General features: G+C 41.6%; 8 protein-coding genes and 1 long non-coding RNA gene across 30 annotated transcripts; 5 read left to right on the forward strand and 4 right to left on the reverse strand.

Annotated features, from left to right (window-relative positions):
• Nucleotides 1-484: 484 nt before the first annotated feature.
• On the reverse strand, nt 485-42,048 carry TRIM67 (tripartite motif containing 67). 8 transcript variants are annotated; one of them, XM_042025195.1, is made up of 10 exons: nt 41,051-42,048; nt 34,965-35,060; nt 30,974-31,096; nt 29,621-29,731; nt 27,312-27,465; nt 19,734-19,879; nt 15,752-15,890; nt 14,509-14,812; nt 7,438-7,600; nt 485-6,452 (listed from the first exon to the last, which is right to left on the reverse strand). In XM_042025195.1, the coding sequence occupies exons 1-10, from the start codon at nt 41,945-41,947 to the stop codon at nt 6,387-6,389; spliced, it is 2,199 nt and encodes a 732-aa protein (XP_041881129.1). In that variant the 5' UTR covers nt 41,948-42,048; the 3' UTR covers nt 485-6,386. The 8 variants fall into 8 exon arrangements, with proteins under 8 accessions (XP_041881129.1, XP_041881125.1, XP_041881127.1 ...); XM_042025191.1 differs by having other exon boundaries at nt 19,698-19,879; XM_042025193.1 differs by having other exon boundaries at nt 19,734-19,891.
• LOC121663190 lies at nt 41,436-45,823 on the forward strand. Its single transcript, XR_006015559.1, has 2 exons — nt 41,436-41,531; nt 45,517-45,823. It is a non-coding gene; the product is annotated as an uncharacterized LOC121663190 (long non-coding RNA).
• Nucleotides 45,824-69,478: 23,655 nt separating this feature from the next.
• FAM89A (family with sequence similarity 89 member A) lies at nt 69,479-75,684 on the forward strand. The gene is made up of 2 exons (XM_042025212.1): nt 69,479-69,781; nt 73,689-75,684. The coding sequence occupies exons 1-2, from the start codon at nt 69,527-69,529 to the stop codon at nt 73,845-73,847; spliced, it is 414 nt and encodes a 137-aa protein (XP_041881146.1). The 5' UTR covers nt 69,479-69,526; the 3' UTR covers nt 73,848-75,684.
• Nucleotides 75,685-82,909: 7,225 nt separating this feature from the next.
• On the forward strand, nt 82,910-142,974 carry TTC13 (tetratricopeptide repeat domain 13). 4 transcript variants are annotated; one of them, XM_042025208.1, is made up of 24 exons: nt 82,910-83,415; nt 89,770-89,911; nt 106,047-106,141; nt 108,898-108,973; nt 111,737-111,807; nt 114,063-114,128; nt 115,639-115,731; nt 116,786-116,902; nt 117,730-117,840; nt 120,208-120,290; nt 121,444-121,585; nt 122,819-122,993; nt 123,432-123,588; nt 124,670-124,800; nt 125,132-125,264; nt 125,733-125,825; nt 130,493-130,576; nt 132,008-132,092; nt 134,383-134,492; nt 135,798-135,933; nt 136,551-136,630; nt 137,709-137,787; nt 139,331-139,410; nt 142,780-142,974. In XM_042025208.1, exons 3-24 carry the CDS (start codon nt 106,112-106,114, stop codon nt 142,901-142,903), a joined length of 2,256 nt encoding a protein of 751 aa, XP_041881142.1. In that variant the 5' UTR covers nt 82,910-83,415; nt 89,770-89,911; nt 106,047-106,111; the 3' UTR covers nt 142,904-142,974. The 4 variants fall into 4 exon arrangements, with proteins under 4 accessions (XP_041881142.1, XP_041881139.1, XP_041881141.1 ...); XM_042025205.1 differs by lacking the exons at nt 82,910-83,415; nt 89,770-89,911 and adding an exon at nt 102,134-102,332; XM_042025207.1 differs by lacking the exons at nt 82,910-83,415; nt 89,770-89,911 and adding an exon at nt 102,134-102,332 and having other exon boundaries at nt 134,386-134,492.
• Nucleotides 86,680-102,150, reverse strand: ARV1 (ARV1 homolog, fatty acid homeostasis modulator). Its single transcript, XM_042025211.1, is given in 6 exon segments — nt 86,680-88,710; nt 89,169-89,393; nt 90,603-90,756; nt 92,418-92,537; nt 101,796-101,918; nt 101,920-102,150. Coding segments are annotated over 6 exon segments (945 nt in total). The 5' UTR covers nt 102,136-102,150; the 3' UTR covers nt 86,680-88,603.
• A 4,564-nt stretch (nt 142,975-147,538) lies between the features above and the next one.
• CUNH1orf198 (chromosome unknown C1orf198 homolog) lies at nt 147,539-169,751 on the forward strand. Its single transcript, XM_042025210.1, has 4 exons — nt 147,539-147,972; nt 155,395-155,445; nt 164,823-165,374; nt 167,289-169,751. Exons 1-4 carry the CDS (start codon nt 147,625-147,627, stop codon nt 167,343-167,345), a joined length of 1,008 nt encoding a protein of 335 aa, XP_041881144.1. The 5' UTR covers nt 147,539-147,624; the 3' UTR covers nt 167,346-169,751.
• An 8,967-nt stretch (nt 169,752-178,718) lies between these two features.
• On the reverse strand, nt 178,719-212,184 carry CAPN9 (calpain 9). 5 transcript variants are annotated; one of them, XM_042025214.1, is made up of 22 exons: nt 211,627-212,170; nt 211,307-211,532; nt 206,727-206,796; nt 206,182-206,300; nt 205,442-205,575; nt 204,922-205,090; nt 204,306-204,389; nt 203,975-204,060; nt 202,097-202,174; nt 198,689-198,849; nt 197,712-197,869; nt 196,861-197,069; nt 196,172-196,208; nt 194,965-195,045; nt 194,406-194,463; nt 193,750-193,814; nt 191,335-191,403; nt 189,872-189,950; nt 189,106-189,222; nt 187,594-187,652; nt 184,442-184,539; nt 183,449-183,532 (listed from the first exon to the last, which is right to left on the reverse strand). In XM_042025214.1, coding segments are annotated over exons 2-22 (2,145 nt in total). In that variant the 5' UTR covers nt 211,520-211,532; nt 211,627-212,170; the 3' UTR covers nt 183,449-183,531. The 5 variants fall into 5 exon arrangements, 4 of the variants coding, with proteins under 4 accessions (XP_041881150.1, XP_041881147.1, XP_041881148.1 ...); XM_042025216.1 differs by lacking the exon at nt 184,442-184,539 and having other exon boundaries at nt 178,719-183,532; nt 211,627-212,184; XM_042025213.1 differs by having other exon boundaries at nt 183,440-184,539; nt 211,627-212,169.
• A 10,504-nt stretch (nt 212,185-222,688) lies between these two features.
• Nucleotides 222,689-235,705, forward strand: AGT (angiotensinogen). Of its 8 annotated transcripts, none has more exons than XM_042025224.1 (6): nt 222,769-222,793; nt 225,816-225,984; nt 228,290-229,103; nt 232,721-232,985; nt 233,438-233,582; nt 234,029-235,705. In XM_042025224.1, the coding sequence occupies exons 3-6, from the start codon at nt 228,314-228,316 to the stop codon at nt 234,218-234,220; spliced, it is 1,392 nt and encodes a 463-aa protein (XP_041881158.1). In that variant the 5' UTR covers nt 222,769-222,793; nt 225,816-225,984; nt 228,290-228,313; the 3' UTR covers nt 234,221-235,705. The 8 variants fall into 8 exon arrangements, with proteins under 8 accessions (XP_041881154.1, XP_041881157.1, XP_041881158.1 ...); XM_042025225.1 differs by having other exon boundaries at nt 225,816-225,980; XM_042025221.1 differs by having other exon boundaries at nt 222,770-222,793; nt 228,287-229,103.
• Nucleotides 235,706-243,874: 8,169 nt separating this feature from the next.
• COG2 (component of oligomeric golgi complex 2) lies at nt 243,875-271,217 on the reverse strand. The gene is made up of 18 exons (XM_042025226.1): nt 271,095-271,217; nt 270,380-270,541; nt 269,632-269,697; nt 268,619-268,699; nt 267,903-268,006; nt 266,550-266,658; nt 264,671-264,850; nt 263,563-263,687; nt 262,159-262,285; nt 258,214-258,353; nt 254,878-254,939; nt 253,478-253,629; nt 252,000-252,200; nt 251,128-251,200; nt 249,841-249,983; nt 249,193-249,332; nt 245,886-246,066; nt 243,875-244,309 (listed from the first exon to the last, which is right to left on the reverse strand). The coding sequence occupies exons 1-18, from the start codon at nt 271,161-271,163 to the stop codon at nt 244,208-244,210; spliced, it is 2,217 nt and encodes a 738-aa protein (XP_041881160.1). The 5' UTR covers nt 271,164-271,217; the 3' UTR covers nt 243,875-244,207.
• Nucleotides 271,218-288,358: the final 17,141 nt, after the last annotated feature.

A 288,358-nucleotide genomic window follows, 5' to 3' on the forward strand; every position in this document is an offset into this window, starting at 1 on the left:
CAAGGCAATCTCACAAAGGCTGCATCCTCCCTGCCCTGACAAGCTTTCTGCCCAGTCTGACTTCTACCCAAAGGGCTTTCCAATACGATCCTACTGATGCCATAGTTCTTTCCAGGCTCTGCTTATTCCAGTGTTAGAAACTGCTGGAGGCTGGGTGATTTCCCAGAGTGTCTAAGGTGGGTCACAGCTAAGTGACTGCAACAAGGCACTCTGTAACCAACATGAGCCAGAGGTAACGGAGTGGTGCTGAGAAACAGGTGTTTCATGGCACTGAATCAGGGTATGTCTGAAGTTGAGGCACAGATGGTTGCCCTGAGGAAGGACTCTTGCCGTTCTCCATTTACTGGTTTATTCTTGGCTGTGGTAACAAAGCAGTATCAACAGCAGGAGATAGGCATGCAAACTGTATGAATGCCTCATCTACATAATGGCATAATATTTTTTAATCATAATTTGTAATAATAAATAGGGTACTGATGCTGAATTTGTTGGCAATGTTATAAGAATTTATTTAGAAACTGTAAAACAGCATAAACTTACATGTCAGGTTTTTCAAAAGGGTAATAATAGTAATAATACACAAAGTTTTAGTTGGACCAAAAGACAAAAAGCAGTTTGTTTCTAATTCAAAAAATACAAACGTTTGCTACAGGTACAAAATTATAAAAAGTTTGTATTTTCCTCTTGATCTGGTGACAGACACATATAGCAGAGATGTATATTTCACCAGCTCCAAATTCATATAAGCTATGGGAAATGACAGTAAAGAAAAAAAATGTAGTTAAGAAGACAGAAACAACTTCTTGTCTTTCATTTAACCAGAATTGAACACCATTATCTTATTCCTTTGCAGTTTTTTAGTTGCCAACATTTAAATTAGTGTTACTCATGCTTCATATAACAATCAGAAATAACAGCAGGTTTACCTCATGCATTTATTTTTAGTATTCATCACATAATGTCTTCTCACCATGCTACCTAGAAAGGTTAGTGTTTTTATTGACAACATTTAAGGGAGGTGGAGGATAAAGGAATGCAATCAGGCTTCAGGAATATTTCTATCTACTGCTTCACAAGCAAATGTTAGAAATTCTCCAATTAGCATTAAAAATAATTTTTAAATTAATTCTGCTTGGAACTGTTTGCAATAACAAATATAACAAAAACGTCGTTTAACAGAAGGAGAAAATGCTGCTGAGTGCCTCTGTCAGTGAAACACACATCTGTCTCCTGTATTGTGCAAAGATGCAGGAGCCCCACACATCTACTCTCTGAGGTTTGCATATGGGCTTCTGCACCTGAGAAGACCAAGTGTGTCTTATTGATGATGGATTTGTGCTTCAGGCTGCTGCTCTACCTGCTTGGGTGTATGCAGCGTTCAGTAGAGCTGGGCAGAGGAATCACCAGAAATGCTGTCAGTAAAAACTAGAAGCAGCTCGCCTTTTTTTCCCAGAAAAAAAAAAAAAAAGACTCTCCATCTTTGTCTGGTAATTTTCAGTGACAAGTGCCCTTCGCATTTGCAATGTGGTTGATTTGTAACTAATCTCCCTTCCAAAGCTGATCTAGCCAAGATGCTTGGTGTTTTCATATTATCTTGCCTGGTTCAAAATTGAATTTTTTGGTTTTGCTATTTAAGCAGAATGCTGCAAAGCTGGTAAGGCCTGAGATAAGGTCTAACATCTCTCCTTCCTCATCTTTCTGTTTGTGACCAAAGGACATACTAGATGGCACCAGAAAGCTGCTGTTGTTACCAGGTTGTGGAATTTTGCACCCCTTCTCACAGGGACGGGTGATCTGAACTGTGGTCCAGAAATGCACTGCCTCTTGTTGGCAGTTGCCAACACAGTGTTTTTCATACAGTGGTGGTGGCAGCTTAGCCTTAATCTCATCTCTCTTACCTTGTTTAAGAAATATTATCATGTAAGAAAGAAAGAAAAAAAAAGCTGCGTCTCACGTTTCTTCTTGCTCTAGGACAACTCAGAAACCAGAGTATGGGGTGCTCTCTGCCATCTTTACTAACTATGCTTTGAGGAAAAAAGAAATAAATTAAAAAACAACTTACACAGCACGACCACAGAACTCTATCACCAGCCAAGAACAAACTACAGCAATACACTATCATGGCGTTATTTACAGCATGATGGAATGTTATGCATATAATAAATTACATTTAATACTTTTCCTCTTAAACTCTGATATATGTAAGCTCATGCTTATTTTATTTATTTTGTTCAGTCCAATATATTTTCCTCTATGTATCTTAAGTGCATAGGCAAGTATAGGAGGTGACAGTGCTGTTTGCCTATCTTTTCTGTTTTCAGAAGCCAAATTGCTTTCCAAATTTGTAATACATCACAGTATGCTACTGTCCTCACTGACATTTATTTTATAGTACATACCTTTCCACAGCAGAAGGAGCAAGGGATTGTCAGCTATGTGTGTGCTTATATTGACATTAAGTCTTACTAAGAGATCTTCTTGTGAGCTCTTTTCAAGTTGATGAGGGAAAAGGAGGAAGTGAAAATTGTATAGCATTGCATGCCTTGGGAAGTCTGAAGTGCTCCTGAAATTAACGGAAATTTGCAGAGGAAAGAGCCAGGAAGAAGGGTCACAAAAGGCTAAGGTTGGGGCTCCCAGGGATATGTGAAAACTGGGAGTCCTTTGCTGCTCTGCAGGACAGAAAGTTCTACTGCTGTATTTATTTTGCAGCTGTTTAGGATTCCAAACTGGCGTATGCAGAAGTCAAGCTTTGTTTTGTTAGTAAGGGGAGGGCCTGTTTCTGTTTTGGTGGGGTTTTTTTAAACATTAGTCAATTTACAGCTACCTTGTGTGGGCTCTGTACCATAGTGGATGGGATTCATCCCAGTGCAAAAGGCTTTGCTCTCCTGCTTGTAAGAAGCAACCTGGCCTCTAGGAGCTGAAGAGTCCCATAACAGGCAGCTTTGTGTGGGCCCAGGTGCCAGAGGAGCTTGGAGTCAGAGAGAGCTGCAGAAATCCTCTGAGGAAACAAAAGGCAGAAGAGCATACAAAGTGGTCCCCCTGGGTATCTATGCCACTCTTCTGCTCTCTGTGTTCTCCCTGGACAGTCAGCAACACAGTTTCTGCAAGGACTAAAGGCTGACTCCCTCCTAAAGAAAGGATTTGGAGGAAACAAAAACTGACATAAGAGATACTGTAGATGAAGGACGTGCAAACTGGTGGGTTTATAATGATATCAACCTTGGGGAAGATGCCTGCAGAGAAGGAAACTACCTCCAGCCTGAGCAGAGCAGTGGGAGTGCCCCACCTCTTCCCCACCTAATGCTGTTCTGCAAAGGGAAAATTCTGCTCTTCTTTATGTTCAGATGGCCCCTGCATGCTCTGCATAAATATTCACGTGTGGAATTGTTAGTTTCCTAGAGTAATTTTAACTACTTAAGTGTTATTTCTGTTAATCAAACTATGAAAATGTATCCAGCTGAAGTCACAAGAGTGCACTCTATGAGGATAACTGGTTTATTGCTACAGGCCATGCCAAATGTAAGTCCTTGATTGTGTACACAACCAACCCATGCAAACACTTTGTTTAGTTTCTGACCTAGGGTAAGGTAGTCTTACTAATGCAGGTAGCCTACTTCTAAGTGTATTCATCCTAATTGATTTGCATTTCTGCTAGGTTAAAAAGAGACTATAATGGTAGCTACCCTACTTTTGTGAATGTTAGAATGAGTAGAGGGTAAAAACCGAGCTTCTCTACTCACTGTTTCTACCTACTGTCCATATATTCATTAGAAATTAACAACATGTCACTCAATGTGTTCTCCTCAAGATATAATACACCAGGAACTGACACCAAAGCAACTATGAAAACAAAAATTGAGTACTGCAAACACTTCTAAAACACATTCAGAATTAATTTTAAACATGGATGAGGATTGGAAAGATGTAAATTCATTTCTGTTTCCTTTACAGAGGTTGGGAGTAAAGACAAAGGTTCTGTCCCAAAACAAACAATGCCCGTCTTTTTTAATTCAAGTGAAAGTGGAGTGTCTTCCATATTAAAATTATCACAGGATGTTTCCCAATATAAAAAACTATGTGCAATTTATGTACAATATTCCCATACACTACTCTGACTGGCAATACTCAAAGCCAGTGCTATGATTACAACTGTTAGATTCATAGAAGAGCACACTCAAGAGGAAATTTGGGGTCTGGTAGCGTTCCAGCTGAGGTAGGTTAAAACAGACCTGCTAATTAGAAAATCTTGCATGAGTTCGTATGGTATTGAATGAAACCGAAGATTATAACACAGTTGGTCTCTTGATATTCTTTATGAAACCAAGATAAGCATAGCACAGTCATTCCATTGTCTACAAGTTTACTAATACAATCCATTCCAGACTTTAAAGGAGTACTGTTGCTTTCTCACTTAAAAGCGTATGTGATTTTTACTCCATTGTTGGTTTTATTTCCTATTTCAGTCTTGACGTTGCTGAAGGTGCGCTGCTGTTCTGCAGAAGTGGGCTACAGGATGCTTGGCTGGTTAGAGGCAGCAGGATGGCAGAGTGCTTTGTGTCTGTGCAATAGCCAAGTTCTGTTCTGGGCTGCCTTCCCCTTCCCACGATGGCTGTGAGATGGGATGACCCAAGGGAGGATTCTGGCTGCTCTGCCACAGAGAAGCCCTGCCATCACTCAGCACTAGCTGAGTGATGTGCTCCAGACAGAGACCAGCAGTGGGCCTGCAGAAGGATATCTGGGGGCTGGCAGGCTGCCTGAAGGCGGGCCTGGGCTGTTTGTCCTGTGGCTGTGCTTTAATGCAAAGCAGTAAGCTGTATTTTGGTTAGAATATTTGTTTTCAGGTTTAATAATTACATGCCTGATAACAATACGCGTGTGCGTATACGTATGCTTGAAGAGGAAAACTTGTATAAGCAGCAGGATTTAAAAAAAGGAAATAGTACATTGATAGGATTTGAGAGTTTATGCTTTTCTTGTTTGATAGCACCACATTTCTATAGGGTTAGAGTGACAAGAGTCCAGGATGTCATGGGCTCACCCAGTCTGCTGCATCTTGTCCTCACGCATTGCCGCTATACACACACACACTTGTGTACATTAACTGGGTTCAGAGAAAACAGAGCACACAGGCAAACCAATGTGTTTGCTGACAACTGCATGCACGTGACAGTGCCATGGCTGTGAGCAAAGATCACTGTCAGTCAGACTCCAGTTGTGACACCTGGAATGGCTGCTCATTTTCATGGGACATGCCAGGCACTGGTCAAGTCTTGCAAAAGATTTATGTCCCAATCCAGAAAAATTCTTAAGGACAGGTTTTGCATTACTGCTATTAATCTCTCTCAAGTGTTTCATTAGGATCAAGACATTAATTAGCTCACAGTAATCTAATAGAAAATTAAGGCTTCAGATCTCAAAGCTACATTGGAACTACAGCTGCACAGGGTTTATCAGGATCAAGGCTGGAAAGCAGCATTTTTCAATGTGGGAGACTTTGCATGTGCCATATTTAAATAAATCTCTTATCATTTCAGTTCAAAGGAATCTCCCTTGCACTGTTTTTCGAGAGTTGTGCTGATAACCACAATCAGCTCTTCTGTACGTGTCTCCACAGTCATGCCTAAATAACAAACACTAAAATGTATCACGGATGTTTTTCTTTCTACTTTCTGTATCTGAATTCTGCTTGTATCATGATGTTAGCTAAAATGAGCCCAACTATTTCATGGCAGTGTTTGGGAACCAATCTTGGTCTTGTTGCAGATAATAAGGTAAGTTCTGCCACTGAATTCTAAGGAGACATTATCCTATAGCTTACTGCAGTCTAGAGCCAGAAGGAATAATTCATGGTCATTTGAGCCCCTGAATGTAATTGACAACCAGGAATTCTTGGGCATGTAACCTCCACTTCAGCTGTCAAAACATATGCTTTCTTTATTTAAGGACTTCAGGTGGCAAGGGAATCCAGTTCATCTACTGGTAAACTGCTCCAACATCCGTTGTCCTTCAGTCTCACCCTTTTTTTCCAGCATCCTGGATATTTAAGCACAAGTCCAGCCATGGGAAAGCAAATACACTCATTTAACCTTTTGCTTTACAGATGTGTTCGTGTGTGTGTGCACATGAGAGTACATATGTATGCAACGCAGAGCAGGTATGTTCAGTACCCATCTGCAGTCGGGTGCCAGCTCAGTGGATGTGCTTGCTATGGCTGTTAAATTGAAAATGGAGTGGCCTGGCTCTAACCAGCCCATTATTCAGTGAGCAACATGCTGCACAGTGTTTTAAGTCAGGGACGAGGATGTTTTTTTACTGACTTACTGAAAAGTGCCAAAACACATGGAGAAACCTTACAGAATCCAGCACAGTGTCAGACAGGGACTTCATTAGTTGTTGGGCAACTTGGACTGTTTTACAGATTGTGGCACCTCCAGTCCTGTGTGCAGGGTCACCTGAAAAGAAGAAATAACATTAGATTCAAAACTGAGACATCCTCAGCAAAGAGCATTTGTGAAGGCAAAGTGCAGGTAAATGACGTGGAACGGGCTGCAGGACTGCAGGTCCAAGTTTAAATCAAGACTATTAATGGCGATGATATCTAGTCCTTGAAATAAACAAGTCTCCTTCCTCCTTCCCTCCTGAACACTTTGGGACCTAGATGCCAGGTGTCTGTACCTTTTCCCAAATCTAGCCACCAGTTGTACGTATCCAGAAGTGCTGCTTGCTAGATACAAGGTGGATGGGGCCTCTGCGTGAGGGATCCCAAGTGCTTCAGGACAGAGGTCACACAGTGGAGCCCATCTACATGATGAGTGTTCCATCATGGCTGTCATGGTCCTGCCTGACCTAAGCTGACCTCCTTCAGTCCTCAGGCTCCTGGGTATTTCCACAGGTTCTCTCTTACACTGCATCCAGCTTCTAGCCATGAGCAGTGGTCTTGAAAATGCATTATATTTAAAGGCAGTTCCTCCAAGAGGAAAAACCTCTTTTACACAGAGCACAAGAATGACGTGCTGACTGGGTCTTCTCTGTTGCACTACTTCCCTGACCTATGCTGCCTTTGCTCTCCTTACCACTGTGCTGTTCACACTGCAGTCATTTGCCAATGTTAACTATCTCCACACGTAAGATCTAGGAGGAATTAGAATGGTTTTTAATCAAACTGGCAGGGGAAAACTTTGGAGACACTGCTTTCCAAGTGGAGCATCACAGGAAAATCAGAACAGGAATTAGTGTGTGCAGGTACTTTTACTTGTTTTACAGCACTACCCTTTACATTGGTCAGGCAAGGCAGAAGGTCAAATGCAGTCCAAAAAGTGTGAGTAGCCTAGATGTAAGTCTGAGAAGGAAAGAACCTCTATCTGTACTACCTACAGATGATGCTATCAACTCCTTTAGATGGAAAGGGTAAGTGGGGCTGGACTGCAGAAGATTTACCTGGACGTTTCGGTTGAGGCTCAATGCAGGCATGAAGACTCCCTCGATGTTTTCAAATGCTGGAGGCCCCTGCTGCTGCCCATTTATGTAAAAGGTCAGGTTGTGCTTGTTCAGATCCAGGAGAACACCAACGGTGGCACCTTTAGAAACTCCTCCTTCAGTCCTAAGGTACAAAGGGCACATTGCTGGTGAAGGCAGAGGGCTACACTGTGCTGCTCTCTCTAGGACAAGCCAGCCTTCCTAAGCAAAGGGAGCGTGGAGCAGCGCAGTGAAATGATTATCCCTGAGGCATTTGGCAATGACTGACTCACACCTTTATCTGAAGCAAATGTACTACAACCATGGGAGCTCGATGAGGGGATCCTAAAGAGAAATTAGATCCACCTCTCCTGCAACTGCAATTTAAGAGGTGAAAATGGGGTCCAGAGCTAACAGGTCCCCTCGGCTAATGACAAATCGGGAGGCAAGCCAATGGAGTCCTGGAGACACGGCACCTCTAAGTATCCCTGTTATAGTGAAGTGATGCATGGCAGGAAATGAAAAAGAAGGAAGTTGTTTTGCTACGTGTTCATTTCCAATCAATATCCTTCTAACAGCTTGAGAAATAGACTTCCAGTTCAACTACTCACCTTGGCATGCTCTAAGGGCACCCAGATTTCCAGAGCTCAGGGAGCCAGCACAGGTACAACAGACAGTGGTTTTGGGGAGGAAGGGAAGTTGGGGCTCGTTAGGCATAAGTGTAGCTTCTGACTGACAAGGTGCTCAGCTATAGGACTGGGAGCTGTCTCGAGTGCGCAGGCACAGTTATTAACACCAGTGATAATTGGTTGTGTCAGGAGCAGCTGCTGAGAGCTACTCCAGTATCAGAGCTTGCCAGGACAGACTCAGTCAGCCATTACACGCTTGAGTGATTTGACATTAATGCACTTTGACTTGGGGGTTAGTCTTTAAAGAACACTGAGTGAAAATATCCACTAGATATGCAGATTGGCCACAGGCACTGCTATTCTGCTAATATCATGGGGCTCTGCAATGGATTTACAGCCTGACACAATTTGTCCAGGGTAAATCAGATTTCAAATAATTTGCAGCAGGAAAGGAAGCAGCTGTCTTTTGTCCCATGCACTCGCCTCAGGCATACAACATTCACAAGATTAAAGCTATTCTATCATAAAATTTATCACAATAGGTAGGCAAAATATTAAAAAAAAAGGAAGGGGGGGGGATTGGAATATGATTACGAAGAATATAGTGCAGGGTAAGAAATTTTCCTTTTGTCCACTAGGTGTCATAAACTGTTTTCCCTCAGACTTAAATGTGGCATGTGGCATTTCATCTGAAGGTAGATTACAGAAAACTGTTCTGACTTCTCCATTTAAAGCTCTTCAAACAATAATAGTGTAATAGCTAAGAATCGCGGATTGTCTCTGAGACACGTCAGACGTGAAAATTCACTGTTCTCAGGTTCCTTTGATTTGATTTCCAGTCCTATAAGCATTAATAGGTTTCTCTTTGAGCTCTTCTCCAAAACTGCAAAGTAAATTATTTTCCATCAAAACTTAAGACGCTTACCTACCCTCAGTATCTCACTATATAGACTGTTTTTATTAAAAGCCCTCAATCATAAAACTCATTATGAGATTGTGGGAAGCAACAGTACTGTGATTTGGAGCTATTTACAAATAGATTACTTTTTTCTCTCTGTTTGGGAACAGCTTTGATTGTAGGACACCAAATTTTAGATCCTGCTTAAAACGGATTTTATTACATCCTTTTAAATGACATAAATTATTCTCTTAGGGAAACAGAAACAGCAACTTTGCCTTTTTGAGATTATGATGTTCTTTCCTATACGACAAGCTAATTTGTTTCTTGTGGGCTAATTAGCTGTGAGCTGCACAGTGACATTGAGTGACTCCTCTGCAGCCCCTGGGGACAGCCCCACTGAAGAGGAGATAGATTCTGCCTGCAGATTCCAGCCCAGGCAAGGGCAGGACCCAGCTGAGGCCCCTACAGGAGCCACAGGGGTGTGGGGGCAAAGCAGAAGGATGGGGACCTTCTCCCTTCCTTCCTGCCCCAAGTCCTGCAGGAATTCCGCAGGTAGATTGCCCGCTTCCTACTCCGCCATCTCCCCACAGTGAGCAACTGGCTCTGGCAAGATTAAGGGAGGGCAGAAACAGGCAGGAGCTCTTCACCACACTGCTACCAGGGAGGCTGGACTTCTTCTGAGGCTGAACAGCCTTACTGAGCATCCCGTGCTTTCCTTGGGAACAGTACTTTGAGGACTGCAGCACTTTTTGAACTATTTGCCTGGTTTCTTTCTCTAGGAGGAGAGATGGGAGAGTGTTTTATGAGAAAACTTATGCAAGGCATTTCCTTACTCTTATGTACACCATTTAGACAGCATTACAGGATAATCTTTCGGTTGTTGTGGTAAAAGAAGCCAAATAGCTCAAGAGACTCTAACTGATGTTGCTCCCTCTTGGTACACTCCTGTGTCACCATGCAAAAAAAACCTGCTCCTTTACTGTAATGCATTTTTAAGCTACTTAATGACACCTACACCACACAACCCCAATAACCTTTCATTTAAAAGGAAAATAAAACCTTTTTGTTGCAATACTCCCTCAATAAATACTTAGTATTCATTAAATTACAATCCAGTTCTGGAGATAGGCAATCTTATTTCATTTTTTGAGGTAAATCCCACTTGTCCTGCACATTTTGATTTCTGTATGCAACAATAAGTCCTGAGTGCAGAAGTGCGTGCAGAAGCCTGGAAGGTCAGAGTACAGAAAGGGGAATTTGGCTACCATGAGAAATGCCACTGCCTGTGGCAGTAGAGGCTGTTATTTCAAGATGCTTTCAGTAACAGCTTGGACAATGCACAGAATATGATTGCACAAACTGGCTTGAGGAATTAAGAAGAGTAGTTTCACTATTATTTTTAAAAGATGTTAACAATTTATGAACAACTTAATAAACTGAATAATTAGTCCAACTCTCCATTAACAGTATTTTAAGTGCTATCTTTACAGCACCTTAACAACTTTACTATATATATTGCCAGTGACAGCATTTTTCATTCATTTGTAGCATATTTGTGTGATGAAAAAACCTGCTCCTGAGGTCTCTGAAGTCAGTCAAGACACTCTCCTGATTGCAAGGGGCTTTTAAGACAAAAATGCAAATACTCTAGATTTTGACTTCCTGTTGTTTTTCAGTATAAAATATTTCAGTGTGATTTACATCTCTTTCTTTACATAAACATGTAGTGGCTGGAGTATTGCCTGTAGCACCTGGTAGTCCTGCTCTTGGGAACTTTGCCAAAGAACAGTTCTATTGCATCGAATGTCAATGCCTCCGGTTAATGGGCACACAGCACCTCTCAGAATAGTTTGGATTGGAAGGAGCCTTTAAAGGTCATCTAATCCAACCCCCCTGTGAAGAGCAGGGACATCTTCAACTAGGTCAATCTGCTCAAAGGCCCATCCAATCTGACCTTGAATTTTTCTAGGGATGGGGCATCCACCACCTCTCTGAGCAACCAGTTTCAGTGTTTCACTACCCTCATTGTAAAAAAATGTTCTTTACAGCTAGACTGAATTTATCCTCTTTCAGTTTAAAATTATCACCCCTTGTCCTATCACAACAGGCCCTGCTAAAAAGACTGTCCCATCTTTCTTTTAAACCCCCTGTAAGTGCTGAAAGAGCACAATCAGGTCTCCCTGGAGCTTTCTCTTCTCCGGGCTGAGCAACCCCATCTCTCTCAGCCTTCCTTCAAAGGCGAGATGTTCCATCCCTCTGACAATTTTTGCCCAGGATACAGTTGTCCTTCTGGGCTGCAAGTGCACACTGACAGATCATGGCCAGCCTCCCATGCACCAGTGTTCCCAAGTCCTTCTTGTCAGGGGTGCTCTCAATCCTTTCATCCTCCATACTGCCCTGACCCAGATGCAGGACTGTACGCTTGGTTTTGTTGAAGCCCAGGAGTCTTCCATGGCCCCAGTTCTTGAACTTGTCCAGGTCTCTCTGGATGGCAGCTCATCCCTCAGGTGTGTCAACCACACCACTCAGCTCGGTGTCATCTGTGAACTTACTGAGGGTGCACTTGATCCGACTCTCTATGACATTGATGAAGACATTAAATAGAACTGGCCCCAGTATGGACCCCTGAGGGACACCATTTGTCACCACCCTCCAACTGAATATGCAGCTGTTGACCACTACTCTCTGGATGTGACTATCCAAACAGTTCCTTATCCATCAGACCCTCCATTCATCAAATCCGTATGTGTCCAATTTAGAGAGAAGAATGTTGTGGGGGACCATGTCAAAGGCCTTACAGAAGTCCAGATGGATGTTGCCCATAGCTCTGCCCTTGTCCACTGCTATAGTCATTCCATCATGGAAGTCCATGAGGTTGGTAAGGCAGGACTTGCCCTTGATAAAGCCGTGCTCGCTGTCTTGAATTACCTCCCTGTCCTCCATGTGCCTTAGGATAGCTTCTGGAAGGATCTGTTCCATGATTTACCCAGGCACAGATTTCCAGGAACAAGAAGACTAAAAAGTGCCTCCCAAAGCTGTATCTCTGCCCTAAAGTAATTTCTTAGCCAGTTTCCTCAGCCTATTCTCAAAAGGATCCCTCTGTTTCTGGATGCATTACAGTCTTCTGTTCATGCCCCTTCCAGCATTACAGAAGTCATGCTAGATCCAATTTTGCATGCTATGAAGGAAAGGAACAGAGAACTCCTCTAAATGTGACAGGTCACACAAATTAGTCTTTCAAGCTCTACCTCAGGTTATCCTTGAAACTACTCATTTATTAACTACCCTAATTTATTCTTACGAAGATTAGGAAGCATGAAACTATTACTAAGGTGTAACTTTCATCACAATAACATCCCAGAGGCTAAAAGTTGACTATGAATTCCCTCTAGATTGTGATACTGTGCTGTCATGCACTCGTGTCCAGTGGGGAAAAACAAATAGGCAGCAATAACTATTTCCACAAGACTATTACAGCTAATGAGTTTAAAAAATTGACCTAGTTGACTGCCACAGTTAAAATATAATGCCTAGACCTAATTTCATTGAAGCGCATGTGATTTCATAAGACTACATGCCCTCTGCGAGTATACTTCCCTTGAACAGATATTCCATGGGTCTAACCATGCCTTGCACACGCCTTTGTGTTTTATCAGGTAAAAACTGGGAAACTACCATCAACAGAAAGCACTTCGCTCTCCTGATTAAGCATGATGATTGGAAGTCCTAAGTGTTTCCATTGTTGTGCTTCCCAGAAGCATAACATGTATAAATCTGCAGCTTTTGCTTAGCTTGTGTGTTGCTTGCCGGGAGGAGCATGTCAAGGACCAAATTCATAAAATAGGTTTCTGGGACAGTGGTGTACAGAATGGTTGCCAGCTTTTTTTCCAGAAAACATAAGCTGTTCCACAGAGCATTAAAATTAATACAGCTTAACATTACTTCTGCCCTGAATCAAATCAAGATGTTAAAGGGACAGACAACTTTTTGGTATATTTATTATACTGATGTTATTTTACTCTGTATTGTCTTAGGACATGATCTATGGTCTTTGGAGCCATGGAAAACAATCCAAGTGACTTCAGAACCTTTTGATCCAGCTGCAGGGTTCTTCCACCTGTCTGTAATGAACTGCAAAATCAAACCATGTTTCAAACAAAACTTCCCAGCAATTGCAGTGTACTTGTTTAAAGCACAGGTGCGCTGTATAAAGGACTATTCAACGGGAGACATTGCAACCAACCCTAGGATACAGCGCATGTTGACATAACCTTATCTCTTTAAGGAGACACCTGCATTTTAGTGTTTTAAAAATCACTGCAAAACTTTGTTTTAATCATTCGGCATAACAGAAAAACACCTGAGACAGTGAGTGTGGAAGACCTGCTGGGACAGTCAGTAGAAAACTAAACAGAAGTTGATTCCAGCTCTGCCATAGACCTGCTACATATCCTTAGTCAGTCACTTTACTCATACATCAACCTCCCATTGTGATAGATTAGGTATATAAATACACCATTTTCCAAAATAAGCAAGGGACTTAGGATGCTCTCTTCAGAGGAGATCTCCTCAAGGGTCTGAGTACCCAGCTGACCTTCAGCTAAGGCTGACCCTCTCATGCATGGGACACAGAGAGAGAGCAGAGCAGTTCTGCTGTGATACCTTGGGGAGCTTCAAGCAAAGTTAACCATGTCTCCCCTACACAGTCTGGCATCACTACAATGAAACAAAAGCCAGCACTAGGCAGAGGTAACTATCCTGAGCAGTGAAAGTCATTCAACCATGTCAGCACAACACAGGATCTGTGCTGACAGTTGTTCTCTCTGTGTGATCCATCCCTGGAGGTACCTGCAGCTAGAACGTGTCTCTCCACTGCTCAGTTGCACTGAGAACACAGAGCCTCTGAATGGTGGGAGAGCAAGGCTTGGTAACAGTGTCTTGGGGATATTCTGAAATCCTACCCTGTCTAAGTTGGTTGTGCTAGTTGAAGTGCTTTTCAAAGCTCTTTGGTACAATGGCTCAGTAGAACCAAAGCTGTTACTTAGCCCTCACTGCCAAACAAGCCCTTGTGTCCAGATCTGCCTCACTGTGACCTACAGCAAAACCCTTAATAGTTTTCAGAACTGGAAATAAACACCTGCAGTCTAATTATTGTATAAATCTGCAGCCAAGATTCCTCCTAATGAAGGGAGTCAACCCCCTTTCTCCCTCCAGCAATGTGGAAGTCCTGCATCCCACTGTGCTGCGCTCCTGTCTGCTGATGTGGGTGGGACACGCAATAACGGGTTTAAATCACAGCAGGGGGGATTTAGGCAAGATCTCAGGGAAAAACTGGTAACAGTGAGGACAACAAACACCAACACAGACTGTTAAGGTGCAATCACTGTCACTAGTGATTTTTAAGAAGGAATAAAATAAGAACATTTAGCCGGGAGCTGGACTAGATGGCTTGCTGAGACACCTGTCTCTGATGCGCAGCAGAAAAATCGCCTGTAAGGAGAAAAGCCCCCAGGCAGCACTCACCGATTGGTGTGGGAATTGCAGTGCATGAACCAGCTGCGGTTGTTGTCCACATACATGGCCCACGCCTTGTCGTCCTTGCCCAGCATCATGTCCTTGACAACGTTAATCCTGGCAATGCCAAAGGCTGGATCCGGGTGGTTGTCATACCTGTCCACATGCAGTTCCCAGTAATGCACGCCCTTGGAGAAGGCTGCGGTGCCTAGGACCACCCGGTCATCGTAGCTGTTGCAGGTGGCAGTCTGGTTGTCATTTGACAGCACTATGTCTCTGTGAGCTGAGGAGGGGTCGAAGGTGAACCATGCCACTGTGGAAGGGGAAAAGGAAAGGCAGGATTGTATCAGGAGGGGCTGTGTCCAAGTGTTGTCTGCTTTACTTCACTAAGAAGGACAAAATTATGCCTTTGTAAGGACCCCACTGCACTTTGAGGTGATAAAGACAATCTTTCCTTGTTACTGTAGGCAGCTACACAAGATTAATCTGAGCTGGAGTGCTTTATATTATTTGCCCTTGTTCCTCTGAAATTTAGCTGCTAAGAGTAGTGACATTCTGTCCACAGAGTAACAAGAAAGTCACTGAGGAGACAAAGACTTCTCCACGACAGGGAAACTACTCACATAGGTGAATTGGTTCAGGATCACCTTTAATGGAAATGGAGATTAGCTGTGTCCATGCTGGTTAGGATTGACTTCACTATTTTATCGAAGTGAAGTTTTTCTTAAAAAAAGGAAAAAAATGCCCCAAAAGCTCTTGAAGTATAAATATTTTATACTGGCCTATTTTGGCAACACAGCATAAAAGTGGAAGCGATAATAGCATGCACTTCTCGATTCATTACAATATCATTAATGAAGATGAACTTCCTGTAATGTCTGTATGGATGTCAAGTATAATTACAGAAGAACAAGCATGAATTCCCATCTTTGTATTATCAAACCTTGCTGGGAAATTAAAGCAGTAGTGAATAAAAAGGCAAATCCCTAAGATGTATAGAGAAAGGGAGACAGAGTGGAACAAAAAATATCCTGTGAGTTGCGTAACTGCTTCTGTATGCTAAAGCAAGTATCTTAGCTAGATCTCAGACTTTTACAGCCAATTAAAATCACATGACTTGAAGCCTGAAGTGTTACTGATAATGGAAAATGCCAGTAGGTGTCAAATACATTTATGGGTGTAAAGGGATGAAAGTGTCCTGCCACTGAGACCTGCAGCTTTTCATTTAGAAAGTGGCAAAACCCCAGCTCACCATCTGATGTCTGCAAAATGACTGTCTTGCTGTAAGGACCAACGCCCGAGGAGTTGAAAGCTTTGACTCTGGCATTATAAGTGCTGTTGAAATGAAGGCCGTCGATAGTGCAGAGTGTCTCCTTGCCAACATATACTTCCTAAACATTCCGAGAAAAAGGAGAGAGAGAGAGAGAGAGAATGAGGGGCATAGTTTAACACAGTTAAGACTTCTAAATATAAGCCAAAAGTGAACAGCTTCTCTTTGCTTCCCAGGATGTATGAGTTATGCTGTTATAACGCAGACAGCCACAGCATGCGAGACATTGAGGATGGTTAGCACTGGAGAAACTAAGGTGAAGATGAAGCTGGAAGGGTAAAGCAATAAAGGGCTACACAAAAAGATCTTCGTGCTCCTCTTATCCTAAACATCTACTCCAAGACACTATTTTGGAGAGTAGTCCCAGTATCTGACACACTGTGGCTGCTATTTTATGCAAAAAGGGGCATGTAAGAATAAAAAAAAAAAACAAGCGACGTTTTATTCTGTTGGAAAGGTTATCTCATGTCTAGGTTAAAATGTAATTTTGACAACTGAAAACACAGATTCAGAATAAAACTATCTCCTAAAAATTAGGATTACATGCACCACATGATGAAACAGTAACTAGACAACAAAGACATCAAAAAGTTGTAGCAGGTTCAGTTTGTAAACCAGGCGGAAACACCAATTAAGTGTAGTGGTTTTGGTTCAAAATCCATTATTTACTTATTTTCCTTCTGTGAGATAAGAATTAGGAGAAAGCAAAGCAGGCACAAAACTTTAAAGAATATAAAGAAGTTTATTAATAGAACCAAAAGGAAGAAAAAAAAAATCAGACCAAACCTTCAGAACACTTCTCCACCCCACAGGTTTCTCCCTTCACCCACTCACAATGTAAAAAGACAACCCTTGAGATTTTCAGTCAGTTTACCACCTCCATAATAATCTTCTTCAGTTCACTTAGGGAGAGGAGTCTCTCTTGCTCACGCTATGGAGACATCTCCACAAGAAACAGTTCTCTCATGGCTTCAATCGAGACAGCTGCCTGGGTTGGTTCTCTGCTCGCATGTGAAAGTCCCTTCCCTTACAGCTTTCCCCACAACTGCTTTCAAGGGTCCAATCTTGAGCTACTGGGGTACCATTTTAAAGGTGAGCTGCTCAGAAGCAAAAGTTCTCTTCATCTATCTCTGGGAGCACCTTCATCTCTAGGAACAGAGGTCTTCTTCTTCCCTGGGAGCAAGGGTCCTCATCACTTTCATCTCTCTCTGTTCAAGCTTATCAACAAATCACAGCTACTTCAACATTTGCTGGTTTCAGCACAGGTACTTTTGCTCACAATTGCAGTTTGAACGCTCCACCCCCCCATGCTTTCATGAAATTACAATGGGCACTCTGATGGATCATAGTCCATCACCATAGCTTTACAACAGAATTTCAGCTTCTAAGCTCGAAGCATCTCCTCTTTCTCCTCTCTTGGGGTTTCAGCTCTTCCTTCTTCACTGACTTTGGTGTCTTTATGGTGTTTTTTTCACGTGCCTTCACCTTTCCCTTTCCTTTGACTTGGGAGAGGATTAATGTCTGCAGGCTTCATCTGTTCTGGAGGAATCCTACAGCACTAAAAGCGTCAATCTCACCTGGGCCCCACAGCTGGAATTCCCTTATCACTTTTGGTCACATGATCTGTGCTGGGCAGCGGCCTCAGATGAATTTCGCCGCACTGGGCGAGGGCCGGCCTGGCCAAGCCGCACCGCTGAGCCGCCTGCACGGAGCAGGGCCGCGGGTGGAACAGGGCTGCAGGGCTCCAGGGTGGCTGTCTCCCGGCCGGCCCGGCCCGCACTGAGGGGCTGTACCGGGTGTCCAGCGAGCAGAAGTGGCTGAGATCTCAGCCCACCAGGCCATGCTGTGGGCCCCCAGTTACCTGTCCAAAAGCCGGAAACAAGACAGTTTTCCCGGGCTTTGTTCGTTCTTAAATGTGGATCACAGAGGCTTCTTAAGTGGCTTTAAAAAGTTGCCAATATTCAAACTAGCCAGTTGATTGGTTCTGTTGCATCCAGAGGAAGCTGTAAGCACCTCTCTGCAAAGAATCACTTCCGTGGCTGATGGAGCCGTCTTAACTAAAAACCCAAACTATGCTAAACCATGACAAAAGTCTTCAAAGATTTATCATACAGCAAGTACTTCTGTAATGTGAAATATTTCAGGAGGAGGAACATCTAGGCAGACCAATGAAGATCAGATTATACAAGCTAGGATGAACTGAAAGAAGCCTAGACAATCCTGTCTTGGCAGCAGGTTGAAAGATAATTCCTTTCCACCTCTGATTTCTCTCATTCTGTGACCTCTGTAGGTTTATGGTAGCAAAGGCACTGAAGTGCTTAAACCTGTCACTAAGCAAACCACTCAGGTCCAGTTCACTTAAGACTTAAGTAATGCCTAGGAATAGTTCTGATGATTAAGGCTCTTTCATATAAACCCAAAAGGATGTGATGAAAAAGGATTAAGATTTAAGGATTGAGATGGTTTTGTATTTTTTCCAATCCAAAATCTTATATGGCACTGCTGCCAATCCTAAAACCTTGGGCAGTAACAAAACTCACCCACACAAATGAACTTGGATACACACCAGCCTGAAATCTTGTTATTCACAAGACATGAATACTACTTTAAAAGCTTTATCCTGGATAAACTGGATAAAAGATACTGGAATTCTAACACCTTATTCTAACTCTTCATTCATCACACACTGATAACCCTCTTACCCACTAATATTGACTATATTGGCAGCTCTCAGCAGCCATTCACAAAAGCACATTTTCACACCTTTAGTTGTGGAAACTCTTCAAATCCCTGTGAAATGCTACTTGGACCAAGGAACTGAGGAGACCTTCCAAAACCACAGTGCCCTCTTCAAAACACCCTGCCAATATCGCTGCCTCTTCTAATGAGGGGTGTCTCAATCAGGAACCTTTGCTGCCTATGGGCGTAGTGGTATGGCAGATCCTTAGGTGGATCCATGCTAGGACATTTTCAGCATGAGAAATCTTTACATTTCCAGTGAGGAGCCAGTTAGCAGCTCCTGAAGAAATGCCATCACATGTTTTTGGCAAAATTCCCCATTTGTGAAGAGAGCAGCTGTACTCCACAATGATCTCCAGATGCTTTCAAGGCACTAGCCCCTAGGGAAAGCACTGGGCCAGCCTGGGTCTGAGCAATAGGAGCATGAAGCCTTTCTGAGGAGGAAGGGCCACAGCTTCCAGGAGGGCATGGCTGGAAGAAAGCTGATTGAATTGCTTCTCTAGTTTGTTTATCAGGATGTGTCGAGAAAGTATAGGAGCCAATAAGCACCCTGCACTTGCAACCAGGAGCATCATGTTGTGGCATCACCCTGAGGATCTGGAAGGACAGCACTTGGGAAGCCTTTCCATATTTATCAATTCCATCAGAGCATGACAGTGGAAAAAGTTTCCACCAGCCTGGTCTCATCCACTCCCAGGGGCAAGATTTATAAATCCTGTATTTCTATGCAGGACCATATTTTTACTCAGAAAATCAGGAACGACTGAGTTGCATTTCTGGACCAAGAATGTCAGCTGCTGAAACAGAGTGCTATGGACAGACGAGAGTAGGGGCTTCAAAGAAATTTCTGGTTTGTGCAACGAACCACTTCCAGCTCCTGCAGGCTTGTATGGGATTTTCTACTCTGGAACGCACTAGGGATACCTCAAAGCCCTCTTTGCAAGAGCCCTGAGAATAACCTCAAACAAATTTCCTACCTAAGCCAGTGGTCCTTCTATTAAGCAGCATCTGCACTGCTTTCTCCATCAACACAATGGACTTAGGGAAGTTTTGACAACCCACATCTTCCCTACCCCTCTCCCCACCCTCGGACAGAAAACAAATCCATATCTAGAGGAAACTCACATACAAAGAAACACAAATAAATGCTGAATGAAATTCTCACTCGGAATTGGCCACCATCTCCATCATCAAGTTCCAAGATATAACCCTCCACTGGGTTGTGGCTCAAAGGTGGCATCCTCCAGGCCAACGTCACACTGTTGTTCCTGGTGCAACACTTCTCCAGCTGCAGTAATGGGACGGGTGGCACTGAAACAGGAACTGGGTACAGATTAGTGTAACTCTGCCCTACCCCATTAGTCTGTGCCATGAGCAGCATGGCAACTGCTCACCTCCTTCCCCTCACAGGGGAGTGTTTGCTAGGAAGACAGTCCATTCTCTTCCTTGAAATAAAAGGCAGTAAAATCATGTAACAAAATGTTGTTACCCAGTTAGACAAATAATTTCACTGAAATATGTAAACAGAAACATATCTGGACTTGGTTGTCATTTCTCATAAGAACTAGAGTTTGGGGAATCCATGTGTGGTTTCCTTTCCAGGGGTAACTGTCTGGAAGAATTCTTTTTCACACCAGAGCACCCATTGCCCCCAAACAAAGAATTGGGTTGTTAACAAGCAGAGCAGCCACTCCTCCCCGCACAGCTGAGAGAGAGAGCCTGAATTCCACCAACAGCAGGGAAACAATTCCTCACTATAGTTGCGGGGTGTTTTAAAATTATAGTTTACCACCCCTCTCTCTCCCCCTAGTTTTTCATCAAAACCACCCTGGCTATGTTATCTTTATGGCAACTATACTTAAAATAAACTGTTGAAGAAAATTGTCCCATCTGCAAACTTTATCTAAATCCCATGGTTCAGGTAGCAAAAGGAACTCCTGCATCACAAGAGACTCCTCATGGAAATTACAAATGCAACGTTTTCTATCAACATGCCTTTTCAGTGACCTGCTCAGAAGAAACACCAAGAGACTGTTTACCAGACCAGCATCTTAAAAATAAAAAGAAACAGAGTAAAACATTCAGCTGTGTATCTGTGGGAAAGAGACCTCTAGCCCATCTCTCCGAAACACAGCTAAACACAGTGAACTTTCACTGTTCACTCTTTGCTAGCAATTATAAACTGAAAATTTAATCTTCTGGATAGACCTGGCATGCATTCCATGCACTGTTGAAACCCTACAGGTTAAGTAGGATGCAAGTGATGCACGGACCCTGCCTGGTCTTCTGCCCAAGGCTAAATTTCACCATTCAATATCTCAGTATCATTTCTGCTGAGCTCAATCATGCCTTAGAAGAAACTGAGTGCTCTGAGAATTCATTGGCTTAACAGTATCAGTTTGCTCTTCTTTTATCTGCTCTGCTTTGGCCTTCTAGTTTATTTTCCTCCTTCTGTCTGCATGAGAGCTAAGCCCTTGAGCTGTTCCTTTCGTCCTATTTTACATCTCTGGATAAAAGAGGACTGTTCATGTTCTGCGTACCAAGCAGACTGTGGGAAAATGGATGCTACTGTGTGACAGGGCTGAGGCTTCACCCCCACTTTGGAAGTGACACGAAAAGTCAACTTCACACTTGTGATAAACAGTGCAGAAGCTACCATGGCTTTCCGCTGGCATTATCCATCACCACAGTGAACGCAGATGGTTGGTAGCCCAGAAGAATGAAACAAAAGAGCTTTATAAATTAGCTCTTGAAGGTTTTTCTGTGAAAAGGAAGCCTTGTTCCTATTCCTTGATATTTAAGGATGATTCAGAGGGTGTCATAAATAAAAACCTGCTTGTTTTCTCAGATGGAAAGTTCAGACTTTTCTCTAGGAGACACTGTGTCTGGAGAAGTCACAGAAATGTGACAAGAGTCAAAAACCTGAAAATGAGGAATTCAGAAGTAATGGGATTTTTCAAGTGAACCATTTTAAGTTTAGAGTTTTGTCTGTGTTTGTGAGCCTATGTATTCCTGGTGACTGACAAGCCTGGGAGAAGATAGGGCTGTATCAGCCATCCACACGCCTGCCACTTTTGCTAGCTGGTTAGCCCTCTCAGGACGTATTTGTCTGGTCCTCCCCACTTCTGAGACTACTTCTGGCAAGACTGGATGAAAACCTAATTCCTGTAGTTTATAAGATGAAAAACAGACAATGCCCCTTCACCTCTGAATAAACCACTAATCCTTCCAACCTCTGAAAAAGACTCCTAACTCCTAGGAACACTGATGGGAGGCTTTCAGGAATTGTTCATGTAATGCACAATGCTGAAAAAAAAAGAGCAGAACTTTTGGAGGAGGGTATGTGTTCCCTTTTAATTATGTAAACAGGAATGCTGTCTAGGAATAAAATATGTTTTCATCCAGTAGAGTGCTGTTGTTCCCACTTCCCAGTGGAAGTGTGAATTTTGACCCAATGTGTGAGAGCCACACACATCATAGGAAAGTGCCTTGGCTCCTTTAATGTGTTGCTGGATATTGAAGGCTTTGTGAGTAATTCACATCAGCCTCCTGCTCCCTTTAAGCCAGCCTGTGGCCTGAACTGCACAACTCTCCTGCAGGAGAGGCAAGAAGCTCCCGCCAAGCAGCTGTGCAGCTCTGCAGGATGATGCTCTCTGTGCCTCCCCTCCTGCTTCCTGCACTGGATGTGGATGGGCAGAGATTTGCCTTGATCCCAAATTCCCTTTGGGAGGAGAAAACATGAACACTTGTAAAAATCATAGGAAAGTGCAAAGGGAGTTGAATAATTGGAACACTGGTATATACTTCACAGCAACAAGCAACGGAATAGGACTAAGAAAAAAAAATATAGGCAAAGTGCCAGGGAAGAAAAAGACTCAGATGTTAAATTACAGTGCTGTCCCACTTCTTGACCAACTTAACCTTCTCAAGAGACTTTTTGAAGGAAAATATTAAAAATATAAAGGGACAAATGACACTGCATTGGCACTCATTACTAATGAGCCTGAATGATGTCCTGCTATTTTAAAAGTGCTTCATGCAGGTCACTCTTCAATTAGAACTGTGACACTGACTGGTGTCTCTTGTCAACTCAGCAGTTCCCAAAACACATTGTTCAATGCATCTCACAGCTGATCAGGGTAGTCCCCTCACAGGGTACAGTAGGGCTGCTCTACAATGTTGACTGTTGACCTCTTGTCAAGCAAGTGGTGCAATGATGCCATCCACCATCCCAGATTAGTTTTTAAAGGACTAAATGCACTGAAAGAATGGGAGCCCCAGAAGCATGAAAACTTTGACTTCCTCCAAAACTGCAGTACAGCCCTGGAATAGCCTGGGTCACTGCTGTAGCAAGTGCCCTAAAAGCAGTGTTACTGAGAGAGAAGGAGAGACCATGATGAGCTGAGTCCATGACACAGAGCAGATAGAACAAGAGGTGAAGCCTATGATGAAACAGTTGTCCATTAGTTATCAGGGCTGTACAGCTCATGCCTGGAGAAGCAGAGAAGGTTTGTGGCAGATGTGTCTGGGGAATCTTCATGGTTTGCAGAAGAGGGAAGGAGTTACTTGGGACAAGAAGAAGGGGTATATGAATGAATGTTCAGAGGTGGTACAGAAAAGTAGAGTAGCTATGTATTTTCCTATTTTGTATCTAGTCCTGTTTTGCAACCGATCAAGACTGCATGCCAGCTCTAGCTGTGTGAATAAAACAAACCCAGAACACGTATTTGCCTGTGCCAATAGCTTTAACTGAGGAAATGGGAAGTACACATTAAGCCAGGCATCAGAGGACAGGAATTTTGTGCCAAGGCACTCAGTAAAAGCAACAGAGGGAAGAAAACATGGATAGAGAAAATTATCTGGGAAAGCTAAAATGCCAGCAATTACTAGAGCTGTGTGAGTGTTTCTCAGGTCAGCTGGCCCAGGGAGTGTGGGACTCAGTGGGACCCTTTTGTCAACATGACTGCCTAAGCATTACTTCTGCACCTATCACATCTCTGCACACTTAATTTGTTCTCAAATTGCTTCTTTTCTGTAAAAAAGAAAAAGAACCCTATGGTCTTTATTTTTTGGGATGAGCTTTAGATATGTGCTTACAGAGAGTGCATCAGTAATGTAGATGAACATGTCATCAAAGCAAATGTAATGTGATTTGTTCTCATTTTCATTCTTCTTTGTCTAACACAGTGAATCAATGTTTACTTACAAGCATGCTTTCACTCTAAATGACCCATGCAAGCTCAGTGAGGTTAAATGAGGCCAGAGTTTGAAAAAAAAATAGAAATTCAGTGATGCAGTAAGCACTGGTAACAATAATACAGATTTTACACTGCAAAGCTTTTGGGAAAAAACAACTGGCAGTTGGAAAAGCCATGCTTGCCCTGTTCTCCTAAATCTCTCACAAACTTCCTTTACAGATCATCGACATTTTTAATGCACCTGCTCTTGTCAGATCAACCAGTAAAATGACTTAGTAACACTCACTTCAACACCAACATTTGGCAAAGATTGATGACTTGTTGGTGTGCTGGCATAGGTAGGATTGAAGAAAGAGGAGCAGACGTGAAGAGACACATATATTTTTTCTTTGTGAAATTGGATTCTCAGAAATATGCAAGTCACAGAATCACAGAACAGGTCAGTTTGGAAGGGACCACCGTGGGTCATCTGATCCAACCTCCTTGCTCAAGCAGGGACATCCCAGAGCACATGGCACAGGATTGTGTCCCTACAGTTCTTGAATATCTGCAGTGAGGGAGATGCCAAAACCTCTCAGGGCAATCTGCTCATGGTGATAAATAGCAAAACACCATGAGCAACTGCAGCTTCTCCTTACAGTCAGCAAAGTGATGTTTCCAATTAGTCTGGGTGCTTGCTCCTGAAATGCTGAGTTGCTTACTCTGTGATACCTGTATTTCCAAATGCAAGACCACTCTGCATAAGGAAATGCAAATAATGCATCTGAAGAAGGGCCAATCGTGCCTGGCAAATTTGGCAGCCTTCTATGACAGAGTAACAGCAGTGGTGAACGAGAAAAGAGGATCTTGTGTCACCTACCTGGACTTGTGCAAAGCATCTGACACTGTCCCACATGACATCCCTGTCTCTAAAATGAAGAGACAAGAATTTTAATGGATGGACCTCTCCGTGGATAAGGAATTGGCTGGATTGCTGCACTGAAAGAGTTGTGGTCAATGGCTCAGTGTATTGTGTCCATCCCCAGGGCCCTCAACATAGGAAGGACACGGAACTGTTGAAGTAGGTCCAGAAGAGGGCCACAAAGATGATCAGAGGGCTGGAACACATCTCCTATGAAGACACGCAGAGAGCTGGGGTTTCTCAGCCTGGAGAAGAAAAGGCTCTGGGGAGGTCATATTGTGGCCTTCTAGTACCTAAAAAGGGGGCCTACTAGAGAGCTGGAGAGGGAGTTTTTACAAGGGCATGTAGTAATAAGGCGAAGGAGAACGGCTTCAAATTGAAAGAGAGCAGGTTTAAATAAGGTATTTACCACTGTGAGGGTGGTGAGGCGCTGGAACAGGGTGCCCAGGGAAGCCATGGATGCCCTGTTCCCAGAACTGCTCAAGGTCATGTTGGATGGGGCTCCGAGCAACTTGGCCTATTGAAAGGTGTCCCTGCCTGTGACAGGAGGTTGGGACTAGACAATCCTTAAGGTCCCCTTCCAACCCAGATAACTTTATGATTCCAAGATAACGCAGAGCTGGTTGAGGTCACAGAAGTAAAATTTCAGGAAAAAAAAAGGCTGAAGTGTCAGACTGAGCAGTTCAAATGGAAACAGACTTGCTGTCATAAATGGAGAAAGATAAATACACGTCTCTATACTAAACAATCCTCAATACCTATGAATGATAGCTTGGAACTGGTTGGTGGCTTGTTCTGCTTGGGCACACAGAGGTGTGAAGGGGAACAATGCCATCCCTGATGCACCTTAAGGAATGGTGGCCAGGTTAACACCCTTTCCACTATTCTTTGCGCGGTGTGTGCGTGGTCACACCGCTTGTGCTGACCAACCTGATGTGATAATCCCTGGTCAAGACCAAGACAGCTCAATCAAAAGCTCTTCCTGAGGGCTAACCCTGCCCCTGGGGAGCAAAGCCCAAGGGTGTTTGGAAGTTCTGCACAGGTTTGGCCAACAAAAGTCCTGTCCTCTTCTCTGCTCCTCAGACTGTGTCCAACTTGGTACCAGAGCTTCCCTGCCATCTTATGATAAATGATAGCATAGCTGACAACACTATCTTTCACAAAGCACGAGTGAATCTGGATCAAAGTCTTGTAAGTCTTCAATCTTAAGGCCAGGTGAGTATCCACAAGCCAAATACCTAAGCTGCTCTCACCTCAGGTAACCTGCAGTTAATTAGCAATCTATGTGACTAGTTTAACTAAATTTTTCATATGTTTGTAAAGAAGAGTGATGGGAGATTAGTATTAAATACATTTCACAATAAATATGGCTAGCATTAAATATAAACTAATTTTTTAAAAGACAAATGCAGAAAGCATTCACAGGAGTTTTATCAGTGTTATTCCTTCTCTCTTGACTCTACTTACCTGTCTGACAACATTTCAAAGGAGCAGTTCACAGACGTTTACTGAATAACTTTAACACAGCCTGCCTATACCAAGATGCAAACCATTCTTGGTGAGCAGACTCTGGCCTTTAACTGTTTGTACATTGTTTCTCCACATATCTGCCAAATTATCCACCCTAATTACTTCATCTTGGGTGTCTTAGATGCAGAATTAGGCCCAGAGCAAAGACATAAACTCAATAAAATTCCTTATGCTTGCTCAAAACAAAAAAAAGCACATCTGACATCACTACACGAATATCCTTAACTCATTCACTGACTTCTGGCAGCCTCTATCCTGTCACCCACATGTACAATTAAAGCTTGAATCACCACTGAGGGAAGTTAATGGCATCATTCCCAGGGACCACAATGGCTTTCAAATCCAACCGTTCTATGGATCTATCTAATTCTGATGCGGTTCTCATCCTGCTCCATATAAACTAACCCCATTACAAGCTCATGATGTTCATATTCCTTTTTTTTTTTTTTTTTTTTAATGTCAATGGCATCTCCTGTTCATCAGCTTTTTGTTTTAGATACATTTTTTAACCTCATTTTCCCTTTAGCTTGTCCATCAGAACTATCCAGATACCTGGAACCATGGAATGGTATAACTATGGAACTACTTTCCCCTTGTGAATCTCTTCCTCATGATTTTTTTATTAAGATGGGCACTGTTTGCAGCACAGTCCAGATACAAGTCAAAAGTCAAAGGCTGGGGTTTTTTTCCCCTATTCAAGCATGTGAGTGCATGTAAGTAATATTTATTTTCTACTTCAGCTGATTCTGACAAGATAGGGGTAATTGGTATCTTGAATTAACCATGTCAAATCTAGGAATGATACAAAATGGCAGGGAGTTTCATGCAGCTCATGTCTTACTAATCTTCAAAGCCCTACTCTGAAGAATTTATCTTTACAATCTTTAAGTGCATCTGGTATTTCTATTTGAGCTTGTTCAGCTCACTACATGTGAGGGGAGCACACCTTTCCAGGAAACATCCAGTAATCTGAATTTGCCTGAAAACCTTTTAAAACTATCCAGCAAATTCAAGTCATTCCTCTTTCCTCCTTCGGTGTCCTCACACCTCCCAGCACTGTTTCAACACATGCATGAAAAATAGAAAAAGGAAAATTATAAAAGCTCACCCCTACATTTCATCTGAATAAAATCCAGCTGGTGAATTGACTGCAGTAAAGGTTCACTATCCAGAGTCAAGTCAAACTCAGCAGACACTTTTGGCTCCAAGGCTCCTTTGACCCACTGTTCCTGAGACACCTGAACACGCTTGATTAAAGCATCCGAAATCTGAAAGAGAGCATCAAGTTTATAATGAAATGGCAGATGCACACATTAAAAATGACAGAATGCCTGTGTAACACAGCACAAAGGAAACAGGATTAAGACAGCAAAACAGATGAGGTGGGATCTGGTTGTTTTGGGGTGAGGTCCATTTATGTTGCATCCTTTCATCTTGTCTTTTCAAAATAAATCTCATCTTAGGCTAGGAAAGTAAAAACTGCATTTATAAAGCCTGTTAAGATTATGTTGTGTGTCATGCCTTTGAATGCCACATATAATTCTGTACTCTGTTCTCTGATCTGCACAGTCTACTTTTGCTCTCCTGTTTAAAAAGAAGTTGCTCAAAGAGAAGCTTAGAGTGTCTCCATTCAGCAGAGATGATTCAGTGGATGAAAGCTAAAGGATTAAAAAAATCAAATGGTAAGGAAGGTATATATTACTCACAGTGAGGGTGGTAAATTGTCAGATAGATTTTCAAAGTATATGATGGATTTTCTACCATTACATTAAAACTGAATTTAATTTTTAAAGCTTTGCTCTTACTCAGCCCGCAGACAATTAGGCCAAAAGTCAAACTAAAATGATCACAACAGACACTTCGGAAGTGAAATCCTGGCTCTGTGGAAATCAATGAACTCAACTGTCCTTGAGTTCAGTGAAGCTGCCATTTGGATATCTGGAGTCCCTCATGGTGAACTTCCTGTAAGTCACATGGAGTAGAATTTTTTTCTGGGTATATCAGAGAGTTTTCTTTTGTTGCAGGAATTCAGATACTTTTCCTCATTACTTTTACTGAGGACACTCCTGTCTGAGCCCCTGCATCAACAGCTCCTAATCATTCTGTGCTGTAAGTGGAGGAGCATCCCATAGCCTCGTGCAACCTTGGAGTCACTTACTGGGATGCTGGATCCCTTGGCCGTGTCTCAATATCCTGGCTGCAGGAGTAGCTGCTCAAAGTAATGCAGTGACTGAGCATCTGCTGGCTGTCTTGAAAGCATCATTAGATAAACCAGTAAAAATAAAATAAAAAATGGTTTGGGTTTTTTTATAAAGGGGAGCTGCAAAGAACAAAGCCCCAAAAGTTACAGGGAAAGTATGCTTAAAAGAAAATAAAGCATATATCTAGATAGCATGTAGGTAAGACCTAAAGGTTTCATTCGTCCTGTAGTGTCCAACCAACAGCCTGTTAAAATCTGAGTAATCATAAGACTAATCTACACCCCACATTCCCCTCTCTTGCTTGAGACTAGACATGACAGTAACAACCGGTCTGGAGTGCTAATAGGTTTAAATTGGCTAATTCTCATCCTGTTTTTTAGGGATGCTCTGACAGATCCACAACACTCATGCATTCATGTGTGTAGGCAATTTTGTTTGATGTGCCTTTCTTCTTAGGCAATTAATAAGGCAACAAAAATAATAGGGCAAAATAAAATAATAAACATATTAGAATAAATTAAGCAAAATAATTTATGGGAAAATAACACTGTAATTGTTTTGTCTCATCAATAGACACTTTCACTGTTTGCGCCTAAGAAACAATATCCTGCAAATTAAGGCAAGTATTGCCTAGGCCATATTTTGCAAAGAAAACGTACCTGGAGCTACAACAGGTCTTGAAGCTACATGAGATGCAACAATCTCAGTGAAGCAAAGCTACATGCAAGCCCCTTCAAAGTAGATTTCCTTACAGGGGAGATGTTGAAAGGACTCTTTCAATGGGAAAGCAAAGGGGAGGAGCACAAGGGGGAGAAGTACTACTCTGCTGAGTCACTGACCTCTCCACATTGATCAGAGAGCTCTGTGGGGCCCTGTGTTGGGTTTCTCAGACGAGAATAAAATAATATTCTGCAAAAAGCTATCATTAACTGCATAGCATCTTTCTTTCAGCCTAGAAGGAAAGGCTGGCAAGAGGAAAGACATCACGAGTTAGGCAAGCGGTGTGACCACTAAGTCCCCACCTCAGTCAGGGTGCAGCTGTTAAAGCCATCTCTTTGCTGGGACACTCAGGCTCTCTGAGTTTTTAGACAGTATTTATAGGAGTTAAGGTGAACCTGCCTTGGAGGTGGAAGGGGCTAATTAACAAAGCCACACATTTTTAGACTTAGCTTTAACATATTTTCCTTTTTTTCCCCCCCCAGAACATCAGGAAGAAAAATACCTGTAAAAACCCAGAGGGATCATTTTCTTTGATAACTTCTAGGCAGTATTCCATAAGCCCTGTTGACTGGCGTAGCTTCAGCGTACAGTGATTTATTTGGTCCCAAACAACCTGGAAAACAAACATCAGCACAGTTCTATGACTGCCTCAGCTTGCAGTGAATTGTATAAAATTATTTTAGAAGAGACAAGGAATGGAAGAGTGTGTTAAATCTATGCTTAATTTAGCCACCATATGGCCATTGCCGTATCTCCATCAGCTTCACTCTCTTGCTCTGTATTGTAAATACCGATAATTAGCTTGGCAAACTGTTGTGCATGGGGAATCTCAATTTTCAGAGCAGATTAATTGCTCAAAGATTAGGCTTGCTTGGGGCAGAAAGGGCACAGAACATGTTTCTGCATTTGCAGTGTTCACATTTTCAGTCACACTTTAACTAACATCTGAGCTTTTAAAAAGTCCTTCACTTTAGAGGCAAACTCCTGGAGTGGTTTCTTGCAGATCACACTCTAACATTGTCTTTATCATTGAACCCACTCTGCTAAAGAACACATTGCCAGGATTACGAAATAAAAGAGCTGCATCCCATTTTTCCAGATTTTAGCCTTGATTCTGCTGCCACATGGCTGTGGACTAGGTCTAACAGCACTGTGTTCTGCAGGACAACTTGTGAGAGCAGTCAACTGCAGGGTTTGCTGTGCTGTCAGCAGTTATGTCCTAAGTGTTGGTACTTGTTAAGCAAGCTAAATATTGATCTCAGGTAGATTCTGTTAACAGATTATGTTAGATAATCCACTTCAAATTTTCCTTCTGTCTTAGATACTTTTAATGCAAATGGCACTATAAGTACCTCAAAATCACATGAAGTTCAGCATTTTAAGAAATGTGTCTATTTAAGTATTTCTTGACTGCCACTTTGTTCAACCATTTTAGATTTCTTCTTGCCATCTCCTTTTACTGCATTTCTTTAATACATTTTGAGTAGCTCATGCATTTCTGGAGGTGGCTTACTTGAATTTAAAGATTTGAAGAGATATCAAAATCACAACTGTTTACTTGGGCAGAAGGTCCCAAAATCCAAACCATACACAGGTTTCACTGATAAGCATCTCAAAAGATAGCCCCAAACCATCAGATAAATAAAGATTGATGGCCTCATTCAATAAACTGCTGAAGTATATCCATCATTTAAAGTGTGTAGGCATAGTTCACTAAACTGCTGAACTGGAACCTGCTAAAGGACTTTAAAATTTGGTTACTAGGAAATTTCATGGTGTAAAGGGTTGGGGAACTTGACAAAACACACCAGGTATCTATCAGCAGCAGTGCTGAGCTGATGAGAGAAGCGCTCACCTTCAGCTTGTGCTCACGCTCCTTGGTGACCTTTGTGAGCAGTTTTGCCTTTTGCCGTGTTAATGCATCAACCAAGGCATCGCACTGAGCGACAAGACAGGCTTCGTAATCCAACCCGTTCTCCTAGAACAAGGTGAGAGTCATACTCATCAAAGAAAGCATAGTTTGCATCTTAAGCTATTGCTCATACCTGCTTTTCTATTCAGAAAAGCTTTCCTTCCAAGACCCTCAGCATTTTTGTTGCCTTTCTGGTTTCATTACAGCTATTACAGCTGTACCAGTAATAGCTGCATGATATAAAATGAAAAATGAAAAATGAAACAGTAAAATGACGTGCCACGAATGGTCTCATTCACAGCCTTGATTTACTGGCACTTTCTGGACAACAGATGTAGTACAACATAATGTAAATGCTAAATGTAACATACATAGTGCATACATACATAAGAGGATTCTGCTCCAATCTGTTTTAATTATCCCACTGTAGCAACTTTGAAATCACTGGCTCTATACCACATCAATTAGAACAGAATTATGGAGCAGAATCTGGTCTACTGCCTTATGACGAGGAAATTAATGAGGTACAAAGCCCTAAGGTTTGTGTGTTGCTTCGAGTACTTTTTTTTAAAATAGCTAGCACTTGGCAGTGGAGCTATGTACTTGATTAGCTTTTAAAAAAAAGGGCAAGTTTCTATTCACATTATGGTAAAATTCTTTGTTCGGCAGAAACCAGCATGAGGTATACAACACTGAGCCTTTACTAAGGTCTGGATATAATTTAGCATTACATAAATCCCTGGAACTGCTGCCGTAGGACCCATTCAGAGGAAGACTCTCCCTCACCTCCTCTGCTCATGAGACTAGAAGAAAGCTTTCAACCTCCTCTTCCAAGTACGTGTGCTATCAGTTTTCCTCCCACATACCCCAATTAAAAAAAAAAAAGCATAATTAAATGTGAGAAGATTTTAAACATGTATTGAAGGAGAAGCACCTCTTTGCTAAGCCATTGTACTCCCCTAACTAATTACTATCTCTTAGCTCTTTTGTTTTTCTCTTCTTTTCTACTCATTTGCTTTGTCTTCTTTATTTGGAGTTCAAAATTTTCAGCACTGTACTCCCTTCCCTCACTGTGACCCGCACATCCCATTCTCCAGCTGATGGATGCAGGGTCAGTGGTCCCAGAGAGGACCCCACTGCAGTCCTAGACCTGTCAGCAAGATGTGGGCGGGGGTTTATCTGGTGGTGGGGAGACACCAGACAGCTCAGTTCCTGCTCACAGGTTTGTCTTAGACTCTTCCTGTTTGCATCTCTCCCTCCTCGGCTTGTATCTCACCCAGCTCCCCCTTAAGCCCATTTCCATCCCGTTACTCTTGAAGTGCTGGTTTGTGCACAGAGCCTGAATCAGTCGATGGCTGTAGTGCATCATTTCTCTCCTCATTTTCTGTTCACACATCAAACGGGGTGTTTGGCGATATGCCTCCTTCAAGTGAGAAAGTATGAAATTGTTACAGCAGATGGGAAAATGTGAAAATCAGATCATGACAGCAACAAGGAGAAGCAAGGAAGCAACAGGAGCAATGAGGAACAGGCAGTATCTGAAAAGAAAAGACCAAGAGATATAAAAGTGACCCCAGAGAAGAAAAAGGAAGGAAAAAAGAGGGGGAAACAACAGATCTGCAAAGCAGGGAAAAGAAAAGCAGATTATGAATTTGCAAACTGCCCCGGGTAAGATAAAAGCACGGTTCCTGGTAGCTCTGCCAAACTCAGAGCGAAGATAAAGAGTGTGGTCTGCTGTGCACTGAGACAGGATAATAAAATGTACATATTGCTTGCCCCTTTGTGTAAAAGTATTATTAAAAAGCATTTTTGCTGAGGGGTAAATGTCCATATGCGAGTGTGGCAACCGTCATAAGATTTCTACTGGAAATAACCTGCTCTGAGATATGTGGGTCTGGCTATAAACCTATGCACAAAGGCTACATCTGTTCCCCCCCAAAATAACAGTACAAGAACTGTTTTTTGGTCCAAATGTCAAAAGGCACAGATTGGCTCATGACACATCTAAACCCTTTCCCCTCAAAGAGTGTGGCTGTACCAAACCTGACTACCAGGAGCATTCCCTGGTATGTGCTGTCACCAAAGGCTGCTCGATCATCACATGGGAAGAGTGCAATTTGTCACGGGAGAAAAACATTCCAGGGAGCTCCTTAAGGGTTAAAGCATGTGGGTGATCATCTTGGAGCCATGCCCCAGCCTTGTTTTACTTAGGAATACATATGCAGCTGATTAGTCCTGCTGTTTGGGTTTGCTGAAATTCGATGTTTCACTCAGGCTCAGGGTGAAGACTAGCTCAACATGTGAGGGTCAGATTCAGCTTTGTGCCCAGACTTGGCTAAATGTTGGAGGGTACTGCTGGATATAATTTCTTCTTCTGAGCTCTCCTCTAGCATTTTAAGCAACGAGCAGCATCAAATAAATGGCTTGGTCTTTTGATCTAACTGTAGCAGCTCCCTTATGCAGAGCAATTTGGCAGTGATTTTATTGAAACACATTAAAGGATTTTACAGCATAGTCATAAATAGTCATAATAGGCCACTTCTAGGTTTCAGGAGGGAAAAATACATTTTTAATGGAGCTAGATGACTCAAGAAAGATTGGTGATAGACTGCTGCTTTGGATGGGTTATCCCATCCTAAAACAGCTGTTAATACCTACAGGAAGAAGTGCTCTCTAGATGTGCCTGTCTTTTCTCCTTGGACAGTGAAAGACGTCTAAGTGAGTAGACTAGCTGCGCTACATAACTGTTAAATGGGTGAGTCAGCTGAGAGAAACCTCACACTACAGCCAAAATACAGCACATTACAGGTGCCAGTCAGTGCCTTTGCATGAGTTTCATTCAGTTAAATGTCCTTTAATTTTACCGTTTCTCAGTTTTGGTTTGTTCCCTCCCCCACATGGCCTGGAAGACTGTGAGGGTGAGTAGTTAGGCCGCCCTGAGGCAACCCAAGAGCTTGGGCAGCTCTTGTGGTACGAATTCATTCTCTGGGGCTTTAAGTGGAATACTTTAATGATTAAATTATAAACTTTTTGAACTTCTGCTTTGATTTTCTATTACTAGCAAGCACAGGACTTGTTGATGAAAGATGAGCAAGCAGCAGAGTGGGCTATTGAAGAGCAGAGGATGTATGTCCCATCATTGTAGAGCATTGCTGCAGCAGAAAACAATTGTCCCCTCCTGGGCACTGCACAGCTCAAACTACAGTAGCACATTTCCAGGTACACTCTGCAGGGTGAGAAGGACCTTGAGGATCATGGGACCTCCAGCACTGATGAGTCTAAATTTGATTGTAAATAGGACTTGTTCCATTTTGGGTTTTGTGCCCTCAATTACTGCACTCACCATGAGCCCTTTTTCTGACTACTAAATCTGGACAATTACAGGCATGAAAATAACTTATGCTCCAATAAACAACACATTGATTTAGCAGCAGTAACATTTTTTTTTTTAGTAGAATACTCCTGTATTTTGAGTATGTGTAGGACATTCCTACAAGTACTCTAATAGGCAGGTTGACTGGATTTTGTGCAGACATTAGTACATTTTAAGGAAATGTAAGATGAAAAGCTAGCAGTAAATTTTGAATGTGTTAAAATGAGGACTTATCCTAAATGCCGAATTCAAGCAATTGCAGTCAGGGAGGAGCCCAGAAGCATGACTAATGGATTCAATCAAACACTAATCAACACAGCTCAGATGTCTAGTATTAAGTATCAGCTTTTTGCAATAAACAGCAAACAATCTAGAAACTAAGACGGGCTTGCAGGCATTATTTGATGAATAATTTTACCTAGCGAATCCGTTCAAGAAAGGTCAGATGATTCCAGGAAAGGCAAAGATGAGAATAGCACAGGAAACAAAGTCATCAAATAAATTATTCACTCAATTCTACTGATTATTGTAGTATCAAAACAGATAATATTCTACAGTTACCTGGATCTGCTGCAATAAATTTTTCAGCTGAACCAAAAATTCTTTAGCTTCTTTCGCTTTATCTGAAACACCATTTAAAGCCTGAGACAGCTGTGCCTGCAAGGGAGAAAAAAGGAGGAGAAAAAAGAAAAAGTTAGTGATAAAATGCAAATGTGTTTCTTACTAATCCTTGGATTTGATGATTAATAATGTGCTAAAAGGCTTACTTGTTGCTGCATGTATTCTTAATTCCACAAAGTGTTTGTACTAGAAAATGAATAGTTAAGATTTTTACTGTAGTAAGAATTAATGAGGGTGAAATATGCATGTGGGGGCAGTCAAGTATTGTGTCTGCCTGTTCCACTTTATTGCAGCAACTTGGTAAGTCAAAATACCTTTTTATAAGACAGCTACCCACATGTATAAGGAGGTAATAGTCTTACACTTACACAGTAGCATCTGTCATGCTGAAAAATCCCCAAGTGCTTTCCAAAATTACACTTTTTTTTCATCCAAGTCTGAAATTTTTATAAATTTGGTAGATCCTACCAAACCTGATACACTAGGATTTTAAAGACAAATCTGCCTTCTCAGACCTCATAGTAATGTCCCTTTGAGGCTCCAGTTTCCCATGCTCCAACTCAACAAATGGGTGAATGTTTCCGGAAAAGTTGGAAAAAACCCTTCCTCTACCTTTTGACTGGTAAGACACACAGAGTATGTCTTTCTCAAGTCCACACCGAAGGCCTAACCTTCTTTCCTCAGCTGACACCTGAGATCTCTAAGCTGAACCACCGGCTTGTTGATGAGCTTCAAGGACAGGAAGCAAACAATGCTTTTGCCCCTGGCAGACCCAGTGATGGGTTCTGGGGGTCCCAGTGCCCTGAGCTGGAGGACCATGACTGTGAGAATGATAAACTCCCAGTCAATCCCAAATTTGTGCAGGATTTGCTGCTCCAGATGGATCCCTGTAAGTCTACGAGTCCCAACAGGGTTCACCAAGTGTACTCAAAGAACTGGCTGATACCATTGCAAGACCTCTCTCAATTATTTTTGAATGGTCTTGGGAATCAGGAGATGTCAACTGGAAGCTGGCAAACATCACCCCAGTTTTCAGGAAAGGCATAAACCTACACACAAAGGCTATATCCATTCCGCTGCAAACCCTGGAAACTACAGGCTTGTCGGTCTCACTTCAGTGCCTGGTAAAATTATGGAGATTATTCTGGGACTTACTGATAAACACCTGAAGGACAAGGCAGCCATCAGTCACAGTCAGCATGGCTTCACAAGGGGAAAGTTCTACTTGTCAAACTTGATTTCCTTCTATGACAAGGTAACCCACGTAAGTGATCAAGGGAAGTCATCTCTTTGGATTTCAGTAATGCTTTCAATACGGACACTCACAGGATCCTTCTGGACTAAATGTCCAGCACACAGCTGGATAAACACGTCATGAGATGGGTGAGCAACTGGCTCACGAGCTGGGCACAAAGGGTAAATAAGGTGACATCAGATTGGTGACCTGTCACTAGTGGGGATCCACAGGGCTCCATTCTAGGGCCGGTGCTCTTCAACACCTTCAAAAATGACTTGGATGCAGGACACATAGTTACGCTAATTAAGTCTGCCAACAACACTAAACTGGGAGAAGCTGCTGACTCCCTCAAAGGAAGAGAGGCCCTGCATAGAGACCTTGAAAAATTAAGGGCTGGACAATCACCAAGCATATGAAGTTTAAGAGGGGTGGGTGCTGGGTTCGGCACCTGGGATGGAGCAACCCTGGATGTATGTAAGACTGGGGAACAAGAGGCCAGAAAGTGGCCCTTTGAAAGCACATTAGTGCTAAATTCTAAATGAAAATATGCTTTACAAAATTCATTTGTAACAAATGTAAAGGGAAGACACATTACTGTGCCTACTTCTCAATATTTGAATCTTTACTGTTTTCCTACACAAACTCTTGTAAATGCACAAAACCCTGAAATTATGATGTTTGATATTAACACTACATGAGGTCACAGAAGCAAACTCCAGGTCCATGAAAGAGTCCCAGTTTTCTGCCAGATCAGACAATCAGGACTTGAGGTCAGCTCTGTACAGGCTGATCATGTCTGCCAAAGTTTGAAGCCCACCTTTTTTGATCACTTTCTGCTCCACTCACAAGGCACACCTGAGCCTTTGGTTTGCCAAGCTGATACAGAACAAGGTGAAAGCAGCATATGATCAAGCAGCTGGGGTGTAAACAAGAAAGAAATGGGTGGCAAAAGCATTATATCCTCTGTCACTGAATGTCCTGACCAAATTGTCCCAGGGAGGCAAGGGGTCCCTTCTTTCAAATCAAAACCAATGGTTGGTCCTGACAAAAGTAAAACTTCCACTTTCCCAACATCTGCCCTAGCTCTCAAATCATCTCAAAGTGCATTTCACCAGATCAGAAGAGACAAAAGCTGTATGTGGGCACCACAGCAGCTGTAGAAAACCACCACAGACGACTTGTAAGCAGCATATGACTACCAATGGCAGTCAGCACAGTCAGTCCCAGCTCCTGGCACACTCCCATTGCAAAGAGCTGCAACAGAAACTCAGCCATGTCACTGTCTAAAGGGCTCATAAGCAAATTGATCTGTTCATTAAAACCTGTGGTTGCATTAACTCGACTGCAGCATGAAGCCGAGTAGGAGACCAGATTTCCATTTGTGAAACCCATTTAGAGATAATAGCTTTATTTTTCCAAGCATTTGTAAAAGATACCTTGCAAAGCAGTGGAATTTAGTCATGCACTTCTCATTAAAATCAAGTGGAGCTACATGACTAAGCCCTCAGTAAACCAACCAAGCCTTAAAGAACACCCTGTACACCCAGAGCAATCTTTCATACCACAGAAATATTTATTGTAAGCCAAACTGAGATGTAAAAACCTCCATTGACTGTGACAATTAATAAGTTCTGACAAATCGTATTCTACTTGGCATTATCTTTACTTTAATACCTGGTCTTGCAACCAATAATGTGGGGGCTGGAGATGGCTATCAAGTTTCTATTTCCATCAATTATAGGAACACAGAGATCACAAGGGTAATTAAACCCAGATGGGCAGGGAAGACCAACGCTTCCTTTGATTTCAGAAAATGAACCAGATAATGCCCATGTCCTTTTTCCACCAAACAGTTCATGCTCATTTAGCTTGCCTTCCCTCCATCTCTCTTTAGCAGCAAATTGATTATTGATTAGATAAGCTTGTCCTGGAGTTGAATTCTCATAAAGCCCACATGTTTTAGGGAACACAAGTCTTTAGATCAGGAAGTAAAAGCAGGCATGTGGACTCCTATGCTCGCCTGCAACTCCCTGCCTGCCTGCCCTTCACAGACCTATCCAGCTGTGGGTGTTTTCAGCATTTCAGTACATATATATAGTTAACCCTTTAGAATGGGAAGAGCTGAAATGTGTCCTCCATCATGCCTCATATTCATAGGTCTGAAGTCCTACCGAAATGTGATTACAGTATCACTGTACTTGCTAAGAAGACATGAAAGTACTAAACTTCAACAGAAGACTAAGAGTTTTACCTAATGACCTGGAACTGCTGGTCCAGATGCACATTTTAGACAAGTGAATATAATAAAGTCCAGCTAAACCAGGGGATTTTCACAGATTTGTGCCATTGGACCCTTGTTATTTAACACCGATTTTACTTTCTCTTTAGGAGAACTTACACACAGCAGGAAGTAATGGGGAACCTCCACCACTAACAGGGGCCAACCAGTCTAGTATATCTTTGGTGTCATCAGCACAGCTGAGAGTAAGTGCACATTTCTTTGCATGGTCTGCAGCACTGTCAGGACAAGGTTATGCACTCTCTAATTTGCCACTAGGTCACTGCACAAGGCCCAGATGAAGGAGGAGCCAAACAAAGGGCTAATACAAGGCAGGCTTCTTGGTCTAAGAACAAACCTTTCAGCTGCCTCTACCAGCTATGCCTGGAGCATCTGGAGAGAACACATAAACCTTAAATTACATTTGGTGTACCAGTCAATGTAAGTAATTTATGGTTTGGCCAAAGTAACTGCGGGTAATAAACTTGTAGAAATTGCTGTATCAGAGAACTATTTCTAAGCAGAAGTATCTAATTCCAAAACAATTTATCTGAATGACTTGAGCTGATGATTTAGGCTGCCTGGCTATACAGTTCCATTATATTTATTTTCTTCCAAGCACACTTTTCTGGAAAATATAATATTCACAAGAGCACAATTTTAGAGTTTCCAAACTGCTTAATTTTGAGGGTTTCTTTTTGCAAGAATTTTGACTTTGATTGAATATGCAAATCAAGAGAAAAATAATGTTCTGTGATACCTCTGTGATACAGTCACAGAAAAAAATGCAGTAACAATACAAGCAAAAAGGGTTTTTTCAGTATTTGACTGTAGGAAAAACAGAAAATGACTGATTCTGAACTTTGATTACACTGGACTGTAATGTTCCAAAAGGCATCAAACAGTTTTAACTCAAGGTAGAACACAATACATCACAAGCTGTCTCTCATGCTCTCCAAAACATCAGTGACATTTGAACTGTGAACTCAGACCCTACTCATCAAAACAATTCTGCTCAGAAGTGGATTCTGACATTGGGATATGAAAAGCAGCTGAAAATGTTTAATCTGATGCTTCTGGGCCAAGAGAACTTCTCTGCACAAACACTCTTCATGTTAGGGAGTAACGATGGCTGAGACATCGGCAGAGCATTCAAACTGAAACACCTACAGAAGAAGTTTGTCTTTATTCTTGGATGGATAAACAATGCAGATCACCCCAAGGGACATCTTTTTTGGATCTTAAAATAGAAAGACAATTTTTTGCCTTGCCAAATACCTTAGCCTAGCTTGGGCTCAACCACTCCATGGCTGAGGGGTGATGCCACCAGTCTTGATTTTGACCTTTCCTGCAGTGTCTGAAAGGATCTCTCTGTGCTTTCTTTACTGCTAACTGCAAGCAGAGAGTAAAAAGAGGGGCATCTAGCAGAGCTGGTCAAGTGCTCCTTGCACAGCTGTGGGAAGAGTCCTTTATCCCCAGAACAGCAGGAAGCTCCAAAGGACTGTCCTCAGCTCTCAGGTATTGAAGTCCCCTCTGTACGTTCACATGTATTAACTAATCATTTTTCCAAGTTCCATCATTCTCAGCAAGAAAGAACTAACTTCATACACATTTTCAACTTCTAAGGCCACGTCTTGCTCTTTATTCATATGGTTGCAAACCCTTATTTTTAGCAAAGAAAGCACGACCAAGTGACTCACCAGCTCTACCAGACCTCACTAAACCCCTGTGTAGCAAAGCAGATGGCTCTGACCTCTCCACAAAGGAATCCAGGGAGGTGTAGGGAGCATCACTTGCAGGGAAGCATGAATCAGACAGTAACAATATGTGAATCAGAAAAAGCTTTATTTGTCCCTTGTCCCCATCTACGATTCCTTATTTATCTTTGTGTCATGAAAGTCCCTCCAGCCATTGCTCCTGGCTTCTTTAGGAACGGAGTGGGGGGAGACCTTTTTAAGGCCCAGGAGACAACCCAATGTCCACAATCATCTGTACCATGCTTTCTTGTCTAAAACATTTGGACGGCTGTGGGCCACTCTCCCTCACTGACATACGGTTGTGGCAGCTGCATTGAGTTCTGGATGAAAGGAAGGTGGTGAAAAGAAGGAACAACCATCCTGTCTCCTCACAGGTAGCTGCTGCCACTGCAAGGGGATGGGAAGGCTGAGAACAGGATGGCCAAGGACCCTGTGGAAGGCAAACAAGTTAGTGAGACGGACTTGCTAATTCCAGCTATCTGCCTGAGACCTGGTTGAGCCTCACTGGTCAAGGTGAGGCCAACATGAGAGGGAGTCTGGGTTTTCCAACCCTGAGCAGAGGCTGCAGGCTCATTGGGAAGTCAAGAAGGGCCAAAGACCTCAGAGCACCGTTCCAAAGGGAGGGAAGTCTGAGAGGATGACAAACATGAAGAACCTCATGTCCCACGAACTGCACCCCACTGTTGGGGCATTGGGATGAACCAACCCCAGCTCTGGGCATCACCCCAGCTCCCAGCCGGCTGTCAGGACTCACCTTGTGCTGCTTCCACATGGCACCCAGGGCCTTCACGTCGTGCTTGCTGTGCTTGCCCTCCTCCAAGCACTGGTAGCAGACGGGGCTGCGGCAGCTCACGCAGTACATGCTGTAGTTCTCCAGGTCGTGCTCGGCGCACGTCGGCAGCTTGCGGCCGCCGCCCGCCCCCTTCCCGCCGCCGCCGTCCCCGCCGCCGCCGGGGGCGTCCGGGTGTGCGGGCGGCGGGGCCAGGCGGTGCTTGGCGAAGGGCCCGCGGGCCGGGTGGCAGCGGAGCTGGCATGCGGCGCAGTACAGCACCTCGCACTGCTCGCACAGCACGGCGGCCGGCTCGGGCGGGCTGCGGTCGCACAGCTGGCACTTGGCGGCGGCGGCGGCGCGGCCCTGCTGGTAGCGCTGCACGATGGCCTCCAGCAGCCGGTTGCGCTGGAAGCCGCGGAGCCCGCGCTGGTCCAGGGACGCGCTCCGGTGGCACTGCGGGCAGGTGAGGGAGGAGCTGGCGGGGCCGGCGCCCCGTGGAGCCGCCGCCGCCCCCGGGGGCGCGGGCACCAGTGGCAGCACCCGCACGCCGTTGGGGGACTTCAGGCTGGGGGTGTAGGAGCCGTAGCCGCTGTCGGTCTCGCTGTGCAGGCTCAGCTTGTCCGCGTGGTCGCCGCCGCCGCCCGCCGCGCACTCCGAGTCCAGGCAGGCGGCGGAGCCCGCGGTCGCTCCCGGCGCGGCGGCGGCGGCGGGCGGCGCGGGGCCCCGCGAGTGGAGCAGGGGCGGCAGGTGCTGCTCGCTCTCCGGGGTCTGCACGGCGATGGTGCGGGCGCAGGGCAGGCAGACATTGTGCGAGCAGGGCAGGATGATGGGCTCCCGGAACAGCGAGCCGCACACCGGGCACTTCAGCTCCTCTTCCATGGCCGCGGCGCGGCTTTGTGCGCGGGCTCCTCAGGCGGGCGGCGCGGGGTCGCCGCCGGCTCCCCCCATTCCCCGCGGCGCCCCCTCCGCCGCCTCCCTCCGCTCCGGGCGCCGGGGCGAGGCCGGGGGGGCTCCGGCCGCCGCTGCCGCGCCGCGCGGTTCAGCACCCGCCGCGGAGAGACAGCTCCGCACGGCCGGGACAGCGCCGGGGCCGGCGCCGGGGGAGCCGCCCGGCGGCCGGGGGCTGCTCGGGGCCAGGGAAAGGCTGCCCGCCGGCCGTGGCTCCGGCACGGAGCGCGGTGGGACTGTTCTAACGTTGGTGGCATAGAGTAATAATATATGGGGAAGGGAGGCGGAGGGCGGAGGGAGGGCAGGAGTAGGAAGGGGCGGGAAGAGCCCTTTCCAGCAAATAAAGTGGTCGCTCTCTCTACGGCTGGGAAAGGCTAAAACATTTTTAAAGGATCTCTACACAGCAATGTCTTCATATCTTTAAATAAAGCCATTGTTTGGGTAGCAGATTGAACGCAGGAGGGGTTTCGTTATCTCTAGTAGCCCTCTCTCCCCTCCCCGAATAAAAGGAGGATGCTTACCAACAAACTAAGCTCGTGCCTCTCCTTCATACGGCTCTCACCATGCCGGAGCACAACCAAGATGCACAAAATGTCAGGCACTGACAGAGGGAGGGATGAGATAGGGGTTAAAAGGGAAGCACGAACCCCAGCTACGAACACTGTGGCTGGCAGGGGCGGCAGAGCGCAGCAAGCGGGGGACGTGCCGCATCGCCCCAGCTCCCAGCCCTGTGACCCCAACAGGAATCTGCTGCGAAGATAAATCAGGGATGACAGCTGAGAGTTTGTGAACTGAAAATAACCATCCTTAGAAGAAAGAAACCAGCAGTGGGAAATCCCCCATCTGTTTTGTTTACATAGGCTTAGCGTGGATGTAACAGTGGTTTATTTCATAGTGAAGACATTATATGTAAGAGTGATTTCACTGATATTTATTATTGTTATTCTTCTATCTTTTCCAACAGCCACTACCACACAAACCTCAATTCCATAAGCAGATCCTAATTTTTTGTTTGTTTTAAAATGCAAATTTGTCTTATCAAAACAGCTATTTAAAAAATGAGGAACTAAGTGGTATTAAATGAAAAGGAAAAAAAAGAAAAGAGAAGAAGAGATAAGATATGAAAACCATTGAGTCTCATCATAATGTTTCTCAGTAAATGACAAGGGTTTTTGTGACACTGGTTAGGAAAGGGTTTCCTAGTTTCAGGGTTTGCTTTTGCCAGATTATTAAAACTGTTGATGCACAGAAAAGGAGGAATGGGGTCAGAGAATAGGAATATATTAGAGCTTCAATTTTTTCAGTCTTTCCTCTCTGCAGTTCCTTTTTGTATCTTGCCCAGACGCTGTCATGACAAGCTGAGGGGGGGAGAAAAGCCCCGAGGGGTTTGAAGCTTTGTAGTTCTTCATTTCAGGGTGAAAAGCAGCAGGTTTGGCCTCTGGCACATAGTAGAAACAGCCGTGACCCACATAAACCTGCCTGTCATCTGGCTAGGTATCTTTTTCTTTTATGTGACCTCTGTGCTGAGATTGAGAGTTTATAGACTGATTGAGTGTTTGGGCTACCTCCAGCCAGAAGCCTCAGTTGTGCAAGAAGTGTTCCGAAACACCACTGATTTCACAGCTACCTTATGCTACTACATAGTAAGAAAAACTCGTGGGTGAAATACTGTTATCTTCATAGTTGCTGTTCTCTGCTGTACCATCTGTCAGCAGCAGGAGTGGATGTACTCTAAAGATTTCTTGCAGACCTATAGGGGAATCCAAGTCACAAATTTCAAGTCTGTCTTGGAAGTCATAATCCTAAAGGTAATTTTGAAGGCATGGTAGCTTTTTCATGGACTTTTGCCTTCTTTCATTACGTGTCCTGTGTGTAAGGTGACAGTAATCATAATGTGCATAATGGTAACATCAAGTCTGAGACATCTGAGAAAAAATGGACAGGTATATGGTGGAAATGTAAAGGTATGAACACCAAACCTGAGCAATTACCCTTTATAGCTCCTTTTTAGCTGGGGTTTGCAACTTCCAGAGTTCTAATACACTGAATTTTACATATCCATTTCCAATCCTACTCTAGAGTATATGTAAAATCCTAGAATTGCTGGCACTTGACATGGGAAATGGCAAGAAAGAAACCATCTCGAAAGTACACTGTCTTTCAAACCCAACTTTTCTTCTCTCCACAAACCTGACTTGACCTGAGAGCATATCGCTATAGTAGGCGACATTTGAAATGGAGATTAAAAAGGGGATCTGTTCTTCTCTGTTCTGTGGTGTAACTTTATGTCATTCAGGGTCTCACTCTACTGAATGAGTCTGAAATGTTAATGCCCAGGAGAGCTATGGCTTTGAGAGCAGGGAAAGCTACACTTGTTTACCTGTCCTATTGGTCCCAGAACAGCTCTTGTTGCCAAGGAGTTGTAGAGTTTCAATGCAGAAACCTTCAACCCCATGGCACCAGAGACTGCTGCTGGAACTAGCACCTACTTGAACAATATTCAATGCTCTGATGAGTTTAGGTTGCAGAGCACAGATTCTTCTCCTTATGAAAAGTATTCCTCTATATAACTGTAAGTGCACTGCTGCTGATGGAAGTGAACAGTCAAAGCATCACTGTCACCCATATACTGCTCCAGAGGTCAGAATGGAAACTGGTCTAAGAGTTGAAAAATGTCACTGAGCTTGAGCAGACTGACCTTGGACACCCTTACTCTTGATGAGGAACAGATCCCACCAAGATGATTCCACTCATTTTAATGGAACTATTCATAAAGAACTATTTGGTCTGAGCCTGAAGGAACTGGGCCTTTACTATGTTTTGTAATGACAGCATTATTATAATAGCCACGATCCCTATGATTTTTCAGCTTTTTATGTTCAAATGAGTCTTTAATCTGTTAGAGCTGTAGCGGTGTATGGATAACCTAGAAACCCTATACTGGAAATCCTAGCTTTGATCTTCATTTTAATACTTCAGTATCACTAGTATCATCCCCTTAAACTGTTTACCCTTTGTAAGAACTTATTAGCGTCTTTTCTATCCCCCCAATGGGAAAAAAAAGCCAACGAGGTTTATTTATAGATTTACATTTAAAAAAACATAAGGCAAGTGGTTCAACCCTGCAATAAGGAAAGATTTGATTAATCTTTTTGCCTCTCTTGCTTTATTGCTTATGCCTTCTCATTCTGCTTGTTGTGACATTTTTGTTGACTTCCCATTCCTTTTCTTGTACTTTTTTATATTTTATATTGCCCTCACACATAAACCCGTTTCCAGATAGTTTTTCTTCTTTCTTTTCTCATTTTTTTTCCCTTCAGTGGCTGTCCACCAAGGTCACTTCACTTTATTCAGTTTTCTTCTTTTACCACTGCTGTTCCTCCATGGGGAATTTTTTGATTCCAGTATTCCAACATCGCTTCCGCTAATGGGCATCACTCCAAGCACACATCCTCTCATTTGAAGGGCAACAGAGGAGAAAAAGGATCTTATCTCCACAGGTTCTTATTCCATTGCAAGAAGGAGAACAGAGAAATAGAAGGAGAACAAGTGCAGAGAAGATAAAATGCGCTTGGGCTAAAGCCAGCAGCTTGTGTGGTGGTGTGAGCGGAAGAGTCTCACTGCCTCGTTAAAAATCCAGGGTGCTCAATTATCAGCAGAGGATGCCCTCAGCAACCACTGTGGACAACACAGCTGCACCTGCTGGTCATCTCTGAATTTTAGGCTGGATTCTAACCAGTGGCTGTACACACACCCCACACACCTCAGCATTGCTCCTATGCATAATAAAAACCCAACACAGTGTAATCTCTCCTGTGTGCTTATTCTTCATCGTGTTCTTTACCCATGCTCGTCTTCACAACATTACCGGCTCTGGTTGAAGCTGGCATTGCATGTTCTGTTTGAGGGGGAATGTGGCAAAGAGGCACAGGAAGGCACAGGCTTCCACTGTGGCTTAGAGGAAAAGCTGATCTGTATGGCCCATGGGTCAGCTTTGGAAATGGTTGCTGTGTGCTACCCCTTTCCCTTCTCTCCTTGGTTTTGTAGATTTGCATTACGTACATTATGTAGGTGTAACAGTTTTGAAATTGATCTTGCTCTGTGTTGTTTTGGGTGGGTGTTTTGTTGTTGTTTTTGAGGGGTTTTTTGGTTTTTTTTTTGGTTGTTGTTTTTTTGAACATGCATTCAAGTAGCTATTATATTATTTAGGGTTTTCAAATATTTGCACATTGATCTGTTCATGAAAGGAAGGACGGCAAAGCTTGGCAGCAGCCCAGAAGAGTGCCACAGAAGCATGGCTGCTGATAAAAAGCTTATCTGTTGGCTAGCAGAAGACTGTATCTGTAATAGAAATGCAGCTACATATTGAATTTTCTCTGTCAAAGGAGTAAATCTGCCATAAAAAATATAATTCACAACTGAGGACAATTCCATACAATGGAATTTTGTTCAGAATGTCTGCTGAGTATATGTTTGTTATGATGGTTAAACAGCAAAAAATGGTGCTTGATCCTAAACACTGCTTGATAAATACTCACACTCCTAAATCTATTTCAGCCATCTAAGAATGGAATTCAATACAGAGAAAAATAGTGCTTTAAACATATATGCCAACAAAAAGGGGTAGGTTGGCGCAGACCAAATTTCAGTAAGAGATCACTTTCAATACTTCTTAACAAATTCATATTGAAAAGAAAGCAGAAAGAAAATGCAAAAGGCACTAACCTATAATCAGGACTCTTGAAAAATAAGAGCTCATGTTTTGTGATGCTGTGAAAATGCATCGTCCTGCAAGCCTTTGGAATTACTCCAGGGACATCTTGGTTTCCTGCTGTGCCAGGATTCCGCTCTTTCTTGCTGTTTTTGTGCAGTGGAGTGAAATACTTTTCCTTCAGTGCTACAGTTCAACTTGCAAGCAGCATCTCAGGGATGTTTGCTCTTTTGAGAGGCGAGAGCATGGGAGGGCTGGACCCTGTGCAGCTGCATGTGAGGGACAACAGAGAATGGTGCCCTGCTTTGGACCCATTTCAGAGCACCAAAGGGCTAACATCCTCACACCATAATTGTTATAGAGCACTCGTGTCATGTTTGCTGCCTTTTTTAAAGTAACAGTGTAAACTTCTCATAGAGATGATTTGGTTTCAATGGTATTACAGCAGAGACTGGGTTATGCCTCCTCATTTGTTCCCTGGGCCATCTTGAGGAGAGAAGGTCGTAGGAAGCTGTTCTGAGCACGTGCTTGCAGTCTGCCTCAACCCTCTGCACCTGTCCTGACATGGTTCCCTGCTCCCTCAACTGTACCTATTGTCATTCCATTCATGCCTGTTAAGAAAAGTTTACATTGCTTTTTAAGAAAGTAGTCAAGGATTACATAAAATCCAAGCCCGTCCCAATATTCTCTTTTAGACGGAAGGCTGGAAGGAGGAAGGAAAAAGTAATGGCATCCTAAGCATTGTGGAGTGGGAAGGAATAGACAAGAGGGACAAACACCCCTACAAAACCAAACAAGGAGTAAGTAATCTCAACATTGATGCACCAGTGTTTCCTAAGAGCAAAGGAAGGGAAGGAAAACATACTTGGATAAGAATCTAGACTGGGTTAGGCACTTGTATATATAACTGTAAAATGGAGGTAAATTGCCACCATGTGGCAATCTCTTCACATATAAAGAAAATCCTTAAGGGGGTTGTGAAGTTTTGTCCCTGAAAGGGTGGGCAGTGTTCTGTGAACAGAGCTAGGGAACTGATCCAAGTGTGACTCACTGAAAAAGGCTTCTTACCAAGAAGGGAGGCCCAAGTAGCTTTTTTACTTTATTATACTATATATGTCTTGTCTTTTTTAAGAAAAGACAAAAAGTGTTATTCTTGCTTAGCAAGAGACAACTAGTGAGGAAATCTCCCTGAGCAGTGAAGGATCTATAAATAACTCAAGAGATGGGCTTCTATTCTGCAAGTAGCCTCAAGTGAGCCCTGAATGTGTATTTGAAAGACCAAGAGACCTGTGAAACCTGACTCTACTGTAGGTACTGGGACAAAATTTACATGGAGTTCTAGTGGGTTTGACCAAAGACTCCTCTATGTACTGCAGTGGCATGCAGGAGCATCTAAAATGGGGAGCCTTGGAAGCAGCATAGAGAAATGAGGGGTAGGAGCCAAGAAAAACATAGGCGATTATAACTGTGAGTGGGGCCAGATTGACAGGTTGCAGAAACAGAGGCTGTCTTGAGTTTCCTCTTTTCAGCTTTGTTTCTGATAAGTAAACAAGAACTCCCACATTGCTATGCACCAGAGAATCAAGACAGAAGAGGTCTCTTATGTGCATGGAGACTCAGGTCCTGTAATCTGGCATAAATCGGTGTCACTGCTGTAAAGGAAGGTTCTTTCTGACACCACCCCCAGCTGCCCATTGTCACCACCTCTCCTGCACTTACGGTAGCTTTCAGACAGCCACAAGCATTAATCCAGGCCAGGACAAATAGCTTTCAGCATCAGCATCTTGATTCAGAGGTGTCTGTGCCTACACAAGGACAGGAGAGAGGAGGAATGGCCCCTTGCAGTACCACTGAGAATTTGTACAAGATCCAAAAAGCGGTATCTGTGGTCTGAGACATCAGCATCAGTCAAGTGGGGAGGCAAGTCCACAAGATGCCAAGCTTTTTTCATCAACACACCTCACCTACATGAGATTTAAGCGTCCTTCTTTTCAGAAGCCCACTGAGCTGCCCAGTAGGAGGGAGCAAATCAATCGCACTCACACCAGCAATGTATTTTTTTGCTTCATTTAGCATTACATTTCCTGATTTGAAAAACACCTTCATTCTGCTTTTGTCCTCTCTTTCCCTTTGCTACATTTTCCTTTCATCTATGACAGCATCTTTTAATATTCTTACATAAGTACAGAAATTCTGTTTCTCTCTCCCTTTCGTTGCTTTCCCTTCACTCCTCCTTGATGCAGAGAAACTCCCTTGATCCTTTACCTTCCCCTCCTGACACCTTTGCAGTCTTTCTGCCCTTCTCCCACTGCTTGTCTCACAAACAGAGGCTCCAAAGATCTGCTTGTTCCCCTCCTCATACCAAATCCAGCCCTAGATGTACCTTTGTCGTCCCCATGGACGAGAGGGAAGGGATCTGGAGAACATGAATCCTACAAAGAGGTGGGGTTTATCCCATCAAGAGAAGGAAGATGTGCCTATCTGTCCATCGGGCACAAAGGATTGTCCTTTTCCTGCCCTCACTGCAGAAGGACCAGCCTGCTGATGGGGTATGATGCTGACCATGAGGTTTTCTTTGTCACGTCACTGTGATACAAGAGGCAGAGGATCCTCCCTGGGGGGAAACCCCTTACATAAGAGATTTTATTTGTCAGTGTGCATTGCTAAATGCCAGCCCAAAACAGAAGCACAGCAGAGAGGTTTGCATAAAGAAAGCAGCACCACTTGACTCCTGTGCAGCTCCAGCAATCTGGGTCATGGAGGGATGTAGGAAGCTGTCACCATTTAGCCTACTGAGAAATACTAATGTAGAAAAAATGCAAGGCCCTCTCTGGTCCAGAGTCAAAAGGTACAAAGAGAACTATGAATCCCACAGACACACCAGACAGTCTGGTCCATCATATTCTAATTCTTATTTACATCAAACTTTGCACTATTGCAACCACTGGTTTCAATTGCTTGAGCTGCTTTCTCATCATAGCCTGTACATAACATGAAGCATGCACAGAATCAAGTATCAACGCTGGCTAGTTCCTCTATATGCTTCTGCTATCATCCTGTAGGAATGGCTAATCCACCTCCAGGCCTTCTGTTCATTCCTCATAATTTCCCAGTACACATCACATGGGAAACCAGAATTCCATAAATCCCACTCTTCAAAAAAACCACAAACCATTACCAATCTGATTTCAATTTTCTTCTTGTACTTGCTTTGATACCCACTAAGATAAATGAAATGGCAATATTTGTGGAATACCCAATCTACTGCATGTGTATTTAAAATCAAATCTGTCAGCACATTACCCCAGCTGTAGAGAGATTAGTCAGAATCTTCCTCCTCAACTTTTCCCTCCTAAATCTCTTACTGGGCTCTTGCTTCCTATGAGTTGATTCCACTTTTAATTTTATGTTTCCATCAATAGCAGAGCAGTAAAACAGCTGAAGGGAACAGATAAGGGACTTAGTCCACTACAGCCATCATCCAACTCCAAATTGGATTGACTGGCTGAGTGCCCCCAAATCCTCCATGGATATGCAATTTAATAGAAAGAAAAAGACTCCACACACAAAGAAAAATATGCAGAAAATAATAAGACCACTTTATGAAACATATAGTTTCAGCAATGTGCATATGATTATATCCTTAATTCAAATGAAATGCAACAGACATCCTTTTATGTTACCCGTGGAAAAAAGAACCCCAGCTGATGATTTAATTTGTCCTTTTGCTAAATGATTTAATTTTAGCAAGCTGTTATCCAAGGAAGAACATTAAAAAGGGCCATATTACATCAGCCTAACAATGAACCTGGTCCACCTTATCTTTGACAGCAACCAATAAAGGGTACAGAGGGAAGTGCAAAATAGAAGTGCAAAAAAAGGAATGGAGGAAAAAATGCTAAGGAGAATTTGAGGAAGATGAGAAATAGGTTAAAGCAGGTGGAGGAACTAAAATAATTCCCTTAGTTAGAGCGAGGCTTTATTCCCATGGATGAGCACACATGGATTTCTAGAAAGGCAGCTCCAAGCAGGATCAGTGCTCACAGGGAGCAGCGCTCTGGGCTGTGCACGAGCGCTCCCTTACCTGATGGCAGCAAAGGCCATCAGCTGTCCTGCCTGCACAGGCAGAGCCGCAGGGATTTGGCCAACCACTCTTTTTTAATTTGTTTTTTCTTTTAACTTGAGATATTGCCCCTAAGATTCAACCAGTTTTAACTTCAAGCTGAAATTATGTATCTTCAAAGTATGCGTTGGTATCTTCCGTAATTGCTCAGTTAATTGGAAAATTAAGATTATAATAGTCCTACCAAACTCCTTTGTCCCAAACCAGGCAAATCTCTGCGCTAGTATGATGCTGTGCTGCTCCCATCTCTCCCTCTCACTAGCCTCCTTAAAATGATTCCATTTGGCTTCACGACTTGCCTTCCCTTGATCTCCTAATAGGATGGTGAACCCCTGACCTCTTTCCAGGAGCTCTGCTTGAAACCTAACCTTTCCAGACTGCCAAGCCTCCATTTGCTCCTTATTTCCCTCCTGCTGTGCCACCAGTCTCATCAGTCTCTTTCTAAAACTTGAGATTTCAATTTTCTTTCCTTATTCTTCTGCTAGGAAAACTCAGCTTAGCCTGTTCACTGCTCAACCACCACAGTAGTTGCTGAGTAACAAAGAATCAGTGGAACATTACAGCATTTGCAGCGGCTCATTTAACAGCAACACAAATGTTTTGTACAAAGAGAGCTCCATGATTTCTATTTGTTCATAATATTTGGAACATCTCCAGCTCAAACGCTGCTGCGTTGGGTTTCTTTCTTTCTGGTTTGGTAAAACCGAGTCACCATTCATGATCTGTGCACAACGCAGGTCCACAAGCAAGAAATGGATGGTGGGATTAATTCCACCTGGAGAGCGTGGCTTGTCCCTCCACAGGACAGGTGCCTTTGGCTGCAGGGGCCTGCTGCCCACTGCCCTGCCCAGCCCGAGCTGCTCCAGACAGCTGGCAAGGTTACACCTGACACCCACCCTTCAGGTGGGTCAAGCTGGGTGTGGGAAATGCTGTCTGCAGGGGCTTTGCCGCCTGAAGCGACAGCAGCACCCACAGTAAGGGGCTGGAGAGATATTGCAGACGTCATCACCGGAGGAGACAGGGAGGGGGGCATCACTTTTGGCAAAAGGCCAGGTTGCACAACAGACCGCCAAGGCCTCTCAGTGCCCTGCCTGCTTTGCCTTGCTGACAGCCCTCTGTTCATATGATGACTGTGGGTAGCGGTGTTAGCTCTGACATTCAGTCGTAATTGACCCTCATCCCTCAAGGACACAGAGCAGAGCAAAGGAAGGCTACGCTACAAATACACCGAAATAGACCACACACCCTTGTCTGGAGAGCCCACCTCCCCTGTCACCGTCTTGCCCAGGGGTTCGATGAGACTGTAGGTTCTCTGTGGTGTCTGTCCCAGGCACACAGCCAGGAGCAGCCTTCCTCCTGCACATGGAGATGGTGCAGCACTGGCCCCATTGCGGGCACTGGTCCGCTCTTGTTGCCTCTCGCATGCTGAGGAACATTCCCCATGTCTTCCTCATCTTCTCAGTAACTCACTAATACCAGATGGATCACTTTGTGGATTGTTGGGCAGGGCAGTGTGTTCAACCATTTCTTCAGTGGAAGCCATAATTACCAATATCCTAATCTGAGGTGCAAGTGCCAGTGACAAACATCCCCTACTCGGGCAAAAGACTGGACATTCTAAGCTTAAACTTGGGCGATACATGGGTTGGCCTATATTACTACCTGTGGGTAGTGACATCATCAGTGAAATAATTATCTGAGACAACAGAGGTCTCAAACTAGTAGCAGAATTTTTTTCATGCATGTAAATTTGTTATGTGGGTGTATATACATAAGACATACCTGTTGATCAGCTCTGAGTAATTACAGCCTGCTTTTCTGTATTTCCACCACAACCCAGAGAGGGTGTATGGGAATTAGGGGTGAAGGAGGTCTGCAAGAATTCTGGAAGAGGCTTCTGAGGTGACCGGAGTGAGATGAGAAAGGCACTCACCTTCTGCCTGCCTCTTTCCCTTTAATATTTAAAATTTCATATATTATTACTAAGCCATTTGTCAGTCCACAAATAATAATTACAATGATAATCACAAGATCACTCTAAGCATTAAACTGTGGATCTGTGATGTTCTAAGACACTCCATTAGTTGAATGGTATTATAAAATAAGAAATTAAAATTATTTTTTCTGTGCATTATATTATTTTTAATTTTACATCTCTGTGTAAAAAGTAATTATGCCTTGAATCTGTAATATAAAAAAAAGCAGCTGCCTTCATCTTCCAGCAATACAAATACACCACAATAAACTATACACATATATACACATATACACACCCCTCCCTCAGTCTGCACAGCTGTTAATAAATATGTATTTTATATTTAGCCAGTAACTGCTGTTCATGGTTTCTCTCTAGATGCTCAGGGACGAGCTAAACGTCACTTTGATTACAGAGTGATGCATTCCCCATATCAAAAGCTAGCAAAAGTAGTTCCTTTGATAGCAAAAGAAACAGCCAATGGTGATTAAACAAGCAAATGTCCTGGGGAAGTGTTTGAAGTGAACTGCAGGCCCTGATCAAAGCACAGGTAATGTAAGCACACAAGGCTAGCAGGAAGAAATACTGTTTTTTATTAGACCAACACACACTACTGGAGAAAATAGGCAACTTTTCATACAAAGGCCTTTCTTCAGCTCTGTCATTTGGTCTAATAAAAGGTGTTGTGTCTCCCTACCTATGTTGCTTCTCTTCTGTTCACAGACCACTGCTGAGCCAGTACTCCTGCTGCTACAGCAGAGGGAAGTCTTGCTGGCAGACATGATTGATGCCACACGGTCTAACGCTTTAGGGGAATAATCTCAGAGCTTCATTATTCCAGTACAGAAATGCAAAGAGAATTTATCTGAATTATTGAAAAAGAGCTCTGTCAGAGGAAGAAGAAGCAAGCAGTTGAAAGATGTATTTGTCAAAACCCAGCAGTTCCATTGCAACAAATGCAAAAACTATTTTTCAACATGATTCAAGTTACCATAGAGCAAAGCTATCTGAAGTCTCTGTCTTTTACAATCACTCTCTGGCTTTCTTCAACTTTATTCCAGTGTCTTCAGATACTTGTTTCTTAATCTGTAGCTCTGCACCCCTCTGCCCTACCTGTCTGTTTGTCTGCCAAACTGAGACAAAAAGAGCTCTTCTGCCACTTTCTCTCAAGAGCTGTGAGACCGACAAGAACACATCTGAGAGAGAGCAGAAAGCTGAGAAGAGCCCTCTCCAGCTCACATTTGCAAGGGGTTCACTGCTTCTCAGCTCTTCCTCATCTCTCAGCAGCAGCTTTCTCCATCCTGAGGACTTGTAATCTCTGCAGGGGGAGGCTGAACTGCTGATAAGAACCTGAGCCACATGTGGCATGGCAGAGAGACAACAGTGAGACAAGGAGGAAGAAGGGAAAGGTGATTACCTGGGGTGAGAATTTCTGCAAAGGTAGCATTTGACATCGAGGTAGGCAACAACCTGAAGAAGGGCAAGCCTCAAGTTCCTGTTTTGGCTACAGAAGGACATAAACCACATTTTGGGATTGGAATTAATTTATCTTGAACGGATACTTGGATGCCCTGGAGAACTGTGGGGTGGGACTGAACAGGGGGGAAGCAGGTACTAGTCCTGGGAGAGGTGTGGCTCTTTAGTAAGTAGCTTGTTGAGACTACCTCCCCTTCAGGTGTGTGTGTGTGAGGTTCATCCAGGGAAAAAAGCAAGACAAGGACAAGAAGGACAAAATGTAAAGCCAAGCCTTTATTTTTTGTACCACTAAACTGAATTCTTTAGTGAAACATTTTGATTGAGGGTAATGCTGATACATGCTCCAGTTGTAGATCTGCCAGTTTGCTTCCAAGCCGTCTGTGATCAGAGAAACATTTTCCCCAGCCTGCTCTGCTGCCAATGGCAAGCAGGAGTGAGACAGGGTGGCTGACAAATTTCCAAATGTCAGGGTTTGCCTTTAACTGTCTCCCTCCCCCCCGCAATTTTACAGAGGCAGAGCTACCCATTTGTGATGGCTGTGCCTTGGGCAAAAGAACTGTTACTGCTCTTGGGACACTGGCTACCAGTGCTGACCACTGTTCTTGAAGACTCATCACACAGGAATCTCTGAGGAATGCATCTTCATCTGTTTCTTCAGGGCATGTTTTTTTCACTATGTGTAATATTTTTTGAGCAGTTACTGCAAAGTCCTCAGTAAATGTCACTTGCACTTTCCTTGCCAATGAAGAGTGGAGTTCTTGCTACAGATTGTGGCTTTGTAGCATGTACCTGTTTATTCCTCTTACAGACAGAACAGTACCCTGTGTACAAGACTCTCCAGAGAGCATGTAAATAGTTTAACAAGAATGCATTGCCAAATGTATTCCCTCTCAGCCCAGGGGCAGAAGAGACAGACTTTCACCAAATAAACACAGTACCCATCTATCCAATCCTTCCATATTCCTGCAGACTAACACCTGGGGAAAGAGATGAAATTGTAACCTTTTCCTGACAGCCACTAAAAGTCCTTGCCTGTCTACAAGGTGGCACAGTGGAGGTCTTCACTGAAAATGTTGCATAGCCGTGGCACATTAGACTTAGGCCATGGTTTGTAAATCTCCAAAAGCTCTTAATGAAAGATTTGACTCTGCAGCAGTCAAAAATCAAATGCTGAGGTATATGCTGGAGAAAACAAAAAACCTCTCCAACAGTTGAGAATCAGCTACTGCCCATCATCAGCTCACATTGCAAACCATGACATGCATGAGATGCAGCTGTGTTCTGCTGAGGCTGTAACTTCTCTGGAAACTCTCAGGGTGATGTAAAATGGGATAACCCATTTACATCACAATATAAGAAAGATATTAAGCTATTAGAGAGCATACAAAGGTGCGCAGTGAAGATGGTGAAGGGCCTTGAGGTGAAGCCATGTGAGGAGCAGCTGAGGTCACTTGGTCTGTTCAGCCTGGAGAAGACTGAGGGGAGGCCTCATTGCAGTTACAGCTTCCTCGTGAGGGGAAGAGGAGGGGCAGGCACTGATCTCTTCTCTGGGGTGACCAGGGACAGGATCCGAGGGAATGGCCTGAAGTTGTGTCAGGGGAAGTTTAGGCTGGATATTAGGAAAAGGTTCTTCACCCAGAGGGTGGTTGGGCACTGGAACAGGCTCCCCAGGGAAGTGGTCACAGGACCAAGCCTGACAGGGTTCAAGAAGAGTTTGGACAACACTCTCAGGGTCATGGTGTGACTCTTGGTGGTGTCCTGTGCAGGGCTAGGAGTTGGACTCAATGATCCTTGTGGGTTCCTTCCAACTTGGCATATTCTGTGATTCTGGTGATATCCATAAACGTAGAAACTTTATGTGGAAAGGTGCAAAGAAACATGTGAATGGAAAAATAAAAGCTCTTCACTACATACATTAATGGAAGCTTAAGAAAAAACAGAGGAAGCAGATCCCCCTCTCCCCTGCATACATTTCAGCATAGATGTTCTTGTTTTTCTCTTTTCCCACTTCTTTTGGCTTCTCCTTTCCACCTTGCTGACAATTTTACTAAGTTTTTTAAGGGTGCTATTTTTCTCAGCACTGTTTCCAGGAAACATTTATTTCCTTTTGCCACATTTTTCTTTTATTTCTTTCTTTATTGTCTCACTGGTTACACACCTCACCATACCACTGGGGCAGTGTCCCCCAAATACACACTTCAAATTTGCCTATTCCTCCTCATTATTTTTGCTCCAGCAAAAGCCCCCATGACCTTTAAGCTGAGCTCCTCCTTCCCTGCTGAGGTCCTAACCTCAAAAGAGGCTTTTCTTCTCTCTTTACTTTTTTCTTATTTCACTGCTTCTTTTTCAATGTCATTATCTCTCTTTTCCACAACAAAAACAACCCCCTCAAAGCTGTCCTTATGTTTATCATCTTCCAACATCTCCCGCAACTCTCCTCATTGAATTTCCCATAAGGAACCCTGCAACGATCACAAGAGCCACAGAAACCCTTGCCAAAGTGATGAAAAATGCATTGGCTCTACCTGTGCTGATAGTGGGAGCACATTTGAGCCTCTCACGTCAATCGTGAACTCTGCTGCTCACGTGGTCTCCTGCAAAGACAGTAAACTAAGCACAGACTCCTGTAGAGAAAAAAAAAGCTGGAAGGGCTCCCCTGGTGCTTCACATTACATTGAAGCTTCAGAAAGGTAGGAAAAAATACACTCAACCTTCACAAGATGAGGAAGCACAGCAAAATGTCACAGAATGACTCATTTAAAAGAGTTTCAGAAATGTGAAAGAAATAGACAATGCTGGGTTAAGATGCAAGTGTGATACAGAGCAGAGTGGTATAAAGCTTAGGAAACTTCAAGGAAAAAGGGGACTGGGAGGAATTGGAGCCTGTGAATTCAAAGTTAACTCAACTGTTGCATATATGGAATATCAGGAACAAGTTGGCTTAGAAAGGTTTAAATCTGTCTCAGCACTCTGCTGCTCCAGGTTCCCTAAGAGTCAGTGTTTGTCCCTGGACTATAAAGAATCTGACAACCTAAACTCTCTGTAGCTTTTTCAGTTCTTTGGCCCATTTTGCTGTCATCCTAAACTAGGTCTAGCACAATTTAAGTTGCAGAGGACGTACATAAGGGAATATTCTTGCACAGAGGGCTGTAGTCTTTTTGAAAATTGTAAAAGCTTAAAGTAGTTAGCAATTTCCCAACCACTGACATCAATAAATTATATGAGGAAAGAAGGCTGGAAGTGAACTGCATCCTTGGATGAAGTACAAGGCAAAAAAGAGGACAGGCACTTCTGTTGTCTCATCAGAGCAAGGGCAGGAGAAAAGTCCAATCTTCTCATGGCTCTTTGAGCAGGTTCTGAGGTACAGACATGGCCTGCTCTGAGGCAAGGGTACTAAACAGACTTGAGCTCTTTCTGCTGCTTGTTCATGAGGCAGCATGAATAAGTAGCACCTCTGGTCAGATTGTGGATGTGTCCCTCCTTCACTGAATAGCTGACCTGGTACTTAAAAACCTGTGACACCACCACTGACATTTATGTATGTAATTAATTTCACATTAACAAATTTCCCAGGTGAAGCTTTTGCTCAAAACCAATGGATTCTGTTACAACTGCCTTACCATGGAACATAGAGCTTGTTTTCTCTAAAGGTCCATTAAAACAGTAAATTCTAACTTGATTTTTGCATTGTTTTTATATAACCATTTGCTTCTACACCAGAGAACAGATGATGCCAGCTAAACACAAATCCATGACTTCAGTGATTACAGTGAGGTTGAATTAAGGGATGCATTTCGGCTTGCTTGGTAGTGTTCCCTTCCTTCTGTTTTTGATAAATTAACCAGTGGTGATCACAGAGTTTTAATAAACTGACAAGGTTTACTTTCTCCATACAGCTGTGGGCTTCCTACCTGATAAGCATAAAAAAAGACTTACTAACGCCACTACTTTTAATCACCTTTTAACCTATGTTGCTCTTGTTTATATCTCACTTGAGTATTTAGGTTTTTGTTTATCTTCTCTCTTTTTTGCCTAAATACCAGTAGAAATGAAGCAATGTGTGATGACAGAAAAATTACCACACAAGCAATGTTTAAAAGTATGTAGTTGTACAGTGTTCCCAGTGTAAACTGGGAGGAGAGGAAGAGCCAGGGGGAATAATTTTTTGTTCAGGCCAGGCTGCCTCTGTCATTCAAGAGGACAAAATAAAGACAGTAGGGCATTGCCAGGCTGCACTTCCATTGCCATCTGAAAAGTGCCCAAAGGGAGTTGTGCTGTGCTAGTTCAAGTTATTTTCCTTCCCATCTGCTCAAGTTGATTTAGAGAAGTGCATTATGCAACCTAACTGCTATGCTGAGGTTCAAATGAGTGTGGCAGTGCACTTAACACTTCCAGGAGACATTTTGAGGAAAAGGAGGGATTATATAAAACCAGGCCTTTCAGACTGTGATGGTAAAGGTATTGCTATGTGGCTACTAAAAGAAACAAAAACCTAGAAGAACGCCCCACAAAACAAACCAGAAAGCCAAAACCAACCCAAAACAAACTCCCGAGAAGATGAAGATCAAAACTGAGAAAGGCTGAACCACACTCAAATGTATCAGCAAGATGGAGCAATAGTGTGAAAACCAACAAAGACAAGAGTAAAAACACCTTACCTGCATGACCTCGGTATTTGGCAGCGAAACACTGGTGTTATCGTACATCAGTAATCCAGGACATGGTCACCTGCAGTTCTTCAGATCATCTCATATCACTGCCATTATCAAAAGCAGCATTTGTAAATCACACATTAAGTTCTTGCCCTCAGCTAAAAAACCATCTACACTTTAAGTGTGTGTTTGTGAAATGTGATAAAACTTCACTATTAATACTGCTTAATGAAAGCCTTCTTCAAGTTCCCTACATTTTCTCTTATAAAACTGATTGTGTCCTTTACACAGGCTAGTATTACAAATAACACCATCTTTCTTGGTCCTTGTTTATGTGATTATTATGCACCTCCCAGGTCTATCTGGTAAATCAGTATTGCTCTGAAAACCGAGGTCCCCTAAGGAAAAGCTTGACAGCAAGATTGTTTGTCAGTTCTTCTCTGAAACATCCAACATTCAGATGCCACAGACATCTGTTTGCTTTTTAAGAGCAGAGAGAAGTGGTTGGTCCCAGTGACCTGTGTGATCAACCATTTCCAGCTTTTTTCTTCCAGAGGTGAAACAAGAAACCCTAAAAACTATCACTACACTGATTCAGCAACCTATCTCAGGCTGCTATTTCAAAGGTTTGCGTTAGTCCCCAAAAAACCCATTTCCCCCCCAAACAGCCCAAGCTGTAGTTCAGGACAGCGTGGATGTACAGGAATAAAAGCTAAAGAGGCCATACCTCCCTTGGCAATGCATCTGGTGCTGGCTTCAAAAATCCCCCAATGAACTGATTTGGCTCTATTGTGCTGTGTTCATGTAGGACCAACAGCTCTAAGAGTCATTGCTGCTCCTGGGATGCATTTGACAACCAGGTTGCTGCCTCCACTAAAAACTGACATTGGCTCATCTTTGAGGCTGAGCACCAACAAGCAGGGCAGGCACAAGCCTCCCATTGTCTCAGATGTAGGATCTAACCCAATTCTCTCTACAGTTGAAGCTGGTGGACAGACTGACACTAAATTTCAGGAGATTTCGATCAAGCCTCGTGGGGCTTATTCTGGGAATGCCAGAGGTCTCCAGAACATATTAGGAGGCATCTCCCTTAGAAAGTTTTGGAAAATATCTTAAATTGCGCATTTCTTGCAGATTTAGCTAGCTATGGCTTTGCTGATATTTCATTAAATGAATGAGAATTAAAAGTAATTCATTTTCAGAATCAAGTCTGGAGCAGAGACAGTGAGGTACTTCAGTTCTGAAATTATTAAAAAATCATGGTATTTATAAGTTACTGTTTATCTTCTGATCTATGACGGCTCACCAAAGTGATATAAAATTATCATTTTACCTCCTTCTCTCTCCACCTCAAAGCAATATCAGAGCACAGCATGACTTGACAAGAATAAAGTTGGTAAGTATATATGTCTTCATCAAAAGAGTGAGTGCCACAGGATGCAAGTAATCTATTTTCAAAGCACTGAAAAAATTACGTTCATTCTATTCTAACAGTTTTCATAATCATTGAAACATAAAAGAGATGGTTCTTGATTTTTTTTTTTTTCAGTTGAAAATTGACAATAATTTTGAGATATCTAAAAGTTATTCCAGGTCACTGGTATTATAAAAAGTTCTGAAAACTCATAATTAATTAAAGAGCAATTGCACTCTGAAAGTGATACAAAAACAGTAAGTTGAACTCAAAGCATGCATACCTTGCAGTTCAAATCTTATTTCTCATAGTATAGGGGTTTGTGGTCTTGTATAAATTACATTTTGTTTATCCTGTCACAGTTTTTTAAAAAAGAAGCTAAGAGAGAAAGGAGACTAAGAAGGAACAAGTTGCTTTTGCCTGTCCAACCTGTAAACTCAAGATCTTCAAAAGATCTCCACCGCTTCTATCTCCTTAGCATTCTTTAGGGATGCGAGTGGAAATAAAATGATTGATGTGCCTTAAAACTGACTTATTTTCACAGCAAGTGTTGGACTTAATAGTAATTGTGTTTCAGATGGTTCCCATTCAGGCAGTCTCTGTGGGCTTCCGTCTTCCCTGGACAACTCAACAGAGAAAAGCAAAGAAGCCTTTAGATTACATTTGCCAAATGGAATGACTCTTATTTTTCCAGACTTGCCAAAAATACTTTAAAAATCCTTGGTTTTCCCTCCAACTCATTTGTATACCCGTTTGTTCCTGTCAGTGAGTGATTAGGGATCAGCTTGATCTGATCTCATTTCCAGCACCGATGTTTGGACTTAGCAGCTTCCCCTCTTTGCGGATATTTGCTGTCGCATTTCCCCCTGCGGGGGGACTGAAGGGGTTTTAGTCTTTTGTTTTACTTTAAGTTTTCGTTTCCTTTTGCAACCTCAACATTTACTGTAGATTGCTTTTCAGGTTAGGCTCTCTCTGTGCCATGCTCCAGATGGCACCAAGTTGTAAAATGACAAAGAATTGACTGGATTATTATATGGTTTGATCCTGTCACATGTGAGTTGTCGTCAATGTTGCAGCAGGTGCCTAAGGTGTGTGCAGAAATTGCTGCACTCCAGCACAATTCCCACTTGGCAATGACAGGTGCTGGCAATACAGTTATTCCCCAATGTCTCTACCAATGAAGAACAACTCTGAAAAGCTCTAAGGACTTCAAGTAGAGAAGATGAACTGAGCCTTTGGGTCCCCCAGTGAGTTGGATGGGCTTCTCTCAGTCCACACGTCAGGCCGGGACCATCACGTCTGTTTGGAGTAAACTGAAAAGCATGATTGTGTTGAGAGGCACATGAGCTCAGCACGTGCTGGGAAGGATTGCTGTCCCTCCTGGCAGGCACATACAGTTCTTGGGCAAGGAGACAGAGAAACAACCACACAGTTTGCACTGCCTTAGAGGGCTTTTCTAATAGAGAAGAAGGGGAAAAAAGAGGGCTGGATTGTTTTCACACTATTTGAAATGTGAACTGCTTTGATACAATTTCTCTGCCAGGTTCATGTCAGGTAAAAATCTGGTATCATGTAGTCAGAACCAAGAAGTTATTTTCAAGGATTATGTTTGCTGCATAGAATGTATTTCACTTTTAAATACTGACAGTATTTCAAAGTTGTTCCTTTGTCTGTACCATTACAAAACTAGGTTGCCCACACGAAGTAAGGCCCAAACTTGTTGCTGTTTGGCTGCTACATACTAAAATGCTGCAAGAAGCAATGATCATAGTTCAGCTAGTAGAACATCTGCCTCTGAGTCAGTAATTGCTGAGTGTCCCCGTACTGAATTTAGGGGTCACCGGGGCTGCTGAACGGGCTGTTCTTGTATGAAATATGAAACAAAAATTCTAGTCACTTGTTGGCCATTAAACAACTGATGACAGCTTTCATCAGAGACTCACAATAGCTTTGCTCCTCTAACTGTGCCAGGTAATTACATTCTCTCTACCTAAATGAACTTTCAATTACAGAGAGTACCTTTGTCCTCTAAACTGTTTAGAAATAATGTTACGCACTGTTAAATTATTTCCCCTGTCCCACCTCAGAGGTGGCTCAGTTTCAGCACAAGTCAAGGAAATCCAGGTCCACACAAGGATGTTCCCCTCAAGCACTGGCCTGCCCTCAATTTGGCTGGCACTGCTGTAGCATCATCCGTCCTGTGCAGCCCCAGCTGCTGCAAGGAAGAGGCCCTACTGAAATTTGCCCATCACTCTCCCTTCTGAGGGCCTGCAGAGGAGTGCAGCCTTTTTGCACCAGGAGGCAGAGCCCTAGGCAGGCGGAGGACAGTATGGGACAATGGCATTTGGACCAGCCGAAGTGTATGAACTGGGGTTTTTTATGGCCTCAGTTTTGAATTTAATTATTCAGCAACTCAGTTCAGGCACAAATCTGTCTACTTGAATTGTGGGAGGGGAAAGGTCATTTTACAAGAACACAGGTACATCTAAATATAAAATTGTGCTCCCCCTCCCCAGACAGCATTATAACCATTTACAGCTGAAGAGAAATGCTTATCTCCTGAGCAGTGTCATCTACATCTGTCTTGTGAAAATATGTTATCTAACAGATTTCCATATTCAGCCTGGAAAAAAAAAATCTCATATACACATTTGCTAAGGGAGAACACAGAAGAAAGAAGCAAAAAATATGATCTCTTTGCTAACACCAGCTGACATAATAGTACATAGGAACTTCCATGTTTTTTTCCAAATGACCATTTTGCAGAGAAATAAAGAACTCTTTTTTAAAAATTACCAATGACAATTCCTCAATCAAAAAGGCTTCGAGGCAGATACAAATTGCTAGAGAATCTGCAATATACTGCCCTCTGCAAGCACAAGTCCTTCCTACTTCTGTGCACCCGCAGCCATTCCTGCTCAGCAGCTTGCTTTCTGCTGTGCCGTTCCGCCTGCAGATTTAGAACTCCCATCATTTTTACCTCAGATGACCTCAGCCCAGCTTAGATGGCATCCTCCAGATCTGACCCCAATGCAGGTCTCACCAAAGGAAAGGGTCTGCTCAGTGTCACTGGGATAATAAGACAAATACCCTTAAAGCCTGTAGCTCTGATCCCCTGGAGATCTACTTTCAGTAATCAGATTCTGGAAAGCTGTTAGTGTAAGTCAAGTCAGACTGTTGACAGTAAGAAATGAGTTGTTGTGAGGCTAACAAACTGAACTAACCACAGAGGCTGGTAATAAATGCCCCCTCAAACCATCTTTCGGAAGAGGCAAATGCTTATCAAAACTATACTGAACTCACAGGAAAGAGGGAGGGAAAAAAGCGTTTTGAAGTCCTTCTTTTCTTTTGTATTTTTGACACAGCAAAAGGACATGAAGAAGGGAAGATGCTCAGAGCAATTAAGAGCTGTGGGCATGAGGCTAGTTTAGTATGCAGTTATCTCACAAACTGTGCTGGATTCTTTCATGGCTATGAATTTTCATATAATACTGATATTATAAATTCCTACAGCCTACCATTGTTTCTTATTTCATTTTGGGGGATTTACTTTTACCAGCTGATAAGAAATACTAAAATGGCTTGCTTTCTTAATTACAACAGAAATCCTGAAAACAATGATACATTATAGGATCATGAATTTGGTGTGGTCTAAATTACAATTCTTTTTTTCTAGAGTTCACATAATGGGGAAGAATCTATGAGGCTGGAAAGGGAGGGGGAAAAAAAAGACTGATACCACTACACCTAATTTAATAAGGTGAGAGGACAGGATAAGGAGATTTTAAAACCAATGTTGCAGTGCACTGAGTGATGTACTGTGGAGAAGATTTATAGTTTGATCTAAGGTTAAACAGAGATATGAACAAACCATGTTTTGGAATCATCAGGAAAACAGGCGGTTACCTCACCTGGAGGTCCCATCAACTTTACTTTCAGATCCAATCCTTATTTCTCCTTAGCATGATCCTTCCTATAATCCTGAACCAGAATTTTTGATATGAAAGTACAGACTTTGAGTCTTTTTTCCCCCTTCATAACACAAAACAGCAGCGCTTGGAACTGACAGCAGTGTAAAAAAATACAGTGAGAGAGAGGAATTAGACCACTCATCATTGCAGAAATGTAACTGCCTATTTGCCACATGCACATGCTCTTCAGATTCCATACTGCTTCTCACTGCTTTAACTGATGGGCATAAATTAGTTCAAAAATCCATACCATCCTCATTGTGAAAAGGAGAGGGGAGCTCTGCTTTGAGCTGCTGCCGCTTAAAAAAACCAAACCAAACCAAACCAAACCAACAACAAAAAAACAAACCCTGCAAGAAAAACAAAACCCTGCATATGCATTATTTCTGGCTGGGAGTTGCCATCAGTGATGAAACAGTTAACCAACACACACTGTAAGATCTTTACAGATCAGTCACTCCGTGTAACCTCTGATTCCTGCTGAATATATTGCCCTTGCTTTGCCCAGTCCTAACCACCTTTCTGTCATACCTACCTCCCATGCCCTAGACACATTCTTTCTCCTGTTGTCAAATTTTAGATTTTTGGTTTTTTGGTCCTCCACAAAAAAGGAAGAATTAGCACTCTGACTTCATTGCAGCAGGCTAAAGAGTAGCATCAGATATGGAAGAGAAGCTGAAGAAGGCAGCAGCAAGAGTGCTGAGGAATAAAATAAGTTTACTTATAGAATATTAGAAATTAATGTGTAGGTATAAGTTTAACTGTAACTTGCTTAGCATGAGTGGGTCCTGCTCAAAAATTAGCATAGGTGAACTCTAAATGAACTCTGTTTGTTAACATGAATGGCTAAACAGAGGATAAACAAAGACTGGTTATCTTCAGATAAGGAGTGAGACCCTGGAGAGCCTCAAGGCTGGCCCAAGCTGTAAGATAAGAACTGCCCACGTGGGCATGGAGAAGGACTTCAATGAGGTGTTGGCAGACCCCATAAATTGCCAATGGACCCAGAGGTGCAGGCCACGTGAAGATCTGGTGCACAGACTGTGAGGTTATAAAGGGCCAGGGATTTCTTTGTCCAGGATTCCTCTCCAGAGACACGCAGATCGAGCATCCATGTGTGACAGCTGAAGCAAGAAAAGACAGGGATAGAACTATGGCATTGGAGACCACAGCTAGGGGACATTGCTTTGGAACAGGGGCTATGCCAGGACAGGGACAGGATCTGGTGAAAAACCAACAAGGGCAACAGCAGCAGGCTGAGAGAGCAAGTGGTGTGTACAAGGGTTTACAGCCACAAGAATACATTTCATCAAAAGCTTTATACTGGAGCCTGGATCCCCAAACCTCCGTATTTGTGTTTCTAGCACTTTGTTCTGAACTCTGCAAAGGCTGAAGAGTCTTTCTTGGGTATCTACGAGGTAGCAGACCTATAAAAAAGGTAAGAGCCTTCTGTTGCTCCTGTTTACTCAGGTAGCTTAAATAGGAGGATGTCTGCTCTAGATCTAAGGACACCACTTTTCTAGGGACCAAGCTAGAAGCCCCTGTAATATGTGTTAGAATACACTTGGGGTTTCACTTTTTAAGCAGGAATAAAAATATATACCTGGAAAAAAGTGTCAAAATTAGGACCATTTTTATTTAAAACTGATGAAAAATGATGCATAAGAATTGAATGATCTTTAGCTGAAAATCTAATTTCTGTTTGGATGTACCACTATATGGCACCATATATCAGGTTCCAATTATACCCAGAATATTCTAAATTCTCTTCCGCCAAGTGGCTGAGTTTCACATCATTCCCAAAGCACCACAGAACAGTCTGATCTCCATTCCTCCACATCAGTGATAAAAGCCACAGGCCTCATGAGAAACACACTGTGTTCAGGCACTTTAACTACAGGGGCAAATGGAAGAGTAAAGCATGTGTAACTAATTATTAATTTGTCTTGCTTATGCCCAGTTTGTGATATCTGGATCCTGACCAGTCCTTGACAAGTAATTCTGACTGCAAGCTCACCCAATGAGAGGCATCTTCCCAATACAAAAAGGAGACTGACTCTGGTGTGTATTGTTTAGCAAGTTTTAAGATATCCCTGATGCACAGCTGACAAAATATGACACATGCCTCTTTGCTGCAAACTCTGGAGTATTACTTTAAATTTCTTATAAAGGTAGCGTTAAGCAAAGGCGCTGCTCTGTGCAGGGTAGCTTGAAGCAGAAGCACATGTCCTTTTGTCAGTTCTGTTGGGTGGAAAATCATTCCTAGGAAGCACAAACCAGGCACTTAAAATTAGTTGATGTTTTTTACCACAACCTCCCTTCAGCTCACTGTGTCCTCGTTCCAGTGTGGATAACAATACTACCTTCTCACACAGGGCTGTCATTATGAGGAATTCCATTAACATCTGTAGATAACTTGGTTATTAGAGGAGAAAGCATCAGAGAAAAGGCTGTAGGGGACAGTCTTGATGTATCAGTTCAAGGTATGCTATAATGTATATAGATCACCGCATTTGAAAAGAGGATTGTTAGTAAATGATGCACAAATGATACACAGGCATTGTGTATCCTCCTAATGGATTAGGAAAAGTAAAACATCACATATGAACAGGTAAATTAAAACTATGCTGTAATGCATTTCTGTAAGGCGATGGTATGGGATACCACTCTTCTGGAATTTCCTAATTCTTTATGATCTAGCAACATGTATTTTTAATGTGGGGTTTTTTGAGGTAACATCCTTAGCAAAGATCAGTTTTGACAAGTAACATGTTTCTGTAGCTCAATTCTGGGAACCAACAAAGACCAAAAAGTCTGTAGAGCTATCAAAAGCTTGCTTCATTACCAAAAGACATAACTGCAAAAGACTCCAGCTTCCATTATCACCATGTTATAACTGGGTCAGAATAAATAAAGCAGTAGATTTAGATTTTCAAGGATAGTCATAAATTTAGTATGAATGAAGGCTAGATAAGGTTGCCAGTTGAGAGAAGAGGCACTGGAAACCCCCCAAATTTTTTTTTTTTATTATTTTTCAGATTACAAAGGTGAGCAGTAAAACGGCATAAAGATCTTTAGGGTGGTAAACATGGCAACAAGGTGACTAAAGGACCCAAGTGTGAAGAAAATGCACTCAGAATTTAATGAGATCAGGCAAACTGAAAAAAAAATAAGATAAGGGAGTCTAGATAAAATAACACAAGCTTTTCCAAATAGCTGTCATCTGGGAGAAAAAGGGGGGGATGGTGGGAGGAGAACAAATAAATGTATTTGCTAATAAGCAGGACAACAGTACAGTGTGTACTTCTTTAGCAAACCAAAACAATGCTTTTGCAGTCACCTTTGCTTTTCCACCCTTGGCCTGGAAGGATGAGGGGTTTGTTGACACTTTTACTCTACAATAAGGATGGTTTAAAATGCATTTAGTTTCATAAAAGCTATCAGCACAATTTTATTTTTCACAATCAACCTGGGCGGAAGCAGCATCATGCCTAACGGGGGGGGGGGGGGGGAAAATTCTCCAGTGCAAAAAGCATTAAAAAGCACATCAGGTTGTCTGACAAATCAAGCCCTAAAGTGGCATGTAAACATGAACAAAGATTGGCAAAAGCTTCCTCCACTGTAAGCAGTTTGCAAACAATTGCCACAGGATCTGATGACATTTAAACCATGAAAAAGCCATGCAAGTCTGGGAACAAAACTGAAAGTATGTAGGCTTAACTCAAAATCACCATATCTGGGTATTTCTTGAAGAGAAAACCCCACAAACAAAGCAGGGTCATGGGAATAGGAATGCATCTCTAAAACAATCTGGCTTTGCAATGGCAGTATATGCCCAGAGCTCCAATTTTATACCCTGCTTTGGTTTGGATTTTGAATAACCCAAAACTGCCCTAATATTTTTTTTCAAGAGACTCCAGAGATGCAAACACGTCAAGGAGAAAGGCGGGAAACATAAAAGGCACAAAATCAGCGTTGGCACATTGAGGTTGTATTGCAGTGGTACCAGAACTGTGGCTGCGCTTGCAGTTTTGGGGATTCCTGTGCCACATCCCCCGTCCTGAGAATGGCTCCCTCTCCACAGTCTTCTCAGGAAAGCACCTGGGCATTTCTATAAAGCAGAGCAATAACCCACTCTGTGAATAAAGCTGGGAGACAGACAGCGAGCTAACAAATTGAGAAATTTGACTCAAAGAGCAGATAGACCTAGGTTTGCGTAGTTGCAATGCTCGGAGATAAAACACTTTTGGTACAAAACTTGGCTGTGGGGATGTGAAAGTGTCATGGATTAAGCCCGGCTGGAAATTAAACACGACAGCTGCTCTCTCAGCCCTCCTCCCCCCGCCCTCCCGCTACCCCAGTGGAATGAGAAGGAGAATCAGAAGTAAAACTTGTAGGCTGAAGTAAGACCAGTTTAATAATTGAAAACGAAGTACGAATAAAAAAAGGTGAATATCCCTTGGCCAGTTGGGGTCACCTGTCACAGCTATGCTCCCTCCCAGTTTCTTTTGTGTACCTTTTCCCCGGTGGAGCATGAGACAGACACACAGGGACAAAAAAAGTCCTTAAGATAAACACGACTCAGCAAAAATCAAAGCATCAGTATGTAATCAACATTCTCATTCTGAATCAAAACCACAGCACTGTACTAGCTCCTGAGAAGACATCTATCCCCGCCCAAACCAGGGCAGAAAGAAACATCTTGATGGAAAGGAAGAGCAGTGTCGCGTGTTATCAGGCGACTGATGCAACACCATCGCCACAGAACTGGTCACCCTCCGCCTCTAGCAGTTAATCTGCTTTCATGCTTGCTTTCACTGCGCTTCATCCCTCCCCCAGCCCCCGGGCCGAGCCCGGAGGCTCAGCCCCGCTGCCGCAGGGCCCTTCTGCCTCCCCCTGCCCGGGGGCAGTGCGCTGCCGCGGGGGTGTTCCTGCGGGACACAGGCTGAGGCCGCGCCCGCAGGGACTCGCCTCGGCTCAGACAAAGCGGCCGCGGCGCGGCCCCGGCCCCGATTCGGGGCACCTGCGGGGCGGCCCCTCCGCCGCTCCGCTCCGCTCCCTCCCTTCCCTCCGCCGGCCCCGCGCGGCTCCCCCGCCCCCGCCCGGCCCGGAGGCGGGGCGGGCTCCGGGCGGCGCCTCCCGCGGCGGGGCCGAGGCGGCTCCTTCCGTCGGTGGCCGCGGCTGCAGCATGAGCGGGCCGGGGCTGCTGGGGCCCGGCGGCGGCGCGGGGTTGCCGCCGCTGCCCAAGAGCCTGAGCGGGTTGCTGAACTCCTCATCCTCGGGCGGCGGCAGCGGCCAGGGCGGGCGCTGGCGGGACCTGGAGCGGCTCTACGCGCAGAAGTCCCGCATCCAAGACGAGCTGAGCGGCGGCGGCCGGGGCTCGCCGCGCCCGCCCAAGCCTCCCAACCTGGACGCGGCGCTGGCCCTGCTCCGCAAGGAGATGGTGAGCGGGGCGGGCTGGGGCTCGGCGGGGGCGGCGGACGTGGCGAGTGGCGGCGGGGCACCGCCGCCTCCCCGGGGCCAGACCGGCGCCCCGGGCCGGTGCAGCCCCTGTAACCCGGCCTGGCTGCCGGTACCGGCGGCGGGAGCGGGGCTGGGGGTGGCGGGACTGCTCCGGGTGCGGATGGGGAGCCGCTTACCGCGCCCTGCGGCCCCCACCGGAACCCGGCACCCAGTTGAAAGGCTGGTGTTAAAAAACACCCCCAGTGTCGGTATGATTCGTGCAGCCCAAGTGGCTGTGATTAGGCGTAGTTTTCTACAGGACTCTGTTTTGATCCTGTAGCACAGCGTTATTACAGCGAAATTCTTCCGGGCGACCTGGCGCACCTTTTGATTAAATACTAATTGGGTGTTGGTGCTTTGCTGGTGCAAGCTGCAGCTGTAATGACTAATAATAGCCTAAGCCTTACGTGCTGAGGATTCTGAAGAATCAGTACAAGAAAGACAAGGAGCTGCTGGAGAGGGTCCAGCGGAGAGCCACAAAGATAATTAGGGGGCTGGAGCATCTTTCTTATGAAGAGAGGCTGCGGGAGATGGGCCTGTTTAGTCTAGAGAAGAGGGAATCTCATTAATGTATATAAACATCTCAGAGGTGAGTGTCAAGAGGATGGTGTCTGACTCTCTTCGGTGGTGCCCAGCAACGGGACGAGGAGCAATGGCCATAAACTAAAACACAAGCAGTTCCACCGCAACAAGAGGAAGAACTTCTTTATGTTGAGGGTGGCAGAGCACTGGAACAGGCTGCCCAGGGAGCTCGTGGAGTCTGCCTGTCTAGAGACATTCAAACCCACCTGGAAGTGTTCTGGTGTCACCTGCTCGAGGTGACCCCACCTTGCCTTGGCGGGAGGGTTGGACTGGATGACCTCCAGAGGTCTCTTCCAACTCTAAAAACTCTATGAAGCATATAAAATACGATATTGCTGAAAATCTGCCTGGTTCAAGACTGGTTTTTTTAAACTAAAAAGGTGCTTGAGGACAAGAAGCTTTTTTGAAAGGTCCTTCTGTGGATTTAGAAGGATGGGAGTGTGCTGAAACCTTAGTCTGCCACCAGTGTTTCAACAGTTAGAGATAATTCTTAAAACTGTGTATTAGAATTGCCAGTTTGCACTAAAGCTCAGGAAGGATGGGTCTATCGACTGCCGGGGCTTTCTTCTGCAATGCTGTGAAGGGAAACAAGGACATATGGTCTTAGTCTTAAGCTTTTCCAAAAAAGCAAAGGTAATTCATTAAACAAGTCTAATCTATTTCTTTCCTAATGGGAAATCAAATGAGATACTTCTCAAAGTTATTTGATAACTAGACTTCCCTTTTAAACTTTCCTTTAATACTCTGCTATCCTTGATGATAATTTGATAAAGTATTTCTAAAGAAAAAGATACTTCTAAACACATCAAAGACTTTCAAGCAACAGGCTCCTTGGTTCCAGATGTACTTTTTTGTGGCCTGTACAAATTAGAGAGACTCTTGTGTACTAAAAGGCTGCCTTTCATCAAGAAGATAAAAGCACTTTATTACTGATATTGAACACTCTTTTTGCAGCAAAGATACAATTTTCATTGAGTAATGGGTTGGCTTTAAATTTTCCATAGTGAGTGAGGAAGAAATGCACAGCACCATCTTTCCCTGCAGGGTCAAGCAAGGTACTGTGTATGTAAGCTTTTAAAGCTGAGAAAGGGATGGACTTGGATGCTTTGGAGAGGGAGGGAGGAAAGGAGAGGTCATTTCAGAGCTATGATTGTGAAGAACAGAGTTGATTGCATGGAACTGTGTGCCATAGGTTGCCCTATCAAGAGTCAAATGCAGCTTGGCTGGCATTAAAAACTGTGCTAATGCTATCAGGGTTGGACATTTCTTCAGGCTTTTCCTACCTCAGGGGTCATACATGAAAGTTTTGAAGAGGCTGCATTTTTCACAGTAGGCTTCTTGTTTGATAGTTTGATACTAGTGGCAGCAATAGAAAAATAAGATAGTAAACATAACCATTTGGTTTTAAGACTGTTATGTTAATTCTGCAAAGCAATTTTTCCCTTAAAGTTTGTGCTTGGCAGTCAGTAGAATTGAACTTCACAGAAAGTGCTGAAATTCTTAATGGAACTGAAACAGGAGAGCTGCTGGTGAAAATGGTCCCACCTTCCTTGGGAGACAAAGGTCACCTGTCTCCAGGTTGACTTTTTTTGGCTCACCTCACTCCTGATTGCTTTTTGAACAGTTCTGAACTGCAGTCTTGTCCCTCAAACATTTGGCTCTCATTCAGGTCTGCCAGGTGGGTCTCATGTTTGTATGTCATAGTGTTAGGTCCAGCTTCACAGCATCCTTTCTTACCTGAGGTGAGCAGTTTGTCTAGGTTATAAAGGAAGATGGGTATGAAAAGTAGCATAGATCTGAGGTGGTAGAAAGACTTACCAGTAATGTCCTGGCAGCTAGCACAGTGTCCCATCACTTGTCCTAAAATCTTCTTTAGCCTGTGCAGGACATCATGTTTTGGCTTCATGATTACACCAAGGAATTTGTGGTGTTCCTGGAAGATGTCATACCCTCTTTTTCTCAATGGCATTGTGGTGTATGATTTTTTTTTTTCTCTTCTTCTCACCTTCAGAAAGAGCTGCTGGTAGGATAGTTCAGCAATGTCGAAGTAAGATCATCATGCTAGCTTCTTGTGGTTTTCTTGTGTGCTGAGTGTATTGTCCTGAGAATTTAGAAGCATAAGGAGAGATTTTTGAGGTAAGAGTTCTCATTCTGAGTAAAATACAGCCTGGTGTTCAGGTTGCAGTACAGGCTGCTAACGTTATTTGTTTATTTATTTATTTCCTCTTGACATGAGGTTGTGGCAAAAACTTTTATTTGATGAAACTGAGGCTCACTAGGAACAGCCTGTCGGCTTAACACTTCCTTGAAAAATAAGGCCAAAATGGCTGTTTCTCTAAAATCTCTATTTGGGTAGTGGTTTTAATTTGATCTGACTTGGATAGGTGACAATGTCAAGTGAACTCTCTATTTCGTTGCCAGAGAGGGAGGCTGAATTGAGTTAAATGAATAGCTTTATTTCACTTTGCTGTGCAACATACTGGCTTTGTACCTGACATAAAGATGCAGACCACAAGGTAGCCTTTTTTTAATGGTTCTCCAGATCTGTAATTAGCTCTGGAACTAATATTTGAGAAGCTTAAGGACCAAAATATTAGGTGCTTAATTATAATCAAGCCTATGCTTGAGTGGCACATGAAAATAGTCTGAAGATTTGCAAGATATGTCATATGTGCTTGTGTCACTTCTGTTTAGTTTTGCTGCCTGAAAGTAGCATGCTGTATTGTGCTAGACTTACCTGGGTTTGTCAGATGCCTATGTATGTCAATATAGAAAAGAAAATCAGAGTAGAACTACTCAGCTGGGAAGTGGAAAAACCAGAGTCCCATTTAAAACTTCTACTCCAGGCCATTTTAAAGAAAAACAGAGCGCCTGTGATGCTGTGAGAGAAAGATGTGTGAAAGACACACAGTATTTCTGGAAAAATATCTCCCTTGCATAGTGAGGAATACAGACTTTATGAATTTATCTGCCATGGTTCCGATAGGAGTGAACTGCTTATTAAAGTCAAGCACAGCGTTGTAATACAACATTTTGAAGAACACTTTGCATTTGTTCTGCACTATTGCATCACATCGTTCCTTGTTCTTTTGTCCAGTTTATCCCGTGGGGCATCTGCCACCTTAGAAAATGAATTTTACTTTCATATTTCATAACTGTTCAAGGTGGAAAGAAGCTCGAACCTCTTGTTTAGCAACAAAAGATACACAGCATTATACAGCCATAAAAAGGCAATTGCAGTAATGATTGAATTGTTCCCCCTTCAGGTTGGCCTTCGGCAGCTGGATATGTCATTGCTGTGTCAGCTCTACTCCCTGTACGAATCCATTCAAGAATACAAAGGTGCCTGCCAAGCTGACTCTAACGCAGACTGCTCGTACGCCCTGGAGAACGGATTTTTTGATGAAGAGGAGGAATACTTCTAGAAGCAGGAAGATTCCCCTTGAGGCTGACTGAAGTTCTTTTGTCCTTCTCTCCCTGTAACACACCTCAACAAGAACAACTGGAATTTGTATGGATCCCTCTTCCTGAGGAGGAACACCCAGCTACCCCAAGTTGTGTTAAATTCTCTTATTTTAACAGGCTGTCAGTACAAGTTACTCATGCAAATACCACTTGAGCAAAGTGCTGTACTTTAATTTTTGAAGAGTCCTCAGACATGCTTGACAAGAGTTTTCAATTTAATTTGCAAGGTGGGTGTTTTCATCTTACAAACATTGGTAGCTTATAACTGGAATTTTAATCGTAGAAGACAGCAGCGACTTCCTGAGTTATAATAACTTCATAAGGGGGGAGGGAAGCCTCCGCTGTGGTGTAAATAGCTATAGGTGATTTTTGGGGGAGTCAGTGGCATTGATTAATGCATTTTGAACAGGCATCTGGATGCACGCACATCCTCAGCACTACTAAGCTAGTTCTGCTCTTACCGGCTGCATCCAGTTTTGTACTGGGTGAATTGTTTACACAGTTAATTTTTTTTTTTTCTCCCGAAGCTAATTTATTCCTAGCTTGCAAGCTGTACATGTGATAGTGAATGTTACCAGCAGGGTTTTTTTTTTTCTGTTGATCTAATTCACTTTCTTGGTACTGCCACTTGGCATTAACTTTTATACTCTTCTCTGGATTTCTTGCATCGATGTAGCTCTTTGACCTGCTAAACGCTACTCTGAAATGGTTTGCTTAGCTTTTACTGCACTGCATAGTAAAAGCACATTTTCAAACATAGTCTGTCTGCCACTATGTGGCTTGGAATAACATGAACTCTTGTGCAAGTGTTCTTGATCATATGAATAAGGAAACCTCTCATATGACACAATGGGACAAATTGCAATATTTTATACTGGGTGAACTTTGTTGCTGCAAGGTAGATGACAGCTCTTTTTAAAAATGCGAAATAAGTATTTTGAGCACATACTTTGCATATGTTAAAACTTTTTATACTAACTTGTTCTTTGAAATATAACTTATTTTTGTTTTCAGAACTTACTAAAGCACTTGGTTAACTTTTTATTAATTCGCAGTGTGTACATGTAATGCTTAATCAGCTGAGAGTTGCCAACTATCTGAGTCTTCACCCTTCTCTGTTTTAAGTAAAATGAACTCTCAATGTGATTTTTGTTTCTTAAATTTAATTCTGAAGATTGCTGTAAAGCACAGTGCCTGAATCTTGACACAAGGTAATAATTAAGGGCTTAAACCTCAAAGGGTTTTTGCATGGTTCATGTCTGGCATGCATGCAGTTTACAGGAAGAATTGGAGATCACATTCTGGGGTAGCTCCTCTCTTTTTAGCAAAGGCTAGGATGTTGCAGTGATAAAAGCCAAGAGACTTCCAGGATGCATTCCCTCTAAAACAGGCTTGTTTTAGTGGAATTCAAAGGCCACAAGAGTAAAGACTGTGCTGTAATTGTGTATGTGTATAGTTCTTAATCTAGTCTGTGGCAATGGTTGGGTATTTTTTTAATGTTAGTTCTGGTCTAATTGCTTCACTCACCCAAAACTAAACTGAATGATAAGGAAAACACAGATAATCCAGATAGCTACATCTGTATTTAAAAGTTGTGTGCCTATGTGTGTATACATGTATAAATATATATACACACACATATTTACATGCAACTTTATGCTTTGACTTAAGAATGTATCAGCTTTTAGTATAATTTGCTGTGCTTTTGGTATTTACATGAGGCTTTTTCTAGTCTGTTGAAGTACTGCTATTTTCTTGCTCTTTCCCCAAAAATAAAAAGCATGATGTTTAGCATAACTTTTTAATGTTGTGTGTATTTTACTTTTTCAGTGAATACAAACCCCACCCCCCTTCCCAACCCTCCCATAAGAAAACTAGGACTAGTTATCACCTGAAGCAAGCAATTTTTAAATTACAGTGGAAAAGGTTCTACCTACCTCTGTTTGGAATGGAATTTACTGCTTTTCTGTCTTAATTGGATTTTACTTGTTTTTAAATTCAGGAGAAAATCCTGTTTCTACTACTAAAATTAATGATTCTGTTTTACAGATCTTTAGAGTGTCATTCCTTAATAGTTGCAGTGGTGAGAATGGACTTGAGCAAAATTCACAGTATTTTCTCTTAAAAAAATTAAAAAGTGATATGATTTATGTTTCTCATCATGCTCGTGATTTGGGCAACATGGAATATTTGGTATTCCCTGTACCAAGGGAAGCATAAAAGTCTTAAAACATCACTCCACAACATCTGGACTGAAAAATAGGATGGATTATAAGGACTTGCTAAGTTTTCAGCACCTTGTCCTTTTTAATAACACCATCTTGCATGGGAGAGAAGTTATAGTCTATATTCCTAAGGAAAACTCAAATGCCATGAGGGCTGGCTAGCCAGATGAAGGTTGTAAAAAGAAGAAACTTGTTTTTAAGTCAGTAAGCAGTTGCTCCAGAGGCTGATGTCTATGTCTGGTGTTGCAGTTGTGAGTTGTACCTCTTCACCACATTATAGCAGCACAAAGCAGGGAAATTGCTCTGGAAGAGAGGTGCTTGGTGGGAAAGTGTAGCTTAAATATTGAGTAATTGCTACAGGCAGCTTCAAGTCCGAGTTCGGTGTGCGCATGACGGAATGGAGTCACGTTACTACAAAAGCTTCCTACCCGTGGTCCAAACCACATCCCAACACAGCTTTCCATTTTGATTCCATAACCCCAGCTCATCTTGACATGTGAGTTTTTAAGGGTACCTTTTAAGGATATAATGAAAGAAACTCTTGGACACTTCTCTACCCAGTGAACACTGCAGAACTTTCCCAGTCCCACATAGCACACCCAATAATGAGCAGGCCCAGGAAAAGACAGGTTTACAAGGAAAAAGAACAGTCAGGCTCCTGCTGCCCAGAGATGGAGAGCTCTGAGTACAGCAGTTCAGAAGGCAATCTGCCCTGGGTAACTCTTCACTGGCCTTTCTCCAAAGGGCCTATAAATGTGGTAAAGCAGTTAGAAATAATTGTTAGGTCTCCACTAGCTGTACTCGAAGTTTTATTTTTACTTCAACAGCATATCAGCCTCATTCCATTGCTATGACAACTGCAGAGTCATACTGTCATAATTACATTACACTTTAGTCCCCTGGCAATTGCCTTAGTCTACAAAACGAGAAGAGTCTGGAAGGAGTGCTCCACTCTGGAGAAAGTGGGTGTCAAAAAGTAATGGGTGGCTGATACCATGGCAAATGTAACAGATGAGCATTTAGGTTCAGCTTCAGCTCCTGGTGAAGTTACTGTCAGTGCTATTGACTTTAGTGGGGATGGACTTCAAAGCAGGCATCTTTTCCTAAAACCAGAATTGCTGCTTGGTGTCTTTTATTTCCAAGACTGTGGAACAGCTAAATACTAAGATACAGGAGATATTCAAATAACACTCTACAAATGTACTACTCAAAGGTACTGCTTTAATGCACTGAAATGCAATAGGCAATCATAAGAATAACTTGTAAAAAGCATGAATGTTGCTTCAAAGAGAGCTTTCCAGTAAAGGTGGGGCAAAATTGCACTCAGTTTATGCATCGTTTAGGTGCTTGCTAAAAGTTGAGACTTCAGTACAATATTTGGTGTAGTCATGAAATTGGAAGACTAGGAGAAGAATTATGCAAAAATTGTGATAGTATTTGTAATTAATTTAGTTCCTAATCATAGGTAGCCAAATAATTTTGTGACATTTAAAATAAGTTGACTTTTTAAAAATTATGTTTACAATTTCTAGTAAATAAGACAGTTTGCAAAATTTTAAATGCAATGAAGAGAGTAGCAAAGCCCCCCAGTCTTTATAATTGATCCACTTAGTACTTATTTACAAGCCTAAGGTTTTGTGTCACATTTAGCCTTCATCCTAAGGAAACAAAGCTTATGCAGTAAATCTGTCCTGGCATTTTCTCTGTCTGTTTGCTGTAAACTAGGTCTGATAGGACAGAAGTTGTAGAGTTGCTCTGTTTTTAGAAGCCTTGTAAAAATTTGGAGCTGGAGGAAGAGAGAGACTTACTGCTCCTTTCTTGGACAGGATCACAGGTAAGATTCCCCTTTTGGCTGGTGTTTGATCACCTGGCTGCCAGAAGGCAAAAGCCGGATGGTCACACGCCTGCTGGCAGCTCTGCAGTAGCCAGGGCACCACAGTGCTGGGTGCCACTGGGGTGTCTGGGAAGGAGAAGAGTCTTAGCACATCTTCTAGAGAACGAGGATGAAAACTGCAGATACAACAGGGGGCCCCGGGAACACCCCAGGTGCTGCCTTCAGGACTCAATGGGATGCTGGAAGGGAAGAGCGGTGGGGAGGAATGTTACAGTTCCTGGATGTGGGAGCTTTGCACAGTTTGGAAGGAGATGCTGAGGTCCTGGAACATGAGTTCTTTAAAATCCCATGATTGATTAGTTCTGCTGCTGACACCTTGGGGGATTTTTCATGTCCTTTTTTGACCCATTTTAGATGCTGGGGTTATGCTACTTGTCATGTATTTTTAACGTGACAGTCATTTGTTGCAGGTATGCGCTTTTGCTCAACTGGAAAGAACGTGTTTTATTTGACTTTATTTAGCTGCCTAGCTAAAGCCGTCCATTTGCCCTGAGGAATTAGATTGCTCTTAGGGTAGAAAACTAATTCCCCCACTGTGCTGTTCAGCTGACCGCTGGGGAGGAATGTGAAATGGAAGGATTAATCAGGTACATGCCAAAGGGAGCCCTAACAACAGGTCTTTTCTCCAATGTACTGCTCTGCGACCTTCAGTCACTTTGAAAGAATTTACTGTGTTTTTGTGATGCCTACCTGTGGAGGATATATTACCACTGCAGTTTGAGGTTCATACTTTTTTCATATACTACATTTTCTCAGAAAACAACTCCTCAGAAGTACATTTTTCCATCCATTATCTTTGGTTTATCTGAAGTTAATGCATTTAACTCTAGACAACACTGCATTACCTAAGGAAATAACTTGTTTGTTTCCTTAGCAAAGTAGTTAAAAGATTTATCTTACTTGCAAAGTCATCTTCTATTGATTTTAACATTTTCTGTGAGTTTCCAAGCTCCCAATGTGGTAAAGCCTCTTAACTGCCTATTCTATGATCCTGGCAACTGCAACTCTACAGGTAGCTTTACAAACAGCCAGGGTCTGCTGTGAGGGCTAGGTTCTGCCATGGCTCAAAGAGCCTGGGGGATCTGTGCCAAGGGACAAACCCTCCTGAGCTGAGGTGGTCTGGAAGAGCAGAGATGGCCCCACAAAACCCAGATGAGCTCTAAGGAATAAAGCCTAGGTGAGGCTGGATGTGTGCTGGACTGGCACCTGCAGCTTGTGGGGCAATTGCACCTTGTAAGAAATGAAGAGGATTAACAAGGGGTTCTCACTCAGATGACTCACTCAGAAGTGAGTTTGGCTATTTGATTTTAAATGACAGAGGAACTTTGGAGGGGATAAATATTCACTGCAAAAGTCTCTTTCCCTTAGTTTTTTGGCCCACTCTGTTTTATCTTTTCTATTCCCAAAACTTAATTAAATGAATGTAGAAGCAACCAGCCCTAAGTAATGAAGCCCACATCTGATTTCAGAGGAATGTGCTTTTAACAGTAGAATTTACATTTTTCAGATAAGGTTGGTATGCAATTTAAAAAGACAAAGCCATCTGCTACTGAAATACACAGACTTGTGACTATTTTGGCTCTTCTCTGGACTTTTGCTACAGATTTTAAATGCACTTGTGCTAAGACTTTATTAAGAAAATGTCTTCAAGAGAATGTAATCTTTCAGAATTCCTCAGTTTAATATGAGAGAAGAAATCCTATGCAAATAATGGATTGTTAAAATTTAGTGGCCGAAGCAGACTGTTTGGAATTGTTAGTGCACTGAGAGTTCAGTTCTATGTCAAACCACTGCCTTAAATTCATGTTAGCAGTTCAATCCTCCTCGCAGTGCTAACTACTCACTTTCAGAAATCACAAGCATTTCTTCCACAGGTCAGAAACGTCCTTGTGATTACCTGGCTAGACACATGAGTAAGGGCTTGTGAGCTCCTTTTGGCTCAAGATACCAGACGCTGTCACAAACAATAAAGTTGCCTGTCTGAGCCCTACCAGCTCTTGCTTAAACTCTTCTGACTCGTCAAACAGCAGAACATTTTAAATCATTTACAAGGAGGCAGTGTAATAAGGTCGTTACTTCAGTTACAAAAGCACCTGGATGACAGGGACAGTACATTTTGTTGGGTTTTTTTCTCTTAACCCTTTACATTATTTGGTTACCTGAATCTTGATTTTAACAAAGCACTAATTATTTGTACTGAAAGCCCTCATGGACATAGGAAAATTCAAACATTGCATGCAGAGGTGCGCTAACAAGCGAAGTTTTGAAGAGGTAAAGTACAATCTTAAATGGAACCACATTTTAACCTGTTTCATTATTCCTAAGCAACATCAAAGGCTGTTTGATTGTGGAATAAAATTACTTTTTATATGCTACATTGCACAAAAGGTAAACGACTGAAATATTAAAATAGTTTGGTGTAGGGGAAGGACATTTTATCAGAATCAGCTGAAAAAAAATAGTATATCAAAAGAGAGAAAATTAATTTCTCATAGCATTAGAGTATCAAAGCTCTGTTACCATTTGGTTTTTGTCCTGTACGAACACAGCATGTCTATATTCTTTCCAAGGGTCTTGCTATTCCTGTTTCTTCTGTTAGTATTGTACAAATCATACATGATCTTGACTTGCATCTGCAAAATACCCTTGCTCTTTCTGACTGATACTTCATCATGATGCTCAAGTTGGAGAAGCCTTTCCTTAAATACCTTGCATCATACATATAAGCTGTAGAGAGAATGGAATATATAGCACTTATTCAATGTGTAATTTGAGTGCATTTTTAGAAGAGGAAAGACATTTATGAACAGAGTTCTAGTGTATTTTGGAGACTGTCATTGCACAGTTGCTTGCATACAGTATTAACCCTTATGGATAAATGAGAGAAGTAGAAATTTGCAGTAATCTCTGTGGGGAAGAAGGAATTCTGTTTTATGCATTTCTTTTATCCTGTCTCATGTCCTTTCTTACAGGATTTGCTTGAGTTCTGAGTTCTCATATGTAAATAGGTTTGTCTTGTCTCCAGTGCTTTGTGTGTTTACACAATAGGACTTTTTTTTCACTTATCACTAGCCAGTCATTCAAAAAGTCCTTTCTGTTTCAAATGTAGGACTGTTCTAGGCTTTCAATGTCCCTTCTTCTCATAGAGAATAATACTCTTTTCTGTGCTTTCAATGCAGGTGTGTATGGGCAGAATACATCATTCAGTGTTAGAGAAGCCAAGCATACCTCGTTATTACCACAGATGTTTATTTGTATAAGCATCTGCTAAAGTGTGCCTCCTAATGAAAATTTACATTACAATTTATTTTGCAAATTAGGAGGGAGTTTGTATGGATGCATTTATTCTCCAGAAACAGAGATCTCAATGCATCATGTCCATTCTCTCATTCTCTGAGTTAAATACTTTCATTTGTAGGCACTGATTGTATTTTTGTTTCAGCTTAATGGTGTGTTACCCAGTGCCTATGTCCTTACAAAAAGTCTGTAGTAGATCTGAGATGTGCAGGCTGCCTTGTTCATTTAAAATGAAATATTTAATGCTTTGTGGTCCTGCAGCCAAGGAATTCGTCTGATGGATTTCTGTGTCGCTGGCTTAGCAAGGCTAAGCAGGGGGTAGGAGGGAATAGGAAGCATACAACCAGGAGAATAAAAGTGGAGGACAGAAACTTTCTAAAAGACCAAGTCACCATCTTCACCATGGATTCCTCAAGTAAAATCGTGTATTTTCACAAAATCATATTGCTTGAATAAATGGTCGTAGTTGGAAAACAACCAGGCATCAAACTGTCACTACATGCAGTAGGAGCTGATAGGTCTCTTAATTCAGGAAAGGCAGCTTAGGTTTGGTTTCTGAGAGCCAGAATATCTGCCTGCCAGGGAGAACATATGTCAGGAATGCCTGTCCATCCAAGTGGCTGGCGGAAGGACCTGATGACCTCTGAGATCACTTCTAGCCCTGTCTGATTCTGTGAAAACAAAACTGTTCCCAAGGGGGTGGCAGAGGCAGCTGCTTGCTCAGGACAAAGAGCTGAGCCTTCAGGAGCAGCTGCTGCAAGGAGTTTAGAGAAGACAGCACTTTCCAATATAATGGCATGAAATGACAGATGGCACCTTCCACCCTGCCATTGTAGTGGGGAAGGATCTGTGCATGAGGGCTTCCTGTTTTGCCATCCTCTATTGGGACGTGTTGGGAGGATTAAAAACACCTCTCTGAACTTTCAGTCAAAGTGCTTGTGCAGCTGAATTAGATTAGAATCACCATGCTGGCATTTTGTTACATGAAAGTAGCTGAGTAACAATGAGGGAAGGGAGACGTGATCTCTACATGCTTCTGATGCTCTTTTATCAGGGACATGACTTTTTTTTTTTAAACTGATACAATCTGTTCTGTTGCAGAATAATCAAACTACTGTGGGAAGAAGGTGCCTTTCTCACTGGTGGCCTTTTCTTTCAGTGTGGGACCTTTAAACAGACAGAAGCTGCACAACGTTATACATAGATAAGGCAGAAATGCACAGGCTGTAAGAACAGGATTGACCTTCCCTTTCCTTCCATCTACACACACACACACACACACACACATCATTTACATAAATTGCACAATTCAGTTGAGCAGGAAACTATTTTTGGGAGAAATCCACTTAAAGAAGTGCAAAATACATTTGAAAAGATGAGAATTTTAGTATAAACTAAGTCTTGTCATGTGGTTGTGTAAGGAAATGAGTACCTGCTATTGTGTTCATCTACAGCAAAGTTAATTTCATCTCTAAAGAAAAGGGTTCAAATAAGGTCCACCATTCCTGAAAAAATTCTTCATTAATCATCAGTGTTTTATTTCCACTTTGCTCTCTCCCAGGACAAAATGAGTAAGAGATGGACTGTGCTTTCCTTGCTGTGCAATCCATCTGCCATTTTCACACTACTAAGTAGGAGAAATGTCCTTAGAGGGAAACAGATTCCTGCTTTGGACGAATTTATAAGGCGTATGCTCAATGTGATACATTCACTTTTAGTCCCTATCCTGCAAAATCCAAGCCATTTTTTCTGGTGCTGGTATGTGGCATGTTATTATCCAGTGGATGTTCTCAATGGGAAATGTTTTCTTCCTAGTTATTATTACACTTCTGTTGGCTTTTGATTTTCAGTGATCAAAAGAACGCTGTAGTCCTACTGAGAGAGACTATCTCTACTGTAGCCAAGACATGATACATATGTGGCTTTGAAGGTTAGAACCAAAGCTTTATTCTGGAAGTGGAGTGAGAGACCAAAGAAAGGATCAAAGTTAAGGAGTGATGCATGTATGACAGCATCAGATGGGCTGCAGCTTCCCTGGCAGGGAATCACTATAAAGGTAACACCCACAGATGCTTACAGAGTGAATAAGCAGCTCTGAGGAAGAAGTGCAAGGTGAGTAGAAGTGCTTCTATGTTGTTGAGGTTTTGTTTTCTTGTTTAAATCTATGAAATGTTATTGAATTTGTTTACTGAAAATTACCAATGGTTTGTAATATTTTTTTAAGAAATATTTTTCTGCAAAACGTACCAGTGCTTTCTACCTCAAAGTCTCAAAGTGTTAAATATTAAGTACCTTATTTTTTCTTTTAGACAGCTGAAAGTAAGATCAGCTAATGTGCCAGTTCCCTTTGCTCCAAGTTTTTCAACTAATTTCAGATTTATTTTGGCACACAACAGCTGCAATAACTTCAAAATCATAATAAGGGATTAGTGATTTGCTGTATATACCCCTAGAAGCCTTCAGATGTGTACATTACAGAACCGCATGCCAGCGAGGGTCAGAATTAAAGCTTCCCTTAGTACAACAAAGACTTTAAACATGTCACCTTTAATATTCACATTCTCTGGCTCCTGGCACGTCTGTTTCATATCTGACATTCAGTGTTGACTGACTCCTAACAACCTGCAGCTGAAAGGACTTAATGCTTTTCATCTTTCTAAGCAGACATGAACAAATTAATCCTCCCCCAAATCCTATGATGGTGGAGATACAATCATTTTATGAAGCCACACATATGACTTGCTCAAGGTCACAGTACTGGTTGGTCTTAGAGCCAGGATTAGGATTCAGGTCTTAATTCAGGTCCCCAGTCCTGTGCTCATAGAGTCATGCACTTCTGTGCAGCTTATGGACAACAGTTCTTTTGCCTAAAAATGTCCTCAGAATTACAATTAGAGATTGTAAGAAATCAAGGGGATCATCTGGATTTATTCCAGCAGCAGCCAGCACATGTAAAAACTCTTAGGTTCACACTCTTACGCTTCTATGTAAAGGAATTTAAAGCACATTTTTACCCAGGGGAAAAAACACAAACAATATATATTATTCTAATGAATAGCAATTAAAACATCATTAGCAGTATTTCCTAGTTGCTTTGCAGACCTGTCATTTGTCTATACAGAGCTCAAAAAAAGCTTTACAAATTTAGGACAGCAGATCATGTTTAGGAAAAAGATTTTATGAAGCTCCTTATGTTCATATCTTCTTTCTTGCTACCTCAGTAATACAGTAAGCATTACTGGAAAGAATAAGAAGGTCAGAACAGCTAAGAGGCAGGAGACAAAATGGGAATCTTGTTATATACAGCTTCCTGCAAATTTTAACTGCAGAAACCTGAGTTTCAGATTAGTTCAGCAACAAAAATCCTGTTGATTTTTAGCAGTGGAGGAATGCATTCATTCTCTCTTTTGCCACGTGAATTTTTGAAGAGCTCAACAAGACTCAGAATAATCCCAGCTTGTAGGACTGCTTAGGTTTTAAAGAGATGTCGTCCTGAAATAATTTGTATTTTATAGCATCCATGGTTTGTATCTTGAATTGACTTTGATACCGAGTCACCAAAACAAGTATTTTGTGACCTATTTTTCACCACTAATTTCATTCTCACATTTCTCCAAACTGAAGATGGATGTTCATTTTTTAAAAGCTTGAATTTGTGATTTTAAAAAACAAAAATTAATCAAAGAACATGTGTGTAAGAGTGTCTGTGTGTTCCTTCCAGTTTTGAAATCAATAGTGGTTTCCTTATCAGCTCCAGATGGCACTGCAGGGCTTAACACCACCCCGCTGGGGAGGGCTCAAGGAATGCAAAAGCAGGCAAGCCCCTGAGAAACAAGGGCCTGCTTGTTTTATGAGAAATCAGCTAATAGTTTTCCAGTGCAGATGTCCTACTTTACTTTCAGTTTGGTGAAGACTGGGGTAACAAATGGCAGCTTATATGCCTCTGAGATGGGACTTGTGTGGAAGAAAGGGCTCCCTTGTCTGTACGTGCAGGAGGTCACAAGCACAGTAGCCCTTGCCTGCACCAGTGAAGCCTAATGCAGCACACACTAATGCAGAATGAAGGGAGAAGCTCTGCTGTTGCACAGCTCTTCCTATTCAGTGACTAATTCTAAGGCTGCACAATTGGAAATTCTGCTTCGTAAAAGTGTATTTGCAAGGCTGTAGTGCAAACCATTGAAGTAATGAGGTTACTGGTACCTTTTCTAGGGAAACCCATAAACTTTACTGCTTGGACGACATCTTTTGATATGTCATGTTGTCAGAGTATTACAAAAATGTCTACACTAAATATGACTCTTCTTTCATGTTCATCATTTGTAAACTTGGGAATAGGATGTTTTTCTATTTGCTTAATGATACACTCATAAACATCTATACTGCATATTTTCTTACATATTTTTCTTGAGATGCTATCTTCTTGGTTTTTATTGTCAACTTTGTAGAAGTCTGCCAGACTCTTACCTTCTCTTTTAACCCTCCTTAGCTTTTACTGTAATTCTCCAATTCTGCATACACTAATTTCTAAATACTTGTTACATGACCTGTGGACCCAGCTTAAGTTCCCAGCTCCCACTGTGCAATCACTAAACCATTGCTCAGTCCAAGTCTCAATAACACCCCTGGTTCTTCTGTGCATTTTATGCAACAGCATTCTGAATTTGCTCCATAGGCCACGATACCCCTTCTGATTCCAAGCAAAACTCAAAGAGTTTCTATAGGTTCACTTGCAGGCTGGTGTATTTTAAACTCAAATAAGTCTTTTCCTGTAAGTTAATGAAGCAACGATGATATATAGAAAGGGCTAGCTATTTGCCATCCATCTTCCAGCACAGGTAACTGTTTCATTACAAAAAGTTTATGGAAAAAAGATGAGTTCAAAAGACAAAAAGGAGTAAAAGGAAGAGAGATGTAATGGTTTTAAACAGGCAGAACCTTAAAATAGTCTTGGTTCTCTCTGAAGCACCGTATGAACACCTTTTCAAAAGCATAAAAAATGCACACACCTGCCCCCACCCAGAGGGTGTCCTTAAGCTCCCCGTAGATTTATGAAATAGTAGTGTATTTGTCATGTTAGTTCTGGTACATGAGTAGCTTTAACACTGAACAATGCTGAATGCCCCACATTACTAATGATGCCTTGGAAGACTGAGAACCTGTACCACACCTGCTTTTGTTCCACAGCTCTGTAGCTCTTAATTGTCTTCTCTTGCTTCAAAGTTGTGTAAGGGCAGTGGTGGCTCCTGGCAGCATTACAGAACGCATAACTGACAGGTTATCAGTGTATGTGACACAACAGGTAAACACTGCTTCTTTCAGAATGTGTTCGTGTCCATTCTAGGTGTTCTGAAAAAAAACCTCAGAAAATACCTGAAATCGGTTTTTTAAAATTCAAAATAAAGTTTAATTTCAGAAAACTGTCCCCAAATAAAATTTATATACATAGTATTTACAAATTTGCTGCTGACGAGATCATGTTTACATATAATAACCTGCATTAGTTACACTTAAATGGGCTTCACTCAGCCTTAAGACTGAAACCGGTGCTAGAGCAAGTATCTAACACAAACCAAACAAAAACTGCCCGTTGTGGGGGGGTATATATAACCATGACACATATGATGAATATTAAAAAAAAAAAAATCTAACCTAAGAATAAACCAAAGTACAGTTGTTACATCTAAACTGGCATGAGAAATCATGCACATTTTTCTGAAGAAACATACTGAGTTGCGGTGGATTTACCCTGTCTGGATGTCAGATGCCCACCAAAACTGCTCTGTCACTCCCCAGCTGGGCACTGGAGAGAAAATATAAGGAAAGGCTCACAGGTCGAGGTAAGGATAGGGAGAGTTCACTCACCAGTTACTGTCATGGACAAAACAGACTCAACTTGGGGAAATTAATTTATTACCAATCAAATCAAGATTCTTGCATACTTAAAAATGTTGCAGTTTGGGGTTTTTTGCTTTCTCTGACATGCTCAGAAAGTTGCAAAGTGTAACACAAATGACAAAAGTGCTATCAGCCTTTGACTTAATAAAAAAGAATCAGCAACCATTTGCTTTTCTGATCAAGTAACTTGCATAGCACGGGCAGTTGCATCAGACATGTTTAATGTCTTCTGTGGTCATAATCTAGACTTACTCTAAACCTGTTGGGAATTAACTTGAGGATGTTGCAAAACGTTTTTGATTCATTCTGGAAAACACAGACATGAGACAGCATCTGAGGAAAATGAAGAATGGAAGTAATCCCTATGGATAGTACACCCTTCCAGAACTCAAGCAGTAGAGTTAAATATTGGATGGAACAAATAGAAACTGGTCTGCACAAAAGTGGGTTTGTGTCCTTACTACTGTCTTGTGGACACCAATTCTGTCAGTTCCTTTGTGGGCCATTTAGCTCTACTTTTGCCTGCTGAGGAAGAAGGTGCAGAACTTCTACAGATGTTTCTTCACCAATTTAGGCCTAAACATTTTGGTTTGTTTGTTTTTTTAATGCACCTCTCTATTGCTGAATGACCTCATATTTCACTTTTTGCTTCCACTAAATGTGCAGCCAGATGAGGACTGGGTGTGGGGGATGTGACTTAAATGCAGAAGAAGCGGTATCCCAAACAACCCTGCATGTTTGGGATCAGTCCTTTTTCTTCAGCTTTCAGAACTAAGCAGCATTTATGAGATCACACAAAATTTCAAGTATTTATGAGATCACACAAAATTTCAAGCCAGTTTAAACCTATCGTTCGGAGAGATTACTCTGGAACTAGATATTTTATTACTTTGGATTGTTACATAAACTTTCCAGAGAATGCAGCTTGGTTTTCCCACTGTAGTTTTACTCTGAAATACTTGCCTTTTCTCTAATGAACTATTTGCAAATGTTCACTTTTCTCTTTGAAAATCTGGTTTTGTGGAAATATAAATTTTGGCTTTTACATTTTTCCACTGACTCCCTTCCTCTTCAGGGAACGATTCATCCTCCTCTTTCTGCCAAAATGCAGTGATTGGTAGCAGGGCTGGGTGTTTTTATGTACCTTTCTTCTTACAGCCACAGCTATGCAGCTAGATTTATAAAACTGTTAGGATAGTGAGACATTCATATTTTTAATGGGAAAATAAACAACATAAAGCTGAAGTTTTATGGCTCAGCACAGTAAATAGCCAAACTTCTAATGTTTCTTTGTTATCTGTCACCTTTATCCCTATGAGAAGTGTTTTTGGACCCTGCTGGCAGAGATAATTCTTAGAAAATTATCATAATGTTGTTGGTATTTCTTCATATCTGGGCTGACATTTCAAACATCCCATCCCATTTTCTGGAACAAGCAGACCACACCATTTTCAAAAATTAATCCAAAGAGGATGGCAAACCAAGGGAGTATTCGGTTCAAGTTCAATGTAACTGCAAAAGAAAACAGAACAAATTTATCACGTACCATTTAAGAAGATCATAGAAATCATGTGAGAATTCATATTAATTTGTGTGTATAAGAAATCACACAGATCCGTTCAAAGTCTGTATTCCAAAGACATGAATAAAATTAATACGAAATTTTGATTTTTCAGAAACTCAAAAGAATTCTATTTTATGTTTCAATGATCTATGATGAGTTGTCTCAAATTGTAACAGATGGATATGGTGGATATAATACCATATGTACAAAGAGATGATGGTGAGATAAGAGGTGTTTTTTTTCTTCTTTTTAAATGTTTTTTTTTGTTTCAATCACTTTCTATTAAAGTTTAAGTAGAACAGTTTTAAGCTAGAGCTATTTCAGTCACGTACCTGATACAGATTAAAAAAGATAACAACAATAATGACTTCTGTAACATCACATATACACATATACAAAAATGTACCTCTAATTGCCTGAGAGTTTGATATCAAGACAAACACTTTTATAAACGCGAGGCACAAAGGCGTGTAGTCGTGTTCCCAAATAACAGCTGGAATTAGCAGAAGCTTTCCATAGGTGGACAACAGCAGTGCTTTGAGAAGTAAAATGAAGTCAGACTTCCTTTTCAGCGTCTCAGGTGTCATCCACCACAAGGTAATAAAAATGCCAATGAAAAATGAAGTTTGTTCTAAAAGGAAGTAAGAGGAGTTGGAAAGAGAGAATGAAGTGCCAAAAATCAAGTCCACTTCTGAATGAATTTCAGTAAAATGATGTCCTAAATGCAACAGAGTCACTTTTTAAAAGCCATAGGCAAATACAAACATCCTCCATCTGTGTTCATTTTAATAGCCAAATATTACTTAAACCAATTCAGTATCATGACATTCAGAACAGTTCTATCACAGAATTCTATCTGTAGGATTACCATACTTGTGATTGCTGACTCCATACAGCACAGGCAGTTAAGCATAAGAACCTCTTCACTTTTTAGTGACAGGAGAGGGATTTTTTGAACTGTCTGTTAGGCTGTAAAACAAAATCAATACTTGTCTTCTTTGCAAAAGGTCACCAGCAATGAACCCTTTTCATCCAGCATGAGAAAGAACACCAAGGTGAAAATACCATTGAGCTACCAGAATTCTTTTGACACCGCTCCTGTGATATGTTGGCATTAATACAGATGTCAAAGAAACTCCCACAATAACGGTAAGAGATGAGTCACTACTGAAAAATCAGTTCAATATTTTTAATGACATGCTATAAAAACCTACTTAAAACAACATTAGACAATAAAGGATTTAAATTAAGCTCTGAATGTGTAAGAAAAATACTAGTTTTAGTATGCAAGTTTGATTTAAACACTATCATCTGAAAAAGTATGAGAAAAAATGTTTTAAGCAGCATAGAACAAAATCCCTCCCCTGCCTTCAAGTGTAGTCTTAGAGCACAGTATTACTTACTCTTTATTGGTGATGACACTGGTCTGTATTTTTGTGTATTTGTTTAAAAATACAACACAAAACAGATACATCTTTTCCCAATTGTTTACTTTAGTAAGGTTGTATCACCTTAATGAATAATAAACCTTGAAGTCAACATAAAATGTAGAATAAGGCTGAGCTCTACATTGACCTTCAAACTATGTCAACAGATTTCAGGCGAAGATTTCTGAATATTGCCACTTTTCAGTCTCTTCATATCTAATGCTGATAATATCAGTCTGAACTGTAATGAGGATCAAAATAGGCATTTGCATTACATGCAGGCAAATCAGAGAGTATGTAATTGTCTAACCATACTGGGTTGGACATCACATCCATTCTGTATCAATTTTTGCAGTATGGGCTTGAAGTTCTTCAATGCTTAAGGAGTAGATAATACATATCACCAATCTTACCTAAAGAAGCTATGCCAAACATTCTATAAAAATCCCATTCTTTGGCATATCTGATTAAGTCATCAGGATCTGTATTTTGGCTTGAATCCTGTAGTTGCAACCACCTGAGATAAGCTTCACAGAGCAAACAAAATACACAGAGCTTCCCATGAATCTGGTAAATTAAAGAATAATAAAAGTATTAGTATTAAATCAGCATAAATTAAAGCATTAGTATGAAATCAGTATTTAAAATACATTTCAATGCCTCTACACAAGAAGTCTGTCGGTGTATTATTTTTCTTTAGAATATAAGCAAAATTACTTCTGTTGAGCCACTAGTTTAGGACATCATCCTTTTAAGAGCTGTTAACATGATAGTCAATTTACAACATGTACAAAACTGCATGAATAGTTCTGTACAGAAGAAGGTATAGAACTGTGGTTTCTAAGGCCTGATCCATGCTATTTTAAAATTGGGAAGGCTGTTCAGCTAGGAATGAAAAACCAAAATTGTGCCATGGCTAGTAGAATTATACTATCTAAAATTTCAGTTCAAGGTCAACTACTCCATTCAGCAAACTGGTTTAAGTACCCTTGTTTCTCTCTTTCCCTGGGACAATCTCCATTAGAATAAACTGATAGTGTAGTTATACCAAAATATTTCTTAGTTCATATAAGGGTGAGGCATCAAAAATAAAGGGAGCAATATAACCAAACAAAACTTTAAAATATCCTCTGAAGTGACTGCAAAAATTATGTTGTGAGGGCCAATAGTTAGCATGTTTCCACATTAAACAGTCTATAAGACAGTGCATATATGAGGTGATTTCTTATTTTATACAGATTTAAATAAGCTGTAACAATTTCTGTGTACAGATTCTACTTTTTCCATTAGAGGCAAATTATGCCAACTGCACATACATGCACAGGGCTTTGCCAGTTAAAAATTCAACTCAATTCATTTGAATAGATGAAGTTTTCACAGACAGAATCCTCACAGAAGAACATCATTACCAGTCTCCAGAAGCACCGAATTCATTAAAAATATTTAGTTAGATTCATGCTTGAAAGATGAGGCAAGTGTATTTATCTACACTGCTTAAACTGGACTGGCTAAGACATACCAACATGAACACAGCATACACTCATGCTTAGAGATTTTGCTCTAGATTAGCTTCCCTCTCCTAGGAAATCAGTCCTTACAGTAAAAATATGCAATACTAAAAAGTCCTACCTCCACACTCCAGCCTGGCCAGCCCAACTATGTAATTCTGCATCAACAACACTTCAAGTGAAAGCCACCACCTTTTGTTCTGGCTTTGAGGGCATGGTTAATTACACAGGAAGAAATTTGTGAGAAATTAGTACAGTAGGTTTAACTGGCATAGTATTGTTAATTTGTTATTTTATACTCCTATTGCTCATTTAAAAAAAAAAATTGTTTCCAACAGAAATTTAATTTGGAAATTAATTTGCAATTAGATCTTTCTCTTACAGTGTAATTTAGCACATCATCATTTTAACATCAATTAACATGATAGGCAGATTAGAGAGTGTAGAAAACTGCATGAACAGTTCTTTGCAGTTCCTTCTCTTTAACATGTAAGAGGACTGTGTACTTGCTGGTACTGTGGCATCACTTCTGTGAAGACAGAAGCTGTCTTAGTAACAGGGAGTTTGAGATTCCAGGTGTTCTATTCATGATACAACTGGTTCAGCTTGCTGAAATCTGTGGAAGGGCGGGAGATGAACGAGTCTCTAAAGTTTTACAACTATTACAATCAATATATTTTTAACAAAAAAAAGTCACAAGGTAGGGACATAGCAACTTACATTTATCTTTGTATTGAAAAGAATGTGCCTGTATGCTTGTGCTTTACATAAAACAGCATTAATCAAGATGATAACAGGATCATACTCAATGTATTTATCCACAGGTTTCTGGCAGGATTTCTGAAAGTCACAAAATAATAAGAATTAGGGGAAAAAAGTAGAAAGGAAGAGTTTATGAAATGTTCCTCTAATCTTAGTACAACTGGATAAATACAAACTAGCAATTCAATTATTATGAGTCTTTCTCTAATGTCATCTTCATTTTCAATACAGTTTATATCCATGCAGAAAAACTGCTTTTCTTCCCTTGGCACTACAGTTGACACACATGCTTCCCTTATAAAATAGAAAGATTTATTATTGATTTTTACAGGCTTTGGATTAAGATTAATAATGAACTGTGCAGGAATGGACTTCTTTATCATTCTATGCTCCACAGATGCAAAAAACCAAACTACTTTCCCAAGACTCAAGAAATGCACCAGTATCATGCTAAAGGTTAACTGATCATGGCTCATCTACTGGGTATTTTATTTGTGTTATTTTGGGTATTTTTTAGAAACAAAATCAGTTTCTTCTATCACTTCCCTCTTTTCAGAGATGCTTTATCCTCCTATCCTACCTTTTTCTTTCTTTCAAGGCGAAAGTAAATGTTTTGTGCTGTTGCATTGTTTTTCCATACTGTTAAATTTTCTGAATGTTTCAACCAGTTTTCCATCACTGAGCAAACTATATTCAGAATACTGATAATGTAGTTTCCACACAGATCTACAGCGAAAGAGTCAGTTGCCACTGAACAGTGGTAGGACACTAGACCATCACTTCTCCAACACAGCTGCTGGTTCCTGCTGTGTCTGCTAGAGAGGTTATTTCACCCACACCACTGGGAACTGCTTGTCATCAATCCCCTCCAGCTTTATTGACTTACCTGCATGGCTCATCACTCCTTGATTTGGGTTAGAGCTAATAAAAGGCTGTTATACTGTAAGCAGGAGGGTTAAATAACAATCTTACAAAAGACTCATCTAGCAGACCTGAGGGGGAAATAACTTCTAGCAGAGAACTGAGGAGTAGCAGAGGAGCAGCAGCCAATGCTTCAGCTCAAACAAGTGCACTTGCAGAAGGGTGCTCTTCTGCAGGTCAGCTTTCTCCTGCTGCTAATCCTCCCGTCTGGCTACTTGTTTCTTCCAAGCTGTCCATAGCTAATCTTGGTCCCCTGGGCATTCACATTAGCTGCCATGCTGAGAACACAACAGTCATAGAAATTATCTCTATTTCCATTTTAGTGAGTGCATGGTGGTGCACTACCAGAAGAGAAATGTTGGCACACCACTTTCTGAAATGCTGGAACAGTCAAAAATTCAGCATCAGACAACACACACCTACAGACAACTCCCAGAAAAGAACATAAAGGTTTTTCAGTTTTATAGAGATTCATTGTGTCTGTCATACAAAAACCAACTAAGTACCACACCACTGCTCACTCGCCCTGCAATGGGATGAGGAGACTCAGAAAAAGATAAAGCCCATGGGTTGTGAAAAGAACAGTTTAATAATTGAAATAAAGTAAAATATAATAATAATAGTAATGAAATGGAAGATAGTAAGAGAAAGAGAGATAAAGCCCAAGAGAAACAACTGCTCAGTTTCTCACCACCCACTACCCTATGTCCATCCCATCCCTGAGCAGTGATCATCCCCTCCTGGCCAACTCCCCCCAGTTTATTTACTGGGCATGACACTCTATGGGGTATGGAGTATCCCTTTGGCCAGTTTGGGTCAGCTGTCCTGGCTGTGCTTCCTCCCAGCTTCTTGTGCACCTGCTGGCTGGCAGAGCATGGGAAACTGAAAAGTCCTTGACTTGGGATAAGCCTTAATATCAACAACTAAAACATCAGTGTTATCAATATTATTCCCATATTGAATCCAAAACACAGCACTGTACCAGCTACTAGGCATAAAATTAAACCAGCCAAAACTAGGACAGTGTCCAAAGTTAACATTTCCTTGCTATTTAACAGAATTATTTTTGTAGAATCTGACAATGCAAAATTTCACCAGCAAATTGACTCAAGAGTCCAACATCAATGTCAAGAAAAACATTCAAACAAATGCATAAACTGAAGAGAGTGTCTAGGGAATGCTGCAACCTCTAATCAGTGTTTCTTGGTCCAGCTCAAGGAAAAACTCAACTCATGTGGATAAGAAAACACTGTGTATGACAGTACACAAGTTAGAGGTAATGAATTAAAAAACTCACTGAATTAAACAAGGGTTTGATAGGTCTAAAATTAAAGTGAGTGAGATGGAAGAAAGGACATTAACACAAGACTACACTTACAGGATTTAATAGAGTGAAAAAGAAATTGCTGCTTTAATTAGAAGCAGTGTTTTGCTTCATTTCTTTCTACTGGGAAATCATGAACAGATATTCCTACAGGTGGTAATTTGCATATGTCAAATCTCTGGGTTGATGTAGCACTGGACAAGTGTAATTTTTTTTTTTAATAGGTTTATTTCCACAAGCACTGGCCAAGTCCATACAAAATAAGATTATTCAACACAATGGGTGTCATAAAGGTTAGATGAAGGATATCCTACATACCCCCAGTTTTATCATGCTCTCAAATTCTCCTACAACAAAACATTTTTTGACCAGGACCAAAAATCTTTCTGAGTAAAGAATGGTATTTTCAATTGGAAGATGCCAATCAAACACTGATCAAAAAAATTGCTGTTAAGAGGTACTGAAAAATTTTCACTGACAGCTGACATGAATTTTAGACAATGAAAATTTATCAGACCATCCAGCCAGACAAAACCAACAATACAGAAATTTACTGCAGATATATAAGGAGACTGCTACAAATGAATACACAAATAGTGGTGTCTTCTACACCAGAGCTTCTGGCAGCCTTATACCAAATCTTCTGCAGCTGTGAAAATGATGTTAAATTTAGTATTTCTGTCTTCTAGAGCTAGATGAGAGCCCTATTCTTCATATATCTTATATTTCTAATACACCTTTTTTTCTATCTGAGTCTCTGTTGCAAGAAGGAAAAGTCCTCTGTGCTTATCCAGCCAGTGACCTACCCAGCATGAGTTCATCCAGGGATTTGTGAGACCTACAAACCACTCTTCCTGCAAAAGGCTCACGTGTGCACTGCTATAGACTAACTGGATGATGGTTGCTATACTGTTAGTATACTACAGAATTAATATGCCCCCTAGGAAGAATTTTTTCCATATCTGGCTTTTTCATTATTTTTTCCAGCTATACAACTAAAACATCTGACACCAACCTTAAATGCCTAGGAAGGAAACCTGTGACTGAAGCCTGACTTCAGCAAAATCACTGCAAGCAAGGACTGATGCAGTTTAAGCACACATCTGTTTCAGTAGATAGTTTCAGCTAGTTAAAAGTATGTAAGTTCGTGGACACTGATAATCACTAAGACTTTCAGAGAAGATTGGTATGAGCAGCTCAGCTATGGAGAACTGCTTGCACACTTAATTTTTAGTCAGGTTGTTTAGCATGAACTACAGTACTGGTGCTCATGTTTCGTTCCCCACTGCTGTTCTGCACAGCTGTAGTCAGTGGCCTCGGTAGCATGAGTGAAGAAGGCACATCTTCAAGAAACCTGAGCTTTTTCATCTTCTTTGGACTTTCTTGAAGATGTGCCTCAGTTATCACAACCAGTTCTAAAGAGATAAAAAGAACTGGATTTCTCTCTGCTTTTAGCCATTTTTCAACTTCTGCCTTAAATATGTAATTGATATCAGAAACAAGTAACTGGTAGTTTTTCTTGAAAAAATAGACACTAGTTTGATTAAAAGATACTTTATGTTGCAGAAGAAAAAAGTCAAGCTTCACACCATAAATTCTATTTACACATCTTCTTCTGATCTGGTAAATTTAAGGAAAATTACGGATGTTTGATGCTGACATACGAAAGTCCAACAGATCTCTCCTAAAAAAGGATGTTAAAAGTATATCAATATTCTAGAAAATTTAAATAGATCTTACTTTAAGAACTGTTTGACTAATCAAATATTTAGGAAGATTTGACTATGCTTGTCATTTTAAAAAACAAATCTTCCATTTTCATAACTTAGAAGTTTGCTTAGTTATCTTAAAAAAAAAATTAGACCAAATAGCAAGGGCAGATTAAAGAAAAAAGAAATCTTCAAAAGCTAGTGCAACCATCTTCTTCATAGTGTAGTGTATCAGACTCTTTTTTATCAAAGCAATCCAAAATATTTAAGGAAAGTAACATACATTTTAACATCTCAGTTGTATTAAATATGACTAAAAAAAAAATACTGATATGTTAATTCAAACTGCATGTTCATCAGCCTTTTATAAAACACTACTCAAAAGACATAACTCTTACTTTGTTCATCAAAGATACTCAACTTGCAAACAGTGTTCACAAATGTGTGCCCAATACAATACAGTGTACAAACATTTGAGAAAACACCTTCTGTCTCTGAAGGATAAAGTTCCTAAAGTATATGAACATGACTTTCTTGGAGTCATCTCTCCGATATTAAAACATTAGTTATTTTTAAATAAAAATATTTTGGGATGGGGTTTGTGGAAAGTAAAAGAATTCTTGAAGAGGAAGGCATAGGACATGACAGAAAGTAAAAGTACACACTGAACAATAAAGCTTCATCCTGATCTAAAAATACCATGCAAACCACATCAGGAATACATTTGCAAATCCCTGGGAATTAGAAACATCAATGAAACAGTCTCATTATAGTATTCCTTTCCCCAGGGTTTGGAGTTTGGCAAAATTAAACTACAATATTTTGCTGGACTACAAATACAGCAAATTGTAACAACATTTACATAGATTTCACATGAGCACGGGTCAATTTACATAGGTTCATAAGGCAAATTAACACTCTTGTGAGAGTGCCCTTAATCCCAATTGCACCCTTAAATAATAAAACACATTAGCCGTGCTGCTTTCAGGAATGGATTCTTTATTAGAGATGCAGCCAAGTGTCATAATAGACTGAAAAACAAAACAGCCCAGTTTCAGATGCATTCCATTTCAGAAAATAAATTGAAAATACTGTTTTATAATTTTTTCCTGTATAATGTATTTTCCAGTTGTGAGCTGGTCTGCAAATAGAGTTCTGTAAAATTAGCATGTTATTTTCCAGGATGATCTTTGTACTCTTGACAGATTCTTACCATACCACATAAATGCTTTGCATTCAAAGCATTTGGTCTCTCTGCCTTGCTGCAATAAAAGAGCTTTTCAATTATTTTTTAATTGCAGAAAAGCTAAATGAAGTGTGCACTGCTCATGCAATTTGGCTTTCTTATTACAAAACACAAGGGGGATCCTGACTGAGCTCTAAATATTGCAATGAGTAATTTCTTTTCCTTTGTTATGGTCTGGAACATTCTTAACATTTTATTTTTAAACACAAAAACATATATGAAATTGCAAACCAGATTTTTAAAATGTTTGCATGCGTCTCCTTCTATTTTTGCATAAGTGAAGTTTGCTAACTTCTTTCTATACTCATTGCACTTCACAGAATTTATTCCAGGTTAGCCAAATGTGTTCCCACCCCCCACCCCAGAATTATTACTGTAGTAGCAGTGTTATTGGAACAGTATTTTTTCTTACTGTTCTTTAAGGTTGGTTTGGAACATATTCAGTGAAGATTTTCTGTGTTATTTACAGATCAATTAAATTGTAAGGATCTCAAAATAATTAACAAAAATTTTCTCTAGAAAGAGCAACCTAGGCTTACTTTCACCATCACTTCTCACTCAGAATAGGGAACACATCAGTACATTCACAGATTAGGACTAAACCCAGACCCATGAGAAGCAAAGTGACCACCAAACATCACCTCCACTGGAGGCAATCCTAACATGCCCACACATCCCCACACCCTCCCCTGTTGCTCCCCAGTTACCACACTGAACAAAAAGCATATTGAAGAGGTCCATCTGTCCCTTGTACTGGTACTTCCACAGCAAAGCATATGCAGGACAAGAAAATGGTTCATCCACTAAATGGAAATCTCGAGCAAGAAGGAATGTGCAATGCCAGAGGTCTGGGCTAGGCTTCAGCTGAAAATGGTCTTAATTAAACAATACAGATTGTAAAAGAAGTTACAGAACTTGAGGAATTTGTAGCAGTTAGCCACATTGCAGAGTTATTAAAGAAATATATCACCTTTCCAACCCAAGTGTCATTGTACTGTGTGGACTTTCATGTTTTATAGAGGAAAGTTTCTTCAGTTTCTTCAGCATGCATTGCAAATTTATTCCCAGGGTGGATAATAACACTTGTGAGGTCTTCAATGCTTGCCCACATGAAAATTACAATATGGAGTTCAAAGAAACTTTTAATTATATTAAGAGCAATAAAAAGTGCTGCGGGAACTAAACGAAAGCAGAACTAGGCTAAATTTCCAAAATTGTACTCTAATATTGTGGGCTGGAAGCACATGTTCCTTAATGGAAACTTTTAGTATTTGCCTCTGGAAAAAATTCATTCTTCCCTTCAACAAATTAATAACAGAATACAAAATTGTGGTATGTTGCTTAGGCATTCAAATTTAAATCTTTCACCTCAAAATCACACCCAGATCAGGTTAAACACATCCTACAATAAATGTAGGGCTAGACAGAAATTGCTGTTGGGAGAACTTAGCTTCTTCAACCTTGACATAATCTTCCAAAAAGTGTTCAATGACAGGGTTGTCCTGAGAATGGCAAAGACCTTTTAGATGCAGATTTATTAATGTATCAAGGATAACTTTAAAATAGTATTGGGGAAAGTCTCTAGGTCAGTAGGAAACAGTGATGATCTTGACAATGTTCTGCTTGTTCCCAGTTTTCTGGGACCCTCTATTTTACTTACCATATGGAACAAATGTTGGGTTGTTGTCTGTTTTTTTTTCCTTAAAGTGTCAGTATTTCCAGGTACTACTTGAAAATGGGAATGAAACAAACACTTTTCAACAAAAAAAAATTATCTAGATGATGCCCACTGGCCTCATTTTGAGTACCAATATACAATCTTTCTATGAATTTTTCACTTCTCTCTTAATGCTACAGCAGAGTAGCAGTACTCAGTGCTCTCACTCCACAAAGACAGATGAAAAATGTTCTCAGGCCGAGTGATCACACCTTCTAATGTCACTTCAGACCTTCAATTTTTCTTGAATACCTTCAGCTTTTCTTAAGTTTTTAGAGGTCTACACTAATTTTTATACATAACTGATATAAATGATGTTTCACACTGATAAGTGGGATCTTCATGTATTTTTAAGTGAAGACTTCTAAGCTATCATTATTTTCAGGTTTTATCATCAAGAAGATTCATAACATTGACACACTTATTATAGTCATGTCTCAGTACATATCACTACTCATGAAAGTCTGTGAAGGGTATCAAATGACATTTGGTACTTGACTATTTTTTGTTGTCAGCAGCATGATGATGAACAACTTTCCAGGTCTCTGGTCAGAGCACAGCCTTGCCTGCATGGAATAGAATGCCTGCAGAGAGTTGGTACAGTGACAAAACTATTCTTGCAGATTAAATGGAAAAAGTAAACCAAGCATTGCTCTATTAGAAACCACGAGGCAGCTGGAGACAACAGTAGGGCTCTCCTGCCATACGCAGATAAAACTGAAGTCACATCAGTTCAACTGAAAGAATCTTTTGATCTTGGCAATCTTTTAACATTCTCATCTCCACTTTATATACCCTGAGCTCTCCTGCTCTCAGCACCTCCTGGGTGGCCAGAAATTGAGGGAAAGCTTTGAGATGATATGACATGCACCACATAAGAGCAGCTAGAACTGAAACTGAACCATGACAACCCACAACATAGCAGAGGAAACAGACTGGTACAAGTAAGTGAAAAATGGTACAGATCTGGGACTGCATGGAGAAAGGTGGACAGAATTCCAAGTTGCTAGGAATGTGTGATTCTTTGCTCTTTCTTTCACTCAGTTGTCTACTCTTTTTACATGAGTTTGGCATTTGTAATGAAAACAGCAACTGGGACTTAAGTCTTTGATTCTACCAGGATCTTTGGTCCGGAAATGGTTAAACACTAAGGGGAACGAGTGCCATCTACTGGCTCCCAGGTTCCCTTAGATCTGCTTACCATCACCAGATTAATAAGCAATGAGGAAGTTGCAGATTTCAATGAGGTCTCCCCTCAGCCTCCTCTTCTCCAGGCTTGAACACAAGTGACCTCAGCTACTCATACGGTTTCCCTTCTACATCCTTCAACAACTTTGTAGTCCTCCTTTAGATGCTCTCCAATAGCTTTACATCTTTCTTATATTGTTTTGCCCAAAACTGCACACAGCACTGGAGGTGAGGCCGCCCCAGTGCAGAGCAGAGCAGGACAATCCCCTCCCTTGCCCAGCTGGTGATGCTGTGGCTGATGCCCCCCAGGACAGGGTTGGCCCCCCTGGCTGCCAGGGCACTGCTGGCTCATGTTCAACTTGCCATCGACCAGGACCCCCACGGCCCTTTGAATGATCATCACTCAGACCCTGACATTCTGGTCCAATGGCATGGGAGCTGTGTTCAACCATGGAGCCATGCTCAGATCTGCCCTTCAGCAAGAGCCAGGCCAAGCACACACAGCAGCAGACACACTGCAGTGTCCTGTACAGAAGGACACAGGCCAGTCGGGACAGCTCTACCACACAGGTGCACTCACGGAATGGGAGAAAATGACACTGGGAAGCAGAGCAGATGGAAAACCTACAGAATCACAGGATGGGTCAGGTTGAAGAGGACCATAAGGGGTCATCTGATCCAACCTCCCTGCTCAAGCAGGGTCATCCTAGAGCACCTGGCACAGGATTGTACAGAGATGGTTCTTGAACATCTCCAGCGAGGGAGACTCCACAACCTCTCCGGACAATCTGTTCCAATGCTCGGTCACCTGCACAGTGAAGCAGTTCTTCCTCGTATCCAGATGGAACTTCCCATGAATCAGTTTTTGCCCATTGCCTCTTGTCTTATTGCTTGGCAGCACCAAGAAGAGCCTGGCTCCATCCTCATGACACCCTCCCTTTATATATTTATACACATTGACGAGGTCCCCTCTCAGTCATCTCTTCTCGAGGCTGAACAGGACCCGGTCCCTCAGCCTTTGCTCCTAAGACACCTGGATTCAGGGAAAGCGGACACGACGCGCGGGCACGGCCCCAGTCCGGCAGCAGGGGGCGCTCCAACGGGCTCAGGCGCCCGCGTGCCACCGGGCCCACCACCACGTGCCGCGCGCCGCCACTGCCGCCTGCTGACGTCAAAGCTTCCCACGTGCATTCCTCGCCTCCCCCACCCACTGCCCGCCGCCCCAACTCACGCAGATGGAGATACGGAGCACCCCGCGCCGGTAGTCCCGGTACAACTCCGTCGCCTCCCCGTTGCACTCGATGCAGCGGTAGGCGCCCAGCGCCGCCATAGCGCGCGGGAGCACGCCCCGACCCTGTCAGCGCTTCCAAGCCGCCTCCTCGTTTCCGCGTTCGGGAGCGCAGCCGAGCCGGACCGCGCCGCGCTGCATCTCGGGAGTTGTGGTTTTCGTGTTGCCGCCGTCCGCCGGGCTGCGCCAGTGGGGAACTCCATGTCCCAGGGGGCAGTGCGGCGGCGGCCCCGTGGGAGGGGCGGCGGGGGCAACCCGTGTTCCCGGCCGAAGCGGCGCGCATGCGCGCTGGGAAGATGGCACCTGCCGGCGGGTTGGCGCGGGGGCCGTGGGTGCTGCTGGCCGTGCTGGCCGTGCTGGCCCGCGTCGCTCTCGCCCTCACCGAGCGCTACCCGGCGCTGTCCCTGCTCCAGCAAGAGCGGCACAGGCAGCGCCACGGCCCGGCGGGGGAGTGGGCGGAGCAGTACTCGGCCGAGTGCGGTGAGTCGGGGGCGTCGCCGCGGTGACCGCCGGAGCCCCGGGGAGGCGGTGACGAGGCAACTGGACCGGCGTCCGGGGGCGGCGGTGGTGGTGGGCGGCCCGCGGTGGTGCGGGGTGCCGGTGGCCCCTCGGCTGTGCACGCCGCTGCCGCTCAGCTGACTCACAGCGAGGCATCTCGCGTGTGAGCTGCACCGACGAGCCGCGCCATGCCGTTGTGTGGCGCGGAGCCACAGAGGCTGTGGCAGCGAGCCGAGGAAAACCGCTCACCCCTGGGACGGGCAAGCCTTAGGTATCACAGGGAGGATCCCTGCTGCCTCACTCACCTCCCGAGCCCAGTAGCTGGATTCTGCCTGCTTTTTAATTGCTGCATTCAGTAGTATGGGGATATGCCAGCACCCCGCGCTCGTATTACTGAGTTTCTCAGTACAAGATAAGGAGCTGCTGGACAGAGTCCAGGGGTGTGGAGCATCTCTCACGAAGAGAGACTGTGGGAGCTGGAGCTGTTTAGTCTAAAGAAAAGGAGACTGAGAGGGAATCTCGTTAAGGTGTATAAATATCTCAAAGGTGGGTGTCAAGAGGATGGTGCCAGACTTTTTGGTGATGCCCAGAGACAGGATGAGGAGCAGTGGCCATAAACTAAAACACAAGAAGTTCCACTTCAACTTGAGGAAGAACTTCTTTATGTTGAGGGTGCTAGAGCACTTGAACAGGCCGCCCAGGGAACTTGTGGATTTTTCCAGCTGGAGACATTTAAAACCCACCTGGACGTGTTCCTGTGTCACCTGCTCGAGGTGCCCCTGCAGGAGGGTTGGACTGGATGATCTCCATAGGTCTCTTCCAACCCTGTCAGTTCTGTGTTTCAATGAGTGGGATGTGGCTTGATTTAATTTCAGCTACAGTTACATGTATTTTGCTGGTGAGCTGGATGCTTCTCTTTATGAGTGCCAAGTTTGTGTAGCAGATCTTCTGCTATTTTTCAGGTTAATTGATGTCTTGTAATATACGCATAATTAAAACTATTTTTATATGCTTGAGTATCTTTTGTATCTGGATCATGTGATTTAATCGGTTACAATTGTTGATCTTGAGCATGGTGTGAATGGGCCATACAGAAATGACAGTCTGAATCCCAATGTACACATAATATAGATAAAGAAAAAGGTTTACCAATTGCTTGGAATGTTACACTAAATTATATATCAGAGAATAACCAATGATGTGTCATGACTTCTTAGCTGTCAGCCTGGTTTTGTGATTTTTTCCACCCTTTATTTCATAAAGCCTATGGTCATATCAGCAATTCCCATGGTCCCTAACAACTAATACAAAACTAGTATAATCCACTTGAAAAACAGACTTTGAGGAAATAACTTTTTATGAGTTTCCTGCACCTGTGTTTCTGCTTTCTGCTCTCCCCCATGTATGTGCTTTTGTCTTCACGTTATAAAGTTCTTTGATTTGTTTTTATCATCTTTTTTGTGTGTGTGTCTGGCTCAAATGGCTGAGAGCCATAGTGCGCAAACATGAAATCAGATTGTGAAAGTTATCTCAGGTAACCATTGCTACAAATTATTCAAGCTTAAGCATAAAACAAGAAGACTTTCACCCAGTGTTGAGATAAAAATCTGTATACCCTACAAGTTAATAAATGGCAAAGCACTTGATTACGTCTGTTACTAGACCTGACATGAATGATTGACTCAAGGTACTCCTTCAGAGGCAGATTTGGAAGATTAGATTTCAATTTAATGGTGGATGTTGTTTTAAAGAAACCAGTGTAACTAGGATTGATACAAGGAATTCTGGTTAAATCATCAGGTATCTCAGGTACCTTGCATGCACTGATAGTAAGGTAGCCCTTAGTTACAGAACAGCATACTTGAAATAGCTGTATGCTAATTCACTCCTTGCTGTTTAACTGTTAGGATTAAATGAATTGCCAGTTGAAAATTTCCTTTAACGTCTCGGCCTTTGTTTTAGTACAATTTGCACAGAAGCTGAGATTTTGTCTCAAATAGTTTTCCCTGTAGCCTACTACAAGGTCCAAAGTACTTTCTCTGGTTGGTGTTCCTAAGTTTTTATGAAGTTGTTAATGTGGTTCAGTTTTGATTGTGTCTGACTTGCAGACAAAGGTAGATCCATTCTTCCCTATGAGTAAAGCAGTTTGTTGCCCCAAGAACTGCAAGATTTGAGGGGGCCTTTCCCTGCTGTAGCTTGTGTCAAGCTTGTGGCTTGGCTGTCTCATTCCCTACCACCTTACGAAAAATTCCATCATTAAATCCTTGCTGTTGTGGAGAAAATTATTCCGGAGGTAGGCCATGCCTGCACCTCTTTGTTTTGGTTTCTGAAGTGAAAGTTTCTCAGTGAGTCTGCAGCCAAAACTCTTAAGTCACTGATTCACGAGCACCATCAGGAACAAGCAACGTGTTAATAACGCTGCCATAGCACAGGAGGGTTTGGCCAATGTGAAGAACAAAGGGCAGTGATGAAACCTCATGCTGGCAACACTCTTTTTGGGACCTCTGAGTGGTTTGTCACTGTTCTTACAGGACTGACTTTAAACTTTGACCTTCTGCTTTTTACCACTCTTGCTTTTGTTGTAAAACTTCTCCCACTGGTTATCATTTATGGCTCAATGTAGATCCAAGTTCCTATTTACAGGGAATGATTTTAGATGCTACTTTGACTTCTCTTTATAAGAAGACTGTTTCTTTTTCTGTTCTAGCTCTGTGCTTGTGAGAGATAGGGAACTAACTAACTGCAATCCTTAAGAAGTCAAAATATAAGAGCACACCCTGCCCCCCAGCCTTTCAAACTTAGCATCAATCTTAGATTTACAAACATTAAGGGAGATTATAAAATTTGGTATTTGTGGCATGGATTCAAGGAGATAATACTGTATATTTTCTTTTTCTTGTTTACTCTTGAAATAGTTAAAGAAGATAGAAGCTTTAGGATCCAAAGATTCAAAAGTTAACAATTCTGCTGGAATAGCAATTAAAAGCATCATGTAGGGGAAGTAGTAGCTTCTATAGTCTATCAATCTGAGGGGGTGTTGTTGATTCTTATTGTTACTTGTTTATTTGTTTGATATCTTCAGCTTTTTCTCTGCTATGCCAACGAGCTGTGTTTGACTTATTATAGAAATGAATCAGTGTTACACTTTTTGTAGTGACATTCTTAGTAGCATAACTTTGTATGTGTTCAGTCAATTACAGTTCACTATTCTGGCTGCTTTTCACAGTCTTTATACCTCTGCTTCCTGCAGCTTTTTCCCTACCTCTTTATGGTCAATTCCATTTATTTTCCTCTCTGGGATTGAAATGATAATTCTATCTGTTATTTTCTGGGTGAGAGAATGGAATCGTAATGCTGAAAGGGGAAATGCCTACCCCAAGCTTTTGTTATTTGCTTCCAGCTTCCTCCTTTTTTAACTCTGCTCCATTTTTTTAGCACGTCTTTTTATTTCTCTATTTTTAGCCAAAAGCATAAGTAGGGATAAAACTAATTGTATAAAAGCTGTCATGTCAGCTATTGCTTCCCTGTCTGTGCGAGTGCAGTGCTATGGGCAGAAAGCACTTCATGAAAGTTCTGCCCTGTGGGATGCCCAGTGGGGAAGCTGTTCTGCCAAACACGACGAAATGTGAGATGTGCTAATAGGACATATATGTAACTCTATGAGTTCCTAAAGGTTTTTTCTCTCTTTTCTCCCAGATTCATCATTTTTGCACTTCCATGAATCGGATTGTGACATAGGAGGGTCATCATCTTGTGAATCTATGCTTTCCCTGAATACAGAAAAAATTCTGGTATGTTACTAAGAATATAACGTAGAAAACAATTCTAATAGAGTGTTGAAGTTGCAGATCGCTTCAGCTGCGTAACCACTTAGAATGAAGTTCAGGGAAATATCTGCAAATAGAATCTATTAATCAATAGGCATAGCTGCCCAAAAGGCTTAAGTATGAATAAACTCAAGTTGCTCATAAAAGTATTACATCATAGTAATCTGTCATGAGTCTCTAGGGCTGTCAACTAATTGAAGCTGATGTTGTCACTGAGAGCTAACTTTCACCTCAGTTAATCAACCAATTAATTTTTTGGTTTTAGGGGTGCAGGGGCTATCAAAAGGGGAGGTGCTGTAGTTTCTACCCAGAGTAACTTCCCGAAGTTTACCACAAAAAGTGTAGGAGTAATGACTTCTAGTTACTACAGAAGTAACATTGTGCAAAGATGAGAGTTAGAGGCTTCAGACCATATTTCACTAAATGTAATACAGACCTGGCATGTGAAGAATATTCTAACAAAAGAAGAGTATATTTTGGTAGAGAGACTTCAAGAGTATTATTTTGGAATTTGGGTTTTCTTGCACCACTACTCGTAGTCTTTTGATCTTGAACAAATATAATACATCAGAACACAGGTTTGATGTTACATCTTCAGTCCGGTAGAGTACAGGTGTTGAAAATCTTCAAATAATTTCCATGTGAATATTCAAAGAAGCTTTGGCAAATTTTTAGAAATTATTGGCTATGAGGGAGTGTGGAAGCAATATTAAAACTGGAAGCAACTTCTCCAAAGGTGACACTTGGAATTAAAACTACTATCCTGCAAATCCACTAAGCCAATTATTTAACTTGAATATTCTCCTTAGACTTCATCATGTATTGGTCAGAAGATCTGTCTAGTCTAGTCCAACAGTACCAGTTCTTTCTAACACAGTGAAATGTGTATTTGTTGGTAAGAAATTTCCCTGTTTCAAACAAAAAAATAAAGGTGGTTTTAAAGAAGGCATCAAGCAACAATTAAACCTGTTTGGTTATGGTGCTATGATGAAAATTCTCCTGTGTCTTGAAGGCAGAATGATTGACAGTTTTTTTTGCATGTAGAGTTGCAGGATGTTTAACCTATACCTGAATTCAGAGTTTGTTGAGGAAGTGTGAAACCACTTTCTCTGCCACCCCAACTGTTCTGTTACTCTGTAATGACAAAACAGGTGAGGTAGTGGTACTTCTCTTGCTGCCACATGCAGCTCAGTAATCCATAGGAAGTTTTTGTGGCTTATTTTCTAATACTCAGTGTGAAATCTTGCTATATCTTATCTTTGTCTGCAGACAAAGTTATGTAGACCTATTTTTGTAAATCCACCAAGGAAGAGGTTGTCCTTTAGTAAAAATGTTGTGATGTTTTTCCTAATATTAAGACAGTTATAGAAGAAGAATGTTTTGCAGAGTTAAGTGTTAAAGATTATTTTCTGAAGTAGATTTTCTGGAAATTACACGGAGGCCATTGATGATATAAAAAGTCTGTATTTGTAGATGCATATGGATTGCAATGGAGATTTAGTTTTCTTATTGTTATACCTGTTGAACCCTGCTCATTTTTGTGCTGCTTTTTAATGACTTTTCTCTATAAGGGAAATAACTGCTGCACAGTTATATCTGCGCAGATATAGGTGGAGTAACAATTTTCAGAGTGTTGTGGTATAGTGTAGAGCTCATACATCATCTTTAATTGCAGTAAAGAAAACAAAAGGTTTGTAAAATCCATTTGGTAATCATTCATGCCCTCCAAAATACTCAAGTTCTCTGAGCAGACCAAACATTATCCTCATCATTAGACATACAGGGCAAAAACTGTGCAATGGGATTTGGCCATTCTACTTTTGCACCTTGCAGACAAATAAGATGTCCATGTTGTGGACACAAGTATTGTGGCTACTTTTGATTGGACAGGCAAAACAACCTGAAAGGAGGACAGTAGAGGAAATGAGCTGTTTAGTTGAATTGAAAGAAGAGAACTGAATGGAGAGAGGTGTTATTTTCCCCCCTTGTTTCCTAAAGCAGTTTGAAGGACCTATTAATTTAAATGAACATTTTGTATTTTTCTAACATAAACTACTCTGGTAGGCTTACAGCTATCTATGGAAACTACTTGTGAAAATAAACAGAGCTGAGTATCCCTGCATTTCTGAGGGGTTTGTCTTTGACACTATTGGTTTCTATGGGTGCGTTATTTAAGGAACAGACATCCTAGATAAGGCTACAATTTGAACAAAGTGTAGAACTGATAGAATGTCAGTGTTAAAAGGACAGGCTCTTTAGTATGGCATTGTGAAGTTAAACTTTCTATATTGATGGAGTGATACTCTAGTCAATGTTTATTTTCAGTGCTTTACTCCTCTGCAGTACCCTTCCCTTTGCAGGAGACAAAGGAATAATTATAGGGTAAAGAGTATAAACTTTCATACGAAGTTAGGTGTCTTAAAAAGACTTAAAAACTTCACCTTAAGTAAGTGCAGTACAGAAACATCAGTTCCTGGTAACATGCTGACAGTGTTCTTTCTGAAGCTTGGTTACCCTTATGTTAGAGCAGAAAACAGCAGCATCTGACTAAAGAGAAGCTTTTCTCCCTGTGGAAGACTCGGTTTCAGTTACCTTAGTGAAATCACGTTAGTTTTAACTTTGTTGTTTAAGGCATTCTCTTAAGGATTTAAGACATGGATTTTAAATGTTAAATTCTGTATTGTTGTTTGCTGAAGACTTAAAAACATGATGTTTTACAGAGTCAAGCGAAGTTGCTTGCAGAGCAAAAACGATTTCCATTTGCTACTGATAATGACAACACGAATGAAGAATTGGGTAAGATGCTTTATATAAGGTTTGTGCAGGTGAATGATGTGCTTATTATTAGCACTAAATGTTTTGAAAATTGATGATTGAAGTGATGCATTAACTTCAAATTGATCTTACATCTGGAAATACGGCAAGTTTCTCTGGTCATATAAAGCAGATATTTATTTCTGTTGCTAAAAACCTTTGCTGTTTTCTTCACTAGAATTCTTCACCATGTCTGCTTAAGCAGATGTTCAAAAAGCATTATGATTAAATCCTTTTTAACAGGCTCAGCTACTTCCTGTTTCTCTTTTCTGTCATTATTGATGACTAAAACTTTTCAAACATCCATAAAATTTTACCAATGCAATATGCTTTCTGTAAAACATAGATCTTGAACCTGTTTCCCCTCTCCACACTCCTCCCATCAACAGTTATAGGCAGCAGGAAGACTTTCTGAATTATGCCCTAGGCTGCTACTTGAAGTTTTTTCAAAGCACACTCAGCACAAAAAAATGGGGGCATTTCAAATAAATGAACAGGAAATACTTTTCTCAAAAGACTTGAGGCCGGAGTTGCACTGCTTCTTCAAATGCAGAGGTATCACGAGGCAGCAAAGAGATTGTTGAGGATGTGTGTCAAGGAAGGCAGCAGACCATCTTTTATACAAAAGCAAAGAGAGATTTTATTCCCCTCTAATGAACTTAATTAAGTAGATTTTTTTGGACACAATTTCCACCTTCATGGATTTATCCAGGAAAATTTGGGGGCATAATCTTTTTTCATATTCCTAGACTACCTAGCTATGTTCATAGAATCTTGCAAAGAATACCAAACCGTATTCAGATGAAAATATCTGATACTTTTAGTATCTGTTCTGTAGACTCGGAAGGCTATGCTAGAAGGTCTCTGTCCTCATGTTTGGCATGTAGGCTGGCACTATCTACCCACTTTAGTCCAAGAATGCCATGGTGTGAGGAGCCTGGGTTGGTCCTTCTTGTTTGTGCACGTTACTTTGAACTGTTCTGAGGAAAAGTGATGCAGAATGTATGGGGCCTTCTGAAGCCATGTTGGTACTGAAATACTTTGGCTAATGGATAATTGTTAACCATTAGATTTTTCATAGTGAAGTACATACTTGTATTTTTGTAATATTAAAGATTAAAAAATCAAAAAGATACCATTTAAAAAGAAGCTGATACTGTATCAGCTGGTAGCTGTCAACCACTTGTGATAGTTTTGCAGTCATAGTTCACAGTTCAGTTTGGCAGTTTGCCAAGTGTCTTGTATTAAACTATATACTGTTATTAGGAGCAAGACAATTGAGTGACAGTGTAAGTCTTCATTACCTTGCTTCCTGCAGTTTTTTTTTTTTTAATATTGGCATGGTTGAGTTGCTTTTACTTTACATGCCAGCTTTTCTGTGTTCTGAGATTGGAACCCTAAACATACTATATAGTATAGTCTTATAGAAGAATGGAATGAGGAAAGTTCAAGAGCTCTTCATCCTGTCCTTCAGCCTGCCCATTTTTTCCCTTTTTTTGGCAATACTATGTGTTTGTGCCAAGTGAAGCTCTTTATGTATTGAGGAGAAAGCTTATGTTACATACAAATATTTCCTTCTTCATAATAGAAGTGCTCTGAGTATGAGACAAGCTCTGGATTAAATACATTTCTCATTTCTCTTTCATTTAACTGTTTTCCTTCTTTAATGAAATGTGCTTAGCAACACTGCCAAAACAATGTGGCTCTGCCTGCCTGAAAGATAAGTGTCTGTGTCCTATCAAAAATGCCTTTGCTTTAACTGACTTATTTGTCTCTTCTCATGTTTGAATAAATAATTAAGCTAAGAGGTGCCTCTTCCGTTCTGTTTGGATGACTGCTAAATTCACTGTAAGTGGGGAAAGGTGAAATCCTGCTCGTAGTTCCACTGCCAGCTGTTTGAACAAACTGCCTGGGGAAGAGTTCCCTCTAACTTTCATAGCTGTGGTCTTCAAGATAATAGGTTTTGCTGGCAGTGTAGACAGAGCTTAGTTCAGAATTAAGAACTGTGAGAGATTAAAACATGCAAAATGAAACCATCTTGAGCTCTTCAGCTGTCAGAACTGAACTTCAGTCATGCAAGCACAACTACAGCTTTCCAGTCTTGTGATTTGACTGTATTTTTGTATCTTATGGAGATTACAGGAATGTATTTCTAATGGTCTGTTTCTTTTTCAAACACTTGGCTTCTACTTCAAAATGGGGGGTTGCGCAAGGACTTTAAAGCTTTTCATAATTATAACATGGGTAAAGACTTGGCTGTTTTTCAGTTTCAATTTCATAAATAATGAAATCAGTTTATTTAAGGTCTTTCTAGTTAATTCAAATTAAGGAAAACCCTAATGGAATTGTCAAAAAAAGTTAGTGATAGCCAGGTAGCACTTTAAATTGAGAGAGAATCCAGGGCTATTATATTGGGATCATAGTACCTTCCCTGATCCTAAGTATTTTAGAAGAAAACATGGGCACTTTCCTGAACAACTTGTAAAAAGGAGAGAAGAAACCCACAAACAAATCACAAAACCCCAAAGCAGCTCTGAAAAGCATAGTATGAATTGAGTAATTAATGAGTGCTAGGTAATGGCCGAGGGAAGTCATGTCGTTTTGGTGGCCGTTCAGGAATCCTCTGACTATTTTAATCTTCACTGCAATGTAGGAACTTAAACATTTTAGAATTTGGTAGTATTTAATATTAAAAAAAAGTCAGATTTTTTTTCTGTTTTATTAACATTTTTAATGTTTTGATAGCAATTGCTTACGTGTTGATTGGCAATGGCTTGTATGATGAAGCTATACGACATTTTTCAACAATGCTGCAGGTAAGTTTTCTGCTTGGACCCCAAAAAATAACTTTATGAAATTATCCATTGCCACATAACACTTTAATAGAAAAAAATATTAAATTAAGGGTTCTTAAATGAGAGTAATTATTCTGCTGTTTGTTCATTTTTTTTTTTCCATCCAAACATAAGCATACTCTTAGAACTGGGTGATCAGTATCTTGGTTATTTGGTGAGTATTTTTCTCATCTGTAGGCATAAAGTTTTTGTGGCACTTTTACCAAAAAAGCACGTGTCTTCAGAAACTTGACCTCTGCAGTGCTGAAGTTCCTTAGATTATCTGCTTATTGTGTAGGCTGAGATATTTTAAAGTAGATTTTTTTGGGTGACAGCACGTTGCCAGTAACATGAGAAAAAAAGCCCTGACAGAGATCGTTTATTGCTAGTGGAAAGTAACGCATTGCTTTCACGATGATAGATGATTTTGTATGCTGGCTTTATCCTTTTTCAGTGATAAGCTTTTGATTAGTTTAATATATATATAAAACATAACTAATACTTATATTGGGGGTGTTTTTCCTGACCAAAATAAAGAATTCAGAATCTTCTGCAGTTAAGTAGGAGGCAGTCACATTTAAAACAAAACCAGCCCCAACAATTTATAAGCTTCAACTAAAGCTGATTTCAAATACTGTATTTTTATGGCTAAAAACCTGGAACATGCAGAAGCATGGACATACTTTTTCATTTAAACTGTTTGAAGTACACAAATGCAAGCTGAAAGCAATACTGCAAATAATAGCATGTATTTTTAAAGTGTCATATGGCTTGTTCTTAAATTGAGTGGAAGTGTGACAATTTAATGGAATTATTCCAGGGAATTTATCTGAGGACAGGAATGCTGGGGTTTTTGTGTGCTTTTATTTTCATTGGTTTGATATAGGTGTTTAGTGATACCTGTCTTTGATTTGTTTTAATGTGAGGGATTTTTTTGACCCTAGTGAGAAATCCTGCTTCCAAAACCACTGGATTTATGTATTGTTTCCTGTCTTTATTCAGAAGGAGACTTAATATAAGTGAAGATAACCAAGATACCCAAGTAGAAAGATAGTGGAAGAAGTGTTTATGTAATAGAGTACCTCTGCAATGCCCACATGTCAGTTTAATGTATGCTTTAATGTCATGCCTATAGTATGCCTGAAAGGCTGTAAAGTGATCGTGATTGTTCACTCTGTTTTCCGTAAGGCAATTTTAAATACATATAAAGTGAGCATTAAAACATTTAACTGAATAAAACAGCCTTGCTTAGCCATGGTATTAAAAGTAGGACGTTACCTACTGTTGATGTTAATGTTGCCAAGTGTAAACTTGGAATCAGCTCAAGTCTGGCAAGCTGCCAGCACTGATGTGCCACGTATTCTGTTGTTTTATCCACGGAAGAGTTTGTTTCTTGGCAGATGTCCCAATTAAATAACACCAAGCCTGTGCTACAAACTTTCGTAGCACAGCTGTGTTCCTTGCAGGTGTGAAGATGGTGTGATTCCTGGCTGGTTTCCAGGGAAACTGACTGCACAGGCATTGTTGTGTTGACAAAACAGTTATGCTGTGTAGTTCTTGAAATTTGTATGGGAAACTGTGGTTGGAGTAAATGACATCAAACACGAAGTAGATTCACTGTGTAGGGTGCATCCCCGCTAAGTGCCCAAGTAGGAAAGTCATGAAATTAAATCTAACCCAAGGAAAGTTGGTTTGAATTTTGCAGAACTATTTTGGTAGAATACTTCCGGTTTTAGTTGCTGTCTGAATATAAATTTCATCAGGATTTCACAATATCTTGCTTCCAAATATTAAATCTCAAATTTAAGTTGCATACAAAATAAGCTCTGAGTGGCCAAATTGTATGTTTCTTATCAGTTTGATGACGTGAGATGGAAAAAGTTATATAATCACCAGTAAGGATGCAACTAATGAGGATGGATAACAGAGTATTCTAATGAGTACTGTGTATTCTAATCTATTCTAATGTATACTGTGTAATAGGTTCTGGTAGGTGGTCACTGGCACTACAACTGCATTCTGTTTGGCTTTTTTACCAGACAAATACTCCAGAACAATTCCATTAAATTGAATTTGAAGTTGTGAGCATATGAAAGAATGGACTGTAATACAATAAATTTCTTTGCCTGGCAACTGTGATTGTTCATTGCTTACTACTTTAGATCAGCTAGAACTAAGTACATATGGAAGAAACCAAAAAACCTACACCACAAGTTAATATTTTGTTTGTTTAACAGGAAGAACCTGAGCTGGTTAGTGCAATTTATGGACGAGGGATAGCGTACGGAAAAAAAGGACTACATGTGAGTAGATCATTATTTAAATCAATATCCACCTGAATTATTTGAGTCTGAACCATAAGGAAGCCTGTAGCAGGAGTAACTAGACTGATCAGAACGTGATGAGTACACTTCAAGGTCTTTGTGTTGTCCTACTTCTGTGATGAGTCTGTCCCTTGGTAGATGCACTGTATAACATTGAGGGGTCTAGTAGATCATACTGCTCAAGCCATGGATACGTTTGTTTTGTGAGACTGTGGAAGTAAAGCTATATGACATAAGTATGCCAAAGGAAAAGATAAGGCACTATTGTGAGTGGTGGATAGTAAGGCTGTGAGCCCCAGATTCTTGACAGAGTTGCCTATTACGATAACAGGCAGTATCTTCCCTCTGAGATAGGTTTATGAAGTCCCACTGAATTAATCTCCACATCTAATGTGTATTTGGAAATGAAAAGGTCTTTTATTGCAGCTTGGGAACATTGTCAGCTCTTCGGATACAGTAGGCTTCATACTGCTTTTTAATTGCTTATGCTTCTTGATAAGTATACCACCTTAAATTTATTAAAACAAAATAAAATTCGAAGTTAAATTACTTAGTTGCAATACTTACTGCTCAAATAATTTCTTGAGCAGAAAGAAATTTATGAATAGACTATGGTCCTTGTAGTTTGACTTTGTGGCCTGTTGAATCATGATTGAATGGTTGCTAGAGTTCTAGAAGAATGAGTAATTGAGTAACTCCTTGAAAATTTTCTTTGTACAGAACATTTAATTATTTAGGGGTGCTGACAAGAGCTTGAAGTCTCTCATATTTGCTTGTTTTTAACATCAGCATGAGTTTGTTTTCTCACTTTGTTTTCTCAGTTTGGCTAGGTGTTGGTACAGCTTCACTCCATAAAAGGTTTTGTGTGGCACCTTCAAGGCACAAAGATGATGTTAAGCACAAAATTTCTTTGCTTTGAGAAAGAAGAAAAAGATCAATGAAATCTAATACAGAACTTGCTATATAATTACTTAGGTTTTTTTCTAATTAAGTAACTACTTCCATCCTACACTTCATAAAGGACAGTTAAAAAATTTAGGTGGGCAAGATGCTGTTGGCATCAACCCATTTATCAGTACTGCTTGGCTTAAGTTGCAGACGATGATGACACCAGTGGTGGGTGTGAGTGTGCCTATGCATTGGAGTTCATGTGGGAGCTTGAGCCAGCTTTGCTGCCAAGAAGGGCACCTCTAGAGCTGTAAACCTGATGCTTATTCACAGAGTTATACTAATAACTTATAGTAATCATTAGAGGTACAACACAAAGATGATGTGTATAAACAAAGTTTAGTTTTGTTGTTTGTAGCAGACATGGTTTTTCCAGCTGTTTGCAGAATACTGCATCTTGATGTTATTAGCCAAGGTGTGAAGGGCTTTTAATATAAATGGATGCACTTTTGGACACTTAGCCAATCTAGTGCTTCATCTTGAGAGCATATTAGTCTAAGTGTGCACAGTTGTTCACCTTGTTTATTTTTCTCCTTTTCAGGATATGAAAAATGCTGAACTTGCTCTGTTTGAGCTCAGTAGGGTGATTAGTCTAGAACCAGATCATCCTGAAGTATTTGAACAGCGAGCAGAAGTGAGCATTTTTTCTTTTCAGACTTTGGAGAAGTTTCAATTAGACAGTGTTTCCAATTACATCCTAACTGATTTAATGACTAAAGCTTGGTGTTCTTCTGTGAACGTTCCTCCTTTCTTTTAAAATATATGCATTTCCTCTCAGTGTAATTTGTGGAATATTTAGTTTTAAAATAAAATATAGACCATACAGAGTTACTATAGCACATGCAATGCCATATATGTGTAACTGTTCAGTCTTTGACATACTAAATAGCAAGATCATTTGTGTTTAGAGTTTTTTTTATAAAATGAATCAAAATATCACTTGACCCTTACTGTTTGCACTTTCTGTCAACTTAGTAAATCTATTGTTAACACTAGTTGTTAGAATACCAAACTTTAAAAATTGAAATGTTTTGGGTTTATATTTGTGCATGTAATTTAAATATCATTCCAGCCCACATATATTTTTTATTTTGAAAATCAAGTTTTGTTTTGCCAACTAAATTACAGAAAATGGATGTCAAGAAGCAGCTTTGTAGGCAAACCAAAAGCATAAATATCAGTCAGCATAGTGTGTAATGATAGCTGCCATAACATTCACAGTTTTAATGTTTTTAGTGATCTCGTAGTATGTTTGTGAACCTTGACCTAAAAATGTGAAAGGCATTCAGATAATTGGGAAATGGACCATTTTCCATTGGGGGAATGTTTTTTCACATAAGGCTTAGGAGAATACTTTAATTACATTTTCATTTGAATATGTTGAAATAGCTTGAAATTGAGTATTTTGCTTTGACCAATTTGTTTTTAATTTGGAATACTGGGTTTCTGCAAATGTTATTGGTGATGTTTATGTACACTGATAGTTTTGAGAAAAATTATTCCAGATTTACTCTTTCATAGGGCTTTAAAGGCGATAAGTACTGAAATTTATAGTGGAACTTTCCAGCCTATTCTAGCAAATACAATTACTCTGTTACAGCTGGACATGGAAAAGAATAATCTTCAGTTTTCAGACAAATCTATTCAGTCTGTCTGCTCTAAACTGTGTTTTGGTTTTATACTCTTAGATATTGTCCCCACTAGGACGAATCAGTGAAGCATTATCTGATCTCACCAAAGCTATTCAGCTGCAACCATCAGCAAGGCTCTACAGGCACAGAGGTACCCTTTACTTCATATCTGAGGTTAGTGGATTTGGGGGATTCTCGTTGACTTTGGTTGTGGGGATGTTGTTGATTATTTTGTTGACTTTTGTTCTAGCTGTTCCTTTTGTTCTAGAGCTTCTTTCCTGTTCAGTTAAAAAGCCCCAAACCACTATATATATAACAAAAGCCCTGATTCCTCTAGCTGGCTTTCTGACAGTTCAGAGGTATTCTCTGAGTATTTCATTTGCAAATTTATTTAGTGCAGAGAATCAGAGGACAAGTACCTTGCATGCACACCTCAGATTCTTTTGTGTTTGAGGAGTAGGATGTGGATAAAGACTTTGACTTAATTTATAACCTGTGGCTGCATTTAATTAGCATTGATAAACACCAGTTTGAAAAGGAAAATACTTATGGCCAAGGTAGTAAGTCATCTAGATACTTAAGAAAAAACACTCCTCACAATGAACAAATAAAAAACCTGTAGCAAAATGCTAACATCCCATTTTGCTATGTGACCTGTGTGTTTTGTTCTTAAAGATTTAATGTAGAACAAGTAGCTTTATCTTCAAAGATTATGTGAATACTTGATGGCTGATTTCCTACTTGATTCTTCTGATTTCATGTTTGCTTCCAGCTATTTTTCCATTTACTATGTTTTATACAGCACTTCCTGTAAAAGTTGGAAGTGTATTGTGCATTCTTTGATGTTCTGATTGGTAGTTGATAATCATAGCTGCTTAGCCCCGAGACTGACTTCATATATTAAACAAAATTCTGTAGTTTACTTTTATGAGAATAAAAGTATGTATTCCTCTTTATTGTTATTGTGTTTCCACTGTCATCTAAAATCTTCTTTATCACAGGATTATGCGACAGCCCATGAAGATTTTCAGCACTCACTGGAACTGAACAAAAATCAGCCTATAGCTATGCTTTATAAAGGCTTAACCTTCTTTCACAGAGGACTTTTGAAGGTAAATCTATATTAAACAATAGTTCGTGTAGAACAATACCCTTTATTTGAAGTTACTTCCATAAAATAGTAGAAATATCATAGGTGTTGATACTATATTTTCTCTCACGTAAGGAAGATTTTTAAGGCAAAAGAGTGTAAGCAAAATAAAGATTCCATGATACGATATGTAAATCTGCAGTTGCTGAATCTCAGTAGATCAGTGATAACAGTCATGTTTAAGGAGTGCTTTGAAAGATGTTTGTATTTAGCACCTCTGCTAGTATTTGTATGGTTATGTTCAAAATTTCAAAATTAAATGGAGATTTTCTAGGTTTTGGGAAGGGAAGAGGGATGAAGAGGAAAATAATTTTGAACTCTTCCTTGAATGAGCTAGGAAGTAATCAAGGGAAGTGTAGAAGCTCTGCATGTATACAAGTTTATTTCAGTTATATGTTGTTTCTGGAAGGCTGATATCTAACTTGAGGGAACATAATTGCTCCTTCAGTTTCTAAAATCAGGGAAGTAAGTTCTTCCCCTGTCTTTTTTAAGTTTTCACCATTTTGTAACTCAAAACTTCTCTCTGTTTAGGTGTAGTAATATTGCCCCTGTTTCTTGTTTGTGAAGTATTTAGGGATACTGCAGCCATTTTTCATAGGGGAGAGTAATTGCACAAATTGTCTGATACCCTCAGTTTGAAAACTGAAGATACAGTGGTGTGATTCCTGAAACTCAACAGTGGAAGCTGTCTTTTTTTTTTTGACCTATCATAACAGCTTGGGGTTCATTAAGGATTGTATGCAGAACCTGGAGACAACTGAGGACTCACGAGTTTCAGCCCACTATCTTTCACAGGCAATCACTATTTTTTTATCTCTCTTTTTTTTTTGCTGGCTGCTTCCTCACTTTTTTAGCACCCAAGCAGGTATTTTTTTCCAGTCTCACTGTATGCTGTGAGAACATCAGATTGTCACTGAATTTTTATTATCTGTATCTTCTTGTAGTCAGAAGAGATACTTGGAAATAATAGTCTGAATTTCTGATTTTTGGTGTAGGCAAAAGAGACCCCAAAAAGTGATAGTGAAAATACTGACAAAAATAAATGCTGTCTCAGTTTGCAGAATAGAAGCGAGGTTTTCTTCTTTCTGATACACAGGTCAGCGCATTTCTGCACCACCATCTCTTTCCCCCCAGTTTCTTTTCTCAAAGAAAGCATCTTCCCTCTCTAATATTCACGTTCGGAGAGATTGTCACTGGGGTTTTTCATCCCCAGGTACACCTTAGCTTCCAGTCAGATTCAGGCTGCATGTTAAAGGAAAGCTGTAAATGTCATCTGTTAGGTTTTATAAGGCTTGCTGAAAATTGAAGATTGGGGTTGAGGGTGGCTGTGTTCATTTTTGAGTGAAAAGAGATTGATTTGAATCACTGCTTTTGGGAATAATCATTGTGCTTTTAAAACTTACCTATAGGATATGTGCCTATCAGTAGATGTAGGTGATTGTGCTACATTTTTGTTCAATAGATATTTTTGTGCGTGTTGTAGTGCTCAGAATATATTTGATAGTTTTTCTAAATAAGAATTTCTAAATTGATTGAAAATACCAGTGATTCTTTCCTTACAGCATCTAATTTATTGCATTGTAGACTTCAAGATACTTTTAAGGCATTCCTTAGTAATATTAAGTAATTGATTATTCCATCCTTAATTCTAGGTCTCAAGATTGAATATGCCAGTTTGAAAAGCTGAGTTCTTAATCGGACTCTTTGAAGAGGAATATTTCTTTAACCATATGCTTATTTTGTTAGCTTTTATTTTTACTACTTGTATGCCTCACAACAGTAATAGCAGTAATAGCAACAGTACATGCTGTTGTGTGAAGATGATCCCTTACTCTGTAATCCCTGAAGAGAATGTTTGCTAACCATGGAAGTAACAAAGAATCCAATAAGACAATTAAAGGCAGAGTGCAGATTTGAAGGAGTCTTTTGACCTCCCAAACTTAAGACGTGCAGTATGAATGAAGAAGGAAGACTGTAAGGAGAGACTGCTTTACCTTAGGGACCAGACTTTGGTCTTTGAGCTTTGAAAGCAAACTCTGAAGGGATTTCATCTCTGAACTCTATTAAAATGCTAAAAGAATTGCTCATTCCCACTGCATATTAGACAAAGGAATTCCAGCTAAATCTGTCAGTACTATAAAGAATGTTGCAACATTTCGTTTATTATGTAATAATTTTTACTACATAGATATTGTAATAAATTCATGCCTTGTTTGTTCCTTCCAAAGGTTTTGATATATAACTAAACCCATAGCTAGTAACTACTGAGGATGCTGAAATTTAATGAATATAGTAAGTTACAAATTTTTCTGTTGGTCCCTTTCTGCAGGAAGCCATTGAATCCTTCAAAGAAGCTCTGAAGCAGAAAGCAGACTTCATAGATGCATATAAAAGTCTGGGACAAGCCTACAGGTACTCATATTCAGAAATAGTTTTAAAGTTAATTTTTTCATTTGGTTGTGTTCTTGAAAATGCGCTTAAGTTTTACACACTTGTTACAAAATTGTGCAGAACCAAATGTGGTATTTGGTAGCTCCAGCAGCTGGTATGGCTACATCAGAATATGTTTAATATAAATAATTTCTATGTTTGCTTTGTATTTTTAATTTCCTCTCTGGTATCTCTTTGAGTCTCCCAGACTTGAAGGTTAAATGGCAGTTTTCAGTAAGATGTTTTTTAGGTATGCTAGATTATTTTTAAATGATGGAAATGTTTAATGCAACATGAGCTATAGCATTTTACCTATTAAATCCTGCTTCAAATGTAGTGGCTTTGGTGCTCATGCATTTATTTGAAACTAAAGAGCTTTGGTTAATCACTATTTTGCTAAAAACTCTTTTTTAGCAGATGTATTTAAAACTAGTAGATCTTCTTTGTTTTTCTAGTCTTGTTTTGGTTTGGATTAATTTTGTCAAATATAATTTGATGTGGAAAGAATTTAGTAATCTTAAAGAAATCGGTGTACTGGATTAAAAAAATTAAGATAAGCTGTATACTATTTATGTTTTAATTTTCTCACAACAGTTTCTCTGTGACTGTTTTTACATGTACAGCTGTCCTTGCACATGGAGTAATTCCAGTCAATACATTTTTAGTTAGTTACAGTTTTCAAACACCATATGCTTTGTTCTTACTCAGCATTTAAGTAGTTGGTAAATTCTTAAAAACATGTTTGTACATAGAAGTTAAAAAGACCTCTCAAAGATAGTGCTTTCCAAGAACGCTTTGTGTGGAAGTTTTGTTTACTTTAGTTTCTGAAGAAATACCATAGGTATGTGTTTTTGCAGTTTAACGTCTGCTAAGGATTGTGAAGATTTGTGGTCTGGGGTTGTATTTCAGAGTACATATTTCTTTCTGGGAGTAACAAACTCTGTGCAGCTGTTCTGTTATTACCACAGAAGAATAGTTGCAAAATTACTGCTTTTGTTACAGAAATTTTCCATTAATACTGTGTTTCTCTTCAATGATATCCCCTTTGGACGCCCTTAAGCAACCTTTAACAAGTAATTTTGTTGTCACTGTTGTCTTCTGTATTTTTCACTTTCCACGTTACTGAATCACCTAGAGAGCTTGGCAACTTTGATGCTGCTACAGAGAGCTTCCAGAAGGCTTTACTGCTGAATCAAAATCATGTTCAGACGTTACAGCTCAAAGGAATGATGCTTTATCATCATGGTAGCTTAGATGAAGCACTAAAGAATTTTAAGGTAAGCAGGCTGTAAGTAAACACAAAATTTAAATGTTTTAATGAGGACTTGTATTCAACAAGTACAACAAAATGGACAAATTTCAACGTTTTTCTGAATATGTGTGCATTTGGACTAGAAGTATTTTTTGTGAAGTCCATCTTAAAAGCTAAAACATAACAGTTTGTAATTAAAAACCTAATTTTGCTAAAACTAAGGTGGTTTCTTTAACTGTTTTATGTTTTTGTAAAACCAAGCTCTGGCTGAAATGTGTTACTTTTCTTTTTAAACTGGTAATTGTGTTCTTGCTAATACTTTGACTTGAAACCTAAAGTTCTTTTCATATCAGATGAAAGATAAAATGTACTAGTCTGTAATTTTAAGCTGAAAATAAGTTACAATGTTTATCTAATTTTTCTGGAGTTATTTTCTTCTGAAAAATTCAGCATATGTTGTGATTCATTGTGCTTGCAAAAATTTTCCTGTTGCCAAAATCTTGCCTATCTCTGTTGGCATTAAATAATTGCCTTATTTTGTAGAAAGAACAAAAAAGGCAGATGTTATTTGTATGCCCATATTCTTAAAACAAGGAATGAAGTAAGATCCCTTTCCAAACGAGTCTGTGCTTATCCCAAGGAGAACACTTTATGTGCGTTATTACATGTTCACCTTCTATAACCCAATTTGTAGATACTGGTGTAAATGAAAAGATACTTCAACTTCTGAGATGGAGATGCTCTTCTAAAGACATGTAATTGCTGGAAGAATTGGAGCATTCATTTCTGAATCATAAACAGGAATTTGCTGTGTGTTTAAGATACAGTAAATAGCTGACTAACATAGAGTGTACTAATTCATGGAGTAGTGAAGAAATGAATGGGGGAAATGACAGAAAAGATACGTATCTATATAACTAACCCGAAATGAGTTGTTATATTGTCAGGAGTATATTTTGTCTAATTTCACTCAGCTAACATTGAGCTAATATTGTTAGAGCCAAGTGTGCAAAGCGTGTTTGCACTGGCAGAATTTGGGTTTTCAGGTTTTATCCCCTTTATTAAAGCTGAAAATACTTTTTCTTACATTTTCTAGCATTTTAAGTGCTCAGCAGCATTTGAAAGAAAATTATGAGGGAAGTGGATCTTAATAATCAGTATGTCTTTTCACACGTCTTCTGACCAGCCAGGTTGGGTTATTTGAAGGTACTCTTTCTGTCTCTTGATTTGTGGGTGCTTTGTTCCTTTAATGTCCTAGAGATGTCTACAGCTAGAACCATACAATGAAGTGTGCCAGTACATGAAGGGTCTCAGCCATGTTGCCATGGGACAATTTTATGAAGGCATAAAAGCTCAGACCAAAGTTATGTTAAATGATCCACTACCAGGACAGAAGGCCAGTCCAGAATATCTGAAGGTGAAATACCTCCGAGGTAAGTTGGGATTGGTTGGGGTTTTTTTGGTTTTGTTTTTTTTTTTTTTTCTTAAATGTTTTAAGGACCCTAAAAGTGCAAGCTTTCTTGAAGTTATGGTCATTTTAGACAAACCAATGTACATTCTCATAAACACTGTTGAGTATGTATGTCAAAAAAAAAGTACACTGATTCTTCTTGTTCATACAGTTAAAACCTAGATCCAAAAATAGAACATACATTTCTATATAAAGGTAAAGACTGTTGTGATACTTAGTTGAAAAAGACTTATTTCATTCTTGGAAATTGGCTAATAGCAAAATTATATTATCTAAAAATAATGACTTGTGAAAATCATGTTGTTTAACTGACAAGCATATAACCTGGTTACTGTTTTTGTGTAATGGCATAAGTAAACTGATTATGCAAACAGTATTTAATTTTATTTCTTTCCTCCAGAGTATTCTAGATATTTGCATGCACATTTGGATACCCCTCTTACAGAGTATAATACTGATATGGATCTTCCTGGAAATTTCAAGGATCACTGGGCCAAAAATCTTCCTTTTCTTATAGAAAATTATGAAGAACAGCCAGGCTTACAGCCACATATAAAGTGAGAATTTTTATTTTTTAAAGCCTGTTCTAAATGGGGGGGGGGTGTGTTCAGTTTTAAATTGCCATTCTGAGGCATTTTTACAATGTTTAATATTATATGGACGTACAATTTCACTGAGTGTATAAATTCTTTTGTACATCATAAGAGTTGGTTTATCTCATAGGAGGAAGAATTAAACTTAGGACAATGTTCTTCACTTCTCTCTTCACATAATAATAGTCACATATTGTTTGATATTCTGTGGCCTTACTGATTAACTCTTGTATTTCTTTTTATTTTGTAATTAATGTTAAGAAGTTGGTAAGTTTGAGATGCTCAGTGTAGTGTTTCCTGATGCCCTTATTACAGTTTCTGGTTGTGTTTTAGGTTTTTATTTTGTTACAGGTGTAATTTCTAGATACTTAATATATCTTTAATGGCAGCTCAGTTTCACTGGGTGAACATCTTCTCTGGAGTAACTTTGGAGTAACTTTAGGAGGAGGGTGACTTCAGTCAAAAAGTAGGGGATTTACTAGAACGGACTTCAAAACTGTGTAGCTAAAAGAAAGATAGCAATTTCTCAGCAATTTCTCTGCTGTAAACCTGTTTCTAAGTATATTGTCATGTATTCACTTAGTGTAAAAAAATTTCCATTAAAAATTCATGGCTTTTGTGTATATGGGATAGAATCCACCTTTTTAGCACAAGAAGTTTTTACAGAATTGTGGGAGAAGGTAATGGAATAAGAATTCCTTTTCTTAGTTAATCAGGGTGAGTGTAATAGTGAAGAATAATGTATTATTTATGAGCTTTATTTAATATCACTTATGAGCAAGTCTGAAGTGAAATACAGGTTGTGACACTAATAAGATCTGCCACTGAATTCAGTTAAGAGTGAATTAATTTGAGATATTGGGTGTAACTGCAACATACTGTGTATGTGCAGTCAGCTGGGAGGAGGAATGAGTGTTCTTCATCCTGTGTTTAAGTGTTTCTCATACAAATGGTATTGATTTGTAAAACAGAGATTTGTTTGCCAAATGCTTTCAGGACTTTTATAGCCAAGCTGTGTCTGATGCATGTTTTTCTCCTCTGTAAGAGATGTGTTATTTCAGAATTTTGAAAGCTATAAGCCTGATGTGCAAGAACTCATATGTGTAGCTGATCATCTGGGTTCCATGATGCAGTATGAGACGCCAGGATTTCTTCCAAATAAAAGGATACATAGAGGTATACTGAAAATGCTCTGTAAACTTGGGTGGGGGAAAAAAGTCGATGTAGTGATAATTGAATGCTATATCTTTGCAATCTGCAAATTAGTTTAATGCTCTGTTTCTTTCAAATCAAATAGAAAGTTTAAAATATTCATTATGTCAGCAGTTTCTTGACCTAGCTGGGGACTGGAAATCAGGATCTCCCAGACTTTTTGATGTTGTCCATTCTTTTCCTGTAAATACATTGCTTTCCTGTCAGTTTTCCTGTCTGTGCAAAACTGAGTATTTGGCTCTAATTGGTTTTCTGTTTCTGCTGTTGGTACCTCTTTCCTTGTGCCTCACCTCAGCAATGGGATTGGCCACTCTAGAAGTAATGCAGGCTGTGCAGCGGACTTGGGCAAACTCCAAAGTTCGGATGAATGGGAAAACCAGACTGATGCAGTGGAGAGATATGTTTGATATTGCTGTGAAGTGGCGAAGGTAATGGTCACAGAGGACAGAGAGCAAACCTGTATTGGTTTTAATAATGATGACCAAAGGGCTGGAGTCATGGAGAAGAAAATGAACACTTGCTGCCATTCTGTAACTAGAAAGGTTCTGATAAAAGAAAAGGATGGTGTGCACTTCTGAAAATACTCCATTTTTCTTCTTCTATAATGGAGGGAAAAATTCAGAATAGCATTTTCCAGTTGAAGCAAAGCTGTGAGAGACCATAGGATCCATTGCAGCTAAGGGAAACAAAAACTAACAGTTTCAACTCCAGAAACAGCAAATATTTCAGTTGTATGGTTTTTATAAGAAAAAACCCTATGTTTCAGGAAAAGTTATTTTTCATAATCTCTGCATTCTAGTTTTTGCCTAAAATTGTTCTGTCTGTGAATAAAGCTCTGTTAAAAATATTACATGGATTGAAATGTGTGCCAGTGTTGATGTCCTTTGTCTTTGTAGGATAGCTGACCCTGACCAGCCTGTGCTTTGGTTGGACCAAATGCCTGCCCGGAGCCTTAGCAGAGGTTTCAATAATCACATTAACTTAATCAGGTAGGAGAGTTTTACCCAACAGCATTCCCACACACACTAAGGGATTGTACCAAAAATTACCAGCTGTTTGTGAAACAGCATTTTACCGTATTGAATGTGTATGTACTTATTGTTTAATATTTATTTTATGTTTTCTAGTGGAACATTTGGCATTTGTGCATAATTTTCCCTCTTGATATTTCCTCTTTTTCCTGAATTTCAATTGTACAACTGAGTTATAGCAGTATCTAACAAGGATCCAGAATATGCATTATTTTCATGTGCTGTTTTTGTTTCCCAAATAACCGTAAATGTAAAATTTTGATTAAGTTCATCATAGTTGTAATTTTTGCAAATGCTGCCTCTCAAAGGTAGTGGCATCAGTATTGAAACAATGCTGTTCTATTAGCTTTAATACCAATTTACAGTGGAGAGGAAAAACATAATTCTTATAGTTGTTTTCAAGGTAGGCCAGAGTAAAGCAAAAATGACAAAATAAATAACCTGTGGAAGATAACAGTTGCACTTTCAAATAAAGGTAAAATTTAAAAGATTCAACCACTGTTGTACGTTCCATCTTCTCCCATGCTGCAAAACTCTGTGTTGTAGTCATGACAGGGCTACTTCCCTTGAAGTGGTGCAAGTGTGACAGACTCGATGTGGCAACATCACTGTCAATCACAGGAGCAGAGTGTGTTTGTGTAAGTAAATATGTAGCCAGGTTTCATCCTATTCCACCCCCTCATGGGAAATACTGAATCTTTGATCTGTCATTCTGCTTTTATATATGTCTATCTCTTTATTCTTTGAGAAGCTGTACTGAAAAATGAGGATAAGGGAGACAAAGCCTTCTCAAGAATTATTTCAGGCAGAGAAAAACAGTGATATTCTAATGTTCATATGCAGAGGCTAATGAGGATAATCACTCTTCCTTCCGCTCTGTGAAATGGACCCTAGCACTGCTAGGGACTCTGCTTTACTTTATGGAGTAGTTAATGCATTGAACTCCAGTGCACATCAGTTACTTTGCAAGATGTGCTGCTTCTTGAACAGTCTTGTGCTCAGGCTTCTCTCTTCACTCAAGCCAAGTGTTACATTTGGGCTCCAAGCTGTTTCCATCTTTGCTGTTGCTGCATTTCTCTCTTGTCGTATGTACAGTGCAGCAGAAACCACAGCGGTCTGTACTGAGACAGAGATGCATTCCATACTTCACCTGTCTCTTCATGGTTTTATTTTTAAATGGGAGAGTAAAAGCCTAACTTCTAGGTGATCTGTGTTGGCAGAAAGGCATTAATGCAACAACACTTAATTAATGTCCTGAAACTAATACTGAACGTTTAACCTGGGGAAATATGTCCTTGTACAGAATCTGTCAGGAACTCTTGTTTTGCAGTGGACAAAGTACTTTACTTGTTTACCTTTCATTAGAGAACGCTGGCAAAACTGGCAGTGTAGTGTTAGAGCTCTTTCATTCATTTTATCGAAGTCTGAAATAAGCTTCATGAACATTCAGAATTGTAGGCCCACAGTGAACCTAATTCTAACCTTTTGGGTTTGGCTCAGCCTTGGCTTTTGGGGATCTCATCAGCATTTTGGTTGTGCTTATTTGATAGCTAAGCAGTGGTTCTCTGAAAAATACTCGTTTGGCACCTGTTTTGAAGAAACAATAGATTTGAAGCAGCCTAAATACCGGTGCCTTAGGAGTTGATCATGCTTTAGTACTGGATGGTGATTGCATTCTTTTTGACTCTGGAAACCTCTTCTGATTTGGTCATTCTCCAGCCTTAAGTAATAGCCACTTTCTTTGATCAGCTTTCTACTGTGATTTTTTTCTGCTTTTGGCTCCATCCTGATGATTTCACATGATGTGAGGGATAAAAATAAATGAACATATTAAGTGGTAGTGGTTGCTTTTTAAAATTTATTTTCATTTTGAAGCATGTTCTAGTTCACTATGATTTCTAAATGATAATTTCTTCTTAACGAATTATGCAGATTTGTCTAATTTCCTTTTTACATTACTCAGCTTGTCAAATGGCTGTCGGTTGAAGAGACTAATCAGGCACAGAGCTAATAGCCTTTTCTTGATAACCGAGATGGCTTTATGACTGTCTTTTGACTGTCCTTCAGGAAGATATACTTTGTTTTATAGTTAGGTTATGATTCAAAAGTTATCCCATACCCATATGACTAAGGCTGAATTCTTTCTATAATAGTATGGCTACCTGACAACCAGGTGTAACAATAGATTTAGACTGGCAGCTAGCAGTTTGCATGGTTATAATATATATTAAGATAAAAGCTGCTCAGTCAAACAAGAACAGCAACTGGTTGGGTGTTCTTCTAGTATTTGTAACAGATCTAGTCATGCTGAGCTCAAGCTGTCTGTAGGTTTTGTTTCATCTGAATTAGGTACCAGGAATTTCTGTGGGCAGAAATACTTGGATTACCTGTCTGTTAGCATAACCATTTTCTTTACTCAGATTCTCTGCATTGAAAGTCCAGTATTGTTCAATTGTTCCTGTCAAATGAGTCTTTTCATGGAGGCATTAGCATTCAGTGTCTGCTGGAGTTTTTTTTTTCTTTTCCAGAATGGCAAAATGTTTGGAGTGTGTCAGAAAACAAAAACCTTTTTTTGTTTGTTTTGTGTCAATTTGGGGACCTTTTTTAAAAGATATAGAAGAAACATCTTGCACTTCACAATTTTGGATAGGCTTTCAGATCTTAATGTTCTGAAGATGCAAGTGTGTCAGCTGTCACTTTCTTTGTTGATCTATAGACAAGGGTGAATTTCCCTTATCTCCTTTCTGGCTTAAATGATCAAAGCTAGTAAGTTTGATTTAAAGTAGAGAAAACGTTTTGGAAAGCTTTAGTTGTTTTCATAGACAAAGCAAGGATTTGTGATCAGCTAAACAGTGATGATATGCTTAATGTTCTTATTAAAAAAAAAGACACTCTGGAACACTGCAACTTTTGAATTCTTGGTGGTACTGTTTACTAAACAAGGAGAAAGAGTGGGAATAAAGAGAAATCACTTTTGGCCACCCACCGAAATTCTTTTTTGGTACGACAGCTTCTAGATGGCCTTATAGAATGATAGGTCTGCTTTGGATATATTTTCCAATGTGACACTAAAGGAGAATCCACTTTCTTATACTGACACACTACTGCCTGTTGTACAGAAATTTTTTTAAGACAGATGGAAAATGATGGGACGTACAACAAGGGCAAATTATGTATATTAGATTTGTCTTCATCCTTCCGCTTTCCCTGCCTCCCTTTCCTCTGTGCAGATACGTGTATGTGTTCTAATTCTGTTCAGTTTTTGATGACTGATTCTGCTGGTTTTCTGAGACTAGGCCTCCTAAGGTGAGAGACTGTCAAGTGAGGCATTAGGCAGGGACTTGAGCTGCCAAAAATCACTTAAAGTGGAGAGAAAAAGCTAGCTGTACACAGCTTCCTGTGATTGACAGTGGTTTTGCTTCCTCAGAGAGCGATAACGCTTGCTTTATAAAATCTTGTTTTGTAGACTGGGAGAAGAGGAAGGACTCCTACAAATGCAGTAATGGTATGTAATTTTTCCTCTCAGAGTGGTTATAATCCTAACAAGTTTCTACCACATTTTAATAGAGAGTTTCTTTTACTTAGTTGTCCAAGGGAAAAAGCAACACCTTTTCAATGTTTTTGTTTTTCTGTTACTACTTGTAACTGTTGGGATTCAAGGCAAAATTAATTCAATATACAGGGACATAGGTGAATAAAGAAAAATATATGTGGACAATCAGAGCAGATCAACATGTTTGGCATGTATGTATATTGCCAAATATGTAAACTGGAGAGTGTTGGTTCTCCAGATGTGCAAATTGAGAGTTCTTTTCTAGTTTTGTTGTATCTGTGAGTCTAGGGAAGATTATATCTTGTACTGATGTCTTTTCCTGGTCTTAAAATCAAGAGTCAAACACAGTTAGAAGGGAAAAAGGGATTTTACCTTGGTATTTATTTTAAGGATCCTTAGGTGCACACGTCCAGGTCATATGCACCAAAATGCACACTGCAATGCACACCCCAGAAGATTGGTTATAGCATTATAGGTTTTCCTAATTAGCATATCTATCAAAAATTCCCCAATGAGAGCTCCCCTCCCCAAGGAGCCTTCCCCTGGATGGTTCTATCTTCGTTTACAGAATGTGTTCTGGAGAGGACCTTGGGGTCTGGGGCACACTGATCTCTAACTACAAAGCTTCTAAAATGTTTAGTCTCTCAGCTTGACAAACAAGTCCAAGAATGTAGGCAAAAAGCACTAAGAACACAGAAGTAGTAAAAAAGGTATAACAGGGGTATAAAAGCAAAGGCAAAAAATCTTCATGGCATCAGTACAAATTGGTAATTATATATATAAGATTTACTGGAATTAGGCATACTGAAAATGGGGAAATATGCATGGAATGTAGTTTATCAGAGAACAAAAATTCTAATGATACATGAGTTTGAGCAAGTTCACTATGTAATCCATATTTAAAACGGGGGATTGGCAATTCACCATGTAGATAAACCCTACGTGGTTCATTCCTTTAATTTACAGAGCAACTGTGAATAAAATTGTGTCAAATGTTAACGAGTAATATTTGTGTCCTGGAATGTTGGGTTGAAGAACAAGACTTCAAAAAACCCTTTTTTTTTCTTTGTAGGGGACAGGTCATTAACATGCGGTACCTGGAATACTTTGAAAAAATTCTTCATTTTATCAAAGACAGAATCCTTGTTTATCATGGGTAAATTACAATTTTTTTTCCCCCTGCTTCATTCCCCTCGTAATAGTGATCTGAAATTTACATAATTTAATTTCAGAAAGCCTGAAAGATTTTTTTCTTAGTTTACTCAGTTCTGGTTTCCTGGTAGATATAATTGTTTTAATTCCTTTTGGAGATGGAAGATCCTATTCATTGCCACATAAAGAAACTTAAACTAATAGGAAAAAACCACTGTGAGTTACAGTGTACCTAGAAACTAATAACTGTTTCGAATTTGTAGCCATGGTTCTGTCATGATTGGATCTTCATTCTTTCTAAGCATATGATTTATTAAAGATGTTGGGTTTCCTCGTGGTAGAATCAAGTACAGTTACTCCGACTATTGAGATTAATTTATTAAGAAGTGAGGAAAAAAGAGAAAAGAAGATATGGAAGGTAATTTTCATTGAAACACGTTTCTGGCAAGTAGTTTTAAATGAGCAGAGAACCTTTACTGTCTGTTACATAGATGGGTTGGTAGATGCTGTCCTGGAACTGAAGAGAGTTGTAGACTTTTGAATGAAATAATGTGACTAAAGGTAATATGAAAATTGATGTTGGCATCTGTACTGAATACTGTGGCTCAGTATTCAATAACATAAATTAAAAAGCTCTTTTAGCTTTAAATCCTATAATTTTCCTTTGGCCTGGTAACTTTTATTAAATACTGAGTTCTGTTTTTCAATCTCATTATACTACTTAAATATCAAAAAATGAAAGTGTAGAAAATCCTTGCAACAGCTGAAAACATTTACGTTTTAGAAAATTTGTGATAGTTGCTGAAAATACATGAGTTCTGTGGTAACTGGCAGTCTGTCCTCTGTTGCTAGGAAGTTTGTTCAGAGTACACCCAGTAGCATTTGACCTTAAACCAGACCAACTGGTGCTGTGATTTCTAAAATAATGCTGTTCTTAAAAACTGGTATAGTGTAATTAATAATTATTAGAGCAGTAATTCAACAGGTTTCTTCATGATCCAGCTGTGCCTGCATCTGAAGTATTTACTTGCCTTTGAGGCTACACAGATGCGTGTATTTTGTGAAGAATATTTTTAATGTTAACTCTCTTCTACTTCCTTATCTATCTTCTATCTTTCCTTATCTAGACCCCCCTGCCCACACACACTCATGCAAACACTGTTTGATGCTTTAGAGCGGCCAATAGCAAGAGTAAGACAGAGTAGTTGATTAGAGTTGATTAGAGAATTGAGGTTTGAAGCTGAAAAAAATAACCTGAGCTGATACACTTTTTGAAATACAGGAGAGCATGTGGACAAGTATAAAGGAACTAATTTCCAGAAAATAAATAACTAAATAACTTACTTCACTATGGCTGATTAAGTTAAAGGTAGGTGAATTTCCAGAAATGCTACTTAAGTTCAACTGTTGTATTGCATATTTAATTTTTTTGCAGTGCTAATAATCCAAAAGGACTGCTAGAGGTTCGAGAAGCTTTGGAAAAGGTACATAAAGTAGAAGATCTTCTTCCCATAATGAAGGTAAATTATAGAAAAACTTTAATACATGGTAAAAATAATAAAATGTGTTCTGGGAGATATTCAGTTCCTCAAAATAAAACCATTGTGTATAAACTTAAAATGAGTAACTGGAAATAGTAGTTCAGGTTATTCCAAATCTGCGTATGTAGGGTTGGACCTTCCCTTTGATATGTGCAAATGGGTGATGTATATTTGAAATCCTTGGCCTAACTGTGAATTGGTAACAAAATGATCGGAAAACAAAATGTAGAATGTAATTCTTTGAAGCCAGCCTTCTCAACCAAGAGGGTTTGTGATCAGATCTGCCATAGTGGGCTCATTCTATGCCTGTACAATAGGGAGGAAAAAATTGATTGATGTGCCTGAAAGATTAGGAATATGGAAGCTGTTTTTACTTAGGTTCATTGGTGCAGGTCAGTATGTGGTGGAGCTGGCATGGGGAGGTGGGGGAATAGTTTCCCTTAGTGACTGATAGCTAAAATGAAATCCTGGATAACATTTTCGTGCTTAGGAAGACCTGGCAAAAAAGAGGTGGGAAACTTGTAGATTTTCTTCCTGCTGGTGGTGGTCTTTGTAGAAGGGCTTTGGATATATGACCTGCAAAATGATTTATACTCTTATCTCAAATAGTAAGGCTTGAGCTGGGTTTAAGTAAAAGGTGTTCACCTATTCCCCCCATTCCTCCAAATGAATCTAGGGTGAGCAGTGTCTAAGTATTTGGGTTTCGGGAAACTATGTTACAAAGTATGTCTTTTTGAAGGATTGTACAAGATTTTAACTAGAGCAGAGTAAAATTTGGGAAGAAACAGTCATGCTAAATAGAGAGAAATTCATTGCTTTCTTATCTTGTGTGTCCTCATTGGAATTTAGTATGTAAGCAAAGCAGCCGGGTTGCCATAGAGCAGAGTTCTCTGAAGCTGCGTTGCTGCTACTCCTGACAGACTGTCTGGCTTTGGATGTGTTCTTGGTAGTAGTGCTCACTCGTGCACTACAATTATCTTTGCAGGAGCTAGGTGGCTTAAGCACTAAATTTTTGTATGGGTTTTTATAATGTGTTGTGAAAGTATGTTCTTTGAAGACACCCTAATTTCAGAGGTCCTTTTTATATTACTGTCTTGTGCTTGGCTTTGAAAGATGAAGCCAGTGGATACAAACTGAACCTAAACAAAAGTTTTTGCTGAAGAGGTAGTCATGTTGGGTTGAGTGAACAACTAAGTGTTCCCTACTGACATACAAATGTGCAAGTAGGGCCCTGTAGAGTATCTAATATGATTACTTTTGAATTGTAGGCCAGAAAAAAAGCTACTAGTGGAGTTAAAAATACAGGTTACTCCAACAGAATGATGAAAATATATAAATATAGTGCACTGGACATTATTATTTCAAAGTAAATGTCTTAACTGGCAGCAAATATTCTTCCCAGTTTCCATATCTGTACATTTCAGTCCAGTTTGAGTCCCCTGCATCCCATTCCAAACTGTATAAAAGTGGAACGCTGTCTCATTAGAAGCTTTTTGTTTATTTAAAATAAATGCAGATTCTCTTAAAATATCCTGGATCACAGGTTTTGGGTTAATATAAATAACTGCTTGAGTAAACACTAGTGCATGCTAGTCATTATTAGTGCCTATATAAAATGAAAGTCTTTCTAATAGTGATGTAATCTGGTTATTTGGGTAGCTGGAGAATGCTGTATTGGAAAGCTGGGCTTTTGGCTTTACTTAAATGCAGTTCTGCCTGGTTTATACAAGTCTCTGGCTACAGTGTTACTCTTAGATAATGTAGCTTTGTAAAATTCTTAAACCTAGAGATATTTTCCTTCTGATGAGGATGAACATCAATTGAAACTAGATCACAGTTAAGAAACTTTTGCTTTGAGCTGTATTCTGGAATTCACACCTGGACTAATGCAGACACTTCTTAGTGTAAACATAAAATGGGGTCTCAAATTCCTGCTTTTGCATTTACACCGTTGCACCAAAAGGTTACCATTAATATGCAACTTGGGGAGAAATCTGTACAACTTGAACTGCTTTGTACAGTTGCTTTTCATAAACAGCGCTTTTTATTCCCCATTTAGTTACAAAGTTGAATGCCTCACTCAGTATTTCTGGTTTTCATTCAGAAGGAAATAAAGGATGAATGAAATAATGTTGCTGACAGAAACTTTGTTTTGTTCCCTAAGTTTGTCCATTTTCGTTTCTACTCCACGTGTTTTAGGTGCTTCAAAGCAATAGGTAGGCAGTCTGTCTCTGCTACCTCTAATATTACTTTTTTTTTCTTTTGAAAGCAGTTTAACAGTAAAACCAGAGATGGGTTCACTGTGAACACAAAAGTCCCCAGCTTGAAGGATCAAGGGAAAGAATATGATGGATTCACAATTACAATAACGGGAGATAAGTATGTTTGCTATTTTCAGGGCTTAGGGTACATGAAGTAATGATGAACTTAATTAGCAATTAATTGTCTGATATGCCATTTCTGTGTGCATAAGGTGGGTTTTGTTTTTCACTAGTGGCATTTTTGTAAGTAACTAAAGTTTATTCATTTGAGGACTTGATTCCTTTTGTGTTTTCAACAGAAGGGGAATATGGATAACACTGATGGCGTAAGCCTGGTTGACTTGATTCTCTAACATACAGCACAAAATTGAAAAGAGACCTTGTTTTTCAGCTTAGACTATAAAATGCCTAAAGGGGAAAACTATCAAATACCTCAGTCTTTATACATATCAAAATTCATTTTTTCTTGTGAGACCTTGTCTTTTGTGTTGACTGAGAAATCCTGAATGGAATGGAAATTTCTGTGGTCTAAGAGTAGAAGACACTCTCTTCTATTTGAGATTTTGGCCTTTTTTATGATTCAGATGTTTGCAGACCTTCTAGCTGCAAGTGAAAATTTAAATAGTACCTGCATGTATGAGAATACATTCTCTGGGTGAGATAGTAAATTTCTCACTTTATGGATTCTGATTCCTTGTCTTTTTGAAGAATGAGCAAGTCTGAAGCTAGAAGTGCTGTCCTACTATTAAATCAAAACTTTTTAAAATTAAATTTAAAATTCTATGCATTGGGATTTTTCCCAGAATTTGTCTGCTTTCAATGAGTGGCATGGAAGCCAAACTTCCCTGCTAGAATGTTAATGTATCTCTTGGATTTTCATTTTACATTCTAAATCACGGGCCTATATACAGTGAAATGGCATTAAGTGTATGGCCTCACTATTTTGCAGAAAATATTTTGGTGTCAGTAAATCGCCTGACTTTGTTCTGGACAACCTTTGTTCAGTATCACTCAGTCTGTTTTGATCCATAGTTTGTAACTATGCTTTAATACCAAAACAATCCCGTTTTGGTAGTTTAGGAATGAAGAAAAACTACACTCTACATTCTATACCAAAATCCTAAGTCTGTAAAGATATTTTAAAATTTGATATTTCTTATTTTTTACCCACAATTTAAGTGAAACACTAATGCTTGTCAGGTATCTTGGTGGCAGTCTTTAGATATTCTTTCAGACTTAGAATGTGATGTAGCATTTTTAATTCAGTGATTTTTGGGGAAGTAATGCACATATCTTCTGCTTAAGGAAGATGATAGGAAAAAGGTGATGTGTAACTGTAGTGGATTTGTAATTTACCCTGGATATGCATCAAGTTCTGTTCAAAAAATTTCTTTCCTCCTTTTCTTTTCCATCTGCTTAATAGAGTGGGGAACATACTATTTTCAGTAGAAACTCAGACGACAGAAGAGAGAACACAGCTGTATCATGCAGAAATAGATGCGCTATATAAGGATTTAACAGCTAAAGGAAAAATTCTAATTCTGTCTGCAGAGCTGGGGGTAAGGCTGTTCAAGGAATTATTAATTCCTTGAAAAAAATCCTTTTATGCTTTTATACTCTCTTTTCTGTAGTCCCTATTCTAATACTTTTTGACAGAGTTCTTAAGTAATAAAGTTACTTAAACCCAGTTATGACGAATACCATAAGAAGTTGCTGTAATTCTTTCTGTAACTGTAAAATTTGCTGTGCTTTGCCTGAATTACTAGAGGGTGTCCAGGCAAAGTCTCAATATCACAGTGTGTTCTGTTTTTTTTCTTATTTTTCTCATGGGTCTGTGTTCACCTTTGTCATCATCCCTGTAAGTACTGTTCAGGATTTGGCACATGGTGGTTACACATAAGATGAGTAACACGAATTCATGACAGGCACTAGAACTGTGTTTGTGCTGATTTGATGTGCAAGGAGAATCTGACTACATTTGGGATATAACAAAGTAGTTTGATTAAACATCTGTTAGTCAGACTTCAACTTCACAATTTGACATTTTCACATTTGAAATGGTTCTTAAAAAGACAGTAATTTCAGTAACGTAAGACTTTGCAATATGTGTACCTTTATAAGTTACTACCTGGCTATTAAATTACCTCTAATTCACACTTTTTTTTTTTTCTCTTAGGAAGTAGATGCTGTTTGCAACTTGATCCTGTCACTAGTTTATTACTTCTATAATTTAATGCCACTTTCAAGAGGATCTAGGTTAGTGTTTGTATTCATCATGTCTTGGATGCATGCTGTACAATGTCCGTGTGTTGCAGTATCTTAATATATTTTTTAATATTAATACTATTTTTAATAGACCTGTGTGCCCTTCACAGTCTCTCCTTTTGTGCTGCCATGACAATGGGAACTGACTTAGTATTGTTTTAAAAGCTAGTTTGTAATTGCTGATGGTAACTATTCATAGCTGCATGTATATTTAAAATGATGAGTAGTCTGTATTTATAGACATCAGCTCACACATTGAGAAGCGTCATTTTTAAATTGTAACGCCTGGTTCTAATCCATATTGTGTTACACCACTCATTTCACTTGAGGCTTTTCTGAAATGTGTATTTAAGATGAAATATACTTTGACATAACTTATTTTAATAAAATACACTAAAATACTATTTTAGTAAATTGTTGCAACTGTTCGGGTCACTAAATGAAACCACAGGATAAAGTTCCATATGTCCCAGAACTCTTCAACTGGAATTCTAGTTTAATGCAAACCTGGTTACATCTAAGACTTATGAGTTTCTGTTCCACAAAGCACTTAATATCTTTAATATTACTACTAGATACAGTTCAATATGAAAAAAACCCTGAGATTTTGGGATTTTATAATCAGATTTTCCCTTTTTCTTATAGAATGTAAAAATTAAGATAAATTCTGTCTGAGATCCACAGTTCAAAAAAAAAATTAAATAACTGAACAGCTTTACAGTGCCTCTAGCTCTATTGCAGTAGAGTTCATAAACTCTTCTGGGCTGCAGCTAATCTTCTTGGGAACAGGAGCTTGCTTTGTTTTCAGCCATGTGGAGTCTTAAGAACTCTGAATTCTAAAAATATGGTTCTAACTAATGTAGAAACGGTAGTAAAACCCCATAGGTTCATAACTTCAGTGATTTCACTTTTTACATGTTTTGTGCTTTTTTTTCTTCTAAAATAACTAGCACAGTAATCTTTACTAGCCTTCTATGAAACAATGCTACGTTCCATTTGTTTTGTAGTCTTAAATAGCATTATGGAAAGACTTATACTCCATTTGTTGTCCTTAATTTTATTCTTTTAGTGTGATAGCTTATTCAGTGATAATGGGAGCATTAATGGCAAGTGGAAAAGAAGTATCAGGAAAAATTCCTAAAGGAAAGGCAAGTATCAAAATACCGAAGTACACTAGTTCAGTCTTGATGGAGGAAGTAATACTTGTAAGTGTGGGGAAAGAGCTGTAAGAATAAAAAAAAAAAAAGAAGTTGCATGCTTATTTGCTGGAGATGGGTTAGCTGCAGTCTGTGATGTCTTGCAGCCTGAGAGTGTTGAAAATTCCATTGCTATTCTGACAGCAGGTGAATTTGGAGATGGTATGTGCAGTAATTTGGATTTGTCAAATTGTAGCAGTATGGTCTCATAGGAATTACAGATCTGTTAGTGAAGCATTTCTGGTGGGCTGAGATGCTCTTTTCAGCTTGCTTTGAGAAGGGTTCTGAGAATACTGGGGCAGGAAAAGTCACTCTTCTGGCACACAGCAGAGATTTTCTGTCTGTACTCTCAGTGTATTGTAGAGCTTTTAGGGCTTGGTAAGTAGAAATCGATTTGCAACTTCTTTTGATTTCTCCTTCCCCTCTGTATTCTGCTGAATTTAAATTAAGTCCTAGTTTTTAAGTGACTCAATTTGAATATTATACCACTGTGCTCAATAAAGTGACTACATTTGAGTATTATACCACCTTGCTCAGTGGTTTCCTTTTCTTCAACAATTGGGGGTTGTTAGCTGTATTACCTTTACAGCATGAAAGGAGTGAGAACACCCCTGTCTCTTTAAGGTATTGTCAAAAGAATCCAAATTGTTGAAGAAAATATCCTGCATGGATAACTGAAGAAAGGGTGACTTTCTATTTTGTTCTGGAAAGCCCTGAAAACAATGTACTCCTTTTGAGTACAGTGAACTCTAGTAGGTTTTAGGAGCAAACTGCATTTGCTTAGCAGCAAGAAAGCTTTTCAGTACACCATGAAGCTGGTATCTTCCCCATTCTGAGGGAGTTCAAGCTAAGGTAAAATACTTACGTGGGCTTTCTTAAGCAATTTCTTAGGACTTGAGAGAGTAGTATTTTGCTGACTGATTTTATGCCAGCAAGCAGAGTTTCAGGATTACTACTAAGCAGGATTTCTGATTTACAGGAACACTGGGGACATCTTTACATTTGATGGCTTTTCCTGAAACAGAGTTCCTGAATCTGAGTAAACCTGTTTTTAGGAAAGTTTTCACAATGTGGAAGAGGTTGTTTTTCCCAGTTGAATGAAACTGGAATTTGTTTTTTTGCCAGAGTTATTAGAAGGGCTAAGCTGGTCCCATGCTTATGACAGCCTGCATTTTCAGGCTGCTCTGAAGTCAAAGGTGCACAGTAGTCAAGAGTCCTGTTGTTGCCTGGCAGGTCATTCAGTAGCCATGGCCAGTGTAGCTTCGAGTATCGTGGTGGGATGTGCAAACCCCACAGAGAATTTTAGTGCCTGGCCTGAATGCTGACTTCAAACTGATGGTGAGGGACAAAGCAGTCAGGGCACAGACTGGTTCGTAAGCTTACTCCTGTCTTACCAGGAACATAGGTAGCAAAGCTCTCAAAGCCATTCTTCAAGTTAGAGAACTTAAAAATTCTGTAATTTCTTAATATCTTTTTTGTTTTCTTGCATTTTTAGCTGGTTGATTTTGAAGCCATGACAGCACCAGGGTCTGAAGCTTTTAGCAAAATAGCAAGGAGCTGGATGAATCTAAAAAGGTAAATCCTTTTGTTCGGGTGGGGAATGGGGAAATAAAATATGAAAGACTGTATGTAAAACTCAAACCTATACTAAGAAATGTTACTTAGAAATTATGAGTTTAGTAAAGGATTCAGTGTATTTTTTAACGCTCTTTGGAATTGATGAGACAAGATTTGCATTTACACACATAGTACTGTATTTCTAGTCTAACAGAGTAGTTAGTAGTCCAGACATTCAGTTATGTATTATCCTCTGAGGAAATTATTTGGGTTAATATTTTCTTCATTTTGTCCAGTGGGTCAAATTTATCTTTTTATATTATGGCTTATCATTAGTAATCTGTCAATGAGTGAACAAAGCAAGGGGAAATTTTGACCTTTTTTAAAAATTCTTATGGATCTCTTCAAACTACATATCCACAGTAATTTGCTTATCCTTTAGTGCTATTTTGATTCAGAGAATAAGTGTTTTCAAAGTAGATGGACATTTTGAGTACGGAGAATTACATTACTTAGTATAGGTGCATGACTTTTGTGCAATGCTTTAAAATTTTGATTTTCATGTGAATTTATAATTTAATACTGCATGCATTGACAAGGAATTAATATTATGAATCTGGTGCATTTGATTGGTCCCCTACTGGTTATTAACCATACAAAATCTAAAAATCAGGCCAGACACACCATCAGTTCTAGTATACTTCCAAGTCAGGGTCAAGACACTTAAAGGGTTCTGAGAGAGTTGTCCAAAGTCCTTACAGGGCCATCTATAATCTTGGAAACATGGTGCACATCAGGGGACATTCTTGGTTAGTGCAGGAAAGGAAGTCTTGAGTTCCTCTTCAGGAAGGCCAAAAGGAAACCCAGGGAAACTGTAGGCTGGTCAGCGTCATTTTGGTTCCTGGGAAAGTCATGAAGTGAGTCTTCTAGGACAGCATTTCAGTTTATATGAAGGAAAAGGTCACAGAAAGCAATCAATGTCATCTTACGAAATGTTTGACCCAGTGATGGTTCTCTGTGGTAAGAACTGACTTTTGGGGATGATGAGAACAATCAATGTTGTTTATTTTTACTTCAGCAAGGAGTCCTGCAGTACTCTCATATCAAGATAGCACATTATGGTCTGGACAAACTAGATGGATTAAGAAGGTGTTTGGATAATCAGATTTAGGGGCTATTCAGCACTTTAGACCACACCTAAAATACTGCATCCAGCTGCAGTAAAGACTGATAAACTAGATTATAAACCGGAACAAATTCAGTTGAGAGCCACCAATATGGGTGGAGAGAGTTGGGCTTGGTCAGCCTGGAGAAGATAAGGCTTTGATCTAACAGCAGCTCTGCAGGAACTGTGAGTGTTTGGTGGGAAGACAAAAATGTGCATGAGTTGAAATGACGTTTAGACTTGGCATAATCTTTTCATTAGCAGACTGCCCAAAGGGGCTGTGCAGTCTCCACCGCTGGAGATTTTCAAGACTTGGCAGGATAAAGCCCTGACATGCTGATTTGACTTTTTGGTTGACCTTGCTTTGAACATGATCTTAGATCACATCTCCTGAGGTCTGGTCCAGCTTCCTAGACACTGTGGAACTCAGCAGCTGCTCTTAGTGCCGAGCATCTCATACTGATTAGTGTTGTTTATTATCAGAGGTTCTGAGCCTGGTGAATTTCACTAGACTATAAAATCCCTTCCTAAATGAAGAAGGCTAATAAGATTCAAGGACATCTTTGTCAAACTCAGGCTAAAAATCTACTTGTAAATGAGTCAAATTCAGTAGTCATTAAGGATTGACATTTCTAAACTATATGTGTACCAAGTTGTGGTTTTTATTAAAAGTAGTCTGCACAAATATTGAGACGTGCTTGTCTTAGAAATATAAAATATTTATGGTTCCCACAATTTTTTCTGTAATTCTCTCAATTATGTACTCTTCTTTATTAATCCTCTAGTCATGCTGGTTTTTGTTTTGTGGGTTGTTTTTTTTTTTTTAAAGACATATCTTTACCAAAGAGAAACTTCTCTCTTGGGAATAAAGTCAGTTTAAGCCATTTCAGTGCTACTCATGTGTTTTTGACTCCCTCAGCTGTGTTGAAATTTACGGGAATCCATGTCAAACCAGATCAGGGAGCTCATTTGTGTTAAAAATAAACTTACCAAAACAATTTCTTTTTAATCAATACCATTTGTAGGATAGTACAACCTAGAGTATTGCTGGGTCAAATTAGAGATGTATAATAGGTGAGAAAATGAGCCAAAGTGGAGAAAATGCTAAAGTTGACTTTTTGAGAGAAAAAAAAAAAATCTGAAGAACTACAGCCCAAAGGACTTGATGTAATAATATGAAGATAATTAGCCTCAGTGTCTTAATTTGTCTGTAGTAGACAAATAATAGTGGATATGCTAAATAAGGCTGGAAGACTTAAAGCAATACATTTCTTCTTTAACTTCTGCTGCTTTTGAAAGCTCTTCTATGTAGTCACTGTTTTCATTTTGTATGGTGACAGAGGCATCATGAAAAGCGAGAGCTGGTTGTGAGCAACATTCTGAGAATCATTGAATCATTAAGGTTGGGAAAAAACTTTTAAGATCATAGAGTCCAACTTCCAATGCTGCTAATCCAGCAGCACTGTGTTCACCACTAAACCATGTCCACAAGTGCTGCATCCACACACTTTTTGATTGCTTCCAGGAATGGTGATTGCACCATTTCCCTGGGAAGCTTATTCCAATGTCTTCACCCTTCCCATGAAGAAATATTTCCTAATATCCAATCTAAACCTTCCCTGGCACAACTTGAGGCAGTTTCCTCTGGTCTTGCCCCTTGTTAACATAAGAGAAGAGACCAAACCCCACCTGGCTACACCCTCCTTTCAGGTGGTTGTAGAGAGCAGTAAGGTGGCCCCTGAGCCTCCTTTTCTCCAGGCTAAACAACCCCAGCTCCCTCAGCTGCTTCTCCTAAGACTTGTGTTCCAGGCACTTCACCAGCTCCATTGCCCTTCTCTGGACTCACTCCAGCACTTCAGTGTCCTTCTTGCAGTGAGGGGTCTAGAACTGGACATGGGACTTGAGGTGTGGCCTCACCAGTGCCGAGTACAGGGGGACAATCACTGCCCTGGTCCTGCTGGCCACACTATTGCTGACAGAGGCCAGGACGCCATTGGCCTTCTTGGCCACACTGCTGGCTCATGTTCAGCTGCTGTCAACCAGGACACACAGATTCTTCTCTGCCCCGCAGCTTTCCAGCCACTTTGCCCCAAGCCTGTTGCATGGGGTTGATTCTTGACACAGGTCCCAAATTTGTTGGAGAAAGAAGTCTAAGTTAATGTGTTAACTTGCAGGTAAATTATAAAACGCATCAAAAAATAACTTTTTTTTTTCTCTTTCAGTATTTCACCTTCTTACAAGAGTCTACCATCAGTAACAGAGACTTTTCCAACCCTGAGAACAATGATTGAAGTACTAAATACAGATTCATCTCACTGTCTAAAAAAAACTATAGTTGTTGTATAATTTATACAAATAAAAGGCCAAGAGGTACCGCTTCATAAATTATTTTGAACGGCAACTTATGGTCAAAATGGTTTGATTTTGTTTTGGTTTTTTTTTTTTAATAGAACAAACTTACTTGACTATTTATCACCAAAGTAAAAGAAATCTTTCTGTGACGAATAATATTAAAAAGGAAAAAATAAGTAGAACAACTGATTTTTCATATTAAGTCACACTCTAACAGAAATAGTTATTCAGGGGCCAAACTGAAGAGCAGTAAGAAGCTTGATCACAGTTATGAACTGAACATACTGCAGGTGAAAATTTAAGAAAAAAAAAGAAAAGTAATCTTCATTGGAAATGATGCTATACTACTTCTCACTGTTTTTTTCAAAACCTCCGAATTTTGCACAGAAAACTTAGAGCTGTACCATATGTGAGTAATTGGAGAATACACAGGCATTTCATGTAGTGCAGTCCGGTGAAGGAACAGATGTCAGCTTAAAAGAATGGGGTTCAGGGAAACATCATTTGGAAACAAAACCAAGCAAATCACATATAATTACATATAACTACAAACAAAATATATACTACATATTGGAGTTATGCTCTTGGTGAGTAAATGTCAGAACCACAACGATCTCCCTTTCCAAGTACCCGTTGGTGGTGGTGGTTGGCAAAAGTTCTCAACAGATTGACAGGATTGAAGTATACTAGGAGCACTAGCTGGGGTTCCTTGAGTTGTGTTTGTTGCACAGACTTGGCAGAATTCTGGAAAGACAGGTTTCCTGAGGGCAGGGCTATTTCAGTCCAAATAGCATGGACAGTACCATGAACCAATTTCTGATTGTAATAGTGATGATGGCATTTCTGGTGAGTCCTTACTGAATTATACTCATTTTAGCTTCAGCTCCGTGACCTTAGAGCTCTTTATCAGGTTAAGTGATTGCAGGAACAGCAAGCAATCATGGGTCAAATATCTGGTTTCCTTAGTGGCTTTGATAAACTTTTTTTTCCTACCTGAATATTCATTATTTCAGGAAATGTACAGAATTGTTCTGTTTCAGATACACCTTTCAACTGCTTAAACTTGATTCTGTTGCTGTCATTTTCTACATGAATATTCTTCCAGTTTCCCAGAGGTTTGGGCTTTGCTGGGCAATTGCAAGTACCTGGCCTAACCATGTAACATGGAATATGCAAAAGAATAAGTTACTTACCAAGGAAGAGGGGAAAAGATCCTGCGTATACCCCAAGTGTACCAATAGCAGTGGTGTGGTTGCTTTTCTCTGAGTACAGTACAGTGCAATCTCAGTCCCCTCTTTAATGAAGAAAGGAATGCAGCAAAGCATCAAGAATGTTGATACAGGTGACTTAATTTCAGTGGGATTGACAATGGGGTGAACTTATGGAATGGAGGGTCTCTCCTTGATTATTCCACAAAAGTATTTATTGGATTCAAAGTGGGCTCTGTGTGTGTGTTAAGTACAGGAGCTGGAAGTGCCACAAGGTTAGAAGCTGTGGTGAATACTGACATCCATTATATGAAAAGCTCTGTTGATTTAGATTTCACTATTTGTTACCTTATTTGCAGAATATGACAGATATGGGTAGCTAGAGACCTAAAAGTTTCTGTATGCAGGATTTTCATGGAGGTAAAAAATGAATCTCAGAAAATGGGTGCATATTGTATCTTCATTGGGAAGCAGTACATCCCAGACACATTACAGGCATTTTGGAGTTTTATTTTTGTCCGTTTGTCTAGTTGATGAACTGTTGCATTTAGGCTGAATCTTAGCAATGCATATTCCAGTCTGGACTTACCTATTGGATGAAACAACAGGTATCTCTCAGCACTGTGAACCAAAATGTGGTAAATGGAAAAAATGAGAAGACCCACTTCAAAAGTGTGCTTCCAATTTAAATTATCCCAGGGTGCATATGTACCTATGGGAAGTTTTTTTTCATGAATTTTCGTATCCTAGGATTGTACATTGAAAATACAAGGGTAAGGAAAGAACATGCTTTCCTTCCATATGCAACAAATGTTGCTGTTGCTTCCTCTCTTAAAACAGACTCTTAAAATACTAACTTCTTGCCTTAATTTATGGTACTGTTACCAGATTTATAAGCACAGGGAAGTAACACTGTATGAAGCAGATACTTTGTTCACTTTTTAATCCTATTTCTTGTATGTCTGAAAGTAGGCTTAGAATGTATTTCAAAGTTTGCATGCACTGTACTGGAGCTACACTGATAATAACATGGTTAGATTTGATCAAAAATTGTGACCCAACATCCAGCCAAGGGTAGAATGATGTAATGTGCAATATCTTGAACTGTAGAAATGACCATTTGCTTTGCAAATACCAGAAAGCAAATGGTATGCCCATGTCTAAACCCGTTTTTCCTAAAGCCTCTTTTTCTCTTCTCCTTGTTTGCTTGTTAAGTTCAGGTACATATATCTGATGAGGGGTGTGTAATAGGTGAGTGCCCTAAATACAAGGAAATCTAGAAAAGTGGGGAAATAGCTGTTTGGAATCCAAGATTTTAGCCTTTAGTAAGCACTGACACACTTTGTAATGCTTCTATGCTTTTGGAAGGATAAGTGTGATTCTGAGTTAAGTAAAACTCATCAGGAGAAAAAAAAAAGGCAGAATTTCCTATGCAGACCCAAGGGTCATTAACCAAACCATAACAAAGGCAAATTTGACCACCTATCTGTTTAGTACCAATGAACATGCATTCTAAACTTTGTTGATCAGAATTTCGGTAAAGGGCATAAGTAGGTATTTCTTTGCAAGTAAGGATGAAGGAGGCTTGTGAGTTTTCTTTGAAATAATTGGGTTACTGTTCATTTGTGACACACATATTTTCCCAACATGCTGTTCTTAAGTACCTTCTTCTATCCCACTAGAAATAAGCACGATTTGCTTCTTCTGTTTAGAAGTATAAGAAACCTCTACTACATTTCATTAAGGAGGAAAGGAGTTACTTTCCTGGAAGAACAGCAGCCTGGAAAATATGTCTAGCTTTATGCCTTGGTTTTGTTCTAATGTTGTGATGTCTTGTAAGCCTGTAAGTTTTGTTATGCCTTGTCTTTTTCATTGAGAAAGGGGAATCAGCATTGGCACTTGACCAGACAATCTTGGAACTACGAAAAGGAGGGGTTTTGGTTTAGGGATTAGACCAGAGGGAGTGGAGAAGGGGTGGTGGGGAAGAAGAAAACTGCCTGTCCAAACCAACCATGTACAATTGTCTGGGTTTCCTTGTCCTCATTTCTTACTCCTGCGACTGACTTCATACCCACCCCCTGGTGGCGGACAAAAGAGGTTAATGGGAGATCACGGGAGGGTTAGGTGTAACATGTATTACACCTCTGTGAGTGTGTGTGTGCCTGCAAACGTGTTTAAAAGGCTTGTTTCTCTGGGCGTGATGCAGATGACTAAGAAAGAAAGCAAGCTCAAGTAAGCTCTCTCAAACAAGTTTAACAAACAAAACAGGATTATATAACTGGGCTGGTATGTGATGACTTGGGGAACTGTAATTACCTCCTAAGAACTAAGTCTGTGGAGAAATCTAATTATCATTCTCCATCCTCTTCTGTGTCATCTTAGACAGCTGCTCTAGCGATACCATTTGAACTCTTAAATGGGAACATTAATGTATTGTAACCCCAATCATTTATCTATTAAGAATGATACTAAAGAAAGCAGAATGAGGGAAAAAAATAGGCTAAGCAATGAAAAACCATTAATCTGAACCTCAATATTTGTGCTACTTTGTAATATATTTTGAAGATAATAAAAATTCCCCTGCAACTACCTAGGCCAAAAGTCAAAGTAGTTTTAGTCTCACATAAATCTTCTGGCATATTTGCCTATCTTAGGGAAGCTTGCTTTTTTTTTTTTTTTTTTTTTTTTTAGTGGAAAGGAGCTATACTTCCCTCACCCCAGGAGACTCTTGGGAGTTTGCATGTGGGACCTCGGTGAATCCTTTGCCAAAATGAGGACTTTTTACAGGAAAAGAGCATTTGTACAGCAAAGGAAGAGACCAGAAAGCCTAGTAATTTCAGCCTGTAGGAAATCTCTTTTACCAATACAACTAATGCTTACAGCATGGACTTGTTACACTTAGGCTGCAGCTTTACTATCAAATTAATACAGAAGCCTCGGACTGGTTGAGTTGGACAAAACAACCTGTGCCAGGTTCCTGTCTCTTCTGAGAGCAGCTGCTGGACCTTCTGTCGTGTTAAGAAACACTACGACTTATTTAGGAGTTAGGAAACGCAGGTTCTTGGGCACGGTGCTCCTCTGCCAGCCAAGGCAAGTCCTTTCCTTTCCTGGTGCTCCTGGCCCCGGCAGCGCGGGACTACTCTAGCTTCCCTCCTCGGGAAAGAAGGGCAAGGGCTGTGGGACACGAGCGCTACGGGGAGGAGCACTTGAGGGCCGCGGGGCCCGGTCAGCGCCACGCTACCGACGGTACCGAGACCGAAGCAAGCCCGGGAGGCGGCGTCCCCGCCTCCCTCCGTCCCTCGCCGGCCCGAGGCCGTGGGAGAAAGGCGAGCAGGGGCTGCCGCGGGCTGGGCGTGCGGGGGGCGGGGAGCGCGGGGCGGCGGCCGCCCGGCTTTATAGAGAGCGAGGGGAGGCGGTGTCTGCAGGAGGGGAGCGGAGGAGGCGGTTCTTTTCCCGGTTCCATCCCCATTCCCGCCGTGCGAGTGCGGGGCTGGCGGCGGGGTGGCCATGGCCTCCATGGCGGCGGCGATCGCCGCCTCCCGCACGGCGGTGATGAACGGGAACCGGCCGCTGGACGAGCGGGAGCGCAAGCGGTTCAGCTACTTCTCCTCGCTGAGCCCCATGGCGCGCAAGATCATGGCGGAGAAGGAGCGGATCCGCGAGCGCTACGGGCCCGAGTGGGAGCGGCTGCCGCCCCGCCAGCAGGACGAGATCATCGACAAGTGCCTGGTGGAGCCGCACGTCCAGGCCCGCTACGCCGCGCACCGCGGCACCACCCGCCCGCCCGCGCCGCCCGCCTCCTACCCCAGCCTGCGCCTCAACACCGGGCAGAAGGTGGTGCGCTTCGGAGACGAGGTACCGGGCACGGCGGGGCGGGGGGAAGGGGCGCCGGTGGGGTCCGGGCGTGAGCGCCGCTCCCCATCCCCGGCAGCGCCGCAAGGGCGGGGCGGCCGCGACCTCCCCCGGGCTGCGGGGCTGCCGGTCCCGCCCGCCGGTGCCTCCGGCGCTGGGCTGCCCGGGGCCGCGGGCGTTCCGCGCCGTCGGCAGCGGGGCGAGTTGCCCCGGTGATGAGCTTTGTTCCTTTCCCCGCTCCCTGGCTGTGCGGGAGGGCGGGATGTTCACCGCGCGAGAGGCACTGGGTCACACCGGAAAAGCGGGGAAGGCGCCAGCAGCGATAGCGCTGAAGTGGATTTTGCGGAAAGGAGACTTGGAAAAGAGGACGGTCTCAGTTCCCCCGACGGCGGAGCATGACCGTGGCTGGCGCTGGACATAGTCCCTTGCTGAAAATGGGCTGTAGGGAATGTTTTCACTGAATTAAATCTCTTCCTTTTCGTTTCTAGTTTTAGACACAGTTAAAAATACAACACTGAAAACATTCCAGCTCTTGGCATGTTTGACACCTTAAAAAAATGCAGCCTGTTCCATGTCACATGCCAGGAAAAACAAGGGAGTGGAAAGATAGATGGCAGAAAGTATGGATTTTGAACCTTCTGAGAGCCATCTATCTAATGGTGAAGCGTGGCAGTCCTGGAAATCCATAGTATACGAGTACCCAGTTTGGAGCAGTGGGTCATGTTACCGACTATGAGCCCCTGAAGAGGAAAGTCTAACAATCCCTGAAGAGACATGACAGTACTCTTCAGATACTGTGTCTTTTATTCTGTGTATTGATTCCCTTTGTTTTCTGTTCTTTTACATTTCTATTCTATTCTTCTTCTCATATGATTACAGAGCTGGTTTCTTTCACTATGTCCCTATAATAACTTTAAGTGACCTATTGTTAATTAAGTTCTGTGGCTTCTACCAGAAAAGAAAAAATAATCTGCTTCTGCATTTGGAATCATCAATCCAATTTAAGGAGAGCAGTGCTACTTTTAGCCTCCTCTCCAGTATCCCTTGCAATGGGATTTCTAAGAAGCATAGCGGCCCGCTGATATTGGGCATCGTGGTTCCCAACCAGCTTTGTGCCAGGAGACAGACTGCTGCCTGTGTTTCCCCTGTCAGGGAGGTGTGATGCTGTGCTGCACACACATCGTATCTAAAGCTAGAGAGCATAGGATGTAGCTCAGTTTTGTCTAGTCCATGATACCCAAAATTATGGATAAATATTTGATAGTAATGGCAAAAAAGAGGTGTAGAAAGACACAAGACAACAAATTTGGTTGTGCAAACAACCTTTGAAAAGAAACTTAAATCTGAAATTAGATGTGAAAGAATTTAGGTTAATGAGTGTAGAAAACAGATCTGTTGAGTTTTCCCACTCTCTGAGAGTTCTGATGTGCTTTCTGCTTTGAATTATGTGGATCTGGAAGGAAAGCAAGCATGTTGTAGGCTGTTGTGCTGCACTGTATGGAAATAATAATTTCCCGCTTGACAAAGCAGCTAGAGTCCATCTGAAACTGGGCAAATTGTTTTCTTTTCCCTTTTCTCCCCAAATACAGTTACAATATGCATAATGTTAGCGTTTCTGTAGCCATTAACCAAAGAAGGCATGGTTCATCCATATACTTGATACAAAGTGTTTAATTTTGGAAGCATCTGCCTCAATTGACTCTCTATTTGACATCTAAGCAGAAGTTAATATAAATTGTTCCTCTGAAGAAAAGAGATTCCACTCATTTGGCATTCTCCATTTTCATTTTAGTTCTTCCAACTGTACTATTGAGCCTTGGAGCCTTTCCTGGCTCTTCATTTGATAGCTTCCTCTCCTCTGGCTCCCTTGCTGGCGTTCAACCTGATTGTTGGACACTTGCCCCGGCTGATAAATTGTTCCTCCTTGTCTTGCTGTTGCAGAGCCACTGCTGCCGGTTTCTTGCCAGTTTGGTTCAACTTTCTGGGCTTGCAAGCACTTGGCCTGCAGAACTCTGTTACCTCGTTGTCTCCTGGTCAGACGGCTCAGGGAGCTGTGCCCCTGCTGGCTTTGTGAGACTCAACTGCTGCACGCACCGTGGTCACCCAGCCCTCTCTCAGGCCAGTTAGATCGGTCCTGGCTGCTCTCCCTGTCTATTGATGGATGGTATCCTAAGGCAAGGAAACGGAGGGTAGCCGGCACATCTCAGAAGCACTTGTGGATGTTGCAGCGCTTTCAGTGAGAGTGTTTTGATCTGGTGATGTTCTTGCTGATACACCTGCTCCAAAGGTTTCATGTTTCCAGCCACAGCTCATCTTCCCTGTTAACTGATGTTGAAATCTGTAGTGATCCTACCTGTGCTTGCTTAAGCATGCAAATTTGATCTCTTTCACCTCATGTTCTCTGGAGGACTTGGTAGAAAGCAAACCAAGGATGAATACTGAAGATACTGATTTACTGGTCCAGGCCTCTCACTATTTCAGTCCCGTTTTCATGCATTTGACCATTATGTTAAGGTGGTCCAGAGGATATATATATATTGGTCTTGTATCTCTGGACAGTTGCTTCTTTCTTTCTTGCCCCCGCCATTTCTCGTATATCTCTTCTAAAACCAAATTTATCTCCTGAACTCATAGCCCAGTTTATAGTTCTCAAACTATAAACATCACTTACATTTTCCAAACACCTTTGAGTATGTTGGCTGTGTGGGAAGGGTGTTACAGAAAATAGACGTGCAGTAACAGGACCGTGGCGTCCTGTAGCCATGATCCAATCATTTTATAATGCTGGAGCACTGCAGCACCACGTGTGACTCTTAGCAAATGCCTAGAGTCAGCTGAGTGCCACTGCTCCTTCTCTTTCATCTTATCCTCATTGCAGTATCACCAGTCATGGAGTTAATAGCAGAAGCTCTGCAGGCACTGTGAACACAATTTTGAAAGAGAATTAGGGTAACAGGGTCATTTCACACACCCATGAAATAAGTTTTGTCCTGTGTACTGAAGATTGACTTGCTATCATTGCACATGAGCCCAGCACCATTAGACTATTTGTTGCTTCACCATAATTTTCTGTGTCTAGACAGCCCAGGCCTCCTGATCAAGGGCTTTTGGATGCTGCAACAGACCTTCCTCTTTCTAACAAGCCTCCAGTTGCTGGCATTTCTCCATTTATAATTTCTTTATTCTAAGGCCCATAGTGGTAGAAATGAAAGTTAACTGAGCAGAGAGAAATCTGGAAATACAAGCTGAGATTGAACATGAATGTAATATAGATGGATTATTTTTGAAATATGGCATAAACCTGAGTGGAATAGGTGGAAAACCAGCAGTATGTGACAGGCTAGCACCCTTTGCCCGCTGTAGTGGCCAGCCTTTGCTAATGCAGCTGATTTGGTGTCAGTTCATGCCACTGCATTCTCTTTGGTTCAGTTGAAAGCTAGTTCAGATATTCAGTTTACAGCAAGTTCTCACTGTTCTCTTAATACTGTCCCTCTTTATCCATAAACATGTGACATACACATGGAATCAAGGTCTGATTTTTCCTTATTTTTTAAATTCTTTTTTTTTTCTTTAAATGGATAATCAGTATTTGAGCAGTAAAAGAGTTGGACATGAAATAACTAAACTTTTCATTGGAGAAAATGCCATATGCTTGAGGAAGTGGTAAATTTTATGTGGAGGAAAGACAGGTAAGAGAGTTTGGTTAGCTTCATTCATTGTGTTTTAATAGGGAAGTTTGACATACCTGCCTTCAGGCAGAGATGGGATTTGTTTTGCTTAGCCTTAAGATCTTTGGCACCAAGCAGAGGATCAACCCTTTTACCTCCCTACTTAAAATTGCTTTAAAGCAACAAATAATCAATATAGCAAGAACTTTTAAGTTGGGCCTGTTAGAAACTTGTGCTTTTTAAACACCCAAAAATGAAAGGCAGCTTTTGAGTGCAGTAAAATCTCAGTAACCAGCAAGTCCTGTTCTAATAATACTTCTGAGTTGCATTTATTGGTGGGTTTGTGTCTTGCCCAGCTACTGTCAGCTGTGCTGAACAATGCTTATGTCAGATACACAGACACGTTTCTACCAGTGTCTTCCATTTTGAAATTCAGATGTTGTTTTGCAGCAAGCTGCCTACATACAGCAAATGCAATCTGTAATTCTTCTTTATATCTTTTGCAGCTGGTTGTTGAAGTCAAGTGTATGACCAGATTTTTGCCTCTCTTTCTCTTTCTCACTCATCTTTTTCCGCTTTGAAATATGTTGCACGAGGCCCCATTTCTTACAAATGGGTTCTTTTTTTAACCCTCGTGAACAAAAGTTTATTTATTTGCCTTTTGTCTGGAAGAAGGCATTGTTGTGTGCTGAAAACAAACGATGATCAGATATGGATTTTTTTTTAATCTGTGTTGATGATAAATAGCCTTGAGGCCTTTTTATCTAGAATTTCCATTCATAATTCACTTTTGTTATTATTGAAATACTTGATTTTTTGCTCCCGGTTTCTTCAGGCATGTAAGAAGTTGTTTATTCTACAAAAAATCAAAGTTACTTCTCATATTTTGTTGGTGATAAACATGAATCAAGAGTTTAGATAGAACAACACAGTTCAATAGTATCCTATCTTCTCACTTGGTCCTCTGTGTGAGGGCACAAGAGGTGGTGGCCACAAACTTCCTTCCCTTCCCTGACAATGGACGGAAGTTTTCAACTATCTCCTTCATCCTAGCCTCAAGTACTCTTCAAATAACCACAGACATCAACTGCTTGAAGGTTGTATCCTCCTACATGTCTTATCCTGTTTTATTCTTTGCTATATCCCATGGAAGATCTTTTGAATGTGAACAGAGCTTCTCAGAGTTACTGGCTCTGAGGAGTGCTGGGCTGTGCAGCCCAAGATACAATGAGCCATCCTTTTAAATTTAAAAAAAAAAAAATTCTTTTCTTTTAGGGAACTGCTGCCTAACAAGTGTCTACTACTTCCATCTTCTATAATGTATGAAACTTAGATTCTATTTCTGACCAGAACTTCTAACAACTGTTACCAAAATTAATTAATTTCGGGAACTTCTTGCTCACCTGTGCTGGAGGTTGAGGTTACAAGTTGCAGTGCCGTCAAGGGCAATGATGGTTGAGAAGACATCAGATTCTGTGAAGTGGGAGGCTGACTTGCTCTGTCCTGGAGGGAGTAATGTATCCTGCTGCATGACAGCTTCATACCTTCACTCTGCCTTCCCCATGCTGCTTTTTTATCCCTCTGTTGTCGGCCTTTTGTCATCAGGGCTCACTCACAGCAGCGGTATGATTGCTGAGCTGAGGGTGTGCAGGGAGCATTGGGTGAAGAAGTGTCCCTCCCGATGCTGTCTTCTCTTGCCTCACATACAGCAAAATAAGGAACTGTATATCTTGGATCTAGGATGAGGATGAATGTGGCTCATTGCCAAGTTTAAAACTGGTCCCTAGCTGGTTTGCTTGTCCTGTAAATGGCAAGAAGACAGAGCTTCCTTTAAACTCCTTAGATAAAACCGACTGACAGCTATGCCTACACATCTGGAGCTTTAAGGTGCTGTGACTGCATGTAGGAGTGTAACAGTGTTTTCTGGACTTCACTTCTGTCCTTTACTGCTGTGGTTGAAGTCAAGCCTGATTTATCCAGACCCCATGCAGACAGAAGTGTTATAGTCCTGCCTTGTGTGTGAGACTCACTCCAATGGTTAGGTTCTCCCATCTCTCTTCGCTTCTGGGCCATGATTCCCATCTCATGCATGCTTCAGAAATGAAGTGCCAACTCCCATTTCAGAGGCAAAGGATATTGTCCTAGAAGGAGTCTGAAATAATTAGACACACCTGCTGTGAGGCATCACACATTGAGTGATGTAGTGTCCCCATGCAGACAGCAGCACACCACAGTGCAAATGCTGATAGATCGTAAAAAGCAGACTTTTACTCCCTCTTTTCCTTTAAATGTTAATATATCTGAGTATCTGTTTCCTGGATTGAGAGAACCTGGTATTAAATTTGTGTTCTAGGCAAAAATTTCCTGTACCAAATTTCCTTTTGGCCACAAAATGTGGTCGAGCAGAGCCCGGGCCTTTCCTCTTAGATGAGCTCTATCAGCCCAGTTCTTTCCAAGAGCATGGGATCACCCTCATGTATACCACAAATACTTTGCTGCTAGAAACCTTGTATTTCACAGATGAGTAATAGCTGGAGTATGACATGTTTTTATGTTCAGGAGATGGTTTTAGACACTTCTAATCATGATCTCATAGCTCTCGGCCATGAAAATCTGCCTACGGTGAAATACGAGATGGCAGGTCAGGAGAATGTTATCAGATGTCTGAGAAAGATATTCCTAGAAAGGCAGAGATCGGAAATAAGAGGAAAAGAGCAGCCATAGTGAAATGTGGGGTTCCTGTGTTGTGTTAAAACATGGTCGAGTTCTGTCATTCCCTGAACAGCAGGAGTGGGAACGTCCTGCGTGGTTCCTCCTGGCCTTTCCCTTTCCATACAGTGTTCTACCTCCTGTTCCTTCCCTGGAGTGCTGCGGCGTCCACAAGCAGTGATGTGCTCAGTATGGAGGGTGCAGCTCACTACCTCTACCCGTGGGACCATCCAATGTACCACTGAGTCCCAGCCCCGACAAGGAATAGAAATGCAATAATTTTGTTGTAATTCTTCAATAAATATGAACAACAACCATTTTTCAAATTATATTTCACCCTTCCTTTTTCAGTGCAGGTCATAGGTATTTCTGGAGGACATGCCATGTATGAGGAGATTGTTTAAATTTCTCAGTTTGGGATTATTTTAAGAAATGAATCTTCTTAAAAGAATGGATTTCAGATGGGGATTTTGTGCTGTGGATGCCGTGTGGCTCCTTCAACACCACTGACCATGTATTTCAGAGCGACGATGTGTCCTGTTGGGGCTGGATCCAGCTGTGGCTTGGCCCGGTGGCCATGCAGCTGTTGCACTGAGCCATGACTGCCTGGTTGTGGACGTGCTCTTTGGTCTGCCAAAGGGAGGAAATGGGACTTTATTTCCCTGAGGCCTCTTCTCCTTTTGTTGTTTCTGTCCCTGTGTGCTGCTAGTGGCTACCAAAGAAATGCCTGGTAGAAAACTGGAAATATAATACATTTTAAAGCTATTTGTGGAGAAACCATTTCAGGAGATTTAGACCAGGTTAAACCTTCATATATTTTGTAGATTAAATTGGTATAGTATTGATAACCTTCCCCTCAGAGAAATTGCTTTCAGTCTGTCTTAAAATGTAATCAGTGCCATCTTTAAGTAGTGCTTTCACTTTTTAGTCAGTTCTGTAGCAGTGGTTGTTATAGTTCCAGCAGTGTAACATAATGTCATCTGTGTGATGTTTCTGAGAAGATGAAGCTGCTCTTCTGACTTTTAGTCATTCTTGAATTTTATTTCAGGACATAACTTGGCAAGATGAACACTCAGCTCCGTTCTCCTGGGAAACGAAGGTAAATAAACAGCAATTTTCTTAAAAATGTTGGTTTGTCATTTTATACTGATCCTTCTGCATTTATTGTGTTCGTTTTGATACTTGATAGATTAATGTCACCTTTATTCTATGAAAGCTGTACAAAGTGACCATTCTGGAAATTAAACAGGACTGGTATGCTTTGATTTACATCAGCAGAAACGCAAACTGTACTTCAAGAACTAATGTTCTGGCTTGGAGTGCAGGTATAAAACCAATTCATTACAAATTATTTGATTTTTTGTTGCAAACTTTTTAATCAGCTTTCCATGTTTAGTAAGACCAATGTCTCAGATACTCTGTAAAAATAGCTGCATTTCACTTTTGAAGTCAGGAGTAAAGTAGCTAGAAAATGGTATGAGAAATGTGCAGGTATCTAGTAGCTTCATTGGATTCTTTCTGAAAGCCTGTCTAGTACTTCATCTTTTTATTATGAACTAGAATGTTGTCTTAGGACAAATGTAGTGAAACTTGTTAACCTGGGGCTGTGCTAGAAGCATTATGTTATTTCCTCTCCAAAAGGCTTCTTAAAAAAATTACATGTTTTTCTGTGGTGGGTTGGTTTGGGGTTTTCTTTTACACCTCACTTTACCTCTGGTATTTTGTTAAAGCATTATTTATGATGGGATTCTCATATGGCTAACACAGAGCCAGAGTTCTTCATCTTTCTGAACCTGCCATGTGAGGAAACATAGTTGTGCCATATGTGTGGTGGGAAATCAAGTTTAGTTTTTCTTGTTGAAGAAATTCTGGGAGCAAAATCACAGCTCATTGTCTTTCTCAACTGGGTATGGCAGGCAGGTTAATTTAATCACACATTTCAGACTTTTTTCTGCTTTTATCTACCACAGAAAGCTGCTACTGCCCTGTTCCCTGTTTCTTTCTTCTTCTTTTTTTTTTTGCCCTTGAACTATGTAGATAATCATGTACGACCTTATGAATATAATCTTAGCCTAATGCAGAGTAATTATTTGGAAATGCCAGTGAATACTAAATTAATCCAGTTGACCCAAGTCTTAGCCCTCCCTGCTCAAGGTCACTGCCTGTAGCTGCACCCCATCTGTGCTTTGCAGAAGCTGATTAACCTATAACTTGATGTGACTCCTGGGTCCGCCTGCAGTGCTGTGGTTTAAGAGAAACCAATGCCAGTCTTCACTTGCCTTAAAAGTCCCTTAAAAGCTGTGATGGTTCAGGAACCAGTGGAGGATTTCCTGCAGTGGAAGCCTGATTGCTCAGGCAAGCCCTCCTGTCTTTCAGGACCCTTAGAAGAAGCAGCCACTGGGTTTTAGTATAATATTGAAGAGGTTTTTAACATGGAAATTCTTGGGTGAAGCTGCCAAGAAAGGAAAAATTGTGAGAAAAGTGTTGATCTCATTGACAGTAAGGTGAAATAAATAATATGTTGGAGACAGCAGTGTTGTCTCTCCCTCCCTTATCAGTCCAAACCCAAAACTCAGGGTTGGAAATGTGGCAGCTGTAGTCGTATTTTTAAGCTCTGTCTTGATAAGATTTTGTAAGTTCTGAATACTTGAACTTCCTAGAGATAATGCTTCATGTAATGGACTGACGAGTGATCCATGATGAGATACATCTGCACTTGAATGGATTTTCCCTTTAATTGGTAGTCCTCTTTTCTTTTTAAAGCTTGCATGTCTACTGAAGTGTTTTTAAACTCAGCTTGTGGTTTATCACTTGCTGATGAAGGGTATTTCTACTGTCCTCCTGGTGTCTCCAAATGAGGGACCAGAGTGGATAAATGCACTAGTTTCATCCTTTACTGCACTGAATCGAGGAGCACAGAATGATATGGGAACGTTCATGTGGTCACTGAAGAGAAGTGGGGGGAGGGGGGACGTTGCTTTAGAAGTAATTGTCATGGCTTATCAAGCTGTGTTTCCCTCTTTCCCTTCTCCCTCCTTGCTGACCAGAAATAAAAGCTGTGCCACAGCTGTAGGCCGAAAAGTTGCATGACCTTTTCCTTTAGCATAAGTCTAGAGAATCCATTTTGTCTGGCTTTACAGGATGTGGATTGGTTGGTTGGTTCCTGTGGGTTCTTCCTTTTGGTTTTTCCCCAGTGCCTTATATTGTATCAATCTTTCAACCAAATGCTTCCACTGCTGAGTCTCCCTTTTCTAAAGTGGAGATCTTGCTTTGTGCTTACTCTTTGATCTTCCCTAACCAGTACTTTTATGAGATAATATTGGAAGGCAATTTTTAATGAGGTACCAGCTGAGGAAAAAGTAGCCTTACTCAAGTGGTCCCATGTGAGGAAACCTGAGTGAGCTATTCGAGAAGGTTGATGTGTTGTAATGCATGTTCAACATCCTGTGAGCCAGATCTGTTCCCACTGTTACTTAAGGTTGTCAGGCTCTTTCCATTCCATGAGCTCTCCCCATGATGGGTTATTCTTTCCACAGTATTCTTCTCCCTGATCTCCATTTAATGCAGAGTTTTTTGTTTGGTTTGGGTTTTTAGTGTGTTATTGCCTGAATGTGCATGAGTGTGCTCTGGCTCACCCAAGGAAGAGAATGCGGCTTTTGCAGAGCAGAAGAAAGTACAGATGTAAATCAGTAAAACCAATAGGCTTTTTTTTTTTTTAAACACTGAGACTCAGAAGAATAAAGCAGCAAAATGAGTATTTTCTATAACGAACATGAGGGAAACTGGGAGGGTAGTGAGAAGTGTAGAGAAGAGGGAAGGGCATGTATTCTCCCAGGCTGAAGCCTGTCAGCTGTGACAGTGATGCCAGTGGGGATTCTAGTTGATAAGGTATGGACAAATTTTTCTCTCAGTAGCTAGTGCAGTGGATTCCCTGCTTCCATGGCGGTCAAACTTACCCAGAGAACAGTGTACTGAATTGCTGTCATTTTGTGCAGAACATTGTTGAAGGGCGTGAAAACTTCACTTGCGTCACAAGTAAACTTTCTGTATTCTTATTTTAAATACAAATGTGAGATACGGCTGCAGTCGTTCATATCATAACAAACACTTGCATGAATATCTCCACTATTTTTAGCTGTTAGATGAGTATTTCTTGTCTCACCTTTTTATTTTTAAATCCTCAAACATGGCAAACAAAGTAGAAATACTATGTAAATTGCCGAGTTAGCTGTTAGACAGCATTTAAAATAATATTTTTAGTAGATAACGATAACACTTCTCAGGAGGAAAACTTGGGAAGCCGCAAGTTCTCTTGGCACTGCAAATGGGCTGACATTTTAAAGCTAAAGTTTGAATTGGAGGGAGTGATTTGGTTCATGGGTGGAGCCATCATGGACATAACATGTCTTGAAATGTGGGTTACATTTTTAACTGGAGCTCTAGCCAGGTTTATGAATTCAGGGCATTCTGTTTATGGGTTCAGGTTTACGTGAGATGAAAGATGACATTTTGGCTGTGTTTAGCCTTTGAGGTTTCTTGGTTTGTTTGAAGTAAAAATTCAGTGAAACTCAGCACGGACCTCAAGATATAAATGGAAAACAAGAACCATGCCTGAGCTTGGAAGTAAAATTTCTCTGCAACTCTTCCTGAACTCAGAACTTTATGGGGTTTAGATTCGGGGTATTTTTAAATTAATTTAGTAGTGGGCAGAAAATATTTCAGTCTGCCACCTGAGTTAACACATGGAATGCACTGAGCAACATGGGAATAAATTGCAATCTGCTTCTAATTCATGGTATTAATGAAAATAGGCTTTATTCCAGATGCTTGAAATTGACACATGCATATCTAAAGATTTCTTTTTCTTGATACAGGTAGAATAGTTGCCGGCTCTCATATATTTTCAACAGGTCCTCAGGTATTTGTTGCAAAAAGAAGTCTCTGCGGTGTGTTTAAAATAAACAAACCAAAAAAAAAAAAAGGCAAAATAAGGACATGACAAGCTTCGATCCCTTCAATAATCTGGTTGCTGCCTCCCTGTCTGAATTCCCTAATTATATTGGTACAGAAGTGATCTAATCCCAGCAATGATTTAGGAAGAAAAAAATTATGTTCCACTTAAAATAAACATGGTTTACAAACCGTTTCCTTTATCTAAAATTGAGGCAGTCTTCATTATCCTTCTTTGTATGAGTCCTAGTTGGTGTTTTGTTTTAAATAGGAAAACAGTGGCAGAAGAGAACATTTTCCTTCCTTCCTTCCTTCCTTAGCAGCATGATATTATAATTGTTACAAACTATAATTTGGTGTGATTATTTTTACCAAGCTGACATAAATGGTAATGTTTCCTTGGAAGGAGAGGGATCCCTGAGCTTTTGAGATTAGCCTTCCCTTTTTGATTTAGACTACAAATGTTTAAAACACAGTGCTGTAAAACTTCTGTTGACTATTAGTTCTTGAGCAAAAGAAACCCCACCAAACGCAACTTGTGGTAATAAAAGCTGTCTTCAGGGTTTATTTTATTCTGTATGGCCAAATGTAAGGATTCAGTTACCTGCATCAATCTTTGCTGGTTTTGAGCATAAAACTAGGCACTGTCAGTATGAGCTTGCTCAGGCTAGCCAGGAACAGTGGCAGACGTGATTGAGTTCATATCACCAGAGTATATCATGGAATTTCCTCCAAAGCTCTGTGCTGTATAACTCTGGCATTGTCTTTCTGTATGGACTAAAATTACTTAGATTGGTTTTTGAGTGCTTTGCTCTATTTTTTGCCCTTGCAATTTGCTGACCTAAGGATTTCTTTCTGACTCTGAAAAGATCCTGAAAACACCCACGGTGTGCACAGGAAACACAGCAAAAACTGCAGCTGCTTTGGGCCCTATATTTATTTTGGTTTTGTCCATTCAGCAAAGCAAAATCATCTTCTAAATCTTTTAAAGTTGGCTTTCTTACCTCGGCATTTATCAGGCTGTGCTTAAAACAAGTTGCTTTTGACAGTGTTTCTGTAGTCTTTGTCTCAACAATTTGGATTTTTCAGCCTGCCAAGCAAAACAATTTGTTTTGGCTGTATTTGCGTGACTGTTCAGTAAAATACTACACATTCCTGATGAGTGAATAAGATGCTTAAAAAGTTCCTGGGTTCTTTGTGGTCATCTTGTTTTTAATATATACTTATGAACTGAGACCCAGTGTCCTACAGGAATATTAAGTCGTGGCATTCTCAGTGTCTGGTGCCTCTCTTTCAGCAAACATTGTTTCCCATGAGTATATACAGCCACTATTACGATTCAGCGGATTACTGCTGCCTTGAGACTGAAGTTTGGTCTAACTTTTTTAATACAGTAAACAACATTTCTGAATACCTTCATACGATCTTTTTAAGGAAAGATGGACATGCAACCTCCTAAAACCTGCAATTTATAATATTATTTATATTTATGATACAGAAAAATGATCAAGACAGGGCATCCTTTATTTGAACCCTTGCAGTGGTTTGGGACCAGAGGGATAAGACTGAAAAGAACACAGACTTCTAGGTTTGCTCTGCCTCAAAATACTATTTTGTGCATGCTTTCACATGCACTCTCTCCCGCCTCTCTCTTAATGTGTTGAGAAAAACTTGCTCATGCAATATCTTGAAAATACTACTGCTGTTAATAGTGTCTATTTGAATTCCAGTGATTTCTAGGAATTACAGTTGGGACTTGTCTAGTCTGTCTGTAAACTCTTAAGACTTTCTGGGCTGAACAATTCCCAGAATATCATTTGGACAGATGGTAGGAAAAAGAAAATATTTTTATTTTATTTCTCAGATGGGGAATTATACATACAGAAACTGCAGTTCATGTAAAGTAATGCAGAATCAATGAAAGCAGCGGGGGACTGAAACCCTCTCTCTAGAATCCCAAACTGTGCCTAAAAGACTATTTACTTTTGACCATGAAATCACACCCCACTGTTCAGTGTTTGCCTCCCCAAGGTGGCAGCTGGTAGAGTGCTACAAGTGCTGTTCTCTGCTGCTGAGCGCTGCATGTGCAGGTGTAGCTCACAGCAACTCTGCCCCAGTCTGGGGAAGGCAAACCTTTACAGGTGAGCTGCTACCCTAAGTTTGGCTGGGGCCAGAGAGATGTGCATCAAGATAGTCTCATGGCTGGCAAATGTAACGGAAAAGGACATTTTTTTGGGAGGAGGAGGAGGTTACTGTCTTTTAAATATCATTTCCTTCCTTCTCCTGCTGACGCAACCAATTGCCAATTTGCAATCTGATGTAAGAAATTGAGAGCAGAACTCTAATTAAAATCACATTTGTAGTGTCTAGTGACTCATTAGAGTGTACAGTACTACTCATTACTTAGATGTCAGCATAGGGTGTTTCACACATGGGCCTTTTCCGTCTCTGCGAAATTATCTTCCTACTTAGGCTGCTGCTCTGTTGTTTGGTTTGTTTTTTCCTTGCGGGGGAGGGTGTTTTAGTGCCAATTTTTTGACTGGAAAGATACTGCCTATTAATCATTTTCTTTCGTCAGCTACATTTCTTAGGGGTTTAAATGTGTTAAATAACCTCAAAAGTCAAATAGAAGCATTATATATTTCAGGGAAAACAGAATATCTTGTGACTGGTCCACAGAAGTTCTTGGCTTCTGGAGTTAAATGCTAGAAGCAGAATTATCCGTCTGACCTCTCAGAGCTGTATTTACATCACGCTGAGACACAAGGCTTTCAGAACCTGTCGGGGTAGTCTTGTCTTCTTTGCCTTCCTTGTGGGAGAATGAAAACTCCTGAAGAAGTATTTTCATTTGGATTATTCCGTGTCAGACTATGAACTGTTTGATCACCAAAGCATACAGTGACACAAATATGCAATCTCAAATGTCAGGTGGTCCTGTCTTCTGAAATGGGTACACCCCGTGGTCTCTGTACAAAAGGGCAAAGAGGACATCCTCTCCAGAGCATGCATTCACAAGCAGGCTGGAAAGGTACAACTGCCTGAAGTGCTGCTGCAGTGCCACGCTCTTCTCTACACTAGGAGTGATGTGCCACTTCCAAACCACATCTCTGAGTTGATATTTTGACCCATAAAAAAGAACATAAAATATCACCACGGTCAGTGACTTTAGCTCCCCAGCCTAAGAACTTCTCAGAAGGCCTGGCTTTGCTTGTCTGTCTGGCTGCTGTTGAAATGCAGAGCCATCTTGTTGGTTTACTTTTTCTAATTTTGGTTCTAACTGACAATTTTTGTTCTAACATGCTTCCCTTTCATTGATGTTTTTCCTGGATTTTATTTCCAGCACTATCCTGGTGGACCCGGGGGTTATGATGGCTGCTCTGCACTCTGGGCACTGATCTTTCTTCTCCTTTGGGCTGGGGGGTGAAGGAGTCATTCTACTGAAAGTGACTGCTGCTGTGGTGGCCTTTAGCTACTGTCATCCTTAGTGTTTGCCCTGGGACAGGCTATTCAGAAGACAGCAGACTGCTGAAGGACAAAAAGTAGCACTGTTTTAATTCCTACATGACAAGTTTTACATGACTAAAGTCTTCCAAGATGGATTTTTTTTTTTAGCCTGCCTTTAATTTTTTAAATCTGTCTTTTATTTTTTCTCCTGGCTACTGGGGAATTGCAGGTCTATTTTATATTGTGTTGTGGGTTTTTTAAGCTGGGATTTTATCAGTTCTAAAGTCTTAAAGCATCTTAACTTCAGGGTGGTAAATCACTATTCAGTAGTTCTGCCAAATGAGCTTAGGGAAATAAATCCCTATATTTTAATATAGGGAATGGCAGTCACTGTAAATAATCCTCAACACCATAGCATCTATGGTTTGTTTATACAAAATTTATCTACGGATAAATGTCGTGCTCTTAATTCTACGGCATGACTTGTTTAAAAAAAATAGAGCACTTAGGTTTTTTGTTGTAGTTTTTTGCAAGGCAGGGTGGGGTGTTATTTGGTAAAACTTGAGTATATCCTTGTACTCACCTTATTTTAGTTGACCTATAATTACTTGCAGTTTGTTTATGTTCTGGATCTTTTGATAGCACAGTATATCCTTCAGGAAAACACAGAACTTGGTGCTTTCTTGCCTACAATCTTGGAAAAATGATGCATCTAATTCTTTAGAAAGGTCAGATCTAAGTCCATGAATCAAATTATGTGTAGTCAGCTGCTGACTGTTTAACAAAAATTGTTTTATAAATAATCAGCTGCTGGGTTAACAGTTGTTCTTTGATGAGAGATTTCTGAATATTAACTAGTAGGCATGTGAGTCCTGCTAGATCTAGAGTCCCTTTGAACTTAACATGCACAGTAACGAAGGACTCAAGATCAAACACTTAAGTGAAAACGATATGCAACTAGGACTTGGTTTAGACTGAAGCCCATAGATGCTATTGCAGTTTTATTCAGGAAAGGCTGGGCAATGAAGTAGAATGAAAACATCACAAATTTGTAATGAACTTCCAAAGTATCTTTTAACCATTTGTAACAAAAGCTACAAGTCCTCTGAGATTTTTCAAACCAAATCAGGCCCATGATGACAACAGCATAGCTTTAACAGTAAATGCAATTTTTTTCCCTTGCATTATTTTTTCCTTTTTACGAACACAAGTCTAGGCATTAGGTTGTTCTTTCCTGGCACATACACTTAACATGTTTCTCAGAGTAAAATAAGGCTTAACTTTTATTAGCCTGAAGAGTCTCTAGCTAGTTGAGAATCATTTTACTGGTGGTAAGTAAAATGGAGTCTTGAAGTCCATGTTCATTTTTCTGTGACTTGGAAGATTCTTTTTGTGCATTAACTGTGGTCACTTGCTTCCTTGGCGCAGTGTTACCTCTCAGAAATGAGTACCACTATCTGCACTGCAAGTGAAAACAAACCAAGGCTCTGGAATAGGTGAAGAACTGGTCCTGTTGAAGTTGTTTCTCTTCCTTCAGAGGGGCATTAGAATTATAAAATTACTTACCCACACATACCCATTACATCTAATCCTTTATCTTGGAAATAGATGGAATTGTAGCGAACTATTTCAAAGACTGTAATGGAAGATTGCCTTTTGAACTACACTCTAAAGCCTTTTTTGCTTAAAATTTTCATGTAAAACATCTCTGACTTTCAAAATGCATCTGCAGCTGTTGTAATGTTTTAGTGCCGCTATTCTCATGTTTCAGTGCTGTGCATGCTGTGCACTGCTACCTTAGATGGCACTGAGTAACTCCAATACAATTGCTTTCTCTGACTCCTCTGCAGCAGGTCTGGGACTTTTATGTTTGCTTGCAGTTCAGACTTTCAAAAATCATTATTTTTATGAAACTACAAAGACAGACATTTATGGAGAAAATAAGTTAGCTTTGCTGTGGTATCTGTTGTCTGAGAGCAGTCTCACAGTGGGCAGAGGTGTTATCTATATGCACCAGGGTCAGAAAGTCAAAACTGTATCATGTGAAGGGCTTTGAAATACTGTTTTTCTGTCCCTGAACAGAGTCAGATGGAGTTCAGCGTTGCATCTCTCTCCATACAAGAGCAAGGTGGTGCCCAGCTGCAGAACGAACAGAGGCAGCCTGTTAAAGCAGCACCTGGCATCCAAGTCCCTAAATCTTCTCAGGCCAATAAGACCCCTGGCTCTGATGGGTTGATAGCATCCAGAAAGGAAGAGGAGTCATCTTTCTGGAAGATAAATGCAGAACGCTCGAAGTTTGAAGGAGACAAGTCTGAGTTCCAGTCCCTGACCCCCAGCCAGATCAAGTCCATGGAGAAAGGAGAGAAGCCCCTTCCCTCTTTTTACAGACAAGAGTCTGCTCCCAAGGAGATGACCAAAGCTGAGAAGCCCAGCATAACCAAACCAGAGAAGTCTGCCGCCCCCAGCCCACCTTCTGTATCCCTCGAATGGGAGAAACCTCGACCTACTCAACTCCCTACTAGTTCTCTAGATGACTTCTTTCTTCCTGATCCACCACAGGATCTGGCAACTTCTAGGACAAACAAAGAAGATACTGATGGTAGTATACTTACAGACCCACAAATGCCTGGACAGGTAAGTACTGCTATACCCCCTGTCCTTATATTTAAAAACTGTAGAACACATTAAAATCTGACAAGGCCACTCTGGAAGTTTAGAGACTCCATAAAGCACTAAGCCATAGCTAAGCTTGATGGCTTTTTGTCTTTCAAATGTGAAGAAGTCTATTTAACCTGTTATGTAACAGTCTGTTTAACATGTTAACTTCAATTAAGTGCTTTTTAACGTATAGGATAAAGGCATAATTTAAATACAACACCAGAAATGCTGACAAGGCACCAAGTAGCTAATTGACAGCAAGCTGCCTAGCAAATTGCTGTATCACATAAAAGAGGTTGTGGGGTTTTGGGTTTTTTTTTTTGAAAAAGCAAAACACTTAATGGAAATGATAAGCTTTTTAACTTGAAAAGTAGGTGAACTAGGGTCTAGGATACTTTATTGGTGCACAGAGCATAGTGGTGAATGGTGAACTACTTTCTCAGCTGTTCTAAGCAGTAGACAGCCACTTCCCAGTGCTTTGTCCCAGGCAGCTGGGCTGCTTTCAAATGTGTTTTCTCTTAAAGTCCAGAATAGAAATAGAATGAGCTTCCAGAATTAGCCTTCTTAGTGTTTTTTTTTTTTAATGAAAAAACCCAAACAACTCAACAACAAAAAATAACCTTAAGCAGCTCAATCGCCAATTGAAGCTATTTTAAAAAGCAGATGCTGATCTGTGAGAAAAGAAAGGGAACAGCAGGATATGATATAGTGAGGGGAAAAAAAGAAAGAGATCAAAAGCTTGAAAACTGAGAAGTAGAGGAGTGGTACTTCAAGCAGAGCTGTGCAGTTCTGCTTGAAATCTGTGGCATCACTTTGGCAATAGCCTGACACATTACTGTACACCTTCAGCACATCACACAGCTTTTTCTCTACTGTAGTTTCCCAACTGTGATTGTTTGAATTCCAAACAAGATGATGTAAAATCAGAAAGATACAGGGTGAGGTAACTAGTTGCAAGAGCAGTAAGTGGCAGCACTTAGGAGAGAACAATACTTAAGCCATTCGGGTATTTGAAGCCCTGTGTTTAGTTACCATTTTCTGAAGCTGAGGGATAATGCTTCCTGAGCTGTCTAGCTACAGATCGTGAACATGGTAATCTTTTAATTTTAAAGTTAAAATCATGTTTATCATGTTTTTTTACAAATTAGCAGTTTTAATTCCTCTGTGAACGTTTTCAAGATAACTGAAATAGTTTGAAAAGCCTGGTTTTTCTCTCTGTGGAGAAACAACCCTCCCATGTCAAAATGTGAACAGAGTAGCAGAGAATTTTATGTATGATAATAATTTTCTTCCTTTCTTCTTTTCTGGATTATCTTCCCTGTTCTGGGAAGCCATGCTCTTAGGAAGAGAATCCAGAGACTCAGCTGTGCCTCTTGAATACTCTTCCTGAACACTAAAATCACCTTAAATGTCACGGCTAACACTGGCAGGAGTGAGCATGTTCTTGATAGCATAGTAAATAACTTGTCATCAAAGTTTAATCTGTGTAGTTTTCTGGAAACAACTGGCTCTAATTGCAACAGACAATCCGTTGAATTAGTGATGCTTGCCTTCTGTGTTTGTTTCATTCTCTGCAATTCCTACTGTAGTCTAAAAAATTGATCTTTATGAATTTTTTCCATGAGGAAAGAAAAATAACATTTTGCCTGTAGACCACTAGAATAATTGTATTTTTATCTGGAATTGCCTTTTTGGGCACTGTGAGTATTTTTCCATGTCATGTCTAGCATTTTATGGTGTAGGTACTTAGGTATCCTAGGGCATGGAGAAGACCTTGAAATATTGGCAGGCAACATTTTAAGCTTTTTTTTGTAGATAGGCAAACACTGAGTTTGTAATACCATAATTAACAACTACATCTTACTTCTTTTTTTTTTTTTTACCTTGCAGACTAGTACAAGCAATGTTATCTTGAAGACTGGCTTTGATTTTCTAGACAACTGGTAAAAGAAACTTCAAAACAGATTGAACCAATTTTGGGGAAGGAGTGGAATACCTTTCTCCTTGTATGTTAATTTACTAGCATTTGTGTCTTTTTCTAGAAGTAACTTTCAAACTCTTAAATGTTGCCTTTGTATAAACTTTTGTAATACCGTATGCGTTTTTGTTTTTAAAACAGTGATAGAAGTGTGGTTTCATTTGGATATTTTTTTAATATCTGTTAAAATTTTTAGTAGCTACTGTATTGAGAGGATGAGAGAGGTTACTATATACATGTTAAAGAAATATAAATGAGAGTCTCTGTATCCTAGAAATGGAACCTACAGGACCCGATTGCTGTTTTGAGTTGAAAGCTTGCTAGCATGGCTTATAAGAAATAGTGTTGCACGTGCAGTGGTTCCAAGTAAGAAAACCATTCCATACTTCAGATAGCTAGCAAAAACAGTATGAAAAGCAAGCATCCAGAATTGCATTGATTTGTAGATTTTGTTTAGTTTGAAAGTATCTTTTGTATCACTTACTGAAAACACTTTTCTTCTGAAGAAGGCAAAGGCATTGCCAAAATGATGGATCCAAAAAAGCACTGTGTTTGTACCCTACAAATCTGCTAAAATAACTTCAGTGTTAGGAAAATGATCTGGGGAACTGGTGTTTCTGGTCTTTGGATTGAAGACTTGGAGGTGGGTAGAGGGGAATGGGACAACACCTAATGAATTGGAGAAGTTCTTCAGGGAACACAATTTCACTGCCTCGTTACTAGAGCATAACTCTTCATAACACTAGTGCTGGAACTACAGCACTGAGAATTTCTGGAGTGTAGATTACCTTTGTGTCAGTAAACCACTATGTTTATGGGAGGTCATAGCAGTGTGAGGCTTTTTTGTTTTTTAAGCAGCTTATTGTCTCAAGGACTCATCAACTTTGGTGCTTTTTCCTCCTTGTGGGTACATCCTCTTTAGTGTTCAACATCTGGGTTACATTTATTCCTAAGGTGCAGAGAGGCGTCTCAAGGTGGCCCTTGGCAGTCTTGCCTCCAGTTCTGCTTTTGAATGATCTTTGGTGTTTAAAATATAGAGAACAAGAGTAGCTGTCGTTTGGATCTGTTGTCTCTGAAATGCAGCATGATTTACACACTGATTCTCACTGTGTTTACCTCACCTTGAAGCCTTAATTCCCCTACGCACAGCCAGTGACTGGTCTGCTCCAATGCCAAAGGTTTGACTTTTCCCTTTACCTCAGCAATAGTCCCATAGCATTTGTTTGGGGTAGAAGGCAAAACACAGGGCTCTAATAGGTCCCAGCCAAGGCTGTAAGAAGGTCACCATCTCCTAAGCCATAGTTGTGCTAGGCTTCCCATGGATTAGCACTTGACATTTGGTTCAGTGCCAGGGGCAGTTAAATGTGCAGAATTGGATGCAGCAGGATTTTTTCTGCTTGTTACAGGAAGAGTTTGCAATGTCCTGGAAGAATCCGTACCTCTAATTGGTGTGCCGCTTGCTCTGAACAAGCGGAGTATGCTGATAGAGCATTAAAATTTACTTGTTGGACAAGGAAAATGCTGTAAGCATATCCCCCCCATTTCTTGCCCCCACCAAAAAAAAAAAAAAAAGGAAAGAAAAAAAAAAAGAACCACCAAGGCCAAAACCTCCATTTTTTCTAGTGTTTTCTTCAAAGGTTCCTTAGCTAAAGGCTAAGATTGCCACAGAGTAGAAGTCATTGCATAGCATACTCTTATTTATAGGCTTCTGAAAGCTTCTTTACATTCCTCCTGAGATGTTCAAACTCCTGTAATTCGTGGATATTATCTCTGCATTCAGCAGTTCAGAAAATATTTGTTGTTACCATCTGGGACTTCACCGCTGTTTTTTTCTTTTGTAGCATTTGCTACAAGCATCCAGAATTAATACAGCTTACAGCAACTTTAGCACAAATTCTTTAGGTGTATGATTAGTATTGACTTGCACCTTCCTTTTAAAACTAACAAATGTTAATCTTGGGGTTTACAGTTACCAGTGAATCTGATTTTCTGTACTTTCAGCTGCTGAAAAGTTGTAAATCCAAAATGAAGATGCACATTCTAATCTTACTCTGATTTGGGGAGATCTGAAAACAAAGTCTCCTACTGTTGAGGAGCATTACTTCAAATCTCTGGTAATACCTTAAAGCTTCTTAGGGAAGAACCTGGGCTGCCTGTCTCTTCCATCGGCTAACTCAACCCTAATACACATTGGGACCAGCTGGTAGAACATGCTGCAGAACTTTTTACTTATCCTGGTAGGTTTTTCCTGTGCTTTGACAAGAGTTGATGCTCCTTCTTTCTTGAATATGTTTTTATTAAACATTCTTACCAAAAAAAAATTGTATTTGGTCACATTTTATATTAACAATGTTTTAATAAAGTCACTTTAAATAGAACTGTCAAGGTTTTTGTGCTGTTTTGTGTGTTGTCCTTAATACTCTGCTTTCCTCAGTGTCACTGGAATTGTTTGGGGTATCTTGAATCTGCCTGACAGACAGCCAAGAATGATTTGACGCAGAATTTAGAAAACTAATTTTTTAGATCAGAAAAAAAAAAAATCAACACGCTTCAGCTGTTTTTTCAAGCCTTTAAGTGAATCTCTTTGGGGAAGTATCCTTGCTTTATCATTTCATCTGACAACTAGGGACAGGATGACATTTGGAAAAGACTAAAACCTATTTGTACTTCACTGTAATAGACTGAAACCTAACACACACACTCTCCCACTAGTATCTCCTGGTAATCTAAAGCAGTATCTGGATCATTACTGCAGGAGCAATTTGAAAACTGTATGTTGTGGTTTAGCCCCAGCTGTCAATTAAACACCACACAGCTGTTCCTTCACTTCCCCCAAGCAGGATGGGGGAGAGAATGTAAAAGCATCTCACAAAAATGAAGGTTCTAGCAGAGGCCACTGGGTAGTCTCACTTTTCCTGCCTTTTGTCCTGTGCAGCCAGTTCTCAAATTGTAAGAGAATCAAATGTGCAGCTACAAGGATAGCTTTTCCTCTGTATGCTCACATCTACTTCTTCCACAAATGTATTTGGAAAAACAATTTGGTTATACCCGAGCTGAATTTCCAACAGCTAAAAAGGCATTTGAAGAAGAATTTGGCTTGGGAAGACTCCACAGCCAAGTGAGGGTGGTATTCCAACTATATTTAGGATCTGGCCTACACATAATTTGCTTCAATCTTGTCTAAGCTCCCTCTCAGCTTTTAAAAATTCTCTCTACTAAAGGCAAATCCACAGCATCTGGGCACTGTCTCAGCACAAGGAGCCAGCAGGTCTGATGTATGAGTGAAGACTTGTAAGGGCAAAGTAGAAAAGATGCTGTGGCTGCCTACTGAAGAATAGTGATTGACTAATTGAGTGACTGATTGATTGATTGATTGATTGATTTAGTGGTGACTTTAGTGGTAGTTGCTGAGGTTGGGGCAGCATTTGAGGTCATGGTTGTGGGTGCTGGTGTAGCACCCAGCAGGCAGAGTCCTGCTGATCACTCAGCAACAGCATCCCCCAAAGAGCTTGCAAGTCATGTCCCTGAGATACAAACCCAACTTTGTAGGCATTATTTACAGACAGACCCCTGGGCTTTGCTGTCCAAGTTTGCCCATCAACCACTTGAATCAGTATGTTTATATTACTCTGAGATCAAAGCCATAATGTGGTGACCGGTGATAGGACCTGAGGGAATGGCCTGAAGTTGTGTCGGGAGGTTTAGATTGGATATTAGAAAAAAGTTCTTCACCCAGAGGGTGGCTGGGCACATGGCTGTGAAACTTGGACTTTATACAGGATCAAGATACAGGGCGTAATGCCCTTGGCAGGTCAGGATAGGATGCCAACAAATCAAAAAACATAGAGCTGCCCTGAAAATAGCTTACTGTAGTTTTCCTATAATGCTTGTCTCCAAAATGGATAATGGAATGAAGAAAAAAATTAAAAGCTTGGGGGAAAGAAAGAGTCTTCTGTGATTTTTGTGGGGTTCAACTTCAGTGACCAACCAGAGGTTTAAACAAGGGCCTGACCTGAGCCCTAGCTTCTCTTCTTACCAGAAGTGTCAGGTGCCAGTGACCCTGAAGTTCAATGGGCCATTTGTCTCCTGAGCTTGTTCTCTGAAGTCCAATAACCAGAGCTGAAGGCAGTCTTAGAAACTCTCCCACTTGCAGTAGGTGCTGATTATCTCAGGAGAAATTTTTTTGTTGCTGTGAAATGCCAGCTGCTATGAAAAGATGCAGTGGCATCACGATGATGATGGGAGAAGAAGAAAACTTTTTCTGATGGAAGAAAAAACAAAGTTCAGCTGGGAGGAGAAAATTCACCGCATGGGTCCTCTCCACCCTGGTATTTCCAAGCTATGTGATCTGAAGCACTGGCTCCACTTAGCTTGGTGGCAAAATTTATTTTGACTTGTAGGAAGCCCAGGCTTTATTACAGCTGTTTGTTAATAAAGTTTTGACTGAACATGCTGCTCTCCTTGCCACATTTTTCAGACCTTACATCTGCCAAGAAAGAAACTTGTGGTGTGTGCCTATAAGCTTATGTTTAAGAAACCCTGCTCTGGCCTGAGTGTTGTATTGATCCCTTTGGGTTCCACCCATTTGGCTGCAGCTCAGTTGCTCCAAGGCAAGAATACTGCAAATGTTTGTGGCCAGTAATTAACGCTTTTTTTTGTAACTTCTCCGTCCTGGAGAAACTGATCTGCTGCCAGTGAGTCAGAGCACGTAGGAGGACACCTTTGTGCTCCCACCGGGCTGGCAGCAGTGCAGGCAGTGACTGCTGGGGGGACTGAGGTGCTGGAAGCTGCTGCCTGGGGCTGTGCCACTGCCTCTAAGCCCTCCAGCACATCCTATGGCCTGCAGTCTGAGACACACTGAGCTGACTCCAGAAACTGAGTCTGGCCAAAGTCCCTGCAAAAGTACCGACAGGTGAGAGTTTTCTTGGCCCACCGTCCTGCCAACACAGGAGTACTGCTTTTTGCTTGTCCTCTGTTTCATCCTCTCTGGCTCCCATCTCCAAGAGAATGGTTTAGCAGTCACTAAGAGTCGTGCAGTGTCTTATTAGTGAGAAAATGTAAAGTTGCAAGACATTTTAATAACATAACGAGGCATCAGGGACCTGCTTTCACTGGGGCACACCTGGCATGTTAAATTTCATGCAGATTTTGTCTGCTTTTCCTCCAGAAACCACTGAAAGGAGTTGAGAAAGGGGAAAAAAATCCCAGATCAAATAATTCTGAATGCCCAATCTTTGGCCAAGTTGTACCATATCTCTGCCCCCAGACTTGACCCAAGCTTTGAGTCAGCCAGCTAACTTTGGCGTCAAATCATCTGACTGTGGAAATCCCACAACAGTCCCAGGGAAGCTTCTCATCACTAAGGTTTCACAAGTGACATTTCAGGAGCACTAGTGACTAGGAACAAGCTTAGCAAAAAGCAAAGTACCCTTCTATGTGTTCTTTTCACCACCTGATTCAAAACCAGCCCTGGCTGGGAGCAAGCAAATCTTGCTTATGACTTAGATGAAGCAACTTCTCCCCTCCAGCCACAGGCAGTTCCTTGTCACTGATGTGTCTGGCACCTTTCTGCCAGGAATGATATTCGCTCTCCCCCTTCCCAGCATGGCATGAAGTGCCAAAGCATGAAGCCAGGCTTGTCAGGCCTACAGCCAGGGACAGAGACCTCTCTCTGCCCCGTCACTGGTCTAGGTCATTCCTAGCAGACAGCTGTCCCTTTTGGGCTGTCGGGGCTCTCCAGGACTCAAGGCATAGGTCGTTGTTGATGGATGGAGCAAGAATCAGGAGTTGGCAAGGTGGGCACTAACTTGTCAGCCTCCAGTCCAGCCTGTTCCAGCACTGGGCTTGCCCTTTTAAAGGAAGCTTTCCCCCCCAGGCTCGCTCTCCAGCAGCAGGAATTGTGCCAGGATGGGATGCTTTCCCTACGAGGCATTTGGCCGCCAGTAGCCCATAAGCCAGGCACCAGAGCCCACCTGAAGCCCACCAGTGCCATCCTCATGACCCTCAGCACAGAAAAACTTTTCATCTTGAGCTGTTATTCACTCTCCAGTTTTTTGCCTTCCTTCCAAAGCCCCCAGCCCTGCAGCAAGCACCTCGGTGGAGAGGCCACAGGAAGGCTTCACCAGTTACAGCAAAGTCTCCTAAAACACTCGCTTTAAAAACCCCTGGGCGAGCTTCTCACGCATGCCTGGAAAATCAGGCACAGAAGTATTTGCAAAGCACGGCCATTAAGAGACCACTGGAATTTTGTGGGCATTCTTTAAAAATGTTATTTTTGTCTCTATCAACTTTTTTTTTTCTTAAGGGTGCAGCCAGCACCCTTGGTCCCTCTGCTGGCATCCCCCCAAACACCAGGTCCCAGCCTCCCCCCTGCCATTTCCTCACACTGGAACCCAACTCTTTTCTCACTCCCGCACCACTCCCTGAAGTCAAATGACTTTCACCAGTGTAGAGCCAGAAGAGCAGATGGAAAAACTGGGTTGTAATGGTAATGTCTGGGTAAGGGAAGTTACACAATAATAAAAAACAGAATCAGCGGTGGCTTCTGAATCTGGTCTCACAGGTTTTACCCAGCTGTCGGTGACCCCAGTTACAGAGGATTTCAACTGACATGAAAAAAATCCAACTCCTGACTCATTTTAACTGTACAAATTCAGTTAAAATCCATAGAAGCAACATCACAGAGTTCTTCATAGTTAATTTGCAATGAGTCCCCCAGGGTATTACTTTTGCTAGAAATGCCATTAGCATTTACAATTAAGTTCACTGTGAGGCACTTCTGGTTTTAATTATATAGTGTTTATAATGCTTCTTCTGGCGCTCTCTTAGCATGGAAAAAATGAACCTAGGATGTAGAAAGATAAAAAAGCTATTAATTCCAGGGCCAGAAATGCCAGATCGGTATAGTTACAAACAGATTGCTCTCTGTAACCCAGCCCAAACAGCTGGCTTTCAGTGTTCGGATAGGAATGCACCAAAAATGACAAAAATGTCTTTATCTGAGGAAGCTAATTTTAGACACTTTTATTTTGGCCAGGCAGTACAAATACTTAGAGAAGAAATCATTAAACTTCCAATTTAAAAGCTGGTTTTGTAGGATACATTGCATGCAGTGTTTCTGCAGCAGCCTCCCTGTATGTCCATCACAGGGAGACTCTGGAGAGGCTGCTCAGCCCAACCTGGCCAACACCCAGCTGAACACACACGGGCTCCAGGGAAGTTGCATTTGCCAGTGGCTCCCACAGGGCTGTGAGAGGTGTTTGCCAGCACCTGTGGAGTCTCAGCTTCCAGACCAGCACCCACCCTTACATCCTCACTCACCCTGGAGAGACAAAGGTTGGGCACTGCAACCGGTGGGGGAGCAAAACAGGTTCCTGCCCCATGAAAGGGGAAAATCCAACATTTCAGAGCTTCCCACTGCCTTAAGACAGGGCTGAGGTTCTTCACAGTTTAAATTAATAAAAAAGGACCCACCTGCTCCAACATCCTCCTGGCACACAGGTGATGTGGCTCAGTCTCTGCTCTGCTCTTGAAGCTGTTCAGGGCTGAGAGACTCCAAGCCCACCTTGGTGAGGGCAGTGACCCTCCTGAGAGGAGAGGACCAGGTGCCAGATGTCAGACTGGCTCAAAAAGAGCAGGCAAGCCATACAAGTGCATGCACCACACATAGCTTTGTAAAGAGAGTGATTATAACCCAGTTAAAGAGAGACAGAAAGCACATGGCACATAAACAACTTGTTACTGGAGAGGTGCACTGAAAGATTTTTAACTGATCCAGAGCTCTGCTCTTTAAAAATTCATAGGCTTCAAGTTACTCTTGCCACATTTAAAATCACTTTGGAGTTTAACAGCCTCAGCACTTGCAACCAGCTACCTACAAAATGTGGTCAGTTCAAGACCTCACGAACAACCAATTTGTTTTTGTGTAATACGTGTTCTCTTTCCATGCCCAGTCATTGCAGGAGACAGCACGACTCAAAACCAGTGGTGGTTTTAGGGAAGGGGCATTCACAGTCCTGAAGGACACCAAGTATCAACAGGATATGAACAAGGACATACATATATTTTTAAACTCAAGAAACTGGGGCTTAGAAATGCTCACTCTTTATAACAGCAACTGAAACACTGAAAATCTGCCAGCGGTTCTGCTCTCAGCAAAACTCCAAGAATCAGAGTCAGCTCCATCTGTCATGTTGTTTCCAGAGCAGATTGTGGCACAGCCCAGCTCTTTGCTGTCCCTTTTGGCAGCAGCACTGGGCCTCTACCCTGAAGCGCCTCCTTCTGCTCTGATGCTGAAGGAATGACCTGGGATGGAAGCCATGGGCAGCCAAGCTGCAGTGACTGAGACATTGCTGTGGGACACCTCTGCTGAAGTCTTTGCCTGCTAACTTGGCGTGACCTCAGATCCCTCACTTCACCTAGAGATGTCCTTACAGGCTGTCCTGCAGGGATGCTGGTCATGTGGGTGTGTAAACACATACGAGCCCAAGGACAGTAACACTGACATTTGTTGTCATCTTTTGAGGACCAGCGAGATAAAGATCATGGGGGCCTGTGAATTAGGTTTTTACATATAAAATAGAAAATTAAAATAGACATAGAATATGAAAACTTCCTGGCTGGAGCAGTTGCTAATAACCATGGTAAAGATGAGGTGCTATGGCCCCCCTGGCCTGTCTCAGCCTCAGTGAGACCAGTGATGGATGGCAGTGCCTTCCCAAATTACTTGCAGCCCACAGTTCTTCTCTGTGAACAGCCAAAGAGGACACCCCTGTCTCAGCTGACTGTATGAGGTATAGCCCAATGAATGAACGTGCCAATTTTGTTATTACAGGACATCATTTTTTTCCAGTGTTGAAGTTATTCCAAAGAACTTTTCTGCACTGAAATCCTTTGGATATTCTCTTGACGATGCAAAATACATCAAGACTCCTGTTCAGAGATTTCCAGTGAAAGCAGTGGGCTCTGATCCTGGCATCACCTCTGGCTGAATGCCAGCACACAGCTCAAAACATCATTTTAAACTCCTGAAAAGCTGCAAAAAACATCAGCTGAAGTCACTTGGAAGCAGCCTCATGGTAGGAAGGACAAGAAATAGACATTTTTAAGTCACTTGAGATGGTGGCAAAGATGCCTTTCTGGACACTAGCTGAAGGCACAGGCTGTGGTGGAGTAAATATCCCCACACTGTGATAGGCTCCATGCTGGGACCTGAACAGGAATGCTGCTGTGGGATGAAATTGTGGCTGGCCAGTCTACCCCCAGCAGCCGCAAATAATTTCCCACACTGAGGTGTCGTGCAGAGGTGGCACCCACTGGTATGCAATAAAGGCAAGTCTTTGCTGAAGCAGTAGAGTTTATGGAGAAACTTAAATTCAAAATACGCTTGCAAACAGAAAAGGCTGCCAAACATGCCTGAGAAAGAGCTCTCTATAGCCCACAGATGTTTCAGGACACTCACATATCCCAGCTGTGTGTAGGTGGTGGCCCTTTCTCAGGGGGTGCTTCCCAGTTCTCAGCAAGGGCACTCGCCCTCATATCTCTGTGTGTTGTGTTTCTGGCAGGCAGTTGCTGCCCTGAAATGGAAATGTTTTCCTGCTTGGAAAACAGGGGCTTATTGTGCCTCCAAGTGAAAGCAGACCTGGCATTTCAGCGGTGCTCGTGCTGACAGAAAGAAAGGCAGCACATCCACAACGCCTGCCACAGTGCACATTTGGAGCCAGCTTTGGAGCTTTTCCTGGATGCAGTTTCTGCTCAGAGATCTATAGCTTTTTGTTTATTTTGAACCTCCTTTGCAAACACAGCTAAACATCCTGCCCCTTGCCCAGAGGCAGTAACGAGGTTTCTGCACTAATGGTGTCCCACCAAAGGCCAGTTTTGCAGCTTTCACAGTGACCTGCAGAGCAGATCCCCTTGGGCCAGGGGGGCACTGCTGGGCTCTGGTAGTCACCCCACTGTGGAGCATCTCATCCCGGTGTGACAGCCAGCAGGGCCAGCTGGAGCAGAGGAGGGCATCGTGTGCTGCCAACGCCAGGATGTAACTGCCACGTCTAATTTTAGCCTCCAGAGCCCTGAAAGCCCTCTTGAGTTGCCACATACCTTGATAAATTGTTTAAGTCAGTGCTGCTTGGCCTAAAGGTGGCTTTCAGATGGGAAAGGCTAAGTGCTGAATGTTAAACATAATTTTGGCTGGAGCTGAAGATGTCTACCTTCAGTAGTTACCCCGGGCTTCTGAGGCTTGTAGGGACTGAGGACTAAATGAGACACAAAGAAGAGGCAAAATTGCCTGGGATATTTTGTTTTGCTGTCTCATGCAAACTTGACTGAGAAGAAATCTGTGTGTGCAGTGTATATGCAGGGTGAAAGCTAGAAGGATGGAAATAAGGAGAAAATATCTGCAGGGTGCAGAACGTCCTTCAGGTCTGTGGTTGGACACCAGGGACAGCTGGTTCCTTCTTTAAAGAAGACCAATCGAGCCTTCAACAACCTACACAGCAAAGGGAACAACTGGTAAAAAAAGGCATTTTACAATGAGTTCTGCATTCACTGTTGCCTGCTTGGCCCTGCCACTTGGACAATATTTAGAGTTTTTAAGTCTGGCTCCCATTTGGAGGCAAAACAAGTAGTGCAAGATTGATAGGCCTTTGCCATGACAAGGTTTGTTGTACTGACCACAGGGGGCTCTTCCTTAAGAGTACCACAGCCTGGTTCCCACATGGATACACATGCACCTGCCTATGTCTCCCTTCAGAGGTCCATGAAACACATGGGAAATTTTTTGCCTTCCATGTTAATGAGCAACTGGAGAAACAGAACTTTGTCATTGGGACAGAGGTGAGTCTGCGACTACGGGCAATTTTCTGTGCAGGGGCTTTGGTACCCTTTCCCAGTTAACTGTGAAATTGGATAATCCATGCATGGAGAACAAAAAGCTGGCTGTCAGTACATTCAGGGGACCAGCTGCATCACTACTGGCAATTGTGACTGAAGCCTTGTATACAAGCTGTGCTACATGTACCTAAAACACATATATATCTCTATATAAAAATCATTATTTATATTACATATTTTATATGAAGTATATAAGCCTACCTTAACATTCATATCAATATGCTTCTGAAGCAGTAGATTTCCATATCTCCCTTCCATATCTCTCCATCTGAGAGATGCCCAAGAAAAGGAATGCTGCTCAGTGAAACAATGCAGCATTAGAAAAATGATGTTAGGTCTTCATAGGTCTAAACCACAAATTCCCGCTCTTGGGGTAGTTTGGTGTTAATGCTTTTCAAGAACTGCTTGTTAATGATCAGGAAACTACTAAATTAACAACTCTGGAGAGTTAATTGACTGAACACTTTCAATCATTTATTAGGGAAGGAAATCCTTGCCTGTAAACAAAGCCGGTGTAGGGTTATTTCATGTCAGGAGCAGTAACAACACATCAAGACATTCACAAACCATGAGTTAGGGCCACTAAAACTATCAACAGGGTTTAGACTTCAAAAATAATAAATTGGGATTGATCTTTATTTGTATTTTGTTTTCTGAAGCTTTAAGGCCTGCTCTAATGCCATTTTATAGATATTCTCAGTAATCATAAAAGCTGAAACTTCCAGTAAAAATCCTGACAATTCTCACTTTCTCAGAGGCTTCTGGAGGAGATGAGATTCTATGGCACTGACAGTGCAACTGCAAAGGCTGCCAGCAAGGAAGGAGCCTTTCTGATCCAGACTGAAATTCTGAGCAGCAGTGGAATGATTTCTACCCCACATGAGGCAAAGAGCATCTTTTCAGTGAGCCCAAATAATGGGTCATGTCTTTCTGGCATAAGCAGGGCAAAGGTACCATGTCTGGTGTCTCTTGGGCCATCTTAGGTCCCAGGTGTGGTGTGGTAATGGGGAAATTTGCTGTGGTCTATGGAGGGAAATAGGGGCAGGGCTGCATTTGCCTTATGCAGGCATATTGTCCCTGTGCTTTGGGAACATCCCTGCATCCAGCCACAGCAGTGGGCTCCAGCTGCTGCCTACCCAGCCCCTCACACCATCCTCATCAGGATGTCTGGGGTGCAATGTGGCTGCATTCTGTCAGCAAAGCTGCTCTGTGCGTGCTGCTCTTCAAATGGGCTTTGGCATTGTGGAAGTTTTTTATACTCAAAACCAGGCATCTGTTTTTAGGAAATGCAGAAGTTAGGTTGCTGTCCTTGAGGATATGCCTTGAAGAGCATGAGGGCAGTTTAAATGCAAAATCTGTACACAGCTGGGAAAGTTTCTTTCCAATGCTGTCCATAGGTGATTGATTAATCAGATTAAATGATTTTATTGGAGGTCTCTATAGGCTAAAATAATGAAGGAAAGTGTCCCATTGCCAAAAGCTGCATACAGGCAGTCTTCTTTACTCAGAAAGATTTGCCCCATACATCATTCCTTGACATCAATGAGCTCTATGAGACCCTCAGCTCCCCTGAAAAGTGGGTCTCTTCTCCTCAGAACTTTTGGGGTGGTGATGGAGCCTTTGCTTCTGGTTCCCGATACTTAAACCCATGATAATTGTGGCTCTTTATGTCTTACACTCTTCTATCATCCTGGAGGAAGGGAGCAGCACATTTGCTCCCTAGTGGGCTAGGCAAGCTGTAATGCCAGCCAGTTAAGCCAGACTTGCCGTGAAATGTTTGCAGACTGCAGAGCGAGCTGCTGAGGGAGCCGTCGCTCTCCGGCTCCTTGCAGATTCACCATCCCACACTCAACGCTCATTTTCTTTTCCTCACACTGAGTTACATATCTTTTCCCCAGGGGTTATGCAAACTGCACAGTGACTCTCTTTCAGCCTCCCAGCCAGCCGTGCACCTGTTTTTGATCAAAATTTTTCTGCTGTAGCCCTTGTTGGCTCAGAAAAGTGCTTTGACAAGCTTGAAATTTCCTGCCTCAGGAAGGAATAACATCTCTCTAAAAGAGTGCTGTGGGTTCTGTTGGAGAGGTATTACCCATGAGCTGCAGAGAAAGCTGGACTTATTATAAGGATCAGAAACTGAAACAGCCTTTGTCATGGCAGGACAAAAGATGTCCCAGAACTCCTGGCTCCAACAACATAAGACACAACTTGGCCTGCGGCCATTGTGGCAGTTTCATTAAGACACTTCGCAATCTCTGTTTCTTGTGCTCAAAAGTTTTCCTACCCCACTTCAAGAAAATACACCATATATAATGTCCCTGTAAGGAATAAAGTCAGCCAGCCTTCAGCTGAACCTGGTAGGGCAGAAAGCTAAGATGAGGCTGCAGCTGATTGTGACTCATCCACTCCCCTTTCCCCAGGGACATGAAGAAACCCTCCCAGAAATGGGAGAAATATTTATGTAACTTTCAATGCTAGAGAAAAAAATCTATGAGGTTGTCAGTGTCTGTACAACAGCCCCCTTGAGTTTTGTCTCCACTCTCCTTGACCCATGTTCTGATAGAACTTTCAGTAAGCTATTTATCAGGTACATAGATAAACCAGCCATCATCATATCAACATATGGTGACAGTGACTGAGATCTACCCTATTAATTGCTGACCCCATTTCTATTTCAGTCACTTGGCATGTCCTCTAGGAAATGAATGGGATCAGTCATGATAAATCCATTTTCTCTGGCACCAGATAATCTGCTTCCAAGCTGGAGCAGATGCTGAGATGCCCATGCTGGCAGCCTGCTGCTGGATGACCAAGGGGGCTGTAGTGCAATGCGACTGCATCCCTGAAGCTTTGTGTTGGCTCCCCTTTGTACAATAAAGGGTTCTGCTACCCAGTATTGTGTCCTAAAATGCCCTGCTGATATATCACAGATATATCAGGAAGGGACCAGAAGGGGTCATCTGTTTCATCCTCCCTGCTCCAGCAGGGTCATCCTAGAGCACCTGGCACAGGATTGTGTCCAGGCAGTTCTTAGACATCTCCAGTGAGGGAGACTCCACGAATTCTCTGGGCAATGAGGTCCCAAAGATTATTTCCTGGATGGATGACAGCCTTGAATTTGGGTGTTAAACCGATGTAGAAAGGCTGAGTGTCTAACAACCAGAGGAGACTGGAGAGACAGGTAAATGCTATTTGAATTACTCAAGGGTTTTGAGCCCAGATCTCGTGTTTCAGCTCTAAGCACTGGGATATGAGGCACCATGGTGTGGTGGTTTGGATCTTCTCAGCTCCCTGTGCTGGAGCTACTCTGTTTTGCAGTGAAATTGGGCAGTTCTTTGAGGGGACAGGGATGGAGGGAGTACGTAAACATTTAAAAGTATAATTTGCTGGTGCTGCGAGTCAGACAAGGAGAATGCTTGCCATAAAACACTAAACTGTCTAGAGGCACAGAAACTGCATCCCAGCACTCAGTGCTGGGCTGAAAAGTTGGACACAGGTTTGCTCTCTGTCTCCAGCAGTGCTCAGTGCCCTGCACAGACACAGGGGGAGCTGGGGGGCTGGAAGAGCCAGGTGTGTGCCCTCAGTCAGCCTTCTGCAGGCAGGTGTGGGCTCCCACCCCCCCGAAAAGAGAAGCCAGCTCAGCTTGGACCCTGGCTGCCAGAACCCCTTCCCAAAGCCTTGCACATGCCATCACCCTCACTCAGCCCCTGGCACAGCCCTTGGCACAGCCCCACGAAACTGTGCGCATCTGAGCAAGGAGGACAGAGGAAGCCATGGGTCTGGAGCTGGAGCGCCCTCCCAGAGCAGCACGGCTGCTTTCCCTTGGGACGTTTTGTTTTCACTTTATTTGTGTCCCTGGGACCCAGCTGCTTAGCAACTGGATAAAATTGTCACAAAATGTTGGCATTGCCCCCCTCACCAGGGCAGTGGCTGGGCTGTGTCCTTGGGGGGGCTGTCTGCCAGGAGTGGTGGCCACACATCACTCATGAGGGAACCCCCATCCCTGTCCTTGTTTTACTGGGAGGCCTCTCCCAAAGTGTGAGGGAATTTGGCCCTCGTGCATGGCAAACACTACACTGCAGGTAAGGCATGTAGGCAGCTCCATCTCTCCCTGGGGGCAAATGAAACATGGACACTTTTTGGATCTGTGGATAAATGCTTTTTCCTCTCTGAAGGACCAGGAAATAAAGCCCACTTGAAGTAGTCCAGTGAAGTACCTGAAAAGGAAAATATTCACCATTTCTGCTGTATACTGGGGGGAGATGGGTATGGATGCACTTACTTTGGTTCAGGGCCTTTTAAATAAAAAAAAAGAAAAAAAATGGCAATGAAGAGTTGTGGCTATATGTTCCTTGGGCCAGAAAAAGAACAGGCATGTGTCTAATGCCTGCTGCTATCTTTGCCCTGTTTGAGTCCTCTGCCTCTGTGGATAATACTCAAAGAGGTATCCAGGCTGCCCAGGAGGCCAAATCCTGCTCAGTGGAGCTCACTTCCCTTGAGGAGTCATGCAAAGGGCAAAGGATGAAAAGAAGAGATTTTAGGAGAACAATTTATAAGAGGCCCTTATAAGTGCCTGATGTGCAAAAGATAGTTGCTGGCAATTGCTGATATCTTGTGTGTTTACCTCAATCAGCAAGTATTTATAATTAATTTTAAAATGCTGAAGTTCCAGCCTTACTGGGAACATTGCAAACTGCCCTCAGCACTCTGATGTGCTTCCAAAATGTACACTGCCACAAGTCAAAAAGAACAAAGACTCACATGTTTCAGGGAGAAGGTTGGGGATAGTGGAGAGGTAATTCAGTTCACATGAAAATTATTTAGATAACTCATATCTATCCACAAATATTTAATTTTCATGACTGGAAGCAACCACAACTGTTATAAATGGGGTGAACTACCACATCACTTCTAGCATTTCTCCTACCTGATGCCACAGCACCTGGCATGGAGGATTTGCCAGCAGTGGGATGGCCAGATTTCACTTTTTTCTTTCCCCCTCGCTCCCCCCACAATGCCTCGTGCACCGGTTGTGCTGACACATGAGTTTGCAGGCTCCCAAAGGACCTAGTGGGGCTTAAAATAGGTCTGTAACAAAACCCAAAATGCCACAAACAAACAAACAAACCCATAACATCCATCAAAAAAAAAACCCCAAACCAAAATGAAGATGCAGCATTGCTGAGCCACTCCTTGGAAGCTTTCTCAAGAAGTGTGGGATGCTTCTGACCACCCTTGTGCCCACGATGTTTACTGATGGTTTCTGTCTCTGTTTGTATGGAGAAAAAGCAGAATGCAATTTCACTGTTTTTCAGTTTCTTTACTTTTTTGAGGCAGTTTTTCATGGTAGTTTTCACTATCTATGTCCCTTCTGGCCTCAGCAACAGGCTGGGAAGCAAACCTACTTCAGGGCAGGAAAATGCCATTGCCATCATGGTGGTTAGGGTGAATGACTACCCTCTCAAAAGGCTTATGCCTTGAGTTGATGTTGTTCCTTTAAAATCAGAAATGTGCTGTGTCTTGGAGCACTGCCCAAACTCTTGGGGTGTTGAGGTGGCTGAGAGGACACAGGGGAGCAGAGGAGAGACAATCAGCTCCAGGGCAGCAGCCCCTGCTAACATCTAACCTGAGGCTTTAGCAGCAGGTTTAGAGTGAGATTTTTCATTCTATGAGGTAGTGGGAAAGCAGCCCTGTATCTAAGTGATTCTTAGTTTTTTCCACTTATAAAATTATGAAAAATGACTCTCGTGTTCCCCATTAATATTGCTATTAGCAGACAGGCAGGGCTTCCCAGCATGAGCCATTCTTGCTAACAAGGTCTGTGTGCAACACATTAGGGAATGTACCTCTCACAGCTTTGAGAGCACTGTAAGGGATTGGCCATAGCTCCTGCAATGGTACAGGGCCAAACATACCTGCATCTCATCTCATCTCACATCAGAGAAGACAGCAAGATCTAGCTTTAGGTTCAAGATCCTTGATTAAAAAAAAAAAAAAAGACCAGCAAGCCCAGACTCCTGCTTCTGGGCAGAGTTGCCCTCCTGCTCCAACAGCAGGTGGGTGCAGTGCTGAGAAGGATGATTGTGTTCAGGTGGGGCTGTGAAATCAAACGTCTCACTCTCCCACTCAGTCACTCACACAAAACAGCGTAACAGGACACAAAAAAACCCCACCTTACCAGGGATTATATAATCCTCCATCTTCAGATGCACTTACTGCCAAAGTTACTCTTCCCTTTTTAAGGTGGGCCTTGCTCCAGTGCAGGAAGGAAATGGTCTAGCACACAGGACAAGGGAGAGCAATTACTGTTTTTCCCCTTGATGCTGGCAAGGCTTTCAGCACTGGCATCTGTAATATCCTTACAGCCAAAGTGGTGAGACAGGGACTGTGCTGCAACAGAGTCTGAGTGGCCATGGACCAGCCCGGTTGTACCTACAAGTTCTCTTGTGCTGAACTCCCTTATGTGCCCTCTGCTGTGGTTGTGGGTGCTGTGTCAGTCCCAAGGCAGAACTGGGACTGGGCTCTCTGCAGAGAGCTGGCTGGCCAAGAAAGAGGCTGATCCCTAAAGAACTCAGATGTAATCTCTCAAGCTCCTTGTGGTACAGCGGGCAACTGCTCCGAGTGGGCAGAAAACTCCCCAGGGTGTTTTTTCTTAAATGCGTGAATTTTGGTTCAAAAGCAGAGGAGATTTTTGCCTGTACCTCATTGCTCCCATCTTTATTTACCATTTTCATATAGCAATCCTGACTTCTCAAGACAGTATCAGCTCTTTGGAGAGGAACAGAAAGCTACACTGGTAATGCCAGGTACTGAGACATCTCTTTTCCCCTGCATAACTTGTGAACAATGGTATATTACAACAAATATCCACATCTAAGCTTGTACAGTAAACTAGTTAAGGATCTGTGATTTGGGGGTTTTTTGTTTGTTTCAAGTATGCAGCTGAATGTTTATAGGACAGTCTAGATTTTAATCCAAACTTTCACAAATTTAGACAGATGTCTCTGGTGCTGTAAAAGGGCATACATACATCAGCACATCTGAAAATCAATACACCTCATGGGGCTGAGTACTTGAGTTAATCAAATACTGCGACCATCAGCTTTTGCTCAGCTTCTAGCTAGCTCCAGAGTATTTTCTGCATAGTTACAAGACTATAACTGCTAGAAGAAAAGGAAGTTGCTATTTTAAACACCATGATCTCTATGTTTTTTCATTGTTTGAGCTTCACCTTTATTGCAGCTTGATTTTCCTTTCTGAATTGCTCATTAGGTCTAAATCTAGAGAAAACAAAATCCTGTCTATCTCAGTGATCCTGGACAGCAGGGAATGCAAGGCTAGTCTAGGGCCATCTGTTTCACTGCAAGAAAGGTTTTAGAAAACAAATCCAGACAGTTGATTCATTATAAAATAGACATAAGTTATGAGGATAATCATGGAAACAAATCCTATGAAGACATCTTAAGTCCCCAGCTGCTATTACTGTTATTTTTTAAGTCAGCATTGGCTACCCACATCACATGAATAATACTGTATAAGTCACAGATGCAAAATAGCAATAGCTGCAGAGATCAGGACCATACCAATTTAGTAACATTTAGTTATTTTAAACCGATTATAGTTATTCTTCTGGAGCATGGTTGGTGTGGGACACAATCTCGGATGGTCTGGAGTAAAACATCCTCATGCAGGAGCTCACTGTCTCAGAGGCCACGTGTTTCTCTGAAGATGAAGACAAATTGTGGGCAACTCTGCAGAGATGGGCCTATAGGACACTCTTTGGCTACGCAGCAAAGTGTGAAGCAGAGGAACTTTGTTGGTAGCAGAGGAAGGACTAAGAAAAGGGGAGATGCAATATTTTTTCCGTAAGTATATCTGTGATGAATGTCAAACCTTTGCTTAAGCATCCTTCTAAGGAACCCTGGACCTGGGACCTCTGTCACAACTATTAAGAAGTGAATTTTCACCCATAGATTCCCTAGTCTTTCTTTGTCCACAGTTCACCAGACTGCAATTCATGTGGCTGTGACAGGGTACTTGTCATGTAGCCACACATTATACCTGGAAATAAATTTCAAACTGAACAAGTTTTATGCAACCTTGTATTTTCAAAAGCACCTTATACTAATCGGTAGCCAAGCAGCAATAAAGAATTTTAATCACTATAGTCTGTGCTGTGCTGAAACGAAATACAATCCTGTTTAATAAAAACCTGTGGTCACTCAGGAAGATCAGTTTCAGCGTGCTTAAGAGGCATGTGTGCCCCATCCAAATGCTCAGTCCCAAATCCAGTATCAGGCTCTACCAAAACCAAAACCACGTGATCTAACACTTGAACTGATCCACAGGGCTGGAGAACAGAAAGGGTGGGCAGCATGCATGTTCCTCTACATGAAATCTCCTGGTGAAGTTTGCATGTGAAGGGGACCTCAGCTCTTGGGGCAAAAGTCTTGCCAGCAAAGTTGCAAGAAACTCCTGGCATCCAAATCAGACTTCTTCAGATGTTCATTGCCAGGTTGATAAACTAGTATCAGAAAAAGATCAACTTTACAATAAAGCATTTCAGGCCGTTCTCCCTCCCCATGTCTTTCCCCAAATGGAGCTGTTCCAAAGCAGTGCTTTGCTCTGAATTGACCCCATGAAGGGAAAAGGACCTTTGCTCACTTGGCTTTTACATCCTGTCATTAAGGAGAGACCTCAGCCAGCAGGAAGGAATAAGGCAAAGCTCTCCAAGCACTAGATGCTGGAATCAGCAGTTACTTTATTTGCATCCCAGCAGCCCACATGGGTTCCCACATTTCTTTTGCCTGGGAATTCATTGTGCCTCACCCCAGGAAGCTTTGGCTTAGTGAAATGAGAGACAGCTCACAGCAACAGGGAGACAAAGAGAGAACAAGAAATAAGAAACCTGTGCTGAGCAGTGTGAGAAGCAAATGATAGACATGCACAGATGAGGCTGATCTGAATTCCTGGGGGGGTTCAGGGAGTGTGAAAGACCCCCCCATCCCCATCTGCTCCTTCCTCTTTCCCCACTGAAACCTGGTGCCCAAGGAGGGAAAAAAACCAGAGAAACTAGAAAGGGGCATGGGAAGTTGTCAATATGCCACAGGGCAAGGAAGGAAGGAAGGAAATGGCGTGGAGGAGATTTAATCAGTGCGTGGGCTGTAGTGGGCTGTAAAATTCCAGCCGTGGTGGAACCTATGGCAGATACCCCCCTGCACTCTCACAGACACCTGAAGTATCATGCAGAAATACTCCAGTTCTTACAAGAGGACAAAGCTCTAGAGAAACCCCATCATTTTGTCAGTGTTTATGAATCTGTGCTCATACCTCGCCTATATTCAGGTTAATGAACTCCTTGTTTTTCGCACTCAGTGCTTGGAATACTCCTGAAATGGAAAACAGGACACCAGTGCTATAAATACACCTCATTCATATTCATACACGAGCTCTCCATCCCACAATGACAAGCGGCCATGCCAAGGAGAGGGAAGGCCTGGCACAAAGGCAGATTGCTTAGGATTGCTTGGTGGTGGTAGCTCCTCTGACAAAGCAAAGTCCATGCAAGAGGAAATGTCTTGCTCACTTAAGGCCTTTATGCAAGTCTCACTTCAGGACTTGTCTGGAAGAAGTGTCCTGAATGTGCTAAACAGTCAGATTTGGAGGATACTCTGAAACCAAGCCAAGCAATTTGCATTTCTTTTTTACCTTATTTAACTTTTATCTCTCAGAAGTTTAACAATTCTATTACTACATTCAAACCAGAAAGTAAAGAGAAGAACAAAACAAAAAAAGAAATCAGTGAAGGAAGTTGATTTTTCTTCTCATAGAGTGAATTAGGTTTTATTTGAATTTGGAGGTACACTTATGATCATTTCAGCATTTATCCAGCCATTTAACCTATCTCTACTACTGCTGCTTTGTAACAAGAGTGACCCTCTACCAGAATTGAACTGAGACCTTCGGTGCCTTGATGTACAGGGAACCACATCTGAAGCCAAAAGTGAACATGTTACCTAAAGGGAGATACCTGCCCAAGCGTGTGCCAATTTTCTCTTTCCATGAGGCACAAGTAATATTTGAACCTTGAACTTATGTGATCCCAAATTAAGCTCCTGGGTGAGCCACAAGAAGGGTTACAACACGGACTTCACCAGCATTCTTCACATACCTTCAACATTGCTGCAGAGTTTATGCAGCAAGCTCTATCCACATGGGGAAATTTTCCATTAGCAGCAGAACATTTTTCCCTTTACAGGAGAAAATCCTAAATGCAAATGCTAAACACAACTCCTTTCTGCTAGCCTTGTACTCGATCTCAGATCTTGTACAACACGCTCAACAGCCAAAAGCAGAACAACTTCTTTTTCAAAGGGGATGAAATTCCAGAGGAAGAAGATACTTGTTGGAACCCTGGGTTTAGAGAATTTAGGTTTTTGGGATATAATTATGCATAAGTGTAACAATATGGAGGATTATGGTGGATTTATGTCTTCTTCTTTCTCCTCCTTCTTCACAAATCTAGGATTTATGCTATTGGGTCAAAAGTTCCGCACTGCGGGACATGAAAAGTTAGTAATTGGATTGTAAGTAAAAACATATTACTTAGCATGTCATAATTGGTTAATTTAGACTTTAAAAAAGCTTGGAAGTGAAAACTCACGGCCATTTTCCACCCTTCCAACAAAGAGGCACACTCTGTGCAGCTGTGTTACTGATAAGATATAATAAACAACTAAGTCCAAACAAGAATACGCGCTCTCCCGCATCTCAATTCACACTCTGAGTAAAAAGAACTCGAGATGTAAAAAGGAAAAGAAGAAAAAAGTAATAGATACTCACGACTTGCATTCTCTAGGCGAATTAGGCAGTTCAGAAAATCATCAAATTCAATCTGGAACTGCTCATCAGAGTATCGGAGGACAATCAGTTGCAGCAGGTAATTGTTGAGTTGGTATCCTTCCCAAAGACACACAGAGAAGAAGTGAGCAACCTCACAGGTCAGCGGGAATCTAAAGATCTCTATTAACTAATCTTGAAAACCACTTAATGGGAAGATACTCTGTGGCACACGTCTGTCCAGAAAGAGATCTAACCACAAAGATCCTCAAGTTTGCAATGAATAACAAACTCTGAACAAGAAATTTTTCAGGCACTGCAGTTTCTAGTGCATGCACACTGTGATGTATGAGAGACCATTCGCTATTCTTGAAATTTGGAGGGATTTCTGCAAAACTGTCTGCTTTAATAAAAATAATTTGTGCTGAAATACTAATGCAGTGATTGATCTTCATAGCAGCTTACTTATTCCTTCAACCCTTGAATGAAGATGGACTCTGAAGCGGTTTGTTTCAGGGTCCAACCCTGCACAAGTGCAGCCCTGTTGAGTTTAACAGAGCTCACTAAAATACAGAGATTGCTCTGACTGACTGCCCTTCAGGACTGGGGGTACCTGGGGCAAAATTAGCCTACTCAATGTGTCCAGGTTCTCGCTGGGGTTTAGACCTCTTCTCTGTTCCAGAGCACCTGGCCTGTGTGATTGATTTCCTCTTCACCCAGGCTGATCTGCCCGACAGGTTTACCGGATAAAATGCAGGGCTTGCCTTACCCGCAGCTTTAAGAGCACCACGAAGCTCATAAGAGGACATGGAGCCAGATTTATCAAAGTCAAATTGAAGAAAGATACTCTGTTATGAAAGGAGCACACAGAAAGCTCAGTACTGGGATATGAAAGGGAGCACAGATAGGGCATAGCAAGGCAAGGTGTTTATCTCCAACTACATAGTAGAAGCATTTAAGAGAACTGACAAGACTTTGGTCTAGATCCAGTCTGATTTTATAATAGAGAAGCAAATCTTGGTCCCAGTTCTCTTTGTCATATGAACAGGTTTTTGTGACTTAAACAAGTACTGCCAAATCCAAGCATTAAAAAATAATGAGTTGCTCTTCTTTAAAAATTTCATTATTTTTAAAGAAGTTCTTTTAACTGGAAAGGATTGATTGTTCTCTTCTAACTCTTAACTGACACATTCTCTTAATCTCCTTTTATGTTTTTCTCCGTAGTTCTGAACACTAGAGACAAACTATTTAACATGACGTTAATACTGTCACAAATATACTCATTTGCTTCTAAGTATAAAAGATATGAATAGCCACATTCATGGTACAACCAAGAGAACCGGTCAAACAGTTTGAATTTTGACCTATATATTAAGCAATTTTTAAGCTGGAGTTAAATTTCATCCTTTCATTGAGCTTTGGAATATGAGTTATTTAGAGCTGTCATCACACTCAGCTTAAAATTTTCCAGCAAATACATGTGCAAATCTTCCTACAGGATACAAGGATTTCTCAAGGCCCTTGTAAAAACACAGTGTGTCCTTTGTTAAAAGAGATGTGGCATTAGTACTCAGAAAAAGTGTTGGCCATTTCTGATGGGCTAGACAAGAAGCAAAGAAGTGCATATTTTGAATGCTTTGGTGAGGCACGAATTCAGAAAAACCTATTAATGGCCATAAGGAAACAATTATAATGTCTTTTATTTGAATATTCAGTCTGTGATTGATTCTGCAAGCCTACTTATTCTTAATACCATATACAGTGGCAGGGAAATGTGTTTAAAATTAGAATCAACACTTTCCCAGACTTCAGTACAGTTGACTCCTAAGAGATCAGTAATGAAAATGCAGTGACTTAGGAAATTATTATTTCCTACTCGTCATGAATCATCACTTTCTTCTTCTCTACAACTGCAGTTATGGAAACTCCTTAAGTTTCCTTTTGATTGGCTTGCTTATTAGTGCCCATTGCATTCTTTATCCCAAACATAGTTGATTAGCTTACAAAAATCTCAGTTATTTCCAGAAAACCATTATGGTTTAGCATCATGGAAAGCTAAGAATGTCTTTGACTATCCAAAACAAACCCCATGCTTTTAAAACATTTGTTTTGTGTTAGAATTCATGGCTTGAACACACTCCGGTCTCCATTTTTGTCTGCATATACCTAATAAACTGTTCAGGAAGTAGCTAATGAAATGGAAGAAAAATTGCAATGGATAATGTCACCTACTATCCATTTCTTCATTTTGTCCCAGAAAATTTTGAACTCACTGAATTCCAGTTTCCCATTGCCGCTGGTCTGGTAATATGAACTAAGGAAAAGGACTTGTTATGTGAAAGTCCAAATTCAGTCTGAACTTATCAGAGTAGCTCTTTAAGCAGAAAACGTTGACTGGAAAGCCTATGGTGCTGGTGAAACTGGCATCGGGATTCCTCATGAGGTAGAGCTCCAGCAGTTACAGTCATGGCTGTGATACTGGAGGAACATTATGTGATATAAAAACACAGCTGAGCATTCAGGCTCTACATGAGGAAGAAAGACAGATTATTCTAAGTCAAAAACAGTTTTGGATGTAAATGGAATATAAATTATTCAGAAGATTAAATTACCCGATTAAAACAAATTGCCACTGTACCCAAAGGAGTTAGTCAACCAATGTGCTATTCAGTATTTTTATCTAGACACCTGACTCTGTTACAATGGCGCAACCAAAAATTAATGGGAGTAGTGGGGTGAGACTGGCAAAATCTGGTCCTTATGGTCTGAAATAAATGCCTGTATAGCAGTTCTAGGAGGCAGTGATTAGATCTGCCTGGCCTTCCCTCTGCCTGAAGTGAGGGAATTATTTCACTGAGTTACTGATGTCCCCCAAGCACAGCTCACTTCCAGGATGAGGCACCTGCTCTGAAATACTAAATAAGGAACGGCCCATTCCCCTTCCCTTTTCCATCATGCCAGGACAAAGCCCTTGCTCAGATGGACACTGGCTCAGCGAGCATTCACAGAGGTCAACACATGTCAAGCGGGTTCTAGCTAATGCCGGCTGTTATTTGAGCACCTACGCTGGTGATATTATTGAGGGCACCCACAGATCCCAAGGACATTCTCACTTCTGCAAAGAGTTTTTTTACCCAGCCAGGTTCTTCTTCCCAGGGTCATGTAGAACTCAGTCCCTGTTCCTCACCACCACATGGTGACCATTGCCAGGGATTTCAGTAGCATGTGACACAGAGGAGACTATGCCAGGATTGACTTGGGTTTGCATTTTTATGGTTTTGCTCCTCCATTGTGCTCCAAACAGCATGTCCAGAGTGGGATGATTGTGTCTGCATTCCTTGTGCTTCCAAAGCAGAGGAAGAGATGTCTCCCCATTTATTCAAAACTATGCAGAGATTTGCTTGGAAGCATTGCAAATCATGGAAACTATTTAGTTGTGTCCTAAATAGTAAATCTGGAATGGCTGACATGCTCCAGGGTCAAGTGCAGGCCCTGGGTCTGTGCCAATACCATGTAAGGATGAGATGTGAACATGGACCAGCCTCCCTACTGAGGCTTGATTTTTAAGTGAGGAAATTTAGGACTGGTCCCTCGTTTCTCATTGCATGTGCAGGGTGACTAATCTGCACAGAATTTTAGTATTACGAACTAGCTTTAACAGGATAAAATTTTGACTGTTTTGATTTTCTCTTAGAAGTGTTCGAGTGAATGCTACCTCTGTCATGGACTGGAGTAACAAAAGCAAAAGACAAGAACATCTCAGCTGAACAAGCAAGACATAAACCAAACATTAGATACTTGCCTTGGTAGCACTGTTTTGTCTCGTGTAACAAAACTGTTTATTGGGAAAGCATATTGCAAAACCAGCTCTACCCAAGGAGAAGCCATGCTCAGCAAACTCAGCAGGGACCAGAACTCTGCAAAGGACAAATCTGGTGGGAAAGAATCACCAGAGCTGTGATTCACCTCACTTGATGTCTGAGCAGTCATTTAGCATGCCTCAGTTAGGTACATCCAGAACAATTAATTACACCACCCCTTTCACTATCTACAAAGGAAGTCTAGAAATCTAGCTTAGATGTAGACGCCTACACCACAAATGCCTAAATTTGGACAGACAACTCTCACCCACATGTCTGTTTCCTGGAGTCCCAGGAACTAGCTGAAAGACCAGATTTTCCAGTTTTTAAACTGATTGTCAAAAAAGAGCTTTGATATCAGCAATTTTCACCACTGCTGATCTCTAATTTCTGACCCATAACTTGCATGTACAACTCTGTCTGGTGAGTTTAGCTCTCCAGACAACAGACTTCTCTGGAGCTTTGTCTTCTAGGTCTCCTTCAAATAAACCACAGCTTGAAAAATGCACGGTTCTATACAGAAGTAGCTTGAGATTTCCTTCTAAATGTGCTCAGCATTAAAGCATCTGCCTCTAAGTCTGCAATAGAAAACAGTTTGTCTTGAAACTCCTAACTCTAAATTTCTAAAATAAAGATCAGGATAAAACGGTCATGTATTTTTGTTTCCTTTGGGTAGTGATCTGCCATGACATTACCAAATCCATCTCTGACATCTACAACATATAATGTTATGGACAACTATACTCATTCTTCATTTAGCCTCACAAGCACTTATTTGAAAGGATACATCCATAAGAGAAATGATATTTCGGCATGAAATGAGACTTAAGTTCTTGAATTTTATGTTCTTTGCTGAAAAAGAACAACAATAGGAAAGAAATCATTGGGCAAAGCTGTCTTTTATAAACTGAAAGTAGAAAACAGGATTCATGAATAGAGATAGCTGACTCTTAGTTCTCATTGTGGGAGGACCCGTGCACTGGAAGATGAAGGCAGCTCTCACTACAGAGAAGTCTCAGTCCAGACAGAAGAGGCATTTACTGGAGACATGACCAGAAATACTGTCTTTGCTTTGTAAATCAGGAGATGAGGTTCAGAGAGTGTCAGGTTTCCCACTGTACAAAGGGCCTGTAGCAGGATCATGAGCTACATCCAGTAGATGAGCTACATCTTTAAAGTCCCAGCCTAGTGCCAGTCTCTCCACCGCAGAGTGGTAGCGTAATAGGGAGCTGGCCTCACTGAGCTGACATGGATCATGCTGGAGGCAGGGCAAGCTTGTGGTTAGACCATGGACCAAATGCTTTCCTGGCTCTGCCCTGGCTGGCTCAAGGACACTAGGTGGGGGTCGTAAGACAGCCTTTAATTTTCTATAGGTAAATGAATTTAATGGCAGCTTTTATAAAGTGCTATACAGCCCTTAACTTGGAAGCTGTCAGCACTCACTTTTTTTTAATACAGCATTCAGAACATATTCAAGTTCTTCTGCAGATATCTCCATGTCCTGCAGGGAAAAAAAAAAAAAAAGGGAAGCATCTGTTACTTGAATGTTTCTGTAATCAGACATACCAAAAACCTCAGAAACACAAACATCACTCATCTGTACTCTATTGCAACTCAGCAAAAGAGAATCATACAAAACCCAGAAAAGGCTGAAAACTAAAGGGCTGGAAAAATACAGGAGTGCTGCTGTGCATAAGTCTGTCTGAAGGACATCTCAAGCGGGAGCTGTTGATTCAAAGAAAAATCAACTGCAGCTGAATATTAAACCAGGTAGGCTCCTTCAGAGCTTGAGTTCTAGCTTTGGTCCTTCTGCTTGCTCACCAGGGACTGCACCCTTATCCATCGAGCCATAAGGCATGGTGACATCTGGTGCCCAAACAACACACTACAACTAAACGTACTCCCAAAATACGTTGGGTTTGTTTCACGTGGCCCTGGGTGGGAGCAGAAGTGTTTCCCCTCTTTCTACATCTTGCTCTGACCCAAAGTGTTTTGCACTCACCTTTCCTGAAATCTGCTCAAACAGTGCCCGGAACTGCTTTTCTTCTTCAGTTTCTTGTGGGCTTGGGGTTGGGTGTAGAGGCTGCAACACCAACCACACAAGTCCTTATAAGAATTGTAAAACATGACACTTCTCCTGCAAACAGCCCCTCTGTGCACCCCGGACCACTGTATATCTTAAAATAAGGGTACACATGCTCCTGAACTGTGCCAGATCAGAGGCCTCCCAGCCATCTCTCTGTCTGAGGGGAGTCTCACCCTCTCATTTCCTTCACCTGGACAAGTGTGTAGTGTGCCATTGCCTTGGTAAAAAACAAGAGCAGCCATCCTGGAAAACACCTCTCATCCCGCCCTGCACCATTCTGTTTCCCTGCACTTCCAACAGCCACAGCTCTATTGAGTTCCCTCCTGTGGCATCATCCTGGGACCCCTGGTGCTTCTTGAGAGCACCAGCCAGAGGTGGCTGCACTTCAGCATATTACCCAGCACAGATTTATTTTGCTACAGAACATGGCCCTGAGATCTCAGAAATGAAGATGTCCTTGTTAGCTGGACCCTGGAGAAGAATTTTATTAAAGAGGGATAAATGAGATCTTGGCTTAGCTTGTTTCCATGGAAAGGCACACCACAATTAATAGCTTATTTCCAGCGACACACTTAAACACACTTAAACAGGAGCTGACTCAGACCCAGCTGCAATTAGTGCTCAGCAGGCAGACCAAGCCATTCAAAAGCAAAAAGAATTCAATCATTTCAGTAGGCATGTGCATGTGTAAGCATTCCCTCTCAAGTCCTGTGGATACTGAGAAGTAAAATAAAGATACTTGTACGCAAAATTAATGTAGGTCTATTAGACATTCTCTTGCTTCTTATTTTTTTGTGATAAATAACATTTTAAAAGATGTGAACAGCCATGTGGCTCCCCAGTGCTAATGGGTGGTGCTTTCCCACGTGGTGGCTGACACCCAACACTCGTGCTGGCTGGCACTGACTGCCTTCAAGGGGATGTGAAGCCTAACAATTATGATTTTCATTGTTACAGCTCTTTTACCATATTCAGCAGAGCTTAGCATTTCAGCGACATACACAAAGCTGGCAATTGTGTAACATTCCTGTGAAATGAACGTGGTTTAGCCAAAGACAGTAAAAGCAATGTGTGCCGGCTTCTGCTGAGCTATTCTCTTGCTATTTTAACTCTGTAGACTTACCTCAGGGAGATCAATGGCAACGTTTTCATCTAGATCCCTGGAGAAAACAAAACCTTATTTGGTATCTGAAGGTATTCAACATCTGCTTGGGGTGGAAGCTTGCTTATTACCTTTTCTCCAGGTGAATGATAAAACAGGTTTTTTTACTTAACGGGTTATGTTTAGCTAAAATTTTAAAAATAATCAGACTTTTGCACTGTTTAAATTCTGGTATAAGCCCTTAAAACAGACATTAGGCAGGATTTAGGGAGGACATAGCTGTGCATGTCATCTGCTAAAGAATTCAACTCATCCTTTATTCATTATTCATTGTGAACACATTTTTGCCTCAGCACCCTTTTTAAACATAAAATTGTCTTTTGGACAAACTTTGGGAGGAAACAAACAGGAAGCAAACACTGCTGTATTCAGAGTCCCCAACAGTGCCAGGCAGCTAGCAGCCCTTCCTTGTCAAGCTTCCAGCAGATTCATCACGGCACACCCTATTTCCCCACCTTCTCAACTCCTCTCAAAATAAAGTCAGGTTTAGCAAAAATGAGCAAATACAAAAAAACCCCCAAACAATCAGGAGTTTGCCTTGCCAGAGCTCTGCAGTAGGGCTGAGTGCCTGGCAGCCACACTCTCCCCAGCAGCCAACAACCCCATGTGCAAGGGAGCACAGGAGGACCCAAATCTTGCTGCTGACTTACTCAGTGATGGCCTTCTTCTCAGAGAAGATCCTCAGGCAGAAATCTGCCTCCTGGTGTGGCTCAAATGTGGTTGGAATAAGAATGTAATCACCCGGTGGCAGCTTGAATCGGTGGGATACTTCCCTTAAATTGATGTAGGTTTTGCTCCTGGCCTTGGAGGGGTGGTACCTGAAGAAGTCTTTGCCCAAGTGTCCATCTCTGCCAGGGCTCTAGGAGGGGAAAAAAAGGCAGTGCTGCACTGTCCAGGGTGGGCTGAAGGCCATACTCACCTCTTTCCTAATCACAGAGCCAAATTCTGACTGGCACAAGCATCACCCCAGGCTGTGATCCTGACTCTCATTCCCTCTCCCAGGTGCTTATAGCAATTTAGCTCCCACCTTATAGCAAAGACCCACTACCAGTGCCCCTTTCCACCCAGAAGGCAGTCTCAGAGTACTCTGGGACACTGTCTTCCTACTTAAACATTCCCTGCCATTAAGCACCACCATCCCAGATGGGATGTCACAGAGTAGTGACAACAGATTTGCCAATTTCAGCCTCACTTGGGAACAGGCATCTGTGTGTGATGTGCCCCAGGATGCTCAGAAGAAGCAACATTCCCTCTGTGTGAGCCAGGCAGGGGGTGACAGAATCATGGGGCTGAGGGGTCTGTCCTAGGAATCCATGGCCCTGTGGGGAGTCTTAAATTCTCCTCTGAGAGGATTCCATCCTCCGTGGGGCTTGATGCAACTGAGAAGATTATTTTAAGAGCAAGGGCCATAAAAATACATGAAGACTGGCAGGGATACAAACCCTGAGAAAGTTCCAAATACCAATAGTGCAGCTCCTGTGCTGTAGCAGCAAAGGAGTACCTCATAAATAGAGTAGCCAATGGTCAGCATTTCAGCTCCAAGTTTCTTGAGTTTACGGCGACCCTTTTGCATCAGTGCTGCTATGAATGTGCAGTCATCTTGTCCATCATCCTTCTCTGTCAAATGTAGCTTGATTTGTGGATTTGTCCAGAAAGTCTCTGCCAATGTAAAGAACACCACAGAGTTTCTTGACTCAGAATATAAACCATCACTACTACTACTAAAAAAACACCAAACAAAAAAAAAAAAAAAATCAACAAACTAAAAAAAGACCATTAAGCTGAGGTTTCACGCAAACTTAGTTTTTCCATTAGTTGTTATACTTCTTTCCAATAAGCTTTGCAAAAAATAAGCCAAATCCCGAAGTCCTTCATGGAACAACGTGTAGAAAAGATTTTAGACCTGGTACCTTATTAAGTTACCATGGTTTAAATGAAGTTGTCAGATGAAATTTTGTTAAAAGTACACAGCCACAATGATCACATAGTGTTGGTGCCCGTCTGCAGTAACACAGTTCAGATCCATGGCACAGCTTCAGAGGCACCTAAAGATGTTGGCGGAGCTGGGCTTCTAGCCTAATTTTACACTTGCTGCTGCAGTTTAACTGGCTTATTTGAACCTAGTCCTGCTCATGCAAATGTCATTAAGGCATAAATCAGATCCAATGAACTTGAGAGCAAAAAAAGCAACTCTTTTACCACAAAGTCTCAAGTGGGACCATATGAGCATTTATCCCTTTGTTCATTGCTGGTTTGTTCATTCAAAAAAGCCAGTCACAGAATAGCCTTATCTTTAAAGTACAGCACTCTTAAAGCCCATGGTTTGAGTTTCCTCATTTGTCCCTTTGGCTGGTTCCTGTCAGCTGAACTGTTCTGCACCCACTGTTCTGGCTACAGAGCTCCTCCCTGAAGAGCTATAGCTGAGGGTAGATAAAGACTTCAGTGCCTGCTTCTCATTTTCAAACTGTATGTACTTACCTAGGAAATTTCTACATCCTCCTGCGGTCGCGCCCCGGACCCAGCTTCCCTGGTGAATGGTCACTTCCCATTTGTGGGCAGTGCTGTCTTCCAGGGCATCTGGAGTCAGGTTGCAGATCTCAACTTTGTCAAAATGCACTTTGAAGTCTTCAAATTTCATCCTGAGCAAAACAGGTGGTAAGGAACAGGCAGCCATTCATTTTAGTGAAGGATACCTAGCAGAAGTATTTATCCCCCAGAGTCCCAGGGCCAGATCACCAGTTCATGTAGAGTAGTTTTGGTGACCATGGATATATGGAAGTGTACAGCAGGAGAGAAACTAGCTTTCGCTCACTGTGGTGTAAAGCACAAGCATCCTTTTTGTCTGCATCTCATTCTGACATCTCTTACACCTTTCTTTCATTCAGTTACAATTGAGTATAAGACTAAATAGAAGTGCCACTGGCACAAAACCTACAGTAGAAAGTGTTATTTCACCAGCACCATCCTGGCTTTAATGGCTGCATCTGCATTGCCAAACACCCAACCAAAGGATTGTCTGGCACGTGCAGGAGCTAAGTCAACATATAAATCACCTGTGTGTTCAATGTCAGCCACAATGATAGCACTACCAGGGACACATGCTGATGGATTAGTCAAGCCATGGTATGATTACTTGTCTGCACTGCAATTAAAGTAACATTTGTGTCTCTGCTAAGGTTCCTAGGCTCAAGCTGCTCACCCTCCCCTCCCTTATGGGTGATTGGGACCTTGTTCTAGAAAAAATATACACCAAACATGAGCGATAAAGTGTGTTTGGACTTGAGAAATGTCTCTAACCTGCCCTTGACAGACACTGCTGCCTGCTACTGTTCCCCACAGATTGCACTGCAGATATTTTATGCCCAAGGTGGAGACATGTACATGGCAATGGGAATGAGGGAGCAAATGCTACAATATGGGTAGTTTTGAGCTGCTAGGCTGGGCTGGTTGAAACTAGCCTGCTCAGCACACAGAGAAGCAGATATGCCATGAGATTTTATCTAGCAAGTACAAGGACAAAAAATACCAATAGTCCCATTGGCCAAGGAGTCAGTTCAGGATTCAGCAAACAGCCAAGAGAAGGGACAGCCAGAGCCATGCACCACTGGGCATTGGGTGCAGCCCCGTGCACAAGGAAACTGCACAGAAGCCGTCTAAGAGACAGCAGCTTGCATGGTGCACACCACAAGGACAAGAGGCACATCTACTCCAAGCCTGAGGGTAGCCTTGGTAGGCTGAATGTCCCTCTGTAAAGAGCAGATGCATTAGGCCTTTGTGAGAGCAATTTGTCATCCAGATACGTTCTCTGCTCTGAATTGCTATCTTCAAGAGCCCCCCCCCCACCCCCCGAGCCATAGAAATAACACACAGAAATTGATCTCCTCCCTAACACAAGCTTCTATAACTATCCTTTTCCTCCTGTGGCTGATGCCTAACAACAAAAGGGAGTAGCAGGAGAGCAAAAGCAAAAACAAGATGCAAGTTTATCTGTGGCAGTGGCAGATAGGACCCAGATAGCCCCCCATGTGCCTCATCCAACACAGCTAGTTCCATTTTTCTTCCTCATAGATAGATATTTTCTTCCTCACAGATAGATGTCTGTAGTGGTATTAATTTACATTTGCTATGGGACATTTTACAGGTTGGTTTTGGTGTGGAAAGAAACAGCAGAGTTTTTTTTCTGAGCTCTGTCCTTTCTTGTCAGCTATTCCCAGATATTGCTAGCCCTAGGCACTGCTAATTTTCACTCTGAGGCTCAGGACACTAAAGCAGGGGCAGCATAGCAAAATCTGTCTCTAAATGGCTTGGTTTCCTGGCCACACTGAACAATTTTGGGCTCTTTGGAAATGTGCTGCAAAGCAGAGGAAGGGGTTACACTTTACAGATTAGATTTGACTTCTAAGAGGTAAAACACCCGTTCTGATTTCCCTAGAGCTGTTCTGCATTTGTACTTATGAAGGGAAAAGAAGACTGACCCTGTGATGATTTTAGGAGGGAAGGCACTAGGGTGAGTGAGAAGCTGGTTTCTTAGCCAACAACAGGATGCCCCTTTGCATCTATTACAAGCACCTGGACAAGACTAGTCTGAACTGCTAGTAAGTAGGCAAAATATCTTTGGGGTAGTTAATGAGGTCAGAAGGCCCTCAACGTGTTACCATGAAGATTTTTTTCAGTTCTCACAAGTCCAAAGAACAAAAGGGACTAAAAAGAGATTTTTTTCATTAATTTCACTCTTCATCTGATGCCTACTTGCAGACTTTTACCTCCATCACATGGTCAGGCCCTGTATTGAGATATTTGCTGGAATTACTTGAGTTCCATGTGAAGTCTTTGTCTCCTTTACACTCATCAGATAAGCTCCAGCTGTAGCCAGGCTAAAACCAGACAAAAAACCACCAAACCCAAAACCCAAACAAACACAAAGCTTTTTGGAGAAACTGGAAATGTCCTAAAGCATTTGCAACATCAATAGCAAAACAACTCAAAATATCCTATATAAAAATAGAGTAATGGAACAGCCACTGGAATTACTTCCCTCCAGTTATGAAAATTTGGGATAAATAATTTTGTGTAACTTAAAGTGCTGCATTGTCTATCTCAAATAACTTCTCAGGCATGAAGTTGAACTTTGGTTTAACTTGCAGGTAAAATCTGGAATAGCTCCATTGCATACCTCTCTAGATTTACCTCTGTGTAAAAGAGTTGAGCATCTGGGCCGAGAAAATGTGACCAGACACATTGTCACCAGAGCACAGCATGGTTGATATGGGGGGGGGGGGGGGGGGCATGTGCAAGCCAGCCATCTGCTCTGCCTGAGATCATTAATTTGGCATGAAGAACACATCACACTTGTAAAGCAATTTCCACCATGTTAGTTTCTTTTTTTTCTTCTCATTTCATTTCATTTCATTTCATTTTTTCTTCAATTTTTCCACAATTTCACACATATCCTGGTGCTCTTTTACTTCATGCAACTACTAGTATTGCTTCTCAGGACTCATTCTCTTCCAGTGCATGCCCAGCATCACCCTGAAGGCATTTCATAGTTGATGCAAGTGCCATACAATGCTCCCTTCTGTATATCCTGCCTTTGTTCATGGGAAGGATTTAAAGGGTGCTACATTCATGGGAGACACACAAATATATTTCAAATACTATTTGAAATATACCAATGCCATTAACTAAGCTGATTTCAGAGGGCTTTTGTTATTAAAACAGATATGGGCACGCATGAAACACAGAAAACAAAGTGAGCATTCTACCGGCCCTCTCTTAGGCAGAAACTGAGAATTTCCTCACACAGAGGCTTCTTCCTTGTTGCTTGTTTCGGCCACTTGCACCTTGACTTCTGATCAGAGTCACACACTTTAAAAACCTGTGGCTTACCAGAACTCTCCATCATCCCGTGCTGCCTGAGACAGGCGTCTCTGCTCTGATGGGCTGACTGAGCGCCACTCTGGAGAGCTGCAGGAAAACAAAACCAAGCTTTATGACAGGTATGTGGCAATTAATTTTCCCTGGCTCAGAATGACTGGCTGGACATAACAGCAGGCTGTTCTTCTCTCATATGTGTTTTATTTGTGCTGCTTACACAAACACAGATGCTTTCAAGAGGCTTCCTGATCCTGCTGGCACTCATGGTCACAGAGACCAAATTAATGTAGCTGAAAGCAGCACCAGGCCAAAGATCCCAAAGCTGCTCTAGAGTGGTCTTAATGTGAGTTACTGACATTGGGACTGCTCTCAGGTGTTTGGGTTGGATATAATAGGGCTATTGGTAAACCTCAAGATGTTGGTAAGTCAACCCTCTCCTTAAATCTGTATTCCATCTGTAGCACCATCTTCTCTTTTACACTTGTTGCTAATTTAGGGCCAGATGTTTTTTCAAAATTGAGTCAATGGGAACTGAGTAGGCTCCTTCCCCTACACAGAGAGATTTGGTGGAGGAACTGCGGCCCCAGGTAAAGTCTTTGCCTCCTTTTTAGTCACCTCATCAACTACAGCTGTGGCATATCAAAACCAAACAAAAAACTGATAAAGCTTTTCAGAAAACCTGGAAGTGCCCTACTGCATTTCCAATTTGACATAATAAACTTATGGAGTAGCAGGCACCTTGTGTTGTGGTTTTTAATTCCAGCAACCACTGCAGAATGTTAATACAGACTCCTGTATTGATCTGCAAGCCCCTCTGCATCTTAAGTTCCAGAAAGCCTCCTGAGTGCAGAGTCAGAGCTCTGCTTTGCAGAGACAGCCTTTTTGATGAACAGCATAAACTGCCAGATGCCTGTCCTGATCATAATCTCTCCATCTTTTTCAGATTTAAGAACTCATTATACATGTCAACTATCCATGTTTTTCTTCAAGATAACAAAGGATCTGAGCTGATGTGGACATATTTAATTTACTTCTGAGTCATGATAAGCATAGGGAAATTTAAAGTAGTCCTACAAATGATTACATGTTTCAGCAATATTAAAGGGTCAGGCAGGTTATGGTTCCTCTCCTCTGCATCTGTGTGAATAAAAAAATAGAAGTAGAAAAGGTGAAACAAAAATGAAACAATGCATCTGTGCAAAAATACATGCAAAAGTTTATATTGGAGAGGAATGTAGTGTTGATTTTTTAATTATGTAATTCTTAAAATTTTGTATTGTTTGCACTTTGTTTACCTTTGGTAGTAAACCCTGACTAGTTTTCAGGCCAATCCTGTTGTGATTTTGGGTCCTTCCACAACTTTAAGCAGGTATCACATGGAGAGGGTCTTATTTAATGGTCATACATTATCATTAATACATTATTCCTGATGTGCTTAGAAACCCCAAACAATAAACAAATAAATAGAGACACACAAGCTATTTAGAGGGGGTAATACAATATCAGTTTCAGTTTGTCTGTAGTAGGACAAAGTATGGATGTTGTGTTACAAGTACTACAGCAACAGGCTCGCAAAAATTTAACAAAAAAAATCACTCCAAATGTATAATGTTTACAATTGGGAGTGTATTAAAATTAACTTATTTATATTAATGCACGGTTTCTGCTAGTGCTAGGTTTTGGAGGCTAAACAACTTCAACAGCATCCCTGCATTGCGCTGCTTTGAATATGCTGAGGGAGAGATGTTGTAGGGCAGTAATACTGTTAGGCATGTGCAAACTCCTGGTTTAATTTCCTGTGGAGCAGCTGGGGATGCAGGATGCTAGCTGTGGAGCAGAAGCTGGGATTTGGCCTTTGTGAGGCCAGTGTGTACAGGACAGTGCACCCACTTGTCACTCCAAGGGCCATTCCACTCCACCTGCCCCCAGGGGTTCCTTATCCTTATGAGCTGCACTTGCCGGCCCCGATAGCTCACCTGGGGAAGAAGGAAATAGAGAAAATATCAAGTGTGGGGATCTAGGGAGCAAGGCTTCTCCAGTGTGCAGAGGCTGGTGTTAACAGCTGGGCAAAAGGCACAGACTGCCACAGCAGATGTGCGAGGAAAAGGTGGATGGGAATTTGGACAGCTTCCCCAGGATAACTTCCCTTGTCACCTGAGACTGAGGGGACACTCCCTTATCTTTTCCCCAGGTGTCTCCTTGCCCCGCGTCGCTGACGTACCTCCTCAATACCAGTCACAGAGTAAGCATGGCCTTTCACTAGGCCAAAAGGGGTTCGGGCTTCTGACTCGGCAGCACTGCTGGTCTGGAACAGGGGAAAAAAATGTGAATTAATTTTTCTCCTCACAGTGAGATTGGCAAGAGGTGCCACCTGGTCCCTTCCAAGCACAAGGCTAACCAGTGGCTAACCAGTACTACGAACAGGAAACTTGTCTTTCTGCTCAACCATGGTGCAATGGTGCCCTTTTAGGAAAGAACAGGGGGGGTTTTAAACATTGTTCACCCAGAGCAAAAATTCCAGGGTGGAATTCCTCCTCTGCCCCTGTGATTTTGTTTCAGCACCATCTACATTTCCAGGACCCCACTCTTAACTCTCAGACTGAGATTAGGTGTTGATATGGTCTCATTTCTTGTTAAAATACTTTGATGGACAATGATGGTGGTGAAGGGTCCCATCAGCCAGCTGAGTATCACACTGCCTAGTTCAATAAAAATTTAACTACTCTTTGCAAGCAGCAAATCTTCATCAGGAGAAAAAGTGAAACTCAAACCAGAAAACATTGAACCCCAAAGATGCCTGAGGGCACTGAGAAATTGAGACTGCATTTCTTACTTACATCAATAGAGCAGCCCACCATTGAGCATCTTTTCAGGGCTTTTTCTAGGATTTCATAGAAATTGTCAGGAGCCGCCTTAACATCATACATTTCTCCTATACCCCCAGTGAAATCCTCCATGGCCTCTATTGTACTGCCACCCTTCAGAGACTCGTAGCTGCCATTCAACCTGGAAAACACATGCTGACTGTGAGAATTGCTTTCAAGATACCTGTGTTTGAGAGCTTTCTCGCACACGTGTAGAATTGCAGCAATAACACTGAAGTCAAAAGAAGTACCCCAGAGCGTATCCAACAGGAGTATTGGGGTCATTCTGCTTTTTTTTTAGTTGCATTTTTAATTAATCCGTTTCTCCATATCCTTAAAGCCTGGGGCTTTTCTTTCTTTAGTGCTAGTTGTCAAGTTGGCAAGGGCAGCAGCAAATGCTAGAAGCTGCTCACTAGGACTGTGAATAACATATGAACAAATTGTGAATAATGTATGTACCAGTAGCAGATTATGTATGTGCAGTGGGACTTACTTGGCATAGGCTTTTTCCAGTAAGGCACTCCAAAATTCATTGAGTTCAGCTGAGTGCAGGAAAACCAGCCGGCCCTTGAAGGTGGGTAATCGGTCATCAATCACAACATCCAGCCACTCGTTGTGCTGCCAAAACTGTTTAGAAAGGATGGGGCATGAGTTTGCTGACAGCATGACATTTCCCGAGAGCAGGATTCTGGTGTCCCAGCATTTCTAATTGCAAGTTAGTGACAATCATAGGCTTGATTAGAAGACATATAAATAATTTGTTTCCGTACTGCCATACAAGGCTGCTCTCTAGGAAGGGTAATCTATCTTAAGAAAACACCAAGACTAAATGTGTAGACCTGTACTGTAGCTCCTTGTCTGGATAATGTCACTCACGTAGCTACACAAGTGTTCACCACATGATTCGAGACTCCTTTAGGACACACAGGTGTTACAGATCCCAGTTCAACTCCTTTAAGGAATTATACCCTAAGTGAGGTCTGTGTGCCCAGGAAAATGTGAAATGATTTCTAAAGCCATGTATCTGTTCACAGAACAGGAGTGGCTGTGTTTGTGCCTGTATGAGGCTGACATAGCCCTCCAGTTTGTTTCTCAAAATGCAAACAACAGTGTAAGCTCAACAATCCATATTTTTTCAGTGTCTCCTCTGCAATATTGGCAACCTCACTGCAAAATAGAACATGAAATGTGAAGACAGAGATGTGTTCATGCTGTGACAAATGTTCACCTTACCTGGAAGTGAAATATTCCAGCATAATCTGGCCCAAAATTTTGATCCAGTGGCACCACTCTTGCTAGTGTTTTTTCATTCAGTGTGAGAGAAGCTATGGCTGCTAATAGCCAGCAGTCACCTGTGCATTGAGAAGGGGAAAAGAGGAGAATAAGGGGCCGAAGGAGATGTTATGACAGTTAGCTGCCACTTCCCCTGAAATCCAAAAGACAGCCTGCGTGTCCCCAGAAAGGGTGTCCCTGCCTGGCCAGGGCAGACTGTGCTTCCATCTGGAAGTGCTGGTAGACAAAAGAGTCCCTTGGGCTCACAGTGCCCTTGAGTGGAGATCCTTCCCTGATCCTGAATCCCACTGCACCAAGATGGTCCCTGGCATGGATGGGAGGGAGCTATCCAGGAAGTAGCTGTGGGCCAGATGAGCCTGGGCAGGACCTCCACCTTCACTGCTCCCACCAGCTCAGGAGGGACAACATCCCCTCATGTGAGGACATTCCTGCTGCTCCTCACAGTGTGTAGACATGAACACATCCACCCAAGGGGAATCACTCACCAAGATCCCCTTGACAAATGTCAGTCCTGGTGGCTCCGCTAAGGATAAACTTGGGGTCTTTGACAATGTCCTACAACAGTGAGACAGAGAAATTACTTAGAATGTGCCAGGAGAATATCACCATCACTCTGAACCAGACTTGCACCAGTGCTGACAAACCCTGTGTGCCACATGAGCTATATTATCCTGCAGCAGTGTTGCCACCACAAAGAATGAGATGGGGAATCCTTGCTAATTAATTACAGTGTAGAGCAATTAAAGAATCAACTATCCTCATTTTTTCATAATTAGTTGGCTGCTAATGAAAGGCTGGCATTCTTTATTCATCTGTAGGTAATTGTTAGGATATCATAGAACAAACTCATCCAGAAGATTGATGTCAGGCCGCAGCCCCTGTTAACAGGGCTTTTTATTTGCTTGCTTTCCTCCAATGGCTGAAAAAAATAAAATTGGCAATTTACTTTTAACCGAACTATTAAGCCTATTATTTATTTGCATGTCATACCTGGAACATACAGTGTCTGACAACCATGAGACCATTTCCTCCTCAAATAAGCAAACAACAAAGACAGCTTTCAGTCCTGTTAATTTTTAGGAGGAGCTAACACTACCCACTCCTGTGTGGTCAGAGGGACTGGTGCTCATGGTGGCATTACAGCAATTCTCAAGCATTCATTTAACTGGTTTAGTTCAATTACTAGTACCATGGATGCATAGAAAAATTACAGTGACAAACCAATAAATGTGGCAGGAATTCTTCTCTTTTCCATTTTCCCATGAACTGTATATTGAAAGTAATTGATTGAACTGAATAGAAAAGGCGAGAGGAGAGTATCTAATATATTACTGGGAAAATATGCCTGCAGTTAATCAGTCTGCCCTGACACATTATTGCAGACCCTATGACATGAAGCAGATCCTTCTGCCTAAGTGGCAAATGAAACAAATTAATCGAGGGCGGGGGGGGAGGAGTGTGGAAATAGAAGAGCACATTCAGTCATTTAATCCCTGCATTTGCCTAGATGAAATTGAGTTGCTTTGCATTGATATCACTGCATTTTCTTAGACCATAAGACAGAATATTGACAGTTTTGTTCATCTTCCTGCACTCATTGCTGAACTATCTGCTGCTGGCCACTGCTGGAGCCAGGGCACTCTCCTCAGTGAACCAGCACTGCTGCTGCAAAGCTGCCCCTGCAGAGGCAACATTCAGGAGGAAACTGGTTTGCATATTTTTTATTTGCCTTTGCTGGGGAGGGGGTGGTGGCCAGGTTGTGCCTCAGCCACAGGTGCCCCGGGGAGGAGCTACCGCATGTCCCCAGAGAATGGAGCAAAGGGAAATCAAACAGCAGCTCCTCCTTACCTGGCCCGCCTGCTTGTTAAATACACTCCTTCTTGCTGGCACTGGGCATGAACAATAAAACCACAGCTCATTGCCTTTAGACATTGATATAGCAATGGCTGATAAAGTAGCTGATCTTCAACAACACACTTTGTTTTAGCACCATTGCTGCCTGGAGACGTTAATTCTCATTGCAAGTAGTGCATTTAGCTGTCACCAAGAAACCCTTTGTGTGAGCAAGGGACAAGATAAAAAACCTTTCCACTGACATGGGCCTGAACATTAGATTCATGACTCATTGTTCATCACACATCTCCACATCAGACATATGGAAAAATGTTTTCAGCCTCCTATGTCTGAAGCAATCAAAAAGAATTTTTAAAAAATCAATAAAAAGGAATTGAAAGGATGTTGACTGGACTTGTGCCAATTCTTTGCTACACAAAAGAAAACACATCCTACAGTTTTTGAGTGTGTGTTACAAAAATAATATTCATTTTAAAAGGATTTTCAGATGGTATAATAATGTATCAGGACCTTCAGCACGTTAAAGGACAAAACCCAGCATTCACACACAGCACGCAGTAATTTAAGGATTCACCTGCACAAGGATATTGCCTAGAAGTAGGAACATACAGTCTTCAGAGAGATTAAACATAGTGACCCATGACTGTCCTGATGCAGCATTAAAGCTGTGTTTCTTTAAACCCAAAAGAAAACAAATTCCATTCCTGTGCCTGTCTCACTGTTAGAGGGGGTGCACAGAGACCTAAAACAGGCTGGGAGTGGGATTGTTTAGGTGGTTTCTGTGATTATATTTCTCTGCCTGGTCCCAACCTGTCATACTGGTTGCCCGTGACTGTTCACACTACAAATATTTCTTTCTTACTTCCTCCTGTAGACCATAGACTCATTTGACATTGGTAAAACCTGTTTGTCTTTCCTTTTTTGGGTTGGTTATTTTCATTCTTCAATTTATATGTCCAAATTTCCAGACACTGAACTGTAGAATTCATCCCAGCAGTTGAATTTAGATAGAAGGAAAGAGAAGGAAAGGGAAGGAAATATAATGAGAAAAGAGTCTTCTGTTCTTCAATTTGTTCTAAAATTTTGATAAACGACAGTTTCAAAGGTTCAATTTGTAATTGAAAAGGATTGCTAAACAAAATCACTAAATGTCTTTCTGAATCTTGGAGCACTTCACTTTTGTAGAAAGTCAGCTATTCATCTGGTGCAGATCTGTGTAGCTCACTGATTGCAGTGGGAGATTTACAGATTAGTGCTAGCTGAAGGTCTTGCTCATGCTGCTACAAACATGCATATATGCAGATATATGCATGTCAAAGTAATGAGATAGCCTTCTCTACTCTGATTACTAAAGATTAATCTCTAATAGATTGTAAATCAGAAGATTTAAATTATTTGTCCCTGCAACTACCTGCATGTACTGTGCTACACTTCATCCAGGCTACTGTAAAATGCTAGTGGGAGAGGCAGGCAAAACCAGTCACCATGAAAAGCAGGTGGAACACAGATACCCTACACAGAGGCCATGTTTTTGTGCTCACCCTCTCCAGCACCACAGCTTCACCAGCTGAGCTGTGGCAACTCACCTGGCACATGCTCCAGGTCCGTGATCCCCTTGCAAAGTAAAATGTGTTAAATTGAAATTGTTACAGTGCCTCTATTTTGCTGCTGCTCCTGATGGATAATAGAGATGAAACTGATTTAGCTTAAATACTGAGGAGCCAGAGCAGAGCATAACTAATACCCTGTCCTTACACATCCTCTCAGCCTCCCCTGAGTTTTATTTCTCGCTATGCAGCTCACAAAAATGTGGGGGGTGGGAACTGGAGTGTAAAGGCAGATGCCATTTGAGGTAACTTACTCATCCTGGAAATGTTTCCAGCTCAGCATACAAAGATCCTGAAGAAAACAGACCATTCTCCACTGCCCCCGCGTAGCATACACAAGGGCACACAAACTCTCCACCACATTTTACACCAAATTGTAACTATTCTGAAGCCCTCAAAAGACAAACTAGCAACAAACAGCTGGCCAAAGGAAAACCATTCTTTACGATTTAGTATCACAGCCACTCGCATTTTTGATGCCCCACAGCGCTCTACACCACACCTCACAGCCCTCTCCTGTGCTGGGTGGGCAGCCCCACAGGCCACCTGGCTTTCTGAAGTACAGATAGGGCCTGTGGGAGCTGCACTTACCATGTGTAGGGATCTCCAGTTTTTTTCATACTGAACCTTGTCCAGGAGTAACAGCTTTAATTCTGTTCTGTAGCAGCACTATGGTAACTACCAGATGCTGAGGCACTGAATGCCTATCACTATGAATTAAGATAATTTAAACCCTTCTTTAAGCTTATTTTGTTGTTTTTCTCCCTTGGGATCAGTATCACCAAAGAAAAGTTTTTTTCCAAGGAAGAAGCTTTCAGACTATTTAAAAAAAAAAAAAAAAAAACCAACCCAGAATAAACATCATTCATTAGCAAAGAAATGAAATGTTGCCACATTTTTTCTGTGGTTATTAGTTACACAGTGAAGTGGGGAGAAGGAACCTGGAGTGATGCTGGGTTTGTAATCTGAGAGCATGTGACTGGTGCAGCTTCAGGCTCTCACTGTGTTATTAATGACTGTTATGCAAGATGCATTAAGAGATACTCGCTGAGACCTTGGCTACTGCTGAATGGCTCAGTAACCACGGCATGCATTCGTAATCTCAGTGTTTCCTGATGGAAGTAAGCAAGTACCTGTAAGACTCTTATACTCTGAAAGTTAAAAGGTTTGAATTTTTTAAGTTTAATATTAATTATGAATTTCCTACATTAACAACACCCAGTTTTGCACAGTTAGAACATTATCATAATGTATTTTACCCTTGATTCCCGGCATGCCCTCTTATTTTCATCTTTTGTCTGGCAATACTGTAAGAGAGAAGCTGATTACGAGTTCTTTATGCATGGACATAATACACATGCATAAGTGTGTCTGTCCAACGAGCTACACCTGAAACATGGGGTGAAGCCTTCCAGCCCTCTCATCCTGCAGCTCGAGCTCTTTGCGGGTGGCATCCCAACCCTGTGCCACTGCCCCTGAGGTGGGAAGGGTTTACTCCCACACTTTATCTCCCCGAACACTCCACGTTATTTGGTGCAACCACGAAGCACAGCGCTGCCTGACTTTTGGCAGGACGGGAGGAACGAACACAACGGCATACTCACCCCAGGCCTCTTCCAGACGAAGGGAATGGGTGGGTTTTCACTGAAGAAGAGAGAGGAGTTGCAGGCGGGGAAGTCGGAGTCCTCAAAGAGGACGCCCCTGCGCAGGCACTCCCGCTTCAGCTCCTCGTAGCCCTTGCCCGAGCTGTGGGTGGCACGGGCACCCCCGGGATGCGCAGCTGGCCGCGGCTTCGAGTCCCGGTACAGGTAGGGCATGTCTGCCTCCCACCTGCCCGAGAGAGCCCGGGGAGAGAAGGGTTAGCTAGTGGTGGGGACAGAATGAGGAGGAGAACAGGTGGGAAAAGAGAGGGAAGCAAGAATACCTCACGTGCCTCGTGAACGAAAAGGGGGTGGAAAGGACTGGGGGGTGGGGGACCCGGCAATATCCTCCAGCCCTCCTCCGGTTCACCTCCTTGAGCTGCTGCTGTGTGAGACTGACCTCCCGGCTGCTCTGCACAGCACCAGAGACAAACACCCTGAAAGCAAACAGAGGAAGGCGGCTGGTCCCGAACAGCCTGGGAGCGGAGCGGGAGCGGCCAGGAGGTGCCCTCTCCTCCCCCGTGCCTGCCGGGCGAGGAAGGGTGTGCGTGGGTCCGGCAGCGCTCCCCACCCTGCAGGGGCCGGCGGGAGGTGCCACGGCGCCAGGATAGCTTCGAGGTATGCAGAACCCAGCCAGGGCAACTGAGCAGAGCCCACGGTGGGCTGCAGCCGCAGTGCGAGCTCGCCTGGTTCTCCCAGGTGGGAGAGCAGCCTGGCCTGCCTGCGGCAGGGCTGCCCTGGCGGGCAGGTGTTGTCCCCGTTGGACGTCATGCAGGAGGGACAGCAGGGCCAAGAGATGGCCGTGGCCATGGCCGCTCTGCTGGCAGGGGCCTGGGCGCAGGACAAGGGCTGGGTGAGCGTAGGAGAGGTGTGCAAGGCTAGTGGGGAGGACCTGGAGCAGGACATGTCCTGGGCAAACACAGGAACAACGCTAGAAAATGTCACCCTGAGGAGGTATTCTGATGGGCCACACACTGAAGGAGTTCTGTGTGTGCACTGAAACACATGATTTTAATAACAAATACATACGTCCTTGTCACTGATTTCCAGGTTTCATGACCTGTTCGTCTGACCACTGCTGAAGGGTCTGGAGCACAAGTCTTACGAGGAGCAGCTGAAGGAGCTGGGGTTGTTTAGCGTGGAGAACAGGAGGCTCAGTGGGGACCTTATTGCTCTCTACAACCATCTGAAAGGAGGGTGTAGCCAGGTGAGGGGTTGGGCTTGTCTCCCAAGTAACAAGCAGTAAAGCAAGAGGAAATGGCCTCAAGCTGCACCAGGGGTCGTCTATATTAGATACTGAGAAAATTTTCTTCATGGAAGGTGTTGTCAAGCATTGGAACAGGCTGCCCATGGAAGTGGTGGTGTCACCATCCCTGGGGATATTTAAAAGACGTGCAGATTCTGTGCTCAGGAACATGGTTTAGAGTGACAGACTTGGCAGTGCTTGGTTGGTGGTTGGACTCAATGATCTTATAAGTCTTTTCCAACCTAAATGATTCTGTGATTTTTCTGCTATCTAGCGTTCACCTGCACCATTGTGTCTCACACTGAAGAATAAAACACTGGCTGGAGAGGATGACAGATAATGCACCGTGGATGCACTAAAGGAATAACACTCAGAGCCCAACATGGATATTCCTCTCTGCTTGGAAAGGGAAGAGATACCACCCTCTAGGAAAAAATTACAGCTCCTGAAGTATGAAACACACCCCTGAGTACAAACAGCGCTCAGCCTCCCCTTGCTTTAATTGGCCCTTTGGTGGACCAGTCGAGCTTGCTGCCAAGACATGATTTATAGAGAGCAATTAGGTGAAACAGAATTAGTTCCTTTCTGTTCTGCCATTTTTCACAGCAGTGCTGTGAGGAAAGCTTTCTTTTTCAGAGCACTTATTCCCATGTTTATTCCCCGTAATTGTATCCACTGTTGATGTCTACAGGCTCCCTGCTGAGACCAAGTTCCCATTGTCCAAATAAATGGCTACTGACCAAATGTGTGAGAAAAGGCAGGCCTGGTGCTCCAAACCTGGCTGTCATTTGACCAAACTTTAGGTATGCAGAATAGACTCCAAGTTATTCACCTCAGCTTTTTCTACAGCTGATGAGAAGATCAAAACCTCCAGAAAGTGACTCACTGTGGACTCATCCTTAAGATCCCTCTGGAAATGACTGTGTCTTTCATTTGCCTGTAGACAGACCCTCATGGACTAGCTTAGGGTAGATGCCCAGATTAAATGCAAGTGAGAGGAATCCCAGACAGGGGATTAAGGCAGGTAAAAGGCATTTTAGTGCCAGTGCAAGCCCAGGGGTTGGAGTACCCAAAATCCCACATTCAGCCAGCAGTAAGACCAGAAACTTTATCCACAACACCTCTGTGTGGGCCAAGGCACATTCTCATACACCAGAGTAACATGCTGACTGGGGAAGGAGACGTTCGGTGCCCTAGACACAGACTGCACACCTGCTGTGTCCCAAGAAGAGCAACCATGGATCACTTCAGGAAATTTCTTCTTTTCAGAGTTTGGCTGCATATGAACATGTGTAGGCTGAGCTATATGGGTGCTTTTCCTGCTGCAGGGGAATGTAGGCAGATTCTTTCCTATGGGAACACTCTGGTGTGCAATAAGAAATGTTTTCATGCTGTAGCCTTTCTCCCAGAGGGCAGGGACAGCCTTTCCCTCTCCTCACCCTGCTGCTTCATGTCACGACACTGCAGGAAACTTCATGTCTCTGAGATTTCAGCCTTGGTGTCAAGGCACTAAAAGTGCACAGGAGAGATGGTGCCTGGGGAGGCCAGGTGGAAAAAATAGGAATGAGCAGAAAACACTTACAAAATGTTTCAGTTCTTATGAAAATACAATACCTTGCCTGTCACATGTTAAGAGTCACGGGCTCATCCCTGGAAGGGCAGAAACAAACAAATCTATGTATCACGTACATACTTACCCCACTCCACAGTTTTACAAGGACTAAGCAGTTTTACTTTTTTACCATGAAATCCCCTTTTGAAAGCAGTGAAAGAGCATTTCTTCCCATAAATGACTTGTTATTCCTGCCACTTGGTGTTCTCTGCAGGTATTCAGGGTGGGACGAAAATGCAACACATGTTCTGTGATAGTCTCTTACGGACAAACACCAGCAACACGATCCTACTTGCTCAGGAGAGTGGCAGGCAGGATTTGAGCCACTGACCCCGAACATCTTTGCTCCTTAGGTGTCCTGGCCCAGTGAGCAAGAGCAGGGTGTATTTTAACACTCCCTGGAACAGCAGGTGAACACAGGTGATGAGAGGCTGCGACACCAGCCCCTGTACATTTTCATTTGGCATGCTGTCACAGCAGACATATTGTGACATTTAAGCAATACAAGACAGTATTAATACTAATGTCTTGTCACACTGAGTAATAGAGTCCTTCCTCCATGATTCCACTGTCTCAGGAACTGTAGGTTTCCAGCCCACCAAGCCTCTCCCAGCAGGGGTGATAGTGCAGGTCTGTCCTTGGTCTGTGAAGGCAGTGAGTGAGTGCCTGCCAGCGTGTGAAAGCGCTGCTGGCCGAGAGAGAGCTGTCTGATCAAATGCAATTAGTTCCTAGTGGGACTGCTCTGGACACCATTAGGCTCCTGCAGACTGCAGAGATCTCTCTACAAGCCCCATGACCAGGCAAGATTTCAAGGTGACAGCATAACAGCATGAGTGATGCATAGGCTGGCAACATATGTTAAAGCTGAACACCAGGTTTTCTTCCCGGTACTGTCATTAAATGCCTGTTCCTGACACATCAGGAGTTTTATCCATTACCTTCAGCCACGGCAACAAAGCACTCGGGGAGTGTGAACACCGGTGCAATTGCAGTTGCCCACAGGCACCACCCTCCTGCCAAGCCACACTGTTCATCCCAGGACACCAACAGAGGGGGCCAGATGGGCATTGTGCAGAAGAAGCAGTGGCTCTGGCAGAGGGTGAGCATCCTCTGCCAAGAGCAGAGTCTCAGGCACACTTACTGCTGACAGGAACAGTGTAATTTCTGTCTGCTATTGGGTCAGACTTCCATGGACTTCTTATTTTCTTAAAGAAAGCAGAATGTCTGATTTGGTTTTCTGTGGTTTGAACAGCTTTTATTCTAGAAGAGACTCTTATTCACTTTCCAGCATAGTTCATGGGATAGAAGGTGACATAAAGGCTTGGTGTAGGAAACATCTATGGTTTCCACTTCTCCTTGGCATCCTTGCTTAGCATCATGCTACAGCTCTGGCTTTCATCCCCTGCTGTTCAGCATTTGGCATGTGCTTTTTCTGAGTCACACTTATGTAATTCCTTCCCCATTAACATCAGGTAGTCTCTGGTCATTCAGGATTTAAGTTGTTTATTCAAATGACAGCAACTTGACTAAGTCTTTCATAACCCTGTTGTCATTACACCTCCTGCCCTGTCAACAGTTTAACATTGGAGGGTTTATCTGTAGCCTTTGGCTTGACTGACCCCATGTTCTCCAGTGCTTGTTGCCTGCTGGCTAAACCCCTTCAGTGTCATCTGACCTTCTCTAAGGGACTGTTTTAGGGCAGAATATTTCATTTTTGTGCTCTTTCTCCAGGTGTTTGAGAGAAATGACTGGTTTTGTCTAGGTGCCTTTACTGTTCTCCTTATATTTGCAAAGATTTAAGGAAAGATGTTATGTGGACGGAGGTACTATCTGTGAAACTCAGCAGCTCTCTGTCCTTCCTCCTCCGAATCTGTGTGAAGTTACATAAAACATCTTTGTTCTGTCTCTGAGATTAGTCTCATTTCATACTTCTTGGCACCCTCTGAACCTTGCATTGATTTGAATCCAAATGCCACAGTCACAGTCACATGAAACCACGCTGTTTCTGATACTTTCCATTACTTTGGCTCAATGCAGTGCATGGATTTTTGCCCAGTGGCTTGCAGCCTGGCAGGCTTTGCACATGCTCCTGCACATATCTTTACTAACTGGGGACAACTTCTATTGCTCTAACAACAGCTGAGACCAGATAAAATTGAGCCCAGCTTGGGGCTGTTTTTGTAAGAACTTTTCTGTTGTATTCTGGCAATAAAGTAATACACACTTTCTCTGGAGGTGACATAGTTCACTACAGAGGGGCTGGAGTACCCTTCTCTCCCTCATTTCAAGGCAGAAGTGAGGCAGCAAGAAGGGAGGTGAGAAAGGTCAGCTTTAGGGGTTCTGCAAGACAACCTGAGGACTGTACAGCCCCACAAAACATTGTGGACAGCCTGGTGAAAAATGGTAGAGAGCAATGAGTAAAAAGGTACAGGAAATCAAGGGGAGGGTTTTTAAGAAGTGCCATTTGAAAATTTTGCTGATTAAGGGGAAAAATATCTTGGAGGAATTGTAGGATATCAAAATCTCATTCAAGGGAGGATCCTAAAATAACAGTGAATGTAACAAGTCTGGTTGCTTTCACTGTGCTGTGCAAAAGCAATAGGTTCTTCTCCTAAAGAGGCATCAGTTTCCAATGTGGTCTCAGGATTAATGTGTGCTCACACCACCTGCAGCTTTGCCATCACTGCCCACTGCCATGGCTGGCTATGAAATGCTGGTATGGCCCAGCCATGCTGCAGGGCCGAGGGCAGGGGGTGCTGAGCTGTCACCCTGAGGGAGGGTGACCCCATGAGGTGGCTCCCCCACCACGGCCCAGCTTGCCTGGGTTACCCTGATGCTGACAGCACTCCAGTGCCAGAAGGCAGCTCTGCTCTGCCTGTCCCCTTTTTGCCCAGCCCATGGGCTACCACACCTTTTGCACACCCAGAAATGTGAAACATCTTTTTGTGTGCCTGGGTAAGTAAGGACAACATTATCTGTGCTGGCAGCTGAAGTCTCATCATTAGACAGCCATCAAAGTGCTTTACCCAGCCAAAGACCACAGCTTTCTGAGCTGTTGTTCCAGGCTTTTGTCAGAGCTAAACACACACTGCTGCATTAACTCATTACTTTGGGGGAGCAGCAGTTTTACAAACAAAAGAGGGCTTTTAAGATTATTTTTATTCTTTTTCTTAAGATTGTGAAACACCACGTGGCAGTATGGGAGAGGAGCCAAGTGGCAGTATGTCTTCAGCTCCCTGAGTCAGAGGCAGTCCCTAAGGGAGCTCAGCTTTTCCTGGGAGCAATAGAATAGCTCTAAGATCACCCACTGATATATATATATATATATATATATATATATATTTTTTTTTTTTTTTTAATGAGAGGAGTTACGGTTTTCAAAGGCTTTCATCAGGGTATGTTGCCAGAAGGCAATCTTAATCCTTTTCTCATCATGAATATTCTGGGCTTTATAATACTGTTCCTCTGATTTATCCCTCAAGCAGTAAGCTAAATTATTATTTCATGATTTTACAGTTAAAACAGAAAAGGTAGAAAAATAAAGCAAAGTAAAAATAAAAATGAACCCAACACTGCAGCATTTAAGCCTTTGCTTAAAAACCATCCAGTAAAAACAGAAGAGCAGGAAGTTCTGATCTGCCTGGAGACTGACTTTTGCCACTCTATTGAAACCCCAGAAACTTTAAGTTATGAGCTCTTTCATTATTTCCTGTAGCAAAAAAGTTACTGGGTATAAACTTAACTTTCCCCTCCTCTTGCTTCCAGAATGACTGGTTACCAAAGGGCAGTAAGGTAATAACATTTCCAAATGTTGCTGGCCAGGCCAGCCCCGGCCGAGCCGGGAGCAGCGATGCGGCGGCGCCTCCGCACGGCGGCAGCTTCGCACAAGGAGACAGGGAAGGGATCAGCCGCGGTCCTGTGGCTGCGGGAGCGGCGCCGGGATTAGCGCCCGCATGCACACCGCTCTCCTTTCCCGGCACACTTCAGACCTGCCGACACTTCCACACCGGCGCTGGCCGGGGAAGTTGGTTCCCAAACCTGCGTGGCAGGGCTGGAGCTGCTTCTGAAGGAGTGGGTGGGTCTGTTTAGCACCCCTACCAAGGAGATCCTGCGAGGCTCTTGCAAACTGGGCAGCCTTAATGCTGCCCGGCTCAGTCGCTCTGCTTTCTAGCACTCCTTAGTTGTGCACCCCTCAAATTAACGCCAATCTGAAAGCCCCGCCCATATCTCAGGTTTCAAAAGGGTCTGTAGATTGTATTTGGAGCGTTGAAAATTCCGGCTGCTATCCCAAGAGAGTTGCAGTTTTGCTCGTGTAGCTGGCTAAGTAGGATTTGCTACGGCTCCAGAAGATGGAAGAGTCCCGTAATGCCTGGAGTGAGGAAGGCGCCAGTCTGTTCCTCACTAATGAACTGCACAAAGTGCATATGATTAAAAACACTCCTCGAGTGAGGCAAGAGACCACCACAGACAGTCTGCTCAGAGGAGCACCAAATAGAGCCCAAACTAGTGGAGCCCTGCTGATTGCAACTATTTGCCCACCCAGGCAGAAGAACAGGAGGAGGGGTGGAGGTGTCTTGAGAGAGGCTTGGGAAAAGATAAAGGGGAACCTGAGTTTGTGCAGGGAACACGGATATCCCATCTTCCAAAGGTCTTTATATGGCTATGCTTTGAATTTCCAGGCTAGGAGACAACAGCTATTGTGCCCTGTGGACAGTTTGGCTGGGGTACAGAAATTCAAACCAGAGTTTCAAAATCTCAGTAGTGCCACAAAAGATCAGCCACCCAAGGTATCACTTAGGAGATCCCCAGGGAGTAAATCTCTGCTGAGCTTATTGCAGCACCCTTGCAATACTGAGGGCAGTTGGATGTTTGGTGGTGGAGGCTTTTGGAGCTGAATATTGTGGCAATTCCCCAACAGTCACCGGGCTGCTTCCCTTGCTCAACTTGGGTAACATCTTTAAGACTTCAGTGGCTGACCCAGCTGGTAAATATTGGGACAGTGCAAAATCCCTCCCTGACACGAAGGCATCTACCAGAGATCTGATAACAAAGCTGGCACCAGCTCTTTCAGGCAGGCATTTTGTTGTGCTGCTCTGCCGTGCAGCTCTTATCCAAGGGATGAAGATACAGCATGGTCAAAAAGGTAACACACTGGGCTGGGAGTAGAGAAAACTGGCTGTTTGTCCTTGAGGTGTTGCCAACCTGTTGCACGACTGAAGGTGATTCATGTCACCTCTTTGTATCCACTTTTACTCTCAGGACAGGCTGCTCTGTCCTGGCTGCTTCAGTCTGGGATTGTCTCCTGCTCCTCACAGGCACAGCATGTGCCACAGGAAAGGACCCAAAATCAATTATATGTTGCTGATATAGCTGTTAGACTGCAAAGTATTTTGAGATCCTCAGGGAAGGAGGTTTCCTCTGCCCACACGCATGGTGGGCCCACAGTCATGCCTCTGTGTGCATGTGCAGGCTGTGCACAGATCATTCTAAAAATGGTCTTAAAAACTGCGACTTCCACTGGGACAGACAAAAAAAAAAGGCTACAAAAATTCGAAGCAATCTTTACGGTCAGGGCCTGCAAACACAAGCTGTGACAAACCAATTGTAATTTTAGGCTGGAATATGTACTAGTGTTAATATAAGATTTCTTGAGAAGCTGAAAGAGATGGCAAGATGGTGATGCTCCCTCCTTCAACAGGGAGGATTTGTGTCACTGCCAGGGCGATGGCAGGCCAGGCAACTGGCTCAGCCAGGGCACCTCTCCTGTGAGGAGGGAGCACCATGCCACACCAGCCCTTCCAGAGAGGCCCTGGCCACCTGAGTCAGCTCCCAGGCTGCCCACTCATCATGTGCATTTTGGCATCATCCAGGCAGACACGCTCTTTCCCTCCACCCCAGCACAGGAATGGCACACGTGATCCTTGGCTCCTTATGGGAGCCAAGTTACCAAGTTTTCCACTGCTCCTTGCTGTGAGAACCCATGGCAGGAGCAGGATAATCCCTCTCTTTCATCATCTGTACTTTGAATGTTATTATTGAAAAGCATTTTTGCAATCCTCTTTACACAAAAAATTGGGCAAGCTGAGTACATCCCTCATGCTCACCAGAAGCTTTCACAGAAAAGTGGTTCCAGCCAGCATGGGCAGAGGTCAGGCATACAGAGAAAACACAGGAAAAATCACATGAAAACCTATTCCTGTTTTATTAAAAAAGCCAAAAATGTATTACTTTGCAACTGCCTTTCCCCACCAGAGACAGCAAAAATAAACAAAATCAGGCCCATGGCAGCTTGCTACAATTCCCACAGAATAGGGGGAAAAATGGTTTACTAAAGTATAGAAACTTGCCTGACATGTTGCCAAAGTGGTACTCCTTTCCTACTTATTCACTCTGGAAAAAGTCACCGACTACTCTGTGTGCAGCTGAAGTTAAGCCCATGGGTCTGGCAGGAGACAGAGACACATTTCAGACCCCAATGCAGTAACTCTGCTGCAGTTAGTACCCTTACCCTGATTAAAAGAGAAAAATACTGAAACCTGGCTAATTAATATTAAGAGCCTACCCACAGTTTTTGAAAATTGTTCATATTTTCCAGGGTTTATGTTGATTTTGAAGAGATAGCAGCACATTCCTAAATGCTCTGTGCACAGGAACAATGCTGAGGCTGAGGGTCAAGTTTGCTGAGTGCAGTGTTTCATTAGTATAGCTCTACTGAAAGAGTGTCTTCAGTCTGTGCTGCAAAATGAGCCAGCATAAGCTGGCCTCAGCTCAGACATCTCTATTTCTGTTGCAAGTTGAAGATGAGCCCTTAGAGAAGAGCAGGAGAGATGCTGGATCAAGCAAAATTCATGACAGCTGGCTGTCTGGGGATTTCCTGTGTTAGCAATCACACCTGGACCATCATGTTCTGCAGAAGCCAGTGACCATGCCCTCTGTTATTTCATTTAATCTCTTTTTGTACCAAGACCTTTGGTCTCTGCAGCATCCTGTGGCAGTGTCTCCTGCAGTTCAAGCATGCAAAAGGGTTCTTCCTTTACATTTGTTGCCTGATAATTTCACCAGGAATGCACTGATTCCAGCAATATTACAAAAGAGCAATTCAAGACTTTCTGTTCACCTTCTGCATTTTATGTTTATACTTCCCATACCACTGGATTCTCTTCCAAATAGAAATGTCTTGGTCTCTGTAGGTACTCTACTGCTCTACAAAGTTTTTTTCCTGGATGTCTCACAAACAGTGGTTCTTCCATTCCATCCTTATGATCGACTGCCACACCTAAGGTGGCCACTGCAGCTGCTGATGAAGCAATAGTCTCCAATCTTCCTTTTGTCAGATCCTGCCACCCAGGCATTCTCTTTTTCCTTTTCTCCCTGTCCTTTTCCCAGTGCCTGTTTGCCCTCTCCATTTGGAGCCTCATTAAGGCTCCAGGCTGTGTTTCCTTACCAAAACAGATGACAGAGTGAATGTTGATGGGATGTAGAGGGTCACGATTACCAGTGTCAACTCAACAGGCTGTATAAACAAACTGTTTGTGGCCTATTTCTCATCAAGATAGGCTTAATAAAAGAAACCCTCAAATTTAAAATGAATTATCTCTCCCCTCTCAGGCTCAGTTTAGAGGCATAGAAAGGCACAGAATTAATTTCTGGGCATAGGGCAGCAATATGGGATACACATCATAAAGTCACCCCAAGACAGCCATGTACATGCTATTATGTCTAAATTAGCCATATATTAATTCATAATCTATGCATGTCAGACATGCCAACTCAAGTTAGGAACACCTCATGTGAAGGTCTGTGGTTTGAGCCTGTGATTTATTATCCCTCCTCCAGGACTGCTGCCTTTCAGGAGACAAGAACATCGTCACAGGAGCACATCTGGCCCTTTTGAGTTCAGGTCTCAGAGCAAAATTTGGGAAAGCTGGAAAACAAATGGAACAAAACAGAATAAAATATTTACTATTGTGTCTCCTCACAAAGTGCTGAATTTTATACAGCTTTTCCCAGAACTATTTAGATCAATGAAAACACTTTTTGACAAAGTGGAGACGCAATGTTCTTCGGCAAAAGAACAGCTGCCTGGTCGATCAGTCAAAATTCTAGCTTGGACACAAACATTTTCCCGTTCAAGGCTGAATTACATGCTGCTGTCTGTAGTGGTAGTGTTCCTCTGCCATGGTTAAAATTTTTGAAGCCCTTTTGGAGCTATTTACATGAAGAAGTGCTGGAGCACCATCACCAAGAGATTTTTCACGGGGCAGGGCAGTGCTTCCACATTAGCGCTTCAGAACAGTGAGGCTGACCAGGAGATCTGATCCCTAGGATGGCTGCAAGGAAACCCATAACCGCAGCACCAGTGTTTTTCCACCCGTCTTTGCTTCCTCTCAGCAGCTACCATGAATAACAAGCAGGAAAAACAGAGGCAGGTTTTGAAGAGAAATGAGGGCAGTTGGGGGGGGGGGGGAGGGTGGGAGGCAGGCCTGGCTTATGCAAGAGTGGGTATAAAAGGGGGAGCCAAGTACCCCTCCAAAATCGGAGAGTGGGGCAAAAGGAGAGAACACACCTCACCGCTGAAGAACAGGTTTGAGAGGTCTGTGTTTCTTTGTACTTTTACTGTGGCTGTTGCAGGGAGAGATTCATTAGAAAACGTGTGGGCCACAGGCTTGTTTTGCATAGGGGATGCTTGTAGGAAAGCTTTGCTTTCACCTTCTTTGGTTCCTTGTTGCCAGAAAGCTTTTTGCCCAAATTCAGCGCAGTGCAAGTTCTCTGGCACAGCTCTCTTTAAGGGGAAAAATCCTTGGGCACCAGATAGGTGAAGGGCAGGATAGAGACTTTGCTTTCTAAAGTTGAAGCTCTATCTTTAAGCACACTCTGATTCCTAAAACCATGGCAACCCAACAAAAAAAGCCTGACAACAGAGTCCACATATAGTAATTGGAATAATGCTCATGCACTCCTGCTTAAAAATGGCTCAGAAGTAAAATGAAAGACTAACTGTAGTTAAGGACTACTAGGATGAAATGTGTTGCCAGTGTGGCAGGATATGTTCTTCGTACTCTGAAAACTTCTCCTTTAGAAGAAACTGTTAGAAGATAAAAGACAAAGATCTAAGAAGTGTGCTGGTGTGTGATGCATCTTAATAGGGGAATATTAATTGAGTGAGCACAAGTGAATGGCAAATGAGGGGGGGAGCTGTGTCTGAGCTTTTTCACATAAGGTGAAATCAAATGTTCTCCCTCATTACTGGGGCCAGCCAAATTTCCAGTGGTCCGAAGCAGGAGGAGCACTGTGGTGAAAACAGGACACTGAACATTTCCTGGTGAAAATTCTCTTTCTGGAGAAAGCTAGGTATTTTAATTTGATTACTTTATTGATGGGGGGGTAAGGATGGGGGGCAAAAGATAGACTTCTGTATTCCTCAAAGACATTGACCATTTTTTATCAACAGAAAACAATAGAACTGAGTGCATAAACACCAAAAGAGATCCAAAGGTCGAGTTGGCTGAAAACCTTGAGAAAGTTCAACTAAACTGAACTTTCTGTATGTGGCAGAGCCACCAGACCAGCATGCTGGAGTTGTTGTTCAGGTGCCTCCTGCTCCCGCTCTTCTTCAAGCCAGCATTCCCTGCAGCAAGGGATGCCTGATGTAGGGATGGTACTTACAGCAAAAGGAGACCAACAGCTGCAGCATGGCTTGGTCATGACCTTCAGGGGAGCTGGAAGCAGGAGATACCCAAACAGCAACATCCTCTGGATGCTACAGCACAAAGGCATAATGATTTAAGGAAAAAAAAATACAGTGGTTGAGGGGTTTGTGATTTGCCCTTTCAGTGTTTATTGTCCACAGCAAATATATAACTCTGACAGCTGTACTATATATTATTAGCACCACTTGTAGCTTATTAGCCAAAGCCAGTAATTCTTTTTAGTAAGGATACTTTTCAGAGTTTTACAAAACACAAGGTGCCCTTCCATGAAACAGCCTTTATTTTTGTGCCCTCAATACAGAGAGTATTGGGCTGGGTTTTCTTTTTATCTGTGTTCAAGCCTCATCTAGAGGGACACAGCAGACCAGCTCATAGGCTCAGCATGGTCTGGCTCTTTGTGCACACTGCTGATGCCTGCCTAGTGCCTCAGGTGGACCCACATGGGTGGTGGTGCAGAAGATAAAGATTTGGGCTGTGCTCACGTCCCACCCTCAGCTCCACTGGCCTCTAAGGGACCAGCTGTCTCCCCAGGTCTGCCTGTGGGAAGGACTCCCCAGGGTAGAGGGGAAAGAAGGGGGATGGCAACCGGAAACCTAACTTGATCTTTTGGCATTTAGCTGAGCGAAATGTATTTTTCATGGAGGAACTACTTCTCCCTTTGCTTGTATTCTTAGCTGGGCTAGAAGCATTTTAAAGCTGTCTGGAGATGGTGCAGATGCTCAGGGATTGTTCTGTGGGCAGATGCTTCCTCAACTGAGATGCTCAGGCAGCATGAGGACAAAACACCTTGAATATTTCAAGCTGTTTGTTTAAGCCTTCAGTGTGTGATAGCATGTTATACAAGCCTGGGCTCAGAACCACTTTTGGACCTCATTAGAGTGAAGGTAATCAGTTTGTTTAAATGAAAAGCAGAACTGCAGAGACAGAAATTTCTCATCTCTTTAGCGTTAGGCACCTGGCACACAGCCCTTGGGCTGGCTGGACTCAGCTGTTCCTGTCTCCACCTTCATCTCCACCAGCTCCAGCTGCCCAGGTGCACTGAAAACATTCCCCTCTCTCAGCTCTCTCCTTGAACCGAACATGTAGCTGGGCACTGCGGTACAAATCATGCCTGACTGGCCCTCTAAAATCAAAGCACAGATGATAAATCAGCCCTACTCCTGTTAGAGCCATGGGATTTTAACTACTACGAATAACAGGGGCACTGAACAAGACCCGGTCTGATCAATTGCATTATCCCTGGTTTGATTCACTGTTTATTTGCTTAAATAGGAAGAAAGGGCACACCAAAATTGAAAGATTGTTTCAAAAGCAGCAGAAAGATCTGCAAATCCCAACCCCTTTTCCCAAACAGGACTTGGGAGACTGAGACTGGGAGGGATGAAGTCTTTGTGATCCAGCTCTTGCAACCTCACCTATCTGGCTTTCATCTTCTCTATTTCAACACGTTTTGTTCAAGAGGAGAAAGAACAAAGCCTTGACATTCTGAACAGATCAAAAGGGAAAGAAGGGGTAAAAACTGAGAGCTAAATCACTTTATTCTGCAGTAGCATACACACCTCACACACTGGTGTGTCCCCAGGCTGCAAGGTAGAGATTAAAGGCAATTTACCTGTGAAGACAAAAATCTGATCCAACCATACAACAAATATAACTACAAAGAAATCTGCATTCTTTCAGTCTGGCCCAAAATGAGGTATTTTCAGCTCCTATAATCAGTTATTCTGCATAGTAAAACGCCTGTGTCTGTCTTAGTAAATGTGTAACTGCAGGCTGCACAAGTGCGCTGGGTCTGGCTAAAGGTTGTGTATCCACCCCTGGAACTTTCGATGCAGCTGGTGTTAAGGCAGGTTCAGGTTTCATTGGGGCCTGCCTGGCCTGAGGTAACTTTTCTCGGCCCCCCAGGCTGTGATGTAAAGCAGCTTTGCGCAATGCCGCCGCAGCCGTGTAGAAAGGGCAGAATTCCGCCCCAGTCCCACCGCCCCGGGGGGGAGAGGTGTCGTGAGGAGCTCGCCTGAGGGACGACAGCATCGGAGGGACAACAAAGGGGCGACACCCCCCAGGACAGAGGCGAGTAAGCACTCTTACTGGATTTGCTTTGAATGCTGCTCTTTCAACTCAGGTGTTCACGCTTTCCCAAAGGGCTCGGGGCTCTCTTCTTTGGCCAAATAAACGAGGCTGACTTTCCATAGATGGGGCTTAGGGTAAGTGCTTGGCAGTGAGAACTGCTCCTCTTGCTTCTGGTCATGGAACAAAAGCTGACAGGGGGGCTCCGGCAGCCAGAGAGAAGTGACCACTGGGTGCCAATGGTGCCTAATGGCACAGCCTGCCTGGGTGGCACAGGGTCACCCTCCCTGCTGTGCAGGAAAGATTAAGTAATGCCTCAAAAGAATGGTATGATGGAGAGAACGGTGTGGGGAGGGCATTCCTTCAAATTTGTGGCTTTTTGGCTCATTTTCCTGAGCATCCCAATGGGAAAAATGCATTGAGTAGTCTAGAAATCCACTAGCACAGTAGCTGGGCTAACTGTGAAAGTGAAGTTGGGAAGGCACCTCCCAAGATAATTTTTTAACCAGTCAGAAGCAATGAATAAGCTCTGTCATGCATGTCACATGCTACCAGCAGGTTTGGGGAGGTGAAGAGGGGCCAGGAGCAGAGGCGACAGCACCACAACTGTGCTGCCCATACAGTAATTTAGAGGATGAGGTGGGAGTTAATGGGGAAGAACAATCCTTGGGTGAAGGCACAGGGACAGATCCACAGCAGGTCCTCCCCTGCATGCCTCTGGGGTGCAAATATTTTCAGGCTTGACCTACAGGCATTCAGTACGAAGACACTTAGACATCCTGAGTGACCATCACAGCAACAGAAACTCCATTTGCAAACTCAGCAGTTAGATAGGAGCCTACAGCCTGGGAATGTAGATATCCATGTTAGCTGGCATATGTACTTAGCAAGATATGTCTAATTACCAAGCATCTGCACATCTCCATTTTTGTATGTGCAAGAGAGTAGTGATACTGGGATATTATTAGGTATTAAATACTTGGGGACCCCTCAGGGGAAAGAATATGGTTATGCATTGTAAATTAGGCTGGGAAGGGGCCGGGTCTTGAATAAATAGATTTAAACCCAAGCACTTCCACCCTGTGTAAAGTGTTGGTGAGACAGACATTGCTCTGTGTGCTCTCAAAAGGCTCAGGCTTCCAGAATTACAATACCTGACAGACTGGTGCGTCTCAAAAAGCCTTGGAGAAAGAGAGCAGAGAGGAGGGCTTGGGTACTGCCAAGGCATTGATAGCATTTTGCCCATCCAATGAGCTCTGCAGAACTTGAAATGGGTGAAAGAGGGTGAACAAAGCTACAATGAACAAGGAATTACTAGAAGAATAAAAATGCAGCTCTGAATAACAGCATTTTGGCTGATGATATGCATTACAGATGCATAATTTTCAACACATTTGGATTTCAAATACACAGATTAACAGTCATATACTAGAAATCCAAGAAAGGTGTACAGCAGAATTACCAAAAAGCTGAATATAGGAAAAGAGAGAATTCTAAAAACATAAAATTTGTCAGTGGGTATACATGTGTGTGTTTGTGTATCCATGACATTCTCATTCCCAATATGCACGACATCCTTTGTAAAACAAGAGCAGCAGGTGGTTTTTTAACTCAGGAGAAGACTGCCTGAAAACCAAAGTAAAACCCAGCCTAACCCTTCTAATTATGTATTCAGATATTGAAGGTTTCAGTGTGAGCACATTTATATAAGGGAGCCTGGAGTGTGTTTGCCTAGAAGCTAGAATAAATGTTTGCACTGGGCTATGAAAAGATACCATGCTCTGCTAGTGCCAAGTATTTTGCTGACTGGACATACAAAGCAGGATCATTCCATGTTTGGACCTTAAGAGAACTGGTTTCCAAACCCACTTCCTGCATAACAGCAGGCAAATTGCTTAGCCTGTCCGTGTGTCAGCAAAGCTCAGTGCAGCAGTTTGCAGAGATGGCTCTGACCAGGTCCCAGGAACAAATGGTGTTGCATTTGTTGCAAACCAAGGTTTTGCAGAAGTCGCATGCTCTAGGTTTGCAGGCATAACCAGCATCCACAACCTTTCCCATGCTAAATACTTAGAGTACTGCAGTGGGTAATGGAGTCACATCTGTTTTACCATTTCCCACCTGCTGCCATTGGAACTGGTATCTGTCTCATCCTGGGCTTTTGAGGGGGCAGAGTCAGACCAAACACCACTAAATACTGAAGTTCCCACCTTTGTAATGCCAATGCAGCAGTAGCACCTCAGGCTGTGATTAAGAAAACTGTACTTAAAACAGGCTGACCAGTCTCCTTTCCTCCTCATTTCTTCTTTCAGCAGACACCGTGGAGGCAATTTTCCAACATGAATCTGGCAGCAGATCTTCTCTGTTTGTTGGCTTGTCTTACCGTGGTGACTTGTGACCGGGTCTACGTCCATCCTTTCAATTTGTTTTCTTTTAAAGAGAGTGACTGCGACAAGCTGGAAAAATTGGTTCAGGAGGGAAACACCATTGTCCCTGTCTCCATTGAGTCCCAAACCACACCTGAGTATGAAGGTGACGTGAATGACAACAACAAGCTGGAAGCCCCAAGCCTCAATGCCTGGGGGAAGGAGGAACGGGGCTACCTGAGGGACTTGGTGTACGTCCTGGGTATGCGGTTTTACAGCACACTGCAAAAAGCACAGAGGGGCCAAAATGTGCTCCTGTCCCCAACCAGCCTCTACAGCTTCTTGGGGTCTTTCTACCTGGGCGCCTCAAACCAGACAGCACTTAATTTGCAGGGTTTTCTGGGATTTGTTCCCCCCTCTGGAAACCCTGACTGCACTTACACGGCAGTCGGAAATAATTTACTTTCCAGCCTGAGGACGATCGAAAGGCTTGCAAACAGCGAGGACGAGGAGCTGCTCTTCTCCAAGACACTGAGCCTCTTCTCTGCCCCTGGCCTACCCCTATTCCAGCTGTTCATGGAGCACTTGCTCCTCAGTGCTGATGCATTCTACACCCGAGCTGTTGACTTTACAAATCCAGGCAAGGCAGCAAAACAAATAAATGCCTTTTTGGAGGCCAAAAGCCAGGGACAAAGCAAGTGCTTACTGGCAGACATCGACCCAGCCGCCGACCTGCTGTTTGCAATGGATGTCCGCTTGGCAGGTATGAGGCAGCACTGCTCATTTTGGGAACAGGCATGGGGAAGGATGGGCGGTAACCCTGCTCCTGGGAAGGAAGCGAGGTCATGCCTGGCCAGTGGGGAAAGGGAAGGACTCAGATAAAAGGCTGGACCTCTGCTCCCCACCACTGTGCCAGGGGTCCTGCCTGCACTCTGCCATGAGCCAGCAAGGGCAACAGGGAAGGAGGAGGGGGGGGGATGGCATCCAAGAAATTTTCCTCATCCAGGACACTAAGGATTAGGAAAGGTGCGGGAAGGTGCATGAGAAAGAATTGCGCAGCATTTCTGGCAACAAAGGAACTAAAAGTCAAGAGGGGCCTCCAGCAAGGTTGATCTGGGTGTAGCTTTAAAGAAAGCCAAAGTAGCTGGGAGTAGCAGGCCAGAGGTACAGATACAAAAAAGGCTAAAAAATATAATGGGCATGACTCCTCCAGTGACTATTAAACACAGAAGTCTGGAGGCAACATCTGGCTCAGGAAGCAATCAAACAGTTGCTTTGTCAGTTATGGAAGCAGGGCAGCTTCTACAAACCTAGAAGAAACAAGGTAATTATTTTCATTGACGCTTCATTGCCTAGAGTCATTCCATGCTGCTGGCCGAGAAATCCCCCTGCACTGCAACTGAGCCTTCTCTTCTGAGTGTAGCCACTTTCCTAGATCCTCATCACTGAATGTAATACAAAGACTGCACACTTCAGACAGCTTGCCTACCTGTAACAGTATTTCAGAAAACTTGCAGTGAGCCCTAAGTTCCTGAGTGGGCCTCTACTGCGAAAGGTGGAGTTGTGCTGCCCAGAAAACCTTTTTGTGCCTCCATCTTCCCACCTCAAAATTGGATGTCAAGTTTTCTTTGCCTTTCATGGGTGCTGTCATTCTCTCAGCAAGCTGTGTGCATCAGCTTTCTCTTCATTGCAAGGTCTACCACAGATACGATATTACAAAAGTAATTGTGTTACAGACTCGAGCATGGTCACAAGAGCAGATTTTTCCTTTAATAGAACCATTTTTTCCTCTTCTCCTGTATTGGAAACTTGTAATTTGTATAAGCTTAGAAACACATGCTCAAGGGTCTGCCTCACTGGGTCAACTCTACTGCCTCCTCTCTCTCAGAAGGTGCATTTGAAATGTAGTCTCCACATGTGGGATGGACAAAATTGGCTCAAGAACAAATGAATCACATAAGCAACTCTCTTCTAATAAACACAGAACATGACTTTAGCATTTGCTTTGCCATTTGGTTGTGAAGGGGCATCCATGACAGCTGATGCTGTCATGCTCCTTGTCTGTCCCTACAGCTGCAAAATGCAAAAAGTACGTTTTTTGCTCTGGAGCATGTTATATATGCTCTGAGATGCTATTAACAGCCATAGCATTGCTAAAGTGACATGAATCAATACAAAACAACAGCTAAAGGTTCCCGTGGTCTCAAGTGTTGTTCATTTGCACACAGTTTTTTTCACATTTGTACACTTGCTGCCAAGCAGGGTCTGCCACTTAGAATTCAATGCAGAACATCAGGTGCAAGTTTCACTGATAGACGTAGTATTTAGTTCTTCGGGGTCTTTTTTTAGTTGTGAAATAATTACAAAATGTATGAAAATAGCACTGTGGGACTGCACAATCTTAAGCACCCCCCTGGTTAAACTCTCTTGAACAGACAACTCGTACCAACTTCATTTTTAACTAGAAATTTGTTAGGATGTTTTTTGCTTTTGTTTGTTTGTTTTGGGGTTTTGTTTGTTTGTTTTTTAAGTAAAAACTTTCCACAGAAAGTCATGCTCTCAGTAAGTTTGTCAGGCTGGCATAAAGCCTGTATTATAGAACATGGAGATCATCACCTTAAGCAGAGACATACACCATTTATTTCCTGCACTCCCAAGTCAGTACTGCAAACTACTATTTTACCCTCCCAGGCTATGTCTTTGCTCTGTGACTGACACCATTTTTCACCTCAGTCATACTGTAGACACTGGTTTCTTTCCTAACCCAGTGGGGTGCCAAACCTACATCTCCTGTGTCCTGATGTGAGAGATCTCCGTGTAAGAAGCCACTTCTTCCAGTGTGTCAGCTCTCACCTTCTGTAGATGGAAATGGCCATATTAGGGCCTTTCAGGAGAGTACATACCCAGTTACGTGTCTGAGGGCACACCCTCACCTAGCAGGGAGCCATTTCCAACACTGGGCTGCTGATTTGATACTGTTCACAACTGGCACAGTATTAATGGACTCACTCCCAAGGTCAGTAGCAGAGCTTTGAAATTTTGCAGTATTTTCACAAGAATATTTAAAATCAATTACTACCCCATCTTGTTACATCTGGCTACCTGCAGGCTCTGTGCTTTTTCCTTCTTACAGTCTTGACTTCTGCAAATTCTGGTTATACAGACCCTGTGAAAGTGTCTCCTTTCTGCTTGCATTCCTTATTCTTACAAAAGAAAAAGGTGAACAACTCTACTTCCTTATTCTTAGTTTGGTTACACCTTCCCCATCTCCTACCTGCCGCTTCTTTTGGTGAAGTTAGAGTAGGTGAAAGTGCCTAAATGCTCTTTTAATGCAAGCCCATTCAAGAGGCAAGTGTTCATATGCTAAAAAACCACTTACTGCAGATTAAATATGTTAGGATCTAGCATTTAACTGGATTTAATGGAGGAAAGAGTAGTTAACAGTACATCTAGACCAGTTTCTATTTTAAATTAATATACCAATAGTAATTAATTTAATGTAAGGAGCTGCTTTCTTTACTACAAAATATACATCAGTTTTCCTAATTCTGTAATTCCACTAAACAATTTCAAGATTTCTGATCTCTGCCCTTCTCACTGAGGGCAGTAGTTTCTTTAATGCTAACAGGATTATCTGTCCAACTGGGCAGCAGCACGGATCTGTGGCAGTGAGAAGATAACATGTTGAAATGCAAAGCTGCACAGAAGCAGTGGGAGGTGAGAGCAAGGATTCTCATAGTTGTGAACTGGGAAAGAAATTTATTTTAAAGTCTAAGAACTGTTCAAGTATGTCCTTTTTAACCTCCTTGGCTCAACCAACACTTCAGTGTTGTGCTTACAACCTTCCCCATTGCTTTGGTTTGTAAGATGGTAAAAAGGGTGAGACCTCAAGCAGAGCTTGTGCTGCCTTCCCTCTCCTGAGCCCACCCAGCTGCCTGAGAGTGCTCCTGCAGCAAGGGCTGGCCCTGATGGATGTGCTTCCAAACATGCCATCACCACACTCAAGGGAAAGAGAGGAAATCAAGCAGACCCTCTGCACAGGCCTGTGAGCCCCTGGGGACTATGTGGCAGCCTGGGAGGAAGTAGGCAACCAAGCAAGCAGGGACACTTTCCAGTCCCCAGGAAAGGCCACAAAGCCAACAGAAATACAGCAGCTTTGGTCACAGTCCTGATGATTGTGGTCCCTGTGCTGTGAGCTGGTACCACCAGAAGGCAGATTAAAGGGGGGATACATATGTTTACAGTAGCTAAATGTGATTTTATACACGCAGTCCTTCTCTAAGGCACAGTGTGTTGTTCTTAAAAAGACTGGCTAAGGGGCAGAGGGGAGTAGGGAAAAGAGAGAAGAATCGATTTCTCCTTTCTCAATCTGTTTTTCAGTGAATTTTAAGCAAGCCTTCCTGCTCAAAGAGCCTCAGGAGTTCTGGGTGGATTCAAACAAAAAGGTCTTGGTCCCTATGTTGTCTATCACGGGGACGTTCAAGTACAAAACTGATGCCAGTGGGGCTTTTTCTGTGGTGGAAGTCCCCATCAGCAAGACGGCGCTGCTGGTGCTGCTGCAGCCCATCAATGGCACTGACCTGGAGCACGTGGAGTCCGAGCTGACATGGCAGTCCTCAGCCTGGCTCCAGCAGCTGTCCCCAAGGTAGGGAAGGGGCACATGCACCCTCCCATAGGGAGGGAGGGGATGGGGTGAGCCACACAGGCCTGCCTGCTCACCTGGGGTCGGATCCAGCCAAGGAGGCTTTATTACCAAGCACAAAGAGAAACCCCCTGCACAGCCAGGGGGCTCACTTCACAGGAGCTCAACTTTGGTGGGATCAGCTTTTTATCTGGGGGTATTTCAAGGAAATGAGCAAGTCCCGTTGCATCCCACCCATGAAGTGGGATGATCTGAGGTTTAGCAGCAGACCCAGGGTGAAATCTGGGTCAGTTCACACTTGGAAACAGTAACAGGCACCCACTGTGTTTGTGCCCCCACACCAAGCACTTGTTGCAGCTGTTTTCACATGCCCATTCCCCAGGACTGCCCAGCCACGATGTTTTCACAGTGGAGAACAAGCACTCACTTGCCTCTCTCTCTCCATCTCTCTGCAGAGAAGTTAAATTAATGCTGCCGGCATTGACACTTGAAGATAGCTCTGATTTACAGGAGCTTCTTGCAGATATGGAACTGCCGGCACTGCTGGGGAAGGGCGCAGATTTCAGTAAGATAAGCAACGCCAGTATAACAGTTGGAAAGGTACAATATTATCACCGGCATTCAAAAAAAATCATGCTTCCTGCACAGTTTCAGCCTCTTAAACTGAATAAATTTACCTAGAACAAAGCAGTCAGAGCCATGTAGGGGACTATTACATACAGTGTATGTTTTGGATTTAGAAGGAGAATAATGTTGATAACACAACAGTTTCAGTTGTTGCCAAGTTGTGGGAGGAATGAGTGAGCAGCCGTGTGGTACTCAGCTGCTGGCTGGGGTTGAACCATGACACAAGGGTAACATGATTACAGACCAGCCCAGTGTAAAAGCAGTTATACAGCTTTTGCATGTTATGGACAAGTACTCCCAACACTTTTTTTAAACATCTGTGGAGTACAATGTGCTTTATTATTTACTCAGACTCTCATTTGTCCCATCACGATCGTGCTCTGATGACTCCAGAGTTACTCATATGTTTTTCCTTTCAGGTAATAAATAAAGCCTTTTTCAAACTGGCCAGTGATGGAACAGATCAGCCAGAAGAGCCCGCAGCACAGAAGGAAGATGGGGCATACGTGGATGTAACACTGAACAAGCCATTCCTTTTTTCTGTTTTCGAAAAGCAGTCAAGAGCAATGCTTTTTCTTGGCAGAGTAGTAAACCCTCTGCATGAGGATTAAATGCAAACACAGAGGATAAGAAAGGAGTGGAATGATGCACATTTCCCATCACCACCTTCTTATTCATCAGATACTTTTGTGATGTTGTTGAGTGCTCTACTTAGCTTTGAGATGAAGCAGTTAGCATTTGAAATACAGCTTTTTGAAAGCTAACACCTTGCAACATTTCATCCTTGTTCATCTATTTCATGTGAGGTGACTGACATCCTTCCTCCAGCTTCCATTTATTGTCTCCCTTTTGCTCCTAGTTCCCCTTTTTGGATGCCGCAGGGCAGGGCAGTGTTTCGATGCAAGGCATCACCTTGAAAAAACAGATATATAAGCAGCATTTACTATAGAAAAGAACCTCTTCATTCTTTAAAAAGATTTTTTAATTGTATGGTCAGTTTTGCAAGAGAGACCCCCTTTTACATTGCAGTGAAGATTTTACAACTATCCACAGAGATTTCTAGCTTCATCAGCAACATTTCCCTTCAAAATGCTGCCAACAGCACAGGCAAGCTTTGCTTGTCCCACTGAGACAAGATTTTTTGCCTTGGAAGCAAAAACATGCTTAGAGGAAGTTTCTTCTTTCTGCAGCCCAGATGGATATGTTCACTTCTTAACTCTATGGAAATGCTAAAAATAGGGTTTGGTAGTACTAATGAACTGTGATGGATAAATTCTCAGAGTGTGACAGAATTATCTCTGATTTTTTTAGGGAAAAAAAAACAAACCACAAGGTCTACTATTCCAATATAATTCAATTTCTTGGATTACTTTATAACCTGTGAGGCATTCCTTACAGCCTTATAGCAAAGAAGGACATTACTGGTTAGAGTCCAGTTCTGTAAACTTTAACATCCAAACCATATGTTCTTTAAAAATAGCATTAATGGCAACAATATATATTAGTATAAATAGTGGATGTGGTGCTGCTTCTTGAGAATAAAATGATTACAGCAGTCCAGTCCAACTCTTAACAGAGTCATAAAAATTTGGATCATTAAAGTGGAACAACAGATTATTAGATGACTGTTGAATTAGGAAGTGAGGAATTGGGAAACAAACCTTGGTACTAAGGAAAGCCTGGAACAAGGATTTCCATGTCCCATCTCTAGATTTATTGTTAGCACTGATGGCACTTAGGAAATAACTGCAAGCCTCTTTGGCATATCATGTGAGACATATCCCACAGTGCACAGCAGCTCATTATCATCCACAGTGGTCGAAATGTGTATCTAATCTAAATGCACTAATGCCAGCAGCTTGCTATCAGTGATGTTGATATGTGACACATCCTTGTAGTTTAATGGAAAATGCCATAACATTACAAATAAAATAACCCTCAAGAATATTAGCCTACAGCATCCATGTATTTATCCGTTTATATTGTATGTATTCCAGATGCTCTAACATCTAAATACTGTACTTGTTTATATACAGAAGTAATTAAGTATGAATATGCAGAGTGGAAAGACACAAATAAACCCACTTCCAAGTTTCTTTGCGACAGTTCAGTTGGGCTTTTGTCCATAAATAAGTTCAGGCTTCTGAAATCTGCTCCAAATCAGATTTATGTCTTTAAGACAGTAAGTTGCATATTATCAAGCACTACAGCCAATGGCATATCTGTAAGAATGAAAGCGGCAGCTTCATAATAATTTAAATGTTATCCCATTTACTTGTTGAAGTCAGAAGGTAGCATTGGCTACAAATGAAATTTCAGATCATGAAATGTTACATTTTTATGAAGAAGATGGAAAATAAGGAAGGGAGCCCCTGGATGCACTGACAGAAAGTTCAGGGGAAAATGCCCTTATCCACAGACAGGGGATCCATGCTCTGGGACTCCATACCCTGTTTAGCGGGTAAAGGAAGAAAAACAAAAAATCAAACCCAGTAAAAGCCGCATGCGGGTAAGGCTGGTGCCAGGGAGAACAGTGTGGAGAGAGCAATGCTGGGGCAGTGCCGCGCTGGCCTTGGCATGCCTTTTGCAGCTGCAGCGTCCCTGGAGCTCTGGGCTTTGCGGTTTTCTCAACCCTAACCCTAAGTATAACCCTAACCCTAGGCGGAGGATTAACAGCCACATGGGGGTAAGGCTGGTGCCAAGGAAAAAGTGTGGCGGAAGCAATGCTGGGGCAGTGCCGCGCTGGCCTTGACATGTGTCCTGTTCCGCTGTATAAAGGGAGTCGGGGAGGATTCTTTTTGATAGATTTCTCGGACGAAAATAAAGCGCAAACGCGGCAATACTGTATCTGAGAACTATTTATTGATAGGAAAAGGGTAAGTATTACTAAAGGGAGGTAGAAAAAAGAGGAGAGAGGAAAAAAGAGAGGGAAAGAAACAGAAGACAGGGACAGGGATACCACAGGAATTCTGAGCCCTTTGTCGGCGTCAGCTCAGCAGGCGGAGCGTGTGTGCTGCGAGCCGCGGTGCATCTGCGTCCGTCTCGCGGCGGGCTGGGCGCGATGTCCGAACAGGAGCCGGCTGCGTGTCCCTTCCGTCGGCAGAGAACTGGTTGCTGTGCTTACGGGCGTGCTCCGGACTCTCAGAGTCCGGTGTCAGCTGCTGCAAGGTGGGTGCTGCGGGGTCGGCTCTGGGTGCCTTACGCGGCGGTCGCGGCTCTGGCTCTGGCTGCGCCCGGCAAACGCGGCGGAGGCGGCGGCGTCCGCCCCGTCGGGAAGGCAGCGGAGCACCAGGTCTTCGCGGTGACGGGCTAGTTCACAGAAATGGCAAAGCAGGGCGAAACAGGTACAGGCAGGAAAGCAGGGCCACAGGGAAGGAAAAAACGAAGGGGGGAAGGGGGCGGGGCTGGCCCTACAGGTGAGCCCCCCCACCCTCCAAAAAACCCCAAAGCAAAATGGCTCTCGTTCTGTTGCAGTTAACTGTTTTCTGTGTGCTAGGCACCTCCCACAAACCAATTTCGCAGCCTTCAATCCGGGCTTTATCCCACAGGCTGAGCGTGGAGGTTTTTTTTGCCCGGATGGGTTGCTAGAAGAACCTTCCCCGGGACAGGGTTGCCACTACATGTACAGCCTTTCTAGGAAAAACATATGTTGAGGCATTAAAAAAAAGTAAGATTGGTTCCTCTCAACATGCCTTTTAGAGCTGCAGTGTCCCTGGAGCTGTGGGCTTTGTGGTATCCTCAGCCCTAACCCTAACCCTAGGCAGACCATTAAAAGCGGCATGGGATTAAGGCTGGTGCCAAGGAGAAAATTATGGAGGAAGCAGTGTTGGGGCAGTGTTGGCCTTTGCATGTCTTTTGCAGCTGCAGTGTCCCTGGAGCTGTGGGCTTTGTGGTTTTCTCAACCCTAACCTTAGCCCTAACCCTAACCCCAACCCTAGGCGGAGCAGTAAAAGCCACATGGGGGTAAGACTGGTTCCAAGGAAAAAGTGTGTGGGGAGCAATGTTTAGGCCACTGTCATGCTGGCCTTGGCCTGCCTTTTGGAGTTGCAGTGTCCCTGGAGTTCGGGGCTTTGTGGTTTCCTCAGCCCTAATCCTAACCCTAGGCGGAGCAGTAAAAGTCGCATAGGGGTAATGCTGGTTCAGAGGAGAAAAGTCTGGAAGGAGCAATGTTGGTGCAGTGCTGCACTGGCCTGCCTCTTGTAGCAGCAGTGTCCCTGGAGCTCTGGACTACCAAAGACTCTCTTCAAAACAGAAATTTTTTGGTGGAGAGCACCTCTCCATTGACACCCTGGAGAAGAAAAGGAAGAAGGAAGGGGCAGAGATAGGGAACTAAAAACATTATTCCCAGAATAAGGACTGCAAAGAGAGAAGTGCTGGAGCAAATGCTACAATACCAACAACCTAAGCTATCTGTACAGGTACCCATTCTCCTAAATATTCAAATGTAGAAACACAACCAACCAACCAACCAACCACCCACCCCCCCTATCCCAATCCCCAGCTAAGTCTTTCTGCTTCCCCAGGAAAGTATACTCTTCTGAGACTGTTTCTGACATCAGTTTTACATGTAAAATTTTTACAGCATATTGTACTCTTCACTCTCTTCCAATTTCACTGAATTCCTCTGTCAGGCACACCGTGATGCACGTTCCAAGCATTCTAGACACCACTCACATACTTAGCTCCCAAATGCAGTCTACAGCCTAACAATCTAGTGAATGAAGCACCTAAACGCGGGGTCTAAAAGGTGGGAGATTTGGAAAAAGAGAACTAAAGCAAGGATGAGCTTTTTGCATTTCATCAAACAGCACAGTTCATCCCTGAGCATAGCTGACAATTTACTGACAGTTTAAACACCAAAAAATTTTTAAAAGTCTATGCAGTTTGCTTCCTCATCCCTCCAGTTCAACCTTGAAAATACAACAGTTGATGAAACAAGGAGAGTAAATATTCCTCAAGCAGTCCAGCCAAATACTGCTAGTTATCTTTAGATGATGAGGTTAGAACAGTCTAGTCCACTTCTGGTATAACCTACCAAGTTGAGAACTCAAGAGGAGAACATGACACTGCTCTTTCCCTCCTCGATATTGTACAAAACCTCTTCCAGCTGAATTCCTTCCAAGATTAGAAAGGCATAGCAAGTTTTCTAAAGGTCCTAGAATGGAAGAAGAAAAAGGCACAAAATCAAAACTGCATTACTGTTATGAAGTGAAATGCATTTAAAAGATTACCTAAGGAATAGAAGAAATAGGATTAGTAGCAGAAGACATCTCCATTGGAACACACTTACATGGTAGATCCTCTGCTCGTTACTGATCCAGTGTTTGAAAATGCTAAAATTCATTTTACCAAAGTTAATTCACACATTTCTTTCACCAGGGGTATCACAGAAATTCGTAATTGATGTCTTACTCCACTGAAAGAAGATTAAATCCTATTCAAGTGAGCAAAGATAAAAGATGGGGAACTGACATAGAACTAGTGATACAGACATTTAAAGCAATCATAGGACCATTCAGTAATTTTGATTTTCTATACAATGTTACTTCCTGCCCTGAAATTAAAGCTGGTCTTCAATGGAAAAGAACAGAATTCAGCCTCTATCCTCAGAAATTTGATGAAGACAAGTAGAAAGCATTGTTATTGCAGGAAGATGTGGAAAATGACTTGCAACTCAAGGGCAAGTAATCTCTCCATGCCTTTTTGGTTTGCTACACAGACTACCTCCTTTTCCCCAGTTTTGGAGGATACAAACAAAACTGTTTAATCACTAATGTGCACAGATCTCAGAACCTGTTACTTTGATGACAGCCGTTACAGAAATGTGATTGTATAGTGATGCACACCTGCCGAAATGAGCAGTTGCACAGATACTACAATCTCAGGCTACAACTTACACATCCATTTTATAACAAGAAAACATTGCTGAAAACAACAATATCTACAACAAGATGTGTCTACTCCTGACTCATTTATTAGAAGCCTGGAAAAATATAATACATACGCAATGTGGTGTTGTATTTCCCATTGATTCATTTATTAAATGCCTTTCACATTGTTCCCCCCCACTGTCCCCTGCCCCTACTCCTGGCCACTCCCTCGGGTCCTCCCTGTTGGTTCCTGTACCCCAACTCTGCCCATGTACCGCCCCTGAGCCCCTGAGGAAATGCCCCTGCGCCCGGATCACGGGGTCTCTCTGCCTCTGGGGATCGCTGGGACAAGATGTAAGATTAAAGATCCTCTAAAACCCTCATGGGGAGACCCTTCTCGCCTCCTTCACTGCCACTGTGTTGTAAAGCTGATAGCTGCTGGAGCAAAACTGCAGAGCCATCCAAAATGGACTACGGGAGGGCGACAGTGGTTGTACTGCCCTAAGCAGCTCCGCTGAGCTCTCAGGGAAAGCTGCAGCTTGCTAAACTAAACCTAGCACTACAACAACACAAACTTCTTGTTCATAAGCAGTAAGAGTTACATCCATTCTGTAGTGTGTGCCTAAGGCTGAGAATTTCCACGTGCCTGAAGGAGACAAACAGATCTGTCATCTGACAAGTTGGTTAGTTCAGTGGGTTAGTTCTTGCACTGGTTTAGCAAGCTGCGGCCTTCCCAGAGAGAGCAGCAGGGCTGCTTTGGGGAGAACGGCTGTTCCGCTCCCCTGCAGCCCTTTCGGGCAGCCCTGCACTCCTGCTCCAGCTAGCTGGGCTCCACAACATGGTGACGATAAAGGAGGCAGAAGGGTCCCTCCATGTGGACCTCAGAGAAGCTTTTACTACATGATGACAAGCCAGTTCCCAGAGGCAGAGAGAGAGACAGGTGGTCAGGGAGCTTGGGGCCTTATCTGGGGACAAAGGGGGGGGCGGAGAGAGCACATGGACGAATCATCTCAGGGTGCAGGGGCGGAGCATGGGCGGAGTTGGGGTACTGGAACCAATAGGGAGAACCTGAGGGTGTGGCCAGGACTAGGAGCAGGGAAGGCGGGGACAATGTGGGAAAGGCAGACAATTTAGTAAGAAAAGCAGTGGGGAAATACAACACTACATTGGTTCACTTTGCTGTTTCTTTCTTCAGCAATAAATTTGGATGTTCCCTCGATTGTGTATGTGCCATGAACAGAGAGAAGCTAAGCAAATTAGAAAATCCAAATCCTGCTCTCCATTACTCAAGATTGAATCCAAGCACCACCACATAATTTTAAGCAGCAGGACTTTCATCACTGCCTCCCTTCAAAAAATGAATTTTAGAAAAGTCACAACAACCACCTATCCTAATTGCTTCAAAAGCACCATGATCACATGGTTGTGTCTTCTCAACTAAAACACCATCAGTTTCCAACAGTGAGGATTGAAGGCCCTCAGGCTGTGAAAGGTTTGCTCACTACAGCTTCAATGCTACACAACAGCCATGTGCTACAAACCTCCTATCTCTAAGTATTTGGAAAATTTACATCATCTGGGCATTGAGCCCCAAGCTCTCTAAATACTTTAGGAAGAAATAAGTATTTTTAATTAATAATCAGGAACTAGAATTTCCAGTGTTAAATTTTCACAAGGTAAAAAAAAAAAAAAGTAAAAAAATCAGAACAACAAAATACCAGGGCATTCTCTGACTTTAAAGCCTTAAATTCACCTCCTACTGTGCCCAGACTATGTTGCCTATCCTTCACATATGAAAGAGAAGCATCAATAGGCAGATCACTCTAGGTTCAAGAAAGGTCTTTGTTAATCCTTCTACCATTTTAAACCCTAGTAACACTTTCAAATTTCCTGCTATATAAAGATGCACCTTGTACTGATGTAACTAGGTTACAAAAATTCTACATGTGTTCAAGCGAGTTCTAATAGATAATATAATACAAGTCAGAAATATGCCAGCTCTGAATAAATTCTAGATAGTGAATCAAGTTTTAATTTGAAGGAGAACTGTGGTGGCCGGTTAGCCTGTGGTAGAAGGGACAGAGAGAGCTCTCGGTAAGACAGTCCCTGGTACCAGAGACTTAAGTCCGGCCACGGTGACAAAAGCAGCCTCTCCCAGAACGCTTCGTTCTGTTACGGTAATCTACCCCAGTTCTGCTGCCCCGGTTGGCTGTTGGCCGCTCTGCCCCCTTGCTACCTTATGTGTTCCATGCCACAAAAGTTCTCCACTCCAGGTTCCCCCCCTTGGCCTCTGCCCCTCGCCACTCACCCAGAGCTCTCCCATTGGACCCCATTCCCTAGTCCTGCCTTTGTACCGCCCCCATGCCCTCAGATCATTGGTTTCTGGCACTTGCTCCACTCCCGTATTTAAACCTGAGCTTTGCACTGTTCTTGCCTTTGCCTCTGGAACCCTCCGCAGTGTAGAAGCAATGAACTGCTCCTGTGGAAATCTATGCAAAGACCCTTCCTGCCTCTTTGCCATTGAGCAGTGTTACTGAAGCTACCCATGCGTTTGTGAGTGTGTGTGTAGCTGGATCCTGCTGAGCAGCTTCGCTTTGGAGACACTTTTTAGAGATCGCTACACCTCACGCTCTGGCACAGAAGCTGCAGAGCCAGTGATAGCAATAGAAAACAGGTAGTCTGAATGTAATAACCTCTAAGTTAGATACTTACATTAGAAATTATTTTCAAAATTTAAAGTGCTTTAAGAGCTTTTGTCACACAGCACCTCACGCCAACATGGTCTGTGAAAAAACCGAATCAGTTAAATGAAAATTCAAAACCCAAACAAGAGCTAACCATATCCCATGGTGAGGGAAGGCAGGTAAGTGCAAAGCAGTAATGAGAAACAGCAGAATCCTCTCTCTGCGAGTACTTTATTCCAGAGTTAAGGCACACAGTTGCCTGTTTCAAACACTGTCAAGCCCACAGATGGAACTTGCCATAAGAACAGCTACCACAGTGGCAACTTGAGAGAAGCACAGAAGGCAGGAATTTGTGACAGGAAGGTGCCGATTCCAGACCTGGCACAGGTGAGATGTGGTTAGCACATCCTAGTTAATGCATCCAGACAAAAAACTCTGGCAAACTGTGGGAGAGGAAGCAAGTGTCCTACCCATATCACTGCTCAAAATCACCCAAAGTTGTGGGACAGGTGGCATCTGTGACCACCAACAACCCTGATGTGCCCCCAGACTCATTTCTGGGACCTTCCACTGGAGGACTGACGCGATCCACAGTGTTACATCAGACAGTGTAGAACTCCTCTCACAGGGAGGTACTGAATCGCTCCAAACCAAGCCTAGAGACACTTCAGAGACAGAGTCAGAGAAGCGGGTATTTGCTTTATTCAGTGCCAGGTGCGTGGGGGATCGCTCCTCCTAACACACACACAGAGCACTCCATACAGCACAGTATGAATATTCATCACATTCCTTGGGATAGGAGTGGTTAATACAAATTACTTCTTGGAAGTCATTAACATCATTAGCCTACGTGCCATGCATGCACTGTTGTTCCAGTTTGGCCGCCACCCCAAGACAACTGTGTACCCTGGTGGTCACACTGAGGAAGGCTCCTCTTCTTCCTCGGGGGTCCTTCTGATGAAGGTTAGTAGTCTTCGTCACCATGCACTTTTCACCTTTCTTTCCAGAGCGCGCGCAGTTCTTCCTTGGCTGATTCAGCGGTTTCTGCGCTCGTTTCAAACAGGTTCTGTTCCTCTTATCTTGACAAGGTGCATCGTGTTTCTCTTACCTTGACACGGCTAAGGCACATCTTGTTTCTAAGGCTTGTGATCAACATTTGCTGACTCTTAACAGTTAACTCGTGCTTACATGAGTTAACTATTGATCAACCCCTCGCCAGTGGGCATTCCCACCTGAACCTAAACATATATGAACCCATTGAACTCTTTGTTTCGTGGACTTCCCCCACCCCCATGGATCAACACTGCAACCATCACTTTGACCAACAAACATCTGGAATTGCAGCAGTGTTGTGATCTTGCTGCTGGAGCTGTGTGTGGTGATATCTTTCCTCTCCACTATGTACTCATATACTTTCTTTCTTTTCCCTGTATATTTTCCTAAGTGGTATCTTTATACTTTCATATTGTTCTATTTCTATAGACAATAACCAAAACAGCTACATACCTCTTTTCCATTGCAACCAAACTGTTCTAAAATAAGATAAATAATCTGATATATATAGATATATCAAAAAAATGGTCATTCAGTGTCCTTTCACTCTAATCAAAAGTTCTGTTAACAAGAACCTCAGTTACTTTGCCTCTGGGGCAGGTTGTAAGACAGCCATCAATCAATACATTTGATTGAAAAACATATGGGACATCAAAAGTTAGGAAGACAATTTATTACATATTATTTTCAACATATAACTTCATTCTTGTACATTTCAAGTTGTACAACAAAAATAAGAAAAACATTTTCCTCTACTTTTATTCTAGAGTAGAAAGTTTAGAGCTTTGCTTGCTTTCCATATAATGGATAACTATGATAAATTCTCCATCTTTTGGTGAAACAAGTTTATCGAGGCAGAATATACACTGATTTGTTGCTCAAGATACATTAGGAAGCACTTCATTGCTCTTTATTTGGTAAAACAAAGAAGAGTTGTCTCTCTTTCTTTTAGGGACATTGTTTATCTTCAATCACATGCTTTCAAAAATATCTAGGATGGTTCCATTGTGGCCTGATCCTTGGCAGTTAGAACCAGCTCTGCAAGGGCTGAAAAGCTTTTTATGCTGCTTGTTTCCAGTCCCATCTTTTGTACCTAAAAAGATACAGAAAACCCATTAATTTTCTTTAAAACATCAAAAATCACTAATTATTCCACTTCAAACATGTAGTGAAGCCTATGTTTTATCCTGCATTTGACGTGCAGTAAAAAACCCAACTGCATATACTGCAAACTATAAAAAACTTGCATCCAACTTTGCTCAGTTAAGTCTCTTCAGTTACCGTAGTGTCTTGCAGAGAAATATTTCACCATCTTGTAGGCAACTTGTAACTAAAGCCAGCTGGAAGTTTTCCAGCGAAGCAGTCAGAAAGAGAAACTTGGCTGTAGTTGGTTTAAATGCATTGATAGCAACTAATTTTTTTTTTTTTTCAAACTCCAAATGAGGTTTCTGGGCAATACTTTAAAGATCAATATGAATACATCCATGAACAGCCAACAGCACAACAGTGAAACCATTTCAATAGGCTGCAAGAGCTTATGGTTCTAGCCTTGAACTTCCTGGAAGACAAAAATGACTCTACAACTACAGAGGTTGCAGCAAGTATTTTCTTAGCCAGGAAATCTATTGCTCTGACAACAAGAAAAATATGGCCATGAAAAAACTAAGAGTGCAGTGAAGCAGAAAAATCTGGATCTAACTAAAACCATAATGAAGTGACTCTGAAAAGGTGTTTGCTGCTGGAACTCTTTGTAGTAGTCACATGTACCAAAACATCTCCTAAATGATTATGAATAATCTGTCCCAGTTCAGCTTAAATTCACACTGCAGTGATGGAAAAGAAAAACAAAAGCTCAACCCCAGGCAAAAACTGACAAATAACAGTTTTTGTTATTAAGATTTCCAGAGTTCCACCTAAATCTTCTTTGTGATTAGTCTCGTATCTGAGAAAAGCATCTGCTCACACACAAGCAAACTTAATCTACCTGTTATAATGCATCAACAGCATCTGCTCATAAACAAGATTGATGACAGCTCCTTGGCAACTAATATTATGGACTCTTAGTTGAAACTTTGTTTATATCTAGATACGATTTTCAGAAATAAAGGAGTACAAAACAGTATGCTTATACATTTTAATGTAGCTACTGCATACATTTTCTTCTTTTATGTTTTCCTATTTAAAATTTCATATTTGGCACTGAAAAGCACTTACAGCACAACAAATCAGGCTGACATCCTCACAGCTCTTGGGAACAGACCCTGACCATGCAGAAAGTCAAGGCTGGAAACACCCCAACCGAAGGCACACAAAAGCAGGGCCATGAAGAAGTTTCTATCAGACCTAATTCAGGTCCCTGCTCTCTGGTCTGTAAACACAGTGTTTCTTCTTAGTGCTTTCAAGCACTAAGCAGTACTTGAATTTTGAGTAGTAAGAAATACAAGCTTTGCATTTGTATAAGAAAGGACAGGAAAGCATGCTAAAGTGGTATCTACAGTCACCAAGGTCTCAAATAATCTCCTTTATATAAAGGTGAAAACACAAAGCAAAAACACAAACCCCAAACCCACACCAACAAAGCTTTCAAGACCAAAATCAAGGTTCCCTTTCCTCTTCCACCTCCCTTCCAAAACCATTAATAATAAAAAAACTCGTTTCTCATAACTTACTTGTTCACCAAAATACTCAACGTCTAGGGCCAGCTGCAGTCGGATTTTGTTATCATCACTCATGCCCCCATTTGTACCAACAGGATTTGAAGTTGTGGTTCTTCTGGCTTGCTTCAACCTTTTTAGACTCTCTTCCATTTTCTTAACAGAACTGAGCACATCAGATACAGTTTCATAATACCTAAATTAAGGAAGGTTAATGAGAAAGAAAAAATTCCACTTTACAGAACAGCCTACTTTATACACAGAAGTACATCACTGGCCCTGCTGACCAGTGCCAGAAGGAATGGCTTTCCTTGCAAAGAAGCTACTTATTATCATTATCAATTCATCAGTATTTCCATTATTAGTTCCAGAGGTAATCTGAAGATTACTATTCAGTCTTGAAGACTCCTCATCACATCATTTTTGACTTGTTCAAGATGTTTGTACTCAATAGTGACCAAGGAATGCAACTGCTCAATTTTAAACAGTCAAAATCAGCCCCTCTACAATCAATAGAATACTGAGTAAAACTGCTTTTACAAACAGGACAAGAGTAACAGCCTGACAGACCAAAACTCACATATTCTTAGGTAAGTTATAAAACTGTGTATGAGAGCACACATGTGCACACCAGTCAGAAATGCCTCTTTCTACAATGAAGAAACTGATTTAAACAGGAGTCTCAAGAAGCTGGCAGGAAAAGTCAGAAGAACACTAATCCTAAATTAGAAATGATATAGATAAAATAAAACATCACTGCCCAGACAGTAGGATCCACATTAAAGAAAGCATAGAATCAAACAAAGTACACACATCAACTGCTCAGTGAAAGTTCAAGAAGCCCTAAGGACCGAAATCCCATGCCTAAGTGGTAAGGGCATGTCATACAAATTAACAGATGCCTAGGACAGTGAGTTAAGAACAAGAAGAGAAAACAGAGCAACAGTGGGAAATTAAAAGATCCTAAGAGAAGTTACCAGATTGAGCTATTCTGTAATTTGCTATAAAATCTCTAACTTTCAAAGAGCCCCTCTATGAAAACTATGACTGTAAGAATTAAAAAAGTTAAAGAATCTTCCTGATGATTACTTTTAAACAAGGAGGCAACAGAAAGCAGACAAGCTCTTTTAAAGGATAATCAGATAGGGATAGCTAAAAAAAAAGTGCTTGCCAGTGCCATGGAAACTTGTTTCACGATACCATTCCATGAAAAGCAAAAGTATTCCAATGACAGTCAGTCGTGTTCTCTTTTCATATCTTGGTATTTCCTTGTCCCACTCACTTGTGATTAATTCCTACTTCTGCTGTACTCCCAAGTCCTTCTGCCATTTAAGCAAATTTAGCCTCCAGTGATTCTTAACTAGTGTATGCTCTTTTCTCTTTTTTCATTTGGATGCAAGAATGTATTGTCACTGCAGGAAATTAATTACTTGCATCCGTATTCTCAAGTTTCTTTGACTTGGCTCTTGTCAGTGAGGATAGATATTTTAAAACAAACTAATACACATAGTAGCAACAAACCAGGAAAACAGAATTCAAAAGAAAATTCCTTAAGAAATGAACTTGTCAGTCTTACAGATGTTTAAGCACTGCCACTGTGTTTAACCTAGAATTTAATTCAGTTTTGGTAATGTTAACATGGAAAGTGAAGAACTGCTTTTTGGGGGGGGGGAAAAGCTCTGGTTGGGTCCAAGGAACTATGTAACAGCTACTTTGCGTGGTGTCACCAGATTCACTGAAGCTTTAAAAGCAAGACTAACCAGACAGAGACGTAGAGAGACAGACAAGAATTCATTCTAAGGTATTTATTTTAGCTCTTGTGACTTGAGATTCCAGGAATCTCTGCAGTTCTTCAGCAATGTTACTTAACAAATGCTGTGGGTTAACAATAAGCTTCTTTTTATGCACTAATAAATGGTTAAGAGACACCAAGCTTGAAAAAAGAGGTTTTGTGCAAAATGAAAGTGACCAGTGCAGTCTAGACCAACCTAAGCATAGCCCTGTCCAAAATACTTAAGAAAAATTTTAAGAACAGTTAGTGAATGTGTAAAATTGTCTTACAATTTTAAGTCTATTCTGAATAACAACAAAAAAAGTGCACATTAATAAATACCTGAGAGGTACCAGAAATGGAAGACTAGGGAGGCACAAGGAGGCAAAGAGCAAGAAAGAACTTGTCTTCTGACTATGGTTTAAAACCTCAGTAGTATTATGTGGCTAAATCTCAGAAAAAAACCAATCCATGCTCAGAAGCAGTCAACAGACAATATAATATGCTAAGAACTATCAGGAAAACCATATAAGGACAGACAGAAATCACACATTATACTTCAACCTGCATGGATTCTTCTGATACTGTCATCTCTGACTAGAAAGGTCAAAAAAAACCCCCAACAAAGCAAAACTATAAAGATGGGAAAAGGAAAAAAAGCCATCAAAATAGGCTATGGTGACTCTTTAGTTATAGGCAAGGCTAGACATATAAAAAAATTACAGCTAGCACAGAGCAAATTGTCCACAACGCAAGAAGTAGGGGGTATCCTGTGAAATTTTGTGGCAGAACTTTCAAACAAAAGCAAGTCTTGCTGTCTCATGTTACATGCTTTACTGGCAGAGCTCACAGAATGCAACATCCCTGCTCAGTAGGAATTTAAAATACAGCAGTAAGAATGTAAAATACAGCTAGACAAATGGAAACAAAATCCATTAAGGAACTTAATGCATATGACTATTCATGTTCAAAAGCCCTCAAGATGCTAACTAGGAAACAGAAGATCTAATAAAGAAAGTGTTGCTTTATGACTGCCTTATTAAAACTGTGAACAATTAGCTCTTTAACAGTTTAAAAAGTCCAAAGTTGTTTTTTTTTTTTTTAAACCATTAAAAAGTTGGATAATCATTACATACATTAAAAAACTCAAAGGACAGTAGAACTCAAGTGTCTTGAGAATTCAACCAATGTTCATTGAAAATAACATGAGGTTAAGGTCTTACATCAATTCAATTCTGAAACAGAACGTAAATCTTTAGTTCACTGTTGCATTCCCAGAGCAAACCAGTTTTTCCAATGCCCTATCTACCACGTCATGGTTTCCACAGCTCTGAGCAGGAGCCAGGTCTTTGGATTCCCTGCCCAGCTTTTCATCTGCTGAATATGCAACACCAGAGTAAATTCAAGAAAATATATCCCACCTAAAGAGTGCTATATTTTGGCTTTCTTACAATTGTGTTAATTCACAGTGTTTTGGTTTTTTCCTGTGCCTGTTCAATGGACACTGGGGTTTTTAACTACAGCAAACAACGTTCTGTATGGTTCTCTTACTTTTGTGTGCTTTCAGAGAGAGCACCTTCCAGCCACTGATGAATCATGGGCTGCTTCAAGGTATCTCTGTAGTCATTCTGCAGTCGGTGGAAGGGCTTAAGAGCACTGTCAACATAAGGTGAAGCTTTAGTTGGCACCTCCTGGTAGATGACAGGGAAACAAGTCAGGGAAGAAAGAACCAGTCATTTACTTACTAGAAGTATTAACACCCAATTCTAGCACATATGCAAAATGCTAAGGCTGTACCTAAGCAAAGAGATACATAAACCATTTAGGACAAGTCAGTGAAGTGATCATTATACATAGGAAAGGCACCACTACAAAATTATTCAGTAGTGTTCTACAGCATGATATAATATAGAACAAGGTTCAAAATGACCAAAGCTTTTTCAGAGATGCATGTGCCAGCCACTCCTATTACCAGGGTATGATCCTAAATGCTCTTTCTGCACATGCCAATTCCAGAGAAAGCTGAGCAGACTCAGTGCCCAAAACAGACTATTACACCTTGGTTAAAATACCTACAGCTTTGTTTGAAGACATTGCCATGGGCTCTGTCAAGCAGACACGGACAGGCCTGAAGAACTCCTAACAATATCAGCACAGGCCTTTCTGAGATTTATTTTATCATTTGCAAGCAGCACTGACCTTGTTGGTTCTCCTGTATAATCTTGGAACTTCCAGTGCACTCTTCAGGTATGCAAAGGAGGACTCAGTGAGATCCTGGATAATTCTGTTATTCAATGTTGGCACACAGGCTGATAGAGAAGTCTTTGAATCTTCCAAGGCTCCTATTAAAGTAAAAATGCTGAAATTTAAACTGAGCTACCCTGCCCAATCACACACAAGTTATGTGAATCCCCTCATCCTCCCAATCTCACTCACTGTCTGGTGTCAAGTACAGGATATACTTACCAAATAAATACACACCAGCCATTTATAAAACACTGCCAGTAACGCCAACCACTCCTCAGGCAGAAACACAGATAGAGGGAAGCAAAGACAAGAGGAATAAAGTAACATTCTCCAGGTTCAGAGTTTTTCCAGTATTACCAATGAAGCAAGGGCTTGAATCAAAAGGCTCTGGCCTTCCAAAGAAACAGTGAAACTCTCTCTAAATTCCCTATGGAATGACTGGAATATGTTCAACTCAAAGTCGTGATTGGCAATAGACCATCTACTGAGCAGGGGATGCGCACAAGCTCCTACATCTCTGACAGACTTGGACATCTACCAGTAGTTCTGATTTAGAGATTTAAGTGGAATTCATGATGCAGAACTTCTGGCTATGCTTGCAGACAGGGACTAGTTCACTCATGCTACATGCCTAGATTTAATTATTAAATTAAAAACAAACTCCGTATTTCACATAAAGAATCATCAGATGAAAGAAACCAAACAAACGAACCAAAGAAAGCAACCCAAAAACCAAACCAACCCAAAACAAAACCAAACCAAAAACCTAGAAAAAATAAAGGAGGCTAAAATACTGAATCACTTCTACCCTCTGAAGTTAAGGTATTTAACTATGATACTTTGATAACCCTCTGCCTCACATGATTCATCAGGCCTGAGAGAGAACAGTCATTTCAGAAAAATATTTTAGTTTCAACTGGATAATGGAAACCCTCTTCTTATGTCTTCTTCCCCAGTTCTTTCAAAAGTGGGAGGTTAAAGATATGATATGAATCTCCTAGGATAATGTCCCCACTTTCTGGAGAAAAATCCTAAAAGCACTTTAGAATCACTCAATTTTAATCATTGAACATTTTCCAGACTCAACGTGTCTGTTCAAGATTGGTTCTATTTAACAATTTAAACAGAAGGCAAGTTTCATTAAGTATTTTCATCCTAAATAATGAAACTGTAAAAGTTGATTTCATTTGTTTGGCAGAGGGAATTTGGGAGAAAGGGGAAGGAGCCTCTCAGCTTTACCTGCAATGCAAGATATATTCTTGAAGCCAATCATTTCAAGCTTTGGTTTAATCATGTCTAAGATGTCAGGAATCTGGAAAAAACAACCCAAGACCGAGACAGATATAGTCACGTTATAAACATTTCAATTACTTTTCCTACATCCTGCAGGTTTGAAGTGCATCACAAGACACCTTCAGTTTCCATGGTTTTACTGCATTTCTGGTAAATCAGTACTAGAAGTTTACAATATGCACAGGAATTTAAGCCTACACACTAAATCCTCTACCTTACTATTGTACTCACAGGAAATAATTTAGAACTAACAAAATCCACTTGCAATTTACAACTTCACAAATCACAGAAATTTCAGCCTTACTGAAAATAAATACACAGGAATCATCCCTACTGGAAGAAAATTAACACCATACATCTCTCCTCAAGATTCTGGATCATTAATCAAGTATAATCATAATCATAATCATAATCATAAACCAACCTCCAAGACTAAAACCAGCAAACATTTAAAAGAGAAGATAGTATTAAAGCTGAATGTTGCACCACACTCCAAGCTGCAACAGAGACTTTACTAGAAAAGGTAAGATCAGCAGAGTGACACTTCACACCAAAAAACTGCAGAAACATATTATTTTAGGGGTTAAGTCCAGCAGCTACCAATAAAAAAAAGTTAAATACCTGAAGTGGTTTCCCCGTAATCTGCCATTTCAAATAAGCACAGAGTAGGACCCGTATTTCAGGTATCAGACACCCCAAGTTTTAGCATTTAAGATTACAAAAAAATTATGGTACGTTATTTTAAACAATCTAATCCCCTTACAAGATGCCAAAAACATAAATGAAGACTCTTTCTAAGTAAAGTCAAAAGCACAAACCCGATCCTGGAGTTTGTCCAGATCTGCAGCAACATATATCAGCTGAGTACTAGATATAGAAGACAATGGCAGACTTTCTGGAGAAGATCCATTCCCTTGGTCCTCACTGGGGTTGAGACTTAAAGAAGATTCCTTTCTACCAACTGGCACAGGTTTTTTGCTTTCCTTTGTATTCTCACTGGAAATGGGCTTTGCAGAAACCTGAAACATCAAATTGAAACGTGAACTATAGCAATAGTGAAGGCAGTTAAAGTTGGACAAACTGAAACAGTATACAAAGGATTTCTATGCTCTTAGCATTAAGAATGCCACACTTTCAAGGGATATTACCATTCCTAAATTAAATAGATTTTAATATATTTAAAATAAATGTTAAAAAAAATTTGAGTGCACTACAAAGTTGGACGATTTGGAACAAATATGTCACTAAGGTTAGTAGAGGGCAGTCTGGTCTGGCTGTCAAACAACTCCTTTCTCCACCTCCTCAAGCTCTCTGCTGTCAGGCAAGTGCTTCCCTTGACTACTTTTAACTCTGGTACTTATCAGTACTTTTCACGAGATAATTTAGCTGAGAGAACTAAGTCACTGAGTCGCAAAAGAAATTATAAATGGAGATCTTACTGCTGTCTTCAACTACTGAAGGGGCATGTACAGAGAAGATGGAATCACATTTTTCCTTGAGGTACAGTGACAGAGTAAGAGGCAATGGCTATGTACTGTAGCAAGAGAAATTCAAATAGGAGGAAAAAGCAATCAGTCATTGGACCAGGGTTCCCTGGAAAGACTGCAACCACCATCTTTGGATATACTCAAAATTCAACTGCAAGAGCCTCTGAACAACCTCATCTAAGCTGGTCCTGTTTTGAGCAGGAATTGGGACCAGATTACTTCCAGGAATCTCTTCAAATTCCAATTATTCTATTGTGCTGTCTCTCCATGGCACAAGAAACAGAGGCTCACTTGTATGGCTGGGAGCAGGCAGCACAAGAGCAAAGCACAATTTCTCTGCTCAGAAGCAGTGATCATTGATGCTGAGTCAGCTGCCCAGGTAGCTTTGGTAAAACCGAAGTTTTACATTCTCAGTACTAAACAACTGATCCAAGTTATATTATTCCTTCTTATTTGAAGGGTTATTTTTCACCTGGCTCTGTTTCACAACCTCATTCACTCTATCAACAACACAAACAGAAGAGAACTAAGATTTTGGCTTCTTGTTTCAGTGGTAGAGGCAGCATTAAGCAGTATGAAGTACAGCTTTGACAACCACCAGACAGTAGCACTGCAACAGTATTAGTATTTGTGACTAATCACGTATTTTGCAGTGATACTTTTTGTAAACCAAACTCATGAACTGGTTGAAGGTTAAAAACCATTAAGTTCCCAAAAAACTCTTAAAAAGAGGTCATACACTTTGCTTCAAAAAGTCTCTTTTTGATGGACATGCCCCATCATCAAGCCCATAAGCAGGCTGCTCTCACCTCACCGATGAACACAGAGTAGCGTGCCAAGATCTGCAGGCTGAGTTTCCACAGGCGGTGCGCTAAAAGCGGTAAAAACATCTGATCTGACCAGCACTTCAGAAGACTCGTCCAGACCATGTGAGTGGCCAAGAGACAGAATGAGCTCCCAGCTAGAAATGATGAGGCAACAAAGGTCAAGTTCCTAAGCACATTTTTTAAAGATGCAACATCAGTGTAACTGCATTGCCAGAGATTAAAAAAAACAAAGTGTTCCAAAAAGATAGAAATGTATTAAGCATTGCCTGAAACAAACTCTTAAAATACTATCTTCTCAGTGCTTTAGATTTCACATTCCACTAAGTCTTGCTGTAGCTGTGCAGGCAAAAGCAAGAAATGAGAATTTGCCTGCAATAAAGACAGAAACAGCTTGGCCAAATAATCCACCTCAGGAAATAACATTTCCAAAATAATTTTGGCAGTCTTTTGAAGTTACATTAAATATGCCTGCCAGCCATAACATAATACTCCCTTAGCACTAAACTATTGCTCCTCTCCCAGTTATATGAGATATTTGCTATAAATATTTGTTTTAAACACTGTACAAATATCTATATTTAAACACAGTACTTTTAAAGCAGTTCACACAGTCACGTTTTAGAGAATACAATTAGAAAGACAAGGAATGTGTCTGCAAGTTTCAGGCCTATGCCTTGAAGTGGTAAGATTTATGTATTTTGTCTCCATTAGGATTTTTTTCTCCTTGTTTTCTTCAGAGAGCACATGTGTATACACACATACAGACATTTATGTGGCTCTTAGCTACGTTCTTCATAACTACTCACCCTGTCAGCTGAAGTTAGTTTTTCTAATACAATTACAATATGCTTCTAATGCATATACCAGGTTATACCCTTCCACTCTTGTTCCCATTCTTCCTGTGCATACCTCCTCATCTCCTCATAAATCAATGTATGTTTTTGGAGCAGACACCAACACTATGAATGACAGCAAGCCTAACTGCTGCCAACAGACAGCCTCTAGCATTTTCACCTCTACATAGTGCTACAACAATTAAGAAAAATATGCTCCAATAACACAGCACAGCCTTTTCGTTGACACTTAAGAGGATGTCAAATGCTAACTTAACTCCTTCTTGCACTGAGGGGATGGTTCTGTCAGTATGTTAATGACTGCTGCTAAAGAGGGGGTTTTTAGTAAGCAAAGTGATCACTGAACAGAACTCTCACATTGCCATCTCTATAGTCATGTTTTATACTGTTTGATCAAGTTAATCAGAAATCAGAAAGCTCATGTGAACCACGGGATGCATGTTACTGAATACTCAAGAGACAGAGTAATCACTGCTACTTATACAACTGATTCCTTTACAATAAATATTTTTTGCAATAAAAGTTTACCTGGTGCTTCCTCTAGCGTATCTGAAAGTGCTTCTTCTAAGGCCCCTGCGACTTCTCTGAATCTGAGAGAAAGAAAAATTTTGAATATTACAATTCAACAGTTGCTTAAATTGATTCCTAAACATTTTTCAGTAATACTTTAGTATTCAATAATACTTTAGTATTATTTCAATGTGCTATCAATGGATACACACAGATTTTAAATCTGGGGTTATTTTTGCCCACCTTATATTGGAATATAAACCACACCAGCATTCAAACACTTGAAAGAGAACCTTTGACATTCTACAGACACATACAAAGCTTATGCTTTGGGAAATTATAAAAGTCATGGTTGCAAACATTACCAGAATGATAGCTCACAGAGTGACAAGTCCTCAGCTTCGAGGAGTGAAGTTTTTTGTTTTGCTACTGTTTTTAAACTAAAAGCAAACAAATTGACACATACTTGCTTTAATCTTCAGATTATGTCATGTGATACAGGAGCTCTAGCTTTCAATATGTTTGTTAATGAGCAGTAGCATAAGATTTTGCAAACAATTCTGTACCTAATAAAAATCAATAGTTCCTCACAGGACACCTGGTTTTTAAAAATTCCCCCATTTAAAAATACCCCTTTTCTAAAAATTCACCATTCAAAGCAAAAAAAAAAAAAAACAAACCAAAAAAAACAAAAAAAAACCAAAAAACCAAAAAAAAACCCAAAAAAAAACCCCAAACAACAAAAAAAAACAAACCACAAAAAAACCAAACCAAAATCACACCTCCAAAATTTTTTCAGGTGTAACAGCAAGAGTTATTAAAACCTCTAATACTTTCCATCATTTTAAGCTCCCCTATAGGAAGTTTGTCATTGTCATTGGTTTCCTCTTTTTTGCTTTTATGTACATCGCAGAAACTCAGTAAATCTTTCTATCAAACTTACTAATTACAAACCTGTAGGGCTTCTCTTACAGTCTCCTGTCATTTCCAGATCAGAACAGGGGCCCACCCAGCTTTTCTTGTTCAAACTCCTAATGGACTAAGATGAATGTTTGGCAACTAAACATGTTTGTGAAACAGCTTCAAAACCTCCTTTCTGCCTATGCACTGCTTCCATCAACAGAGCAGTGTCTTTAAGTCTTATGGTGAACAGGATTAGAGAACAGAGTAAGATTTTTAACAGTTACAATTTTTGCTGAATACTTCTTACTTAAGAAATAATTTCCCCAGTGTGGGGTTCGTTACAGTTCCACAATCAGTTGTACTGACATAACTGAAAGAATGAAACATGGGAAGGAGTTACTGGGGCTTTTTGTGCCAGCACTGCTACAGAAGAAATGCCTGAACAACCATCTGTTCCTCAAAGGATCATTTCTAAAGGTTTTAGTACTGGCTGATTTTTCTGGGTAATTTCTGTAATTGAAAAAAAAAAAAAGAAACCCAACAATCTTAACTATAAATGCCATAGTGTGAGACTACAATTCAATAAAAATCTTGTATGACTTAAAGGATATTAACACACACCAAGAAAAAGCTTTCCTGATATATATAATTAGCATGTTGCATTATTTTCACAGTTATGCCCTAAAGACTTCATGGACACTTCCAAAGTTAGCAGATTATTCCAATATAAAGTAATAATATGGTTAAAGGTGAATAAGCTGCTCTTATCCAACCATTTCTCAAAATAGTACACTATTTAGACTTACAGTAATCTTGGATTAAAGGAAAATGGTTTTTTAAAAGTGTTTTAATCAATCAGAGCTCAGAATACCTAATGGGAAACATTTTTGAAGAGAAATAATATGCTGAAGCTCCATTTCAATTTTATGAGCAAGATTATCAAAGTTTGATCAATTGATCTCCTACTAGAAAAGTTGCACTTGAAACTAAAGGGGCAGACACAGAGACCTATTAATGATACATATCTGTTAAAAGGATCATAATGGCTGCAGTTCCACAGACACTTCTAGTCTGTGTACCACTGTGTAGTGAATATTCCTCACCCCTTCCCTTGGGCCAGCATGAGTATCTGTACAGTTTAGTGGTTTGGGGCAATTGGCTGGAGCTGAACATCAGACTTTTTTTTTGTACTGAGTAACGATCCTTATCAGTTCACTACACAACTGCAGGAACAGATGTGCAAGCAAAAAACCAAACCAGGGTATCAGATGCTGTGACTGCTGTTTTACAAAACACCATGGACCACCAAAACACTAAGATCCAGCTCCGAGCCCCATGATCTTGTCACTTAATATTAACTCTACCACTCATAAGATTCCTGCATGGAATTCTTCAGCACAAGGGTAGATTCACCCTGGATTAAAGAAACTGTATAAATGTGACTATGGCAGTGTTATTGCCAATTACAGAATTGTACAATATAAAAGGTCACTAAAAAGTGAAAAGGTGATCCAGGTTTAAAATAACCATAAATTTTTCTTCCCCCTCTTTTGGAAATTCTACCTATTTTTTTTTATTTATTTATTTTTTAAGAGGATCTCAGAAGGCTTCACACCAAGAGAGATCACACACAGCACACTTGGGACACAGGAGACATCATCAATGGTTCTGCTCCTTGCCTGGAGGGTTGCTCTCCAGCCCTACAATGACATGTAGGCTACACTTTCTAAAAATACAGCTTTACATTCTATTTTGCTCATTAAAATTCTAACATTGCTAGAATTAAAATAGGACTTTCTTAGGTCTCTCTGTTCTCTTCTAGCTGTAAGGTCTATAAAAGGTAATACTACAGGTACATCAGACCTGCTGGTAAAGTAAGCTAGAAGTTATTCCTTAGCTCCTCAGGAATAGGGAATAGTGGGACAATCTTTGGGAAGGCAATGTTACAAGACCCAGCACTTTAAAGAGTACAGCCTGTGAGACAAAAAGAATATCAGAAATATGGCTAGATCTGAAAAAGCTGCAAGTTCTCAAGGGCTTTAATTCTATATGTCTACAAAAAAGATTTCTTCCCTCATAGTAAGTATTCCTCCGAATTTGCACAAGTAGCATTCAATATACAGCTTAGTTTCAGGGACACTGGTGAAAAAGAATTTGAAACAAGAATTGAAGACTTACTTAGATCTGTTCCTGATAATCTTACAAGTAGCTTATCAAATCTAGTGTAACAACACAGTACATACTGAAGAGTAGCTATGTGTTTTTTGCTAAATTGTTGAAAGATATATAAAACAGTTACTTGACTTAGTAATTCAATTCTTAGTTTGATTTCTGCTATGATTTGTTGACAAGTGAAACTTTAAACAACAAGGAGATGTGACCTTAAGCCAGATCATCTTGCTGTGACTAACCTCTACTTTTGAAAGACTGAACAAAAAAATGTACGCCAACCTTATTTGAAAATATACAGGCAAATTCCATTTATTGTTAAAGCTGTGGTAAGAGGGATGAGCTCTTAACCGTTTCACGCTGGCCTGGGAGCCGCACTGTCGTTCAAATTTCCGTACGAAATCCATACTTGTGGTGTACTTCTGCAGGAAGAGAAGGAGCATTTTGATCACACACAGGCTCCCAGCAAACAAGGAAGGTCTCCACCCATTCAGCAGAACTCTTGTCTCACGCTACAACTAAGCTCGAGGTTCAGGATGGGCTGACGCTGCCCCTTATCACCGAATCATACAAGGCTAAAATCCTGGACTCAGTGAAACCAAAACCAAATTAACTCGTAGGTGTTACTCTATGGTAACAAAAGCTAGTCCAGGACACTTCTAAAAATCTAAAACTCTCCAAGCAGAACTGATCAGAGATTCATGAGTATTTCTGAGCTCAGTCACTGGGGTGGTGCTGCACAGTACTAACAGAGTCAGGTGCAGGAGGTAAATGTATACATACAACAAACACAAATAATCAGGAATGAAACTCAGAAGTACACATAACCAACCACACACGAGAATGGAAGCACAATATTTTTGTCTGTTACACAAGACCCATATTATAATAATTTATAGACATTTTTCCCTAAAAATGTTTTGCAAATATCAAATATTTGCAAAAGAACTTCAAACAATTTCAGACAAACTAACTTCATCCAGTGTATACTTCTAATAAAATGTTTATGAATATTATGAGTATTAAATTGGATGCAAGCAAAAAAACCCAAAACATTAATCCCCAAACACACTGTGGATTTGGTCTCAACAGTATGAGAACACTTAAAATAATGAAATAATAAATTAAATCATGCACAAAGCAGAAAGCCAAACACTTGATGAAAACCAGAACAGTACCAAAAAATGTTATTTCATACAAAATAGACCTTGTTAACAGACCACAAAACTTATGTAAATAAATTTAAAAACAAAATAGAACTGCAGTTAAAATTACTTCTATGGAATGAAAACTAGTTCGGTTTCTGTGCAAGTTTCTTCTACTAAAAAAAAAAATAGGAAACAGCCATAAAACCTATTATATATTCTCATAAACCCTCCTCTCCTGAATTAATGAAATAAGCCTGACTGAATCTCTCAGTGCTTCTGACTTCACTGCAGGGTTAGGGTTCAATCCACAATCCAGAGCACTATGGGAGTGATGTGATTCTGCCTCTTGTGAAGAAGTAAAACATCAGGAGAAGCTCCTGCGTTGCTGCTTAGAGGGTCTGCTCTCAAAAATTCCTGTGAACAAAGGACATGAACTGCTACGGAGACGCTTTTGTGTTGTGTATCTCAGTAAGTTCGTAACTTTCTTTTAAAGGTATAATTACAGAATATCTTTTTTGTGACATGGCAGTTTCAGTGTCAAGACAGTATTCTGAAAAATGCACACAAAAGCTTTTAAGTAAGTTCTTTTCTCCTAACCTGGTTGTATATATAACACAATGGACCCATAAAAGGTATGGGAGTTAGACCCGGATTGAATGACAGATTAGTTCTCTTTCAGGCCTCCGTTCTTAGATAATAAACCCAGCACTGTAAAAACGTCAACAAACTGTTAATGCTCTGCTACCCTAAGTGTAAGTCAGAGACATAAACCAAACACTCTGTAAAGACCTATTACTTTCAGAACAGAAAGGACCTCAAGAGTCATTTATCTCAGTACTGGTAACATTATATCCAGGAGAGGGAACTAACTACAAGATTCCTATTTCAGCTTCTAGGATTGGTTTGTTGACTCCACAGTTACTTAAGAGAAGTAAAATTGGGAACAAAAATGGAGCAATTTTCAAACAGAGAAATCTAAATTTAACCTCAAATGAATGTTTAGTGATAAAAGGAGTATTCTTTTCAAATACCCATAAACCTACACACCTGACTCAAATAAGGGCACATCAACCTGAAATAATTTTAAAAAACCACCTTGCAAAAACAAACACTTACTTTAACACACTTAACATTGTCAGTCTGATTTTTAATGGATTTAAAACAAATGTTTCAATCCCTCTCTCTCCTCTACACCTAAAAACCTCTTAACAGATAATACTGCATATTCAAACTTTTCAGCTTTAAACCTATACATAGATACATATGGAAATAAACATGGAGAAAAATACTTTTCTGCAGTTATCAACCTAGAAAACAGATATGAAAGATTCCCGTCTAAAATCCGTGTAGCATTGCTTGGCTCATCATCAGAGCAAAACCAATTTTAAACGTCTTTCCCCCCGCTCTTATTCAGAACTATTAGTCTTTAGATAGGTATAATAGCATTTTCACACTTGGCATTTCAACCTTGTACTGATTTTTAAGCAAAATATTTTAATGATTTCAATGACTCTGAGTCGCTTAAGTAGTCAAAAGCAGTCTGGAAAGTATTTTGGATTTACTATGTGATTTACCTGAAAGTCATGGGTGGGTGTTGGGTTTTTATGGGGTTTTTTTTGATTGTTGGGTGTTTTTAAAATAAACACAATGCCTTTGTTGGCCAGTATCAGTGTAACGTAAGACAGCCTTTTAAGCAAACCCAGCTTTTCTGAAGACAAAATACATTCCTGTGTACACCATGCAGCAGAGTACAGCAAAAGCCCAACAAGGCTCACAAACTGCAGGAGTATCCAGGGCATAACATGAAAGCTTGAATAGTGACTTGAAACTTTATGGTAAACTTAAAATTCTCACGAGGGAGGGGGAACACACTACGGTGTCATTTGCATGGCACTACCACAGCTTTCTTCAACATCCATGTAATTTGTTTCTTCTTCAGAGACAGCACTGCAAACACTCACAGTCATGCCTACCTACCTGCCTTCAATTATTCAATCTATCTGTACGAAAGTGTTCTTAAATTCCAAGGAAAAAAATCTAAGTGTTTAGTAAAAGCAGTTTTGCAGGAACACATGAAGAATCACATGCCTTATAAACCTCCACCAGCAAGCCAGCATTTCCTTAAGTCATTTGTCCTGATATGCCTAAGATGCCTTACTTCAGACTATTTATCACTGCCTCCCATCTCTTATCTTGAAAATAAAATGTTTCACACTAATCACAAGTCAAATTTCCAGGAATAAAAAAATCCAGTTTTTCAGTAATCATGGTTAAACACAAGCAGGCGAGACGTGAGGAAAAGCAGAAAGCTCATACTTTCTACTTTTGACATACTGTAAAGTAGTGCCAGAGCCAATCTTCATACTAGGCCAAGAAATCTATTTCACAATTAGTAAAAGATGATATTTTAGAGACAGAGCAGCACTGCCAATGAAGAAAATGCAAGAGTGACAAGTACTTTAAATTCATTATTTAATGTATACTTGCTTCATAATTATTTACTGTAAGTTTACATTATTTAATGTAAGCTTGTGATACCAGAGAAATACTACTTCTGTATTCTAAACCCAATGGTGCTGCCTCCAAGTACTTTCAGGTTTTAGGTAACTTGGGTTTATAATCACAACATAATTTGCAGTACTGTAAGAAAGCAAAAGCTAAAACAAGCAAGTGAAACAAAGAAATTTTTTAATCTTCCCATAGTAAAAAACAAGTTGCAACCCAGGTGTTTAATTCACATGACAGCTCTTGCTATACAGAAGTTCTAAACTTGAGTGAACGCTGGAGTCATCCACTCCCACCTTCAATTATGTTGCAATTCTACTCCCAAAATGAACATTAATTCATCTGACTAAATGGCATTCAATAACTTCTGCATGAGCTTTCCTAACAAACTTGAGGGGAGAATTAATTCCTATGAAAATTGAACCAAGTGGTTTGAGATAACATCCTCTTCCAAGCCATGCAACAACATGAATTTAGACAAAAACAGCAGAGGGAAAAAAGCTAGAGAACATGACTCACCCAATTCTCATGTGTGTCATGGAAATTAAAAATGGAAAAAACGAAAATTAATTACCTCATGGAACACGTCTGGGTTTCCAGGGTTAAACAGTGATGGTAACTGCTCTTCCAAACCGCGTACTATTTCTGGCCACACTGAATTCACTAAGAAATCATACCCAGGAACAATATCTGCTTTTTCACTGAAAAAAATTTGCAATTATTCCATAGTTATAGTTTACCACCAGGCTTCTATTTGGAGGCAGGAATAACTAAAAAATACATGCACTGCATTAGACAAAATGCAATGAAATTTTTTTACATATTTATGCTGATTCCCTTAAACTGTTTTTCCTTTGAAGACTCCTTATCTGATTCCACAGTCTCAGCAAATCCAAGGTATTTTTTGTAACTCTCAAAGTGTTTAAAAACTTTTGCAAGTGTGTACTGGAAAATTAGTACATTTCAGCTGAGAACGCCTATTATTATTGGTATAATTCAAGTTTTAATAGCTCCAAACTTCTAAGACCTACCAAATAGGAATAATGTGACTAATGCAATGAAAAGAAGAACTTTTTCCTAATTGCTCCAAATTGTATTTATACACGATACTGTGTTTGAAACAAAGGATTAAAAGCTACCTCGATTATGGAAACCTATAGATTGAGAGCAGAAGAGATAAAAGCATTCAATTCCAATTTAGTACACCCCAGTACAAAGTAGAAACATTCCATTATTAAGAAGAACAATTAAAACTTGCTGAGGGATTAAAAGAATTGAAATGTTAGTAAAACTTAGGAGTCATAAAAAGCTCAGCAATGGATGACTAATTGGAAAAGTAATTCTGCAGTCCCTAGGGGCTACAGCCATAGTTCTGCTAATTACAGCAGCCTACTATATTAACCATCCTGAAAACAGATGAATAAATGGATACAATTCAGTAGACCTGAATTATTTAAGCTTGAAAACAGGCAATTTAATTGCATAAGGAATTAAGCACTTTTTGAGAAGACAGTGGAAGCACAAATCAATTAAAGCTGTAGTTTTGGTACATGCAATAATCAGTCAAACCTCTGAGTATCATCCCCACTTTTCTGATGTGCACTAACAACTCAGTAACTTCTGAACTTACATTTTAATAGCTTTTTTATGCTCTTCTCCCTGGATGAAGTGTTCAGTCATATTTAATGGGTTCACAAAACCAAGCTATCTGACACATCATATTATGAACAGGACTCACTTCTACTAATGAAATACAGGATTGTTGCCTCTGAAGGTCTGGGCCACAGCACCAGGTAAGTCTGTTCACTGTTTTGTTTTGAAAAACACAGGCATGAGATAGAAATCAAACCTGACTATGAATCTTCAGGAAAGGCCAGGTAAGTCATTAATGCATGAAAGCTAACAATGCAAAGCATTTCAAAGCATATGATACTTGTTATAACTTCAGTGCAGCTGAGAGAAAGCCCCAGATATTTACCTGGAAATTGCTCCCCCTGTTACTTCACGCAGGAGACGGCAATGATGAGGAACAAACTCCAACAGCCTATTGTACATAGCCTGGAGGCCATTAGGGTGGGATTGCACATACTGTTCCACAATCACCTGCCAGGAACAGCTCAATGTTAAACGCCAGAAAAGTGAATATAAAATATGCTGTAATGCAAGACTCACTGTAACAATCAAATACTGGGATAGTCAGTATATTACTTTTTTTTATTGTAGCTTCCAAGTATCACCTGCCAGCTTGAATTATTACTTCCTTTAACACAGCACTCTTAACTGCCAAGACTGGCCCCAAAAATGGGAAGGAGCTCCTTACTTTTAAATGTGAGCCATTGTGTCTGGCTCCCAACCCACTGCTGCACCACTGTCACCTGAAGCAGTCTGTCAAGTTAAACAGGCAACTGGCAAACGCTAATCAAACTCAGAATAAAGCAAAACTCCTTCTAAATGTAGAGGTGGTTGGTCCAATCCCAAATACAGGCAAGCCAAAGCAAAGAATCTTCTCTGACATTGCTAAGCCTTTAATGCAGCTAGCAAAGCAGTTTGTCTGGAGAGTACCTCATACTCAGTGAAAAGGGATAATCTCTGCCATAAAGAGAAGGAAGACAGCAGGACAAGAACAATAGCTTGTTTCTTGGTATTCTCCCACATGTCTGAACACATTTGCCTCTTGCCACATAAACAAGTGGAATGGTGCAGAAGTGGTGAACAAATAGACCCTGAGAAAACCGAGGGGAAAATGACATGCCCCACACTGTAGAAGTTGTTACAGCACTTAGCAGACACCCAATGAAAACCTGTCCTAAATGGGAGAGGTTTGTTTTTTTGATTCTCTAGCCCAAGAAAAATGTAGGTAATAAAAAGAATCCCAACTGGATATAACTGGAAATTGGTGACAGGCAGGTAAGAGAATTCCTCCATCCTTTTTTTCTTAAACAGCAACAACAAATTGACATTTTGTTGGGGCTCAGTTCTCCTGTTCTCTCCACAAAGATATTTTGAAGCTGCTAGCAAAAGCTGGAGGCTAACAGGAAAAACAAGCATGTTTGGAAAACAATTGGAATTTTTTTACGTTATCTCACCTCATCTACATAAGGTTTTACAAGCACTTGACCAACTAATGCCTCTGCATCTCGTGTTTTGTCAATTGTTGCGTAAGTGCGTAGACAGTGGCGTATTATGTCAACATTTGAAGTTTGAAGGCCTTCCAAGAGCAGCCCTTCCAGAGACTGCTGCAACATGGCTGTTATTCCAGCTATACGCTACCAGGAGAAAGAAAATACAGTCATAAAAAGCCAGAATCAAAGCCTTGTCATCATTGTTGAAGTAAATTCATCCAGAAGTACCTAAGTCAGCTTTCTATCCTCACTTGAAAAGTACAAAAGTTTTGGTAACTGCCAGTGTTGAATGAACATTAACAAAACTTAATGGGTTACTGATGCTATGTAAGACAGGATTTACTATAATAAGGCTAAAGGCAATTATTTTCTTCTATATGTTGTAAATTATGTGGTAACTTATCTCAGGTCTGCTTTATCCTGAGGAAATACATCAATAATTGTTCCTTGTTCAACTGAACCAGTATGTGACAATAAACAAAAGATTTACAATAAGTGACCAAGGATAACAATTGTAGCATTTATCCCTCACTGTCAGAGACTAAAAAAACAGTGTGTACCCAGCACTACTTGTCAAATTACCACAAACCAATGACACTGAGTGACACCAGCAAAAACCAAAGCAGTTAGATTCCTTCTGGCTTTGGCCAAACAGCTGCTTCAGTCTACACATATATCCCCCTTTTGGCAAACCATTTTTCCTGATCTCCCGCTACATCTTTTCTACTAGATCCAACTCATTGCTACACTTCCTGCAGATATACTCATGGCCCAAGATGGTCCCTTCTGTATTTGATGGGAGTTCAGCAACACACATTAAGGTAGTCAGTTGAACTATGAACATGGCCAGACAAATTTCTTCTCTGCCTTTTTACATGCTGCATTGTATCCATCCATCCTAAAATGATTCACAGAATTCGTACTGAACGTACAAGGTCAGGAACCCAGCTGCCAACTAGTCATGAAAGCTACATTTTGAAAGCAACAGGTACAGGACAGCAGTCCTGGCAAACAGCATTAAGGAAGCTACATGACAGATGTTCTCCCACCACATACACTACTCTGCTGCTCACGCTCACTGCTGCTATTATCCAAGTTTCATAACTCAGTGGCCAGAACAGTCTTGTAAACTGTCCATGTAACAACATGATTCCATGGATGTCTGGAGCTGAAACAAGTTTATATTGCCAACAGGCAGAGGTACAAAGTGGAAAACTGGAACTATGAACTACCTTACTAGCTTGAAAGCCATTAAGAATGACACCTTCATGGTAATCATCTTAAAGCATTACCCCACCTCCATATTCACAACTTTCTTTAAGCACGAGTTTTCATTAATTCCCTCTCCCCGCTGAATGAAGAAAAAAATCCCACCAAAACATCAATTAATCTTTTACAGTAGGTAAAACAGTACACTAGGAGATTAGTAATGGCCAGCGTAATTTCATGAGAAGACAAACTTTAATATATTCAAGCCAGCCACTGTGTAGGCACATTCCATTTATATTCTGGTCTGTACACTGCAGCTAACAAAACCAACGTATATCTCTACAGTAAGGCCTCAAAATCAATAAGCAGACGAACTGAAAGACACATTAGGATGACAAAAATGTCTGTCGTATTTCCTACTCTTATTCTCAGTAATTTATCCTAAAGAAGCTAGCAAACAGGGCAAAAATCCCCAGAAAAAGCAATAGTTCTAGTCAATTGATAAAAATGACCCCATGAAACCCATTTTTCTCCATAAATTAATTCAATAAAACTCTGTGGAAATAGGTATTTGTCTTCCAGTTATACTGGTTTTGCTTGACTGTGCAAGTGTTAAGTGTCACGCAATACTTACTGGTCTCACTTTATCCAAAAGGGGCATTCCTTTGCTTTGTACTGCATGAAATTGTAGCTGATTAAATTCTGTGGCAATTCTCTCTAAAACTTGTCCAGTTAGAAGCGGACTGGAAGAGAGATGATATAAAATGAGAATACCCAGTTAGATCCCTTCAAACCAACTCACTTTCATCTGTAACAAGTAGACAGAGCTCTCCCTCAATTTCAAAATATTTTGAATTCTGATAGGTACTACTATAATTAGTGCAATCACACAATAATGATTTGGAGCACACTACATGATTAGTGAGTTTTGCAGCTCTAACATGAAGTGGGTGAAGCAGAAGCTGAGAGGAACATAAGCTCTTGCCTCAGCAGTATGAAGCACTTTTTTCTAGATGGCAGTTTTATTATCACATGAAAAGTCAGTCTTAAGAGAGCTCAGAAACTGCACAAGGTGACCTTCACCATCCGGATTTGTTTCTTACTTACCCCTTCTGTCATATAGTAAAACTAATGACAGTTATCTCTAGAGAAATAGTCCTGCTCTTCTCAAGTCCACACAATCCCAATAATGAGCCAAATTTTCAGCTGATCAAGTATGATCTTAATTGCAAACTTAATTCTGCAAAGTGCATCACCCGACTGAAAACATCTGCTTTTGTCCCTCTAGGTATCAACCTACTTTTTGGTACACCTCCCCCCCACTACCATGTGATCCAGCACACTGAACTGAAGAGACAGTCTCACACTGTGTCTTCCCTCCAGCTTAAATTGTACTTGTGTCCCAGTAGAGCCTTTCCAGTGCATGACTGGTATATAAGTTCCAAAACTGGCTGAAAGACATCTTCCAATTCTCAGCAAAGGCAGAGGAAGAGGTCTGACTGGAATTTGTTGCAAACCTTCCTTGTACCTGAAGTACTGTTTGCATTGCATGCCTTCAGCTATTCTTTCAGCAGTCCTTTCACTTACACATAAGCAGGGAAAACAAGAAAAACTATTTTGTTTCACTTACAAATGATATTGGAATAAACTGCAAAGAATATTTCAGACATGACAGGATTAGTGACTATAAATAAAACAAAACAACCCCAAAAAACAACAAAAAACCCCTGCACACCAACTTCAAAAGCTTGCTTACTGAAAGCACCACGAGTCATGTGGAACTTTGGAGTCTGAGTTACACATTCTGTGAATGACCGGCTTGCAGAAGACTAAAACCAAGAAAATACTAAAATCACAGTCATTGATTCCATCAGAGTTACATTTCTAAAGATACATCCTCATGCTTGTAAATTCACCTTCAACAACACCATGAAATTAAGTTAGTCCCATCAATTACAAACAAAACTGAACATTATGTATTTTTTACCTGTTTCCCTCTAATGAGGACAATTCTTTAGTGCCTTGGGAATGTAGAATCTTCTCAATTTTCTCAACCGACTGAATAACATGAATAAGTCTCAGGACACACATCTGTAATTAAAGAAAGATTTTTCATGTCTAACCCCAATCCCAATTGACATCACCTAAAGAACAGTATTTTGGATGGTTTCTTAGTTCTTTGGTTTTTTTCTGGTGTAAGTTTTCTCCCTTTATCTTAAGACGTGAGTCATGTCTCAGTTGAAGCGTTGCTCACATAAGTCCATAAAACCCCACAAAAAAATGTTTGTCACAGATGTAGGACAGCTGTTCCTATCCCTGATTTTTTTCAAAGTTAAGCACAAAGACAAATGTTAGTGTGTCTCCCACCCATAAAAATTAAACAGCTGTACTTCAATTCCATTCATAGTGAGTTTATATACTACTTTAGCCAGAAACAAGAATAACTATAACTTTAAAAAAAATCCAATCAAATCAACATATGTTTTGGGCAACTACAGTAAAACACAGATTTATGATCAACTAGACACTGTAAAATATAAAGCCTGTCAACCAAAATGTCAATATATTTTACAAGTACAAAATCCTGCACAGTGTGCATCTAGACAGCCTAAAACCTTCTAAATTTCATTTTCTCTGAGTTAATGGCAAAACCAAAGTCATCTTAGGGGTGATCTTTCAAAGGTATTAATTTATCTGTTGTACCTTTTTTCTTCTAATATCTTCTTGTTTAGTCATCCGGTCATCCACCGCTTGAATTCCTTCACTGACACATGACTTAAGACTCTGTGAGAGAAAAAGTCAGTATGTAAAGCTTGCTTCCATTTAAGGTTTGAAAAAAACCTAAAAAAATAATCTAAACTTAAAACAAGACACAGATTAATAATAATATGGGACTAATTAAAGCTACAGTACATCAGTTATACTCTAAGTGAAAAAGCCATAAATACAACCAAATAATTGAAAGTAGAACCTGCTCCTTAGGTATTGCCACTGCAAACACAATTATTTCCACCAGAAGTGTTCTTTTAGTACCTTAGAGAGACAAATGATCTTTGCCTAAAAACAGGCAATAAATCCATTATGCTTTTACGTCTTCCAACTGAAACTATAAATCAGTTTAAAATAGTATTTTTCATATAATAAGGATTTCTCTACGCTAACTGGACCCCGTTTTCTGTTTTAGACATGAAGGGTGCGATATTTTGAAGGCACATTTATGCAGCAAGCATCCCTCTGAACTGGCTGCTATGATGATCAAAATTTGCCTCTTCCTATAAATACCAAGTCAGTGAGGAAGAGCCAGAATAAGATTCACCTTCAAGAGGGTGATGTTTTATGGTTAAACCACAGAGTGAGCAAAGTAAGTCCATAACAGGACTGTGTTACATCTGAATTTTCTACTACCATCTTTAAGTTACTCAAATATTAAAACAGTGTCAAGACATCTCCATAGACTTTTCCTGCAAGAGTCTATTCACTTGTCAAGTTCACAAAATTCTTTATCTCTTGGTTGAAATGCACTATAGGAAACATAAATTTACTGCAACTACAACTGCTTGAAAACACAATGCTTCTCCTACTAGCAATCTAAGTCATCAATTTTCAAAGAGAAGTTTATTATAACAAATATTAACTTGAGTAGAAGACATTCCACACATCCTATGAAAGTGAGCTGAAGTTTACCAAGCTGTCTACAACGATTGTTTTGAACATACCATAACTTCTTCCTTTAACTGTCCCAAGGGTACTGAAAGCTGATTGAGAGCCTTGTCCATGCCAACCTAAAGAAATTACCACAAACACTATTACTTTTTTTATAAGTTCATATGTGAATTACTGAAAAAGCCTACCATTTTACAGATACTAAAAGAGAACTGAGAAAACATATCTTCCTTTATAATTTCCACTTTTAAATTCAGTGCAAAAACTTGTTATCTCAAATACAGGCATAAAGATATGAGACTACTTTCACACAAAGACAAATGATAAACAGAATCCATGGGAATTTTTCCTCTGAAAAATATGCTAAGTCTCAGTCTTTGAACCTGTATAATGGGGATGACTACAATTTTCAGACACGAAGTTGGGGTTTTTTTAAAGATATTTTGACTATACAAAAAGTTTAAAGACTCCTAAAAGAATCCTTCAGAACAGTCTTAGTTGTATCATTGCTATTCTATTTTAATAACTTATTTCCTTCAATTTTAAAAGTGCTGACAGTTTGAAACAAAGTTTGCCCTGAGTCTAACTCCCTAACAAATCAGCTTTTCAAGACAAAATGCATACATCTAAAACATTTACTACAGGCCAAGAGCAATTCTGTACAGCAGCTAAGTTCTACAGGAATGGCGTCTCAGTGGAAGGGGTCACAGTTTAAGATGCCTTAAATTGTAAAATGCCAAAATAAAAATCCCGCTGAACCACATTAAGCCTGACCTACACAGTACAACTAGTAACACTTACTAGATTTGTTGAGAGATTAACAAAATCTGCATAATCCTTATTTATGAGTTCTACCATAGCAGTTTTAAGGAGTTTGTAATAGAGCTCCAGATCCTCTCTGAGCTCTTCCAGCTGCACACGTTTCCTGCAGTCTGACACAAAATGATCAACATCAAAATCCGCCTGGAAGTGAAAGAGGAAAGAGAGGAGTATGTAAGTAAACAGTTCACACAAGGAACACACCCAAAATAAAGTATTCCGTATGCCTGTGAGTTGACCAAACTAAACCTCTAGGAGGCTTCTTAACGCAGTAGTTTCCAATGTTCCAAACTCTCGGTTTTTAGGCTCAAAAGCACAGCGAGTCGTGGGGCTAAGTACCTTAGTGACCAGCTCTCCTAAATACAGGAGAATTAAAAAACAAACAAACCACGAAACAGCAGCCAAAAGTCGAAATTCAGTACTGAGAACTACTCCAAGCTCTCCAAGCAGTGAGGCCTTTCGGTCCTGCCGGTCTCAGAGCCCAGCCATGCCTGCACACGGCCGCATCCCGGATCCCCCTGTCAGTGACATCCTCGGCGCTTCTCGCCGCCCCCAGCCGGGAGAAGGGCCGTGGCGGGGCTGTAAAATCCCGACCCAGGCTCTGGGCCCCTCTCTCCCCGCAGGGAGCCCGCCTCCCACATCCTCAGGAGGCTCCTCGCCCCTCCACAACCCTCCAGCCTCGGCGGCCCCCGCGCACCTTCATGAACTCGTCCTTATCGAAGCAGAGGTTCTCGGGGCCCCGCGGCAGGCTCATCCTGGCCTCCATGCCGGGCCCCGCGCGCGGCGGCCGCACCGCCCCCTCGGCCAGCGCGGCACCGCAGAGGCGCGGCCGCCGCCGCAGCGCCCCCTGGAGGGCTCCGGGCGGCCCTGCGGGAGGGGGTCCCGGCGGGCGGCGTGTGGGGCGCGGCGGGCTAAAGCCGGCCTGGGCAGGCACTGCGGGGGACGGCAGAGAGTCACAGGATCGAGTAGGCTGGAAAACGCCTCTGAGATCATCGAGCCCAACCGGTGACTGAACACCACTATGTCAATTACATCATGACATTGAGTGCCACGTCCAGTCTTTTCTTAAACGCCTCCAGGGACAGTGACTCCACCACTTCCTAGGCAGCCCATTCCAATGTCTAAGCACCCTTTCTGTGAAGAAAATCCTTCTAACGTCCAACCTAAACCTTTCCTGGCCCAGCTTGAGGCCATTTGTCCCTTTCCTCGTTATGGGAGAAGAGACCGACCCCCACCTGGCCACAAACCCCTTTCAGGCAGTTGTAGAGAGCAGTGAGGTCCCCCCTGAGACTCCTTTTCTCCAGGCTAAACACCTCCAGCTCCCTCAGCTGATTCTCACAGGACTTACACTCCAGACCTTTCACCAGCTCCATCACCCTTCTCCGGACACGCTCCAGCATCTCAATGTCCTTCCTGAACAGATGAGCCCAGAACTGGTCACTGAACTCACCAGTGCTGAGTCCAGGGGAGCAGTCACCACCCCAGTCCTGCCAGACACACTACTGGTGACAGAGGCCAGGATGGCATTGGCCTTCTTGGCCACCCGGGCACATGCTGGCTCATGTTCTGCTGCTGTCAACCAGCACCACCAGGTCCCCGTCCAGTGGGCCTCTTTCCAGCCACTTTTCCCCCAGCCTGTGGCACTGCATGGGGTTGTTGTCGCCAAAGTGTAGGATGCAGCGCTCAATACTTGCACCCAACTTTGTGTCCTGTGGATTTACAAAGGGTAGACTCAATCCCCTCATCCAGATCATCCAGTAGCACTACCACTGTAACCTCTAAACCACTAAACCGTTTCACCCAGAGCCAGATCCAGATGCCTCTTGATTCTACCACCTCCCTGGGCAACCTATTCCAGTGCCTGACCATTCTACCAGTAAAATTTTTTCTAATATCCAATCTGAATCTCTCCTGTCTCAGCTTAAGGCCATTTCCCCCAGTTCTCTCAGTGCAGACATAGGAGAAAAGACCAGTCCCCATCTCACTACAACCTCCTTTCAGGTAGTTTTAGAAAACAATGAGGTCCTCCCTGGGCCACCTCTTCTTTAGACTAAACAAACTCAGCTCCCTTGGCCATTCCTCCTAAGACATGTTTCTCGACCCTTCACAAGCCTTGTTGCCCTTTTCTGGACAGGCTCCAGCACCTCAACATCCTTGAATGATTTGGGTTGGAAAGGACAATGTCCTTGAATGGGTTAGGTTGGAAGGGACCTTAAAGTTCACCTAACTTCAACACTCATGCCATAGGCAGGGACACCTTCCACTAGACCAGGTTGCTCAGAGCCCCATCCAAGCTGGCCTTGAGCACTTCCAGGGTTGGGACATCCACAGTTTGTCTGGGCAATCTGTTCCAGTGCTTCACGACCCTGACAGTAAAGACTTTCTTCCTGATATGTAATCTAAACCTATGGTTCTTGCCACCCTGAGATGTCAGGGTAGCTGAGCTGTGCTCCTGGTGTGGGTGCCTGGTGTGTGCCCCACAGTGGGCCCTGACTGCATCAAACTGACCCAGTCATGTAAAGCTGCAGAGCCCAGCCATCAGGGCCCACGGCACAAGGCATGGAGTCCCAGGGCTGCAGAGGAGGAAAGGGGCTCCAGGGGATGGAACCTGAGCAGGGTCACCCAGATCTGGTAGCCCACAGCCACGTTCCCTCAGGGTTTGGATATTACCAGGGGTGGAGAACCCCCAGCCTCTACAGGCAAGAATATGCCAGGGTTTTACCATTCTTTAAAGCAAAATAAGATTTTTCTCATGCTTAAATTTATTGTAGTCTGTGCCCATGTGATCCTGAGTAACAGGAACTGAGTCAGAGCATAATTTACTTCCCCCATCCTTCTTTTCAGCAAACTTTCCTCTTAGGCTCTTGTTTCCTTCAAAATCTTTTGTTCAAGGTCGCTGATGCCTTAGCGAAGACAAATTTAGCTCTAGAAAGCCTCCCTGCTGTCACTTGCATTTCTGTTTGCGCCTCAGGATGGAAGACAGCAAATGATCTCGTTCCTTGCATGAGCATTTTATGGATTTAATTTTGTCTCAGTGAGCTCAAATGAGGAGCTAGCCCAGTGCCTTACCAGAGTTGTAAAGGTGCATCCTGTACAATGGTTTCTCTGCCTGTTGCTCTATGGATAACAATAGAGAAGACTCCCCAGGCCTGGATGAATGTGGGCTCAGTGGTACACTGGGCTGGAAAACCCCAGACCTCTTGGGCAGCCAACATGTTGATACATCAACACGTACCTACCCTCCTAACTCCTTCAGCACTGCCACAGAGCCTGGTTGGCCTGTAACCAGCAACGATTCATGCTGGTGATTCATGGCTGGCACTGAGTTTCTCAGGACTTCCCTGTGTTACTAGGAATATGAAGAGCCAAGCGGGTCAGTGGTGGACATGGTGGACATGTGCACCTGCTGGCTGGCTCCTTGTGTGCTCACTGTCCCTACTTGCTTTCACCCTGTCCCTTTGGAAAGCTCTTCAAGACTGACATATTTCACAGTGTCCAACCCTCTCAGAGATCTCAGAGGCTGGCAGGCATGATCTGTAACTGTCATGTGTTGTCAGCTAGAGAGCAGAAAAAAATACACCCACCAGACAAATCTACACCGCACTTTTTTGCAATAGCTATGACTGCGTGTGTCAGGTTTCTTACATTGTGATATTTAAATGTCTACATTCTGGTACAGGAACAAAGCCACATTTTTGCTTAGCCATATTTTAATTTAATGAATTGGATGCTTGAAATTAAAATTCTAACCAGCTTTTAATGTTAACTTCTTAACAAGGAGTTACACCTACTTCTTCTAAGGTCTTACATACTAGCTAGGACAAATCTGTCTCCAAAAAGAATTGCTCTTGCCATTTATGGTTTTGTTTACAAAGCTCTAATTATGAAGTGCTTTGAGGAAATAAAAAATATGCTTAAAACTTGAATTTGTTTATGGATGGGCTCTTACACTGTTCATATTTATTGATGTAATTGTAAATTCAAATATGAAGTTTGTGGAATTTAATAATTTACCAGCACGGACTGCAATATGGCACCTTCAGTAAGTAAATGCTAAAACCAGAATTAGGAGTCATAGGTTATTTCCACATGCCCTGTGTCCCCATACAGATGTCTTCAGCTGAGGTAGTGGTACATGAAGTGAAGTTTCTGCAAGGCAGAAGAGACAGGCAGAGCAGATAGGGAGCTAGCAATTCCAAAGAGTCATAGAAAGCTCCCTTTACTTCTATCATTTTTGTGCTAAGGTTACTTAGTCCATTTGCACTAAAAGCCCCTTCATCCTTTCCTGTTCTGACTCTTGTTACTGTAATTCCAACACTTCTTGGCTTAGAAAACACAGTTTTAAACGCTTTTTCCCAACCACAAAGATATGACACCTAAAAATTTATTGAAAACTTTTAATCACCATTTAATCTGCAGGTTTTGAATAACATATCATTAATGGATCCATTAGATGAATGAAGAAAGAGCACCTGAAACTCTGTCTCAGTATTATTGCTATTATCTGAATAAGGATGATGTAGGTGCCTGAGAGTAGAAGAGCTACTTTTAGCTGTTGTGTGGGTGCTGAATTTTAAAGATTCCAGGACCCCTTCTTATTCTCAAATAAAGAACATTTCAAGGGAGGAATAATGATATGACAAATTATGTTTAGGATAATTGTATCATCATTATATTGAAGGCTGCCAATGACTAATCCACTATCTTGGAAATATCAGTATATACCGGTTAAATTGGGAAGGAAAGCAGTTAGATTTACCTTTCATCACATTCTTGAAAGTCATCTCTGGTTTTATTCTTTAAAAAAGCTGAAGGCATCACCTACCATTTATGATAAATGGGAAAAGTGTGACTGTGTACAACATGTAGGGACAAATATACTACAGCTAGTATGTGGTACAACACTCCAGGTACTAAGAACCTTCAAAAGTTTAGGTGGTAGTATTAGGCAAACTGAGGTGCCAGTGTTAATGTGTTATTTTGAGTATCTTGCCTTCCTACAAGAACACCTCCACCAATGTATCTTTTGGGCCTCCAGCAAAACTGTGTAAGAAATATTCTGTGTTAGCTGCTTTCAGTAGATGTTAAAAACAAAGAGCATCAGTTAATAAACAGAAGCTCAGAAGGCAAAAAAAGATATTTTCCTAATATTGACATCTTACTAAGTGCCTTTATTTTGATCAATTTTGGAAATTGAATTAGATATATGAAAAAGTCTAGGAAAGTTTATATACCTGACTCCAGTTCTGAACACCAAAGTCAGTGAGTGAATCCTGCTGATTTCTGTGGTTAACTGTCAGTCACCCAATTCCAGAGGTGTTAATAATCCTACTGAGCTGGTGAGGGTCTGGTCATGCTTAATGTCAGTAAGTAGATTAAAAAAGGCTTGATCCTAAATAAACAAGCTAAAGAAGACGTTTGGAAATTCCTCACGTGATGGGTCTTGGAAGCCAGCTGTGATTTTCTACTTTCAGCTCCTCCTGACATGCTCTCAATGACAGTTAGGAAAGCTCTCAAAGTGGAACTTAATTCTTTTGAGTTAACCTGAAAATTTCTTCTCAGTTGTTGAGTTAGCTGGCTAATTGGAGTTCAGTGATATCCCAGGCATTATAGAAGTAGCAAGACTGGAGCTAACTGTATATACCTGATTCAGCAGACTCTTACCCAAAATTCCGGTATTATCAATTTATTTCCATCAGGAGAGGAAACAAATGGCAGAGTTGTTTATTACTTTGATAATGTGCTTACTACAAGAAATTACAAAAGGCTACCTCTTAAAGACATGAACATTCAAACAACAGCTCAATGTGTTGGTTTATACAGCCAGATCTCCTTTAGTCAGTGCTTTGCCCAAAAATACCTGTTAAACTTTTGATCAAGGATACATTATTCACAAGCAGGGCCATGAAATCATCATAGGGCTTGGACACCTCTCTTATGAAGGCTGAAGAGAATCGAGAATTTTCAGCCTGAAGAAAAGAAAGGTCAGTGATACCTTATTTCAGCCTTTTGGTATGCAAAGAGGGCTTACAAGATGGAGAGGGACTTTTTATCAAGGCCTGTAGTTTCAGGACAAGGAGCAAAGATTTTAAACTGAAAGAAGGTTGATTTAGATTGGATATAAAGAAAATTTTTTACAGTGAGGGTGGTGAGATACTGGAACAAGCTGTCCAGATAAGGTGTGGATGCCCCAGCATTGGAAGTGTTCAAGGTCAGGCTGGATGGGGCTTTGAGCAACCTGGGCTAGTAAAAGATGTCCCCGCCTATGGCAGGGAAGTTGAATTAGGTGGTCTTTAAAGGTCCTTTCCAACCCAAACCATTCTTTAGTGCTGTGGTTCTGCAATGCTGTGACTGTCCAGAAGATCGCTGCTGTTCCTTTTGTTTCATTCTGTATTGTTTCTTCAGCATGTCTCATTCTGCCAGGCACATACCTGCCTGGAACACTACCTAGTGAAACCCTTATCTATATTTGGTTTATATTTCTCAGCATTTTCATATGTTTGTTTGTTTGTTTGTTTTGCATTGTAATATGTATGAGTTTTGATTGGAGGTGGCATGGTTTCAGCCATTTGATTTCTTAAGGGAGCTCTATGGTTCTTTAGGGGACCTTTATAGTTTCTTACAGTTATCACAAAGGAAAGATAACAGTTGTATGTTGCAAGTTCAGTGAGATTTAATTAAGTCCACAAAGTGTTGTGGAAGAGCTGGGGAACACAATTTTTCACCTTTCTCCTTTTTCTAATAGGTATCTCTTAGAGAAAGAGATGGAAATTTAGGTGTCCCTTGACAATAGGAATTATGAATTTTTAGCATTTTAGCCACTGGATGTCACTAATGATTCACAGAAACATAGAAATCTGTGCACTTTTTCCAAAGGGTAAAAAATTATTTAAAGAGCACAAGATTTGGAGGAGAAGCATTTCTCTCTGAAATGGGAGCAAACTTTATTAGCATGCAATAAGCAGAGATCTGGTTGGGCTTGCCAAGTTCTGTTGAACTTGATGACCTTTTAGGTGGCAAACAGATCCTCTGTTATAAGATTCTGAGGAACAAAGCCTGCAAAGTCTTTTGCACAGCTCATTTAAGAGGCATGAGCTAACCAAGCTGGAAGAAAAACTCTGCATGGGAAAATGTATGTGTGAGTTGCGGTGCATATATCACAGATATTCCATGTAACCGTGTACTTACACACATGGAGCCCACCTAGCAACACCACAAGAGAGGAAATTATGAAAAAGACTCAGATGTGCCATTACTGTATAAACCAATTAAGAGGAAAAATACACATCTGAGGATTTTAATAAATGTGCTTTAGGATGGCAAACCATCTTCTGGCCAACATCCCCATGTAAGTGCCACCACTGCTGTGCCTTTTGCACTGCAAGTCTCAGGAGTACTTGAGAGGCTTCTAAACTAGGGCTTCTAGACTTCTCTTCAAGAAATCCTAGAGAGCGATTTCTATTTATGCAGCGCTCATGCCAGATATCAGACATATCCCGGCTGCTTCAGACTTGCTGTGAATGTACAGATCAACTGTGCAGCTGCTGTGCAAGGGACACTCTCTGCTGTAGTCCAGGCAGGTGTTTGGTCAGGTCCACTGGCCTCAGACACATTCCTTTTGACTGGAATACCACGAATTTCCTGACATACACAGTCAATCTTCTCATGCACCACCAGCCGTCTGCTAGGGATGCCTGATTTCTAGAAATTGCAGAAAAATAACCAGACTCTGCTTTTTCTTCTAGGACATAAAATGCAGGAAGGAAAAGAGGGCATGCTGATCAAAAATGAATTTATGAGCAAGAATTCAGAGAGATTTTACTATACATTTAGGCAACAATACTACAAACACAGTAGAACCATTTCAGTCTGGGGCGTGACCCACACGTTAAAGCAAGTTGCCCTTATTCATAAACACATACTTGACCAAATTTGTCATTTCAGTCTTTTTTTTTTTTTTTTCTATCTCTGTTTTGAATACTATTATTTTTTGGTTTGTCCATTATCAGTTCCTTCCATTTCCATTTTAAAGTTTCATCCTGGTTTCTAAGCTGCAGTCATGTGAATGTTTTTGTGCTTATTAAAGCCCAGGCACAATTGAAAGTGATGGTAGCAGTATATTCAAGGTGACAGTTTTATAGTATGGGTTACAAAAAAACCTCAGACAGACTTTAATGAGGCTCAATGTACTAACCACCTTGGTACAACTCTTATGACTTCAGATGGATTATATGAACTGAATAAAATTTTCCTCTCTTAGTGTGTACAAAACGACATTCTGAGCCATGAGGCACGATCAGTCAATGGGCCCTGAACATAAGAGAGACATCTGTGCTTTTAAGGGACTGATCATTCACAGACAGCATACCCCCAGCTCTCTTTTATCAGTGCTAGAGGCCAAAGACAGATACTACAAGATGTGCTATGAGTTCCTTTGTGGGACTGTATCCTGGTTTAAGGGCTTGGGGAGCTGAAACTTAAAATCTCAGCTCTGACATTAAGTCATTTTTTGATCAGAGACAATGTACTTATTCTTTACTTGTCTCTATTCCTTTACATTCTTTAAAATGACTGCACAACTTTGTGACATTATTTTTTAAAAAAATCCTAAACTAAAAATAAAAAAGGAAATTAAGTAAAAAAAAAAATCTAAAAAATAATAATCCTAAGATTTATTTAAATTAAGCTTACCCAAAGGTTCAGAAAAACCTGTCTTTTAGGAGAAAAGTTGTATTTGATTGGAATTAAGTTTGCCTGTTCTTACCAGGATGCTGTCAGGCTGCATCATTTTTTTCTGAGAAGAATTCTTAATCCTCATGCAGATGGGAAGTAACAATAAACACCATCTGCTGCAAATTAGGTTACTCTCTTAGCAACGAGTGAGATCAGGCTGTGTCTCAGCCTCCCATTTTCAGTGTTGAAGTACACACTGGCACTTCAGCCTGTAACAGAGCAAGTGATCAGAAACAAAGTGGAAATAAGAAATTAAAAACCTTTCTTGGTCCCCTCCTGGAAAGATCCTTCCTGTCCCTGACAACCCCACAGTTTTATTGCTGTATGCTAAAGAGGCCAAGATCTGCTCATCACCCCATCTCCCTCTGGCTCCCAGCTTCTCCTGTGGGAGTGGGAGCAGTATCATGAACCACTGGCAATCTCTCATGACTGCTAGGTGCTGGGAGCCAGCCCAAGAAGTAAATAGGATCAGCAGGGGAGGGCTGTGTATCAGCTGAGAGTGGATTTAAAGCTGCCTGCTGCTGGCAGAGCTCACAGGGAAGAGGGCCAATGAAACACTCTACCTGGCTTCCCCTGGCAGAACCTGTTCCCTGACTCGGCTGTCCCATGGGTGTTGTTTGCCTCCCCAGTCAGCTGTCAGCCTTCTTCTCCCCAGCTCCACCCCAGGACTGCTCCATGATTACACCATGTCAACTTGTTTAGAGCAGCGGGTGTTGGAGCAGACACTTCTCATTAACTTGGCATGACATCTCTCCACACAAAGCTCTCCTGTACCACAACAAGGTGATTTTGAAAGAGAATGGTCTGGTTTTTTCCATTATTTTACACTGCGTCTGATGGACTTTGTCTGTTAGTAATGTTCACAGTGTCTTGACCAGGTTCAGGCAGCTGTTAATTCAAGTACTGTGCAGATCACAGATTCATATGCACTCCTAGAAGATAAAAATTCATGGTCTTTCAAAGTCATTTAAAGCATCTTTCTGATGCAACTATATAAGGAGATGTTATATTTGCCCTCAAGTCACCAAAAATACACTTGTAGTTAAAGGACTCAAGTTTGACTCATTACCAGGGGAAAGTTCTCTCTGCTCTTTATTCAAAATTTTGTGGAAAAACCTGCACGTCTTGACAGTTTCAAGAGCTCATAGAAATAATGTTTGTGTCATTCCTTTTTTGTATTTGTCATACTATGGTTTCCAGTTAATGTGCAGGTAGGTGAGTGTTAGCATGATTACTCACGGGGACCCAACCTTTTTTAATCTGCTCACAAAATTTTACTGGCTCTGTATTGGATTTGGTAAATTAACACTGGTGATGCTCCTTAAGTTTTAAGACTCGGATAAATACTGAAAGCCATATAGAATATTCAATGCTTCTGTGATACCTCACGCTCTCCTTAGTGTGTATAGATGTGCTCATCAGCTGGTGCTCCTGAGAAGGACACAGGTCATGAGCACACATGCTACACCATCCACATGGCCACGTGTTGGTCCTGCAGGCCAAGCTCTACAGAGCATCTACTGATGCTCTGAGGAAATATCCCTGTGTTCTAGACATACAGTAGGCTAGTTGGAGCTAGTGAGAAATAATGCCAGCTGCCCAGAAGTCATAAGCAAATGTGAGAGATCCTTTCATTAATTCTACCCAAGAAAAAATGTTGAGGGGAAAGAGACCATACCTGAGACATACAGTACCCTGAACTACACATAGGGCTGTGAGTCACTGCCTTTGTCTAATGCTGGACAGATAGAGAGGGGGGAAAACTCAAACCACAAGACTATGATTTTCAATCCTCATTCTGCCCTTAGGCTAGTTTTGTCAGACTCTCACTTAGGCTACCAAATAATTTACACACAGCAATAAATGATTGGACATGAGCTCTTATTTTCTGTTGATTCCACCATTTTCTGCTTGTCCTCTGCCATCTAATCTTAACAAATGGCTCTTGTCAGGACACTTGTGCAGCCAAGTGCCTTTGATAAAAAAAGTTTTCCTCTGGCCTCAGCTGCAATACAGAAAGATATTGTAATTGCAGATGAAATTTTCAATCAACTAGTTTTATGGAGCTTTTGGTTTAGATAACTTATAACATTTTGGAGGGACTGTATATTTAAAAGCCATGCTTGAGGCTTCTTATGAATCAGATCCCTACAAAATGGACCACATTCAGCATCTGAAAAGCAAGGCAGGCACAATCACGAGTCATTTATTTAAAAAGTAGGACGTATCTGTGCTTTACCAGTGGTGTAATTATATGCACTAGGTTAAGAAAGTTCTTTTTATTAAAAAGAATTTTTAGCATGAACCCTCTCAAGATACGAGCAAAGAAATTAGCAACAGAAATTACCTGATTGGTCGTTAAGTCCATCCCTTCACAGCAGGGTAATTGCTGTGCGATAAAGAACACAAATTGCTCCAATAAGCTTAAATTTGTCATGGGGAAGACTAAAGGCAAGATATGACTTCTTTATACAGATTAAAAGGACTTGTCTTCATGAAATCATCATCATTTGTTGTAAAAAAGAAAAATCTTTGTGCCAGAAAGGCAATTCCCAGCCTGACCCAGTTCTTCAAATGCAAAAATTGTGTTTTCATCTTTTCCAATGTCTTTGAGTATACAGTTCCTGTGAGATATGGAAAAGATATGCAATGGAGATTGATTAGAAATGGGAGTGATAAATATCTTTTGCTGTGAGGAACTCCTATTCCTCCCTTACTGATCAAAGTTCCTGGCATTCTTCGCTTTCTGAGAAAATACGTGTGGTCCTATTCTGCAAACCTTGCATGAGGGACACTGGATATATGGAGTTTTCTGCTGGGGTTCCCCAGACCCACGCTAAATGTAAAGATGGAAGGCAGGGTTCTGGGGTGCCCATAATATTACCCGTGGCCTTTCTCTGAACTGACAGAGCCAACTACCCCTGGGTCACCCCACTGTGGGGGGGACTGCCACTGTGAGGGAGGCATTTATGTCAGCTGTGCTCACATGTGCTGCTTGCTGGTTATTTTCATTAAAAGTCTCACAATGCAGCACTTGTTTCCTTGAGTTCCTCTTTCATTTCTCTTTGTCATAGCCAAATGGCAGAGTGGACAACAACTGTTTTTCAGTAGATGGATGAATCCTTGGGGCCACGTACAGGGGATGAGGCATATGTATTTAATTGACAGTTAGAGAAATTAGGAGATCTTCTCAGGCTGAGATCAGAGTTTCACACCTCCCAGATACAGAGTGCAACCCAGAGATTGGCTGACAGGTGTTTTTGAGAGTGTTCTCTGGGTTGCTGTCTTTAAAAGGTTGTGGCATTGAGGAAAGCCCCAGAGTGTACAAAGTGCTACTTTGCATTTTGGAATACTTGCATCTCAGGTAAGGAGAGCAAGAGAGCAAAAACAGAGGAAGAAAAATAATGAAGGAGCCAGAGTAGTCTGATCTTACTAAATAAATGTATACAGATGCTGCTAAGATGTCCAAGAGTGCTGTCTGAAACATTTGAAGTAATGGAATCACAGGAAATGAACCTGGAAGAATTACAGGATATCTGGAAATGCCAAAGAAAGTGGATTGAACTCAAGGGAAGGAATAGCTCCTGCTTCAGTTATGGGAGATACTCATGAGGAAAACAATGAGGCTGTAATGCTTTAAGTCTTTCTGAAGCTCACCTCTAAATTGTTGCCTTCAAAATTCTTGGCAGTGCTGAGTCATCTGGTGCTCTGCGATGACAATTTCCCTCGCTGTTCACAGCTTGATTCTGCTTGACCAGGTACCTCTAGATCTACCTCCGTTCCCTGATTGGTTTTGTACGCAGCTGAAGTCTCATAAGCTGCATTTCACATGGCTATAGTAAGTGATTCCCAACTGGGTATGTTGGCATCCACAGCAACGACATTGTTTGATAAAGAGAAAAAAGAGCCCAGGAGAATTTTCAAGGTTGAGGTACATTTTGAGTAGATATAAATAGACTAAAGCTATCATCACACCTGCCGCTCTTCTCTGAAGTCCTGCAGATCACAAGCTCTAAGTGTCACACTCAGCAAGGACAGGAGAATACAGAAGAAAGAAATGAGTGCTGCTGGCAGTATAAAAAATACAGGGTTTAAATTTATTTCTGCCTCATAGACCCTAAACCATGACTATTTCGTGCAAGTTGTGAGTTCAGCTGTGAAAGCACCGTGGGTCACCTTGCTGCAAATAAAACTCACTACTATTTTCTCCCATTGTCTCATAAAGTATGGCAGGTGAAATTTCAGTTCTGCTTTGCTGTTCCAGCTCTCTCCCATTCTGCAACATTCATCTCCTTAAATGTTTTCTCTAGTTCCCTCTTTAAATTAAAAATGTTTCTAATTCAAATTTTGGGGGGTTTTAAGATGATAGCCGTTTCTACAGAAAGTCTGATTGACAGCTCAGCTGGCCTCACATTTTGTCTTTGATGGTGCCTAAAAAAAAATAAGAATATTTATTAAATCCCTGCAAGATACTCCACTGAAATCTCTCCCTGGATAATACTCAAAGGGACTCAGATGCCTCAAAGCAAATTAGCAACCTGAGATGTCAAAAAAATCTCATCTTATCCCAAAAATTGATTGCACTATCCTCATTAAGGAAACAAAAGACCAAGACTTATGCTTACAGTTAGATCCAGCCTCAGCCAGATCCAGTGACTGTCATAGCCTTGTGCTTGTAAGGACCCTGCCATATGCCAGACCCTGCATCCCATCAAGCCAGCCCTCTGCAGCAACCACTGCTTGGAGGATTTAACTGAAGGTGATTGAAGATCTCCTCCCCTTTGAAGGAAAGACAGCTTGATATGTACTGTAGCACAAGTTAGTAGTGATGCTGGAGCAACAGATGTGTTCTTGTGGGAGGTGGTGGGTTTGCAGCTCCCAGATCTCTTCTGCAGTGCCCTATGCAAACACTGAGCCCATGTTAGGATCAGCACTGCCCTGCAAAAGTCCTGGTGAGGCTTGGGAAGCAGGGTACAGTGGGGAGTGAGGCACTGGAGGTGAGTAAAGAGAACATGGGTGAGGTGGAAAGGATGAAAACAGTCATGGAATGGGCTCTCACCATGTGGGTAAAGGTAAATGTGCTTATTTTAGGACAACTTACAGCTCTGAATTCAAGTTTGGCAGATGGCCCAGTTTTATTTCAGGCCAGTCTTTACAGCACACATTCACTCCTCACCAGAGTGAGGAGAATTTTCTTCACAACATCTGAGCTGACAGGGCCAGCTGGAAGCAGATAGAGTGGAAAAGCATAAGCGGACTTTGAACTGGTCTTCAACCAGCTTGGATGATGGCAATAATGTAATTTGTTCCTTCAACTCAGAGGTTTTGCAGAGAGCAGTGTCTCATCAGCATCCCAATTTGTCTTTGTGACCCTGGGACAGAAATCTGTGCTTGCATTTCTTGCATTGACCTCTCAGATTTTTTTTTGGTTGTTGTTTTGTTGTTGTTTTTAAAAGAGGGCACAGGAAGTTCCACATGCTCTAACAACATTTGCTGTTTATTATCCTCCATCTCATTCAGATTATGGCTTGCAGCTTTTGCTCACTGGGGAAGTTTGCATAATAGTTTCAGTTCGCTTGTTAACAGTAATTATTTTTTCCAGTCTCTCTTTTGATGTAAGCTGAATAGCTTGGCCTCTAAGAGATGCAATTAGTGATTCCTGCAGTTTGCTATGGAATGGGGCAATTGCATCATTAAATTCAAGATAAGTCTTAACTTAGTATTTCAGATGCTCACATAACGTGTTATGCAACAAGGGAATAAAAGCTACACAATCCTGCCCTTTAGAACTTTTCCCCAGTTGTTTCTCCCCACAGCTTCAAGGCAGAGAGGAAACACAGATTTCCCATTGCAGGTGAAAGGACATCAGCTGCTCAGATAGCTCAGCTGGCATGTAGCTGGCTTGTGTGACATGGGATGAGGCAGCGCAGCTCCCCCGCTCCCCCGCTCCCCCCACCCTTTTGTCCGTGCAGCTAATGGACTCTGGGTACAACATGTGCAGCAGCAAAGATGAGATGTGATCCTAACTCAAGAGAAAGCAAATAAATAGTCCCAACTTATTTGGATGGAATTGTATCTAGAGAAGTCAGGCCATTCCTTCAAGAGGCTTATAATTTACTGTTTTCTCTTAGCTTGTTTACTGTCTTTTCCGAATACCCATTTACTGTAAAAACAACCCTTGAAATTTTTTTAGCCTTTACTCTCAGTAGATCTTAAAATTCATAGTTTTATTTAAGCCTCACCTCATTCCTGTAAAGAAATCATGATGTTATTAATAGAAATACCTATTACTTACCCAATAGGGAAACCAGAACACAGAAATTGTAATGTTGTTTGTGTATGGCTGTGCGTAAAGTAAATGATAGACTGAAGAACTGACCTCTAGTATCATGCAGCTTTACCAATTCCCTACCTCCCCATTTTATTCCAGTAAAAAAGTAATTCAGTAAAAAATCTAATCACATGGAAAAAATAGAATTTTATTTAATAATATTGAAATCTACTGTTTAAAATATTATTTACTATTTTCATTTTATTTGCACCCCTTCTTTGCAGATAAGTAGGGTTGATTTTAAAGTAACAGTTCCTGAAGTTTATGTAAAATCTCAAAAATATCCTTGACTGTCCTTTCCTCAAAGTCATATGGCAAACCTCTGACATGGCAGTGTTGTACCTGCACACAGAAATCCAAACTGCCGTGAAGATTGATAGGACACTGCGACACAGGAGACAGGAGCGCATTTTTAACAAATTGCACTCCTGTCCAGGACTGTTATGCAGAACTGCATAACACTCAAAAGAAGTGGCAGCTACACCAAAACTCATCACTTTTTTTCTGCCTCCCCTGACCTGAAAGCTAACACATAGCTGGATGGGTATCTCCAGTGTTTCTTATCAAACCATCAGTTGTTCAAACCGTGCAAAGCCCACACAGTCATTCTTTGACTGTTCCCTGAAGCGGGGACATACATACAACGTGCTTCCATTCTACAACCAGAAGACAGTTTTAATAGGACTAATGCCTTGTCCCTCTGATAGTCTCAGAAAGCAGAGAGAGAGGTGAATAGAAATGTTCTCTTCTTTTCTTATGTAGCCTTTTTTCACGTATTTTTTTGTATTGTATCTCTTGCCTACATACATATTGTGAGATGCACTAACTGTCTCTTCCCGCCTCCCCTTTCATGTGTTTTCCGACCATTTTTTCTCCCTGTTCTCTCTGCTCTTCCATTCCAATTCTTCATTTTAACATTCATAGGAGAATACCCTAGATATCCCAATGGATCCTGGGACAGATTTAAAATCCATTTTAACCAAGGGAAATATCTCCATTTCTGCTGTGGAAAGAAATAGCATATCAGGAACTGGAGGCTGGCATATCTGGTGTCTTCTTCCACAGCACAGATTACACATTGGAATTTGGCTGCTCTGTCCCATATGCTGATTTTTATCTTTGCAACGATACAGTTCATTCGTAGGCCTTGTGCATGTTTTTTAATTTCTGAATTAGCCAGAGCTCTTTTAATTTTAACATCCAGACTCTCTCGTAAACATGTCTTATTACAGCAGTACCAGTATTGCCTTGAAGATAATATCCATTTCCATTTTTGCTTTTTTGGACAAGCTGCATCTTGCCTAAAACCTAAAACCCAGTATCAATTTTTAAAAATGTCCTTTTACACTCAATTGATTTGTCTGTTGTATCTAATGTATGAGGCATTTAGTTCCTTATTCTTGCTGTGGCCAGTAGACAGGAGGAATTCCTCTAAATCTTGTTACCACAGGGATCAAGCCCAACTTCTTAGAATGATTTATGGAATATGCATGGCTGTACTCAAGTGGCTGATCCTCTGTTTCTCTTCCCCACAGGTGCCTGTCCCACTGATGGATGCACATTCTTGGGATCTGTGATGTGAGAAGGACTGTGTAGTGTATCTCTTCCCAGTTTCATTTTTGCCAAAAAGAAAAAAACAACAGGTGAAAATCTCAGGTTAGGTTGGGAGCAGAGACTGTTCTAGTGACATTATGTGAAGAGCAGCTCCACTTGCATTCCCAGGAAGATCAGCTACCAATAGATGATAATTAGTTCATTAGCATCCCCATTAGTGTCTGACAGCATGTGATTAAGCTGCACAGAGCACAATGTAGAAGCCAGTCAACAAGCTAGGAGGACACTCAAGCCACTCTGAAGAAGTCTGCCAACAACAGACCATTGGGAGATACCACTCCGAGGTGTCAGCACAAGTCACAATGACTTCTGCAGGCATGAAAGGGATTGGAGATCCCACCAGATGTGAGGGAATGTGAGAGGTTGATTGGCTTGTCCACTTTCTCAATCTCTTCTTTCACCACATTCCTCAAAATCACAAACTTTTAATTTATTCCCAACATGAGGCAGTTCCATGGAGAACGCTGTTCATCTCTGGATGATAAAGGCTGTGGTCTTTCCTTCTCTCCTCTCCTTAAACTAAGGCTTAATGTCTAGCAGCTCTGAGCAGAATAGCAAGGCACAACGCCGATAGATGTTGAGGAAAGCAGGGCCCATAAGCTGACCCCAGAAGAGTATCACAGACATGTAAGTGTGACTGCCCTGTTGTTTTGGTGGTAGCTTTGGTCCTGTGGCTGTTGTAAGCTGTCATACTACCCTAGGACCGCTACATCACCCAGAACAGGTTTCTGTGTCCTTATAAAGGCTTTTGTAAAATAAATGGATAGGGAGTTTTTTGAAAGCACAGCTATGGGGATTATTCATCCATTCATTGCTAAGACAGCATTTTCTTACACCTGTATCTTCTATTGTCTTAGTATAATTTTGTTACTACAAGAAATCATTACCCAGTACTATTTCTTTTATTTTTTCCTCTCTTTTATGTGATAAACTGTGTTGTGATGGAAAAACCACGTCTTCTTATCTATGATACAGATTCTGTGCTTTAGCTATAAGTCCTTAGAGGTGGTATCTTTGACCACCAGAATAGAAAATGGTATGAACTTCATTCTGTTTCACAGAGAGGAAAAGGTGTATGATTGTTTGCCTTATAGTTCCTCTATTTCCTAGGACCTGCACGGCTCCGCTCATTGCATGGGAGGTGGGTAAGGGCATAACTTTTGCATGTGCAGGTGTTTCTGCCTTGAACGGCTGCTCCATACCCAGGACTCAACAGTGAAGGTGTGCAGAGGTTCAGATGACACCAGCAGCTGCCTGGGCCAAGCTCACTTGCACAGGCACTT

This window comes from Corvus kubaryi, unplaced genomic scaffold (genome assembly GCF_017639235.1).
Source record: "Corvus kubaryi isolate FWS band 111438036 unplaced genomic scaffold, C.kubaryi_AGA036_p1.0 37266, whole genome shotgun sequence".
Taxonomy (NCBI): domain Eukaryota; kingdom Metazoa; phylum Chordata; class Aves; order Passeriformes; family Corvidae; genus Corvus; species Corvus kubaryi.

Coding starts and splice junctions, on each gene's coding strand:
- TRIM67 (XM_042025188.1), bottom strand. CDS start 41,947: ATGGAAGAGGAGCTGAAGTGCCCGGTGTGCGGCTCGCTGTTCCGGGAG. Junction 15,891..19,697: donor GCATTTATTTGTGTTTCTTT/GTATGTGAGTTT, acceptor CGGAATGTTTAG/GAAGTATATGTTGGCAAGGA. Junction 7,601..14,508: donor TGCAATTCCCACACCAATCG/GTGAGTGCTGCC, acceptor TTTGTACCTTAG/GACTGAAGGAGGAGTTTCTA.
- FAM89A (XM_042025212.1), top strand. CDS start 69,527: ATGAGCGGGCCGGGGCTGCTGGGGCCCGGCGGCGGCGCGGGGTTGCCG. Junction 69,782..73,688: donor CCCTGCTCCGCAAGGAGATG/GTGAGCGGGGCG, acceptor TTCCCCCTTCAG/GTTGGCCTTCGGCAGCTGGA.
- TTC13 (XM_042025205.1), top strand. CDS start 102,134: ATGCGCGCTGGGAAGATGGCACCTGCCGGCGGGTTGGCGCGGGGGCCG. Junction 108,974..111,736: donor CAACACGAATGAAGAATTGG/GTAAGATGCTTT, acceptor ATGTTTTGATAG/CAATTGCTTACGTGTTGATT. Junction 120,291..121,443: donor AGTCTGGGACAAGCCTACAG/GTACTCATATTC, acceptor TGAATCACCTAG/AGAGCTTGGCAACTTTGATG.
- CUNH1orf198 (XM_042025210.1), top strand. CDS start 147,625: ATGGCCTCCATGGCGGCGGCGATCGCCGCCTCCCGCACGGCGGTGATG. Junction 147,973..155,394: donor TGGTGCGCTTCGGAGACGAG/GTACCGGGCACG, acceptor ATTTTATTTCAG/GACATAACTTGGCAAGATGA. Junction 155,446..164,822: donor CGTTCTCCTGGGAAACGAAG/GTAAATAAACAG, acceptor GTCCCTGAACAG/AGTCAGATGGAGTTCAGCGT.
- CAPN9 (XM_042025216.1), bottom strand. CDS start 211,519: ATGCCCTACCTGTACCGGGACTCGAAGCCGCGGCCAGCTGCGCATCCC. Junction 204,061..204,305: donor CTGTGACTGGTATTGAGGAG/GTACGTCAGCGA, acceptor CTTCTTCCCCAG/GTGAGCTATCGGGGCCGGCA. Junction 191,404..193,749: donor ATATCATTTCTCTTATGGAT/GTATCCTTTCAA, acceptor TCATATTACCAG/ACCAGCGGCAATGGGAAACT.
- AGT (XM_042025218.1), top strand. Junction 232,986..233,437: donor CTCCAGCAGCTGTCCCCAAG/GTAGGGAAGGGG, acceptor ATCTCTCTGCAG/AGAAGTTAAATTAATGCTGC. Junction 233,583..234,028: donor CCAGTATAACAGTTGGAAAG/GTACAATATTAT, acceptor TTTTCCTTTCAG/GTAATAAATAAAGCCTTTTT.
- COG2 (XM_042025226.1), bottom strand. CDS start 271,163: ATGGAGGCCAGGATGAGCCTGCCGCGGGGCCCCGAGAACCTCTGCTTC. Junction 254,940..258,213: donor CCTGTATATTTTCAAATAAG/GTTGGCGTACAT, acceptor TCTTTCTCTCAG/ATTCAGAGAAGTCGCAGGGG. Junction 249,333..249,840: donor TATACAGGAGAACCAACAAG/GTCAGTGCTGCT, acceptor GTCATCTACCAG/GAGGTGCCAACTAAAGCTTC.